We start from the raw sequence: 205,765 nt of genomic DNA, 5'->3' as shown, positions 1-205,765 counted from the left end.
AATGGATAATAAAGACATTTAGTTCACAACAAATAATGCCATAGCTGCTCTCTCCGCAGACAGCAGCTTCCTGAGTATTTGGAGTATCCATCACATCCCACCACTGGTACTGTTTACTGTTGCTGGGCAGCCACTCCGTGAAGCACTGGCTAACCTTCAAGACTACTTGTACAAGCTCTGGAAAATGAGAGACTTTCTTTGCAAGCAGTTTGCTAGTGCAGATGCAACATTCACGTGTCTCTGAGTGTCCATGATAGTCTAAATGCCACCAGCTTCACAGCATGAGCAGGACACAGAGAGATGTTGTCCAGGGGTCTCTGAAGTGCGATCAATGGAGATACAGCCACTTATTGATGCTAAAATCACAAGCACAAAGATTTTGGAACATCTGAGTCAACAATCTGCACTCTATCACACACTACTGACACCAAAACTTGTATATAAGTTTATCATAACTGCATTTCTGTGCCTTTCCTAGCTGCACCGATGCTTCTTTGTTCTCCTCCTGATTCTCTTCCTGCCTCTCCCCTCCCACTTCCAATTTCCAGGTGTCTTGGTGCTCACCTTCTGTCAGGTCTCCTCTGGATGCCATCAGGGACAGAACAAAGCTGGCAGCAACGCTTCTTGAGTGAGAACCAGGAGGAACATCCTTTCCACCCTTGGCCTCCAACATTAGCAGTAAAGCCTCTTCCACCTGTACAGCCACAAGTCAGATCTAACAGACAACGGGACAAAGGGAACAGGGCTTTCTAAGGACACAATTTTTTTCTCTCAAACATGGCAGTGCTTCTGCTGCTGTGTGAGCTGGTAGGCCCTCTCTTTGGTGGCTCACATCTCATTGTCCAACGGAGATGCCAAACTCCTCTCATACAAGAAATCCTTCCTCACTCAGCCCTCTGGGAACTGTGTTTGGGTCTGCTTCAGCAGAATGAAAAGAAAGGCGGCCACAGCTGTGCCAGATCTATGGAGTCTGAAGGGTGCCAGAGCTCACAGCTGATTTCTGAGTCCCACTAAGAGCTAGAGGCATCACACATCACCATGGAGGATGCATGACCTGTCACAGCTTTTAAGCTATCTAGAAGAACAGTAGGAATCAAGAATCATTAAATCTGGGTTTCCTTGAGTACCAGGTTAGCTCTCTCCTCCGAAACTGTATCTTTGCTGCACTTATAAGGCCCTGGATCAATAGGCAAAACATCTGGCCTAATAGCACCAAATTGTGAGAACTCTATGACTTCCTTCCCTTTATCACAAAGCTTCTATGGAAGTCATACACAAGTATAAGCACCCCTATTGACTCACCACCATTGTCCTTCCCACACAGAAGCTCAATACACTCCTGTTTATTGATACAGCTTCACCTCACAAGTATAACTCAGATGGAAAACATCCAAGGATGAAAAAATCAACAAATGGGAAAATTTCATTCCTGGCTGAACCAAACCTTGAGGTGTCAGACTTCCTACCAGTGAGCTCTTGATGTTCTCTGTTCTAATCCATAAAGTGCTCAGTACACCCCCTGCCCTGCAATTTGAATTCAGTGGCTGCAAATGGAGTTCATTATGAATAGCTTGAGCATGCAGGGACAAGACAGCCCTCTGTAGCCTGGGAGGGGCTGCACAAAGGCCAAGGAGGAAACCAGAATCCCAGGGATCCTGAAAAACTGGAAAAACAGTCCGAAAAAAAAAAGCAATGTAGCATGGACAGCTAGGAATAACTACATAGATAGTTAGGAACTGTGAAAATATGAAACTATTGGGAAGGGAAGGGAAGGGAAGGGAAGGGAAGGGAAGGGAAGGGAAGGGAAGGGAAGGGAAGGGAAGGGAAGGGAAGGGAAGGGAAGGGAAGGGAAGGGAAGGGAAGCTCTCATACTCAGATATATGAATATGACATATTCAGTGTTGTCTGCAAATGCCTGAGTTAATCGCCCATCAGTCACTGAGCAAAGCCTTAGGGAACAGCTCAAGAAACAACAAGCCAACAGAAGATCAGGAATCAATAACCAGTACAATTCAGAGAAGAAAAGATAAAAGATTTAAAACAGTCTCCAGATAGCTTAGAAAGTGTCTGCAAAGAGAGGGGAATGAATGACTTTCCCTGCCAACTGTGGGTGAACACTGCAATTACAAAGCACTTCTGGTGGAGAGGGTGATTTCGGCCAAGCAGATTGCCTGGGAGATGAGGGGATTCGCAGAACAGAGGAAAACCACTTTGGTAAAGCCAAGCTTCGCCTTTTCATTAACTGTAACGACGACACAAGAGCAGCTAAATCTAGGGCAGGCTCTCCGGGCTTGGTATGTTCAAATCCACTTGCCTTTGCTCGGTTGGGGTTTTTTTTTGTTTGATTGAGCTTCAAGAAGATGGGAATGATTTGCAAGCAACCGAGCGGGGGTTGGGGGGGGTGGAAGCAGAAGGGCTGAGCGCGGTTCCTGCCTCTTTTCGTCCCATCCCCGTCCCTCCCTCCTGCCTCAGCCAGTGCCTGCAGACGGCGGGGGGGAGTTGTCCCGCTGCCCGCCCCTCGGGGGCGCGGCCCGGAGCCGGGCCGAGGGCGGCCGGTAGAAAGAGAAGGCGGGGGGAGTAGCGGCATTGCGCGGCGAGCAGCGCGCAGAGGGCTGGGCCCCGCCGGTGGGAGCGGAGGGCGCTGAGTATGGCTTTGGATTTCCTCGCGGGATGTGTCGGCGGTGAGTTGGGGGGTGCTGAATTAAAAACAAAAAAAAAAAAAACCCAAAAATAACAAAAAAAATTCTTTTTGAAGGATGGAGGAAAGAAGCTTGGAAGGAGGGAAATATATACGTATATTTTCAGCTAAAGCCCCTCTCCAAGCAGAAGGAGGAAGGGAAAGGAGCGCAGGGGGCTTCCTGCAGCCCCTGATCCGTAATGCGGAGCTTTAACGTTAAGGGGAGGAGGGGAATGATGCGTTGCTTGCTGCTCGTCTTCCTCTTCCCTGTGTATCAGCTTATGGCCTCCGCTTGTTTCCCTCTGCTATTTTTAGCAGCCAACGTGTGTTCTGGTGGAAGCCACTTTTTCTCGCACCGTTTTGACTCTGCATTTGCAAAGAGATTTTTTTTCCCCGCTTCTCATCCCTGCCTTGCCGGAGGGACTCTGGGTCGTGGCCTTTACATTTTGGTGAGGTGGCAAATTGCTGGCCTTCGTGGTGTCCTTGGGCACCGTGAGCAGCCTCATCCCTCTGGACAGCGCGTTCCTCCACATCTTCCTGGGGAGCAGCAGAGAGGACGCTTCCTGCAAACGTGGGGTGTCTCCTGTGCTACTCCTGGGGCCAGAGGCCATCGGTGGGTGAATGATTTGGGATTGCAGAGGTATGGAGCTGGAGGAGCCCTTGCATTAGGCGGTACTCGTGTTTTTCAGTGCAGCCTATGACTGCCAGGCCTGCATGTGACACGGAAAGCCCTCTGATGCTGGCATAAGGTAAAAGTGCTCCTTCTGCTGGTGATGCCATCCTGCCTGGAAAGGCTGTGGGCAGAGTGCAGGGAAGCCTCTCTCCTTTGGGCTGCCCCAGGCTCTCTGCACTTTATGAGAGTAAGACTTGCTGACAGAACTTCCTGCAGAAGTATGCTGAGCTCTCTGCCTACGGCTGTGCCTCAGGGTAAAGGGATCACTGAGCATTCATGCAACATGGTGCTGCTGTAGACCCCAAACCACAGCAATGCCAGAGGCATAGACGCACTGTGCTGCTTGCAGACCAAACCGGGATTCTCCTGCCATGCTGTGTGCCTCAGGAAGGTGGCTGAAGCTCATAACACCATCTGCTTTGTTCCAGGTGCTGCCGGAGTGCTGGTGGGACATCCCTTCGACACTGTTAAGGTGGGTTGATTACGAAACACTTCTGTCTCTAAGTAGAAAACCTGATTAGTACTTTCTTTCTAAGGAGATGGGGAGATTCACAAACACCCCCAGATGCTGTAGGAGCCTCAGTGTGTGACTGAAAGTTTGGAGCAAGCCTCGTTAGCTGCTCCTTATGGACTGGCAGCCTCCAGCCCTGCAGAAGTGAACATTCTTTGTGTGAATGATTCAGCCCTGTAATATGAACAAGTGTTGGCCCAGTCCCAATTCCATCAGTGCAGTGATATCACTGCATTTGAAAATAGGATCTTACACTTAATTTTGTTCAGTGCTTGCTCTTCTGTAGCTGTTCGCTACTAACTGCTAGAAGAGTTTCTACTCTGTGGTAACTCCAGCTCTTTTGTCCCTACTCTGAAAGCTTTGCATTGTTTTTGCCCCAAGATCTGCTACTTACTCCTCGGGCATTGGTTTATTGCATAAACCCAGGGATGTAAGTGGACAAAAATCCATAGCATGCAGCTTGTTGGGGGCCTTTTTCCTCCCTTTAGGTATAATACATGAATATTTTGTATAAATTTCCAAGTTAAAATATATTTCATGACTGTTAGCTTTATGCCTTATGCATACTAAGAGTACCTAAGGCCTTCTCAAAGACAAGATTTTTGAAGGATGATAATTTCCCCAGAGGCCCTTTAGCCAGGACTCCAGGGGTCCCAGCCTGTTTTTCAGCTATGGATGATGACCTGACTCACATTCTGGCAGCCTTACCTATAATCTCATGCTGGAAGAGTAGTACAGGAGACAGGTATTCACCAATGTGTTATACCCATATCACTTAACTGCAGCATGCCAGCTGTGATAGCTATATTTGGAGTACCTCTACATTACTGAATTTAGATATGCAAGGGCTGATAGTATTACAGGGGTCATCACCATATTATGTATTCTAGCCAAGTGACTGACTCAATACTGAACGGATTTTCATAGCCAGTGGATTTTAGTCCTTACCAGCAAAGTGCAAGCTGCTCAAATAGTTAAACAATATTTGTATGTTTCTGACAGTATGGTAAACTTGACTGTTACGTAACAGGGTTGAATTTGACTAAATATTTTCAGTCAAATGGAATGGTGATGGTATGCATCCAGAGTTGAATACTTTTTTAATGGTGGTACAGGGACAGCTGTATCCTCTCTCCCTGTCCTGTGAAGTTTTATGTGCTTAACTCAAAGTGAGAGTCATGGCACTGAAACCAGCTAAACCACTAAAATTCGGTGCTCATGCTGACGTTCAGTGTTGGAGGACGGTGGGGGAGAAGATGTTTTTAATGTGAAACAGCTCGTAATGCATGAAACTAAACGCTTAAGTGCCTGCAAAACTGGGGCTCTCATGCTAGTTCTGGCAGATGGATTAATGTAATAAAGATGTATTGGCTTTAGATGAAGCATCTTGCTGTACAGTAGAGTGGAACAGTTTTGTTTCCAGATAATTTAAAGCATTTTACAAAATCCAGTGTGGAATGTGGCTTTCATACCACCAGAAGGGATAATGTTTATCTGCCCTTTCTTGGAGGGCAATACTAATGTTTGTGTTATTAGCTGGCACAGTCACCACTGTACGTGAGGAAAACTAACACCATAACCACTCTTTAAAAAAGAAGAAAGCATACTGTATTGTGTGTGTGTATATATATATATGTATGTTAAGAATAACGTTTTGCATTTCTGCAGTTGTCTATAACTGGACGGTGGGAAAGTTGCTTAGATAAGCCAGAATTTCATTTCCACCTTGCCTTTTAAGCTTTTTTTTTTTTTGCCAGTGCTCATGCTTCACGAGGGGGAGGGGGCTGGTGGGACACGCAGGGAGAACCACGCCTGGGAAGCCAGGCTGAGAAACCCCCTCCAAGCTGATCCCAAAGCTGGCACACTCCTTAGCCCTGGTTTGTTGATGTAATGTGTAAAATTGCTTTTTTTGCTTTTAACTGCCTTTACTTTCTGAGCTAGGGGCTGTCTTCATTAACAGCAAAAGTGTTACTTTGTTGTAGATGAGAGATAAGCCTCATCACGGGAGAGTTACCTAGTAAGTATAGCCCAGGTGAACGCTTCTGTTTCTCTCAGTCTTAATTTATTCCAAAATGTAATAGTTCAAATACAGATCTGAAAGACTTATGAAGCTTTTATCCATTTTAAACTGATATGTCCCTCTTCTACAACTGTGACATGGAGGGAGCGGGGTTTAAATATCCTTTTAGTTATTCGTGAATGTAAAGCCTTATTCTGAACCTTTCTGGTATGCATTTCTCAACTATGTACACTTCCACATGCAGTGGCAGAACCTCAGGTCTTACCCACAACACATCCTTGGAGGACACTAATTGCTCAAATGTCTCTAAATCACTTATTTCACTGTTAACTGTTTGGAGTGTTAGAAGGCTTTTTGTTGGTTTGTTTTCCTTTTCTGTAAGTCTTTAACAATGTAAACTTGTAGCTTGTCACTGTGACAGCTGCCTTATTAATAGCAGCTTCGAATAGGAAAGAAGCAAAATGAAAGGATGTGATGATTGCTGGTCAGTGACTAAATAAAGAGCTGAACTCTGTAAATGATTCATCCTCCCCATAGGTGTACACACTAAATTAGAACTTGTTGATTATTATACTAATACCCATGAAATAAAGCTTTGTATACATTATAGCCTCACCTAGCAGTTTGCTGCTGCAGGTGCTGCCATCTAATCTCAAAGCTAAGAGCTGCTTTTCTTTCTTAGGTGTGATGTGTCAGTACTTCCAGCTTTCTGAATATTTAGTCCTACAACGTTAGTCAGTGTTTCATAAATCACGTAGTTAAAAGTAGTAGAAGCTCTACGCTGCTAGGAAATTAAACCTATATACACAGTATTGATTATTCTAACTTGCTAAAGGTGCTCATACTGAAAAGTAAAAAGGCTGCTAAGCTGTAATTCTCCCAAACCTCTTATGTTTGGAAGCCCTCTAATCTCACAGCTGAGGTTTGAAATAATAGCAATAAAACGATAAATGGAGTCAGACCAATGCTTTGTGCTGTTCTGACAGCTCATTGACATGTATGGCTTTACTTATGGGACTGCTTCTTGAGCAGCTTTAACAAACTCAGCTACTTCAACCCCCAACCTGACTGAATAACAAAGGATTTATTTGCTTTGAATCCTGCTCTAAGCCCACTCTGAACTTTAAGACATTGTAAAACCCTGTTCCCTCTTTGAAGACTTGAGGTTATTTCAGTCTCCAAGCATGGCTTAGCATACACTAAAGTGCATATTAAAAAGACACTAAAAACTATAGCTTTGATTCACAAAGCATGAAATGACATGTTGTGATGTCAAAAACACTCAAGCTATTCTTTTCTTCCCTTGAAGAAAACTAACCTTAATATGGGCTTTTAAGAAACCATATCCCCAGATTGGTTCTAGACCCATGTAATCTAAGGGGCCTTTCATTCTGGCAGTAGTGGAGTTACTTTAAGCAAAGAGAATATAAAGACTAAAGTCAGGAATTTCTCACACCTAATAATCCTTTCTTTTGTTCCAAATAAGTCTTGTGTTGTTTTTTTTTTCTCTGCGGGCTGCCACAGCAGTAAATGGGTAAATGGTTGATAAGCATCTCCTCCAAGGAATATTGCAGCCCTCCATGCTGAGATCAAAGGCAGATGTCTAACTTCACCACTCCAGTGAAACCAATTACTGAGCTACTGCAGTGCAGGGTTTTGCATGAGCTATGTAGCTCCAAGGCTTTCTGTTTCAGTGTGCTGAAAGCAAATTGGCAGGAAAACCTGAACCAGACTTTGCCATCAAAGGTTAGAAACCACCTCAAGAATAAATGTGTCACCACTCACAGTAACATCACCTGTTGTGTGGAACATACTACATCTGTTTTGAAAAAATTAATCACTAACATTAAAGGTGTGATACAGCCACACCCTCACAAGTGGTTTGCTTTCAGCAGACTAAGGATTAATAAGCTAAGTGACTTTTTATTCCTTTCCTTATCTGAACATAAGCTATCTTAAGTCTCTTCCCCTTGAAACTCTAAAAAAATCCCATCTCAGTGAAGGGCCTCAAGCCTGGTAGCCAGAAACACTACATGTGTTGTCAAAAGCTCCCAACCTTTTATTATCTTCTCTATTTCACACTTGACTTGTAAGTAATTTTTTTTATAAAATGCTTTTGGGTTTGTACAGATACTGCTTAGTGTGTACAGAAGTATTCTTGGCAGCAAAAGGAAGCCCATGTTGTATAGTCAGGAAAGCTTCTATCTGAAGTTCTAGGTAACAGCATACCCCATTGTACTCCCACACACTCTTTTTCTAATTTTCAAAATAAGTTAGTCATCTTCCTCCCTTCATTTTTTTTTTCACTCTCCAAAATAATTCTAAACACTCAAGAGAATGTTTTTAAATGATTTTGTCACATATGGCATTCTAATGTCCAGTCTGTGCTCGTGCATATATATTTGGTAGCAATTCTTGATGTATGTAGAAGACACTAACTTACCAGTTATGCTGCTCTTGACACACAAAACAGTATCTCATACCACTTTTTATAGGTTCGTCTACAAGTTCAAAATGTAGAGAAACCTCTCTACCGTGGGACCTTCCATTGCTTTCAGTCCATCATAAAGCAAGAATCTGTAAGTACAAAGTTAATGCTTTCCCTGTTCTGGATCTTCATGTATTTTTTTATGAGAAGGGTGGGAAAGATGGTTAAAAAAAAAAACAAAACCCTACAAATATCATAATCAATCAATCATACTCTGAATCTCACATGGCCACAAACACTGTATCAAGTTTAAAATGATCTTCTGTCCACAGTTAGGAAATTAGAGCATGAGTGAGAACCAGAAAGGACATGTTCTACACAGCTTCAGGAGGTTATCTGCACTAGTGCTAAAAACACTTTTTTTTCCTTCCTTCTTCCATCAGGCTTTTGGACTCTATAAAGGCATTGGGTCACCAATGATGGGACTTACTTTCATTAACGCAGTCGTGTTCGGTGTGCAGGGAAACACACTGCGTGCCCTCGGCAAAGACACTCCTCTGAACCAATTCCTCGCAGGCTCGGCAGCTGGGGCCATCCAGTGCATCATCTGCTGCCCCATGGAGCTGGCAAAGACAAGGATGCAGCTTCAGGGAACTGGTGAATACAAACAAAAAACAAAGAACTACAAAAATTCTCTGGATTGTTTGATTAAAATCTACCGAAAGGAAGGACTGAGAGGCATCAACAGGGGCATGGTCTCTACAGTCATCAGGGAGACTCCGAGCTTTGGCTTTTACTTCCTGACCTATGACTGCATGACCAGATACTTGGGCTGTGAAGCTGAAGACAGTTACGTTATTCCTAAACTGCTGTTTTCTGGGGGGATGTCAGGGATCGTGTCTTGGCTCTCCACCTACCCCGTGGATGTGATCAAGTCCCGGCTGCAGGCAGATGGTGTTGGAGGTGTAACACAGTACAAGGGCATCCTGGACTGCGTCAGGAAGAGCTACCATGAGGAAGGCTGGAGGGTGTTTACAAGAGGTCTCACTTCTACACTTCTCCGAGCTTTTCCTGTCAATGCAGCTACTTTTGCTACTGTCACTGTGTTCCTAATGTACATGAGGTCAGAAAATGACCTTCGTGAATGTGACCCAGGCCCAGTAATCCAGCAGCCTTCTAGTCTGTGAGCAGTGTGTGCTTATAACCTCAATCTGAAACCCAGCTGTCTTCCTAGTGTAAACAGCTGATCCGCACAAGTAGTGTAAATGTATGCTACCTGTATAAAGAACTCCTAGATGCATCAAGTTAGGATTTCATCTCATGACTTGTATAAATAGCACATGACTTTATGAAGGACTTCATAACCAATAGTATCCAAGAAAGATGGGGACCTGCCTTTAGAAAGTACTGTACCACTAGAGCTCCAGAAGAGGATCTGGAGAATGTCAGAGTACCAGAAATCAGGTTTTAACCTGTGTCCTGAATGACCGAGTTGAATGAATGCAGAAGTGTGTTCAGAAAAGAAATGCTTTTTGTATGTAGCAGAAGCACATACAGTCCTCCAAGTAGGGAGAGGGGAGAGGAACTTAAATGCTAGAAGCATTTTGCAGGTAACCCTGAACTGTTTAAGACATGGATTAATGTTAAGCTAGCTTCATGTTTTACTTTTTCTCTGCTTGTAAATGTCACTGGTTTTAGTAGCATCATTATTCACACACTGGTTTGCTAAAAGAAATGATTTGTTTCCAACCTACTCCCTTACCTTTCAGATTAAATATCTCAAGCACAAAGTTAGCATCTGCACTTGTATTTACTTCTTCTGTTAAATTTCAAGGCTAGTAAGGAGTAAGGGAAAGTCAAAGCTAGCAAGACTGATGTTTGCCTTCACCTCTACTTCTTGTTTGGTGGTGCACAGAGTGTGTAGAGTGGTTTCACGCCATGTAAGCTTTGTTCTTTGAGTTGATGCAACTTTGTGCCACTTCTCCCAAGGTGCAACGTAGCAGCCAGTGACGTACAGAAGTCCTACCTGTGTTATTGCACAAAACGTTAGTGGGTGTAGTGTAAGCTTAGCAGCTTGAAGTACCATGGAAATATGCACATCTTTAGATCTGGAAGTTTTATACCTTCCCAGAAAATAAGGGGTGTAAGTGTAATGGTTCACGTTGAATGCACTTGCATTGTGAATTTAAACAATACCGATTTCTATGTATTTAGTTACAGTGCTACTGACAAGACTAAAAAGGGTTGTGAAGAATTTCCTTGTTACATGAATCTGCTGTGTTTTATTTTTTTTTTTTTTAGCAGTCTGTTCAAGATGAATTGCTTTAGTCAAAGCTTTAAAATGCAATTCAACATCTGGAGTAAGAACCACACATTTTGGGCACAAATGGCCAGGAGAAATAAAGGAGTGCATGCTTGCTGGGGAATGCTCTAAAACATATCAAGCTACTTCAGTAAATTTGTTACATTTTCTCTTGGGACAAGTGCAATATGTGTTTAATTTATATGGATTTTTATAAAGAAACCTTGTTTCATAGCATTTTGCACTGTAACAACAAATGCTGGAGAAACCTGTAAAACTGATATGTGTTTTTATACCTTGAAGGTATGTTGGATGTTTTAGTGCCTACTTGCACTGAGATTCAAATTGAATGTTAAATCTGTCTACTAAGCTGCACATGCACAACTCACAGCAAAGACCATTTACACCTTTGTACAGTACCTGTAAGTATTGTATATAAAACTAAGGGAATAAATTTTTTTAAAGATATTGAGATCCACTCTTCAATCTTTCTTATGTTTTGCTCAAATACTTCCTTGTTTTAAATCTAGCTTGCAAAAGGGTGGGCTTTCTGGCTTTTGCCTTAAGAAACATGTTCTCCATCTGCCTTCAGTACACCACCAGGAAGGAAAGCACCTTGCTCCAGCTTGAAGTACATCAGCTGGTTGAAGCAAGAAGGGAAGCTGTCTGACCTTGCTTATTCATAATAACCTCTTCAGCAAGTAGCTCACTTAAAGATACTTAGCTACCAGTCCTGTAATGGAGTAGGGGGGGTATTTGGACCCTTCAACCTCCGCATTTATTCAGTCTAAGTAGAATTCTCTCAGTGAGAACAGCTTTAAACTGGGGCACAGAAATAAAAGACATGGAATAAGCAAACAGTGTCCTTAGAATTACCAAGGTTGGAAAAGACTGGAGGTCATCCAGTCCAACTGTCCACCTACCACCAATATTTATTTCCCCACTAGACCATGTCCCTTAGTACAGTATCTAAACATATCTTGAGCACTTCATTTTTCCTAATACCCAACCTGACAGACTGCCTGTAGAAGAAGGCTGCTTTCACAGAATCACAGAATCACAGAATTGTAGGGGTTGGAAGGGACCTCCAGAGATCATCGAGTCCAACCCCCCTGCCAAAGCAGGTTCCCTACAGCAGGTCGCACAGGTAACCTTCGCACAGGTAACCTTTCAACCTTCCTGATGTCAGCTGCTTGAAATCCTTGCCACTTCAAGCATTTAAATAAGCTACAAATTGCCTCAGTCTTTCTAAACATGGTTCAGTTCCTTTTAGTAGACTTTTGCTGTCAGCCCATTTGGCCAAGTGAGAACAGTATTCTGCTCATTCCAACAAACATTATGGGCACTGGATGGGAGAAGCTCTCAACAGAAGGGAATAGAGAGGTAAAACTCACTGGGAGCAAAACTCACCTACCATCAAGTCCCTGTGCTCTACTCTCTTTGATGACCCACCCTGTTACTGGGTGGCTCATACCAGTGCTATGAATTACAGCCACTAACATGCTTAAATAGACAAGAAGCGGAAAAAACCACAGGCTTACACAATGTCAGCAATGAAAACAAAGCTTTGACCCAACGTCCCGGAGAAGCTGAGATTACTTTTAAACAAGCTTGAACATGAGAAATTTCTATGCTCCAGAAAACTTTTCAGTGACAAATTACACAAATTACACTGTGCAAAGGTAGATGTTGCAGAGTTACAAGTTTTACAGAAGTTATTATAGCAGATCTCAAGCTACAATAAAAAATAAATAAATAAAACCTAAACATAAAAGCTGACCCAGCATAGATGTGTTTGTTCTGTGAAATTAGATATATTTGCTATGATGCTAGAAAACTACGTTAACAGCTGTTGTTAACCAGACTTCTGATATGTACTTAGTTAAAGGACAACTTAAAGCTTAGCAGCGTGCCAAATATTAGATTAGCAGAAAGGGCAGTGAAATCCTTTCTGATCAGAAAAGCAGCCCCAGAAGATAGCAACTTAGCAAAGGCAACATGCTGTATCAGGCATGGTAACATCATGGTGAGAGATGAAGAATCTAATAGACTGTCTGTCTCTGGGGAAAGGCAAGAGAACAGAGAAGGCAGTGATTCTTGCTGGGCCAAGCTTAGATTTGAAACCACAAGGAAGACAACTTGCTTGTTGCTATGTTCAGGAATTTATATATGCTCACAGGCAGCATGAAAGAAAAGCAGAGGAAAATAGGCAGACCCTAAAAGGAAGTTTGGCCATAGATGGACCAACAAACTCTTCTGGTAGGACACAAACTCATATAGGATGTCTGTTTGGACAGGCACATCCCTGATCCCACACAATTTCATTGAGGTTCTGAGGAGGTGCTCCTTAACAGCAGGAAGGTAGGAGGCAGGACCCTCAACCTTCTGTGAGCCCAGCTTCTGCCTGCTGAGAGAAGCAGGCATGTACTTTCATCTAATGAAGAACCTACAATGGGGGAATTTTCCAAACAGGCTAGGAGTGATGTTCAAACTTGGTAACTTAAAGGTGATATGGAAAAATAAATCTTACCTTTAATTTTCTGCAGGAAGAGGAAGTTCCTCCTGGGTTCCCTGCCTGCTCACAATGGAATGACTATGCAGTTCCATTTCACACTCTTGGAAAAAAAAAAAATAATGAGGTAATGCGCTCAGAATCAGATACACTTCCCACAGCAGTTGAGCAATGTTAGTTTACAGCTCATTGCTCTTCAGATTCATATTACAAAACTTTTCTCTTGAAGAAGAAATCCTCCATCTGTAACCCATGCAAGAAGAAAACTAAAGCTCCCTCACTAAACAACTAAGCAGAACAAAACTGAAACACCAAAAAAAATAAAAACCCCACATAAAAATACCATAAAGACCTGCCACAGTATTATGCCTTCAAATGCTGTTCCAAACAATAAACTTCCGTATGCTTTTTCTACCAATGGGAGTCACAGGATTCATTTAAATCCTCTGGAAGCTCAAAGCATTGGATACATAGCTATGGGAGGACAGCTGCAGGTAATCAGTGACACCTTTCCCATGGAGACCTTCAGCTCCACTAATTCAGTTTTGATAAAAAGCAGCAATAACCAATCCCACCCCCTTTGAACTGTAAGAAATTCTGTGAACGTCAAAGAAAAAAAAAAGGTGTTCCAATCAAATTCTGATTGCAACCCAAGACTTCACGTCCAATGGCCAAATCTTGTTCTGCTGGGAGAGAAGAAATGTTTTAAAGCAAGTGCATGGTGCTCTGTGTGTAACTGTTACAAACTTTGCAAGCCAAAACTGCTGTTGGCAACATTAGTGATGGCTTTTGGGGAGCATCTTGCAGCTCTGACAAACACGTGATTTATGAGCCCATAAAGTCATCCCATAAACACTGTGAAGAGTCATAAAACGGCTTTCTACAGCTTTGTTTCACAACCAGTTGCTGATGAGCTGTAGCTGAAGCAGATTTGTTAGGACACATCCAGTCACCAAGCTTTTTTGTGTATGGGCTTTCCACTATTTCCCAATGAGTCCAGCTCATTCCTCTGCTTATCCGCTCTATGATTTATCTCAAAAATATTTCTCACTTGTTATGCACAACCCTCCCTCCCACGTACACATTCTTGTCAGCCTGCTCCAGACAAAGTACCACTTTGGCAGTCTCTGCAACTGCCTTGCAAACCTTATGAACAGCAATTCACTGAAGGAAAGCCAAATGGTCCTAACTGCCTTCAGTGAACTCAGACTTTTTCAGAGGCCACTGCTTGAGTGAATCATTGCTATTTTACACATCTATTAGATAAACCCAAAGAGCCCCTCTCCCAGCTGAAAGCATATCATTAATAATATTTTAGTAGATTTCCACACTTCTCTTAAAGATATTCAATAACCTTGGATGTACAGATCCTCTAAGAACATACAATCATTATAACACTCAACTCTCACAGTTCTAACATACCATTGCCGTGCTGGTACTTTTTACAAGTGCCTAAATACAAAGTCAGATTACTCTCCTTCTCTGGTGGGTGGAAAGCCTACTTTGACACTGCTATGCTCAGAGCCTGACAAAAGTCTACCGCACAACACAGTAACCCCTACAGCCACACCATTATGCTTACAGAGGGCACCCTGACACTTGGCTGTCTGCTGGTACAGACTGATCATTCACTGCCATCTCCACCTCTAGGCAAACTATTATTCAACAGTATCTGTACACACTAAATATCAACATAGATGCTGCTTACTTTCATGTCAACTAGAGAGAAACCACATTTAAACCAATGGGAACACAATACGTGAGTGGTGTCAAGAGAAGAATCCGGAAGTCCTGCTGACTCAATGGGTTCTCTCTCTCCATCTCAGTTCAAAAATTAGCCATTATTTCTATAGAACTTGCTCCTGCAGAATTTCCAAGTTACACAGGAACCTGCTGTAATTCACAAGAGAAATTTTATGCCAACATCTAAATAGGCAATAGAGAGTAAAGTCTGCAAGAAGGAACAGTATCCAACTAGCATCCAATCTTAAATCTGTGACCTTTTCTACAAGGAGGATAAAAGGAAAAAAAAAAAAAAAAAAGAGGACTTACGAAGAGAATTATGAAGTTGTCTAAACTGCAGGTGCTATTGCCAAAATTACTCATTTACCTGAACCAGCATTAAACACTCCATTTTACTTCAGGAGGGGTCAGGGTCTGATAAATTCAGAAGAGCACTTCTGTGGAGTCTCAATGGATGAACGTTCCCCAGAAGAATATTTAGTGTCCTAAACTAGTGTTCTAGACTAGTCTCAGAGAAATTCAAACCTCCAAGGAAAACTGCCCAAATACAGGACTGCGAGTATAAACATAAGTTGATTTACCTTTGGCAAAGAGAAATAAGATGGATAAGGTGAAATGACCTCACCCACTGGTAGCCATCTGGGTAGCATTTAAACATTACTCTAAAACCAACTTCACACTACTGGCATTCTTCAACTTGATAGCAGATCAATTTGTAGATCAAATGAATATCGAATCTCATGTTAATACAAAGCTTTCAAGAAGTCTTCATTATTTCTTTATAGTTTTAAGCAACACAGGAACATTAGTGAAGTTACTATAAACCACTGCTTATAATATATATACATTTTTAATGTCTTTTATATTACATGTAATATAAACTGAGTATCAAAGAACTGAATATTCAGGAATGCTCGTCATTACGAGCTGTCCTTGAGTTTATTCATCTGAACTGAGGAGAAAGACCGACCAGTTCCAGTCTTTCCAAGGCATGCACTGATGAAATCTATCCTGTGAGAACCTTAGGGCAACTGAGGACCAAGTGGTAACATCTTTCACAACCACTTTAAAACATTAGCTTTATTCAAATATTTTAAAGTCCAAATACTTTTTGTCATTAAGCATCTCTTCTTTTGCCCTTCATTCGCATGTTCTATGTATAGTTGATTGACAATTTGTGACTGTGGCAAAGAAGAAAAAAAAAAAAAAGAAAGATCAGACTGTGCTATCTCAACAGTGAACTTCTTGGTCCAAAAAGAATGTAACTAGTGCCAAGGGCAAGCATGGCCATGCTTCTTGCAAAAAGTAATAAAGGAGATCTCAGTGTTTTATGTTAAGAATTTATTCACTTACCATTTCAAAGCTGTACCTGGGCTCTTCCCACTCACTTTTTAACAACAGTAGTCTCTAGAACTAATGAGTACCTTAGTTCCATTTGCCTCGTATTTAAAACAAGAACTATTGCTACAGGCAGAACAGACACAGCAAAGAGGTATATTACGTTCTACCATTAAAATCTCAGTTCAAAAAGATGGAAAGCTTCAGGAACTTATGCGCATGTGGTCTCACAGAATTTTCTCCTTCTATTTCAACTGCAGGAGAACCTGTCAAGGTAACGTAAGTTTAATGGGCATGAGGGAACAGACACATCTTCTGCCCCTTTAAAAACTACAGGCTGCACTCTCCCATCCCTCATACTCTCCTCTTCTTACCTGAGCTTGCTCACAAATTCATGCTATAAAGAAGGAACTTGTGGCTAGAGGCTGGCAATGATAGTTTGTGGAGTCCACTTTGTTGTTACTCTCAAAACACTGAAAATGCACAGGGAGAGCCCTGCAATCAACTAATCCTGAAGTTTTAAGAACACAAAGTGCCAGTTATACTATAATGCATAAATAACTTACAGAAGCTGCTCACTCTAAATTTTCATTCAATCCCAGTATGAAATTCACTAGTTAACAAAGCAAGATCTTTCATGTTGCTAAATGTTGCTCTTTAGACACAGGGAAGCCCTGAATACTTACTAATTTGAGGCTTAGATGAATTTTTTGGAGAGATGCTCTTACACAGATTCAATACAACTAGTTACAATACAAGTTTCAGTTCCCAGCACAGCTTCAAATCAAGATTAAACGTAACTCAGTGGCAAACAAATGTAACAAGGATAAGGAACTGACACCATCCAGAAATCCCTTTACTTTGCAACTCAGTATAATTGGTATCACTTTATGACACAGGAAAGCAGTTTCGTGCAAGACTAAAACCACATGTACTATTAAAAAAAAAAAAAAGGTCAATTAGAACTAGACTGAACTCATTTTATTTCCTTTCAAAAAGGACAGACGCTAATTTAAACGAATACAGAATTTAACTGTAACTATACAAATTTAAGAATATTATCCTGCTCAATAACTGCTTTTAAAAATATACATATACTGCCAAAGTCCTAGTGCATTCCTTATAATTAAATAGCCCACCTCTCTTCCTACCCCTGATAACCTCAGACTAGAACCACAGAGTTCAGATTAACTTAGGTACAGATGGCAATTCTCTTGCTTTTCAGTGTACTTTTGTATTATCAAGGTTTTTTTCGCAAGTCTTGGTCTCAAAATTAAGACTTACTGTGTTAGCCATGAAGTTTGACAAACCTTGTAAGAAACATTCAGAAAAAGATTAACAGTTTTTAGTATAAAATACATGTCACATCCCTCTAAAAAATAATACTTCTCAATTTGTGTACACTCTTATGTTTATTAATCTGTCACATTGTTACTGTATTATCTGCAAATTTCTAATTTTGAACACTTGAACAAACGAGTAGTAACCACTTGTAGCCCGACCTTCCAAAATCCATGAAGTTCTTTGAGAACCAAGAGTTCCTGTTCTAAAGTAAAAGGCATCCAAGCAGGTTCCAAGAAATACTCAAACAAGACAGCCAAAAGACGACGACAGCTTTCTTTTTTCTGCTGTGGCCAAGCCCTATAGTTCTCTCATGTCCTGCTGCATTTAAACCTCCAGGATTCCTTGCCTCATCTAAGCACAGTGCCCATTTAGTTATTTACTGTATTGTTTCACCTACTTGCTTGCTTTCCAGGTACACTGAAATCTCACTACAGTGATGAGTCTCCAAATCCACCGTTCCACCAGTTAATGGAAGTCTAAATCACACAAAAGATAGAATTACAGTCATCAATTATATTTCTGTATACCACCTGATGTGGCATTATGTAATTTCATCACAAATCATTGTAATTGAATGCAAAGTAAGGAAACTTGAGTTTATTTAGCTTCCAATATTGGGAAGATCAAGAGGAACTAGGATTGCTCTGGACAAAAGAAAATAGACTGTGCTTACAGATCATTTTCTGCCATATTCTTTCTTTAGGACGACTGTTTTATTGTTGCCCTTTCTATTACATGGGATGTACATATTATCAGGTGTTAATAAAAGGTCAGTGCCTGTACAATACATTCTACAACTGAGCACCACTTTCCGTAACTGAACAGGCAAAGAAATTACACTGAACACCAGCATCTGGCAGTATTTCTCCAAAAAAAGTGACTAAAATGGGTTTAAATTGATTAACACTATTAAATCACATCTAATATTTGATACTACATGATTTCATTACAGCTATACGATACAATTATACAAAATGTGTTAACATCAAAGAATACAACCAAAATTAAGATAGCAAACAAAACCTATATAACTTTTTTCTTTACAGGAAAATACTTTTGAAGTATGCATGTAACTGCCCATTCTTTTAAAGAAAATCTACCGCAAGCAAGTTATCAACCTCCAGAAAATCACACATAGCATTACTACGCATATCCCCAAAAAGTGTACAATATGCACACTTGGAATACAAAATTAAAAAAATCGTAAGCAACAGGTGAGCTTCATATTTATAAGAATGTGAAAAGTAGTCCCATTTTAGCACTGTTGTATAAAGAATCGTCTGTTTTGATGCAAGTTCACGAACCGACCCTTCTGGTCAGGGCCACACTTTACAAAACACCGTGTTCTTGAAACGGGATTACAGAGCAAGGTAGAGCATCTCAGCAATGTCACCTGAAAGTTTTTTGCTTTTTATTTACTACTTATCAAAACATGTCCTTTAGGTTTGTAGGGTTCTTTTTTTTTTAAAATTCTTTCCTAGAAACAATATACAAAGGGGAAGCGTATTTATTTTCAATTCATTCTCCTGTAAGATGGTTTGAGTTCAAGAACTTTTCCTCCAACCTTCACTGGTTGTTTTTGGCCTTAGCATGTGTTAAAATGTGAGATTTCAGGTTAGTTGATTGCGCAAACTTCTTATTGCAGCCATCAAATGGGCAAACATAGGGCCTGTCGCCAGTATGAATTCGCACATGTGTGCGTAAATTGAAGTCCAGTGAAAAACGCTTTCCACATCCTTCAAATGTACACTGTTGAAAGGAAAACACACATTCTATTAGCTAAGAAAAGTAGCACAAAGTAGAACAACATTCTGACACTGCACAAGCGTAAAAAGAGATGCTGAGCATTATTATAAGCACATCTGTAGGCATCACCAGTAAACCGTGCATACAACTGAATGCTGCAAATCAAATTTCTGAAATCATTTATTTCTCCAATGTAAATAAGTAACCAGAAACACACATCAAGTGCATTGGAGAGAACAGCATGCTGAAGACTACGAATGCCTGAGAAGACTATTTATGTGAGTAAGATCACATGAAGTAGGCTGGGGACCTCTGGTGGCATGATGTGATATGAATGGATGGACATTCAGTTAACTGTAATTTGAAAACTGATTGATATCTACTACTATAAATTAGTATCAGAAAACAACTGAGCAAAGAACCCTGAGAGTCAGTTGTCTACAGGACTATCACAGCACTCCTCAGATGGAGGAAGAATACATTTTCTTCATTCAGTAGTAACCGAAAACTTCATTTTTAAAGTGGGCATATATATAAAACTTTACATTTTTTGTAGACAATATCTTCTGCGTACAAACAAGTCATTAATTCCTATTAAAAGGCCACAGAAGTAGACAAAGGACAGCTTAAGGCGACTCCCAGTTTTAAACATCATCATTCAGTGCTTCATGCGGTCTTTGAATAAACGAACAAAAAACACACTATCCCCAAAGTGATACAGAAGTCATATTAGTTACACTTTACTCATATTCTCACGAATAAGTTGTAGTCTGGAAGTTTACAATACCTGAAAGGGTTTCTCTCCAGTATGAACTAGTTGATGTCGCTTTAGTTTCGAGCTCTCCACAAAGGCCTTGCCACATTCTGCACATACATGTACTCGAGGGCCATGAGTGTGCAGATGCTTCCTCATAGCAGAGTTGTCCCTGAACATCTTTGTGCAGCCCTTAAAAACAACAGTGAAATTCAGTGAGCATGTAAGCTAGTACTTACAGTGTTTTTTATCTGCTTCAATAAAAGCATTTAACATGTTTTCATATTCTGAATCTTTCTTCTAAGATGGCCATGAGAAGGAGACCCTTATCAATTATTAAAAAAAACACGAAGAACTACACAATGAAAGCTATCACTTGTAAAGCTAAACAAAAAAAAATCTATTCTCACTTAGAGTTACGAACCATGTGCACTCAAATAAATAATAGGACAGTTTCATGGAAAAGATGCAGCTCTGGAAGAAGCTAATGAATGAACTAAATAAAAGCACATACACTTTCAGGGAAAATTAAAAAAAAAAAAATCAGATAGAATGATAGTTCATGGCTATCTATGGTATATCCTTTAACATGCTGTATACTGGCTACTAGAGTACTCCTATAAGTGATATATTTTGTAATAATATATCACAGGCTATTCTCTAGCACCAGTCTGCACCTATACTGCTACCTCTCCCAGCTTTCCATCCTTTTCCTTCTCTGCCTTTCTCACTCCCGGGAAGAGATAAGAATGTTTCCAGCACAGAATAGCTTACAAATACCATTTAATGCACGCTTAAAGAAGACCAAACACTATCACTTTGGGATACAAAAACAATTGCTTAAACAGTTTAAACCCACTGGGAAACTAAATGAGGTTGAAGAATTTGAGAGTTACTGTCAACTCAACCTAAAAGAAGATATTCACTTCAACTCAGGTACAGTATCAGAGGCTCTTAATCTAGGGTACATGTTGCATTAATACAGGACTACTTCTTTTGATTCTGGACAATGCTTAAGCTAGCCGTGGCCTGGCACTCTCTTTATTCAAACTTTCTTCCAATAGAAATCTGTAATATGTTTTACAAATGTATTTCTTGCATTACCTAATGCCTCACTAACTTCCTTCAACCATTTTACACTCCATGGGTTTTCCAAACAATACCCTTTTTATATAAAACTACCAACATGGCTAGGTTACAAGTTGCACGGTTCAACAACAGAACCTAAAGAAACAATCAACTGCTAGTATTCTATTCTACGTGCTTTCTCTGTGGAACTATTTCTTCAAAACTAATAACCACATTTAAACATGCTTCATTTCTTAATAAAAATGGGAAATTAATACTTTGAAAAAAAGTTCTCTCTTCAGGTACTAGAATTCAACTAATTTAAGGAGTACTTCACCAAAATAGAGACACCATGAACTCGTCTGCATTTACTTTGAAATTTCTGCATGCCCGTGACAGGAGCAATTACATCTTCTGTAATATTGTTCTTTATTTTAATCTGAAATCAAACGTACAACACTAGAAAATAGAGGAGATGGAAGGATATTCTTTTTTCCTTGTTTAGATGAAGTTGAAGCTATGAAAAAGTAAATAGAAAATGAAGGCATCATTCCTCACTACTGTACAGAATAAACGTTCTTGCATCTCCACACACTGAACTTCAGTAAAAACATGACACATGAAGAATGTAAAGAACTGGAAATCAATAGAAGCATAAAGAGGAATCCAGAACTAAACGACAATTTCTTTCACTACAACTGTCAGGACGAAGCCCTCTATTCATGTTCTCGAATACGCACTATCTCCCCTGGCTGTTTGCTCAGGCTCGCACTATCTAGACCAGAAGTCAGCAAGATTGTATTTGTCTTTTTTTCATTACAAGCTAAGTTGGCTAACAGAAGCTCTACAGGAGCTGGATAATGCAGTAATGCTAGATACTACCAGTTTAAGTGACTAGCAAAATTTATTCAAGACTGTGCCTTCCCCACTATCAGTAGATCAGAACTGTTATCTCCAAACCCCTCTCTCAAGACAATGCATCCCCCAGCTCTGTGGAATGCAATTCCAGTCTTCCAGTAATGCTGACTTTGGCATCTGCAGCACAGATTGCTGATTCCTGATCTAGACTCCCAAATCTGTCACAGCTTCCAAGCAGATGATATATAGATCTTAGGAACGTACTTTGAACAGCTTTCAGAACATTCTTTCAAGTATGTATTCTTGGGTGGCAGGAAATCACAACAGTAAAACCAGCATGTTAGGGACTGTGCATCATGGTTACCAGAAGATTAGAGATGCACTAACCTTAAGACAAGAATTGGGAATAATACATTATTCAGTTGAAGGTTTTTAAGGAAGCTTCTAAAGAGTGACAAGTTAAATACAGTTAGCAGTGTATAATCTCTATTTACAGCAAGACATTTTACTTATTGTCAAGAGAATATCAATACAAAATTCTGGTTTACAAACTGCTACCTACTCAGAAGCTGAGCACTTCACTTACTTTGTGAGGACAAGCTATCGTACGTGGAGCATCATCTTCCTTAATTTTTCTTGGCTTCATTCTTAAAAAGAAAGGAAAAAAACATTAGTATAAAGACATTGGTAGGCAGCTCTTTTCCAATAACTGCCTTCATAATGCACACATTTATTTGATAGTAACGTCAAACATTAATACTCAGTTTAATGTCTATAAAAGCCTTACAATAACTCTTAACAGCATATTTTGGTATTTGGAACTGGACCTCTTAAACAGAGAATAAAATACTTAATACTACATTCCCTGTCCTCCAAACATGTGAAAAGAGGGTTTTCCCGATTTACATGAATTGTAACTAGGACACTTTGTTTGAAAATTCCGTTTTTCTTGTGCCCAAGTGGCTTATTTACCTTCACTTCTCCACCTTGCACCAGGACATTAAAGACAGAGTAGCTTCAACAGTTTATAGAATCAAAGAATGGCTTGGACTGGAAGGAACCTTAAAGATCAGACTGCCAACCTCTTGCCACGGCCACAGTCATCTCCCTTTAGGCCTAGGTTGCCCAAAGCCTCATCCAATCTGGCTCTGAACTTCTCCAAGGATGGAGCATCCACAGCTTTCCTGGGGGACCTGTTCCAGTGCTTCACCACCTTGTAAGAAATTTCTCCTTTATACCTAATCTAGAACTTATTCTCTTTAACACCATTACCCCTTGTTCTACCACTACATGTCCTTGCAGAAAGTCCCTCTCCAACTTTCTTTCAGACCCCTTTTAGTACCAGAAGGCTGGTCTAAGGTCTTTTCTCCAGAATGGATGCCTCTCTTCGCCTTCACAGAAGAGGTGCTTCAGCAGTCTGATCATCCTCATGGCCTTCTCTGGACTTGTTCCAATGGATCCATGTCCCTCATGTGCAGACAGCCCCACAGTACTCTAACTGGGGTCTCATGAGACTGGAGTACAGAAGGAGAATCACCTCCCTCGGCCTGCCTGTCACGCTAGTAGTTTCACCACACAATACAAAAGCAGAGAAGGCAGGCAAGTTGTGGAACTTACACAGACAATATAGACATCTGTTACGACCACTGAAACTGTAACTGATATTTCTTGCAGTTACTATACATGTGGACTCCACTCTTGAAAACTCACAAGTAATCATCTATTTTATTTTGGCCACTGATAGGGATATTTACCATTGTATAACAGATGCCAGTAGCCTCCAGTGACCATACTGGGAACCAGTAAATGAACATTTGCATAGAAATTGAGTGCTTCAAATGCAGTCATAACACTCCCCGTGGACAACAATGTTAGAATGGTCTTGCTCTAACAGCTACCTGTTTGAGAGTCCAAAAAGAGATAAGCAGAGTCCACTGGTATCTAAGATAGTTCCAAGCCCTAGAAGTAGACCCTGAAAACAGATGTGGAATAATGGACTTCTGAGGAGAGACTTCGAAATAGTATGTGCGTTTTTAACATACATTATTAACAGTTGATCTGAAACTGGATAAAATGCAACTTCTAAATGTTCAAAACAATTCTGAAGAGCTGCAGGGAATACAAGTTAAAAGTTCTCCATTTCAACTATGTAACCATTTGTTTCCTTGAAGGTACACTCCAGGGCTGACACTCTCACATTCCGTGAAGAAGCACTAAAATCTGCAGTTTCACCTGCCTCATTGAGATGTGGACATACAGGAGAAGACAAGAATGGAGGCCATCCTGAGGCTGAATGAAGGCCTAACAAGTGAAAAATGTCGCTCAAAATTCTTGAAGACTGGATTCAGGAATATCTCCTTAGAGCTACCAACAGTCTCCTATGATTCTGTGGGCAACCACTTGCCCCTCAGAAATAGAATCATAGAATGGCTTAGGTTGGAAGAAACTCCGAGGATCATTAAGTCCCAACGCCCCTATCACAAGCAGGGACCCCCTCCGACATTTTCACATCTTCCCTGTGTCGGGGGCTCCAGACCTGGACGCAGTACTCCAGCTGGGGCCTCACAAAGGCAGAGTAGAGAAGAACAATCTCCTCCCTGTCCCTGCTGCCCCCCCCTTCTGATGGAGCCCAGGATGCCCTTGGCCTTGCAAGCTACAAGTGTACACTGCTGGCTCATGTTCAGTTTTTTATCCACCAGAACTTCCAGGTCCTTCTCTGCAGGGTCACTCTCAAGGAGTTCTTGTTCTTCCTGTATACGTATCTGAAATTACTGATCCCAGCACAAAACCTTGCGTTTTGCTCTGTTGAACCTCATTAGGTTCAAACAGGCCCACCTTTCAGGTATACTGCAACTCCTTCCCATGCTGCAGATATAGCACAGTTCAAGCAATCATTTACGGGTTAAAGCACTTAATGATTACTGATTTCTTTGACACATTACAAATAAATAAATAAATAAATTTTAAAACCCCACCACCCTAAGATTTAGTGGCTACCATTTGTTTCTTTCTCTGAGAGAAGACACTCCTGCTGGCTCAGCATCTGCAGACTACGCTGAATATATACAATGCTAACCAAAGAACACTGTAGTCAGCTGAAAGGATTAAAAATATGTGACAAAAACATAGGAACATCATGGGGATTCAACAATCCCCTAGAAAATGGGTGTGAGGTATTTGTATTGACAAAGTTTTTCTTGTGCCACTGCCAGCACCATCAATCTTGAACAGCAAGTTATTTTTGTTCCTGCAGGCCATCCTATTTATTATCTCAACCTTCCTGTAACTTTTCCTGAGATTACAGACTAGCTTAGATGATCTTATGATGATATTTAATTTATATGATCCAATTGGCATACAGAATGGTTGTGCTGAGTTTAGTTTAATGTAAATAAAGTTCTGAACACTTAAAATCCAAACATGAAACGACAATAGAGGCACTGAGCCCAAAACCTATGGCTGTGATATCAGAAACAGTAAAAACACCCCATTAATAGGCAATTCTTGCACTACTCATACATGGTGTAAGATTCCACTGACCATCGTTAGTGGAATCTGTGTGGACAATAACCTAAAGAAGAACTGAAAGATATTTTCAAATGGCTTACAAAAAACGTTTTGGTCTTACTTTAAGCAAACTTTCTGCAAAAGGAGACCATACTAGAACCTGGGTTGTTTATCTTAATTACACTGCTGCAGGCAGCTCTTGCTGGTGGTCAGACATTTAGATCCCATCCAGTAGAGCATCTCTACCAGCTCCATCCAAGTTTTCTTAGTCTGAAACATTGATCAAAAACAGAACTCTAATACACACCACTACTTAAAACAACTGTAGACACAGACATTAATACCTGAGTGGAACTATCAAAACAGCTGCCTTTGCAGAAAGTCAATTTGCATGGCAGGTCCAGAAGAATTCTCACTTCTGCTGCAAGTTTCTGTTGGCCATGCCTCGTAGGAACTTCTCCAGAATTCTTAAGAAAAACTGGAAGTGAACCTTTTGGATCATGTTGTGGGACAGTACAATTAAAGACTAAACCTCTTAAATTGTATTTAAAGCATCATAATGGGGAAGGGAGGATGGGGGCAGGACAGAAGAAAGGAACAGATTACAAAGGTAAGCAACCTTACAATTTCAGAGAATGAGGTCCGTGAAAGCACCCTCTTACACACTCAGGAAACTGTACGAAATCGCAGGTATTAAACCATTCAACCCCTCAAAACCAAGAACGTTACTCTGTCGCTACAATAGGTGTGACACAATGTAACAGCTAACTACTTCCTTTCACCCATCTAGAGAACCTGAAAAAACTATCAATCTTCACAATCATGTTGGAGATGGATACAATTGTTACAAACTGTTACGTTAAAGCACAAGCCAGAACGAACTAACAGCATAGGATTCCTGTTCCAGCACCTCCCTTTCATGCTTGTTAAACCTACATTCTCACATCCTTTTTCCTCTTTCTGTGCATAAACCTCAACAGCATTGCTCTCTCAGGCAGCTTCTCTTCCTTGAGGTCTTTGATGAGCAGCGGTAATAATTCACCTTTATAGATGACTGAGTCTCCATGAATAGAGAACGAGGAAATTGTTCTCTACCAGTAGTGTCTCTACGCTTTTGTCTGCCCTCACTATGCCATAGCCCTTGTACTGCCCTACAGAGGCAGAAATAACAGAGTCCCTGCCTATTTGTTAGCACTGAAGGATTCTTGAAACTGGCCAGACTGGCTTTTGGATAAATAGCCACAAGAGGAGTGGCACAAGGTGTCCTAGGAATTTATCTACAATCAAAGAGCCCACAGTCAGTGTTTTAGTATGCTTTGTCCACAAATAAGCAGAAAAACCGTTGTAAAATGAAACTGTTCTTGCTCACCCTAAGGTTCTGGCAGAAATAATTACTAGTTTTGATCTGCATAGCTGGAACATGTCAGTGAGAGAGTGACCCTCGCAGTGTCGTATAGAGAAAGAGATTCTCCTCCCCCAGTAAAACCAGTGTGGGTAAAGCAATTGTCAGTTTACTGCCCTTTTAAGTTTCTCAGCAAGAACAAAACCAGTACAAAAGTGTATACTTTAAGAAGAGTCGACAGAAGAAGTCACATAAATCTGGGTGGCCAAAATGCTTTACCACTCTTAAGAAGGGTGTCTAATTTCAAACTCTAAGGCAGCTTCCCCTCCTTTGTTTTCTGTCCATTTTGGAAAGTGATCTGAACAAGAAAAGGCAGTTCGTATAATGGCTGTCTTTCAGAAAAGGTACTAAGAGGAGCAGAAGATAAAGCCACAGAAAGGCTAGATTTTAGCACCGAGTCTCCTTACTGTGCCAACTCCCCAGCTACACCATCCTCCCCTCTTATTTCTTTGCATTTTATTTGTGTTTGTTCTCTGCTGTCTTTAGCCAGTTCAGCCACATATCTGCCAGGGGGGAAAATAATTAAATTAAAATCAGGGATGTTGGTTTTAAGTGGCTTTGGGGGAATTTCAAGACATCTTCCACATTCAGCAACTGAAAATACGGTTGCTGCTTCTCCAAGCTTTTATGATTTCTTCACACAGAATTACTTGTAATCTATTCTGACTTGGATGAAACATTTTATTTCACCTTAGGGGAATTTCAGTGTCCCAGATGAAACATATCAAAAAAGAGAGGAGTAATTACTAGGTTTCATCTCTTTCTTAACAGAACATTCACAACTAATATCACACATTGTGATCTGACTGCCAAAGAGAAATGCACAAATTCTTTTTCACTTTCTTTCTTATTGCTCTTTTGAAGTGTGCATGAGACACATAATAGAAATGTTATTTGTAAAAGTCCTTAAGTTGCCCAACCAGGTAAAACGTATAGATTTTCTAAGAAAACTGAACACATCTCAGTGTTCTGACACAGCTTGTTTATTTGCATCATCTTCAACAGTTTCAGAATGTATAAAAACCCTTTCAGGAAGTAGCAGTTCCAGTCGTAAGGCCCAGATTCCTGCTACACAGCTCAATGACAAATGCATCAGGGAAAAAAAAAAAAAAAAAAAGTGAAAAAAAAAAAGTAAAATAAAACAGTAGCTCAGCTGCTGAAATGCTTGCTGTGCTATGCCACCTAGCCGCTGTGCAGCAGCAGTGCCTCTTCCACATGCTCAGTTGCTGCAGTTTGGCATTCATTTACTTATTTATAAAAAGGCTGCAGTGCTACAGAAGATTTCAAGCATCCAAACACCCACAGTTCACTCCTCACTAAGGACTCACAAGTCCAGACCCCTGCCTGAAATCTGTTCATACTACAATTAAATTCTAACACAGTCACAGTTTCGAATTAGGAGGCTGCAAAGCAAGCCTTTAGCTTGTCCAAGCTTTGCCTATTGAAAGTTAACCTCAGACATTTGTTCACATAAATTAACTCAACCATCTCAGTCAACTTAATAAAAATTAAGCTGCATGGTTATACACCGAATCGAGCCTCATCTTTAGTATCTTATTTCTACAGATGCACTGCTTTCCCAAAAATCTTTAAGAAAACCCATCCTAAAGTAACTTGTTTTTGACTATACAAAATTAACTTAGTATTAAATTCTCCTAGCCAGTTTATGCTTCTTTATATGTCGACTATATACAGTTTTTTTTTTCTTTAAAACGTTGAACTTAAATTTAATTCAATACTTTCAGCAGAGCACATGAAACCTTCTGAGTTCTGAACTTTAGATTAAATAAGCAAAACCTTTCAGGAGTAAAAGTACACTATACTCCTAGCACCTCCAAAGTCAATTCTCATACAAGTACTAAGCTTTTTCCTCTACTTTTGCCGTGCAAGGTTTCTAGTGATAGCTGTATGTGGTATTCAGGTAAATTTGACAATTACTAGTAGAAAAATGATTTGCATGTATTAGAGCTTGAACACATGCTATTTGCTGAATTGAGTCCTTTCAACATGCTTCATTCCCTGTGAAAGGATCAACACCATAACAGTGTTCTAACACACCCATATCATCAATCTCAGCTATACACAATCATTTCAGATCCAATGTACAACAGTTTTCTTTTTCATGTCACTTTCTTAAGGCAAGAGTAAGAAGTTGATTCTGTATGTCAGAAGTTTGTATGTCAGATTCTGGAAGAGTAAGTCATTGATTCTGACCAAGAAGTCAAAGGTTTTCCAAAAACATTGCATGCCTGAGGTCTTTACACAACTAGAATGAAGCTATCACTAATTTGTACAGGATTTGAGTAACTTGGGGATACTGTCAGAGGTAATGTGTTCCCAATGCCAATGTGTATGTGCCCTGTGACTTAAGTGGATCAAATTTCGTCTCCTGTACAAAGATACATGAGCAGAAAAAGTATGAGACCACACATATAAAACTCAATTTTTCCATTATCTGCTGTAAATTCTAGCTCTAGAATTCCCTAGAACATTTCACCAAGAAAAAGTGGGAATTTTACACTTCCTGCCAGGTGCCAGAAAAATAATTCAAACCTAAAAATGCAGTACTTTTTACAATACTAAGAAGCATTCAGAAATATCTGACAGAAGCAATCTTATAATTTCAAGACTTGGAAACCATATCAAATATTCAAACCAATCTGGAGAGTAACACCCAGCATTTGCATGAAGACACTAGGTAAAGTTGGTTAAGCTTCATAACAGAAGACAGCTGTATGTAAGTACCTCAGTGCCTGGCAGAACCAAAGATTTCAGAACATTCTGACATACCTGAGAGCATCATTCCATGCACCAGATTGGCAAAAATGTGTATGTTTAGAATTAGAATAGTACGCACACTAACACTTAAATGCTTTCACAGAAAATTATATTCATTCTCTGCAAGTCTCAGAGGAAAATGCATTCATTCTGAGCATGATCAACAAACCAAGTAACAGCAGCAACAATAGGTGGAATCACCCACCATTTCAGATAAAATTTCTTTTTCAGTTCTTACTTTTTTTTTTTAAACAGAGTTTGCTCCAGAAGTAATGCCTCCTACTTATTTCCATGGGAACTACAACATGTACAGAAAGCACAAGAACACAATTTGATCGAACAAATTTTCAGCTAGAAAACACTATTTCTCAGCATAGCTACTAGTACTAGCTGTGCATTTTTGCCAACCATGACCAAGAGTTATGTGCTTGCTGCACTTGTAAAAATCTGCACCAATGTAAGTAACACACCGATGTTGTTGCCACTGCTGAAATGCACCACAGACTGCCTCACTGTGCTCACACCCACTGTTTGGTCTCCATAAAGATTCAGTGAGTGTCGATGATGTCAGTAGGTGCCATTTTTTCCCACATGGAGAAATGCAATGACAAACATTTGCTTCATACACATTTCCACGTGAGGTGCCATTTTGTCAGGCTATTGCAAAGAAATACAACCTAACGGAATACTGGTGGTAAAGTTTTACTTCTACTGCCATACCACCAACATTTGACTCTGGCTTTGTGAGCCAACGTAACAACATAGGAGGCATTACTTTTGGAGCAGATCTTGTAATACACATTTTCAGATAAAATAGTTTTGCACTGTTTGCACTCTGCTTCATTCTAGGAGCTTTCAATATTCACAGTTCAATGGCTTAATGACAAGAACTGAGGGAAGAGCCTGTGCCAGAGGTTCTCCAGTACATACACAGTGAGAACCAATAGAAGCAGCTTGTAAAAAGCAACAAGATCAAACCAGGAAAGAACAGCAGACAAACCCTGTTGAGCATCAAGATCCAACTATCTGCCCAATAAAAAATTGTGTCAACAGCCCTTGTAACCTAGCAAATAGCAGAAAAACTCAGTGGCATTTCAAAAAAGAACCACATCTTTTCATGTGCCAGCTGACTTAGAAAGCAAGTGTAACATCAGAGCATCCACCTGCCTTAAGTGATAAGGCTTTGCAACAGAGCTCTGCAGACCATCCAGCTAATAACAAAAGGAAAATAAGCATAATTTCATTCTTTTAACATTGGGAAAAAATGATCACAGCAGCTACAGGAAGCGAGCCGCTAAGCTTAAATTTTCAGAGACAAAGCATTAATGTTGTGCATGCACTGCACAAAGCAGTAAGCCTTTGGTAATTACAAGCATATGCACACAAAGAAGGCAACCCTAATGTTGCAACTGGACTTTTCCCCAGTGACCTCACGATTGCCCTCTGGTGGCTACAGGCTGCCCACGCACTCCGAACCTCATTAAGAATGGCTGCAGAAGAGCCGCGAGCTTGGTCAGTGCTCCGTGTTATAACACTGCCTCGGTGGCTTCACGAAATCTACTGGAAAATAAGTTATCTAGTAACTCAGGTCAACGGATTACACGCATGGTTTTATAAACTAAATATTTTAGCTTAGCTTTCTTATTCTGAACAATCCAAACAATGCATCACATTTAATTTGGTCCTTTGTCACCAAAGAAGCTAAGACTAGTCGCACGAAAGATGAATTCTGTCATATCAAAGATGCAGTCTATCAAGATATTTTGGCCTTGCCTGACCTAGTGAGAACTAAAAACCAGAAATCATCTGATGAATGTAGAACCCATCTATTTTAATACATAATTCACTGCTATGTTCTGAATTTAGTTCCCTGGTTTAGAAGATTATTACACAGAATAAGTCATATTAAATTTATCGGTTATATTTCCTAACAGATTCCTGATTAAGCCACTGGAAAGAAAACAGTTTTAGTTTGAAAATCCTTCTTCCAACTTACCTAGCAAATTCAGCCAGCTGCTTAGGGTCCGAGAGGTCAATGCCAGGTATTCCACCAGGAGGAAGCTTCTTTCCTGTCATGTACTCTGAGTAATCTGGAGGAGAATTCTCTCCAATGATCTGCTCTTCCACCACTGTTTCATGGTCAATATCTTTTTTATCATCTGAAACACACAAAACACTGAACTCAATACACACTGAAGATGAATACAGCATACTAACTATTAGGCTGCATCTCAGTACAAACTCAAAATTGCTGCACACTTATAAGAACACAGCGCTCCCATAGATTGCTACACTTACTGTAAAAAAAAAAAAATAAAGATATCCATACACTTAACAATACAAAGAACACAGTGGGTGGGAATAACAGCATAAGTTGCCTATCTACTTAAACACAGACAAGTAGGATCATCCAACAAGTATGTAGGCTGCATTTTAAAGATAACACACTTTTCCTGAAACAACGTATAAATATTTAAATTGCCTTAATCTCTTCAAAATTAAGCTCCACAATGCTCACTTTAGATCTCAACAGCAGCCAGCAACCAAATAAACCTAGCGGAGGAATGGCAAATACTTGCCTTCAGGGACCCCTGCCCCTCAACTGAAGTGTCATGGAGGGACTAGAAACTTTAACTAGTAACGGGCTTCACTCCCTGCCCATAAAATTGTAGCTCTTCAACACTTGCAGAGAGGCCTGAAAGAAGCAAAAAGCTCAACAGTGTGACTCTCGCCCCAGGGGGCTTCCTCCTTCAGCGGCAAAGACAGCCTAAGCCCTTTCCCCCTCTAATGTGTCAACAGCAGATAGGGATCATCCAGACCTTTGATCTACAAGTCAGTTAGAGACAGCTATTTAGTCTGCTCTAGAGCTCCTCCACTGGATTTCTGCTTAAGGGCCACAAGGAAATTAGGTTGAAGACCTGCTGTTACTGCCAACCTGCATTCAGACTGCAGAATGTGTCAACACAGTTTTCTCTCTCTGCTTTTTTTAAAAACAGAGACCAGAAAGATGCACAGAAGTCTGCAAATGGAGACATCCACGTATCTCCTCCTTGCAAAGCTCACACCAGCAGGGCAGAAGACACAGCACCAGCCCACTTTCCACTCTCACTTGAGACCAAAATGCACCCATGACAATAGATGTATACACAGCTGTAAGTACTCAGTAATGCCTTAACAAACTTGCCACTGCATTACTTCTCCTACTCTGAATATGGGAAGATTCTGCAAACCACTTTATGCGCAGTTTGTGTATGACTTGCCAAGGTAAATCATTTGTAAAAATAACAAATTGTGATTTTACAGAAACACAAGGTGGTAGGACAGAAACACTATTTCTCCAGGCTAAAAAAAAAAAAAAAAAAGAAAAAAAAAGACAGGAAAACGTAAGACAAGGAACAAATCAGGCAAAGCGGTTTTTTGGGATTTTTTTTTTTGCTTTGTTTTTTGGTTTTGTTTTTAAAACAAATGCAGGAAACGACATTATTCATTGCTCAGTAACTTAAGCGAGGAAAGAGGGGAGAAGTCATAAGCAAATAAAAGAAATATACTACACAGAAATTTTTATTCAATTTGTAATGGCTGCTTTTAATCTTTGCCACTGAGCTATTTCTAGAAATGTTACTGCTAGTTTGGAGTTTAATCTGATCTACCAGATCAAATAGCAGTTCATGTATATGTTCCATAGTGAAAGAGGGAAATTGGCTTCAACATGGCAAAGACAGGAGTGTTAATAAGAAAATATCTGCAGTATTAAAAGTAAATTGACAATTGGGGCATTTTCCTTCAGTTTAATCTAGCTTTCTGTTCACCATATTACCTTTCAGTCTTCATCAGTGCTTTAAAGAAAGTAACTGAATCCACCTCAAGCAACTATTATAGGTTAAATTTTACAGCTCCAGGAGTTACAAATTCAACAATAAACCTCTCATTCAGCAACCATTTGTTCTTCTGAACCATCAGAAGGCTGAGAACAGACAGTAATGCCTACACACACATAAAGGCATTATCTAGTTCAGAAGAGAATAGTTTTTGGAAAGCTACTTGCAAAGCCTTCTCCACACTGTGAGAATGTGATCAGCTCCTTCACATCGGCCATTTCAACAGCTACCCAGAACTTCCAGTTTGACTGTTTGATGACATCTGTAACAGAAACAAGCTTTCATTTCCTGCCTCAGATCGGATGCATGAGTCAACTGGGAAATTTATAGACATTCCTTAAGATCTTCTGTCTTTCCCTTGCGTAAAGGCCCTCAATGCAACTCTGCTTTCTTCTGAGGGCCAAACTGAAAGCCAGCCAGCCGCTAATACCTTCCCTTCCACAAGCCCACCAACAGAAAGCAATTCACAGCCAAGCTTCTAAATGGGTTGCTGAAGTAAAACATGAAAAATTTTGAAAACGTTCCCTCAGATGAAAATAAGCAGAAGTACTGCTTTATAAGTTCTCAACAGTTACACAAAAAAAAAACCACTCAGGTTTTTTTACACCAAAAAACAATGCTCTATAGCATCTACTGATCTACCTGCAGTTTTAAAAACTAAATGAACGGAAAAAGAAGACAAAAACAACAACACGAAACAGTTCCCTTGAAGCACAGGCTAATGACCTTCAAGACAGACCTGATCCACACCACAGGTCAAGTAAGTTATTAAAAGTAGCAGCTAACTTGAGTACTCTTAAGCATTCAAATCATCCTAGTTACTGACCATCCTATGAAGGTCCTCATACTCTCAACTCATTTAAATAAAGAAACCCAGAAGTGCTGGAAGAGGTCTGCAAAGCTTTTACCATTGTCCTCTACATAGAACTTTATCACAGGTTTAATTGTAATACACTATCAACCTTCACTAAGCAGCTCAAAGTTTGGAGGCTAAAGTCCAAGCAAACTTTCACTCAGGCTGACAAGTTAACCAATATTCTTATTGCAAACAGGACACATTGAGTGCTCGACATTTTCTGCCTTCAATGAAGCCCCACTGACAACTATGCCTAAGTGACTTCTCCCCCTTTCTCTCTTACAAAGCACCAAAAAAAAAAACCAAAAAAAAAACCATACAGCATACAAAGCAAAATCTGCAATTCTAGTTACACCTCTTGAGAAGTGTAGCACAAATAATGCATAGCAATTTCAGAGACCTATGTATAAATGATAGAAGAGTTATTTAGTTCAGGCTTCAAGGAGAAACAAAATTCTCTGTGATAAAAAATAATGAGCTTCTTATATGAAGAAATTTCTTACTGAAGGCAGAAAGTTATTCAATAGTTCCTTTAAAATATTAAGATGATGAAAAAAATGCACATCCTTCTGGTACCAGTGTGAACTAACAGCTTTGCCAGTAAACTACGAAGGGTAAATATACACAGGTCACTCTGAAAGTAATGCTTGCTACTTATTTCCATAGAAATTACAATAGCTGCAAAGAGAACAAAAACACTGGTAAAGCAAATTCTCTGCTATAAAACACTGTACTTCAGTGTAGTCAGCAGAATTAGCTATGCATTTTTGCCTGTGATGAACAAGAGCAACATTCATAAAAATCTGCACCAGCAGAGGTGATCCACTGCTTCACAGCTGTTATGACTGTATCACTGCTAGGAAAATGTTGCCCACACAGTCCAACTTCCACTGTGCTTACATCCACTGACTGATCTCCATAAGCATTCAACAACTGTCAATGGATGTCAGTGGGTGCCATTATTTCTGCAGTGACACACTTTTGCTTCATATGCACTTCTACGTCAGATGCCATTCTGTCAGACTGCCTCTCTGCTGCCATCCATCACACAGCAACAACATGGAATGGGATGCTGGTGGGAAGGTTGAACCTCTACTGCTGCACCACCAGCATCTCCCTCTGGCATCACAGACTAACATAATAACATAGGAGGCATTACTTTCGGAGCAGCCACCAGACTAAAAGACAACAGCTTGAATGATAAAAATAATCACCCCTGTAATCTGAAGTTAAATCAAAAGCCTTTTGTTTTTTAAGATATTAACATATTTCTTTGGTCGGTTTTGTATTGTTGTTCTTTAAAAAAAAACAACAAAAAACACCACAGTAAAGAGGTCCCAAAGAACCTTCTAGAAGCCCAACACAACCTTCCTGAGCTTCCAAAATGGATCAACTGCCTGGGCTTTCTGGAAGATGACAAATCATTTTTAAAGCACAAACACATGCATCTTAGACTCCCCCAGCTAGAAACAGGTTACTGCAGTGGTTTAACATCTTTGCACTATGCTGCGGGTTAGGGTCGTGCTACTTCAGCCCTAAGCCTGCTGGCTATCTATGTTAACAATAAAGGTGTAAGCCAACACAAATAATTCAGATTGAAAAGCTTGACAGAGTCCATCTTCATTTAAGAAGCAAATGTGGTTACACTAGCGTATTTCTCCCTCAAATCAAACTCCAGTTGTTTGAAATTCCAGCATTTGGTGGAGCCAGAACATCAATACCACCCTCCCAAGTGCTCACGTCTTAGAATCAGTCTTGTAAACGCAGTCTCACAAAGCAATTGCCAATAATCTTCCCCTTCTCCTATTATTGTGTACCCAATACCCAGAGAGTCACTAAACAGGAAGACTGAAGTTGAACATGACAAAGGCACAAATACATTCCATTTCACAAGTGGTTAACATATCCACTGATAAAAGTAATCATGGGTCACAAGTTTGACACTACCATAGATACTAAGGTGGTAAGAGAAGCTATGGTTAAGTCTAAACCACTGCCAACAAAGCACAGCAATTATGAAGTTTTATTCATAATTGACAACATATATTCATATATTGACAACAGAAGGGTTGAGCAGTCCACTCCAGCCACATTGCTACGTGTTTCATATACCATTCCTACCCATTTCAAAAAGTATTACCAGCAGTGCTATAGTCACTTATGGACAATGATCTAAATTTGGCACAACTGCTGCACAGGCTAACAAAGTAGCACCAAAAAACAGCCAGTAATTAAGCCACAATGCCTTCCCACGCTGCAGTGAGCAAAGTGCCCTTGTTCCCAATACAAATATCCAGGACCAACAATATAGGACTCACTGTGATTCAGTCTTGTTTACTGTTCATCTTTTGATAAACTTTTTTGTTAAATATTTCAACCAGTCAACTAACTGAGGGTACAAGTCTTTGATTATGTCAAAATACAGAGGTAAAGCAGACTGTATTGCCAGCCTGCTCAAAACAAAGCATGCTGGATTCTGCAGGGAAACTTCAGTAAAACCATCCTTTGGCAGGTAGGTAGTTTGTTCCAGGGATTTATTTTCCTTCCAGCTTTTCCTCTTTTGGAGTTTTTCTGGAATTCATTCCCCCTCACAAAACACACACCGAAGCAACAGAATTCCAGCATTTAACTGTGAGCAACTCCAGATCACTTTTATAGTACTCCACAAGCTGTATTAAAGGTATAAAAGTCTACCAACCAGGCTCAATAAGCTCCGCACTGAGCAGTTTATTATCAAAGACTGAAACTCAGGGCAGGAGGATGTAGGGTGGGCATGCATGGAGGGAAAGCCAAGCTTTTTCTTCACATATAAAATTTGTCATATTACTTTTGGAGAGTTTTTTTCCCCATTTCAAATCAAGTCATAATAGGTATTCTGCACCACAGATATAATTGGGCCAAACATACCAATGCAATTCAATCTCCACTACATTAGAAGTGGATATGATTCTGGCTGGGCTTGCATGGTCATGAGCACACAGAACAAAACCATTGAAATCGATATAGCTATCCTGATGTAAAAGTTGCGTAAGGAGGAACAGAGTCAAGCACATTGATTATGCACATTTCAGTCAAGTAATAAATCAGCACACAGAAGCTCTAAGGAAGCATCCTATCAGGCACTCTGAATTTCAGAGCACAAATGCATGCTGGAAGCTGTCAATTGATCCCAGTGAAGTCCTGCATCCTGCCAGCTCATGAGTCATACAGCCGCTTGCATTCAGCTATTTAGACAGCTGAAACCAGATTGCATGTTTTTGTTTTCTTTTGTCTTTCTTGCATGGTCAACTCTACAACAGACAGCAAGTGAATTTCATTCAGATTACAATGATACACAAAAGCATACAGTAAACTCTGTTCCACTGAACTTTATTCTTTACTGAATGTTTTCTGTTAATCAAAATGCAGGTAACTTTTATTGGGCTTATCAGGCTGTCAATTGAGTATAAATCAGAAGGACAATACACTCTCAAACTTTTCTGTATGTACTTATGTATGCATGTATGTATTTATTTAACAACAACAAAAGAAATCAGAATCACCATTCTTCAGCATCTTCTCAGATAAGAGAATTAGGTTATTCAATATACTTTTCTTACAGTGCCCCACTTACTTATAAAACCAATGGTCACCCACAAACATCACAGTCAGCATAGAAGACCACAGCAGAAGTGGTCTCTGCTGGACTCTCCGAATATTAAAAAGAGCAGAAAAATTATGTTATGCAGAAGAGGTGACTGTCCTATTATTCAAGGACCACACACCCATTGAAGTGTTGCAGGAAACGATGCTATTTGGCTGCTTTTTTTCCCACTCTCAAATAATGTTAGCACAGAACTTTCCCTATAATTTTTTTTTTTTTTTTTGTAAAAACAGAAGAGAAAGCACTAATGTAGCACAAGTAAAATTTCTACTGACAAAAACAAGAACAAAAAAAAATCCCACATGTATCTTAAAGGAATGGTCAGGAAACTGAGGCAAATGGAATCAATGGGAAGGGCTGGCGCATGTCAGGTCCATCCCCAGCCCTGCAGATACCAGGCATGTCCACAAGATTTTCTTGCCTTTGAGACACTCCCACAAAAAGCAACTCGGAAACCTCTATTCTCCCAGTGTACGGATCCCTCGCGCCTATTAAAAAGCCCATGTGGATCGTTAGACCGAACGAAGGAAAAGCTGAGCAGTGTCCGAGCGTGAGCCTGAACCCACTCCCAGCTCCGCCAGCTTAGCGCGGCCACCATCGGGTCAGCCCCGTCCTGCCGAGTAGACTCCCCATTTGCCGGTGAACCACCGGTGAACCCCGGCCTCCACCTCGGGGGTGCGGGCGGCCCCAGCCACGCGCTGCCCTCCCGGCGGCACCCCGGGATCGGGCGGAAAAGCTCCATCCCCGCCCAGCCCTGCCCTCGCCCCTGCCCGGCTCGGAGCTCCCGCGGCTCCCGGGCGCGCTCCCGAACGGTATTTCAGAGGGACGGCCGCCCCGGGGCGAGGCGAGGCGGCGGCGGGCGGCGCTGGGCGGGCGCTTCTCCCCCGCCCCCCTCGCCTAACGGTCACGGGCCGCAGCACACGCCTCATCCGGGGCCGCGGCCACGCTCGGCGTTGAAATGCGGCCCAATGGGGCCCCGGGTGCGCGACGGAGGCAACGCAGGGGCGGGAGGGAAAGCGGCCAGGGGGAGCCGGGAAGGCGGCGGCGACGGCGGCGGCCCGGAGCGAGAGGAAAGAAAGCGCCGGGAGGAGCGGGAGCGGCGAGGCGGGGGGAGAAGCGGCGGCGGCGGCGGGGCGGGGACGGGGGGAGAGAAGCGAGGAGGCTGGGTGCGCCCCGCACCGTGCGCCCGCCCGCCCGCGCACCCCGCCTCCCCCTGCTGCAGAAACTACGCCATTGCGGCCTAGGCCTGGAGCCGGCGGCGCGCCGCTCCCTCCGCCCGCACCCCCTCAGCCGCCGCCATCTTGGCGGCCGCCGCCATCTTTCCTTCCCCCCGCCGGAGCCGGGCAGGAGCAGCGGCAGCGGCAGCGCAGACCCCGCCATCTTTTCGGGGAGCCGCCATACTTGCCCTGGCGATGAACATGGCGGCGCCCATCACACACATCAAAACATGGCCTCCCTTCAAAACAAAACCGTCCGGGCCGAGCCGGGCGGCCCCCGGCGCGGCTCAGGGCCCCGGGGAGGGAGGGGTCCGGCGCGCACTTACCCGAGGCCCACATGGTGACCGAGAACTCCCCCTCCAGGGTCTTGATCTGCACCTGCTTCTGCTCCCATTTCCTGCCGCCGCCGCCCTCGGCCCCGCCGCCGCCTCCCCCGCTCAGGTAACTCTTCTTGCTGCTCTTCTTGCCGCTGCCGCCCTTCTTCACGCGGCCTCCCCCCCCGGCCGAGGAGGAACCGCCGCCTCCGCTCTTGCTGCCGGCGGCGGCCACGGTGACCAGGGTCTGCTCTATGTACTCGTCCTCGCCGGCGGGGGCCGGCACCGGGATGAGAATCTGGTCCTCGAAGCCGTCGTCGGCCCGCAGCCCGTCCGAGTCGTCGCCCCCCACAACCTCTTCGCGGGTCTGCACCAGGATCACCTCCTGGTGGTGGTGGTGCAGGTGGAGCTGCCCCCCGCCGCCGCCGGCCGCGCCGCCGCCCGCCCCGCTGGGGTCTCCGTCCGAGACGAGGGGCTGCAGGGCGATCATGGGCTGGTGGTGGTGGTAGTGGTGCGGCGGGTGGTGCGGGCCGCAGTCCTCGCAGCACTCGTCCTCGTCCTCCTCCTCCTCGTCCTCCTCGCCGCCCACTACGGTGGTCTCGATGGTCTCCACCGGGATGGTCTCCACCTCGATCTCGTGCAGCTCCACGATCTCGGCCGGCATCTCCGAGCCGTCGGTGGCGATGTACAGGGTGTCTCCCGAGGCCATGGCGGGGCGAGGGGGCGGCAGGGGGACAGAGCTCTCTCGGCGGCCGGCGTGGGGGCTCCGCTCCGCTCCCCTCGGCGGATGGTGGTGCTCGGGTTCCTCTCGCGTCCCTTCCTTCTCCTCCTCCTCCCCCTTCCACACAAACACCAGCTCCTCACAGCCAGCGAGAGGGAGGGAGGCAGCCAGCCGCCAAATCCCGGCTACGCTCCCTCGCGAGACTTCCGCTGCTGCCGCCGAGACGGACCCCAGCCCCGGGAGGCCGCTGCCGCCGGGGCCCGCCCCCCCGCCGCCCAGCGGCCAATCGCACCGCCCGTCACGCCCGCGGCTCAACGGGGCGGGCGAAGCGGCCTATAGGGGCGCGCCTTCGCTCAGCGGCCCGCCTCCGTCCGCCGCCGCAGGCCTACGGAGCTGCGCTGCGACCGCTAAACGCACCTCCAGGCGCGGGGCGGCCAATCGGCGCGTGGCGGCGTCAGATCGCTCCCGCAGCCCCGCCCACTCTCCTTCGCCCCGCCCAGCGCTACAGCCCCGCCCGGGCGCTTTCTCCTCTCCGCCCTGAGCTCCGCCCACCGTCTCGCGCCCCCTGAGGCGCCGCCAGGTGGCGCGCGCGGAGCCCGGCCGTTAACGGCCCGGAGCTGCGCATGCGCAGAGGAGCGTCTGGGCGGCTGAAGAAGGCAGCTGGCAGGGGCGGGGAGTTTGGGTCTGAAAGCCGAATTGTCGGTGGGGGCTTTTTTTTTTTTTTTTTTCTTTTTTTTTTTCTTTTTTTTTTTTCCCTTCTATTTTACTAAATATATATATAATTTTATCTCCAAAATTTTTTACTCAGAAACATACATAGGCGAGATGTCTCCTTTTACCTCGTGACTGCAGCAACGCCTCAGCCGGTGAGGGCTGAAGTACGTCCGTGAATTCAGCTGCCTAAAAAAGCAGAGTTCAAAATAAATGGCACACCGACTCCACCACTCCCCCACATTCCAAGGCGAGGCAATCCCCTCATAAAACGTGGCAGTGAATCAGCTCTTTACCCTCACAAAAACCCTTCCACCCCTCCAGGCCTAACACAAGCCATTCCGCACCGACAGGGCCACCTCCCAGGCCCCCCCTCCCTCCATCTTCCTTCCTCTGCTAACACCTTCTTTCCTTCCCCCTACATATCGTAACTCAGCTAGTGGCAAGTGCAGATTTGCTGCTTTGGTATTTCCAAGGCTACTGCAGGTATGCATTACATTTTTTATATCCACTGCACCACTGCTTTGTGTTCTAATCTCCTGAAGTGACAATTTGAAACTAATATAAGATTCATCTTCAAGAAATGATTTTACTGCAGTGTGAAGTGTTGTAAAAGTCTGTTTGACAATTGTACAAGACAATCTTGGAGGTCTTTTTCACAGAATCACGTAATTGTAGGGGTTGGAAGGGACCTCTAGAGATCACTGAGTCCAACCCCCCTGCCAAAGCCGGTTCCTTACAGCAGGTCACACAAGTAGGCATCCAGGCAGGTCTCAAATATCTCCAGAGAAGGAGACTCCACAACCCCCCTGGGCAGCCTGTTCCAGTGCTTTGTCACCCTCACCGTAAAGAAGTTCTTACACACATTCATGCAAAACTTCCTATGCTGCAGCTTATGTCTGTTTCCCCTTGTCCTGTCTCCACATACCACTGAAAAGAGACTGCTCTCACCACTATGGCCCCCACACCTCAGATATTTATAAACCTGGATCAGGTCCCCTCTCAGTCTTCTTTTCTCAAGGCTAAATAGACCCAGTTCATTTAGCCTTTCTTCATAGGGGAGATGCTTCAGGCCCTTCACAATTTTTTTTGAACCTTAATGATTCCATGATGCTATTCCAAGTCTCCAGACTTGGATGTGATACTGAACTCTGGGCTAATGTTGAAATTACAAAACGTTTTCCTATTAAAATGTTAGAAATAGCAGCACAATTATTTAACGTGTGGAGAGGTGGGAATTCCTTCTCTCCAGTCACCCTTAATGCTCCCATCTTAACAAACTACACGATATCATGGAATGGAAAGAACCGTAGAATGGATTGGGCTGAAGGGACCTTGAATCCCACCCAGTCACAAACCCCTGGCCTGGCTGGCTTCCCATCAGATTAGGCTACCCACGGCTCCATTCAATCCAGCCTTAAACACCTCCAGGGATGGGGCATCCACAGCTTCTATGGGCAGGCTGTGCCAGGGCCTCTCTGCCTTCTGAATAAAGATTTTTTTTCCCTAAAAAATCTAAGTTTCCTCTCTTTCAGTTTAAAACCATTTTCCCTTGTCTTATCACTAGCAGACCATATAAAAAATTGGTCTCCCTCCTGCTTATAAGCTCTAAGTTTACTGTCATAAAATACTCATAAAAGGCTATTTTCAGATCCTAAAGAGGGCTTTCCAGATTCTCACACGTGAATTCTGCCCCACTGCAGTTTGCAGATCAAACTTAACAATACAAGGAAACTACCTGTAGCTTTTTAAAATCAGTGTTTCGAAATTAGGGTGACGTTTCCTTTGCTCCAATTAAATGTAATAAAAAACTGTGAGATGTGAAGTTTATGCATTCCTTTTTAGGAAAAAGTGCACAAATCACTTCTGCTTATTATTCTAAGCTGGCACAGAATATTAATTAAATTATTATTTAATTGGAAATTTCTACTCTCATGCCATTTTCTGATGGGAAAAAAAAATAAAGAGACGAGACATTTGCTAGAAACATCAGCTTCTGTGTTGGCTAGCAATCTCAACAGTATATGCTCACCTGGTAAAAGAGGAGAGGTAAGTCAAATGCAGGATTTCCCTTTAGAATAGTCCTGCCCCTGCACACATCTGAGAACCATTCACTGGAAAGTAATCTTCAAGCATCTGCTGCAAATAAGTTTTTATGAAAATAAATCCTTTACAAGCTCTGGATTACTCAGCGCTGTTTTGTTCTTTTTCTCCTTTTTCTTCCACCTAGTTCCTTCCTTAAAATCTATAATAAATTGTAGCTCACCATCAGTATGCAGAAAGCCATTCTTAACTTTTCCTGCACACACCACCAACATTGTTTTTTTCTCCACTCTACTTTGTTGGCACTGCAGAATTCCTGGCAATAATTTCAGTTCCTGAGCAAGTCTAAGGGAAAGACAAACTGGATTAGTTTTCTCTTGATAAGCCAGCTTCTGCCTCCCTTAGCCTCTCTTTCCTTTGGATTAACTGGCTCAAATGTCTTTCTTTCTCCAACACATAGATTGCCAAAGGAAAACCTTGGGATTCAAAGAGATGAGAGCTGCAAATCCAGCACAAAAGCAACGTGGCTCTACATAGTTATCATCTAGATAAGAAAGTAAGCTAGGGAATAACAAGGTGGTTTGACCTTTTTTATTTTTGTGCAGAGCCCCACAAAAGTAGTGCTGTCCACATACACCTGAGCTACCACTATTAGATACTGTGTTTAAAAAAAAAAAAAAAAAAAAAAAAAAAAAAAAGGGAAGTAAAGGAAGATGAGAGAAGATGTATATGATGTCTGTGATTTCTGCTCTGTAAGAAATATTTTACTCCTCTGACCCTCCCTCTGCTTTTATTTTCTGCATGTGTGTGGAGTCAAGTGTTTTTGCCCTGAAACAGGATCCTTTTTTTAGGGCGTGTGTGCCCAAGCTTTCAGCTTACCCGAGCCACATTAAGTGAAGAATTATTATCTTGGGGCCACGTATAAAATATATAACATAGTTGAGGTTTATGAGTAATAAAACTTCTTTATTTTCATAATTTCACTAAAAATAAAAAAATAAAAAAATAAAAAAAAAAAAGCATAAAACCAACAGGATGTTTGACCTTGTTTTTGGGAAACTAATACATCAATATTTGGTTTAATTGAAGTAATTGCTGCAAATCCTTAATGAGTTTCTCAAAGGTGCACATCAGAGATTTTTTTAATCTAATTTTACTCTTCCTATGCTTCATCCTTGAAAGCAGTTGTTCATTATTGCTTTTTGGCAGAATGTACATTTGTGAACAAGGCATGATTGTGAAGAAAAGGATATTATAAAAGCCTGGTTAACAACTGTTTACATGGATTGATAGTGACAGGATAAGGGGGAATTATTTTAAATTGAGGCAAGGGAGGTTTAGGTTAGATATTAGGAGGAAGCTTTTCACACAGAGGTGGTGACACACTGGAACAGGTTGCCCAAGGAGGCTGTGGATGCCCCATCCATGGAGGCATTCAAGGCCAGGCTGGATGTGGCTCTGGGCAGCCTGGTCTGCTGGTTGGCAGCCCTGCACATAGCAGGGGGTTGAAACTTGATGATCTTTGAGGTCCCTTTCAACCCAGGCCATTCTATGATTCTATGAACATACTGTGTGTTGATGTGATCAATTTTTTTCTAGGAGTTGAATATCTGATTGTAACTATACGTTCAATTTGAAAATGCATGAGTAATTATGATGACACAAAATGGAACCACAAATATATGAACAAATTGATTATTTTTTCCCATCAATCTTGAAACCTACCTTCAAATTTCTCTACCAGATGGAAAGCAAGGCTGCATATTTTTTGCTGTTCACTGGACTCTGTTTAGCCAACATATCAAAAGGGATAACATTATTTACCATAACTGGAGCCATAATTTCAGTTTCATTCAGAATGCTGTTATGGCTTGAAATGTAGCATAGGTAAGTTGATTTCATCTGGAAGATGCCTGTTTAACTCATTTAAGCAAGCAGTCAAATCCACACACATACAAAGAAGTTAACTTATTATGTTATGAAATAACACAAAACCAACTTCAATAATTAAATAAGAAAATGTCTACTTAATAACAAAATCTATGTGTCTTCATAGGCACACACACAGGTAGGTGGGTTGAAATAGTATTATGGTGAGTAAAATGCTATGATTTCCAAGTGGCATGAGTTCGTATCTTGTGTAGCACACTGTTGCATTGTCGCCTACTACAGCACACACAGGTTTTGATTTAAACAAGTGTGGGAGGGGGCATGAGAAACAGAGCACTGCACCCTCTCCTCCACACCTTTTGTTGTCACCTGCACACAGTCCACACTCAAGCTATGCTCAATCAACTCATGAGAAATTGCTAAAAATCATGTAATAATGTTAAAAGCTTACAGTCTTTTGGGGCCACATTATTAGCAGTCCATGTGTGGTTTGAAAACAGCTATATAAGAGTAACATATTGCAACACATAAGACGACTGAATTACCACCACCATTTTGCATTCAAGATCACATATATATAAGTAATTCCAAAATTTAAATATTGAATTTACTACAAAGACTACTAAGCTCGGTCTTTAAACAAGACTTAACTGGTCTTTTCAGCCCAAGCTGCAAAAGAGCTCAAGAAATTGCACAGCTCTGCTCAGAAGCAGGCTGCCCAGGGTTGTGTCCACTCAGGCTTTGGATACCTCCATGGACAGAAACTCCACAGCCTCCTCCCCTTGTTTCACCAATCTCACAGGAAAGAAATTCTTTTGTTACTTTCAAGGAGATTTCCTGTATTTAAATTTCTGTTCAGAGACTCGTGCCCTTTCATTGGGCACGACTGAGAAGAATGTGGCTCCATTTTACCTTTTTTTTTTTTATTATTTATTTGTAATGTTACGATGTAAGCAAGGACAATCCACAGCAATTCCTGAGATTCTCCATGTCTGAATTAGAACCTGAAGCGTTTGTTAAATGTCAACTAGCTGCAGGGAAATCAGCGATGCTGCTCATAGCATGTGATACAGTATACAAAACAGTAGAAATCCATTTCTCGGATATTCTTAGTAGAGTTTCAGCAGATGACAGTCAGCACTCAGCAGCATTAGCCACTCAATCAATATTATGCTTTTTCCTCCTATGTGTTTTTTTTTGTTTCTGGTGGTGAATTAGTAATTCACAGCATCCAGAAATCATAGTTGCCTTTGCTCTACTAATCCATTGCATGTAGTATTCCAATAGATTATGTTTATTTAAAAAGCTGATTCTCAAGTAGTAGGCATTTTGTACTACAGAACTGACTGTTCTGGCACTTACCTCCACTACAGCAAGCCAAAACTAGGTAACTGCTCTTTTAAATACAAATCAGTTGGTAAATACAAGAATCTGATATATTTTTAAGAAAAGGAAGGTCTCAGAAAATAAGTTACTTCTTCACAAAGTAAAAAAGAACAAACAAAAACATTAGCACTCCATTTCCAAGGCAAGGTTTCTCCTTTGAGTCTTAGCCCCCTCCCCCCCTTCCCCTAACCCTTCAGCTGAAGAGAATAAGAAAGAAGAATTTTGAACAGCAAAATCTGTGAAACGAGTAACTTCTTCACAACCATCACCTACAGCATTCTTTCTTACCTTTTTCATCCACACAGCCTTTCAAATTCACTGATTTGGAAACTTCTGATAACCTGTTTTCCCCTTCTTTCTCATTTTCACAGAAACTATTTTGTTTGAGAGATCAGCCCTGCCATTGTAAATCAAGACTGATTAATAAACTGATATTACTTACATTTCTAGTTAAGCATGTGACATAAATAATTTTTAAGACGGTTTTTGCTCTTGTGCAAAGAACATACAAAGATACAAAGCCACTTAATGGATAAAGAGAAAATCAATAGTTGAAAGACAGAGTTAAGCAATTATCTCTTCTTAACACTTTTTGAAGACCTCTCTAAGATTAAGGAGTAAGTTCTGCCACTTCACTATATTGAGTTTTCCTTGTTACATTCATCTAAAATGACCTATTAATCAATTAAAGCAGGAAAGGTCTTGGTGAAAAAAAAAAGAAATAAAAAGAGCCCTCCGGAATAATTCTATACTAAGATTTACAATACCATTAAAATAATCCATGAAGAAAAATGCCAATTAGCTATACCACTTTTCTCCTGGAGTCCTCCTTGTTCTTCATAGCTCTGCAGTATATGTGGTTTTTACTTTACCTTCACAGTCCTTCTTAATTTACCTTCATCATCTCCAGCTGATCTCATACAGCTAACACCTTGCCTAGCCCTTCCAGCCTGCTAGCTACTGCTACAAATGTCTTCATCCTCAGATTAATTAAACGTGAGAGAAATCTCTGATTCTGGTTCATTTCTGGGCTCCTACAAAATACTTTTCAAGGTTCACAGTAACCAGAAGGTTCTGCTTGCTCACTGTGATATTAGACAGCTGATGAGTTCTGTGCACAGCTCTTCCTCTGTTCTTTTTTTTTTTTATTTACCTTTAATAACTACTGTTTTCTTTGCTGTACCACATCCTGCTTAAAAATAAAAATTAAAAATAAACCAACTAGCCAATAAAGCTATACCAGTTAATGAGCTCAGATTTATAGCTGCATCCCTCTGTTTGCCATCTCCTTGCGTCTTTGAGAACAAGCAAAGTAAGGGGGGATTTCTCTATTCTTTTCTTGCAGGGACAGGGAGACAGCATTCATTCAGCTGCTACCATTACAAGCTAATTTCTAAGTCACAGTCACTAATCACCCCAGTCTCATTAAGCAAATGTTGTAAGGACAAGATCAAAGCAGATCGTGTAAGTTGCTGTTCTTACTGTATGAAAGGATACATGAGTCAGTGGGCTTAATCCTTGTTCCAGAAATCTTTAACCCTTTAATTGTGGGCATAAAATACAAATAAATATTATTGAGCCCTAAAGCTGACTGTCAAGTATGAATGCTTTCTGTACAATTCGCTGTGGATTTTATAGCTAAGGGTATGGAACTATCCTTCCAAAAATCACCAATCTTTACTAAACAGTCACATTAGACCTATAAATGTAGTGTTTTTGTGTGTGCCTGAATCGATTGTATCTTGTGAATCATAGATCAGACAAGAATGGGAAACCTCTGGCAAATAATGTGTGTTAGTTGAGCTAGCATGGCATGATTTCACCCGTGCCAGCACAGAAAGCAGTGTGAATATACATATATCTGCACTGCTCATACTGCACCATAGGAGCAAGGAGCAGATCTGTAGCTCCTAAAAAGAACAGCACCTCTCAGCCCTATTCATGCATAAGCATTCCCTTGATTTACACACTCCAGCCCTGATATTGGAAAGTGCTGAGCTCTCAGTTTCCATTAAAATCACCAGATATTGATAGATCCCAAGAGCACTAAGAAAGAAATAGACCTATTATGTTAATATTATGTTGTAAAAGAAAAAGAATCCAAATTTGAAATGAATAAAACTTCTTAAATAAAAATAAGATGCATAAATTGCTGCAGTCTCAATGGAAGCTCAAGAGCAGCTATTTTTTGTTCAGCTTAGCTGGGTTTCTACAAGGCAATTTATATGACAACTCTATTTTCTCTGGCAGTTTTGCTAAAGTATGAACATAAAAATGTGCACTCCATAAGCATAAGCAAAGTTGATTAGTTTGGTTTCAGTGTGCCTATATGGTAGAAGGATTTGTAACTGAACTAAATGAAGGGATTGTCATTTTACTTTGTGTTTTACGGTCATCTTTTTTCTACATTAGAAATACTGAGTTAAAATATTTTTCCACAGCACAAATCAAAATTGTATGGCATAATTATGTGGTTCTGTGATAGTCTTTGGAATTTCACAGTTTGTTATATAAGTTGTTCTGCAGCTGTTCCCTGCAGAGGAAATACTTCCCATACACACACTGTGCACACACATGTACACAACTACGCATTGTACACAACTACCCATTTTCCTGTGGCTTTTCTTCCCTCTTCTCGAGGCTCAGCATCTGACTTCAAGGGGCTGGATAGGAGAAGATGCTCCTCTTAACTCTGTGGCACTCCCACTGTCAGAAGTGTGCTTGGAAGCACTGAAATAAATCAGGCTTGAAGTATATCAGGTTGAAGCCTGAGTATCAGGAAGCACCTTTGAAAGAGCAGCTCTGTCAGTGTGGTTTAGAGAGCGCTGTCATACCAATTACGTACAGTAGTGTAGAGTTTTGTAGATGAGATCCATCAGTGCTTAAAGAGAGAGGAGAGAAATCACTGCTTAACCCGATGCCTTTCTTCATGGAACTCGCACTTTCTCTTAAACCTGATACCATTTGCCAAAGAGGAGCGTCTCAGGTTCTCACACCTGGCAGGGGGTTACAAACTTTGCTATTTTTTTTGTGTGTGACATTTTCGTTGTGGAAACAAAGTCCGGTTAGTGCACTCCATTCTGCTGTTTGTATGGGAACTCCAAGAACCCCCTTCCTGAAGCCCCAGGACTGCAGAGGGGCAGCTTAAGCTATTTGCGGGATGTGTGCTTGAGGCATGCAATGGCAAATATCTCTCTCAACTGCGAATCGTCTGAACAAAGTAAAGCACCACGTGGAGCAGATGACTTTCCGGAGAGATGGTAATTCCTCGGAGAAACAAAGAAGCAGAGGAAAGAAAATGTAACAGGAGAAAAAATACTGATGTAGCAGAGGGGGCTGTTTCTCTTCGAATTCTGAAACAAAACAAAACAAAACAAAACAAAACAAACACAACAACAACAGAAAACCCACAGTGTTTCTAATTGCACACTGCGCCCGCTCGTCGCGGCGCCGTTAATTACGGTGAGCCTGGATTTGCGATGCTTCTCACTAAGGAGCCGCTCGTTTTACAATGCCGTCAAGGCGCCGCTCTGGAGGCAAGAGCGCTTCGGTGCGCTGCGTGTGCGCCAGAGGGCGCTCGGGGCCGCTGCCTTCCGTCCGTCCCCATCCCTGGAGGTGTTCAAAGCGTGGTCCATAGAGACACGGCTACTGGTAAGCCCGTAGCGTTAGGTTGGGCTTGCTGATCTTAAGGGTATTCCAGACCTTCTATGATAAAGGTGACACGAATGTATCATGTTACATATGGGGTGGGCTGCACGTGATACCACCAAGTGTAGTGGTAGCTTGGTAGATAGCAGTGGTAACTCTGGCAAAAAGATGTCCTCCCTCCCCCTGAGATTCAGTTCCAGCAGCTCCCCAGCATCTTTGCCTGCTGGGTTCACCTCCCTGCTCCGGCAGATTTCATGTGGTGGCAAGAAGAAATAAAAAGAGGGTCAGCACAGGGAAGAGGGGACAAGCAGAATGCCAAGCTGATTGGCATGTTGTTTCCTCTGAAATGTCTCCTTTGTGCATGTGTATCAGTGACACGAGTCAGCTACAAACTAAGCTGCCTATGAAAACTTGACTTTGTTTAATAAAATACACCAGTTTTCAGGCTAGTTATATAGGGTCAGAGTGTGACACCCAATATAAAATGACAGCAAAATGGTTTTAAAAAAACAAACATATGGTTTCTTCAGATAGTTAAAATAATTACTTAGGAAGTTCCAACTCACACAAACAGAAGAAACTAGGTAGCTTTTTTATTGAAATGTGTGTCACTGGATGTGGAACTCTTTCTTCAGAAAAGAAAACACCTTATTCAGAGATAAAATTGGTAAATAACATTATTTTACTTCCAGAGCATCAGTTTAAAAAGAGATCTTTAGATCACATCTAAAACAAGAAAGAGAAAAGTTAAAGCCTGTATACCAACACTGAATTAAGCCACCTCAAATGTGAAGCCTGCTCTTCAAGCTGGGAATAGCCAATGAGATACAGGTGCAGGTGCTGCAGCTCTGTTCACTGTGCCACCTTTTCTGTTAGCAGGCAGAGGGAAGGGGTAGCTTAGTGGTGTGGCAGATGCATGTATGGGAAACAGGTGTGGGAAAGACACCTTTGGGTGGAGAAGTGTGTGTTTTTGTGGAAGAGGTGTGGTATATCTTGTTTCAGAGCTGTTTTTTAGGCTGTGCCCTCATTGGAGAAAAAAAGGGGCTTTTTTGTTTTGTTTTGTTGTTTTTTTTTTTTACTCTGAAAGTTGCTAGCTCCTCGTGCTGGAGGTGAGCATGACCTGTAATCACATTTATGCAAGGGCAATATTTGATGGTACTCTGTACAAAGCCAGCAACTGTGCTCCTCCTGTTGAGGAAAACAATTAAGTTGCATGTTAAAAATATCTCTGAGCTACTAGATTTCTTAATATTTAGAAGCCCTGAGCAGGTACAGGAAATTGCTGTTGAACAGAAGGCTATGGCTTGAGTACCTGACCTTATGAAGCGTGTTTGATTTTCCATAAAGTGCAATGAATATGATGGATTTGTAGAGTTCAGGCAGTCATTATGATACGCTTTACAATGGCCACTATTCCCAGGTGATGCTAAAATCTACCCTCCTTTTCCTTTGTGGATGAATTTTCTGCCTGTTTGCACTTTAATAGTGTGCCATAAAACCAAAGATGCCAAATGATCTGAACTGGATAATGCTTCCGCCAATTGTAGAAGATAGTCTAAAGCTGGTGTTTCTTGTTTGTCTGGCATCCACTATTACTCCTAAATTAGTTTAATTTGTTCTGTTTGCTACTGAAATATAAAGGATGAAATTCCACCCTCAAAGAGAGAAGCCAGCTCACTGAAGACAGAAAAGCGTTTTGTTCTTCTCATGTGGTCGGGCTGTAACTACAGCAATAGCTACACGAAGGCATTGCCTGCAAAGAAGAAACTTTATGCGCATCACTGACCATACACTGTACTACTAGGCTATTGGATAAGCATTTAGGGATGAAGTCATATTTGTTTTGTTTACAACAGCATGGGCTGCCACACTAATTTGCTTTAATTTGCTTTTATAGTCACCTTGAGAACTCCTGAGCAGGAAGTGACAGATAAGCATCATCACTTTCATGAAATCTTTGGCCTCTCCACAGATACTGCCAACAAGGCATTAGAGCCAACTACAGGTTTAAGCTGAGATACTGATGCATCTGCTCTTTGAACAGTTCAGTCGTTACTTATACAAACTTGTAACCACCTCACTTGGATTAACAGTCCATTAACTGCAGCTCTGTGGGTGAACACCAGCCTCACGTTAGAGCAGTGGTGGAGAACGGAGCATTGTGTTCACAGAGAGCTGACCTGCAAAAGCAAATTCCTCACTCTCCTGCCTCTGCTCTGGGCAAAGCTGCTTACCTTTACATGGCACTCCTTCCACTCAACCTGCATTGTTCAAGGGTTTGAATTCAGAGCACTCAAGGGGAAAACATTTATATAAAGTGCTGAAAAAAATTAAGCCCTAAAGTTGTATAGCAGATGTGATGGAGTTTTTGTTTTGTCTGTTTTGTGTTGCAGGTATTTTTTAGCCTACATATTTTCACACAACTATGCTACCAAGCAATCTCAGTTCAATGAATAAAGGGAGAAGTGATTGTATTGCCAACGTGATCAGGCAAAAAGTTTGCTGAAAAATATTTGTTACATGGTTCCAGGGCTGTTTTTTGTTTGTTTGTTTGTTTGTTTGTTTGTTTTTCTACTTCTAACAGTAATAGGCATTTCTAAGGATAAGAATAAGGAGGGAGTTAGAGAGACCCTTTTGGATCAGGAACATAAGGGCATAAGATTGTCTCCCAGTCGTGGAGCTGCTCCCAACAGGATGCGGTCAGTGGAAAGTGCACTTCAAGGAACAGTGAGCATGGAGGGCAGACAGGGCTCAGGTACAGACTTGTGCAAGAGTGCGGTGGGAACAAAAGCAGCGCTTTAATTTGGAGCTGTGCGTGGAGAAACATTGCTCTGTAACACAGGTGACCTCTCCCTGTGAATCAGAGGCTGGAGAGGAGTCTGAAGCTTAGCAAGTCCTTTGCCTGACTTCATTGCCAAGAGCACAGCACGGCTCCCAGGAGCATGACCCAGCCGAGGGCTGGATGCTGCTGGGGCGGCTCACGCCAGATTCGCCAAGCACCAAGGAGACGTGCGCCAGGCGTTGGTCACCTTTATGTCATTGCACGCTCTCCAAGCTGGGAGGAGCTCGCATGCCCTAAATCGCATCCCACTTCAGGCTGAGGCACCAACTTTACAGGATCTGGACTCCCTCTTACCCAACGCCTTGCCTCAAAGCGCTCGCTTACGGACTGCTGCCCCCGAGGGCACCTCGGAAGGCGATGGCAGCGGCAGTACCGCTGCACCCCCGAGCCCTGCAGCCATCCTCCCTCCCCGCGCACCTCTCGGGCCGCCTCCGAGCACCCGGCACCGCCCCTCCGCAGGCGCGGGGCTATAAGTGAGGGCGGCTCGGAGAGGGGTACAGTGCTGGAGCCATGGGGAATCGTGTCACCCGCGGGGACTTCGAGTGGGTCTATACTGAGCAGCCCCACACGCAGCGCAGGAAGGAGATCCTGGGTACGTCGGGGAGCTGCTCCGCACAGCTCACAGTGCTGCGGGCTGGGCTGGGCGAGGCGCGTATTGCACCTGTGGCTGTGCTTCCTTCGGTTCGCAGCTACTTCTGCATGGACAGCCCGCGTGCGTGTTAGAAGGCATATTGGAATCCGTTTTTTTCTGTAGCAACTTATCTCTTCTCCTATGTGATGATGTACGAACCTCTCCTACACGATGGCTTGTGATCTATATGAGCCTTATAAGTTTCTTTTAAGCTGTTTTCACAATTTCCACTTCCAGCTCAGTTTGGTGCGTTACTTCGATTTACTCAAGTTCAACAGAGGGGCTTCTACTACACGCAATTTTTTCCCCCTCCCTCAGTAGAACTGTAAAACAAATGGGGGGAGTGGTGGGTGTTCGCTGGAGAACAGCAAGAAGCGCTGCTGCTAGCACAGCCGTACTGCCTGTATTTTTATTGTGTACATGTAGCATTTAATTGCATACAAGCACATGGGGTTGGGGAAGCTTTCACTTTTGGGGACTTGGGAAGTTTAGGATTTTCTGAACGAGCAATAATTCAGAACTGTTACAGAATATAGTTGCATATTTCTTAAAATATGCTCCAATGCTTAATCAATAAAGGAGATTTTGCCTGGTTTTTCCTTCTACCTAATCAGTAGGATGAAGTTTTTAAGTTTCCTTTTTATGAAGGAAGATGCTGGGGCTGTGGTAATCAGGTGCAGCTCCTCCACTCCTCCACGCTCCCACAGTTTAATGTAGGATTACTCTGAATTACAAAAACATTTCCGGCATAGTTATGATGGCAGAATATCCTGCTCCATATTAAGTTATATCTGGGAAAATAATAATTGTTTTTCTCTGTAGTAATGATAGAGAGGCAAATGATGTCATTACATAAAATAAAGCCTCTGGCTGTTGCGTTGCTGATTCTTGTAGTTATGAGAACTCTGGGTGAGCTTTGAGCAGGAAGCATGTGCTATAGGTCTCTCCCTTTGCTGACCTTCCACTCTCCTAATGCTGCTGTGGCACTGGGAAATGGAGACCCAGAGAAGCTGGACAGAACAATCTGCATCTGACAGGGCAGAAGGGTCATGAGTTCTGAAATGCTGCCAGAAGTTGCTGTTGAAATTACCTTGCTATCCCACATGCTATTGGTATAAATCACTGCAACCGTGTTGCTCAAAGCATGAAGGTCAGAAGCTCCCAGTACCTAGTGTCCTTACCAAAGGTCTGGTGTCTGTTGGGTGGAGCTCTTCTCTTAAATCGTACATGCATATGAATGTGTACCTAGAAATACCCATGTGATTTACATTTTTGTATATAGCATTGCTTTAGGGTCAGAAGCATTCTTTGCTGATAAAGGAAGTACTTTCCTCCCTGTAGGTTAATGATTTAGTAGTTAAGCACCAAAGCTTGATTATTTTCTGTTGAGGCTGTAAGTTTTGGAAATGTTGATCTCCCTCAGGTACGGCTACTTGATTTAAATGCAAATTAAAAATCATCTATTAGAAAAAAAAGTACAGGCAGACTGACAAACTCATCAGGCAATTTCCCTTTACAGAAGTGGTATTTTCTTACCCTGGTGTTCCAGCATGTTTCTATAGAGAAGCTGAGTTTCATGTCCTGGTTCAACTGTTAGCAGCCCCAGTGCGTCTATGACTTTGTTGGTGATGATAGAGATATTTTTATCATTCAAAGATGAGTTTCAAGTTCCAGTCTTTCAAGATTTCTGGTCGCAGCGGTTACACTGATTCCTAGACAGCAGCGCCAGCAGATATAACCCAGGGTTTTGTCTCTGAGGTAGATGGTTATCCATCGAGCAGATCAGCTGTGTACCACAACTGGACTGGCTAGAAGCTAGCTTACAGCAGGACTGTTGCAACAGATGAATCTACAAGGGATGCAGTTCCTAACTGTTACAATTATGCTAGCAAATAGACTGACATGTTGCACAAAGGAGAGGTAGTACTTTTTCTCTTTGTAGTATCTACCTCTAAGACTCCAGCTTGTACTGCATAGCTATCAGCTGCTTCTTAAGATACTAAGGAACTCTCTTTTCCAAGCTGATACTTCAACCTTCATCTTAAGCTCACATAAAACTGAAAAATGCAGACAAAGTTAATTAAACCGAATCATTTCATTGCTTCCTTCTCACCCTCCTGTTTGTGAAAAGCCTGTTTCTGTCATGTACCAGAACTGAGATTGGGGTGTACTGCTGTGGTGAACTGTATCTGGGAAATAACTGGCTGAAAACTAACCTGATGGAAGAAAGCCTTATATCTGCCTCGCCTAGCTATATAGTTATGCAAGTGCTATTAGAGGGAGTGACCGGGTAGAAAGTAAAAAGAATATGGACTTTCAGTAGAATTAAGAAGTCTACTTCATTGTAGGTAAGGACCTGCTAGATTGAAGCACATGTAGTGCTTATGTAAGATCACAGTACTGTTGAAGATTGAGTTTTGTGGGTTTTTCCTAAAAAAAAAAAAATAAAATAAAATATCAGAATTATTACCAACATCTGAGCAACACCATAAGCATACAGTGAGCAGTCACTTCATCTGCAAACAGTCTTCCAAATGCAAGCAATGAGTAATATATTGTGGAATGAAAAGAATGAGATCTTGTTTTGATCCAACCCACAGCACAAACTTCATAAAATTGCTTCAGGTTGATCAGAAAAATGTCTTGTCTCAGGATCCTTTGAGAAGCATTTGTTTTCTTCCAAGGATGAGGGCTGAATCATTGTTCCTCATGGTAGGATAGGAGCAACCAATTAAAATCTGATGTCTAAGCATGGCTACATATTTGGCTATTCAGCAAGTTATTTGGTAGGGAGATGGCGCAGGTGTTTCATATGTACTTAATACTGTAGGAAGACCGAGATGTTAATTTATCAGCAGTAGAGTGAGGAAACTCAAAATGAAAATGCCTGAATCCGTTTTATTTTTGCATTTAGGCAATTTGGAAATATCATCGTTTTCAGCCAAGAGGAAAGTTACTCATTTATTTAGAGATTAGTATTTCTTACACTTGACTCTTACATTGCCTATTTAAACTGCATACTTAAGAAAAGTCTGATGAACTGTACCTACTAGAACATGAAAGATACATATCTCAATATATCAAAGCTCTGAATTGCTTATGCTTCTGGCAATGAAACAAGGAGCCTGTTTCCCCTTTATATTGCAGTATGTGGGCACAGCACTGCCACTGATGTGCAAGTTCCCCAAACAGTGCATTCAGAGCAGCTGCTGTCTCAGTGCTCACGTCAATTCCCTTTGGGGATCATATGTAATATAAATCACATGAGTAGAAAGTCAGTGTTGCAGGTTCTCCTGATCTTCTGCTGACAATGTATTAAGTGCAACTGAAGATTTCAGCATACTCTATGTTCCTAGTGTTCCTCTATGTTGCATGAGTTTGTAAGAGAAAGTTGAAAGCACTCTTTTAGCTGTCCTATATCCTTTAACTTCTAACTAACTACTAAACAAGCACAAACAGATCATAGCTGCTGTAGTAATGATGCCGATACTGTTTCAGTTATGACCACCATGCAGTGCTTTGCATATGGTGAACAACACTGGGTGACCCAGCAACCTTGAACCTAGCAGCACAAAGCCACCTAGGAACTCATAGGTGATAGAAGGTTAAGGCTCTATTGCATAATGGAAATATAAAACCTCTTTGTAATGAACTGGGTCATAAAGATTTCTTATCAGTTTGCATACTGAAGGGGACAGAGAAAGCAGATTTTTTTTTTTAATGCCATCCTCTGCATGTGTCCTACCAGTGCCCTGGTACATGTATGGTTTGAATGCAGAACCACATCAGATGTGCTGTGCCCTTTGCAAGTACGTTCACAAGCTAAGCTAGTGAAAAGAAAAATACTGTGACATCAGCAAACTGACTTGCTTATTTCTGGTACAAATATCAGCCTCAGTGTAAGGCAGAGCCAACATCTTATTTGATCTGCCACAGGCTCATGGAAATAGAGCATAGTCTAAGACAGAAGCATCATAACTGCTGATTTGCTGTTTTTCCCCCTCCCCCCTTTAATTGGTCCTTGGAAACAGTGAAATTACTTCTGATAAGTTATTTGTGATACTAGAAAAAGCATAATTAAGAATATCAGTAATTACACGTAGAGGAAAATGTTGACTCACCTGACTGGAGATAGGGTCACTAGCTATAGAGCACTCTATCTCAGGAAGCAGCCTTCATCCAGAAGACATTCTTTTTTCAGAGGCTCGCCCTTAAATGAGCTGAGGGAGACCCTGGGTCCCCTCCTTCCAGTCATGTGGAAAGCACAGGTGAATCTCTTGCACCTGTGCTTCCTGGGCCAGCTACCCTCTTCATCAGGTGCTCAATCATCAGCTCAGGCTGTGACTTAACATTTTCCATACACCTTCTTTTTAACAGACCTTCTAAAAATGTTATGCTGAGTTGCGTGCTAACTTTGGCTATTCCTGCTGTGTTGAAATAAAAGATGAAAATAATTTCTTTCTCTTGCTACTACTAGCTTCTCATGGATATGGGCACTGCTGCTCCTCTATGTTTCTGAACAGCTCCATCTCCTGCCCATGTCTAGGTCTGGTGTCTACCAAACTGTGCTAACAAATCAGTGAGATATTCTGTTGCCCTTGCTGAAGTCTATCTGTGTCTCAGCCACTGTTCTTCCATCCATACTGCTGCACAAGTGGAAGTGCTGTTTTTTTTTCAACTCCCTCCTAGAGATTTCTGTTACTCTGAGATTATGGCATGCAGATAGTGGAGCTGGTTGGACTGGGCAGTATTATTATCTACAGCTAAATGCTGTACCAAAGTACTGGCACTTCTTTTTCACCACGTGCTGACTTTGGAGAGGGAAGTCATGTTTATGCACTGCTGTACATCTGCACCAGTACCCCTGCCCTCTTTGTGGCAATCTGTTGGCTCCTCCTGGACAACTGGAAGTAGTGCATGCATGTCTTTGTTTCAGCTGGGACTGAAATGTTTTCTTCAGAGTGTCTGCTATGTCTTGGTTCTAAGAGAAAAACAATGTTGATAACAGACCGATGTTTGTAGTTGCTGCGAAGCAGTATTGTACAGTCAAGGCCATTCATGGCAAAGAGCTCAAGGAGCTGGGAGGGAACAGAATTAGAACAGCTGACTTAAACTGTCAAAGGGATATTCCATGTTATATAACATCAAGCAGAATGAGTTTTGAAGGGGATGGGAATTAATCTCTCTCTCTTTTGTTACTCAGGGGCAGCTAGGCATTAGTTGAGTGGTGGTGAGCAATTGCTTGTGCATCACTTGTTATATATATTTGTATGCATATGTCATAATTATTATCCTTTTCCTTTTCTCTATCTTAGTAAATAGCTTTATCTCAACCCATGAGTTCTACTTTGTGAGAATGACTATGTGGTCCTCAGCCACCTGCCTGGTTAAACTACAACAATGCAAATAACCTGTCTGCTGAATGAGCTAACAGACCTTCCCAGCAAGCTGGAGCTGGATCCTATGCTGGAGAGACATGAGAGTAGCTGGGACCATCTTTGTCCCATTGTACTCTAAAGGGTGAATCCATGTCCCGTGTGATCACATAACTTTGTGTGCTTTGTTCTTTTTTCTTTTATCTAGAATGGCTGAATACTTGTTTGCTTTTCTCATATTACTGTTCTCCCTCTATGCTGTGATCACAGATAATTAACAGCTCACTATAAGTTACATTTTATGGTCATGTTTTAGCACTGACTCGGTGCTTGTTGGGAAAGGGATGGACTCTGACCTTATGGAAGCCAGCCATATTAGTAATGGACAAGTGTTCAGGAAGGGGAAAACAAGTGATTTGGAAAAGAGAAGCATGATACAAATCTCTGCTCAGATGCATCTTAGTGTGAAAATCTAGCAGGCTCAAGAGGGAGAAGAAGTGTCTTTTTACTTCCAAAAGTACTATGCAGAGGAAATGAAAGTGATCTTTACAGTGTAGCTGTACAGGTTTTGTATTCCTTGAAGGCTTGTGGGGCAGCTCTGCACAAAGGCCCAATATCTGATTCTGTTGCTTTTGGCATGTGCAGATTGCTGACAGCTAATGCCTGGCTTGCACAGACCAGCTGTCACAGAAGGCTGTCCCCATTATTCAATTGTAAATGCTATATCTTGACTTCCTTCAACTCCTTCATCTAAATTCAAGGCATGAAGATGAGTGAAAAATGAGAAATAATAATACTTAAGTTGCCACATCTGCACACATAAGCACTATTTATTACTGCCGTCATCAGGATCATTTCATCCAAGCTTAGACATATCTCACTGAAGAGAGCATTGCTTCAAGTTTTGGAGCAAGTAACATTGGAGCAGCAAGTAACATTCTGCATTTACAATACTCCTGATGTGAAAGCTTCTCTGCAGACTACCCCAGTAGTGGGGCTTCAGCCTGCAATACTTTCAGTTCCACCTGTCAGCCTCCCCAGGGCTTCACCTTTACAGAACGAGGAAGTGGTTATCAGCATTAATGATAAACAGACAGTGTTTTGGCTTAACTATTACACAAATGTACTGTTGGATAGAAGTTAATCATGTGTTGAATTTAATATTAAACCCTACCACTACTTCATAGTTGTTATCTGTGATAAATGCAACCCACGTGCAGTACTGCTTGCAGACCATGCTACTGGTAGTTAGAAGTTGCTGCTTTGAATCTCTCATAAGAGATTATAAACTACAATCCTCCTTAACTGCAGCAACAGAAAATTGGCACAAAACTTTCAGTGCTCTCTAACTAAAACCTACAGCATAGCTAAGTGGATATCCTGGCACTCTGTGTTAAAATTTGGTACCTATCTAGGTATCAGGGAATGAGTTGCAGCATATTAGCATTTCTAGTGTGAAAAAGTATGATTTCTAAAGTTACAAAAACTTGGACTACTTAGAGGTTTTTATTAAAAACTTAGGCTGACTTCAGAACAATGTGAACTCATATTAGTTCTTTCCCACTTGCTGAGTAGTCCTAATGAAGATTTTGCCCCGTTGTCTGAACAAGGGGAAGAATCGAGAATATCCCTTTTCTCATCATCATCCACAGTACTTAATCTTCATCGTCTCTGGCCTCTGTCAAGCTAAGCTACAGGTGACCAACAGGCTGAAAATTGCTGGAATGTTTATTTGCAGAGCATGACCACATCAACCTGATTCCTTAAGTAGTGCTATATCCCTCTGAACTACTGCAGATATCTCAAGGTTCATTCCTATAAAAATCCTCCACTCAGTGCCTGGCACTACTTTGCAAGGTCACATGAAGCGTATCATCTCCAGTGCTTGTTTGCAGTATATACAGCTGCACAGATGCAAGTTGTCATAGCCTTAAATGGTATAACAATGGCATTGGTATTGGTGCAATAGTCAGATGAAAATTAGTTTTCTTTTCACATACTATACCTGTAAAACTTGTAGAGACACACTGTGTAACTTCAAACTCATAAAGAGTGACTTGTCCTACAGTCTTATTTATGAAAGCTGTTAATTACTGAGAATTGCAGAATATGAATAAGAGAGGTCCGTGGGTGGATAAAACTGGAAAAACAAACATGAGAGTTAATACTGAAAGTTAGAGGTGGGATATTTATGAAGAGACCTGAAGTAATGAACAGTTCCTAGATAAGCAGGGGTCTGTCTTGGGAGCGGTGCTCTTTAACATCTTTATCAATGATGGAATCAAGTGCACCCTCAGCAAGTTTGCTGATGACACCAAGCTGAGTGGTGCGGTTGACACAGTTGAAGGAAGGGATGCCATTCAGAGGGATGTTGAGAGGCTAAAAAGGTGGGCCTGAGTGAATCTGATGAGGTTCAACATGGCAAAGTGCAGAGTTTTGCACTTGGACCGGAGGAATCTCAGGCATCCATGGAGATTGGAAGGAGCGGTCCTTGAGAGCAGCCCTGTGGAGAAGGACCTGGGGGTCCTGGTAGATGAAAAAAACATGAGCCAGCAGTGTGCCTTTGCATCTCGGAAGGCAAATGGTATCCTGGGCTCCATCAGAAGAGGGGTGGCCAGCAGGGACAGGGAGGTGATTGTCTCTACTCTGCTCTTGTGAGGCCCCATCTGGAGTACTGCATCCAAGTGTGGGGCCCACAGTACAAAAAAGACAGGGAGCTGTTGGAGAGGGTCCAGAGGAGAGCCACAAAATTATCAGGGGACTGGAGCACCTCCCCTATGAAGACAGGCTGAGGGAGCTGGGCTTGTTCTACCTGGAGAAAAGAGGGCTGCGGGGTGACCTCATTTCAATACCTAAAGGGAGCCTACAGAGGGGAGGGGAATCAACTCTTTGAAAGTGTTGATAACTGCAGGATGAGGGGAAAGGGTTTTAAGTTGAAGGAGGGCAGATTTAGGTTGGATGTCAGGGGGAAATTCTTTACAGAGAGAGTGGTGAGGTGCTGGAACAGGCTGCCCAGAGAGGTTGTGGATGCCCCGTCCCTGGAGGTGTTCAAGGCCAGATTGGATGGGGCCCTGGGCAGCCTGGTCTGGTATTAAATGGGGAGTTGGTGGCCCTGCATGTGCAAAGGGGGTTGGAAATTCATGATCCTTGATGTCCCTTCCAACCCTGACCGTTCTGTGATTTTGTGATTCTGTGATTCTATACTGTGAAAAGCTGTTGTGGGATTGCCTGAGTTTCCTGCCTACTTCTGGGATTTGACTTGAGAACAGGCTCATTGGCTTGAGGACAGGCTCTCAGCAGAATGGGAACAACAAGTTACGTATCTTACAGATTCCCAATAATATTATTTACTTTCTAGCGATGTTAGTACTTGTAAAGACATGTGCATGTTGTAAGCACTGGCAAACACTCAAATACTTGCTTTTTTCTTAGTGCTGCAGTTGTCATATAACCACACAGTAAAACCAGGCGAGCCTGTTGCATGGTCTTCCTCTGCTGGTATGTCTCAAACCAAAGAATGGAAGGGATTACAAGGAAGGCAAAGGTATTTCTTTCCTGTTGAAAATAGTATCTGGACTAAGCAAAAAGAAAGGGAAGTGAAAAAATGTCTTAAATCTGATGGTCACTGGTGTATTAATACTCATCCTTGTGAAGATAAATGGGGCCACATGTTGACCATAGAAGTCATCATATGCACACACATGTATATTGGACACAGTGCTAGAAATGGGAACAAAGCCCATACGTTGGTGAAGCCTTTTTGGTAGTGGCTTTGAAATTTCCATTTCATAAGACTAGGGCCTCAAAAATAAGATGATTAAAAAATAAAGAGCACCAGCAGTGGTCATGTTTACCTTTTTGTGAGTCAATGAGATTTTCTTTGCATTTTTTCCCTTTAGCAAAATATCCAAGGATCAAGGCTCTGATGGGACCAGATCCACATTTGAAATGGATTGTATCTGGAATGGTTTTCACGCAGTTGCTAGCATGCTATCTGGTGAAAGACTTGTCTTGGAAATGGATTTTCTTCTGGGCTTATGCTTTTGGGGGTTGCATCAACCATTCATTGACCCTAGCCATCCATGATATTTCACACAATGTCGCCTTTGGGAACAAGCAGGCCAAGTGGAACCGATGGTTTGCAGTCTTTGCCAACTTGCCGGTTGGTGTCCCTTACTCTGCTTCCTTCAAGAAATACCACATAGACCACCATCGGTACCTTGGTGGGGACAGCCTGGATGTGGACATTCCCACGGATTTTGAAGGCTGGTTCTTCTGCACACCGCTTCGGAAACTGCTTTGGCTCTTTCTCCAACCTCTATTCTACAGTCTGAGACCACTGTATGTGAACCCCAAAGCAATTACACAGATGGAAATTTTTAATGCCCTTGCGCAATTTTCTGTGGATTTTATTATTTTCTACCTTTGGGGACTCAAACCTATTATTTACTTAATAGCAGGTTCAATTCTTTGCATGGGCTTACATCCCATATCTGGGCACTTCATAGCAGAACACTACATGTTCTTAAAAGGATATGAGACGTACTCTTATTATGGACCTCTGAACTGGCTCACCTTTAATGTAGGCTATCACATGGAGCACCATGATTTCCCCAGTATTCCTGGAAGCAAGTTGCCAATGGTAAGTACATCATAATCTCAAGTGAACTGGTAGTTTTGTTTTGTTTTTTTACATTATGTGATTCTTTAGCAATAGTCTGAATTTCTCTACTTCCCTCTTCTATCTGTTTTTGACTCGTCAAAGTGTAAAGGACTGACAGGAGGAAACCACTACTTGAAACTTGTCTAATGGTCAATCTATATATTAAATATATTGCTTAATTAAGATCAAACAAAAATCTTTCTGTTTTTTGAGATGACATAAGTACTGCAGCATGTTCTAACTTGCTACAAATAGCAGTAGAACATAAATTCCTGCTCTCCGTGACTTGTTTTAGCTCTGCTGCCCCACCCACTGAAACTGAGGCTGCCTGGCCTGTCATTGGGAAAATGTTGTGGCTTTACTCTTCTAAAATCAAATCTTTTTTTGTTTACATTTTATCAGTTGTGGGAATCAAACTTTCAAAGCCCAGGTGTCTAGGAATGGTTTTGAATCCACTGCCAGCTGTGTAGTTGCTCTTCTGGATTTTGATACGAGATTTCCTCAGCAGCTGTGCTCACAGTGCCAAAAGGATGTGACTACAGTGCATTACTCCTACACCTAAATCCTCTGGCATGGTTGGGAGGAAACACTGTCTGTTGGAAGCTATTGCTGGAACTTCCTTGTGAGGAGGAGGCAGGGCTGAAATTATGGTGCTGTGACCTCCACACTACTGCATGACTCAACTTCTATGATGGTGTATCCAGGAAAATTAAATTTGGGAACCCCATTTTATGAATTGATGTTAGAGTCATAGAATCATAAGGGTTGGAAAAGACCACTAAGACTGTCTAGTCCTAACACTGATTCATCAATAACCCATTTTCTTAATCACAAAAACATTGAGAGGAGGTTTCAAACAAGATAGAAGAGCACAGAAAGCACGTATACCAAATGAGTGTGTATATAGATATTTATTTATTTCTTTATTTTTAGTTCTTCCCCTCTCCCCCCCTACTGCTGGAGCTCTCTCCTGAAGAAGTTGACTGTTCTTGATGGGTTTCAGCATTCACATGTGAAGTTCTCCAACTCCTCTTCCTCTTCTATCTCAGCTAGAAAGTGGGCTTAGCTTTAGCTTGAAATGTTCAAACTTGTTAGATAGGCTTAGATACTTAGCTTACTGAAATGTAAATACAAAAGCAGGAGGTTAGCTCTCTTATCTCAGACAAAGGAGGCAAGTGACAAATTGAACTTGCTTGGATTGTTGCTCCAGATCTGAATGAAACCTGAAAAGCTTTTCCCCACCCACATCACAAATAGTTTAGCCTGACTCCTCAAGGCAGTGAGCAGATGGAAGTGTCTGCACTCCTCTGTAAAGAGGATAGAGTTATAAGCTTAATTTTATGAACTTGTCTTCATCTGTTTCTAGCTTTAGGGCACCTGAGACTTGCCCTGCTGGTAGAGGAGGTACCAGGTTTGTCATTCACTGTTACGTGATAGAACAACATGGAAAATATTAAGTCACTGGCAAATGAACAAGTGAAAAATCTACTACGAGGTGGAACTTCTTTGCAAAAACAGCTACTGCAGAAAATAGTGTCTTCCTTGAAACAAGTCGGCTGTTCTTCTCTGCAAATTGAGACGAAAAGTTCTTTGGAAGGGGAGGGTACAGGCTCTCTGGACAGCTGTAATGTTTGAACTTAATGACAAATAGGGGTAGAAACCTCCCTTTCTTTCTCCTGTTTACCTGCCCAGCAGATTCTTCACTCAGTAACTCTGTTGTCTCTTTAGCACTCAAACTTTTAATAGTTTAACTGTATTTAGTTTCAAATATTGGCAAATTTCAGTTGGGAAAAAGGTCCTTTCTTTGTTCTTGCATGAGTGAATGGAGAAGAGAATTCAGATCAGAAAATATTAAGTTTGGAAACTAACTGAGTCTTCCATTTGCTTATCAGAAGAGTAAATTTTGTCCTTTATTACGGGTGTTTCATCCAGTATGTGCTTTCTGAGTAATATGTTTGCCACTGGAAAGACCTTTACCCTACGACTGCGGCACATTTGAAAGAGGAAGAATTAAACTGTGCCATAAGCTTACAGAGATTGCAAATGAGTGACATGAGTGCACAGTAAGAACTTGTCCCACTGGTATAATGAGAGATTACACAAGAGAGATTTTAACATTATAATGAATTGTAACATTATAATTTAACATTATAATGAAGGACTTGCTCTAAAAGCTATAGCCATAGACTTATGACTAGGTTAGCCTTTCAGTGAAGCTTTAAAACAACAAAATATTGTGTTACTTACCAAAGGAATAAGAAGATTGATTCTTCATTATCTGAAGAATTGAATATACTTTTGATGAGAGGGAACACAGAATAAGGAGGAACTTGGTGCTCTCCCTACAAGCTGCAGTAAAAACTGTAACATTACCAGAGGCAAACTAGTTATTCATTAAGCTTGTGAAAGACATGGCATGAAACGAGATTTTATTAGATAGACAAGACTGGGAAACACGGTAGATGTACTTCATTTGAATTGCAGATTTCCTTAACCCTGTGATGGCCAGGAAGGCTAGCTTGAGTTCTTCCTCCTTCCCCTACAGTCAAGAGTACAGAAGGAACTTTTGTACTTTGCTTTCTAGCATTCTACACCTAATTTTTCATCTTGTCACAGGGGCCTCTAGCTTCTGTTTTGCCCCAGGAGAAAGTCTCTAGCACCTGTATTGTAATGCCACTAGACAGTATCTGCTACTGTGGAGTAGGATGGGTGACAAGAAGCAAAATTTGAACCCAAAAGATGTGATTTATTATCTACTATCTTGATCTAATTGAAGAAAAGCATCCATATACTACACGCATGGCACTTGTTAAGCTTATTACAGAATTTAATCTTGGGTTATCCTTTCGTAATTTCCATTCAAAAACTATCGAACGCTTCCAAGTTGAGATCTGTAAGGAGGGAGGGAGGAACTGAAGCAAATGGACCCTTTCCAACGCAATATGGAGAGCTTGGAATGAGGGAGCCAAGGGCAGGATCAAGAAATACTGCGTTACAATACAGTTCTTTCTGAGATGTTGGTAAAACTGTTTGCAAAAATTGCTACCTGTAAAAAATGCCATCCACAGGTTTTGTTCTGCAACCAGAATGGAATGTGGAGGATGACTTTTCCAGTCTGAAGTACACTTAACAGATGTATATTAACATCATACTTAAAAAGGAATCAGCACATTTAAAAAAAGAAATCCTGACCAGCTGTGTGGACAGTAAAGAGGAGGCCATTTTGTTTTGCACACAGGGATTCTGAGACAAATAGCAATAGGCTGTTTTTGTGTATAACCATGGGAGAAGATAAATTTGTTCACTTGTTTTTTCTCTCCCATGCGATGGCAAAATGGAAAGAGGCACCAAACAGACTTCCACATCCTTTCCATTAGAAAATCCTTCAAGATGTCACCTCTCTAATTGTATTCACTAAACTTTCCCACCACACCATTATTTTGTCAGAAACATTTTATAATGGTTTCTCTTCTCTCCCTGATTTGTATACACTTGTATAACCTGTATACACCTGTGCAGTTTTCTTGCCTGGAGTGCAGAGAACTTGCAGAAGGTGCACATCCTGCCAGCCATCCTGCACCAAATGCTGCTGAGCACAAAGGCAAGCAGGAGCAAAAAGCCACTGCCCCAAGACGATCCAGGGTAACCTGCTCCAGAGCAAGACCTTGGCCATCTCCTATGGTTTCCACACTAAGGTTTTATTCAAAATGAGATGCCACCAGACCCTGCAGGGAAGTGCTAAATCGACATGCTTAGTGAGGAAGCAACTCCTCCATCACTTGGCCTCAGCAGTGACATTCACTCACCCAGGGAGCACACTGTCCAAACAGTCCTTCCTCATCATCTGTTTCACTTACTCACGTTAAATTATTTCTGACTGTGGTCACAGGAGCTGAGCAGGGATCTAAATCTGCTTTTCCAGAGATGTTACCCAGTGCCTGGACATTATCCTTCTTGTATCCTTCATGTAGCCTCCCAGTCGGCAATTTCTGCACAACATCAGAGTTTCACTGAAGGTCTTCACTGTCTTCCTCACAACTGGCTTTTAGATTCTGCAGTGTTTTTAAAAGGACAAGTCATGCTGCCCAGCTGCTCTGGTACAGAGCCTTGTTTGTCTAGGAGGTGGAGTTTTAATAAAACAATGCCCAGCTAGTTTTTTGTGAAATGTGCAGTACCAGCTGCTCTCCTAAATGTGTTTCAAAAAAGCAGAGCATTTGGCTGGAACACTGACAACTCAGGAATTCTCACAGCCCTTTGAGACTGTCAGGCATGAAACCTCCTCATCCTACAAACATCCCAACAGCACACAGTGCTTCTGTGATGGCAGCAGTTGTAAAACTTGGAGATTTGTAACAGGAATAAAATTGTGTCAGACTGATAAATCTACTGACGAACCTTGAGGCATTTCTTGCAATGGACAGAGGAGGAGACACAACGCCGGGATCTCCTCTGCCTGGAGAAGGAAGTCAGATTTGTATCAGGGGAGCGGAATGGAGGAAAGACTAGGAAGCACAGCCCAGGCTGTGTCTTCAGCATTTTCTCAATTGCTGTTTCTCCCCTACCCGGAACTCTCTGCAAACAAGTATTACAAGTTACAAACATCACTTTAAATACAGCGTGTTGGAGTTCTGGCAGTTTATGAGGTGGATTAGTCATCTTGTTATGGAAATCCTCCACCTCCCAAGTGAGAGAGATTTGGTTCTGACTGAAGGCAGAGATCCATCATCCGTTAAATCCTAACACTGTCAGGCAAAACTTGTGTAATAAATCTGCTAAGTATCTAAATGTTCTTAAGTCTATCTCGTTCGACTGAGCTTCAGAAACCTCACAAGCAACAAGTAACTTCAGTTTATGGCAGTGCTATTTTATCTAAAAAATAAGACCAAAGTGCTCTTGACACCATGCAGCTAAATAGCTCATTCTCTCTTTTGTTCTTCCAGGTGAAGAAGATTGCTGCAGAATACTATGACAACCTCCCCTACCACCAGTCCTGGATTAGAGTCCTGTGGGACTTTGTATTTGATGACAGTATTGGTCCTTACTCAAGGGTTAAGAGAAAATGCAAACTGGCAAAAGAAAGCTAACAGAGCAGCTCCAGCTGCTGCAGTAGCATTTTGTTTGTTTGAATGGTTTGAGTGCTCTGCAGAAGAAGGATGCTTTGCATGTGCTTGATGCAGCATGGCTACGCGCTCTTGGGACGAAGAGGATGAGTGTCTGCACTATTTAAAATACTGATACTATTTAATAAGGGATATTTTATGTAACCTTAAAAAACTAGATGAGAGCAAGCTACACTCGCATGAATCTTGGTCTAGACTTAGAATTAACTTCCTGGGACATGTGCGTCCAATTTGGAGTTTTGGCCTGGTCTGCAATGAAGAATATTTGGTCCATGAATAGGCGTGCTTGTGTTTAGGTTAGGACTGGTTTCTCTTCATGCCAAGCTAGATGTAGATGCTTTGCATGCATCAGACTGTGGAAGCAGGGATGACTGGCATGCAGTAGCAAATGATACTTTCTAGAGAGCACAAGGGTGCCCTCAACTCAAAGCATTGCCTAAATATCTTGTGCCTGACAATAGCTGCTTGCAGTGATTTTGTATGTGAAATGGAATACATGTGTTTTGGCTTTTTTTTTTTATATGTGAATCAATATTTTATTAGCTGCTGTTTGACCTCTATTTCAGGGCTTTTCCTAAACCTTTTCTGAGCCATCTCTATTCTTAGCATTTGATGTTCAGTGTAACTTATTGACAGAGTTGAATTGAGATGTGGAAAAACCCTTTCTTTCTTTAATCTTCAGCTCACTGACCAGCAATGTGGCATACTGCAGCTCGTGTTGTGAGAAATGGCTAATCCTTTTCCACTCATCCTTTCAACAGTACTCAGAATTTCGTATTTCCTCATACCTTTCACTACTAGAAGCCCCTCTGGGAGTGGAAGGGCTCTAGTTTAAATTGCTCCTTATAAGGGCTTTTACTATTCCTGATCATCTATCATGGTCTTCTGCGTATTGTACCTATTTCTGTGAATAGGAGTCGCTATCACTGAAGACATTGGAGATGTTATGGTGACATTTGTTCCTAATCACTTTCAGTACAGTTCTAACTTTTTCTGTGATTCAATGGGAACTGACTCAGCAATCAGGAAGCATGTGATATTCCAGCTATAAAAACCATCCCTAATGGTGATAAGGGGATATAAATGGGACATGGTGCTGGTATTGTTTCTCTCCCTGCATGCAGTATATTGCACTATTGACATTGACCTAGATCTGCCATTTCTAGCCCTTGGAATAATTCCATCTTCCTGCCTCTCTTCTCCAACCACCAGCTTCTGGATACCCTCAATAACAGTATTTCATCAAAAAAAAACCTTAGTCACCATACCTTTCTCCATGCAGAAAATACTGAAAAATTTCTTGGGAGTTAGGAGCTGATATGTCATCTAACAACTCTGGAAAGCTGACCGCTTATATCTGTCCTTACTAAGTGGACAAAAGAGAACAGATCTACAAAGGTTCTCTTAAAAACTGAGAGTTTAATCCCTCCAGTGGTTTTGACTTTTTGTTTTCTTCTAGAAATCCACGTATGTTACAAACGTGGAATAATAATTCCCTATATGTTGAGCTCTTAAAGACCATTACTGGACCTGGGATGCCTGATTCCCTCAATAAACACAGTTTCGTTCTTATCTCCTACAGCACTGCATCCAGTGAGTCATATTGGTATGACTTTTTGGCAGTTTGTCTCAGTCCTGCTGGCACTTCATGATCAGATATTCAACTTCCAGTGTCCTTAGCAAGCTGTTTCACAACTCTCAGCCAATTTAGTAAGCAAACATAAGAAGAATATTAAAGATTATTGTGTTCCTCATTCTGTGTTATTCCTCTGTAGAGAATGACTTTTCTCTAGCTCCCTTAGCTGCTCTACAGTATCATTAACCTACTTGATCCATGTTAATAGTCAAGCCTGATACAGAAGCTACACTATAAACTGAAGGTAATAAAAGTTGTTGACTGTGTCTCACCTGCACAGCAGCTGTGTTCCCATGCTGCTTTGTCACAGTCCTCCCATTCTGCAGAGGGACTTGAAGGTGCTGGAAGTCCTGATATCTGCTGTGTTCTCAAGTAGCAAAGTACCAGTTTAAGAGGGTCACTAGTCTCTTGGTGAGGTTGATCACAGCTGTTCTCTACCCTTAACACCTGACAGGTAGCCTCAGAACTTCAGTGATCTGGGATGGATTTATAGTGCTGAGTAAAGCACCTGGAGATGGGACCAGGTGTTATTGCTTCTACCAGCTAAGCCCCCCGTCCATTCTGTGCACCTTGGGACTCTGCTCCCATTAAATGGCCCTGAACAAACTTCAGTTGATTGTCTTAATGACAGGAGGTGTGACCATAGGACCACGTTGTATCCAGGCTGTACTCAACCTGGGTGACAGTGTGGTTATCGCTGACTGTAGGTGTAGTGCCACATTCCAAGGTAAAACATGAACTGAGCTAGGGCCCAACTTTGTCAAGCTTAAGAAAGATTAACAGAGACTTTCACAGAATGGCTGTGACTATCTGTGAGGCAGAAGTTTAGAAAAGCGCTTGCTGTTGTCAGGTATGCCATCAAATAGCATAGGACAAGGGGTAAAGGCCTTACATTGCTCCAGGGAATGTTCCAGTTGAGTATTAGGAAAAGTTTCTTCTCACAAAGAGCAGTACTGCATTGGCACAGGCTGCCCTGGGAGGTTGGGGGGTCACTGTCCCTGCAGATGTACAAGAAGTGTGGAGGTGTGGCACTGAGGTGTATTGTTGGTGGGCATGGTTGGGTGGGTTGATGGTTGGACTAAATGATTTTAGAGGTCTTTTAATTATTCCATGAAATGGTTTTATAATTAAGAAACATATGAGCTACTGTATATTTATACAGTAGACTATAATAAACTTTAGTGATGTTTTGCTGAGTTCTTCCTCCCAGAAAGGCTCTTTTTCTCCTGGTCTTGGAGCTGTAGTGTTGTGTTTCACATCCATGCTTTTCTGCTTTAGTTCCCACATGAACATCTTATCCTGCTGTCTATCTTTCTCTAGCCAGGTGGGAAGCCAGCACTGAACAGCTAGCAGATGTCAGGCTTGGACTGCAGATTACCCTTCAATTAAGATTAAATTTCCCTGATTTATCTAGTATTTAGGTTTACAATGTAACTGGAAAAAAAAAAAGTTTTCTAGAAGACAGATGGGGTGGCTTTGAAGATTGCTGAAGGACAACTGCAAGCTCTCCAAGCCAAAGCACATAAAAGTTTATAAGTAACCAGCGAGCCTGCCCCACCTCTGCCCTCCTGGGCATCTTGCTGCTTGAAGGCAGTCACACAGGATCATGGAATTGGGTGAGAAGGGAGCCCTGGCCCAAGCCCTGCTCCAGCAGGGCCCCACAGCATCCTCCTGGTCCCTGCCTGAGGGCTGAGGAACGACCATGGCCCCTGGGGCTCTGCAACAGCCCCCCTGGACCTGGTTTACAACATGAAGCCATCAGGAAGGCCCAAAGCAAGGTGGGGGAGCTTGGGAAACACTGATTTCCACAGCTGAACTCCCATCACTTTGTGTCTTTTACACAAAGCTGTCCAGGAGATTGTATGATATCTGCTGCCTTGTAAATTTCACACCAAATCAAGTCGAGCAGAAATTCTCAAGATTGCACTGATGGAAAGAATGGTAGCAAAGAAAAGAACACGTGACTTGATAGGTAAGAGCAAGTGTGTGATGAAGTGCTCAGCCATGCTGATGCAGCATCCCATACTCATTTCTGAGACCTCAGCTTCCACAAAATAAAGGTCAGCAAAGCCTGCACAGAGTTAACAGATGGAAATGTGAAATATTAATGAGTGACTCCCATAAGCCTCTAGTTCAGCAGCACAGCATGTGGGATTTCTGCTTTGCTGTGGCCAAGCTGCCCTAATGCCTTCAGCAGCCTTGCTCTGAATGACCCCCCTCTCCTCCCAAAAGCTCAAACAGGCACGAGTGGTGGGATGCGTGGGTCTTGTTTTTACTGAGGAGATAGAGCAGGACACTTAGTGATGGCCTGAGGCAGCCATAAACTGCCACCCTCCACTGATTTCAGCACTCCCCAGGTGAGTCTTCATCATCACCCTCCCCAAGCCAGTGAGGAAACATCAGGTGACATTACAGTGGAGAAGCTGAAGGGGTTAATGATATAAACAAAGGCAGGGCCATGTGGACAATAAACAGTTTATTACCAATATGAACACAGATACTGTGATGCAGACGTACCATTTTTTTTTTTATATTGTGATAACTCTGAGACAAAGAACTTGTTGGCTGACAACTAACATGTCTCTTTTCTTCTGGTGATGCCACAATACATTTCTGTTGGCAAAGGATCTTCATTTACATTGCAGACTACTAATAAAATTACTTTGAAGTCATCTATCAAAAGCAAATGGTTCACGTGTGTTCTTATCTACTACTAAAAAGAAAGGTAATACATTTAAATAAGCAAATACAAAATACAAAAAAGGCTGACAAATCCAATGTGCAGTGTCAGATGAAATCTAAAAAATCCAGAAATTTAAAATTTAATATTCTTTAGATTAAGACTTTTAAAATGAAGCAAATCCAAGGCAGCAGCAAGCTTCAAAGTGTGCTGAGTCTGCTAATAAAAAGGGTATAAGAACAAAGACAGTGCCGGTGTCCTCTCTCACCATCTTGCGTGACCTTGGTACACTCAGAAATGATTCAATCTTCCTAGCATTCTTAGTACCGTCCAAATGCTTTGCAATCATGTTGTACTGATCCTACTCAACTCCTGCCGTATGGCTAGAAAACCAAACCAAAAAAGTTAGCGCAGAGCATTCTACCCAGCACATGGAAAACGCTAAGTACAGAGCTTGCAGAAAGTACACGCCAGTAAAAGGATGAGTGGAAGGTAAAAGGATGAGTAAGGGTGAACAGTCAGCTGTTTGCTTGCAAACTGCAGTAGTGGTTTAAGTGGCACCTGCGATTCATGTGAATGTCTTATTTTGCACTGGAATGAACTGGGGAGTCTTTGAGGGCCAAGCTGCTGGGACCATAGCGAACGGGCAAGGGTGTCCTCAGCTGCCAACTGCCCAGCTGTTATGAGCACGCGGTGCTGGGGGAAGGGCAGCGGGCATGGCTTTTAGCTGTTTGACAGTCTCCTCTTTTTCCCCTTTCGTATGAAGCTAAGTTGGGAAATGCAGGGTGTGGATGTGGATCTTCGCACGCCCTAATGCAGGTGTCTATAAATAAATAGGTAATTTGCTGTGCGTGTCATTAATAGCAGCATTACGCTGTCTCATGTTGGCCTTGAAGAATGTATTTTGTCACAAAATGTAAAGCGATTTATAAAAAAACTGCTGAAACATTGCATTTCACCGAATTAGAAAAATACGCAGCTATTCAGATTGAGTTAACTGAAATAGTTTTTTGAGCACAAGCATCCTCCAGAGGATGCTCAGAAAGGGTTTCCAATTTGGTACACTTGACCCTTCCTGTGTCAGACCAGTTGTGTGCGATTTCACACTCCCTGGTTGTGGTGAACTGATGTGCCATGGGGTTTTGGGCCAGTGCTTTCTTCCACTCCCACCTGTGAGACGCACAGGCCAGTGACTTTTTCACAGGTTGGAGTGAAAATGTGTGTCAACAGCATAAAGATAAAGGATGCAAATATAGTGTTATGACCAAAGACTGGTTGAGGTAGAACGTTTTTCTTCAGATGTGTATATAAATCAGAGCTGCACAGACAGGTCTGAAAACACCAGGAACTCCCTGCAGTGCCTATCATCTTATCTACAGGAAATTAGTCATAAAGGTGAGAAAAATAATGATTTTTCTCTTTCTTACCATCAATTATCTCCTCTTTCACTTTGTGTAACTCTCTTACAACTTCCTCCAATATTTCCTGATGAGACAAAACACAAGTCAGCTGCTCAGCATTTCCTTCTGACTGGTGGAAGAAAACGCAAGTTTAACACGGTCGTGGTGGGTCCCCCACCTCCGCGGCTGCTCAGAGCCTAGTTCTGCTTGCAGCTATGGCTGCACTCCCAGGCCAAGGGCGCAGCAGAGGCTGGGGCATTTATTTGCACGTTTCGTACAGTCATCTTGCTCAAATAGCAGTGAGATTGTGCTCTCTTGCTGCTCACCAGCTATCCTTTCTCTAAGCACCTAGTCATAGAGGAAACCAGAAGACTGAACAGCTGTTTTGCTTGTACAGCGCATGCATGGGGGAAAATGGGTAGCTCGTCAACTCAGGTGTGAAAAGACCTTTCAACTCACCTGTTTCATCCGATCAAAATCTAAGGCATCCATAGCCACATCATTGCTGCTGCTCACTGGCTTCATCCTTGATGAAGGGAAGAAGAGAACAAAATGCCGGCCCATCAGTGTCTGCAGTGTGTGCTGAGCCACCCCCCCATAGAGATGTAGGTGCAGCCAGCGCCAGAGCAGCAACATCCGTATGGGAGAGCTGGACTAGGGACTCTCCATGTGCTGCGGGGCTGCGTCCTCAAGGAGGCTGCTCTCAGCCTTCAGTGGAGCAGAGAACACATGTAAAATAATTGTGCTGAAACCTCATTCAGGATTTTTTGGGGGTTGTGGTCCTCCATGACTTTAAATTACAAAACACTGGGGTGACCTAACAATACACTTCATTACAGCACTAGCAATTTGCAAGATAGATGTCTGGTTTTCTACCTTTCTCAATCCATTTTTTGTACAACCACCTTGTCTTGGCTATCTAGGCTTTAATAAGCTGTTAAAATAATAGTAAAACACAGGTGAGCATAAGACTAACCCAGTAATAACCCAATAATCCTTTCCTTGGGAAGGCCTGACTGCCTGATACATTTGGGTGTTATCAGCCTTTCTGGACTGTATTAGTCCATAGGCTGAACTCTGCTGATGGCTGTGAAATAACATAAAAAAGCAGAAGTTGTCTGATTTGCCATTTTAACAATTTTAAAACATCTCAGAAATGAATCATGCTAAATAATTCATAGAAGAGGTTTCAAATAACTTTGCCATCATTTCAGGGCCCAAACTGAGGGCTGGCTGAGATCCCACCGCCTCTGCGAGTGTGTTTGGTCTCACAACTCTTTCTTGGGAAGACCTTCACATCTTGCTACAATCTCAAAATGAAGTTGAGAGGTAAGACAGATACAAACGTCATCAAGCTGATTGGGAAGGAGACTGGCCACTGCTGGGAGCTTCTGCACAGTGCCCCTCTCTCCCTGAGGAAGTCAGACAAGCAGCAAACACTGAGCATTACTCAGGCATTAAGCTAGCAATGGATTTTCCCTCACTCAACTCCTCCCAAGGTGGAATGACTTTGTAGAAACGAGTTGGCACAAACTTGATGGCTGCTTTAAATAGCTCACATTTCGTTCCTTTCTGCAAGGAGAAGAAATGGTCTTTCCTATATCTAATGGAAACACACGGCAGTGTCCCATTGATTTTAGGAAAGCAGGCAACTGCATTTCACCGTAGGAACACTGAAGCACCCTTCAATTTTTGGACAGGGCATGTTCTGGCATCTGTAGCACAGGAATAGGTAAGCACAGACAGTTGCCATTGGCAATTTTCTTTCTTCTTCTATCACTGTAGTACAAGTAGGTGCAAAACAAGGGGCATTGCTTTGCAGTAAATGATAACTATATGCAACTCCTTTCACTTATCCAGCCATCTCAGTGCTCAGTACTGCAGGAACAGAACATGAGGTGGGCCAGCTGGAAGAAGTCTCTCTCTTTCACTGCCCAATACCGAACCTCAATCTCCATCTTGATGGGTAACAACTTGAGTGATCACGCACAGTGTGGCTGTTTTCACTAATGGGGTGGCTGGATTCCTGCTTCAGGCTTCTTGGCTTTCTTCACATATTTCTGAATGCCCTGTCTGGCGCCTGGGGCTTTCCAGGCCCAATGATATGAAGTTATTGCACCAAGCTTTGCTCTCCTTCCTCATGTACCCACTGCAGTTGCAGAGGAATAACTTTTCCAAGTTGTCAGCGCTTCAGATCATTTCTGTCTTTGATTTTGGATTTCTGCTGAAGTTGGACAATTAAACCTTCCCCTCCTGGAAGAGACATCCTGAACCAGCTGTACAGCAGTGCTCCAAAACCTCCCACCCACTTGGCACAGTACACTGCCAAGCCCACAAATACTTTAAGCACTTGCTTAAGTGTGATTAACTCCTGTGCCCACCTGAGAGGGGGCTGTTTCCATGGAACAAGCCTTTGACACAGCACATGCTACCATCACACATTTCAACTTTGTGCAGGGACAGACAGAGCAGATAGAACAGAATGAGTAAAGACAGAAAACAAACATCAGTGCTGAGCACTGGGATTTGCCAAAGGACAAGTCAAGACAGGTAAGAAGGCGGGCTGTTAGCCAGTACCTAGAAGACACGTGGGATTGTGTGGGGCTCTTAGCTTCACAGCTCTTCACCATGGATGGATTTCTACAGCAATGGAATGAAACGAGACATGAGTTGTGCAAGTGCCACGGGGACAGCGTGACCATCCCAACTGCTAGCCAGATGCAGGGACAACCTATGCCACTCACCTAGACAGTAATGAAGATACAGGCTTTTCAACAGAATTGCTCCTTTCCCATGGCTTCTTCCCAGAGTCTGGAAAACAAAGATGAAAATTTACTGCCAATTATTTTTTCTCTGATAATAAAAAATCCTGAAACCGTTTTATACAGCCGCTCTAGAAAGATCCAGGAAACCAAAAGTGCTGAATGAGTGTAGTTCCCTACACTACAGAGAAAACATTGACAAAAATCTGCTTAGGGACCTCGTTAATGGAGGACCAGACACTTAAATGATCCTGAAGAGACATGGAATTGGAACAGTACAAAGAAAAGAAGAAATCACTGAGATCAAGAAATACAAGTTAAGTGTTGCTTATGTTTCTTGACTGCACAGTGGGCATAAAAAATGAATGTATACGAAAAAAAAGCAGCATGATCTCCCCCTGACAACTGACATTTCCACAGAGAGAATTTATTTAATGCCGTTTCCATTGCTAGCTAACAGAACATTTCCCAAACTACACTTCAGATGTCTTGTTTCTGAAAATGCCTACTGTTATCCCAGCCTCTTCTTATGCAAATAGTCAAAAATAAAGTGTGCTCTTTCAGAGATCTGAATGGCACACAACCTTATACACATAAGTCTGTTGCTCTGTGAGGTCCCAAAAAGCGATTTAGAGGAATAATAGGCACTCCCAGGAAGTCCCTAGATACTGTTCCTCCTTTACATGTGTGCACCCTTCTACTAACCTCTTCCCCTTCCTCTGAAAAAAAGGAAATAATGGCTTTGTTCCAAAAGGAAGCTGGAATGGTTAAATATTCATTCCTTCGGGAGAGATTTCTTTCAGCACGTATGAAAGCCAAGGCTCATGCAAGGATAATTTGCTAATGCAAAGTTGACTGGCTTGCAGCTTATCTACTGTGATAAAATTATTTCAAATCATCATAGGAAAAACGTATTTTAGGGGCTACTTAATTTCACGTACTAACTCCCAAGATCAGGCCTACTGCAACAAATTTCTAGGTTAAGGATGGGTAACAGTTTGAGATCCAAAACCCCACTTTATGAGTCAATGCAACTACACTACCACAAGTGAAATAACAGAGGTATCTGCCTCTGTGGTGGCATGATAGTGAAAACACAGATCCTCAGCTTTATGTCTGGACCCCTGTAACTGTACTGACTCTGCTCCCAGGCTGAGAAGTGCACTACGTTACCATTTCCTACCAAGTACAGCTTTTGAAACAATAGCTATTGGGGAAATCTTCTGTTAACTACTGCTACTGAGCTCTGGCAGATGGCAATGAATCATAGAATCATAGAATGGCCTAGAATGGGTTAAAAAGGACCACAATGATCATCTAGTTTCAACCAGGCTGCCCAGAGCCACATCCAGCCTGGCCTTGAATACCTCCAGGGATAGGGCATCCACAACCTCCTTGGGCAACTTGTTCCAGCGTGTTACCACCTCTGTGTGAAAAACTTCCTCCTAATATCTAACCTAAAACTCCCCTGACTTAGTTTAAAATCATTCCCCCTTGTCCTATCAACTATCCAGCCTCATAAACAGTCATTCCTCCTCCTGTTTATAAGCTCCCTTCAAGTACTGGAAGGCCACAATAAGGTCTCCCCGGAGTCTTCTCCAAGCTGAACAATCCCAGTTCCCTCAACCCTCAGTCTTCATAGGAGAGGTGCTCCAGCCCTCTGATCATCTGAATCAAGAGTCCCAAGGTGATGCAGAACACTAGATGAAGAAGACCACTAAAAGCCAGTAGCTCAGTTTTAATACCTGATGAATTTTGTTGCTGCTGGGTGGGTCCTCGCGTACTGGTTGAAGGAGAGGTGCTAGCATCATCCTAGGAAGAGAAAAATAGGGCATAACTTAATTCTGGAGTTGAAACACAGGGTGCTCTTCTGCTCCAAAGACAGTCACAGTACAGGTGGTACAAAATCAGGTTCTCTTCTAGCACATCTGACAGGCCCTGCTATCATGGTATGGGCTGAAATTCGTTGCAAATTTAACCTTTCTCCTCATTTAGCATGAGAAAATTCCTCTTATTCATTTATTCATTTTGTTAATATGGGCACTTTGCCATGGTTCCACTGAATCGCTTTTGTTTCTGCATACCAAAGCAGGCTGAGTTACCACTGAAGAGTGCTGGCTGGTGAAATCTAAATATAAAACATCCATACCTCACTTTAGAAATGACCTGCACTGTGGAAACTGAGCCACCTGCAGGAACACTATGTCACATCCCAGCCTTTCAAACCAGGACAGATACTGCTACTGGGGAGAGTGGCCCAGGTACTGACATAATATAAATAATGACATCACTCAGTGCTTCTCCTAACCAGAATGCTATATTCTATATCTCAGATTTAGACTTTTCTGTGACTTATGGCTGACAGATCATAAAATGTTAACCACTATTTTTGATGAACACATTATTTAGCAGCCCTCAATATACACTCAGGCAAAGCATTAACTGAGTATGATAAAAACAAAACTGCACCAAGTTTGACAGAAGAGAACCTCACCATACTGTGTGTGCAAGATACACACTAAACAGACTGAAACATCTTTCTTAATAGTTTGGCACTATCAGGAAGTTTGGCGTGGGATGCAAACTACTGCACAGCATCAAGGAGTGAGAATCAGAGGCAGAAAGGCAGCAGAGGTTGAGTAATTAGAAGCAAACTGGTACCTGGGCACATGGGCACATGAGACGCTTTATGAACTCGCAGAGGGCCTTCATAAGGGTACAGGCTGGTAACAAGGATGCTCTATGAGCAGCAAACCATGAGAAGGGACATGACATTAATCCTGGCCTCTTAAACCTGGAGAGATCTCTCATGGTTTAGCAGTTCAACATACAGAAAGAAGTGTTTTAATCTGAATGTTGAACTCAAAACTACAGCCCCAAGTTGTGGACAGCATACAGACAGACTGGTTAATGCAGAAAGAACCCTAAGTCTCATTACAGTGTAAGTATTATGAATACATTCTAATTTTTGAATTGTCTAGTAGCTAATGCACTGTTTCTCCTTCCCTCCCAGAGATGTGTTTTATACACACTCTGGGGTCTGCAGTGAGCTGATTCTTCATGAAGGATTAACCCCCATGGTTCATGATTCACTCCAGCTCAGCTGAAGCTGCAAATTTAAAGTACATTACACAGCCCTCGTCTCAAGATGACTTGCATCTTCACTAGGGGTAAGAATCTCCTATCCCCTGAAACACTGGGAGCAGACCATGAAAATCACCAACTGATCTTGTTTGGACAACATCTCACCCACGAATACAAAGGCAATTCTTGTTTCTAGTGTGCTCTTTCCAGGATAGGTAGAAACATTTAGTTTGATTGAGTATGTATTGCTGGGCCAGCACTGCTTTTCAGACCCTGACACACACCAAGAACGACAACAGGACTTCACAAGGCACCACATCAACATATTTGCAAGAGCACAACCATAAGGAATCCTTCACTTACATTTTGGCTTTCCTCTTCTTTTTTGTCACCTGGCTTGTCTGACTGCGATGCTGCTTTCCTCCTTTGCAAAGAAATATGAGACAGGACAGAGTCAGCCCTCCAGCATCACATCTCCTGTGCAAGGCACCAGCCTCCACATGGGAAGGCTGATTTTAGCTTTGCTGAAAGTTGCTATTCACTAAGTTCACCTTACAGAGCTTGACAATGACCGAATACATTCAGTTGCACAGGACTTGAAATGAAGGCGAGGAACCCAAATCTTAGCAGGTTCTCAGGACTCAGAGGGGCAATATTTTCAAGCCACGTTCAATAGAGGAATGCAGAGTGTGGCAACCAGCTTTGTATATTTATTTAACACTTTCCAAAAGATTACATCCACAGTTCATGTTCAGAATTTCTTCTGAAATAATTAAGACATGGAGAAAAGTTGGAATCAGACCATCTGCACTGGAAACTATGTTTATCCTACTCCATCTTTGCACACCATATATCCCACTCATCTGCTTGTTTTACTACTCTAATGTAAAAAAGGAGGATATCATTAGAGCTAAAACCAAAACATCTGTCACTAGGAACCTGTGAATTACAGTCTAACAGAATATTACTGATCGAAGGAGGGGAAAAAGAGAAAGCAAAAATAATTGAAATAGAGTGCCTTTAAATGCCTGATAGCTTGATATATCATTACAAGTTGTCTTGTTGCAGAATATATTGGCTAGACTGTCTTATACACACCGAGAATCAATAATAAGTTACCTGCCAAGATGTTGCCTTGTTATTCCATTTATGGTTTTATGCCCAATATCCTGACTGTGCTGCATAAAAAAGTTTCCTTCCTAGTTTACTCTTCCTGAAAACAACAACTTTGGAACAGACTTGGTAAATGGCAGGATCACAGAGGATGCATTTGCCACCATCTTTGAAGGTTACTCTGAAGACTTTGCTACAGCAACACAACTCTACAGCAACACCAGGCACCACTGCTGCAGCACCTCCACCTTCACACCAAATACCAGAGGATGTTGGTGACTAGGGCCTGTACAAGAGTCATCGAACTGCAAGAGGCATCAAAGTGACCCACAGCTCAACCTAAAGGAGAGCACGTTGTCCCATACACATGAGCACATGCTATGGCTTACTTGAAACCTCAGTACAAACCTTTTTGCCAGTAATTTATTCATTTCTTCCATTAATCCTCCACTGCCTCCTCCACTACTTGTTCGATTGGCATCGCTCTTAGAGACCCCGCTGGGGCTGGACCCTCCTGAACCATCTTCTGGCTTGAGACAGAAATCAACATTGAAATTAATGAAAATAATTTAATTTACAATCATACCCTTAATGATCAGTTTTCCTAATTATCGTATAACATGTGACTTAATAAACTCAGTGGCAGTCTGTGTGAGGCAATATATATGGGCGAATGATGAAAAATCCCACAGTGCTGTTTCTTTGTAATTACATTTAGGTTACACAACCCCTACTGAAGTGGGCATTTATTTATGTGAGGCCTCAATGGCTTAAGCTGGTGACTTTGAGCATTTACAATGCCTGTAAACAATAGTTTACAGTGGCAGATGCTACAAGGGTAGACTTTGCAGAATCAATGAAATCCTGGCAAAATGAAAAGCTGCAGCCATTTCCCAACCACTATTTTCTGAAGAGCAGTAATTCTATCAAACTTTCTACCCGCTCTGCCAATTCCACATGCTTGGCTTTATCTGCTCCACAGACTCCCATCTGAAAGTCTGGGCAGCCTTCACTGACTGCAGTCAGCGCCCTGTGCCAAGCCAGACCTTACTTCCACACAATAGCAAAGAGCCCGGCTGGCAGCCCCCAGCTGCCTCCTTACCCGCTGAACTCTCCGCAGTTTGGCACCAGCCAGAGCCGCCGCGAGCCCTGACACCGACCCATCTTCACTGGCAGCACCTTGGCCGGCACCGGCTGGCAGCGGGGGTGGTGGGGGGGGAGCGGCTCCCATAGGGGGTGGAGGGACTGGGGGGGGCGGCGGAGGCGGGGGGCCCCCGGATGAAGCAGGGATCACTGAAGCACCGCTGGGATGGCCGGGTGGGAGAGCTGGGCCTGAAAGGCAGAGAAGATGAGTTATAACCAAGAACCATCCCATCCAGTTCGCACACCATGCCGCATTTCCTGTCCTAGGGCTGCAGCCTGACAGCACAAGTAACCAATGCAAGGAAGTGTCACACACAGGAAGAGCGGGAAAGAGTGAATGTATCAGTGGCCAGTCAGCTTTGGCTGTGCCCTGATTGGGGAAGCACCAATGATTGCTTGAATATGACTGTGTTCTCCTGCAAGACCCTGTCTCTAATAACAAACTTTCCCCCTCTCAGCACGTACTTTATTCTATGCCGAAATCAAAGCATGGACAACACTCCCTAAGCGGCACCTTTCATCTGCTTCTCTTACAGCCTTCTACATGTGGACTACAAACTGCATCAGGCAGCAACACGGACTTCTGCTGACACCAGCCTTCCAGCAGAAGCATGGGCTACAGATGCGTGCCCCCTTCTGTTTTATGGCATAGGAGTGTTTCGTTGTATAGTGTCAGCCAACAAAATGCAGAGTAACAGGGGGGAGTTCAGCCACACCATGGTTCAGTGAAGCCCTCGCTGGCTGCAGGGGCTGACCAAGGTGATTAATCCCAGTGCAAAACAATGGGTCCACCAAATGTGTACACTATCAGGAGGTTATTTCCCTACATCAGGCTCTCAGGAGAGGCTGATCTTGATATATAATCACAGGTTCAGTTGTTCAGTAAGTGTTACTTTAAAAGGCAGGAGGATTTTAACTGAGGAATATTTAAAATTTAACATTAGCAGTCTGGTTTTCTTCTTATCTAGGGTTTTTTATAGCACTGCCTTATTTCTGTGGTTAGTTCTGTGTTATTTCACACTCCCAATTTCATTCTTGAAATGAACCATAGCTGCTATTAGAAATGCATTAAACATTTCAAGCCCTCTTCGGTTCACAAACATAATAGTAATTCATCGTGGGTACAGTTAATTGTAATTGCAAAACGACACCCACCTAATTAGAGGCTAGCCTGAAGCAAAATCTGAACTGAGTCAAAATAATGGACTGATGTAAGTTTAAAATAACTTTATTGAACTAAGTAGATCTCAAGAACTTATATGAGCTGACGGACTGAGCCTCCAGTGGCTGGATTAATATTTTTAGCAGAAAGTGGATGGAAATGTCTCAGTTTTCTGTCTTTTCTAGACATATTATTTAAGCATTATATGTGGTTATTGACAGGAATGGATCCAAGACACAAAAATTGAGATCTGAATTGCAAATAGGCATTACGTGTAGCTGCTCTAACTCAGCAGGCTTCAGACAAGCACTAGGAATTTGAGACCATATGCAAAGCGCAACCCAAGCTCTTGATTTGCTTGCACTGAAAAAGGTTTGCCCTCAACTATTAGTGCAGTTTACAGTGGGAAGACAGTTTCTAGAAGTAAAGGAATTATGTAAGTGCAGACGATTCTGCATTGCTCTAACAAAATCTGTGCCGTATTTTTGCTGGTAACTGAAATACCACTCGAGTAAAATAATAAAAATCACATCCTCTCTGACTGCCACACAGACAAGTCTACCTCAGACCTGGCCTCTGGCTTACAAGAGTCCATCCGCTAGGTCCGGACCAGCTGAATATAGGCTTTGTATGAAGGTCACTGCCAAATGCAATTGGGCTCTGCCAAACAATACAAATCTCCTCCTGGGCTAATACTCTTAAGAGCATGCATTGCAACAACTCAGCTATAGGGCCCTTGCAATGTAATTCTTGTTTTTGTCCACTTCTAGCACGGGTGGGAGGTCCTGAGTGCTTTTCCACCTTGGTTTCAGATGTCACACACAGCAGCAGTATTCCCGGGTCTCAGATCTTTCTCTAGCAGTCATGGACAGTGTGAATGCAGCTTTTTATACAGCTTAAAGCTACGGCTTTTTACAGGTCACAACTCGTTCAAAATCAGTACTTACGCAAGTGGGAAATGGCTGATGAAGTCATGTAAGGAAGGGTCCTCCTGGGCACAGTCACCTCAGGCCCAGCAGCGTAAGGGGGAGGCAATGGAAGACAGTGTGACATGGGCTGATAACAGTGCTGCAGGGGACGATGGGGTGGAGAGGACAGGGAGGGGGCTTGGCCCCAGGAGCCAGGAGGGCTGGCAATCGCAGGCAGCTGGGAGGCAGGTGCAGCCCCTAGGCGCAGCAAGAAGGCCCCCACCACGCTTCTCCTCCGGCTCCTAGAGGAGCCCACACATTCAGGATGGCCATTCAAGGGCATGTTGGGCAAGGTTTCCTGCCTTGCTTTGTCTGTGGGCCCCCTGACACTGTCACATGGGGCAGCAATCACAGGCAAGAGGGTGGGATCGCGTGGCTGCAGGCCATCAGTCCTCTGCCCCAGGGATGTGTTTGTGATGGGGGCTGCAGAAGGCTGAGAACCACAGAGAGAGGAATGCCTGAGGGGCTGGCAAGAAGCAAAGAGAAAGTGGGAAGAAGGATGAGAAGGTGGTGGGGACAGCGAGGCCCGCCTGACCCGTGGTAGGACAGTCTCGTGGGCTGGGTAGGATGGAGGAGAGGAATCTAGGGTTGTTAGCAGCTCAGAGGCTGAGTGTCTGTGCAGAAGCTGCAAAGGCTCTCTGTCTCTCCACAGACATTGCGGAGAAGATTTACCAGGGAGCTCAGGAGCAACCATTGGGGCAGGGAGGGCACTGGCATGGGGTGGTGGCAGAGGGGCAGTACCAGAGGCAGGTGAAGGAGGCTGGTGCTGGGAAGGGAGAGAGCACATGTTTATCTGCAAGGAGGAAACTAAAAGAACAGGGAAGACAAATGAAAAAAGAAAAAGATGGGTATGCAGTGAGGAACGAAACCAACGCAAAGCAACGTAGTGAAAAAGGGACCACAGAATAAATGCAAACAGAAGCTCAAACAAAGCCAAGAGTTGATGCAAGCACCTGCCAAGGGGCTTCCAGCCCTCGGTAGAACCGGAACTGTTTGAAAAAATACCCCATGGTTTGGAATGAGCTGTGTGTTCCAATGCCAGCGAGCCCACGGGAACTTGTTATGGTTGCAAGCACCGACCTCACACCACAGGAGCAGCAAGGGACATTTTGAACACAGTAGTTGCTGCTCTGCAGCCAGGAGGAGATGGCCAGAACTCCCCGTGGGCCGTATCCCACTCCCTGCAGATGCCCAGGTGGGATTTGTGGCTGTGTTCCTTGATGCAGAAGAGCACATGGTAACCTCTGCCCAGACACAGCCCAGTAACTTGTGTGTGTGTGTCTATCTCTAGGGTAGTTTCAGGTAAAAAACAATTGAAAATTTACCAAATTAACTGGTGCCTCCAAAACAAAAGACTATACAAAACCATCTTGGCTTGTTTGCTGTCAGCCTTCAAAGAGTCCAAGCCATACTCTACAAACTATTCCTGTCATCTCTTCACTCAGCTTTGTGCAACTTAATATGTTATAGAAGATTTTCATAAGCTCATTAAATATGTATGTATTTTCCATTAAGCACACAGAAGACTCCTCACTTCATCACTACAAAATCCCCACAGATGATACTCCAGGGCTGTCATTTCCTCTGTGCTGCATCTGACTGTTCCACAGAGTGATGGGGCAGCCCAGGACTGTCAGTGCCACCCTCTTCTGTTGATGTCCTCTGGAAATGAGGCATCACTGCTAATGTGACCATGTAGCCTTGGCAAGCCAAAAATCCCCCTCTGTTTACCAGCTTTGACAACCTCCACACTCTACCTGCATACCTCACTGCTGCAAATGCTTTAAAATCAAATTATCGCCATAACCCTCATTCCAGCATGGGCACAGGTTGCACAGAGAGATTGTTGAGTCTCCCTCTTTGGAGATCTTCCAAAGCCACCTGGACGTGGTCCTGGACACTCTGCTCTGGTGTCACTGCTGGAGCAGGGGTTGGAGCAGAAGGACCCAGACGTGCTTTCCTACTTCTACCATTCTGTGATTTTATAATTTTTAACCATGTATATGAAACCATGCAAAACCCAACTACAACTAGAGGACAAAAGCAGGGAGACCATAGCTGCTTTGTTTGCATGTATTTTATACATACCTGTAGTAGAAGTTCTTCTTTCCAGAGATTCTTGGCGCTGTTGCTGCTGCTCCATCACTTGTCTGAAACAGCAATGAAAAAACCTCCAGTCATTATATATTCTTTACAATTTTTCTTAAGAGCTTTATTCACTGTGAGGTCTCAAGATGTATATATTGGGTAACCGAGTCAGTCCTCACAAATGCTGTTCCAACCAACAGACGTGGTTTTGGTTTCACTCGGCCTGACCACAGTGGTGCCAGGTGCTGGGGATGTGCAATCAGGACAGGGCCTGGCACCTGCAGGACACCACAGATGCTTGGGCAAGGGGCTGCCTGATCCATGTCAGGAAACTCCACAATGGGTTCTGCAGGAGACATGGCCAGCAGGTATGTTCTATAGGTCCAGGAGAGCACAGTGGCCTTGCAGAACCTCAATTCAAAGCACGTCAGCATCCCTGGGGAAGAGCAAGGGTCATCTTTATAGAATGGCACTCTTGAGACTTTCACAGATCAGAAACCCAAAGGGCTTGAAGTTAGAATAAAAACATATTACATTTGTGCTGTGTTTAGCTGCTGACTGTACAAAGCCTGGTGTGCTCTGCTGCAGGGCTGTCTCTTGCTGGTATAGAACAGTTTTGCAGGTGAGCAGAGCCACCCTGCTGTGCCAGGAGTACATGGAGCTCCACACACGCTTGGCACAGAATTATATCACTGCTTTGGTTGTTTTGCATCCTCAGGAGCTGCCAGCTCCCAGGCTGCCCAAGCAGGTAGACACAGTGAGAAAACTTTTCACAGGCTTCACATTCTAGAGACGTGCAGTTGCCAGATGCATCAGCAGAGGGCTTCTCACACACGCTGTAATACTCCAGAAATTGCTAATGCTGCCCCTGCGACGGGCCCTTCCTGCCATTCCGTGGTTAAAAAAGACTGATAGCTCAAACAGCCAAGTGTTTTTTCACATACAAACACTGAATGCAACTCTGAAATCATCTTTTTTTTTCTTCTTTTTTTTCTCCTGCAAGAGCTTTCTGCACAGTAAGGCAAGCTTAACTATAGGCAACACTTCTTCAAGGATTCCTTATGCGATATCTTAGAAAAGTCTCCTCATTACATTTTTGGTAATTACATTTTTTGCTCTACTCGTACTTTCAAATGAGTCTGCAGTTTTCTTATTTCATAAAAATAAAAGATTTTTTTTTTAATGGAAAAAGTATCCATAAAAATAAAGTTGTGTAGGAACAAAAAGAATGTCTTACTTTGCAAAACAATCTCCCTGTGTTTCAATTCTAATTTAATAGATGGATTGGGGAAATCCACAATGATAATTATTCATTATGGACAGATCAATCTTAAACTGGTATTATGTTCAGGTCATACAATCCAGCAAATACAAGCAATTTCTAGGAAATCACTACAGGCATCTGGAAAAATTATTCTATGTACAAAGTGTAAAGTGGAAAGTTTTGAGGGACAGCCATAGTTGGCTGAATCCAGTGGTTTCATATCAGCTAGAACAATCTAAACCAAACAGAAATCAGCACATACCTTGGCTCTTACTGAATAGCTATGTACTGAACACCGATACTACAGCATCAGTTTCACAAATTCCAGTTCTAAATAGACATACTAAGAATTCCAGAAGTATGCTGTCCCTTGCAACAGCTTGGCACTTATTAGCAAGATTTGATGATGAAAGACTTGACGTGTACTCTCCTCTTTAAACCTTGGGCAAATTCTAGGTTCATCTGGAGAACGGGTGTGGGAAAGCTCCAGAGGTACAAACATGAAGAGGAAGGCGGGTTAGAGGTATCCAATTCTCTTGAGCCCCTGGAGCAGATGCAGGAGCCAGGTGCTCCTCAGAACAAGAGTCAGAATGGGCATTTGAAGTCTTTTGGGCTCATGCTAACCTTGTCTGCCCTTGGGCATGAGCAGCTTGTATCAGCCAAGCACATCCTCCCACACATGCTAAAAGGAGAAGTTCTTACACTCTAAGGAAGTCACATTTGTTCCAGTGGAACTAAATAAAGACCGAGATTTGCACAATGCTGCTTATGGAGTATACCAGGAGAAAAGTACAAGAAAGGGCAAATTGCATCCTCTGACATAAAATATGTTCTTTAAATATTTGTATAAAGGTCTTTAAAAAATTTTTAAAGCAGACAAGTTTTCACGGCATTTACAGTAACTTGAGTTCCTTCCCTGCTTACAAGATGTTAAAAAAACAGAGGCCTAAAATTAGGCCTGCTCTATGCTTTAAGAGTGCATTAGCATAATTAAAGCTGAAAATCCTCTAGTGCAGATGCAATAACATTTAAGTGCATATACTGGCATAGCTTATTCCAGTCCAGTGGAGCAAAAGAAGCTTTCCCAGAACCATCTGCCCTGTGGCAGTAGAGTAGTATCTACTCCAAGGGCTTTTACCATCTCTAAATGAATAAAAAAGATCAATAACTAAAAAATTTTCTCTAACTAAAGCTGGTCACGCATTGAATGTACAGACAGACACCTGAATGTGAGGTCTGAATTTTGTACAGTCTGCACATTCACTAGCTTCCACTGGCTCAACCAGCATTGGACCACATGTTCCAGCCAGGCTGAGTGACACACAGACACAGAGCAGGAGCTCCCTCCTCACCTTTATGATAGCTCAGCTACCAGAGTAACCCTTACCAAGCCCAAGTGACACATCATCACACACTCAACAGTCACCTGTAAATCCCTGTTAAACCCCAGGCCAGTGGGGGTTAGTCATAAAGGAGCAAGGAAGTAGTTTCCCTACATACTCCCTATAATTCTTGCAGAATGGAAGAGGGAATCATGTGGAGGATTGTTTGCTCAGAACTGAACAAGCATGCCTTCTGCTGGGTAGCTGAAGATACTGCTGCTACAGGAGTCTTGGCTGAATCAGCAAAGCTGAAATGAGATCTTCCTGCTGGTTTCATTATGAGAAGGCATCCAAAGAAGGACGTTCCTGCCCATGTTCTTCCTTTGACATCAAGGAGACTACTCTGGTGGCTAGAGAAAAGGCTACATGTAACAGTGGCACTAAATGGAGACATGCTTATAAGGTGATGGGCATGATTTTGTAGTCTCCTTTGTCAGCCTGCTTATAGCAAAGCATTCATAAAAGGAATGGCATATGATTCTGGAAGTAATCATATGATGAGCCTAAGTTATTCCTGACAGTGCATGTAGTCTATTGGATGCTTCCTGGGCAACATGACTAGCAACTGCCAATAAGCAACCCAGAACAGGATATGGTTAGGCTTCCTTAATTTACTTGAGAAATACTCTGTAGGCTTCTTTTAAACATGTTCTATCGTTAACTCTGAACTTCAGCATGCCTCACACTTGCCTTTGAGCAGTCTACCTAGAGCTTGAATTCACTTCACCCTTCATATAAATCATCACAAAGTCAATATCAATAGTTACAGAACACTGAAAATCAACACAAAACAGGTATGAGTAGAAAGAACGGTGCTTATTAGTGAGCAACGATTGCACACACATCCCAGTTACAAACTAGAAGCCTACCATAACCAACTCACCTCCTTTGTGCTTCCATCTCATCTGGAGATGGCCCATTCTGGACCTGGCGCTGGGCAGCTGGACCTGCAGAAAAAACAAGAGAATGCATTGGAAATGCAGCAGTTGATGACTTTTCCAAAAAATGCTTCTTCTGAAGAGGCTAAGGAGAGACATTAAATCCCATGCCCAATTTGTGGAACTGGACAAAATTCCCCATAGTTTGTGGTGTCACTTGACTAGACCTTAGGCTTTGGTGTGAAGCAGCTGCAAGACTTCCTTGTGCACACACACAGGCACATGAGATACTTCAATAAGCAGACTTGTGATGAAAGAATTTCAGGGTTTAAGTCAGTTACTCCTGTCATTGGCTAAAAAATTCCATCATGACAAACCTTAGCCACGTTCATCACAAAATTTTTCCTTCATTTCATCAAAATAATTTTTCTCTTTTATTCAGAAATTAGCTCCATGCATTATTAGTCTTGATTTTTATTTTATGTTAAGAATCCTAGGTGATAGTTTCTGTTGGCAGCACTACTACATGGTCACAGTGAGAAATGTCCTTAAAATGAAGCACATACATAAAGTTCCCAATTATGCTTTGAAATTGCAGCTTTCTCCATAGTTTCTATACAAATGTCCTCCTCTTTTGGCAGAAAAAAAATAAACAAATACCCCAAGAGAAAAAAAAAAGATCAAAAAACAATACTGCAGACCCAAATATGTAAATAATTGACTTTCCATAGGTCTTTACAGAGCTGGTTGACAAAACTGCAGATATTTTTATTTGCATATTAATTGAGGAAGCTGGACAATTTTCCAGATGCACACGATACATGATTCCACGGACCCTAAAATGACCTAATTCTCTCTTAGACATCTTTAGATGTGTAATAGTTGTTTTCTAAGTAATGATTAATTCCATTGTTTTACAGATTGAGATTTCTTACGGAAATCACCACAGTGCAGCAAAATGTCATTTGTTTCTGTAACTTTTTTTCTAAATTCCTCTTTCTTCTATTTTACTGACTTCTACACATTCATTTTGTTTAGCATGACTTTCCACTCCACGTGCTTTAGAACTGGAATATTCCTAAATCCAGAGAAAAGAAAGCAAGCGTGACTAGAATAGGAGGCAGAAGCTTGTTCTCTCTGTAAAACAAGAAGCAATGGAGTGAGAGCTGATCAGATAATGCCAACTGAGGGAGAGAACCCAACCCACTGCATGTAAACCAGTTGTAGAGGTCAGCCACAGTCTGTGGTACGGGGACAACTGTTCTGTGCTACTGCAGAGACCTGCAGCGATTGGAGGAGAGTTTGAGGAAAGCCACATGTAGCACTGTCCTGGGACAACAGGGCGTTCTGTTTTCCATTCATTTTTGTTAAACTCAAGTTACCTACAGCCATTAGAAATAACTCCTTCTTACATCCTCCCTGTGATCTTACTGAAATCAATCTTCTTTGCTACAACTCTCAAACCCTAAAGAAGGTTAGGTGCACCCTGTTTCAGCAACTAAGATTCTGCTGAGTCTGGCTGACATATTTACGAGTCCAACCCAAGATTTTAGGTCTATTAATTGCCAGAAATACAAATGTTGGTAGATTTTTTTTCTCTCTGGAGCTCTGGGCAAACTAAGGCACCATCTAATGCAGCCTGCAAACTGCTCAATGCTTTGCAACAGCAGAGCTCCCTGGTTCTGTCATCCTTGAGCTTGCTTTTAGCACGCTCAGCCACAGCTCGCACAGATACTGAACATGGGAATTATTTTTTGCTTAGTTTCACACGTGTGTTCTGTGGGGTACATACATACAGCAGCCACTTGTTTGATTGAGGGCTTTTTTCGATTCAAGTGGACTTTTCCATGCTTGACTTCTCTCCAACGCTTTCAGGCATTTCTGAGACCATGAGCAAGCATGATCAGTAAGTTCTCCTACTAATGGCACCCTCATTTAAACACTCTGCAGACTGCACCACAAGCTGCCTCCTACTCTGCCAGCCTTTGGGAACAGCTCTTCCCATAAAACTGAGAGACAGTTCTGCTTTCGACCCATCCATGGCTCCATTGCTGTGGCAATCTGCATCTTTAGCAACTAATTAATGCAGGAGATATGCTGTGAACATCCCATCTCTCCTCGCTTCGTTGCTTTGTAATAATGAACTGTGCTTTATATAAGCAACTTTGGACTCAGTTCAAGACAGACTATGGGAAAGAACTGAAATTTTCCCTGTTTCCTTTTTCTCCTGCTTATTGGAGAAGGTTTGCAGCACTGAGCACCATCCACATGGCTGGAGGTGGCTGAGAGAGCTCCCTGCAGTGAGTGATTGTGGCTGGGTTTTGGTGGCCGCTCTTGGCGCCTCCCACACCTCTGCCCCCTGCCACCCACTGGAAATAAACCTCCTGTTTCCTTTTACTCATGCTACAACTGCAAGTACTGCTGTCTGAGTGCGTGCAAGAAAATGGACACATGAGGTCCATTTCCCCAAGCAACCTGGGCTTTGTGAAAAGCCCAGTCTGAATGTTTACAGGTTTTCATTCATTTTAAGCTGGGTTTCAGAGCAGGGTTTCTGCAAGCCCTATAGCCTCATGGTGCTCTGAGATCAGTGTGACAAATGTAGTGGGCTAAGGAAAGGGTCTATGGAAAGTGCGGGGAAGGAAACAGAGCTGAGATTGAAAATTTACATTTAGTATATGAACAGAATGTGAAGATTTGGTTGGGAAAAAAACTCACAGTAGACTATGAGAGGAAAAGAGGTGACAGACAGACAGATGCCTCTGCCTGCTGCAGGATAGTTTCTGCATGTGCTTGGATGGTAGGAGAGTCAGGTTCAAGCACCAGGTCTGGGCAATCACCACATATCATAGGAGTTTGCACAGGCTTTTTTTCCCCCCCCCCCCCAGTCCAAACACTCCTTGAACTCCAGCAGCTTGAATCCATGCCCACCACCCTGGGGAGCCTGTTCCATACCCACGACCTTCTGGTGAAGAACCTTTCTCTAACCCCCACCTGACCCTCCCCTGACACAGCTCTATGTCCTCTTGTTTCACGTTGCTGTCAGAGCACCAGAGAGCAGAGCTCAGCGCTGTCCCTCTGTTCCCTGTGAGGAGCTGTAGGCTTGCTCTGGGCCCATCTGGCTGTCCTGGTGCAGACACCATGTGATGTCCAGGCAGGGGATGTCCAGGCACGGACAGGGGCCACCAAGCTGCAGCCACCATGGCAGCCAACACAGGAATCAAACAGCGACACTGTACTCAAAACTCATTAGCAGAGACAATTATCCTGGACAAAGCACTGACCTAATTAGTCTAGATAAAGCATGTAGATAAAGCAGGGTGTCTATGCTGCTTCTGGGACCTGAGCTGACGCAACCAGCGTTGGATGACACAGCACGCCATGCAGACCTAATGTCCGTGGCCAGGTAAGGATTGTGACAGAGAGCCACAGTGGGCAGAACTGGAGCCTGTGAGAGTTGGGTTATTGTCCTGCCCATTCAGGAGAGTGCTCATAACCCCCTTCAGGGCGCACAAAGTCACAGGAAGAAGAAGCACCCTGTGGAACTAGAGGGAATGTGTCTTAATTGTGTCGCTTCACCAGTCCTGGGAGGCTAACGTTAAGTAACTGAATTACACCCAGCCCGTGCCTGCACTAATAACATTTGTTTGCATCAATTTACCCACAGGTGAGACTTGCAATCAACAGTTAAGGTACTCTTAATTTGAATATGCCAATTGGTGACTTGCAGTTCTATGAGCCTGGGGCAGCAAAAAATCAAACACATCCTCCAAAAAGCATCTGTAGCAATGTTGTACACAACCTTATTTTACCTTACACAACACTGAATTTTAGAAATCTCCAACTTAATGGCTTTTAAATGCATCATTCCCAACATTACAATTGGTTTATCTTTTATCCTTTCAGCAAGATTACTTTAACCCAACATAAAGCACATCCTCCTTACACTGAAATAGGGGTGTGATCACAGGGGTTCTCCATGAAGTCTGTTCATTCAAGATAAAAACTGATATACCATTCACTGATGAAATTCTGTGGTGTAGATAAGGTCTAAAGACAGTGCCAGAGCTGGAAAAACAAGCCTGGTATTCAAAATGAGAATGCTCTACTCTAGCATTGGTTCACGTATCTTGCAAGCTAACAGATTAACAAGCTGCCTCCATAACAGCTGTGTGTAGTGTGCAGAGATGTTTTGGGTTTGTTTTGTTTTAGGAAAGCTGTTTTCTCTCTCACCTCTCTGCTGTGCACAGCACCTGTGTTACTGTGCATTATAGAATTTAATATTTAGCCAGAATAGCTTGAGCTGAGAAGCAAAAGCTGCAGATTCCTAGGCAGAGGGTTTGGTTGAGCCATGGCTTTTCTCTAGGGAAGCTTTTCTAGCAGCAAACCCTGTGCAGGACCATCCAGGGACAGGTAAGCCCCATTCGTCTTTCCAAGAAAGAGAGCACAGCCAGTAAGGTGAGTGCAGGGAACACCTACACAGGGCAGGGAAAGGTGGCCATGGGGCATCCCGGGGGGTTCTGTTTGCTGCACTGAGCTCGAGCCAGTGAGAAATAATTCAGTGAGTGCTTCATTAGGCACTAATGAAACAGGTGGATAAGCCAGCCACCTGCTGCAGTAGCACCAAAGTGAAGCAGGGACATCTCTGTGCCCCACAGGCTGCTCGCCTTGCTTCCAGAAGCAGCTTCATGGCACAGGAGCATCATACTTAGTGAGGGACTGATTGCTTCTAGTATGGGAGCTGCCTCTGGTTCTGAGAAAACAGTGTGTGCATGAAAAACTATGGGACTAGGTGTCTTTTTTGAGGGAAAAAGACAACGCTGAATTGCTGAGAGTGTGATTCCAATGTTGTGTGCTTCACAACCACACATTGGGGAAATGACAGCATGAAATGGCAATCACTGTCAGAACTTAAAAAGTCATCAGTAAAATTCAGAATGATGAGGCTAGCTAAAAAACATATGTAAAAACACATCTAAACAAGCCCACAAATACTTCAGTTCTTACTTTCCTCCTGTTTTTTTTTAATTGCTTTCACAGTGTGCATCGAGCCTATTTTCCTGAACATCCAGGTATAAACTTTTCAATAAAGATCAAGATCAGCTCATAATGTTATGCCTCTAGGCAGCAATGAAGCTTTAAGAAAGATGTCAAATATCATCACACTCTTGTTAAAATCAAGAGGATTAGAGATACCCCACTGCCACTGCATGGGGATCCGGCTAACTCCAGAGCCCAATCAGTAATGCTATAAGGAAGCCAAGGGGATAAATCAATACTCTCCATCATACAACATATGACAAAGATATTTTCCTGAATATGGTTTTAATGAGGTGCTGAACTGTTTTGCTAGGCGGTCCCAGCAGAGCAGGTCAGCACAGGCAATGCCAGACTCGTGCCCTGCAGGAAGAGCACTGCTGGATCCACAGAACACTTTCCCACGGGCTTTGGGGACAAAGCCTCAAGCCCCACTTGTCTGTCTTGTAAAATATCAACTGAGCATCTTCCTTCAGCTGAGTGCCACCAGGTGTGCATTTGCATACGAACACACACGTACCTGCTCATACAAGTCATGCTTACAATTCTTTTCATCAAATAGAAAGCTGGAATTCATATTCATGCACTTGTTTGTCAAACATCATCTCTAGTTTTGCTTAACAGTAACAATTATGACACATTAAATTAGAAATATACCTATACTTCGTGTAGCCTGGTGCAGCACTCAAGGAGCCTGGAACACCACAGTCTGTATTTCCCATTAATTCCCCATACAATAATGCCCCATACAATAATGCAAGGCCAATCTCCCTTTTTTTTTTAAAAAAAAAAAGTTATTTTAAGTGTGTCTTTTTTCTTTCTCTCTGCAATGAGGCAGTAAGCTCCCCAGGACAGCTTTTTAGTTTGTACTTCCATGGAGAACAGCGGAGCCTCCAGTCCCACATATGCATTGAAGCAACACATACACACAGAAAACACCACATTACAAATACTCAGTTTGCATCTAGTTAATGGTTAAGACACAGACAAGAGCCACGTTAACAGGATTTAAACCCAGTGCTGCTGTATGCCAACCAGAATGGATGTCTGTACCTGGACAGGGTGCTAGAAGGCGGAGGACTTTTCTACAAAACACATCTAAGTGAGGATATATTTGGGGATTTATAGAAAAATGTGGAAAAACAGCATTAGCAACACTTAGTACTCATGTTCACATTCACATGAGAAGCCAAGCCCCTCGCTTAAGGGAAGTGAAAGCCCCAGCAGCTGCAGGACACAGAGTAACCTCTCAGCCTCTGGTCTCATGGCCCAGTCCTCACTTCCAGGAGGACTGACATGAGCGGACACTCATAGGCAAGTCCTCATGGAGGAAAGAACAAGCAAACAGACATGTAACTATAGAAAGTATAAACACTGCCCTTGTTCTTAGCTATTTTTTAAACCAGTAACTATTCCATGAGTACAGATGCTATTTATTCGCAAGTAAAGACAGAAGCAATCCAACATGTTGATTCACAAATCACCAATCTGTATTTCTGCTGTAATCACTTCTGATTTAAGAGCTTTGACTAATTCTGGCATCACTTGGATCTAATGGGTTTTGTCTTTCAAACAGGAACTCAGCATCCTACTGCCCCAACTCCAGAGTTAAAAGCAAACAAAAGACAATCAGTCATTAAAATACGATTCCAAGCCATCTCCTAGAGCGACCTGGATGGAGGAACAGAGAACTCCCATGCACAAAAGCCCAGCATCCACAAAAACCAAGCTCCCCCTCCCTCTCCCACCAGAGAGCAGCATGCAGGGAGATCTGTTTCACCTACAGGACATCCTGCACAGGACAATGCAGTCACAGTGGCAGAGGCAGAAGCAGTGCCAGATCCATTCCCTGCTGACCATAGTATGGCAGCAGCCTCCTCAGCGCACTGCTCTCCCCACCGTCATGCCCAGCACTGACTGCCCACCCTGTGGCAGGCCAGGTTTCATTGAGTGTAATCTATCCCCTGCTACCTGCACAGCACACCCAGATGCTTAAATATTTAATTGGGCCCTCTGCTTTGCCTGTTGCAGTTCTTCAAGGTGCTTGGATGCCAGGCTTCACTGTCTGGCACATTGTCTGGACAAGAAGCACTCCTGAAACAATAACGTGAAAGTCAAAAAGAAATTCCATTTTCTGCCTCTTGCTCAAATAGACACCCATAAGCTCGCCTAGATGGAAGTAATAAGTTCTGCAAGCAAATGCAGAGATGTGAAGAAGAAGAAAAATGTTAGTTTGTACTGGGGAAAAATGACTGCAAATGAATGTATGGAATCAAGTTCACTGGCGGTGTAGTTGCTGAAGTCAAAGGTTTACACTAGCAATGAGTGCAGAGCTTTTGTATTAAAATAAAAGCGTAAACATGCTGGATTCAGAAATAAATATGTGTGGCTTAGACTCCTCACCTACTGTCTTTCAGTTCTTTCAACATCCCATCATTCTTCAACTCCCAACACTTTTCTCCCTTTCTACTTTCCTCTCTGTTATATAAGCATCACATGTTTCACAGAACTCCATCCAGTTGAAGCTAAGGGCCAGGTGGTACGAGGGGGAGAACACAAAGAGTATTTATTCCTTTTTTTCTTTGCCTTATCAGTAGCTCTTCCATCCATACCTTTCCCTTCTCCTTGCATCTGTGCTGCTCTGTCCAGTGGTGACTTCACACAGCCCCAGCTGCTCTTGGGAGCAGCTATCTCCGTAGCCTCAGTGAAATGACTGATTTAGAGCACTCAGTGTTTTGGCTCGCTGAACTTAGCAGGTATGTATTTATCTGATACCTAATTTCTGGAATAGCTGAATAGAAACTGGAAGGCTTTGTACAATTAGAGTGGGCGAAACCCCAGGTGGAGGTGGGTTGCTATCTACCTTGAGATATATCAAACAGCCACACCTGCTCTTCATAAACAATACAAATTCAGCACAAATCAGTAGTTCCTCCCTCTCTCTCTGTTCTTAATTTCTACAATGCTAAAAAATTCTCTGAGTGATACATATTCTAATATATATCTATTCTAAAATTGCTTATCACGTTTTCTAACGCTTGTTGCTATGAATTATGTATGCCCCACTTTAACATTATAGTACTGATACCTCTCAGTTATCAGATGCGGAAAAATACCTATTAGCTAATTAACATTTGAGACTGTAAAAACTCTGCTAAAAGCAAACTACCTTTTCCATTACGGCACACAGATGGTCTAAATCTCACCTGCATACACCCATTCTTCCTGCTAGCTGGCATGAGAAGTACATCAGCAAACAGAAATGTTACACCCAAATTCGAGTGTAAGTTCAGGTTCCCAGAATTCTGAGTCTTATGCAATTACTCTCTCAGGGCTTAAAAAATCCAGAATTAAATGTGGAATATTGGCATTGAAATAATGAAATTAAAGACCATGTTTTATCAACAAGACTTTCAGTTTTTCTTGAGAAAAAGTTCTGCTCAAACCATTGCACTCTGTGTTTTGAGAGTGCTCCAAATCCTTTTTGTTCTCCTTTGCCTTCCTCCTTCATCATACTATGAAGTGAAACATCTGGCTTCTGAAATGAGATCCAAAATGCTAACGTGCCCTGCATCACTGTTGGATCCACTTTTAAATAGCTCATTCCAGCAGAGCCAGTATCGTCCTATGACTGGAAATTCCAGTTATACCTAGATGGCACAGCACGGCTCTGGGTGATCACCAAGGAGAGCTCGCATGGATGGAGAAGTTCTTTCAGGGACTCAAGCGTGTACTTCTAACTCAGAAACTAAGAATCCACAAACATGCCAACAAGAGATGCTTTGGAATTGGGAAATAACAGCACAGTTCAAAGGAAAAGTAAATAAAGAGCCTGAGAAAGCAGCTGCCCCAGAAACTATGATGCAAGCCATCACCTCAGCTTCCTGCTTTGGACAAACTTACGATTTGCTAAATATTAATAATTTTTGTATAAGTTTGTGAAAGCAAACTAACAAATATTGAGTTCAAATGCTTTTATAAGATCTATATTGCTAATTAAACAGCAACAAAGCAGAAATCTCACAATGCCTAACTATCATTATCTGACTCTTCCTCACAAAGGTTAGAGGCCAGCCTGCCTGTGGCAGGACAGATGATTTGTGAACTAGCAGTACTTGCAGGTGCTGTGCAGAGATTTTAAGCAGCAATTCAATGGACCGTCTCTGATTCCCATATAAAAAGCAACCTTGACCCTATTATGATTGTGAATCCATCCCAAATGGCTAGAAGGCAAACTCCCACAACTAACTTCTCTTGTAATCCATGTAATAGAAATCAATTGTACAAATTGCATTTTGACAAACATAAATCTCTAATGAGTCCACAGAAAAGGCTCATAATCGCTTGTGATGCTCCACACTTACATGGTGCAGCAGTGCTCACAAAGGAAACACACTAGAAAAATGTGTTTTGTTTTGTTTTTAAAACAGAAGCTGGCAAACTGTAACACTACAATCCACAGCAGTGAAGGTAATGGGCAGATCTAATCCTGCAAGTGGTAGCAGGCAGGTGGGTGGCTGACCTACATGAAGCCTACTGCAGGAAGACTGTAATTAGCTGTCTGAGCAACTGCTGTTTATATCTAGTGATTGAGTGCATAGGAGCCAATATGCTACTGATATAACTGGTGTCATTTTAATTTCTGTACATTTTGACCTTAATTGGAAAGGTTGCTTTCGCTTTTTATTCCCAATATTCATTTTCCATGCTTTGGGAACCATTTATCAGCTAAAACACAAAACTCGTGCCAAAACTGAAATAACACTATCAAGTGAACAGAGAGTTCGGTTTTCTGATTTTAGAAGCGCTCTGAGCCTGTACTCTAAAGAGTTCAGAAAAAAATTCAAGAAGGAAAAGGGTAAATGTCTGTGTTTCTCAGCAGGACAAAATACTCTAAAAGACCCTCAGTTGTCCCATTGCCCATACCATTATAGTCCTGTAGAAAGAAACTGGTTTCTTCTATGAAGGAAAAGTGTCAAATGCTTTGTCCTATTTGCAGAAGCTGAGGGCACTGGACTAGGTTTAACTCTTGCTTTTGCCTTTCTTTGCTCTCAACCTCCACACCCAAAGGGCTCCTGGCTGCTGTGCTGAGGAGAGCTGAAGGGCTTCCCAACAACGAACCATTCTCATGGGATGACTGTCACTCTACAGACAGCATTTAAATCCCCAGTAACTTAGCTGATGTGAGACTGCATGGAGCAGACCTGGAGGTGGCTGAAAACATGCTGCATCTCTCCATGTGCGGTCTTTCTGGAGCTGCTTCCTGCAAGGGATCTTGGCTGAGCCTGCAGTGAGCTGGGACTCCTGCATGAAGCTGATGGATTCTCTCACAAATTTCTTTGCTGCCCATCAGAAGCCCGTGGCATGGTAAGAACAGCCACTAGTAACATAACTTGATAATAGTACATCATCTTCTACACAACATTTTAGTTGATTTAATTGATTGAAAACGTTGAAGTCTGTGCTACACAGCTATTGAGATTCAGTACAAAGGAAGTGCTTCCATGGACTCGACAGTTCTCAGAGGGCTCAACTTTAATTAATGTAAGCTTGCACATTGATTATATGATTCACTTGAAAATATTCACAAGGAGCATTCTGTTCCCTGAGAGTCAGAGCAGGCGTTTCGAGCAGACTGTGACGTACATTTTGTACAAAGCAGAAGCCTTCAGGAAAACCTCAAACCTGCCAAACTCCTGTACAGAGGCAAGGAAGAGCAATTCAGAAAAACCTCAGTTTTGTGAACATGACTGCATCACCAGCTATCAGTGCCAACCCTACGGAGGGATGAATCCTCCTCTGGTGATGTGTCTCTGCCCAGCTTACAGGAGGAGCCTGGCTTTGACTCCACATCTAACTTACAGCCTTGCAAATATAGCTGTGATGAGTCTTATCCTCAGAAACTAAACCACAAGCTCTCCCAAAATACCAGCAGATCCAGGGAGGGTTTAGAAACCTGAATATCACCATGTGTTGTGGCTAGCTGCTCAGTGCCCATGACTCACTGCTGGGTGTGCCTTTCCTCTCCAGCCCAGTGCTGTGAGCAAACCTGTCATCTGTAATATACTTCTGCTGGGTTCTGTCTTGCCAGCCACAACGGGACCTCTCCTGCATGAAACAGGCTAAAAGAGGTTTAATCATCGCTTTGCCTTTGGATGAGCATTCTGTCCCAAAACCTGGCTTTCCCCATTGAGAGGAGGCTGGTATGGTTGGCGTCTCTGAGGCACCTATGACACAGTGTGTACATGTTCCCTCCCAGCACAGGAGTTAAAAATATCTGCTCAGCCTTGGTGGCTGAACTCCCTTTGAAATGCAGTGAACAAGACTCAGGTGCCACCTCTAATACGATGGGCAGCTCCTGCAGTCTGTTCTCTGTCACAACAACTGCTGCCCTGCACTTTCTTCTGCTGCTTAACTTCTTACCATTTGAAACTGTAAGTGCTTTGCATTACAAGGAGAAGCTTGGAGGAAAGGAGAGCAGATAAATCTTTTAAATTATGTTAAACCCAGACTTACTCACAGCAAAATGGCTCTTTGAGATTATTCTTGAAATCTCTGGCAACCCTGCCTTTATTCCCACATCCCTTACCCTGGGGTCATTTCTATATCTGAGCATTCCTGCTTAGCCCCACTCTGAACCCCCACCCAGAAGTGGAGCACACCAGCAGCATCCTGACTCACCTCCAGGGATCCACACTGGGATCCATGCAGCAGCACTAGTGAGGAGAGGAGCATTCCTAGATGCGGTGTTTGGCAGTGATGAGTGACTTAGGAATACTTAATGGGAAAGCAGCATGTTCTCTATCCCCTGTAGTTATTAAATCAAGATTATAACTTTGTGAACTGTTCTAGCACAAATGGCATTACATGGTTGGTACAGAACCTGCAACAGCAGGACACTGCAGGTCTGCATTGTGCACAGAGGTGAGAGCAGACAGCTTCAATGAGCTCTTCTGGATCTAAAAATCAAGGAAAAATCAAAAAATGTGTCTTTGCCACTTTCCTTCTGAGCAGCTTGGTGGGGCTGTTCCTCTCCGAGCTCCTTGTGGACCCCCTGTGTGTCCCCTCTCAGGTACTTCCACTGAAGGAACTGGGAAGCTTTCCTTGACATGAGCATGAACATTTCCTTGGAAGCACTGAACTCAGAGCCACAATTCACTGGCTCAGTCAAGCAGAGCCTACCAGACCTACAGCCACTTTTCAGTTCTCGGATGTGATACTCTAGGAACCACACTCATCACAGAGCTGAAAAAATAATGATGCCTGACATCAGAAGCACCAGACTGGTGATGCATTTGCTCTCTGGATGCCAAAGATGGGACCTGGCTGATCCCTGCTTCCCCACCCCCAGCGCAGCCAAACACAACGGAGGGGAGTTGAGAAACGTGAGCAATTCCGCATCATGCTGCTGAAGCTCCTCATCTGCGTGTCACCCAAGCTGAACTGCAAAACACGGCTGCCTGGCCTAGTTATCAAATGACCTGAAATTCAGCACGCTCATCTGCCCAACAGCTGCTTCATTGACGGAGGCAGGAGCTCCTGCCTGGCTGCTGGCGTGGCGCCATGATGGAGCTGGAGCCTGGCATGCACACCTCATGATGCTCCCAGCCCTGCACGGAGTGGCCTCAAAATGTCTGGAAGTCTTCAGTTCTGCACAGCAAATCCTTCCTTCTCCATATTTATTTCTTGTTTGGATCATTAAAAAGAGATTGCAGAGACCTGGCACTTCAAAGGGGGAAAAGCAATGAACCGTTCTTCCCTACCAACTGAAATGAAGGTGAGGTTGGATCTTGTCAGATTTACTTCTTTCTAGTGAAGGTGCTGCATAAATAATAAGCAGCACTAACAAACTCACCTCATTTTAGGAAAGTGACCTATATAGAAACACAGTAAGCAACACAAAAGCGATTGTAAGAGTAATTGAGTAAGCTTTGTGCCCAACACAGCAATTTAGTGAGATAAATAATTTCAACAGATATTGTGAATTCCATTTTTAGTAGTGACACATTCAGTAGTGACACTTTGTGAAGTTGCTTTGATGTATAGCATATTACATTTTTCTATACTACTAAGTCTAGCCACATGTTAGTAAATCTTTACAGTATTTTTACTGCAAAACAGTATCAGTGATATCTGTTTTGTAACAGAAGCAGCAGAATGAGATGTTATAGTATATTGTAATATCCTTGCTTTTGTGCAACTATATTACAACTATATTTGTGCAAGCTGCTAACCTGAATCTGGACTATGATATTGTCCAGGATGACTTGGTCTGCTGGGTAAACAGCGTTTCTCACTCCCTAGCCCAAGTGAGAAATGAGCACCACACGTTCTTACTGCTGTATCTCAGTATTGGAAAGTCAATAGTTTCAAACTGCTAACAATGTGCTAAAGCAGCATCCATCTTTTTACATCTGACTGTAGCTGCTGCTACAGTGTCCATTCCTGCATTAAAAAGACCAGTGCTCAGACCTAACATAGGCCTTGCTTGCTCTTGGCGTACTTCAAGATAGACTCCAGAATCATTTCTTTACCAGGAGAACAGACTGTAAGTGAGAGTACAACCATGAATATTTGATTAGGGACACATGAAAAGAATCTGAAATCATATGGTACCAAGAGTTTAACTCAAGTATGCATGAGCAAGCAATGTAAATAATATTAAACGTATGCTTGTATTTTTCTTGTTCTGTAGTGCTGTCTACATATCTATGTGAATTAAACAAATTGATCCCCCCCCCCGTGAGCAACATCAGATCTAACTGTAGAGCAGAATGTTTCCCTAATGAATTTCTCCTACAAATGGTGTTTTTTTCTCCTACAAATGGTGTTATCACCTCACTGAATAAAAGATTATTTATATGTACGGTAATTTATATTAAACCACTTATGTTTGGCTTAATTGTGTGAAAAGGCTATTAAAAACATTTTGATCTATATTAATAGATTTTCTACTTGTGAGCTACCACCACTGATGCTTTGGCTCTATTCTTTCAGATGCTATTTGCTAGGTGTGGAGTGCAATCTCCATGCATCACTAACACGCACAGTGTTACTCACTGTTCTACAGATATGATGATCAAGGCCAACAAGTCTTGATCAAATCACAGGATTCCTGTTTGCTGCGTGGGGACACCCTCCAGCCTGCACTCACTCCCACTAGCAGACATCTCCCATTAGACACAATGAAGGAGCACTGCCAAAACCCCGGGCCTTGATCTGTGAGCCAGACACATGCACAGAATGCATCCAGCATGGCTCAGTGACACCAATAAACAGGAGTCTTCCCAGAATACTGTAAGTGGAAGGTGAAGACCCAGGTCTGCAGAGTGCTGAGCTTCACATGAGAAGAGCCTGCACCCTTACTTGCATCACTAGGAAGGGAGAGCAGATAAATCTTCTAAACTACGTTAAACCCTGCAACGTGTTAAAAATCAGCACCATACAATATCAATTGCTTCACAAGTCCTCCTTCCCGTGCATCTTCCTTGTCCTAAACTGTTCTAATATCTTGAGGATGGTGCACCAAAGCATTGTTTTAACCTTCTCTTTCATTCACTTGGTGTGCCTGAGCAGAAGCAGGAACTCCGGTACTGACACTTGGATAACATGAAGTGTTCTGAAGAACAGACTGCTTCATACTACTTTTCCACCTTTATGGAACATTTGCTAGACACTTCTATCCACAGTTGAGGTCAGATCAGTTTAATTTTGCCTCTGATCTTTTTTAAGAAGGTGACTTTTTTGGCCACACTAATAGAAGTAATAGTAATACAATTAACACAAAGTGTTTTGCAATGAAATAACATTCAATCTCTGTGCAACCTTAAAGTGTTGCTCTGTGAACTAGGAAAAACTAGTGAAAAAGGCCAGCAAAGCTATTTGGTTTTCAGCTCCATCACAATGGACAACTAATTAAATGCTTTGCTAATAATAGCATTCTATGTTTGAGGAGATAAGACTAATTATTTGTTGAATTTCAGGGAAGTTCTGCAGACATGTCTGCATAATCCTGATAACAAAACAGCTAAAATAACTTCTGTTCAATGGTACAATTTGATCGCTTTTCTATTTCTCTAGTTTTGACTTATCATTAATGAACATGAAGTGTCACTGGTGGAAATAAAGGAATCTGGGATTTCTTAGCAAAAATTCCATTACTATACAAAACATAATTGTCAAATCAACATAATAACGGCAGTCATTGTATAAAACCTTCAGGGAAGGCAGTGGGAATCCCTCTGTCAACTTAAGAGAAACCAGAGAACACCTAGGATTGTTGTCATTAAAATATTATGTTTGCGATTTGAATATCATCTGTGGTCCCTGCAATACGGCAAAGTTCATTATTTTCAATAAATAATTATCAACACCTTGTCATTGACCAGGGAAACCGAGAGGCTCTTCACTTCCTAGGTTCTCTGGACAATACTCAGATTTTTCCCATTGCTGAAGCTTAGATCAAGATAGCAGAGTTTTAACCCATTCAGTCCATGCTCTCAGCAAGCACAACTATGATTTAAGCCATAGTATGCAGCCTAAATTAAAAGAAATGCCTCTTATCCCTGGGGCAGCCATGCCATTGGTTTCATCTCCTCAGGGCAGGCCTATCCATGGGGCAGGGCCCTGCTGAGAAGATATGTAGCCCAAGTGGAGGTGGAGGATGAGCACAAAATCCTTATCAGGAGAACTGAACTGTTTGTTCAGCCTGGAGAAGGCTGAGGAGTGATCTTAATGCTGGTGTCAGTGCCCAAATGAATCTATGGGAATGGCATGGCCAATGTGAAGGACTGTCCGTCCTTGGAGATGCTCAAAACTCAATGGGGCAAGTGATTAAACAACCTGCTCAAATTTTGAACTTAGCCTTGCTTTAAGCATGTGCCTGAACTAGATGATCTCAAGAAGTGCCTAAAGAATTCTCTGTGAAGACACTGTGGAAATTAAAGAAGCAAATATCACTATTCTCCATAGCATCTGGAGAGCAAATAAAGGAACTTCATCTGACTACACTTTTCGCAACAAAATGAGTTATCTGCTGATGCCCTGGGGTCCATTGAGCAGTTTCTAAAACTTAATTAAGGCAGCTACTTCAAGGATAATTCAGCATTTAAGATCTAAGAGTAGGTAATACTCTCCTAAATGCTTTCTTGAAGTTGATTGTAACAGATGATCTCACACACAAAAAAAAGGGATCAAAAAGTAGGATGCTAAGTATTAAAATTTCCAGCAGCTCAAGATCCCTAAAATAGACAGTGCTACTCCACATGCTACAACAAATTAGTCAAAGCCAAAAGGTTTGTCTTCTTTCAATAATAAATAATTTCATGAGACTATGACAGCTCAGGAACACTGTTTGTAGACTTCAAAATTTGCAAATGAGGTAAGTGTCCTAGATGATGACAATTCAGTGCTACTCTGCTCTTTTTGTGTCATGGCAGAGTTCTAGATGGAAGCTTATGATTGCTCTTGTAATTAAAAGGGGGTCTGGTCCAGGTAAGTGTTTGTACATTCATACACAGATAGGAAAAAAAAATGCAGTTAAAACGGATAGGGATAACAAAAGGAAAAGGCATGATGAAAACCAAAATAGCTATGGGCTTAATGAAACCTGACTGAACTGCATAAACAAACACTGCTATAGCTTCTTGCAGAATTTAGGAAAACGCCCTGAGCACATGAGATGCGGTGGTTACCATGGTAATTTACATACATCAGACAAATGCTGTAGCTCTTTTCCTGTTTAAACTCCCAACAAAAAAATACAGGATGAGGTATAGAAAAGCAAATATCTTGTATATATTGGTGAGAGATTACTGACACAAGCAGTTCCCAAGGGGTCGGCTCTGTACCTGCAGTGCGTGACTGCCCTTTACAAGAGCAGGGGTCACAGTCTGGGAACCTCACCAGCTGCTCTACACCTCTCTTCTGCCTCCCAAAAAAAGGGCATGGGGAGGGGGAATACTGCTTGAAAAAGCCTCCTTTCCAATTTCCAAGTGATATAATTTGTGAAGGGAACAAAGTAAGGAACAAAGTAAACCCTGTCCTGCTCCTCTCCCCTGCGTATCCTCAGCAGCTGAATGTGGGCAACACTGCTGCCTGTTTGAAGACGCATGGGGTACGAAGCAACCGAGCTGTGAAAGCCCCGAGCAGCCCTGCAGTAGCTTCAAAGGCTGCGTGAGAAGGAGTATGACCCCATGACAGCACAGAAAGAGTCAATGCATCTGGACATGCTCTGATGGGATGAAAACGCAAACAAAACAAGAAGAGGTTATTCTCAGGTCTGTGCAGAGAAGGAAAGTACTGGACAAAATGGTACACAGGTAAAGGCTCTCAGCTGCGAGGAGTTTTAAATGCAGACTGACAACAGGATGGGTTAGGGATTGCACAGGGCAAACTGCCTGGGTATGGCACATGGAAACAGCAACTGCACTCGGGGAGAGATCTCAGAATGACTCTTCTGGGGGGCATCTCTGCCTGTGGTCTTTCTTCCTGATGGATGCACGCAGCACAAGCAGCTGCTGTGCTGGTGCGTGTGGTCTTGGAGAGCAAACAAAGGTACACTCGACTGAAGATGGGAACAAGAAATAACAAATGACAAGGAAACACGGAATCAGAAGTTGCCTTGATGATAAAGGTCTCTGTCTGCCAGAGATCACATTCCCATCAGTAACACTGCAGAACTGCTGAGGCTACAGTTTCCTAACAATGAAATGCTTCTGTAAAATACTTCTTCCCTCTGATAACACAGCTATGTGCTGAACTGCACCATTTGTGGCAAGAGAGTGCTGCATGGACTTGCTAAAGATAAGGTTCCTCCCCATCTCCTGCCTGCCCCAGGGCTCTGGGAAAGCCAGGAAGGAAGCTGGCAGCATGGCAAGCTCTCTCAGAGCACCGAGGCCAGCACTTCGCTCCTCTGCACTGCAACACTGCAGTACCACTTAGGTCCTGCCATGAGGACCTGGGCACTGCTTGAATGTGAAGTGATGGACGGTGCCATGGGATGGCCAAAGGGGCTGCTGTCAGCCACACGCTCAGTTGCAATTCCAAATCTGTGCTGCAGTGAAAGCAGAAGTGGTGCATTTAAAAGCAGACCTGGAAGCCTTATTATACTGCTTATCCACTTCAACAGTTAAAAATAATTCATCCTCAGAACATGAATGTCTGCAAAATGTTGCTTCTGTGCAACGCACAAAGTAATTTGTGAGACGTTCTCCAGTTGCAGTTTATTACTGTCCTAAAGAGAGAGCAAATGAGAGGAAAAGAGCAAATGCAAAAAAGAGCAAATGAGATTGTTTTTACTTCTCCTTTTCACAAAGGCTCCTTCTTCTCCCCCTCAAATAGGGAATTTCAATTCAAATAAATACTGGCAGGATAATAAATTTATTTAAATATTTCATTGTTTTCCAGAACATCTAGTGCTCTTAGGACAATTGAGCTGGAAGCCTATCGTTCTCGTGTTTGAAAGGCTGGCTTTGGAAAGGCTGCATATATTTCTATTTCTTGACTAGCTGATGTTATGATTAATATGATGATCGTATTTTCCATGAAAATAAATAAGTAAATAAATAATCATCTGTAATAATGAGAAATCAGGACCAGCCCCAAGCTGGCAGACCTTACCTTTCTACCACTAGAACTGGCCACTGGGATGCATGCATAGAACTAGCAGAACCAAATACACAACCTGTACAAGCTCTAAAAAGGGAGATGGGGGTTGGTTTCGAAGGGCAATAAACGTTTTTAACTCCCAGAGACGACAGAAAGAGCTCCTCAGATCTTCTGAAAAAAAAACTGCACAGTAGTAACACACTCCTGACCCACACTCATGCCTGGACTGATATTTGAACAAGGGAATGAAGGAAAAACTTTCCAATGTTAGACACTGCTGTGCAAGGGGCAGACAGACCTCTTGCCAGTGAAACAAGCACCCATCCCCATTGGCAAGAGAACAAATGGGTACAGAGCAGCACTGAAGGGCTCCACAGAAGGACCGCAAGTAAAACAGAAAATAGAAAAAGCTCTTTTGCAAAATCTTTCATTTGCCTTGAGTGTCCTTTGCAGCAGCAGTTAGGTGCTGAGACACAAATATCTCACTTACTCCTAGCCCATTTTAGCAAAGCAGTTCTGAGGTCTGTAGCCACATACTGCACCTCATGCTGCACTGCAATCTCTCACCCTGTAGCAACTGACACGCAATGGAGACACATTTGACATTTAGGTAGAAGTAATAAAATGATTATATTACAAGCAGAGAGGAAATTGTCACTTGTAGCATTAAACAGTTGTAATGAAGCCCTTTTACCCACAGGAACATCGCGGGCACAAAGCATTTATGTCTTCTATAAAAGCAGAATCTATTTTCAAAACATTATTAGAGGTAAGGAATACTTCTTGTTTAATAATTAGTTCACAACGTTAACTCTATTCCAATACATAAATACCTACGTATCTCCTTAACTTTTTTTGCTTGCTTCTGAGGGCTGTCCCCCAACAGAAATACTTTCACTCTTTTTGCCAGCAGTTGCAGCAGCACATGTATGTAATGGAAAGCAAGAGACCAGGACCAGGTGAGACCCATCTATTAACAACACTTTAAGGAAGTTCTGGGGGACAGACTTGCCCTATTAGGAAAAGTGAATCAGAAACAGCTGAAATATGGATCTCACTACTGCCAGTCCCACCCAACAAGCTCTGGCTATGTTTATGAGCTCTGCAGTCACTTACATGTGGGAATGTGGGAGAATTTTACTTCCTTTTCTAGCTAATGCTTCTTCCTGTTGAGAGCTCAGCTTTCACTGAAACAACATAAAGCCTGTTTTATGCTATCAGCACACTCCATCCTTCAATGGCTGAAAATTACATTAACATTTCATCATCCTTCTGCCCATGAAGTCTGTGAGCTGCAAATCCACTTCCTTCACAAGCATTCTGTTTCCTGACAGCAGCACTGCACAAGGCAGTATTGACAGCTTCCACAAAACACTTCCTCAGAAGTCTCTCCTGGTAGGAACCAGGGCTGCCCTGAGGCTGGGATGCCACAAACTCGATCCCACACTGAGTTAGAGCAACCATACATTTCTTTGGAATAAAATCCCATGTGAACACAGTGCATTATTTGCATTACAATGTTATTACAATTGTTATGTTTGCTCTACTTACGACAAGATATTAATGTATGGTAGCATGCACCATCATCTGATAAAATTTTACTGAAATTCAACCAGGAAATCCAGCAGAAAGGCTCTTTACTCTCATAACTACTATCTGTGTTTAATCCACACAATGAATAGGACTGGATCTTAATCTGACATGCAAATGAGTACAAATCCTTCAACAGAACTCTCTCTATCCAGCAATCATTGTAAACGTGCACTCATCTCTATTCCCCCCAAACAAATTTCTGATGCAACAAAGCCCTTCCAACAATTTCTGAAAGTCAGTCATTGAAAGTCTTGAATACAACTCAATCCAAAAGCAAAAGGGCTGCATTGCTTGATTTCTGCAAGGCATTCCAAGCTCACAGGTTGCAGCTGTTTGCCCTCCCTTCAATCCAGCTTCATAGAATCATAGAATCATTAAGGTTAGAAAAAACTTCTAAAATCATCCAGTCCAACCATCACCACCATACCACTAACCACGTCTCTCACTGCCACAACTACACAATTCTTGAACACTTCCAGAGCAGCCTGTTCCAATGTATTACCACTCTTTCTGAGAAGAATTTTTTCCTACTATCCAATCTGAACCTCACCTGGAGTGACTTGAGGCCAATAACTCTTGTCCTATACCACCAGGTGTCTGATGATATTAAAAAGAGCCTGAGCATGTGCTACTGATATAAAGATTTTGTTTTTTCCCACCTCCGGTGAGCTATATGTGCTAAGCCTTATAAAAACATGCCATCTCCTCTTAGTGGGACTGCTTATGTCATCAAAAAATAACACCCCAAACCATCAGAGTCCAAGAGCTCAGACACCATCAACAAGTTGAGTTTTGGATTTGCTCCTTCTACAGAAGAAAAAAAAATAAATCATTGATGACATAAACACTACTCCCAAATATAAGCAGTGGAAGATCATTCTCTCAACAGTAGGGAGGAAAACGTCCAAATTTAAATTTACTCAAGCCAACCACCCGTGCTGACAAACCCATCACAGACAACTTGGATCATGATCCCACAAGTTGCACAGTGAACGCTTAAGCATTCTCATATGAACAGAAACTTACATAAGGGGAAAAAGATGCTCTAACAGAATAAAAAAAATAATATTATAAATTGAGGTGTAATTGTATTTATTTTGCAGACAGTGAGCTCAGTATGGCTTAGTATGGGTGAGGAAAGCCCAGTAAAAAAACACTTAAATCTCTAACCTACGTTAAACTAGGGAAAAAAAATATATTTATATATATTATTTGAAAACACATATGAAGAGAAAAAATATCCATTCTCAAAAAGCACAAATGAAAAAAAAATTGTATTAAAAAACCTACTTTATCAGTTTCTGACATAATATGAGAAAATGTTGGTTTAAATTATGTAGTGTGAAAGCTGACAATATGCTTTGCAGTTATGTTTAAATAACTACTGTTCTCACATTAGCCATAAATGAATCTTAACACTAAAAATAGCTGATTAAAAAATAATGTGCAAGCCAGTTATTCAAAGTACTGCTGACCAGGAATCATTGCTGCAATACTTCTTCTACTGCAGCTGTGGAAAAGACACGTCAGGTAAAATCTGGGTTTTTAATTGAAAAACAGATAATTATGAACAAGTTGCGGGTAAGCACAGAAGTTTGTTGTTACTGGCTTTTTGCCTATGAATAAAAGCTAATTTTCTTTTAAAAAAAAACACAGTGTTTTATTTTAGCATTTAAAACAAAATGATTTTGTTTTCAAAGCATGCCTTAAATTTGAGCTTTAAAATGGAAACGCAAAAGAACGCTTCTTTTGAATTTCTCTACATTTTGATTTAGAAAGCTGGGATTTTGTTGTTGACATTAAGATAACTGAACACGGTATGTTATATTATGCACATTTGAAGGTAGAAGTAAAAAGAAAGGTAAGTTCAGAATGAAAAATATATACTTTACCTTCTCAGGAGGGCCAAAACTTCCACTTTCATGCCAGTAAAACACAAAGTGTTATTGGATATAATGCATTTATGGGAAAAGTTTTGGTTTTCATTGGAAGTATTTTGAAAACTCTTGAAAACATTATTATTATTATTATTATTATTATTATTATTATTATTATTATTATTATTATTTAAACCAGCACTGATAAAACGGTGACAAACATAACGCTCATTGCAGACCTCCCAGTGAGTTACCCAGGCTTGGTGCACCTCAAGAATGAATCAGAGAAACACACAGGTTGGCTGTTACTGCATCTGTAGTTTTGCAACGGGTTCTCAAGGCATCAGGATAAAAATGCCTTCCTTGTGTATTAAGGTTTGCTAACCAAAACGCCCTGCAACTCTCACGGCCCTCTGCCCTCAACTTTCTGCACAATTTACAGCGTCACAGAAAACATTATTTAAAACATGGCAGTGCTGAAAGATCTGACTGCAAAACAACGTGGCCAAGACAAGAAATATATTCAGCACAACCCTAATTGGCTGATTTCTGGACACGGCAGTATACTTTGAAAATCAAAAAGAAGGCAGCTTGGGGCTACATCTCAGGCTTATGATATAATGAAAAGCCACCCAGGGGCGGTATCCATCCCGCTTGTATGGAAATCACTGTAATAACAGCCAAATAAAATGCAGTTCCTGGTCTTAGAGGGATATTGCAGCAGATAGCAAAAAAAGGAATCAAACGCCAGCTAGCCTGAAGAGCAATGTATTTGTGTTTATTATTCAAGCTTTAGCCCTCAAGTCTAAGTACTAAATTTAGAGCGATCAGAACAGTCAGAAAGATGAGGAATAAAATGATTCACATGAAGCACAAGCATGCTGTCCTTTGGATCCTTGCCTTTTTCCACTTCTTAAACCCACCTTCTCACAACCCAAAGGTAATACTTCATTTCTCTCCCAAAGTCCAGCAACCCGTCTGCACATTTTGGCCACATGTCCAGCATGCTCCCTCATCATGCTGGGTGCCCATCCTGCAGCATTTTGCATGCTAATCCTTGCCAACCTTTGTGTTAGATGTGCCATCCTAGTTAGCAGCAGCACTTAATGTGTTAGCAGGCTCTGGTGGACAACAAAAGGCTCCTTGCTCTTCTCCAGAGTTCATTAGTCTTGCTGTTTCAAAGCATTTTCTTTTGCGAGGCCCCTGTAAGATGATGCATGGAGCCCAAGCCCAGAGTCATTTATACTCTGGATGCTAATACTGATACTCCAAAGAAGAAAGAAAAAAAAATCTCATAAATTAAAATGCTTGTTATTGCAGCCACTGCTAAAAGTAAATGTAATAAGTGAATAAATAAATATATTTTCTCCAGAATGATTACATGTGACAGAGGTAAAATAATCTTGTGCTAACTGGAAGCCAACTCAGCTTGTGGTTCTCAAAAATACTTCTGAGGAATAAGCATAATTCCACATTTAAAAATACAATTCCTTTTCAAAGTAATGGTTGAAGCAACAGTCCAGAACTGCACAACTGCTACATTTCAGGACAATCCCCATCTGGATAGGTCAAATTCTGACATATTCAGCCTTCTGAACACCTCTTGTCCCCCCATAAACAACAGTGTGTTAGTTGGGTACCTGCAGTCCTGTTCCTCACCCTACCATGCCATAGGAAGCAAGCTGCTTCACAAGAACGAACAACTGACATTTTGCAAGTTCAGGCAGACACAGGAGATGCTAACTAATCTCAATGACTTGTGACCATGTGCATTTTTAAAAGCATAGCAAAAAGCCAAGGTATTCCACAGTCAACACTGACTAATGTCTGTGCTGAACAGCCAAGGAACACCACTGCAAACATGCACGAATGCTGACCAGCATGGTATCACCTGCTGCCAAACCACTGTCACATGATGCCAGCACACAAGATGCCATGTGGTCAGCTGTATGTGTACATAAAACTGCTCCTTGATAGCTCAGGGTAAAGTAACCTGGGACACTTGCTGCCAGGTTCCACTACTTACACACTGTAGTTCAGTATTCAGAGTCTGAACTCACCAACTGGAACCTATGGCCATGGAAGATCAACAACTGAACATACATTGAGGCCATATTTCCTGCATTGCCTCCTCTCAACACCTCAGAAGTTCAAGTGTGATGCAGCTTTACTGCTGCACCTCCTGTTTAACTCTTGCATTGATACTAAGAACCTGTTTTAGGAAAACACCTCTAAGCCAGCTGCCTCTTGCAGCAGCACTCTGCTGATTTGCATTACGCCACTAGAAAATGCAAATAATGAAATTTGTAACTCCCTACCTCTAATCCTCATTGCTTTGCTTAACATCAGAATGTCTTCCATACATGGTATGGCTACCCAAAGAGGTGATGGATGCCCCATCCCTGGATATATGCAAAGTCAGGCTGGATGAGGCACTGAGTACCCTGCTCAAGCTGTAGGCATTCCTGTTCACTGCAGGGGAATTGGACTGGATCATGTTTAAGTGTCCTTTCCAAATCAAACAATTCTATGATTCTATCACTGTATGGTCTTATAGAGAAATAAGCATCTCTCCATTGTACAAGCATGATAGCTACATTGATATGCATTAAATATAATCACAGAACCAAGAATCATAAAATGGCCTGGGTTGAAAAGGACCACGATGATCATGTTGTTTCAACTCCCCTGCTTATGTGCAGGGTTGCCAAACATCATCTGTGTATCAGTTGTCTAGACAGCAGTTGTTCACTAGACCTCTTGTCATTGGCCTCAAAGTCACAATCTTCCTATGTGGAGTAGAAACAGAACTTATCTTTTCCAGAGTTAAGATTAAGAAGAGAACAAGATGGGCCTCTCAGGTGAGATTTAGTGAATACTGGAAAAGTGGGCTCTTTTAAGCACTTGTTTTTCCCCCTTTGCACAGAGGATAGGTCTGCATTAAAATAGAGCAAAAGAAGCACAGTAAATGACTACTGTTATTTCCCTTCTATTTAGGAAACAAAATAGGACACGTTTCTTCTTTACACTGCCATGCTCACGTTATCTGTCCCCAGCAGCATGCTGCATGGCACAGACAAGGATGCACACAGCATTTCAGGCGATGCATTAACCACCAGAGGGAGTCCCTGGAAACCAGTAGTGGAGGAAACAGAATTAAAATTGATGTTTTACAGGGTGCACTCCAGAATACTAATCAAGACTAATGCATAAAGCAATCCATGCAAATCAGATTGACAGCGATTGCTTTGCAGGGTTTGGCTTTTTGTCAGTAGAACTAGAGCAGATTTTTAAATGCAGCTCCCAGACATGAATCACGCTGACTGTGCTTCAGCTGTGCAGCCGAGCACGTACAATTGGAAAGGCTGCGTGCACTTTGTGAACCAAAATCACCTCTTTGCAGCTGACTTCCTTCCTGAACTACAGAATGATGTGAGCCTGTCCTGTGTCACTGCAGCCATGGTGCATGCTTCCCACCGTGCCACAGAGCTGGGCAGCCTGCCTTCCCTCAACACTGCGCTCACCTCCAGGTGAGCTGATGTCATCCTGCAGAGTGTAAAGGGAATGTACACAATTACTGTTGCCCAGTTCAAAATCCCATTTTCGGATGGATCTCCTCATTGAGATTAACTGGAGAAATGACAGCTTCCCATCTCCACGTGAGTCCAAGGTGTTGTTTGCAGAATGCCATCCAACCTAGAACTCCTGGCTTTCTGTCTTGGTGGAAAACAAGATGCTGGATGACCGCACAGAGTCCTTTAAGAAGGCAATTAATAGAATTTGTGTGAGCTCCCTGGGGATTACCAGCCAGCAGCAGAAGCTGCTCTACATGCTGTGCTGGCAGCAACATATGGCGATGCACTCAGCGCTGTGAATTAAGCAGCAGACTTTGCTCTCAGCTCAGCCTGCTGTCAGAGGGCTGCATGGCTCTGCCCAAACTCCTCAACTGTACTGCTCTGTGCTGTGGTCCTAAATGTTGTGTGCTCTGATCAGGAATGCATTTTTATTGAATGCTGCTCCTGCAAGAAACTGTGCTATGAAATGAAAGCATAATTAAAAAAAAAAAATTATAACAGCATCAGTTTTATCTCAGTTATGTGTGAAAAATCCTCTCAGCCCAGCAACTTACTCCTATCCATATACTTGTGAATTACCAAGTTCATCTCCATATAAAACACAACAATCTGCATGCACAAAGACCATCTGCTTGCAGAGCTCAGGCAGTCAGAGAAGCGATAACCTGATGAACATTGCTCATGTGAATGCACACTCACACATGTATTCTTGTGAGTTCTCACTAACCGACCCAGGGAGATTCATGGAGCACTGCTAGTAATACAGTTTATGTCCTTTCACTTCAAGTTCTATAGCTTATTATTAATTAAATCAGAAGTTTAATTATTCTAGTAATTACTAATTAATTATAGCTGTAATTAGAATTAATTATTCTATTAACTAGGAAGTTTGAAGTGGATGAGAGCAAAGTTGTCACATACCAGAGAAGGGCTCTTCACAGTAATCTTTTACTAGTAAGAGAAGGAAAATGGAGAAAAAGTAGGTCCTGTTTTGGCAAGAGAGGCCTGGTAGAGGCACCTAAAATGCATATCCACATGTCCTATGGCATCAGTGCCTTTTCCTTGTCCACAAAGACAGCCTTGCTCAGACACAGAAGTCTGTACTACAGGTGTCTACACTTCCACTCCAGTTAACAGAATTGCAGCCATGTAGTTATTACTTGTTTGGAATGAGAGGTAGCTAAGGAAGTTAAAGAATTATTGCAGAGAGACAGGCTATTGCAGGAATTAGCACCAAGCCGGGAATTCAGAAAATCTACTAAATAAAGGGCTGCCAAATTTCTTGCCAGTTCATCAACTAATAAACCAAAACCTACTGAAATCCCAATACATTTCTGTCTCTCAAGTTAATAACTTAAATCACATAAATTAGTTAGGCTCTTTGTTTTGTTTTTTTTTTGGTTTTTTAAGCATTAGAATTAAACATTATCATAATTACGAGAATATCCCATTTTTGCAAGATGATTCAAAATGAATGCAATATGATGTTCCTGTGCTAGGTATACTTAGATACCTATTGATGTGGTAGAATGTTGAAGATGCCATGCTGTACAATAGCTTGGAAGTTTCAATAGTTTACTCTTCCAAAAACAGAGTACAGGAGCACAGCACTGTCTTAAAAATCAATCCTTTCTTGGTTATTCAAGTTAGGAATGCCTATCAGTTATCGCTTCCTAAATCTGGATCTGCGTAACTACCATGAGAAGACTGCCTGGCCATTTTTTTCCTTTAAGACTAAGACTGTCTCTCACAGCATTTAAAATAATTTGTTTTCAATGTTGTTTTTGCTCTTTTCTTGTACTGAGAGCAATTTCACAGAATGCCCTTTCCAATATCTGGCTTTAAATTAGTGTGGAAGAGTGCAAAAGCAGTGGAGTGGGCTGTCAGCATACCTGCAGAGTTAAAGACAGCATCGTTGTTTTGCGTGGAATTGCAGCACTTCTAGCCCATGCTGGGTCCAAAGAAGAAAAAAAACCTTCCTCAAATGCAGTTCTTGTTCTGATAGGAATGGAGTCACATTAGAATGAACCTATTTTAGAGATTAGGAAACTAAAATATCGAAGCACTTTCAGAATGACGGAAAATGAACATAAAGCTGAAACTTTACTAAAGATATCAAACCTTTCCCAAGGGGCAATTTCTCTTTCACTGAAATAAATGCCCAATCAATCAATAAATGTCCCATGATCTATTAGTATTGAACAAAACAAAATGCACTGAGATTCAGCGTGCCAAACCAAGGGAAAAGGTAAAGAGAAAAAAACATTGTTTCCATCACAAAACACTATTTTTCTTTGCATAGCCTAGTAGAGACCAGAACAGGACACATCAGGAAAAGAGTGCAACACTTGGGCTAGGATCCTGCAAGGGACTGGGAGCTGACATCTACCATCCTCCAGCATTTCATTATATCCCATGATGCTGTCTTATACCAAAGTCATGCTTAGCATAGGAGGAGCACACATTTTCCTCCTTCTACCACATCATCCCTGGTGAGAGGCAGGAGAGTGATGCAGTGCTGCTTCTGAGTCAGAGCATTTCCAAGGGCAGGGCAGCTTTCGTACTTGGGTGGCTCAAGGCTAAGCTCCATTGCTTGGCACAGGGCACGGTGTGTCCATAGTCCAGGCTAACTCCAAAACAGAGCCTTTGCCAGATAGAGAGGCATTCCTACAAATGGTCTCCCCAAAGAACAATGCCCAAAATTTGGCCTAAACTGATTGAAGGTAAAACATTGGACTTCTCAAATTCTTGAAATAATTTCATTTTCATCTGCCACTTACTAGAGTCTAGTAAAAAAGCCACATTACATCTTTTACCACTGAGCCCTGGGAACTTTGTTAGTTTTGCACCAGTTTCCGAAAAGCAAGGGTTTGAGGGCAGTGGTGCTAGCAAATATCACTAGCAGGACTCCCTCCTCTCAACACGCATGAGTTTCCTTTAAATCTCTCAACAGTTTTCTCCCCACACAGTTTCCTTCCTGAAGTGGTTTTCATTTAGTGCTGAAGATTTCAGTACAGCAAAAACATCAGTAAGAGCCTCAAGAGCCGTTAGACTTGTTTTGCTATTCAAAGAACAGAGGCACCTCTTGTTGCTCAAGAAGGGTGAGGGCAGCTGCGTTGCTCTATGCAAGGATTGGAGAATCCTGCAGAAAGCAACTAAGACGTTTGCAAGTAACATGCCATGGGGTTTTATTGGCACAACACTGGGAGAACACTTCACTGCCCTGGAAAATGTTCTGCTGTAGATGCCTATCATTAGGGGATTTAAAAGCTGAAGAGATAATGCCTACTTCTTATCAGCAGAATAACTAAACAACGGTTTGTAATTCCAGACAGATGAATATTAGCAATGATATTTACGGTTGTAATGCTGGAAGCAGTCTCTCAGTTCAGTTTCTCTGTCATGAGTAAAGCAATCCACTTCCTGTGCTCCAATCAGCTGGAGTCAACCTAACAGGGGAGATTAATGAGTCCTATTTGCCACTTCTTCCAGCTGGAATAACTTCTTCCAGCTCTCGATGAACTGTAAAGGTAGCATTTAACACACCAACGAATGTCTACTTTTCTTGTAATGATTTTAAACACATTTCTCTTAATGTGGGCTCAACTTCTAAAAATTCATGGAGTCATACAATATCCTGAGTTAGAAGAGACCCACAAGGACCACCGAGTCCAACCTCTGTCTCTACACAAGACCTTTCCAAATCCAGAGCACTGGACCACCAGCTGGAGACTACTGCTCACTGTTTGCTCAAGAAGATTCACACTTGTTTGCTGTGTAACACTTAGCTTTATCCAGTCCAGAAATGATCATCTGAAGGAATCTATTCCTTTAATAAGCAATATTCTACAAGATTACTTATCCTAGGTGGATTTTTCCAGAACAGTTCCAGTGATAAAGCTATATAGCAGATGAAAGGAAAAAGATCATCATTTTGCTTGAATTTTCTTTCTCTCTTTATTGACTTAATTTGGCAAGTAAGTTTGATTAGAAATTCCCTATCTGCAGTGCATTTTTGAGCAGCTGAAGCTAACACTGAAAGTGGAGAACGCATGAGGCTGGAAAAATTATGGAATTTGTTTATTTAAACCTTTCTTTGGTGCTTATGGAAGATGTTAGCTGGGTAAGATTTATTCCCCCAGGAAAGATTTGTTTTTTCATGAACCAAAAACTTTTTGTAATTTTAAGATGCACCCAATTAAGCATTGCCTGTGACTTTCTATTTTTGTTAGCACTGGGCATCTGACCATGTGGATCATACTCACACTAGTTAAGTTTTAAAAGTTTGTTATTTACAAGTTCTAATTGCCTGCATCATAAATAGGAACAACTTCTAGGATTATTCAGTTACAACCTGCAGCAGAACAGCACACTCACAGTCCAGCAATGCCAACATAATATGAGGTTGCACCAGTCGTTAGATGCTATTAGCACACTTAAAAGTACAAGGTGCACTGAATGCACCTTTTAACATTTTCTGATCTGCACCAATGCACCTTATAATGTGGGAAAGCAGCCTGCAGCATGGAATGTGAAGCACCTTGCATTGGGCAAGAATATCTTTATACCAGAAAGGCTTTGGAACCAGCTAGTTGCAAACAGGGATTGCGCTCTGTGGTGGGTCCTCTCCATTACTGGTGAGTTATTTTATGTATTATGCAGTACTGTAATGAAGATGTAGTCTTTTGTCTTCTCACACTGGGTCCTCTGTGGTGCTGGGAAGTCTTGGGGCAATATTATCATATAAAACAGTCACTGCATTGTAGAAGATGAAAACAGCTGACTGACTTTCCCAGCAGTTAAACTTTAGTGACACCAAAATATCAACAGAGATGCAGTACTAGCTGGAAAAATTCTAACAAAAAATGAACTGAATATAACGTAACAAAATTATATCCAAAAAATTGCATGGTCTTTTGTGTGAAATCTGATGCACCATCATCACCACACACATCCCATGCTGACAGAAACACTACAAATACTTCGGGCATCTAACCAGTAGAGAGAACTTCTACTACATACTGACAGTTTATTGTTTGATAAATCAATGCTTCCCTCTGTTTCTACCCTTATTTTGGAGGACTTAAAGTACTTTACAAGCAGTTTCCTTCCAACAATACAGAAATAGTTCACTTCTGAATGAGGATATGAGTTGAATAACTGAAGGAATTGAAAAAGAACTCAAACTGAAAAATGTAGTCAAATCCAACTCATGGGAATGGGAACCAGAAATATATATTGCGGTGGTGGAGAAGAAAAGCCAGCAGACCTACAGGTCAGAAGAAAAGGAGTGAAGAAGAACCATCCTGACTGCCCCAACACCGTCCCTGCAGAGGCCAAGTTGGACCCGTGCAGCTCTATGCTAGAAAGCACAGAGCTGTGACCCACATCTGTATTGTGCAGTCTGTAAGACATTTATATTCACAACAAAAAAAGGCTTTCGTACAAGAAAATTTAAAAAATAAAGCAATTTATTTTGATGCCCTCCCCCACTTTCTTTTCCATGCTTTCTAAATAAGGCATCTGACCTCTTGAACAAGCTCTGCAACATTATCCTCTGCATAAGGCTTTCCAATACATGACACTTACATTCAGAAATACAAATGATGTTTTTGTATTGTATGTCAACAATACCAGTTCAAGTCCCCACAACAAAGACATCAAAAGAAAAGCAAAATAAATCCATAATATTAACATTGATTATGCAGTATGCAGCCTACTGGAAAGTGCTGCCTATGTCAGATTCCCCATTCTTCTCCAAGGGGTACCAAGTCTTTAAACCATAGAAATCCAAGACGCTTACTGATATCTTCACCTCATGGCCTGTTCCAACAGCCATGTTATGCTATCATCTGTCCTTGCATTTGTTAAATCTAAGAGGATGTAAGCCCTGAAGAACACAAACCCTGTCTGCTTAGCAGACATCAAACAGCCTGCGAGCAATATCCATGCAAAATACAGGGAAAGAAAGGATGCTGCTCTGTCCCCAGTGAAATCCAGCTGCCGGTGAAAAGTGGGCCAGAGATACTTTTTGCATCAAGTAATTTATACCAGTAAACAGGCCTGCCTTCACAGAGTGGACTCCCATGGAAAAGAAAATAATAACAGGAAGGCATTTGTCATACTAATGGCCTTAAATATGACACCATTAAACAACCATAAGCAGGAGATGAGCAAGTCAGTGCTATCATTTGCTCTCATTTCGCGGGTTGGCTCAGAACCAACTCTGCATTTTTTTATTTTGAAAGAGGACGGATTAAAGAGACATGCAAGGAAATCAAAGTAATTGGGCATACAGACAAGCTAGTAGGTGAACAGTTGTGATTCAGTGAGACAACTGTCTAATGGAACAATTATACACATTTGTATTATTACTTTCTTTTATTTTACCTCATTTTTATTATTACAAACAGAATCATTAGCATCCCTACACAGCACACGACTGAGATGAATACTGCATTCAGTTCCTGCACTGTAAGGAACTTTCTTCACCCCACCCAAGAACACAGCTCCTGTCGCATCCCTGAGAAACTATGGCTTTTCTCCCAGCTTTCCCAGACTATGAGCCATCAGATTCCTGGGAGGAATCCTTCCCTCGGGATCATCTCAACATCCAACCTAGATTAACATAGGCTTGTGAGTCAGCAGCTAGATTTAGGATCTGATTCAGCCCAATTAACCTTAGGCACTGAAAAAAGCATTTGGCTTAGCATTCACCCATGCTTCATGCAACCAGCACAGAACAGAGATGGGCTCTTGCGGTGAATGAGACTCTTGGGAAGAAGTGGGACAACACAGTGATTCTCGACTCTTGTTCATAAGTGTATATTCATTTGAAATGACTCATTCATTCCAAAGTTAGCACTGCCTAGACATTATCTCCAACTCCCCTAAACGTGGACTGCTACCATTTTTTAAACTCAAACTCAGCATAATGAGCTGCTCAAAAAAAAAACCCAAACCCACGCCACTGCTTTATGAACAGACTTTTTTCCCATAGTCGGTCTAGCTACAATACCCTGACTCCACGTCTGCTGAAGGTATGATGCAGCCTCAAACTTTCTGCTATAATCTAGCATGATTCATTTCAGACTCTACAAGTGGGCAGTGAACTGCAGGGAGATGGAAGTCAAAACCAGAGCCCAGTGGCTGGCAGATCTGCACTGCCTAAACACTGTAACGTCTCAGGTGAGATATATGAAACAAGGAAACAATAGAAATAGTACGTCCAAAGCAGCACAAATAGCATATCCCAAATTGTACAGCTAGCAGATTGCTATGGTAGGCAGCTTTAATGATGAATGTGCCAGAGGGAACCTCTGTTTAACTCAGGTTATGGCTAAGTATTTTATTAGTTTGTGAGCAGTTTAATGTGTACAAATGCGCTCCTCATATCTGGATCCTGTCTCCTGAAGCACAAGATATTATAGTACACAGATGCATGGATATAATAAAGGCTTTTTTTCCTAATGATTTTTACAGCAGAGGCTGTGCCTGAAAACATATACAAATATGTGTGTCTATGTGAATTTCTATTTGGATTAATTCATGCTCACAAATATGACCAGTGTCCAATAGAAGCATGGCCAGAGAAGATCTGAAAATACATCTTGGACTTTATATCCATTGTGCGCTTTTGCTGTCAAGTCTCAAATTTCTCGACAAGTACACTTTAAGATAGCTTCTTTCATTTCAGTGTAAGAGCAAAACATTCTCATCTTGAAACTCATGTTTCCTCAGGGTGTTCCTCTTGAACAACCTCAAAATACTGCAAAAAACCAACCTCCACAAGGGGAAGCGACAGACAGACAAAAAAAAAAATTAAACTGGAGAGCCTTTGGAAGAAAGGCACTCAATATAGACAATAAGCCAATCAGAGCCTCAAGACTATAAGCAAAGTATCCGAAATTCTGAGTTTAATCTGACGGTCTGAAAGGGCTGAGCATGCAGGAGAGATCTTTTAGCAGCCAAACAGCTGTGCACTCTTTAGATACACGTATGCTTAGGATTGGCAGCGTTGGACAGATTCCCTCCTGAAATTCTCCTGCTGTGGCACAACTAGAGCTGAAAAAGGCATAATTCAGTCCCCTGCTTCTGAAAACAGCACAGAATGCAAGCTCTTCAATGATTTTAGCATTTGTCAGCCTAACAGCATGAGTGGATATATCAAAATAAAAAAAAAAAAGAACTTTTATAAGTATGCTTACTAGTAATATGTATTTGTGCATGGAAGGTTGTCAGAAGACAAAAACAATTAACAGATCTGTAAGCACAGACAGAAACTGGTATAATGTGGACAGTTTGCTCTGCCTCCTCTGTAGCGCTGCTACCTCATCTAAAGAATACTGCTGCTAAAATGGGATGGCAGAAAATGATGTTACCCTGAATCACTGTGTTCTCAAAAGGAAAACAGAGCTGTGATGTACATTTTTCATGAAAAAAAGACATCACATGAAGACTGCTTTCTGTTCTCAACTCATAAACTTCAGAGAGATTCTATGCATGTAAGTGAGGGCAGTACTTAAATCCATCAACACAGACCAGAATCTGATTTCCGTTGAAAAGCCATGATGTCACCTTGGGCCTCTACAAGCTGCTGGAACAACAATTTCACAGAACTGTAAACTTCACCACAAACCTCAGATGCAGTGAATATAATACTTATGAACAACATCAATCAATGCCCTGAGTATAAGGCTTTCGCATTAAACAGCTAAGATGTCACATTCTCAGAGTGAGCCAAAAGAGCCATCAGGATGCAGCTGACACCTGATGTACTGGAAATATAAGCTTTGTATTCCTCCCAACAAGTTTTTTAGAAGTTGTTAATTTTACACTAGCTCCTGCTTATTTAACATTATATTCTGCCATCTCACATGTAACAATGCACACAAATCAACATTTTGGGCTACCTGCCTGCCGAAGTATTCTCAAATAGCCATTGATTTCCTATTGTGAGTTAAGGTACCATGCAGAATTGGAAGGAAGGACAATAAAACCTGAAAGCATGTACAATTCACACGACATCAAATGCTGAACTAAAGGCTGTCTAGCAGAGGCCAACCTTTTTTTTTTTTTTAAGATAATGTGTTTTATAATGACATGCCATACAGTGCAACTGCAGTAGGTATGATAAAGCATTATAGAAATGCCAGAGATTAATAAAAGGGCATGGTGGCTGTTAATTTACCTCCATCTTGTGAATTCATTATATTCAGGGCAAACAGCATTGCATTGGAGAATGTAGTAGCCTCTTCTTTGCTTGCAAAATTCAAGCCATAGACTTGCCGTGCATCGCGCCATTGATGAAAGGTAGGTGTTGCTTGATTGTACTTCAGTCCTTTCACAATTGAGTAATTAATCACTACCTGTGATATGAAAGAGAGGGGCAAAGATTAAACAGAATTCTGTCTTGATTTGGGGGGGGGGGAGGAACCCTTTGGTAAAGGTTAATTAACCTGATAGTGACATTCCTATGCCAGCTCCTCCATGGCCACATGGTAAGGCAGCACGCATTTGGACGACAGAAGACCTGTATATGTGAGTCAGTCTTACAACAGTTCATACCAAACCTGGGGGCTTGTGAGCTAATTCTGCAAACTCTAATTTACCTGCTCGTGTATTCTCCAGCAAATCCATGGGATACAGTTGTGCATATATTGCAGAGAGATGTCACAAGCCAGACCCAGCATTTATTGCAGCCTTCTGGGGGATAAGCATGCACACTTGTCAGAAAAGGGGACTAACAGAGCTCTTGGCACTGGCCCTCCATTACAGCAGATAAATGTTTGACTGATTGCACTAGTTCTGGTTTTTCTCTCTTCCTCCATGCCAGCTTTTTACATTAAGATAGTTTTTTTTTTTTGTCTAGAATTAGACAGGCAGTGACAAAATCAACTAAATATTCCCTCTCCAAGCTCCTCCCTTCCTCTACATGCTATAATTTCCAGGTAAGGGGTGGCTGCAGTAGAAGGGCGTTTCTGTATGTTTGGATTTAATCTGCCAGATACAATGCCCCATTTATCCTTGGGCAGGGCATGTGGGATATCCAGCTGGAATCCAACCAAAGACATCCAAAGCTAACACCCAGCACTCTCACAATATCCATCTGTGTCTCAACAAAGGCACTCTGTCGTGGCTCAAATTTAAGAAACAAAATGAAATGTCAATAAATGGGATCACCAGCTGTCCTCATAAACAGGTACAGTGTAGCTGAAGACAGAGAAGGAGAAGGAAATGAAGACTGGCTTCCTCAACCAGCAGAGACTGGGGCAGAGGGGAACCACAGACACAGAAACTTAAAATTATGAGCAGAGGAAGATTGAAATTCTTCTTCCTTTAACTCTTCACCGTGAGTTTATCTTAAAAGCTGAAACATGGCACAACTGTATGACTTTTTTTTTCTACTTTTCCAATCCATTTTAGTATTTTCTACCCTGAAATAAAATAGTCTTGTTGCTGATATAAATGCCTGCATTGTTCTCTATTCTGTTAAATTCCGGATTTCAGTCATTCTGTATGGCAAGGAGTTTCACAGGCTGATTCTGCATAGTCCTTAATGTTCCTACCACTTTAATATTAAAAAAAGTTTAGCCTCTTTTCTATCCAGAACTCTTCAACATTTCACTTCAGTTTCAAGTGTAAACTCTCTGGAGCATGCAGAGATCTATAAAAAAGCTCAAAATCAAGAAGCCTTTCCTTTGATTGCAGTCTGCAGGCTACTGAGGCTACTGAGTTATAAATTATCAGCAGTGAAGATAGTGGTAGTTGATAGAATTCACAGTAACAGGGCTAGAATGATTTGAAGGCGCCTCAGGACCCCAACACAACTTGGTCTTGGTTGCATAACCACCACAAAGATCATGGGCAGATGTAAGACTCATCCCATGTGAGCCTTACAGCCCAAATTCCTGCTGATCAAACCAGAAAAGGACAGATACTTGTTTCTCCAGAGCATGAAATGATGCAGCAGTCTGCTACCAGCTTGCTTCCTATTGTGCTTCCAGCACTAGAACTTTCATGGGCAGCAGTCATGGGTTTGCTAAAACTTGGAAGTTGTGGTAAGCAGCTACAAACTACCACAACTGAGGCCAAACCTGACCAATTTTCAAGTGTCAATTAATTGGTTATTAATTTTTTAAATTAAATTTTATAAAAAATATTAATATGAAAATATTATTTTTTGGCTTAGGGTGAAATTTAAGAAGCCCCACCTTCCCCAGAGCCCTGTTTTTGCACTCGCTTCTTAACCACATCAATGCATAAAGCCTTCAGGAGATGTGATTCACTTTCGACTCGCACTTTCCTCCCTACCTGTGTGTTCAGCACATGCATTTTGGCAGTGAGATCAGGCTGAGCTGAAATCAGTTGATGTAAAATCACCATTTTAAACCCTCAGCTGATCACAGATGCGGACTGGGGAGAAACTGTTCGTCTGCTAAGTCATAGAAAAGGACCATCTGTACTAATTTTTTTTTTTTTTTAACCTTTGCCAACACCTTGCATGGTGACTGAAGCCAACACACTTCACCTTTGTAATGTTACAATTACAGCTGGCAAGCTGCAAATTGCAGTAAATTGTTTGCTTGTGACTGTTGAATTACATGCTGGGAGGGAATGAAGGCTGCATGGAGACATTAAAGCTCGTGTCACCAAGTGATTGTATTACTGATCTGGCCTCAGCTTCATAACAGTCCTGGACTCTGCGGCTACTCCAAAGCTTTAAAAAGCCACTTCGGCTTTTCTGAAGATTATTGCACATGCTAGCATGAGGAGAATTCATTGACTTTCTGTCTGCAGCTCAGCGCTGCTGCACTCAACAAGCTCATCACCCACATGCATGAGATGGCGCAGTCCGGTGACCAACTTCTCAGTGGTGAGAACAAAATTGTAGTTCTGCCATTTTAAAAACCATATTTTCTTTGTGATGAGCTTTTTAGAGACCACCAGGTAGTGAACAAGATAGACACAGACAAGGCAAGCAGAATGTAAAGGGAGTCTTGTAAACCCTAATGTGCACCAGAAAAGGGGTAGGAAAAGCACCTGGAGAAAGACAACAGAAGGAACCTACAGAAGATGCCTTAAATGAAAAAGAGGATGAAAATTAAAGAGAGAGATTATTGAAGGTGAAATAAGAAGAAACACAAGTTAAAAGGGAAACATTAAAGGCAGGCAAAGGGTGAAGTTACAAAGATTACAGTATGTAAAATAAAACTTACTACAGTATGAAATAAAATGTAAAGTTGTTCCTATGTGGTGATATTGTGTTACAAACGTTGAACTAGTTTCTCAACTTCTGGCCGTCTGAGCAGCTTCATTTTATGCCAAATCTCATATAATCTCAACATCGGTCTTTTTCAGAAAAATACGACTTTCCTTATGAAACAGCAGTGTTTAATAAAGCCTCACTTTCAAGACCACTTAGCACAACCTGAGAGCAAGCTTGAAATGGCTTGTACAGGGAATTACTGTAACTGAAATTCATTTTTGCTCTCATTGGATGTGACTGCTAACAAGTCAAGCAAGCTTATGGCTCCTTCTGAGACTCAGGTAATAATACAAAATTCTGAATCTAAGGCTTTCAGAACATTTGCTGTCTTCATGATACTAGATTTTTATAATCACATTGAAGGTGTTTTCTTTTAGACAGTTTTAAGTGACTAATGTAGCCTGTCCATTTGGTTTGTACTGAGGGAGGATTTTTAGTCTTCAAGCTCTAGAAAAGTGTATTTTTATATCTGTTTCCTTCTGGCTTGAGATTTTTAGATGGCATAGGCAGGAAAATTTGCAACCTAACAGAATATTATAGAGGATATAAAACAAGAGACAGACCTCTGGTACACCAAGTCTCCCATATATATGGATAAACAGATAGATTTTATGACATTTGCTTGTTTTATGTCAACTATTCAGATGCATCTTAGATTGTGCTCACATGAATGCCATTTACATTCACCAGCTGGCTACACAAAATAAACATCTAGCATGCCCTGCTGCAGGACTTATTCTCAAAAGTGACTAAGCAGCCACTGCATTTCATTCATTTTAAAAAATATTTTCTCTTTTTAAAATGGAGTTTCATTAATATATTGCTTTTGCTCTACTGAGAATGATAAATACAGAAGCAAAAGATATTGCAGATGTTTCAAAAGCATGCTGCAAGAAGCTAAAAACTAAGTGCTAAAAATTAGTAATTAATAAGAAAATCATGAGCTGATCAACTTAACATTTTGGCAGCTGGGAAGTGGCAGCACTGATCGCCTTCATACCCACTGGTGGGACAGCACAAAGTGCGCATGGGATGGGATAGCAGACTGGGAGTCCTCAGTTCCTAAACGTCTGCTCTAAAATGCCAATATAGCATTACCACTCTACACAAACATGTTTTGGTTCTTTCGGGTATAACTGTGACATGTGGTGCTTCTGATGGCACGTACAGCCTGGTGCACCAGTTACTGGGCTGTGGTGGCCCAGGAGGCTCTGATCCCACTTCTGCTTATCTAAATCCCAACTAACTCCTTTAATACCAGAGAGTACTGCAGGCTTAGCTTGCCATAAATCAGATCACAGCATGCACCTAGGACTTCAAAACACGTTATCACAAACTAATTGCTTCTTATGGCAATGTAATAAGCATACTTTAGGAGATGGCAGTGCCAGGTGATATTTCTTCTCTTTTGTAAATCCAGTAGCAAAAATGAGCAAGCAGTAAATTAGGGGGAGCTGAGAGCAAAACCTGCAGAACGAAATAAAATTCATCTCCCAAGGAAAAAATGTAGGTGAAAAAATATAATGTTAAAATCTCTCTCGCATTCATTGAAAGTTATTTTTGCAAATAAACAGTAATAAATCATGACATATTCTGTATCCCCAAAATCATACATAATCTGAACGTCTAGAGTAAATGAGAGCTCATTTACTCTAGACGTTCAGATTATAGGCACCTTGCAGAAAGCAGGAAATGTTGCTTGATTGCACTAACTATACAACTGCTAACTACATAACTACTGATGGTATCTTAGAGAGACCAAAGGTTCATTTACAGGAAGTTTTATGCAGTTACTCACTTGTTGATCTTGCAGTTTAACTCCAACAACCCTGAAGGTGTTTGTGGCCGTGTTGTGATATATATTGATTCTGCTGAAGCCCTGCTGTCCAGGTTTGATTGGCACCCATTTCTTACTGGTATCGTCATAGACCATAACTGAAGCCCGGGCTTGGCAAATACTCTGTTCACTGGAAAGAAGGAAAAAAAGGGAGAAAAAACAATGAATTTGTTGCCCACTATTGAAAACATCTCAAGGAAAGGAAAACATAAAAAATTATCAGAACTGCCTAAAATATCTGTTTTGTAACAAATCTGCTAATCCTTTAAATACAATGTGATAGTTAAATTAAAGCTTGCATGTATGTGTTCATATACTTAAAAAAAACCAAACCTCCAGTATGTTGCTGAACCAATCTGGCATTTCATGCAGAAATATTAGGCCCTGAGGAATAACTGGTAGCACACCACTTTTATTAAAATTGTCCAACAGTACGAATGCTGCATTTATGTTTATATACCTATGGGAAAGCAAAAGCTTTCAGATTTGCGTGAAAACTGACTTTGCAGCTTTGCAGCTTCCTGACAAAAACACGGCACGCAATACTGAGGTACACATTTAAAACTGGAAACAAGCAGACCTTGAACCAAAAGCCATGTTAGGTAAACTGAAGGAATCAATTACATTAATCCACGTAACAGCTAATGCTCAGATCTGGTGACGCACTGACACATCCCAGAATATGAAGTGCAAAATGCATAGGAACTCTTTTCTCCTTCACTTTAATAGCAATGATAATGGGGAGGGAACTCCAAGAATTTTGTATTTCGGTGTTACAGTAGATAACTCATTTGATAGAGTATTAATAGCTATTTTTGTTCTGTAGACTCACAGGAGTTCATCATTTCTTTACCTATTGCTTGTGCATTAGTGACTAATACAAATATTGATGCTAAAACACACTTTCCATGTGAGAGAAATTCCACTGCAAGTACTGCTGATGTGACAACTCAATACGGGTCAAAGTGCTTTATAGACACTGTCTGCAGTATTTTTGAAATGGCAGTAGGGATTTCAGTTCCCGGCCTTCTGAAATCCCAGAAAGGAAGAAAAGCCACTTTTCTTATACTGGAGGAAATTAGAATTATACAAAGTAAAAATGAGCCCTCTGAATGTTGAAGATCTTTGAACATAACAGGGTTTTTCAACAAGTGCACAGTAGGCCTAAATAAAACTCTTAGGATTTACATCCCACAAAAGTTTTAAGTTCATGGCCACTCTATTAACTTCAGATCTCTATATATTTACACAAACCTCCTTTCCTCATCCCAAGCAACATTAAATATTTTTCAGCAATTCAATATCAAATGATAACCCACTTTTTTCCCTCTTCCTACATACACTTTGGCTTGATTTTCTCCTAGTGTTTGACTTTCATCCAAACAAACACAGAAGAAGCTCTCTGCTGATGCCGAGCCATATCACTGCCCTGCCACTGCACCAAGTGACACCACTTGTAAACTACACCAACTGTAGCAAACGGAGCTCCACTCAACCCCATCACTGCCATTACTTTAATGAAAGGGAACACACTGCTCCAGCTATTTAGATTACAGCAGCAATTTTCAGTCTTTCCTTATCCATAGGTCTCAAAAAGATTTCCAAGGCACAGGAGATTTCTGTGAATTAAAGCCTATTGATGTTTGGCTCACTGTGATAGTCACTTCTCTCAGCCTCCACTGACCTCCACCGTGCTGTGGGCAAGACTCTGATAACTTTTCAAAGAGTTTACAGAAGGAGCAATGATGCTGGCAGACATTTCCATGGAGATCAAGGCAAGAAACCAGGAGTTGGAGTTGACGCCTGTAGGTCCCTTCCAACTCAGGATAGTCTTATGATTCCATGATAACTCAAACCAAAGCATATTTTTATTACATAACATGAAAACAGCAGTCTGTATAATAGTCAGAAAGACTGAACGTTTTATTTAACTAGAATTATAAGAACAAGCCTCATCCATGAGCTGCTGACGCTCTGCTGTGTGAGATATCTGGAGCAGATCTGCACCCTCACTGATGTACTTATCCAGCAAACACCTCAGTATCACTTTTTTTTTTAAGGTAAGCTAGTGTGACGTCATGTGGCAGCTTCCCCATGCATCTGACACTAACAGCTGAGGGATTAGATCTTGCTCCAGCCTGTCTAATCCTCCAACTGGTGCAAGAGCCTCAGGCTGGCAGGAGGGAGGTCTGTCACCTTACCTTGGTTCCATAGATGTGGAGGAAGACAGAGAGATGTACCAGTAAAAAAGCAAGAACACTGCATTATCTCTGCCACATGGAAGTGGAATGGCTAAGAATAATATCCAATGCAGTGCTATGGCTGGATGGTTCCCACCTGTCTCTGCTACAGGGTTGTTTGTGGCACCTCCAGCTATAGAGCCTATGGAGCATCAGCTGCCTGGTAGGCCTGTGGGTTCCCAGAAAAACCCATCCCTGGAAAGTAACTCTTAGCTGATGTGACATCAGTTCTGCTCCTCAAGCCTTGCTGGTCACTACAAGCCTGTATCAAAGGAAGGAAGAGCATAGCACTGGTTTCATGACAGCAAATCTGGAGTGCTTGCATGTGAGATGAACTTTGGACCCCACAGTTGCCATGGTCTCCTTAATGAGTCAAATTGTCTGATCCATACTTATCACAAAGAGAATACAGCTAAACATAGACATGAAGGCCTTATTGTGGCATTGCTCATCATGCCATGTTCAGATTCCAAAGCATAAAGCAACTTTGCCTTCAGAGTTTGCTGCTATTCAGAACTGCAACAAAAACACTCTCTACAAACCCATGACAGAAATACAGATGTAGGCCCCAGGAGCAATATTTAATGCATGACAGCCAATTGTTACTGTAACATAAAGCAACACATCAAGCTCAATCCCTGCTGTCCCTGCAGTCAGGGAAGTTTTTCATCATTCATTTAAATGGAAACAGGATTAAGCCTGTTATCTGGCCTCCAGTGAAATAACAGAAAGGAACATAAAACAAGTACAGCACAAGGGAAATCCTTTCCTGCAAAACAATTCATCAATCGTTCAAAACCTAAAATGCCTCCAGGGATGCATTGCTAGATTGCTATTTCACCCTAAATGGAGGTGTAACTCTTCATACCTGAAGTCTCATCCTACCCACAAAAAGTACAACTGTCCTGATGCTTTAAGGGGCATCCCTGAAAATCATCCAGAAAATGTTCAGCATAACTCTTATAAAGGTCAGTTAGAACATACAGAGTCTGCACTCTGTAGATGGCATTATTTTAAATACGAACCAAATTACACTGGTTTCACAAGGCTCCAGCAAAAAAATTCTTTTATTTTTGTGCCCATACTCGACTGATACCTATGTCAACTACATACAACAGGTAATAATTGAGGTCTTAGTTATACTATTGCACATAGTCAAATTCTTTCTCTGTGAGAAGAGTTTAGCAGGCATTAGCATTTATACACTAGGTCATAATTCTAGAAATTGCCTTGTTTTCCTAAGAATACACACATAAATTTCTGAATAAATGGGTAAGTCTTGGAAAAGATTCATCATATTCCACATACCATTCCAAATATTACAAATTCTCCTATTGATTTTTTATGCTACATCAACATATAAGCAGACTTGCCTGGGTTTCCACCGCAGGTAACTAAACATGTTGAAAATACATTGCATCTCATGTATGGTTTGCTTGGACAAAGCCAATCTGCAGCATCCTGCTCACTTTACTAGCTGTGGTGTCAGCAACACTTTCATCTCCAAAGAGTCACTTCCAGCCATAAGGTACCATTCACGGTACAGAGCCTAACCACAGTTAGAGGGCAGTTAGGGATAGCAATGAAGCTGCACTTTATGCCACTGCTGTAATGCAAGTGGCTTCATCCACAAAAATTTCTCCTCTCCTATCTGTGCAGAAATTGAGAAATGCAGCCCCCTTCTTCCTGGGTTTTAGTAAATTTATGATAAACAGGTCTTACAGCCAAAAAAGAGCTACAAAGAAGTATTGATGAGGTAACGCTGGGAGCCCTAAGGAAAATACATGCATTTTTTTGTGAATTATTGTAAATTGTCCTTAATGGAGCAGCTTGACTGCAAGTAATTAAACAGGAGGAAGAAAAATGACAGGACATGAAATGACAGGAATGACTGTGAAAGTTGGGATTAGGGGAAACATCTTCACTTTGCCTAGGTGAGTGGGCTATCCAAATATGAAAGAAAAAAATCTCAGAACTGAACCACAAAAGAACCAGCATAGAACATAAACTGGAAAAAGGGAGTAAACCATGATGATGGACAGCAAGCATTCAAAAGAGGCTTTGAAGGCTCTCCAAGGCTTGTCTCTCTTATCCCAAACTAAGAAAAACATGAGAGGTCACGCTGCAATGAGGCAGAAATGGACTGAAAATCAACTGTGAGCTCCCTAGTAGAAATCAAGGAACCTATTATTAACCCATTAGGTTTCAAGCTGCTTTCAGTTCTCTCCCCTTCAACCAAACTGTCTTCTGGTACTCTTAGCAAATGCAAACAACTTTTGCAAACATTTACCTTATTTTTAATTTCCATTTCCCATCCAATTACATCCAACCTTTCTCGTTCAAACAACCGATCATTTCAAATTACTTTGGACTGATCTGATCATCTGTAATTGTTAACATGGCTTTGCCCAAGTCTCGTCCTATCTGGGAACTAACCCTCAGCACCCAGAACGTGCGATGTGACTCGCAAGCCACTTGCACACATCTCGTTCCACTTCTTCACTGAGTCTGTCCACAGAAAGCTGTGTGGTTAAACGTGACGCACGAGAAATAGATGCTGAATTAAGATGATGACAGAAATATCTCAACGTTACCTTTAAAACAGCTAGCATAAATAAAAATCCTGTATACGTAGACATGTGGTCTGTGTGATACATATCTCTGTTAATCTCAGAATTAGCAAGCTACAATTCGTGGTCCTGCAGCACTTAAAGTCTGTTGCAAACTCCAGTGGCCTAATTTGCTGAAAAGACTTTATTCAATTTTACTGAAACAAACAAGATCATGGTTTGGAAGCAGGGAAAGTATTGCAGCAGTTCCCTCTGCAAAAAAATAGGTGCACATTTCTGTTTAGTGACAGGATTTAGAGAACAACAAAGAAACAGGAGACCCTCTGAGCACCGGTCAGGTCATCCAGGCTCATATTCTCCATACCTGAGATCTGAGCTCCTAGCAGACAGAACCTCCATGGCACAGTGGCTCTCAGCCTTCTCACCAGAGATTCACTGCTGGCTTTGCTCACGGCTCCATTTTTTGCTGGGAGCCTCATTCCTGTAACACTGTGTCAGTCCCATTCTGACTCTATTCGGGGCCTACATTTTCAGTCTACTTCTCTCTGTGAGCAAATGCACAGAATATCCTATGTTACCATCGTTCATCCTACCCTTGTCCCAGAGCACCAGAGTTCATGGTGAAGGAGGAGCACTTAGCCACTGATCAAACTCAAGGACAGCACAAACCCAGGGAGACTTCATGCACAGAGGTGCTTCTGACTCTCAGTGACATGCAGATTATTATATTAAATAACTGGAAGAAAATTGAGCACATACAAAGCCTCCTTCACAAGTAGCTCTCAAACAGACACTGTTAAATAAAGTCATGACATGCCTCCAGAGAAATGCATATTTTACAGAGAAAAAAAATTGAAATAGTGGTACCTACAACATAAACAAGAGTAAGATGAACACCACTTTGCTTCGTCAAGGAGGAGTATTTTTCTACTAGCAATGAGACATTCATTTGAAGTTCCCCTTTTTCTGTATTGGCATACCCATGGGAATTGCCATGGGCAATGACTGCTGCCAATATTCACTGCAGACACTTAAGATGGAAACCAAAACCCAGCTCATGAGGTGCTCAGATCACACAAGACTTTGAGAAATGAGTTGCTAAACATGGAAACATCCATGCAACCCTGGCATGACCACGCTACGTTGCTTGTCACTCCTCAGTGCTCTTGATGATGGGAGATACAATAAGTAGAAACACAAAAAATGAGAAGTGAATGCAGAAAGATAATGCAGTGGAAGGGTGTTTCACATGGGCCTGTCATAGCAGAACAGCTCGGTCCTGCAGAAGTCCACACAAAACCCTGACCTCCCAGTGTCCGCTGTCACACTTAAACAAGAGATCTGCCAATTGGGGTAGATTTAGGGTTGGCGGGCTGGTGGCAGATTTGTGCCCTTATAAGCCGGCACATCTGTTTCATTTACAGTGCTGAGATTTTGATGTCATGTGGTGTGTTTTGCACACCGAACCGTAAGAGACATAATGATTCTAAGGGGAACTCCAGTCATCACTATCTCAACACTTTAAAAAGTTTTAAAATAACTGCTGTGCAAAAGGCACTTTACAGCGGAAATGCAGTGATTGAGAGAAGTCTCAGCGCTGCCAGGCAGCCCAACACCCAGCCCTATGGCCAACTTTTCTTCAGCACCTGCCTACCCTGACAGGGCAGGGGCACTGCTGTGTTCCAATAGAGAAACCCCACTGCTCCATTAAAGCTTTAAATCACACAACATCTCCTTCTGCAGTGAAGTGTGGTTTGCTCTCTAACTTTGCATGCCACCTTGAAGATAAACTTTGGCAGTGCCTAAAAATAAATACCAAGTAAATGTTTAGATGTTCTTAAAAGCAAAGATCAAGTAGATGCACTGGGGAGGGACAATGAACCCAAGTAACCCGTAAACACACAGACAAAACCAGTAAAAAAAGCTTTACTAGATCAAGTTGCTATTAATATAAACCATTTGCCTTCACCATTAAATTACAGAAATAAAAAGAAGAAGTAACCAATCTTGTAAAATACACATCGTGCCCAAAACCCAAGACTAAACTGTCAAATGAAAACCCATGACCGAAACTCTCACGCACTGGCCAGCCAAATGCATACTGCAGTAGAATAATAATAAAGGCTTTTAAAATAAAAATAAAGGCTTTTAAAGATTATAATCTTAACAAATAATCAGGAGAGGCAGACTCATGAGTACACACAGCAAATCACCACACAGATATTTCACCGAAGTTGGCATTGCATAGCTTTGGTTTCTCTCCAGTCTCCAAAGAAATGCAAATAAACCTGTGAAAACTCCTCTGGAGCCACCAGCATCACACTGGGACTGAGCACAGCTCAGCTGTTCCAGCCTCTCCCTCACTGCCAGCAGCTGTATATGCACATAGCATTGCCATATGAACATAATAACCACTGTATAAAACTATAAATTACCCCGCAAAGCTAAAACCACAATGCAGACCTCCTGCATCTCTAATGACACACATTTTCCATCTAACCCTACTAACTGACAGCGAACTTACTGCCATTCAGAGCACGATGCCCAGGTACTTACGTGCCCGCCATTGAGGAAGACCTGGTTAGGTAATCCTGGAAGAACAGATGCTCAAATCTGGCACGTGTGTTTACACCCAAATAGAATATTTCACCAGATTACAAAGCTGAACACAGATTTGGCAGGGAGACAACCTGAGTCTGTGTGAAGTCTTATTACAAAAACAGGAAAGGGAAGCGTTACCAAGAGAGCAAAAGGGCAGGCAGGAAGTAACGCTTGCTTGGCAGGGAAGGGACTTAAAAAAAAAAAAAATACTATTTCTTTCAGCTGATTTATTGAACAAAAGTCCAAACAATATAGATTAAGATTAGATGCATCACTCTTCCCTCATTGGTGGCAGGGCAATTAAAAACGTTTCATTATTTTCTCAAGGCACAGGTTTGCTCTCCAAGAAAAAGAAAAAAAGCAAACAAACCTAAGACCCAGACAAACTGCTGTTATCCATTTACAGCAGGAATGGAGGCATGGTACAGAACCAAACCCAGGGCCCCCTGGCTGCCGCCATCCTGGCCCTCCCTGCCAGCTGGAATTGGCATGGGCTAATAATCAACTACCCTATAGAAGGAGAAATCTACAAATATTGGAGAAGTATCCAACATTAGAAATAAGAACAAATTTACTCCAAGGGGCATGTAAGCACTGCGTGCCTTCCTGTAAGTCAATAATTCAGTGTGCCTCTCCCAGTGTAAGGTTGCAGCAATTCTGATGGGCTGCCTCTCAGAGGTGGCAGTAATTTGAGGCACATTCTTCTTCCCGGCTTCCTTTTTCTCCTCATTCCTTGCTTTGGAAAAGCAGTAAACATGGATACGCAGCAAATGCTCCCCTGTCTTTCAGCTTGGATTTAGGCTATGGGTGTGCTCTGGCATGACGTGATAACAGCAGAGGGAGAACTAGTGCAAGGCAAACAGCAGGGAGAACTATATGGTATGTTCTTGCTATAAATAAGAAAACGATAGAGTTTTCTCCCCCTTTCCCCTTGATTTTGCCTTCTGCTTTTTGTCAGTGTCCTCAGACATTCTTCTAATGCGTGTAAATGCGTCAGCTGATATCTGTGACTGCACAAACACACACAGTGCAAATAAAAAATGCAAACATCTGCAGAAGTAAAACACTGGGTATTCTGGGCTCACGACTGCTCCTAAGTCCAGGTGCCATCACAGGCACCTCTGCCTGGAGGTCTAAGCAGAAAAGAAAGGAAACACAGACAAGCCAGAAGACTAGAGGATAAAAAAGTTGGTTATTATCATTCAGAGAGGAATTAACACTGCTTTTTGCAGTGTTAAAAAACTTCATTTTTTAACATACACTTCTCAAGAAAATAATTCTCCTCTGATGATGTTAGACATGTTGTCATTGGTGCAATGCAGGTCAGCGTGAGGGGGGACAGATGGTTCACAGCCAGCTGTGTAACTGCAGCATTACACAAATGGGGAAGGTTACACAAACAGGGAAGGAACGTGTTCCCTAACTTGAACCCAGTTCCTGAAAGTGCAATGCATAAAAATGACCTCCCTGATCTCGACCATTGCACAAAGTCATGTCTTTCTTAACTGCTTGGGTGCCTTTGTCTGTATGCCTGTATGATGGGGAGCATGCAAGTCTGACATGGCAGCCTGGTCTCCTTAGCACACCACAGGCTGCAGAGCTTTTGAAGGTGAGCTGGAAGGCAGAGGCAACTGTGTGGGACTTTGGGCCTTTCTTTCTCCAGGAGCCAGCACTCAGGGCTCAGACTCAGCACGTGCCAAGCACCAAGGAGTGCAGTTTAGTTTTCATCTGACTTAGGAATGTTGCAGTGGAACAAGAAAGTTCTCTGACATACAAACAAAGCTTTCTTCATTTTTTTTCTTTGTTTTGTTGTCACTGTTGTTTTTTAATGTATTTTTCTGCTTAACAAAACATTTTATTACTGCTTTCCTGATAATTCAGTTTGGCTGCCATTTACCTAATACTATGCCTTTCTCCTTTGAGATCTAGCTGTTTGGTGAGCAACGCGCCCTCTCATTCATACATCCCACTTTTCATGACTTTAAAACTTGGCTTTACTTGGAGTCAAGTGGCACTTCCTCTGTACAGCTCATTCATTGCTTAGACTATTACTGTCAAGTACTGTTTACACAAACAAACTCAACTGCATGTGTTAGAAAAGAAGTCCAACAAGGAGAAGTGCAGAATCCTGAATGTAGGGAAGAACAACCCCAGGCACCAGCACCTATTGGGAGGCACCCAGCAGGAAGGCAGCTCTGCAGAAAAGTACCTGGAGGTCCTGGAGGGGACCAAGTCAGCAATGTGCTGCTAAGAAGGCTAATGGAATTCTTGGCTGCATTAGGCAAAGCTGTCTGGATGTGATCTTGGGCACCCTGCTCTTGGAGTCCCTGCTTGAGCAGGGATCAGACCAGATGGATCCTGCCAACCTCAGCCATGCTGTGATTCTATGATATTACCTGAAAAGTCCATTTCCAAATCACTGTGGTCTCAAACTGCTAAATCAATTGACCAGACTGGCTCCATTCTTCTAGGCACACAAGTATAGGATGCTAGGCTAAAGAAATCTCTGAGAAACTTTTTTTATTTCTCTTTGATGTGTCTGGGATAGATACAGTCAATGATTTTTGGCAGGGACACAGTACTTAGTTGTCAGAACAGGTTTCGTGTTGAACCAAGCAAAAATAACTCTCTTTTCACCTAATACAATAACATCTGCTTGCTCCTGAGCTAGCATAATCAACACTCAAAGCTTTGGTTCTTCATATCACAAGTACAATTGAGCACACCTGAAAACAACCAGCTCTCCACACCCACTCATACCCCAGCAGCTGGGACACTGCTGCCATCTCTAAAGACGTGCCAGGAAGCAGTGACAGCGAGCATGACAAGACTCAGCTCTGTCCCACAGTACCCTGTCACAAGCCAAACTAATTTCATTAAGCACTACAGCATGCATTCCAGCAGAAGTGCCTCTAATCACTCTCCTGCATTGCTAAAATGCCTCGGACTAGCGAGCGCTTAGAAGGAAGCAGCACTCTGGAACAAATTACAGAATAAGACCCGTTAGCTGGTTTCTGTCCAGTCCTCACAAAGAACTGCATGCCGGGTAAACAGCTTATTTCAGTCACGTGTTGAGATCTGGGTGAGAAGAGCAAGATTTCCGAACATAGAAGCGAGGCTTTAGCTGCAATTATGTGAATATTCCCATGGGCTTTTGAGAAGCACATCTGCTGGCTTTCATATTCCAAAGACGTCTGGGTTGCTTTCTTCTGGAGAGCTGCATTACCAAATGTGCCATTATTGGTATGTCACAATAGTGTTATGTATTTCCAGTTCTTGGAGCTGCAGTGCAAACCCAGAAAGGTGAGACTTTCAGTCTCAAGCTCAGGCTCACATCCAAATACAAAACCCAGCTGGTCTTTTAAGAATGAAAAGAAGATGCACTGTAAAACGTGTTGTGCTTGGCTGTATATTCTAGAAAGCCTATTAGAGTCATAATCCAAAAATAGAACTATAACTAAAAGCCATTTGTAGGCAGATATGAAGAAAATACTTTTTCTAAATGAATATATATTTCACACCTTCCAAATAACGTTTCAGAAATTTATCTCTCTTATTTTTACTTCAGTGCTACTCCAAAAAGGCAGTTTATTACAATGCAAAAAAATAAAAATCTGCATATGGCAATGTCATTTCATTTAATAAGTTCACGACTAAGAAATCTGAAAATTCACTGAAACTGCAAACCCAAATTTCATCAAGCACAAGAAGACTGTATGCATATATGCAGAAATCCTAAATAACAGCATGTAAAAATATGCAGTTATATACTGATTTGCAAAACTAATTTCACAGCTGTTAATAGTCCTTGAATGTATGACATTTCCTCATACACTGAGATTTGCAACCGCTGAACATGCTGATGAGACAAAAAAAAAGCCTTGTCCTCAGAAAGTTTAACTCTTTGTGTCAACACATGCTGCTGATCTCTAACATTTCTACTTTCCTGCTCTATACTTATTCTGAAGGATGGGAAGAAATACTAAAGAGGAAAGCAGAATATAGTTATTTAGTATTACAGGGGTTAAAAATGTGCAGTGAGGTAAGGTGCTGGCAAGCAATTGCACTGAATGTTTTTTAGTGGTTTTTTTGTTTTTGTTTTTTTTTTAAATTAATGAGAGTCTTTTATAGACTACTGATTTAGGATGTAATCTCATCACTGCTGAAGTCCAAAGAAGTTTTGCCATGTGCTCAGCCTAACCATTTGATAAAGATCCATTCAAGCAGTGACAAATAAACATATGGCAGTGAAAAAAAGAAGGAAGAAGATCTACAAAAACCACAAACAAACACACAAAGCAAAAAAACCACAAACACTATCCAGTCCTTTAAAGGACCCAAGTTATGTCAGATTTCGGGCGTCGTATTTCTTCTTTCTAGGACGACCTTGACTTATTCCCACAGTGACCTTATCTAAGATAATTTCCCCTCCCCCCCACTGCTCTGAAGAGGGAGATCTCTGGACTCACCTGCTTGCAATGGGACCTCCTATTTGGCCTGATGTGCACAGCCAAGGTATTGCATTAAGGAATAACCGTATTGGAAAGAATTAACTCTGTGGCTGCCTTCAATTTTCTTCTCTATAAACTGTGATGAGCCATGGGCAGTGAGCCCAGACCCCACGTTAAGCAGCATGGAACAAGTTATATAGACCATATGGAGAGAAATAAACTGCCACTTCATACACAGGATACCCATAGTGCTTTTTTTTGCCTGAGTCAGCTAATTGAACATCCGCAAATCAGCACATTTATAACAAATGGAGCGTTACGATATCATGGGAAATTTATCTAATATGATCAAAGTTTGCCAGAAAAAAAGCTCCACTTAAAATATGAAAGTACTTGAGGGTCTTGAGTGCCTGTGACATTTTACAGTCCTTACTGAACAAACATTTCCATGCTGTGTCATGTCTGCCAGTGGCATGGAGGACCATGTCCTTCACCCCTCCCACATCAGCAATCCCCTGCAGCCAGCAGCATGGGCATCTCCTTCCTGCCTTTTCCAAACAGAACCTATGAATTAAAGAGCACAGGCTATTTTAACCCACTCTGTCCTGCTGATTTCAAGAGGGGCATCCAGCTTTTCTATGTAACTTTGTTATTTTAAAGCAAAGCAATGGCCTTGATCTGAAAAGCCATTAGCAGTGGTCTGAGTATCAATATAAACTTACTAGAAGTCAGCTGAAAACAATCCCATATTTATGTCAACAGGCATATGCTGCCTCCCAAAATTGGCTGCACAGCAGATGTTTTCACTTTCAGCTTGCACTTTTCCTTTCACTTTAGTAAATCGTTTATTACAAGAGGTTTCAGCAGAGCTAATCAGTGATCATGTGAACTGCATACATTATTTTTCATAGCTCCCAATTTCTGGGGAAATCATATAAATTTTTGGGCTTAGGTCTTAAAGCAGAAAACACCAACTTTACAACAGTCTCAAAAAGAGATTAGCAGCTTCTTGCTCAAAATTTGCATTTGCTCCTTTCTCATACCAACCTTTTCTGCTATTCGGTGCTATCCCCACTTGGTGAAGCAACATCAAGCTGAAGAATGCGTGGCCTTGCTTCTAGGCTTGTTTCTGTTATTTATGCTGCTCAGAATAGGGCTGGCTGGAAATAGCAATCATCTCACAGACATAAGGAAGTGAAGGCTGAAAAAGGCACTTGCAGCAGTGCCATGCCAGCCCACCAAATCTTTCTAATCTTTCTTTCCTATGTAATGCTTTGAAGGGTAGGCACACATGGCAGCAGAGCATCCGTATTCCTTCCACCTTTTTCATCTCTTGTAGCAGTTCTTACAGCGATCCCCTACTTAGCAGGATGCTGAGATAGCTTTGCATGACTTGAAACCTGCTCCATCCTCCCTAATGCTGATAGAAAAACTCATGTTAGTAATTTCAGCAGCAGCACAAACATTTTTTTTATCATCTGTGTCGTAGGTCAGGCAATAAAACAAAGTAAATGATACTGGACTGTTGAAGCCAATCCGATGCCTGCACTGATATCAGAGGGCAATGAAAGTGGGCTCAGTGTTTTCAGACGTCCTTCAGCTAGGCAGAACAATATATTATGCCTAGGCACAAACAACAGTCTGCCAAACTGCATCATGGTACGTATTTAGACTAATTTCCTCATTTTGATAAAAAGTCAACATTACAGGCCTGAGCATTTGTAGTTTTTCATCCTGGGAAAGGTACAACCCTCTTTAACAACACCAATGTCAATGAACTGTACTGAAGTATCTGTATATTTCCTGCTGGAATCAGTGAAGTGTTTTTTTCTGAATTTCACAGTAAGAACAATTTTCATATTATTTTTAGCAAAAATAAACTGAAGGAGAACTAGTGAATAGAGATATTCTGCAAGCAAATCCTTTGTCCAAAACTACTAACAATGCTTGACAAATCCAAAAATCATCCTGGCAGCCCCTTCCTTCTTCCTCTCTTCTCAACTCCTTCCCTCCTTCCATTACTACTTGGCAAAGATTTGTCCCCTTTCTCTGGCAGATAAAAATACTTGATGAGTGCCAAAATTGAAACAGGATCCCTGAACACATTTGTGCACCAGATTCCTCTGCAAGCAACATTTGAGATTTTGCAAGATGACTGTGTATTTTTCTAAATCAAAGCTGCACGTTATTTGCAGTGCAAAAGATACTGAAGAGGACATCAGAGTCTATTTCCAATAATGGCAGAAGCATTCTTGCCCTCCCATGATTTTTACTCCGCTTCTCCTAATAACCACCCTTACATCATTTCTCACAATGGATGTTTATATGTAATAGTATCCAAGATTAACCTAATGAAAGCACTTCAGGCAGTAAATTTAAGCGTTTTGGCTACATGTACCCTGTTGCTGATTTTGTTAAATCTTATGAAAGCAATCCTCTGTAACAACAAAACCTCAAGGTGCAAAAAAGTTGGAAAGATACCACAGAGGATGCATTTGGATCATGAAGAATGATCATCCTCAATCTTGCAGGCTTTCAAGTCGTCATGAAATTATCTGTGTTCACAGCATGGAGAAGTTCCTATGGTTTAGGACCATTTTCACAAATTAGTGCTGACAAAGATTCTTCCACAGTTTTTCCTACTGAGAGTTAACAAGTTAAAACGTCACTAGAATAGTGTTCTCCACACTCAGTTGCATGCACTATTACTAAAAAGCTTCTGAGCACGCACTACTACTAAGATATATATTTTTTATAAACTACATACATATACTACTTAAGTTCTCAACTTTTCTTCCCATAGCCATGCATTGCTTCGTGCAGCTCCTGGGGTGCACACACCCTACTTTGAAGACATCTGTGTCTTCTAGGGTAGTGAACATGGATCCTTCCTCTGAGGCCCAGAGGAAACAGCTTTAGTAAAAAGCCAAGATCTGGTGAAGCAGCATCCTTTGTTTCTACAAAGCTACAGTGAAATTACTAACACGAGTTTTTCCATCAGCATTAGGAAGGATGGAGCAGGTTTCAAGTCATGCAAAGCTATCTCAGCATCCTGCTAAGTAAGGGATCGCTGTAAGAACTTCCACAAGAGATGAAAAAGGTGGAAGGAATATGGATGCTCTGCTGCCATGTGTGCCTACAAAGCTACAGAGTGAAATGTATCATGACTGGAAAGCTGCTGAAAAAAATAAAAAATCAAAGATCTAAGGCTAATTTTCAGTTAAATTTCCGAAATTGCACACGAGAAATTTAAAGTCCTTCTGTCAATCTGAAAGCTATTGCAATTTAAAAGGAGAGGGATGAAATAAACGTTCCTCAAGTTAACCTTAAGTAGAATTAAAAAAAAAAACAAAACCAACACTTTGAATAGCCTTGAGAAATAAAAGACTCAGCTACTCTGTGGTGCTGAGCTGTAAACAAGACCATATAAATTCCTTTGACTTCAAATCCACACTTGGTAAATGGCAGCAAACACAGTGACAGACCATCAGGGTGAAAGTTCTTTATAGCTCCTGTGTTCCCTGCCTTGTGCTCTCCCTCATGTCAGGAATTACACTTTTTTTTTTTCCTCAGGAGTCTAATTTTATAGTTCTCTGGTATTTTTTACTGACTAAAGCACGTAGCCTGTTTGTCAGTACTCCAGCCAGGCTTGTCAAAAGCTAACCTCTCCCACCCAAAGTTTGACAACGCTTTAGCCCTTGAGCCATTGTGCGAGAGTGTGACACAGGCTGTGGTGCTGAGATGTGCTCTTTGCAATAGCACATTGCTTTTATCATAACAGCACATTCAGAACCATTGTTTTGCATAACTGACACCACGCTTTGGAAAAAAAAAAACAAACTCAAAAAGTGAACTGAAAATCACTCACAAGTTGACACACTGCAAAAAGGAGAGCAGCGTGCAGGGGATGGGGAAAGTTTCACAAATATCCCAACGTCTCTTTGCTGCTACATCCACATTGGGTTCTCTCTGCACCCTGAAGAGCTTACCAAACCCAAGGCCCATGCAGCCAGCTCTCACAGGAGCTCTCCACACAAACTTTCTGATCAGGGTGTTATCAGATGGGCAGCGTCATTGCACTGTTTGCTCTGCTGAAACCACCTCCTGCAGCAACAACAGCATACAAATCAGAGTGCTGAATTGTCTCTGGGGCTGCATACTCTGGTTAGGCAGTTACAGCTTAACGGATGAAACACTGACCTCTGAGACCCTTTTTCAAATCCAGCCTGCATTCCCGTGACAGGCAGTGGAACTGGGTTAGGGAGCATTAGTTTCAAAGAACCATTTTTCTAGGTGCTGGCTGCATTTTTACCATGAGCCTTTTCTCTTCAATATTTCTGCTTTTCTTTCTTGTCTCATCTCTTTCTGCTTAGGATGACTGGCTTCCAACACCCAGACAATGGTCCTTATTTACTTAATAATGCAACCACAGCTGGAAATCAGATCGTGGATTTGAGGAATGCTCCTATGGAAGACATAATATGTGAAAACAAAACTCCCTGCTTGCTCTGAGGGTTTCGTAGCCTGTGCAGGGAATGGTCTTCAGCTCCCACCTTGGTCTTGCACAGTGAGTGGACTCTTTATTGTTTGCTGTTTACTATCCCTCCCCCATGTCCTTGCTGAACACTTGGCTCTTTAGGACCGCAGGGATCTCCCACATGCCACCATACTACCTCCTGCTGTCTCCAGATGCCTTCAGATCTTGGCAGTCACCTGCACAGCACTGCTGGCCCCTTAGTAACCAAGCAACACATCCCAGAAATATTATTAAAAAGACAGAAAAAAGTTGGTTTCAGCAGCATTTAAACAACTCCTCCCTACTTCCCCAGGAATAAGAAATAGAAAAATACAACAGCTATTAATGGATGTACCATGTGCCTCATTGCTCTGTCTCTCGCTTTCACTGCCTCTTAGAGTTAAGTTCACACCATTTAAAAAATGAGAATAAGAACATAACTTGCTGATCCATGATGTTTTCTATGCCTTGCTTTCTCTGTAGGCTCCCTCTTCACCTGAGGCAGGCACCCTCACTCACCGTCACTCCATGCTCACTGCGACCCAGCTGTGACTCTGGATTCTAAAGGCATTGAAGTATTTACCAAAAAACCCTCGAAACAATAAGAATATGGCTCATGTAGCAGTAGATGTGCACACAATGAACATGGAACCTATGCTTTGGAACTCCATGCTTGCTTTGCTAGCTGCTGCTGAGTGAACTACAAAGCCATCAGATGAGCACGAGGTTCAGGAAAGATGGGGTTGTAAATTTAAACAAAGAAAACCCTTGGGGGGGAAGCAAGGGAGCTCTGCTGGGCTGGGAGAGCTATGGAAGCAATGGGGTGTCATGGGCAGAGTGCTCTGTATCAGCCACAACACCACACAGACTGCAAACAGGGATGGCTGAGTGATAGGACAGTATGGGGGAAGAGGGGTTGTAAATCTGTGCTTTCCTTCATTTTCTTCATCTGTACATTTATAAACTTTCACAATTATATCATCACCTTCAGATATCATAAGTAAGTTCCATTCAGTTTTGACATACCTTCGCTTAAGGTAAAGTTAGTTTCTTGGTACCAGACCAGCGTTAGTGGCAAAACTGTGGCAGCTTATCACCGTGAAGCTCTAATGAGCATCCAGTTCATTACAGTAAGGGCAACACAATGTGCAGTGTGCTGTGCCCTGGGATGCGTGGCATGGAGCGGTGTCAGTGCCTGCACTGTAGGAAGAGAGACATGCTTCCTTCTGAAAATACCCAGGGAAATAATCATGGTACAGCAGAGCAGATGACATCACAGACTTCAATGTAAGCTGTGCAGACTGAAGTTTCCAAAACAGCAGAGCCAACCCAGCTGGGCTCAAGGAGCAAGCAGCCAAGAGCCAGAACAGCCCATGGGCTCTCCCTATAACCACGCCAATACAAACAAAAATGCTTATGTAAACTAAGGAACTGGTTACATCTTGCATGTCCTTCACATAAGACAAAATAGCCAACAATTATTTGATCCTTCTCATTTACAGTATTTTTTTTGTGCATGCACATGAAAGAACATTCTTATGGTGGAAAAAATAATGAGATAATATTCCTAAATTCTTCCACTTAAATTCAATAAGAGGTAAAAAACTTAACTGAAAGACACCAATTGATGGCATGCCCTGCAATAAAAATAACAAATTAAGCCTAATTTTGTTGTTTTTCCACTTGTTTTTTTGTAGTAAACCTGGGATTTCTAAGGAAAATCCAAGGGAGACTTATTCTTAACAGTCTAGCTTCTTTATAGAAGCAATATTTATGCTGGAAGCATGTTGGATGGTTTAATTCCAGCCTACTGGAGAGCAGCCTGTAGGTCATAGATCTGCTGCAGCTAATTTGGCAGAAGCAACACTGTCTCTTCAGAGAAGGGCAATGCAAATCTGCAAATGCAGCTTCTGTCTGGGGGAATAAACAGCCTTAATCTTCTGTAGAGTGACAGTCACTGAGAAAACATTTAAAGCAAACAACAACAACAAAACAAACAAAAAAACCATGGCAGTAAAGCACGGCTTCTCCAAAAATTGGAAACTTCCTGTCTGCAGGACCTTCAGCTCTCCAGTGTATGTAAAGAGGGATGAGCTTGTCCTCCACTACTAAAGAACCACGTTTGTGCACCTTGCAGGGGTGTTCATGAGCTGGTTTGCTTTCCCAGATACCCCCTGGGAGAGGCAAAGCACTTGAGCGTGCTTTTGGCAGGCAGGCCCTTCCTCACCATCCTCGTGAGGAGGAAGCAGCACATCCCGACCTGCCCCATTGGGACTGATGTCCAGAGGCAGCTTACAGGAGCAGGCAGCCCCAGACAAGCAAGAGGTGACCACTGGTAGCAATTCTTTACAAGGCCTCGGGCACGCATGGCTCAGGACAGGTCAGAGGAGCAATGACAATTTATTAGCCTTGGTGCTCCATATGTGCTCCAGGAATGCTCTAGGGTACAGGTGAATGAGCGGATTCAAACATGCATATGTCATCAGCAAAAAGCTACCAGCACCCACCCTGACCTACCTGGGGACATTTATCTTTGTAGGGAAGGGGAAAAAGGGCAGGAAAGAAGAAGCACAAGAAACCAGACCCAAGCCTTGCACTGTCAGGCTGTCCTGGTCTGTTCTTCTAAGTGCTTTTCCTTAAGGAGGAAAGACAGTCGTGGCCTCCTGCTGACTGCTGGCCCTCTCCTTCCATGTGGCAGCCAGTGGGATTAAAGAGCACACAGCGGGTCGTGCCTGGGTTAGCTCACTTAACTATTACTTACTCTAAGGAAGAGCCCTTCATTTCTGAAACCTAGGAATTTCCACCAGAGGCTCACCAAATACATAACAACCAAGAACCAAAATCACAAAAATTGAAAATACATGCTAACACCAGTGTCTAGTTTAAAACAATTTTCAATCTATTCCCATAATGGCACTTGCAATTTCAGTTAGCAAGATGTGTAGTGCATTGCAAGAGAAGCAATCAAAGACATTATCAGAAAAACAAATGGGATGAACTATAAGCAGCAATCACATTTTTCAGCCGTTCAAGATGGGCAACACTGCTTTCTAAGTCTTAAATTTAGCATTATGGAAATTATGCTAAATTCTACTTAAAAACAAATCAGAAAAGGCAAAACCAAACTGCTGCCTCCAGGAGCCTATGTGAGTGAGGAAGATCATGGCAATTTTGTTTTGCATCGGTTAACACAGAATGCTTTTAAGGGGGAGCACTATATTTCTCTGTGGTTTGTGCTTGCACCTCAGGCACAGAGCTGAAAGGTATCTGTATTACTTTCTGTGCAGTAAGGAAAAATACCCCACTCTGAAATCAGCTTTTGTGGGTTGTCGTAGGATAAAATAAACCTTAACAATAAAGCAAGTTTAACAAAAGGACTTCTTTACGTGGCTAATGGCTGACGTTCCTCTACATACAAAGATGCTGTTTGACCTACTGCTCTAATTAGAGCAGCAGTGATGTTGACATTTGTGTCGTATAAAGCAGACATGCTAATAGCCAGAGGGAAAGCTGTCAGTGCCTCTAAAGATCACAGCCTCCGCAGCAATGCACAATGCAGCCTTCAAATATTCAAACAATCAATGCAATGCTTAAATTCTTGTGCTGATAAGGCGAAACAACTCCCAAATCAGAAGAAAAAAAAAATTAGAAAACCCGACTTCATTCAGTCAGTGCTAATGCTGAAAGATTAACAGGCAGTTCTTTGGTTTCATCCTACTGAGCACACTGTTTCCTTCCAGATTGTGTGTAATCCAGTTTTGCCATGAAGAAACACGAGCAATTTATACTTTTTTTTCCAGGTTTTTCATTTACTACTAAAATACAATAATTACCAGAGACTGTATTTCATACATTTGTATACGTCAAGTTCACCTAAGCATGAAAACAGAGACCTCTTCTCATTTATAAATACATGAAGCGAGTTTTAATTTTACCCAGAGCCTCTACTTCATCACATTCCCATGACATGAGCCGCACCACTGCTACAAGCCGGCACTTCACGTTTTACAGATCAAAATCCCTGCAGCAAATCCTCTCCTCCCCCCTCCAAAGTACCCTACGACGACTGAGAGCCCTTAACGCTCCGGCTCAATTAGCTCCAATCCCTTCAGACTTTTTTCCCAAGCACGTGATGTTCTCAAGCCCGCTTTTGCCCGAGGCAAAGCTGAACGCAGGGGATAACAGTGACAAGATGACACGCCGCAGTCCGCGACCAGCACTCTCTATTCTCACTCCTTGCATCCCAAGGAAAGAAGTCCTGCAAGCCCACCAATGGAGAGAGCCTCACTCATCATATCCCACAACGCTGCTCAATACAACCCATCCTGGGCACTTTCAGAGCCTGTTTGGTAATTAATTTCTGTAAGTGGATAATTGGATCATTAAGCTGAATTAGAGCAATATGATAACATGCAAACTGAAAATGCAACTCTTATTTATCTGACTGTTCAGTTCAGCCTTCAAAACCACTGCAATGAAATTGCTAATGCCAGTGAGTTCCAAAGGAAGCCCTTTAATCTGAGAGACAGAAACAACAATGTTGTTGTTTCAAACAATGAAAAAACACAACCTTTTAATTGGATATTAGGTTAGGTATTACAAATTTCTTCTCAGAGAGTGGGCTGTCCAGGGAGGTGCTGGAGTCACCATTCCTGGAGGTGTTCAAGAGATAAGGAGATGTGGCACTGCGGGACATGGTTAGTGAGCATGGTGGGGATGGGCTGATGGTTGGACTTGCTGATCTTAGAGCCCTTTTCCAACCTTAATGATTCTATGATTCTAGTCTTTTCTGCCAGTGTTTTACAACTGTAGCACAGTACCCCACATGGCCAGCACTGCTCTGAGAAGACTGCTAAAAGGAGGCACATGTAGCTCATCTGCTGTCCATATGTAGCTCCAAGCACAGCAAGCAGACATATGTATGTGAAAGGTAATGAGATGATCTGAAAACAAGTTACAGTGAAGAGATCTGTGAGCCTGCAAACATAGCGTTGATTAGGAGGAGACACCCCTCGGAGCAGAGGCGAAGGGTAGGATTGGTTCAGTACAGTAAAAATCTGTACCTCGTTTGTTGATAAGTGAGGAAGATCAAACCTGAAATTAGACTTATGTATAAAGAATATAAGGAAACTGGGCCACAGTACAGTACATCACTGCAGGGAGGTACAGTTAAGTTTGAGTCATTTACTCTGCGGCACCAGTGCTATGATTTCCTATTGATCTCCAATGTAACTCTAAGTAGTAACAGAAAGCCATTTCCACCATCAGGACAGAGCTTTCCATGTGCAGTTTTTCTGCTTACATTACCTTTGGGAAAAATACAGAGGAACACAGAGGTAGGATGGAGATTCTTCTTTTTCAGATTCATTTTACACTTGCAGAAATCCACTGATTTTACAGGAGGTTGTGGGGCTTTTTTCCCCTCATTTTCATCAGCACTTTGCAAAGACATCCCCTTCCATTCCCTGCAATTCACTGTTTCAGAAATTTCAGCATAAAGTGGGGCACAACAAGCATTTCCAATGAACATCAGAGAAAGGTGAGAAGTACACGTGGCAGCAACAAGACCGTGATCACTGCACATGGTTTACAGTTAATGTTGAGTGTGAGAAGAGAGCTAAGGCAGGTAGTTACACTGGCATTGAAGGGGAACTGCTGCCCTGCCTAAATATCAATGCAATGAGGATGAATCAGAAACGTAAAGCTCATGCTACCCTAGAACTGCTTATCTCCTGCTTGCAGGAAAAGCTCTGCTGATGAACTGAAAATGTGTCTTTGGAGAAGGGACAAAAAGCAGTAATGGTCTTGGCTCCAAAACAGAGAATTTTTGTGGAAGAATGCAGACGAACACTGTAGTAGGGAAAGAAAGGTGGTGGGTCTCAGTAGGTGAGGACGATGGTTGGACTTGATAATGTCAGCAGTCTTCTCCAACCTAAATGTTTCTATGTTATAGATCACATTTTAACGGCATTCAAACTCTATGATTCAGCACACACACCAATCTGATTCACCACAGCACAAAGGATACCTCTTCCTTTCTGTCTCATCCTGCCTTGAATGGAACAAGAAGAAAGCTGCTTTGCCACAGCAGGCTCAGAGCTATCAAAGGAGCAAATCGTATTTACGCCAGAATATTTTTAACCCCTGATGGAACTAGAACATATCCTGGTAAAAAGCAACGAATGCTATTTTCCAGTATTGCTGCTAGCACTTGTACAAGCCAAGTGTTAAAAGACAGCATCTGATGAGATGGTACTTTACACAGTCCCTGCAGGGACAAACCATCACCCGGAAGGGAACGCTGAGGAAGCAGGCTATTCATCAAGAAGAACCTCAAAAGACTTGCTATCTGAGCAAGAAAGTTTTGCAAATTCATTGTACAAATTTGTATCCTCTCCTCTTTATCTGCTAATCGTGTAACTGGCACATGGTTTGCAGGCATTGCTATAAGCAATTTATTTCTCCAGACAATAGGACAGAGCAAGAGGTTCCTCCAGAGTCAGAGCTGCTGCTGCTTTTAACCTTGGATAACACAACTGTTGAACATGATGGCAGCTGGCACTCTCAGCAGCAGAGCCTGCTGTGAATTGCTGTTAACAAACACATTTGGTTTCATTAAGCCTTTCTTCTTCTTCCAAGTGTTACAGTCATGGTTTCTGGAGTAATCACAGAAGACATTTAGAAACATCCTGGGAATGCCTGAAAAGCCCTTTCAGGAGTTACCTCCAAGCTGCTGAGCTAAGGGCATTACTGAAGCACAGGGTTGGCCATACTGTCTATAGGGTCTGATGCTTTATGAGGTCACTAGCTTCAACTCCTTGGCCCCCAGCTGCATCCTTCCTCCTCCTCTGTGAAGAAACACATACCTACACCCACTATCAGGCTCCAGGATAGTCATCTCCAGAGCAGAGCCACCAGAACAAGGAGCTGTGGGAAGGAACCAGTGCCACTGTGTAGGATAGCAGCAGAGAGCAGATGGGTCAGGTTGTCAAGAGGTCTCCAAGTAAATTTTGCAGGTGCTGAAGCTGCCATGCCTAGAAGCGATGTTGCTTCATGACTGCTGAGGCTATTAGCCTGCTGCTCTGCAAAGGGATCCACTTCTCCTGATCTACTGAAACTCCAGGCTTGGCTCATACCAAGTTTCATTAAGGTTTGAAATTGTTTTACTTATAGGAAAAAAAATAATGAATAATAACACTTCTGATTAGCCAGCAGAAGACAAGACTGTGTTGCTGGATTGAAAATTATAAGGCAGCTGTACAGTCTTCAGAGGTACAGATCTAGGTACCAATCTAATGTGGTAGAGAAAATATTTAATTTGAGGCTCTTATATGATGGAGCTAAACCAAATTACCTCTGATGATGCCTTTATAGCACTGATGCTGGGCACGAAGGAGTGGTTGCCAAATGGAAACCTGCTCAGCCTTGGGAACGGATGATGTTCCTATACCCTAGAATTGTGTTGTAGATGCTCACAGCAGATGGAAATTGATGGCTGTAATCTCCACGAGGCGGATGCTGGCTGCACTAAGGCTACCCGCCCCATGTGGCAAGCCCATCAATCTGATGCATGCTATTAGCACAATTCAAGGTTGCAGACTATTGCTGGAGAAAGAAATAAAAAACCCTCAGTGAGCAAGTGCTGAGGGAAGCAGAGAAAGATAGCAACTTTCATCAGTTCCAGATCCAGTTCATCATCACTGGATGAAAGTACGATCCTGGAGCATCTCTCAAGTTAGTGCATAGGTATCAGAGGAACACAAGCATCAAGCATGTTCCTGTTCCTCTAATTACATGGAGTGGTTCCCTGCTTGCCTGGTCACAACATCAGTTCAGCTGCTTTGTACAGTGCCGCATAAAGGGACAAAAACTACAGTAGAGATGACCTTCAGTGTAGTATAGAGGTATATTTAGAAGAGTTGCACTCCCACTGAGATACGACCGCTCAGCTCAGTGTAAAACCAGCTGTGGGATGCTGACATGAGGAAGGGTGCTGTATGGTGCTATGTGAGCATGCTGCATGCTCCATCCAGTCACAGCACACCCACGTGCCTTGTGAACATTATTGCTGTTTCAGAGGATGCAGGGCTGGCTCCAGCTCTGACTTTCTGGAACAGACATAATCAGGACAGCTAACTTTCACCGTGCACCATCCTTGCTGCCAGCAGATTTTCTAACACATGCTCAGCCACAGCAGCAGCCAGATTTTGACTCCCCCAGTATTGCCATGCATGTATCAAGATAAATTCAGCTTAGGTGTAACCTCAGGAACGTCACCGTGCTAAGAACAGAAATTAAGTGGGCCACAGTACAGATGAAAGCATGTTACCAGGAGGCAAAAATAAATGTGATGCATTTCTCTGACAATTAATAGCTACTAACAGAGAAACATTGGAAGTATTCCACTAAATTCAAGTTTATGAGAAAAAAGAATATTGATTTTTAAAGAATAATTTTCAAATGCTATTAATGATAAAATGTTCTTCTGTTTTACAGTTCACAAAAATAACCCTGGGCCAAAGGAGGTGGAGCTTAAGAGTTTGATTTCATTGAAGCAGATGGAGCATCAGTTTGAAAGCTGGACTTACAACTTTCCTTCTTCGAGAGAGTAGCAAAAGAGTAATACAAAAGGGAAGCTTTGTATAAATGCAGTGTGTCTGATACAGATGAAGAAAAGTTTTGAAACAGCTCTGATGACACACAGAAAGAAAGTGGCTCCTATGACACAGCATGATTTACATACATAAGCTCATTAGAACATGAGTAAATTTTAGATACTCTCATCCTATAATTATCTACAGGACATCCACAATTTTTAACTTAGAAAGAAACAAGGAAAAAAAAATAACAATCACAAGCTCATAATAAGACAGTTATGTTTGTGGTTTTCATTTCAATCTTGATGGAAACTACTACAGTGCTCTTTCTATTGTAAGATGTGTTTTTGTCTTTTCCACCAACCATTGCAGTAGGAAATGTCTGTCTTCCAACAACTTGTCCTGAAAGGCAGCCTTACTTTTGAAGTGAAATATCAAGGGACTGGAGAAGGCCAAACTTGGTTTTCCATGCGTGCTGCTGTGTTGTGAAACTCTGCCCCCCACTTCCCTTGCTTCTGTGCAATCCCTTCACTGCCACCCTCCCTTTGTCCATTCTCACAACCAGGCCTGGAGGGTTTTGCTTTCCACGGCTAGAGCCAGGTGCACTGGCAAGTCCAATACATTACCCAGTCACCAAATTTCCCTGCAAATCTGGCAGTTTGCTAAGGCACATCAGTTACACCGTACACACTATTGCTCAGGAGGATTTGCCTATTCATAGCACATCATTTGCATTTTCTGAAAGTTTGATGGGTTTTTTTGGAAATGTTTTCAGCACAGCAGAGAGTATACCAAATTGTTCAACAAATTTTGAAAACTGGGGCAGCTAGAGTCTATGATTCTGTGATTTGTAGTTAAACAACTACAGCATAACTGCATCATTCTATGCGAACACATACAAATTGAACATTGAATTCCTTCTCCTCCTCCTAAAAAAAAACAGTGGTGGTGGGTAGGTGGAAAAAGCAGATCAAGAAAACAAAGGCTCCTAATATTTGGCTCATCCAACACCTTAACAACCGCAGTGAACAACCATTCTTTAATTCTGGTAGCTCTCTCCAGACATTCCTTCTGCATTGGAAACATCTGATGATTTTCCATGATACCCCCTTCTATCTATGCCTTTTCCACACCCACCTCTTTTTTTTGTTTTTTTTTCCCTAAGATGTCTTTCTGCCCATCTCAGACACTGACTTTTCAGCCACAACACACCAAATCCAGCATCTGGTGTGGTCACATCACAATCATAAAATCATAGAATCACAGAGTATCCTGGGTTGGAAGGGATTCCGTCAATCCCATCCCCTGGTTTGGGGCTCTCAACCTCCCTAATTAATGAATATTGAAAGTTTCCCTCAAGATAAGTTTAAGTAAAACTTTAAGAGATCAAAATGAAAAATGAAAAGCTGAGAAAGAGGAGCACAAGAGTGCAGCATCATTGTGAGGTTTGTAGATAAATCCTAAACTGATAAAAATCTGTTGTTGTAGGGGTTATAATTCCTTCTTCCGAAAAAGGAAAAACTTAACCTGACCCTGTGAAAAGCAGTTCTCCTGATGGAACTTTAATCCTTCCATGTAGAATGTCCTCTCTTCATGGACTTCCTTGCTGCTCTGCATGTTGGTTACTGCTGCCTCAAACACTGTCACAGAGAGCACTGTGCTCCCAAGGAAGCAGGGACTCTACTGTCAGCAATTCCTGTTTAGATATGAAGCCTTTCCAGGTGCACAAATATCTTCCAGAGATTTCCCTTTGGGTGTGAGTGAGAACAAACTACTACCTGGCCTACATCGCCTCAAGCTTTCTGTTCTGTCTAAATTAACTTGAGACCATCACTATAACGATCCCATAACAGCTTCCAGAAACAGAGAAGCAGAAAGGAGGATCTTTCTTCTCCCAAATGCACACACAAATCCCAACATCCATCCAGCAATACTCCTCGCTGTTGGCCCTCTCACAGACACAGTACGGGAGTGCTTTCAATGATTTGCCTCTTGGCTACTGTGCTACAGTCTTTGCTTGATAAGAGCCTGTCAAAGAAGCAGGTTGTAAAGACCTCAGCATCAACACAGGACACATGGTTGGACTGGCTGGGACATGGGAGACAACTTGAGGTGAGATGAATTTACTCCAAACCCCCATACAGGTAAGTGGCAAGGCTAGAGTAAGACCCAGAAGCATCTCTTCTCACCCATTTCAAACACATCACAACCCTTATCTGAAGCCTCACTCTAAGCCATAGACAGCTACATACAGAAAAAGAAGAAAGAAAAGCAGTCCTACAACAGTAATAGCAGGAGACAACTGCAATCTCCAAGCTGCTCAGAGTGCAAATTTTCACCATGTGCACACTGCAGGTCCAAACAATGCACCTTTGTAAAAAGCAAAACATTTGTTTTAAAATCAATGCTGAGGATTAAATCCCAGTCAAATCTGACAAATAACAGCTTATTTGGGAACTCTGATTTATTTCTCAGGGATTAATGACACTTGAAAGCAGAACACACCACTGCACTACAGCAAACAACTGGAAGGAGAAATCAACACGTACTGGTGATTTATTTGTCTCACTTAACAGCAACAAAAAAAATATTGAACAATTCTGGATCAACCCAATCAAAACCATCATTTTGGGCTATAACGTTTTGTTCGGATTAAACTACAAACTAAGCGCTGCTTTCCAGTAGGGGATTCTTTAAAACTGCTTTTCTAATAAAAGCAAGGGTTGGTTTCATAAGGGGATTTGTGGCTGTGATTTCACAACTCCTGTGGAAGCTGCCTTGGGTCTGCACTGCAGATCTGGGCCCAGCCACCCCTCCTCCTCATCAGGACGTATCCTGGGGGCAGTGCAGGGCCACCGTTGCACACACACATCCCCATGCGTGCTCACAGGTTATGCATGCACAAGTGGTAAACATACAGATTGATGAGTATCACTGATTTTAATTAGGATTCCAATCAGAAAGATTAATTAAAACAAGGTTTCCTGCACTATTTCCATAAGTGCAAACCAAAATGCTTTGGTTCCTTTTAAGCTGTTTTCCCAGAGGAAACTTGTACTGGTTAGCAGAATCTTGGTGCTGTTTGATGTGAGCAGGATGCATTATTCATTATCTAAATGCAGTAAGTGATTACACAGATTAAATGTAACTTTATTCCAAATTGTAATTTTTACACTAACTTAGGCAAATGCAAGTGATGTGCATTTACTGGATTTTTTTTTCTGGTTTTGATTTGCCATACAGCCTAGCGATGTAAATTTGAATTTCAAGTGACAGCATACAAAAATAAGCTTACATAAATACCTCCTCTAGTGCTATCTAAAAAATAATGCAAAATAGAGATCAAGTATCATCTGCCATCACAATGAGCTGACAGACTCTAATCTTATCTCCTCCGTAGCTTTAGAATTAACAGATCTCTATGATTATACTTTTATTCATAATTAGAACACCAGAAGGAACCAGGAAAAAAAGATTAAAAACATTCTGCTTTCTCTGTTTAGTTTCACATTTTAAACTCCCATTATTAAACTGATGCAGGTGAACTGACTGAAATGAATGCAGCCCCCTCTGAACTTCTGCAGGAAGAAGTAAGCGTAGTTTAACATGTAAATACGAACTACTTTCAGACTCTTCCAATGAGCAGACACTCTTTGTACCCTTGGCAGCATGGGCTGAAGTATTCTTACATGAAGGCAGGTTTTCATAATGTCTTCAAAAGATAAAAAAAAAAACAAACATACACTTTCACGCAACCAAAGAGCTGTAGCATACAATGACAAAGTTTTTATACTAAAAAAATATAAAATAGGGTTTATACAGTCAGTGCCTTCTCTGTATCTGTGGCTTATCAATGGTGAAACCCTATGCTTTCCTGGTACACAGGATTCTCTACCACTTCTCCAGCACAGAATTTCCATGACTTAGTTATATGTTGAACAAAAGCCTTCTCTCTTGTTTCAGAATGAGACCAAAATGCGACACTCATTTCCATAATTCACATTTACAAAGGCACAGATTTCCCATTTTAGTCACGATCTGCCACCTGATGTCCCTCCTAACCAAATATCAACCAAAGAACCTTTTTCCTAGGTTAGAAGCTGCTCAAACATGCACTGACGTGACATTAAAGAATTATTTCGACATCTGTAGCAACACTCCAAGGAGAGTTTTCATTTCTCACTTCTCCTACCCCTTCCAAACAGCAGTCAGATTAATAGCACAAAGCAGAAAGCAAATCAAGGCACCTGACCAGCATAGCATGGATGAAGTACAATGGTTTCACTATAAAACAAATAAGACAGTAGGCAGACAGTGGAAATTATATTTTAAGGCCTGGAGGTAGAATACAGCTATTTAGAGGGTTTCACTTGGAGTAGTAATGCTGGACAGAAGCCAAGCTTGTGGAGAAAGAAAATTCATAGCCATGCCTCCTTGGGCCATCACCAACTGCCTCCCCCAAAGACCTGCTGGTCATTCAGAAACTGGCCCTCACCCTCCCCTTTTTCTGCCATATCCTGGCCCTGAGAAATGCAGCATGCTTTGGTGACATGATGTTCTCTCCAGTCAGGGATGATCACAAAGAACATACTGTGGCCTTTCAAACAAGGAAGTTTCCCCAAGGAAGATAAGAGCAGTTGTAAACTATCAGCTCTTTGCATGCTCCATCTTTATGTAAGTACTCCTGATGCAGAAAACTGGCTGCACTTCAGGACTGATTCCAGCAGAAAATCCCTGAAAAACCTAACAGGCAGAAATTTTCCTTTCAGATCCATTGAAGGCAGAAAACAATCTAATAACAGATTCCTCAGCCTATAGTTCTTCCAACTCCCCCTGTTCCTACTGTGCCTCATATTTCAAATCCCTTTTTAAACAGAAGTGCTATTTGCTTAGAGTCTTCATTTTAACCAAGCCTGCTGAGTATGGCATTAATAATATTGTACTAACAGAGACACCAGGATAATACAAACAATTATAAACACTGCACTTGAGTTACTCTAGCCAAGGGAGCAACATGTTTGTAGGCTCGTTCCCTGCAACGTGGAGGGAGAAGATCGGGACAAGGAGGATGGAGAAGGGGACAAGAAGGGAACAGTGCTTGTTAGAAAGAAAACAAGTTTTGTTTGTTTATTTAATCTGGTTGTCCTGGGTCAAACCCAGCAGAAGCTAGCCAGCTTGCATTAGCTAAGCATCCAACCCACTGCATTTGGGGATTGCGGTTTCATTTCTAGAGGTCTTAAAGACACCTGCTGGAGCTCTCTGCTAGTGTGGCCAAACATTGCGTATGGCTGAAAATATGCTTTGTCTATTTAAGTGAGGCATTAACAGGCTGCAGGGCTTGAGGACCGATGTCAACAGCAGCAAATCTGTTTACATAGACAACAGGTGCAAGGGAAGCATGGGTGCTTTCCTCTCTCAGCACAAAGCAAGCACTGGCAGCAGAAGGAAAGGAAAAACCCAGAGGAGAAGCATGACAGATAGGCCAAGAAGGAACAATTTCAGCCTCCCTTTCCCACTCCTTGCTGTCTGAGGACGAGATCCCACAGGCACTTTTAAATGAGATAAGAGACAGTGCTTTTTGGCATTAAGATCTTGTCAACTGGTGCAATTTTAGGAAGTATGTCAGCACCGGAATCTCCTTCTGGAGCACACCCTGGCATCTCTTCTGCTCCACAGCCCACACTGCAGCCATGCTGCTCACAAAGCAGCTGCGAGACCCCGAGCTGTGAGGAGCCCTGCAGTACAGCTGTGCAGGCAAGAGGGGTACAGCCCAACTGTAGGGAGGTGTGAAACAGGGAGCCAGAGCATGAGTCATGTTCCCTGTGCATGCTGCACACCAGGGACACTGCCTGGTCTTGTTTCTTCTAACTACTGCATTCACAGGCCAGATATGTGTTTGGGAGGAAATGAAAGACGACTCATCTTGCCATGGAGATTTTGTGAATTTAGTTCATGCCTCCATTTGGAACAAAACAAGTCCTAAAAGACATAAGTCCTCCAAATCTTGTTCTTTTTTGACACAAAGCCAAGGAGACTCTGGTGCCACAGATGGCAAATTGGTGACAAGTAAGAACAGCAGTGGGTGAATGCTGGTTCAAATATCCACAGAGGTGATGAGTTCCAGAACAGAAGCACAGAGGTTATGTGCATGTGTCCTCACATCACCAAACAGAATTCACACAGGACTCTAAAACACATTACAGCAAGAATATGAATAGATGTTTAAATAGACTGTTGTCGTGTAGTACATCTCACAAATCTAATCTCAAGTAACTAATACTGCAGAAAGCTTGCAGTAGCATCAGACATAGCATTTAATAGTCAATTTGTGAAAGCTATCAGTTTCTTTCTCCCTTTTTGGATGTCTTCAGCTAGAGTTTCACATGAACACTCAGGTCCTGTTCCTGTGTCTGCCTGTGTTCACTTTCATCTGTGACCATATGGACACCCCTGTCTGCCTCCCACTCCTCTCACCTATCACAACACTAAAATTGCCAGGGTGTTTTTTACTCAAAGTATTGGACTACAGCAGACATACAGCTGTGAAAGTAGACACAAAATGCCATCAAGCCTCTGGATGGGGCAGATGTGCTTACCTGCCATCTGCCATCGACTCGATCATCACAGTGAACTTCACTAGCCAGTCTTTGGAGCTGGCTAATCAGATCTGATTCATGAAGCAGGACCCCAAACAAGAAATCAAAACTGTCCAAGGAAAGAGTAATTTTAGACATTGGCTAAATTCATTTTGATAAAGTACTGAAGATGTGTTGTGAACATTATCATAAAGCTTTTAAGCATGTTTTCACTTGAATTATGCACACAAGTCCTTTGTTAAACTGGGCTCCGTGCCCTGATTTGAATCCAGCTCTTCTCACCTAGTACTGAGTTCATGGAGACCAACCTATCTGCTGAAAAGCAAGATTAGCAGCAGCAAGATATGCAAAAGGAGTGTCGTATCTTCAGCTTCACAAGGACATAGGAGACAAATTCATTAGTGTAAGAGAGGCTGAAATACAAGTATTATGGAGGCAGAGTAAAACAAACAAACAAAAAAATTAACAGTAAAAAGAGAAATTTATTTGCAAGTCAAGAAATCTTTAGTTAAACTTCTACTGTGCCTCGTGAGGACGTTTGTAAGAACATCACAGTAGTGGCAATGATTACTTTTAAGTAGGATATGTCAGACACTCATTTAGATGCATCTACAGTTAAGGAGTTGATACAAAGTCTGCTGAAGCCAGGGGATTCAAGAAGCGTCTTAGAAACCCAACTTTAGATACTTGTTAAAAAAAAAGCTTTACAGATTATTAGTGATCTGTGACTGAATACAGCTAATAGGAACTGGTTTCCCAAGTTATATTTATCTGAAGAATCTTTCGGATTTAAATGCTCATACAGTGGTAATAATGTTATCTAGCTTTGGCAGAACACAGAATGACTAAAATTAGGTTTGCAAACATGCACTAAGAGACACAAGGCTTTGCATGACTCATCTACTTCTCTAAGAGCCTCCTTGATAGACTAATGGAATCCTCAGCAAGGATAATAATTTTCTCAATAAAGGCAGGAGATTTAAAGCAACCTTGTTACGAGCAATAAGAAGATACTGTATTTGCCCTCAGGTACCTCATTCATTTTCAAGACATCTAGCAATAGAAAAGCTTTTATCTGGAAAAAGTTCTTATAAGTATTTTCCTGGAAAGGTAGTTAAATCTGAATGAGCATGTTAAACCCTATATATCCTCACCTCCTGCCACAGGTGGACTTTACTGGGAAGTCATATTATAAAGAATGACAAGTGAATATGCAAGCAACTTCATCCAGGAGGGGCAATTCAAAAGAAAAATTCTTAAGTATAAGCTATTTTCTGAAGGAGAACGTCTTAACCTTAGGATGGTTGTACCAGTAGAGATCACAGCATTTCTCCAGGGGAGTCTCGCTATCCTCGTTCTGCAGACAGGAAATCTGTTCTGGCCAGTATCACCCAGAGTCAGCAAAAAACTAGGTAACCTCAAGGCCTTGCTCCCAACCTACTCACCACATCCCACCATTTCCTTTCTGAAATCCATCCTGACTCTAGGCCTCTACAACTATGTGGGAGGAAATGAGAATAAATCCAACAATGTCTGGCATTAAGACGCTGAAAGTTTTCAGATCGTTGCTTTCTACCTTCCTCTTTCTACCTCAAAGATGATCTCCTACATACCATACATGCCTTATCCTCTCCAAACACTGCTGTAAGACACAACACTGCCAGAGAAAGGCTCTTCTTATCAGTGCCTCCAAGCACGCAGACAGACTGCCTGGCAGACATTGCAAGAACCCAAGAACCTCAGACTCAGGCTTTCTAAAAAACCCAACCATTTAATCAAAACAACACTGGGTGATGGACATCACTGTAGAAAACAAATTATTGCACAAGACAAGGACTGCAGAAGGACAAATATTGCACCTCTCAACTAGAAGCGTGACTTCAAGTTGTTTGCATGCAACTCAGTTAAAATTCACCCAGCACTGATAAAGCTGGTACTAAGTTCAGCTTTTTCTGGATCCTATCTGTTGTACAGAATTTTGTAGTCCCTGCACAGCCCTCTGCTGATATGAACCATTAGACAAAGATCTACTGGTATATAGGCCACCATATCCCCAGTGATAGGTGGATCAGCTGACCAACTTCAGGTCTCACTAGCCCTTCTGAATGATAGAAAGTTGATGGGCAGAGAAGGGAGGCAGAAATGACAGTCAAGGGGCTAAAAGTTATGAAATGATAGCTGAGAGAGCTCCAGGCAGAATTAAAAATCATCTCAATCATCAAAGAAGGAAATCTTACAGGCTGAGACAGGAGAGGCCAGAGAATAAGAGATAGAATGGTTTCCCACCATCAGAGATACTAAACTTTTCATGCCCCTTATAAATTTATGGCTAGAAAGAAAGATTAGGTCTTTATTCAAGACACCAGCAAAACTGGGTAGCCAGCAAAGAAGATGGGAAAACATTATTGCTTCAACCACTCCAGTATCCATAGTCCTCCCTTTCTTTCAGGACTTCAGGTGCTTTCTGTGAGGATTTATCATCTCAGGGCCAACGCAGCACAAAACTGCCCTGGTCTTTGTACCTACAGGGCAGGCTAAAAGAAGAGCTTCTAATGCTGGAGGTTGCAGTAGACAATGTGTCTGTATAAAGCAGGGGAGGGGAAAACGAAGGAAATTTATTATTTAACTGGTTTAGTTGGTATAACTGGAGACACCAGGATGCTTGTTATTGTTGTAGGAATATGAAAAAGTTACAAATCATTCGCCTTCCCACTTCACACCCAGAAATACAATAGTACCAACATTTCAGTTACTGGAAATAACTCCACTTTCTCTGCAAGCAAAAAGTCAAGAAACTTGGCATTTTTAAAAATGAAAGCTGAGATTAGATTTGTCATTTAGAAGCTTCCAAAACTGGCAGGCCCTAGGCCAGGGCCTTTTCAGTCTGAGAGAGAAGCTATACATGTTCAAATAAATTAAGTACAGGAAACTTGCATAAGAATACCTCCTCTTCTTTGTCAAGGAGAGAAAGCCCAACACTTCTATGCTTCACTGGTCAGGCACTCAGGAAGATGCTTAAAACACTATAATCAAAAGGCCAGGCTTCACAAGGAAATGCACTGAGGCAGATGGTCTCCATTCCGGCTTAAGAATTCAACTTTTCCCATGCCTTAGAAAAGCAGCACCCTGACAAAAACATGTTAACATTCTTAAATTTCTTCTCTTAGATCTCTTCACAACCCTTCTTAAGTCTTTCTTAAAATCTTTTTGCATAGCCACCATCGTTTCAGTTGCAAACTTATATAGCAGGCTCACAGAGAGGAATTGGGTCTACTAAGCCAATAAATGCACCATTTCTTTTATAAGCAAATGCAAGACAAGAGCATTTTCTGCTAGAAAGAAGGATCTGTTGTTAAGCACCTTTTGAACACATGCTTCTGGAAGCAAAATATGCGCTACTATAATTACGGGTAGGGTGCTTAACTAAATATTTTTTCGTCAGCCATTCATTTTAAAATGAAAATCTGTTGCCACATTATGCCATTTTAATATTGGAACACCCTCAACTAGAACATCTGTGTGCTTAACCAGCTGCTTTAAACAACTGCCTTCTTTAAAGTGAAGTCAAACAGATTATGTGTTTTATTACAGTCAACTTCCACTGTGGAGTTCATTCTCTCTCATGCCTTAGTTGTCAAGAAGAAAACTAACATTTCATCTCCAAATATAAAAAACAACAACAAAAATACATTTTTAGTAAAGGGACAGCAACCAGCATCTTACAACTGTGATAAAAACACAGTAACATTAAGAATGATTTCTATATTCATCTGCTCAATATTTGATAGCAGTTGTAACAGCCAAATTCTGTCACCCTGCAAAGGAAGGTGACAGAAAGGTCTTCCTTTCCTAGAGCAAAGGAAGAAGAGATGAGCCCCTGGGACACGTAGGTAACTGTAGCCATGAACTCAACACAGGCTTGGTTGTTGCACCTACTAACTTAGGATATTTATATTCACATTCAAAGCATAGCAGCAATGCTCAGGGCAGTGAGATGCAAAAGCTTAGTCAGGTACAAGAAGGGATATGGGATTTCTTCTCCCAGTGCTCAACTTTTAAAAGTTAAAATATATCAGTTATCCTTATGAAAAGGTTTCAAAATGTAAACAGAATGTAATGGGCCCACTTGGCCAAGTTTTCAGAACTCACAAGCTGTGCCCAAGCACCATACTTAAGCTTTTTGCTTTCGTTATTCCCTGCTGTTTCACTGCTTACTGAATCATAAGCTTGACCCAAGAAGGAAGCAGTACTATGCAGAGAGGAGATCTACAGCTAAAATGAAATGCAACAATTCAAGACATGACAAAACAATATCAACTGAATCATAGAGATTATCTTCTTGGAGGGAATTTTCAGTTTTTGAGAAATACTGCAGCAGTGAAACTAAGCTGGTCTAGGATGCCATTTAAAACAAAACACCTAAAAAAATCCAAAAGGCTTAAAAAAAAAAGAAGTCAGCCATCCCAGGTTTATTAGTTAAAGTATTTCAAAACGAAAGATCATAACAGATGACAACTACAGATTGACAATGTAAGTCACAGATCAGAGATTCAGCGCACACTAACATACTTACGGTTGTGTTTCGGGTATTCACTACACTCAGAACCATATTAAAACCTCTTTCTACAATTTCTCCAGCACCCCAACAGGCACATAGATAGATCATGAAGGAAGCTGTTCTCAGAGTCTTCCACTTATGGATACGTTTTACTACCCAGGCACAAGTAGCTCTTTGGACTTTTAATTACACCCTTCCTTTGGAAAGCTTCACGACACTCCATGCAGACATTTCAGTGGTTTGGCTGCTGTTGGAAGTCCCACATAGAGACTTTAGCCAAAGCACAAAAAGTGCTGCCAAGGTACATCATAGAACTTAGCATACAGGGAAGGCTTTTATAAATATGATGTATGAATACATAAGGACATGAAGGGCTGTTGTAAAATATGTTGGCATAGATTAAAAAGAGAATATTGATGTAGAATTACTTAGTTTATGTCTGTAAAGACAGACTTCAGATGGCTGTGTAAGTACCACAGGCACTGCATTATCAATGTATTTCAAGAATTTAAGGTAAACCGAAGAACACAGACATTTTGGAAGATGATGCGTCAGAGAAATAAAGTACAGCCAGATGTTCTCTACAAGGGGTGCAATCAGAGCTGTGTGAAGCACCCCATGCAACACTGAACCTATTCAATATTCTGCTTGTACCTGAATCACAAACCAACTTATCTCAACTAACACCATATTTTACAAAGATTCTTATTTACTCCATCTCTTGAAATTTAAAGATGCACTCAAGCAGTAAACCATTTGGTAAACAGTAAACCAATTTTCAAATCAGTGATCTCTCAAAGTCAACAAGACAGTATCTGGACTGTTCCCATATTTTTATTCTAGAACTGAAATTAAAGCTAATGAAAGTTAAATTAATGGCCTAATGATCAAGGAAAAGCAATGAGAAAATGAAAGTGCTACATGCAGAACGTTCAGACAACTACATCATCAGCAAGCAATACCCCTATAAGCAGCTGATTTAGGCAGAGACTTTATCCCATACTGTTTGCTGTCCTTGGTGCAGGTAGTTCCAAAACCCATCAAAAACAGAACAAGTCACCCTTAGCTGCTTGACAACAGCCCTATCAGGCTTGAGTTGTCAGCGTGGGGAGAATCCACAATTTTTTTCTAATGTCTTTCTTTGCACACACTTCCTCTTTCTTTTAATAACCTCCTACGCTGTAAACTGTGAGAATACATTAATTCCTAATTTCTGTGTAGCAAGAAGTCTAGTGCTGGCAGCAAGTATCTTCAGCCAGACCAGCTGCAAAATCCCACTATGAAAAAGGTAAACTGCTGTAAACCACGGTCTGTGCCAGCTGACATATTAAAGTTGCTGATGCTATCTGTTTGGAGTTCTGCTTCACCTCACCCAGCCCAGACAACCTGTAAATTTTGGTTCTTCGTCCAGGCTCCTTTAAAACTTGAAGAAATAGAAGTGCTTGTAGAGCATGCTTCATCTGCTTTTAAAGTAAGCAGCTAAAACAGGTCAGATGAATCACATTAGCAGCAGCTTTTACTCTCCATTGATTACACAAGGAGTCAATAGGGACCAGGTGAGATTGTAGACATTCTGAGTTAGGGAAAACGAAGCCCATCTCAGACAGCTGCACAACTGCTTCCACAACACTGCTTATCCTCTGATGGCTGAAGCTGAAAGTGCAGCTGTTTTCCACTGCAGAAAAAAGTCAAAAGGTGAAGTCAGCGAACCTTCTGGAGACTGATCTCAAATTTGAGTTTCCAACAAAACAAGGTCTTTCCTTCTAACATCTGAATTAAAATTTGGATTGAAAGTTTGAGTAATGACTTCTATTCCCAGAACTATATCTAATTCAGAATCATGAATTAAAAAACCAATGGCATGTCATTTAACTTTAGTTTTCCTACTAACTACAAAGTAGGGATAATTATAATAATCACAGAAAGGCTTGGGTTGGAAGGGACCTCAAGGATCACAGGCAGGGCTACCAACCTCCAGATCAGGTACTAGACCAGGTTGCCCAGGGCCCCATCCAACCTGGTCTTGAACACCTCCAGGGAAGGAGCACCCACCACCTCTGGGCAGCCTGTTCCAGCACATCACCACACTTCCCCCTGACATCCAATCTAAACCTTCCCTGCTTGAGCTCAAAAATCATTCCTCTTTGTGCTGTCATTGCCCCCTTGTAAACAGTTTATTCCCCTCCTGTTTATTATCCCCTTTTAAATACTGGAAGGCTGCACCGCTGTCTCCTCGCAGCCTTCTCTTCTCTAGGCTGAACAAGCCCAGCTCTCTCAGCCTGACTTCGCAGGAGAGGTGCTCCAGCCCTCTGATCCTGCAGGAACACTGCCTTCATTGATTAACATCTTTATAGTGTACTGGGACTCCAGGGCCCCTCATCAAAACAGAGATATTATTAACTAGTATACAAACGCTATCATGATTACCACTATAAAGAGCACTTAGCTGATATTTACTTTTTAAACAGCTGAAATTAATTTGCCTGTAACTTTTTTTGGATAATACTCACTGGTATTTATATCCTAATTTCCCTGTGATTTGTGTCTTCTGATCTGACACATGACAAGTTCACCACCACGTTCCCTTTTCTGTTGTCTAAATCATGTACTAATGCAAAACATTTTTTTTTTAACATCTGCTTAATATGACTGTATATAAATAAATATATTTATAAAAGCCCACACATTCTGCCATTAAATTCACCAGACAAATAGATTTGAGTTTCAGCAATGCAAACAAACCTACAGGCTTTTGCCAAGTCTAATGGACAAATATGAATAATTCCTGCCTAGAAGCCACACTTGAATCACTGCAGACAGTTACTTGGGCTGGAAACCACAGCAAAGCATCACTGTCTCCACCTTTCATTTCACAAATTCCACCAAGGAAATACTCAGGAAAATGCTTGCATGATACAAATGCCTGCATTTTAACCTGAAAAACAGCTTCCATTTACAGTAGGAATACACACATGAATATATAGGCACATAAATATATATGAATTTATACACTGTATCATGCTACAGAGAGAAAGCATCCTTGCCTCAGTGAGACCCACTGCATCCATGTTCGTGACCCAAAGCAGCACGCCCAGTGCCCACAGACACGTATGTCATGTCTGGTAGCATCTGCTTTAAATCTCAGCATTAGAGACAAATCCTTGTTTTCCTAGCTCAGGCATCACAGTCATATTTGATCCCCTCTCAAGGTTACAGAGATTTTGGGTCTGCACACTGAGCACTGACTATAGAAACAAATGACTTACTCTGGCCTGTATTTCTGACTGAAGAGCTCCCAGGACAAATGCAGCCTTCCTGAGATACAGCAAGCACTGGTGCAAGAGGCTGCAATTCCTGCACAGCCAGATCTGTTCACCATTTCTGTCCCTACCCACCTGAATTTGCTTGGTCATCAAAGTAAAACTCAAAGTGACAAGCAACACCTGCTTCCACAGCTGTTTTCCACAGCCAGCTACATCTAATCTTTGCTTCATTGCCTCTTTTAAAGCTTAATAATGGTTTCAGTGAGCATTCTCACTCAGATTTCTGACTTCTTAATATTGCCACAGTTGGACTCAGACATCTGAAGGAATCTATGGTTTAAGTAATCCATTCAGCATAGAAAGCCCTGGAAACACGCTTTCTGTCAGTCATCATTTTAAACCAAGAGCGCAAGCTGCTGTACAGTGTGTAATTTTCCACTGTAGCAACGCAATGGCAGGGTTTTGCTTTTCCTGCATTGCATTTTCTTAAATACAGCTCCTCTACCAGATGGGCTCCATAAAGTATAAAACAGGATGTGTGTGTCAGTGCATACTTAAGATCAAAATTTCTATTTGTGGTACGCACCAAGAGACTCTGTGTCATCCTTTTAAAGTACTAAGAAACAACTACAAGACCTGACTGAGTTCTGAGACCGGTTATTTGAATCTACATACACGTAATTTGCAGATAAAGAGTTTAAAACCTTGGAAGTTCTGAGAATGCACCAGAAATGTTTATCTGGCATGGTGCAGCCAGCTGTTTGCTCTGCATGGATCAAACCTATACGAAGGAAACTGGTGGGGATGCTTCCACCAGAACAAACCAGGAAGGCCAAGCAAAACACATTCCAACGCCTCAGAAGCCAAATCGCATATCTACAGGGAGAAACACTCCATGTCTGACCCCTTGCTCTCCCCTCGCCCACACACACAAGGGCAGCCAACTGAAATCCTGAGTGTTTGGCAATGGGAGCTGCCCTGACGTCACACAACGTGGTTGGGCTCAGAGAGGACGTGGGATGCTGCTGGGACTGAGCTGCACAGAGCTCGTACCCACAGACACCCACAGGCAACTCTTTCACATCAAAGACATGGACGTGATCACTTCTGGGGGCAGAGAACTCTATCTAAATGTGAGTAACTGGAGCTCGGAACTGAAGTGATGACAAGTGCACACTCTGAGCATCAGCACTCTTCCACAGGCCTCAGTGCCAGGAAGCCGCATCGTATTTCAGGATTGATTTTTCTCTTACTTCAACCTTCAAAGCCAGGATGTTGCTACATCTTTGTCAGCAATGTCAGAATTTTCCGCACTAAATCAGACAATTTTTTCATGTTAAATTATCTAGATACCTTACCCTGAGGATTCATACTCTTCACTTTCTTCTGTAATCAGATGTTTTCTTTCTCCTCCTTCTCACTTTGCACTTCAGAAATAGTTTAAATAAATGCATGTCTCTATTTAATGAGCCTGTTCTGTCTGAGCACCTTTGGAAATTACCGTTAGTTATCTGCACCAGCTAAAAATGACTACAGGGGACCTACTGATATGAATGCACTACTTGTTATTAGTGCCAACAGCCTTGCCTGACAGCACAATGATGTCTCTGAAGTGTGATCCTTTCTTAAGGTTTGTGTTTTTTTCCTCCAGCCTTGGTAGCACTAAGCACTTAGGATTCATACATCATTTGCTATTTTTCTTGCAACATAAGTGTCCCAATACCATAACGGAATCAGTCCAGTTGCACCACATAACACAATTACATTTAACTCAAAGGCCTGCCTTATTTGATTTTAAGCATGGTGATGCTCGGGCTGCATTCCCTGTTTTCAAAGGATGATGCAGTCATCTGGTATAACTGGGACATGCATTTATTTCTGCCCAAGTGGTACTGTAACTGCGTGCGACCTACAGCATAGGCTCTAGGCAGAAACCTCCTTCACCGGTGACAAAGTCACGAACAAAACATGCACATTTCTTCTGCTCTGACAGAGTTCTTCTAGGTTATATGTGAATTTTTCCTGACTTTGTCCTTTCTGCACATTCTTCTAAAAAGGCTTTGACCATCATTGCCTACCTATACCTATCCGTCTGTTGCAAACATTTACTGATACATCTCAGTATCACACAGGGGATGATTCACCTTGCCAACTTCAGAGGCTTCCTACTGAAGAATTCTACATCAATCTTATTTTCCTGCAACCTGATGCTCTGAAAAATCATGGATGTAAGAAAAATAGCAGCTTTTAAGTACGATAGCATCATAATGCTCACTCTCTCCATTCTGCAATGCACAGAGATGATTGTAGAATCAGATTTTCCACATTATTTAGCATTCAGATACAGATTTTCAAGTAATTAAAACATTCCACACGTATATGAATATTTAAATACAAAGGCTAGTCTTCTTTGTAAACAGCATCCAGCTGATCCTGCTCCCTAGAATAAGAGCACCTACGTGCTCTTGTGAATATCCAATCCACACAAAATGATTTTTTGCTTGATTTTTGAGAAATCCTCCCTCAATTAAAAGAACATGACTTTGATCTCAAATAATTTATAATGGACTTTCAAAAGAGTCTTCCCTGTTGTAAACATTTTAACCTAGCTTTATAATAAACAGCCCCTCGCTAAAGAGCAGCAAATCTGTGACAGTTGGACAGAGCAGCATCAACTCCATGAACTGCAGTTCATAGGAAACAACATGAAAAACTGCTGTCTCATCAAGCAAAGATGTTCTGTGGAGAAACAAATTATTTCTGCAAACCTTTCATTAGATCAGTTCTTATGGTCAGAATTAAGGACGCACTTTTACATACAAAAACTCTCTTCAGTTTGAAGCACAAGTTTCAATCATTTATTTTCCTAAAGTTTATCTTTTTCTCCTTTTATTTCCTTAAAACTTGTTTCTTTTCCCCCCTCTTTTCCATCTTTCCCCCAGACAGATTTAATGTGAAGTTAGTTTAATAGGAATGTTTTACAGCATTGCTAAAATTTGATACGTTAATAAGAAGCTGAAGTCTAACTTCAAAGAATTATCTTTCTTCTGGGTGGTTTAATAAGAGGTATTTCCTTTCTCTTCATACACTGCCTCATTTGTACCTTTAGTCTGCAGCAGCTACAACAGCACTATGATAGCATGCTTTACATAGGTAATTCCATGAATACAGTCCAATCTCTCCTGCCTTGCAGGTATGTGCTAAGATTCTTTGCTAGGATGTGGACAATCCAGATTTAAACTCGTGTGATCCTAAGAACAGGTTTTCATCCCACATCACCCAGAATCAGGCAAAGTAGAATTTTAAGTGAGTCTTCATAACCAGAAACTACATGTGGACACCACGCTACTTGAACGACTTAAATGGAAAACACTTGTGCTTCAATTTCTATCAATTGAGAAGGATCACAGCATGTATTTTCACCAAAGTGGAGCGGGGAGTTTTTGTTCTCATTTATTTTCAGATTCAAACCTTCAGCTCTACTTCCATGGCCAGATGCATCATCCCTGAGCCTTGTCCTGCTGTCAGCTTTGCCAGGCCGTTACCTCCAAACCTCACAGCACTTTACCTCACACTGCCTATTGCCTGGGAAAGTTTTCCTCAGCATCCCCCTCACCCAGGTTCTTTCATCTCTCAAAAAGTACTTCTTGTTATGAAGCATCAGCTCTCTTGACATTTTTTCCCTCATGCACAGTGTCTTCTCCACCTGGATAGAGTTCAAACTGATGGAACGTCTATAGGAAAAAAGGCAAGTGGGAACCCAGGCACCTGCGGTGTCAACATGGTTGACTCAGAGCTGGGACAGGGCACCTCAGGAAGGCACCAGCACAGCAAAACCAAGCACTCACCCTTAAGAAGCTGGCACTGCCAGTAAGAGATGGGCAGCAGCTGTTTAACATACAAAATAAACTTCAAAAGATAGAAAAAGTGCTTCAAATCTTTAAATACTCTACACTGAAGGCTAAACAGAGGAAGTAGGAGAGAGAATGACTTTTCCTAGTGAATTCCCACAGGTGGTTTTAAAAGTTATCATTGATTTTGTTCTTTAAAGGAACCATCTGTACTTGCATGTTTGTTTTCATCTTAAAGATTGACATCAACTTCCATGTGTCTTGATAACTGGTTTCAGTTCTGAAACCTGTGTCTGAATCCTTGCTAACCAGAACCATCCACTGCTTGTTTGTAGACGTTACAAGAATGGCTTTAAAAAAAAAAAAATGAGGACGAGGGTCTGAAGACGTATACTGGACGAGGATATGAGAAGAGAGAGACTACAGAAGAATGCAAAATACCAGGTTGTCACATCTACCTGGCAAAGGGAGCAGAGAGAAAATTTCTTGTTCTTGCAGATGCTTTACATTGCAGTAGATGGTGAGTGACCCAGCCAGGTGTTTGGCACTAAACTGCCCCATGGGTTGCGTGGTTGGACTGGAGACAAGACAGGAGCACAGCATTCTTCCCTAGACAGCCCCATGCTTTGGGACTACACACACGTCCCACACAATTTGATTTTGATGCATCTGGAATTTACCTCCTACCGTACACTCTGAAGCTCCTCCAACCCAATAAATTATGAGAATAGTATATGCTTATTGTCATTCCCAGCAACAGAATTCTTGTAATACTTCCTTAGAAGTATTCCTCTCCTCTTCAAATGTATCAGTGTTGAACCAAGGAAATACATGGCAACTGCAAAGTCAGTTGTCACAGGGAAAAATATGTCAGCAAAAACATTTGATTCAATCTGCTGTGTAAAGAAGCAACATTTCCTCAGGGCTTTTGCCTTGTGTGGATAAATAACAACTGTCCAAAAATCAAGTATCTAAAATCAATTCTGACTAACAAAGGGCAAATTTCAGGCAATTACCTTCACGCACAAAAACGGAATAATCCTGACTGGTTCTTTTTTCTTTTTTAATTTGGCATCCTTGTCACAAACTTAGGTGTGAACGCTCACATGAAGAAAGATGCAAAAGAGCATTACAGATCTTACAGCTGTAACCCTCTGGGCATGTGTATTTTCCCTGGTGAGTTGCATCATATGGAATATTCACATGCACAACATGAACAACACACCAGTCTCTGTGTGTAATCAAAAGCCTCTGTCCCAATGATGTATTTTTGTTAAGTTTTGCATTCAATTTTGCTGCACTGGCACAAGGACAAAATAAATGCACACTAGTAGCTAGTTTGCTGGAGGTCTGCTTGCTGAGCAAGTGGCAATGCAGCAAGCCTGCAGTTTCCCTTGGCTGGTAAAGCTGAACTGTCTTCTTTCAGCTTTTAGGTTCACAACAACCACATTGGTGGTTGTTTATTAAGTCCCCACTGGATATGTTGAACATGGCACTGCATGCAGTAAGTTCAGCAATGCAGGGTAGCAGGAGCTGAGACACTGCAAGCAATTACATGCTGCCCAAGCACTATCCCTGGATTTTCTCCATTTTAAACTTGTTTGCACCATCACGTTTAATGCCTTTTGACTTCAGTAACAGTTATGCCCTGATTCTTCCACACTCCTGACAGAAAAGACTAACTGCACTATTTGGTGCGCTTTTCCCTGTCTGCACCATCTCAGCTGGAGGTCAGAGTTGCTGACTTGCGACTATGATTTGTTTCACCCCTCCATAGTGCTGCAACCCCCATCACCCTTCTCCACAAAGCCACACTTTTGTAGCAGCTGAAATCTCCTTTGGCCAGTCTCCTGCTGCTTCTTGTTCATCAATATGGTCATATTTCTTGCAGACCTTATTTCCTTTAAGGAACAATTGGTGACACAAGTAAATCTTTTTGAGTGCTTCACCTACAGCTTCAAAAAGTTGCTTGACTCCTCCGACTACAGCTGCACTTCCAAAAATTAGGGCTATTCAAGCAGCCTCCTTTTTTGCAGTGTTCAGCAGGAAAAGGCACAGAAGAAAGGCCTGCAATCCTTCAGAGCAGCAGCCTTTTTTCATTTCTATAAATGGTTTTGCTAGTTCTCTGGGGCAGGGGAAAGGAGAAGCCTCCTGGCTCTGAGTTTTACCCCCTGGGAGTTACCACCCGAGTGCTGCTGCCTCTTTGGGGATCATCAGGTTAAAGGTTCTGTACTCACTGTGGAAAGGCAGAATTATGGCACTGAAATGCTTTATGTTCATTTTGACTTTGCATCAGCAGATTTTGCTTCCTCTGCTCATAGCCAGCTACATCGAAAGCCTCACTTTCCTTTTTTGTAGCATTCTCAGGTTTGCTCAGTGGATGGGGGAATAGAAGATGCAGTTAAAAATACTGCGATGCTGTGGTGGGCGGTGTATCAGAAATAGACAGACAGTGGCTCACTGCAAAGAATACCAAGTAATATCTCACAAAGATTAAGGCATGGCAACAAAAGAAAAAAATTGCATTTGTGTTCTGCTGCTAAAGAGCTGAACCTGGACAGAGTACAATTGAGAAAAGTACAACTTGTGGCCAAGTGGGCAACACCTCCTTTTGGCTTCACAGGCAAAGACCTATTACAACTTCAGTTGGAGTCAGCAGGAGATGATAAAAACACGGCTAGTGAGCAGTGTTATCTCCAGTCATAAGCAAAACATATGCCAGGCTTGGGGCTCTGCAAAGACAGCACAGAAACTCAGCATGGAAATGGATGCAAGGATGCAACTGGTATCTTGCACAATCCAGCTGCCTCCACAAACCAAGAACCAGCTTTGCTCCTTTCACCCTCACTTCAAAATCAATTGCAGTTTTTCTGGAGCTATTAGGCACTTCCCAAGAGCCAGATAAACCCATCTTTACTGTTACAAGGAGCTACAAGGTCATTAAGTGGATTTACTCCCTTTTTTTCTCCAAGGCTTAAGTCCCTGTTCATTCAACAGCAACCACAGGGGCAACACTCCATCCTAGAGGGCTTTCACAAGCAGCACACTGGGGTTATTCCATCCGTTCACATGGGACTTTCCTGCGGAGAAAACCAGTGGCTGCTTAACACTCAGCACAAATACTCCAGCACCATTTAGCCAGGAACTGAAGAATGCTGCATCAAACTGAAATTGCTGGGAAATACTGGACAGACAGACTGAGAAGGCATCTCTTGCGCTGGGGTACCAAAAGCCCCACTACCCATCCAATCCTATGGCTTTTTGAGACCCAGCCCAGAAGGCCAACTGTACCCTGGGCTGCATCAAGAGCAGCGGCCAACAGGGCAATGGGCATTATCCCGCTTTGCTCAGCCTTCCTGCGGCCCCCATCTGGAGTACTGCATTCAGGCCTGGAGCCCCCAGCTTATGGAAGAGGTGGAGGTGGCCACTAAGATGATTAGAGAACTGAAGCACCTTTCCTGTGAAGAAAGGCTGAGAGAGTTGGGCTTGTTCAGCTTGGAGAAGAGAAGGTTCCGAAGAGACCTCATTGAAGCCTTCCAGTACTTAAAAGGAGCTTATAAACATGAGGGAAATCAACTTCTTACATGATCTGATGGCAATAGGAAACAGTCTTAAACTAAAAGCGGGGAGATTTAGGTTAAATGTTCAGAGGTAATTTTCACTCCAAGGGTGGCGAGATGCTGGCACTGCTGCCCAGAAAGCTGTGGGTGCCCCAACCCTGAAGGTGCCCAAAGCCAGGCTGGATGTGGCCCTCAGCTGGTGGGAAATGTCTCCGCCCATGGCTGGGGATTGCAACTGTTCTTCAAGTTCCCTTCCAACCCAAGCAATTCTGAGCCTATGGTTCTGTGACATATAGATTTAGGCTCCCATGGGTAGGCAGACATACATGGGTGGCCATCTCCCCAGCCCTGGACGCTTAGTTACCCTGACTGGGTGGGTGCACTGAGGGATGCAGGCAAGTGTGCTTCTGCAAGTACCCATTTGCAGGTCCCAGTCAGGCTGCTGGGCAGGGTACGTGAGGGTAAGTTTATAGTTCGTCCATAGGGGAAAATGTCACCAGTAAAATGCAAGGATCTTCCAAGCACAAGGGGCCATTAGCCCAGAGAAGAGTGCCATCTACTGATCCACCAGCTTTGCATCCATGAGCATGGAGAGAGACTTCCACCCCACTGCTCAACTTGACCAACCTTGTTTTTCTTTATCTTTCAAGATATGCTTTGATCCCATCGAAGCATAATGTAGCCACGGGCATGGGAATAATCATACCATAAAAAACCCATCAACATGCAAACACAACCTTAACAAAACACCACTGAAATGCCAAATAAAACAAATGCCATTTAAATGCTGCTATACAGAAACCACAGCCTTAACAGTGTGAAAGATTAAAAAGAAAAGGTCCAGCATTCTGCACATTAAATGTTAACACTGTTTTCAAAGCAAGTCTAAGAGAAGACAAGTAATTTAATAAGCCTAATGGGTGTGCAATTGGCATTTGACCATTCTTGTCATAAAAGTAGGTGTCTTCCTGGCATGAGATGTGTAGGAACAACACTGAAAGACAGCTGAGGCTTTTAAAACAGAATTTTTAAAAATAACATCCTTCCCACTCCCCTCCCAGGGGTAGATTTATTGAGAGTTCCACTCTGTTAAGAAAAGGATCAATTGGATGAAACACAAATAACTGTGGGCATAGTAAGTGGCACAGTAAGTTTGGAGCCCATTTGTAGCTTAATTTATTGCCAACAATCAGTGATGTCAAGCTTTCAACCATCTCCTGACAGCCCTATGACAACTGCAGTTACACAGCATTATCTGGTTTTCCAGTAAAATCTTTTCACTCAGCATCACACTGCATCTCACAACAGAAGCATGCTCCACGAGCCTCTCCCCTCAGCATTTATGGATGGAATCAGAACACCTCAGAGGTTCCTGCAATTACTTCTACTGCTTTTGACACTACTCACTTCCACAAAGAACTGATCAGTAAAATACAAAAAAAAGGGAAATTGCCAATATATTAAATGATCTAACAAAAGACAGAAGTAATATTAATAATATATTGTTTGATGCTAGCAAGTTTAATTTTAAAATATTTGGTATAGAGTGTTCTTTGTATATACAAAGACAAACCATCCTCTTATCTAGTTACGTACGTGGTCAAACAATCTCTTTTCAAAACTGAATAGAATGTGACACATGATGATGATGATATTCAGTCACACCAACGTATAATGAGATGATCCCTAATGCTGCTACAACACTGACACCATCTTACCCAGAAATTTTACAACACAAGTTATGAGAACACACTGAGCCAAACAAATTAAAAAAGAAAAAAAGAATGACACTCCTTACCTTGCAACTAGAAAACAGATTTTTTATTTTTATTTTTTTTTTAGTCCAATAATGTTTTACTGCAGAAAAAATAATCAATTTCTGGAGAAATTCTGTTTCATGCCTTCAAATACTTGTTACAGTTTTAAGAGACCTCAATACTTGCCTAAGCACGGAGTTATATTGGAGATGGGGGGGGGGCAAAGCAATGCTGAGCAAAACCAATAACAAATAAAAGGTGCTAATTTCATACTCTAACAAACCCCATTGCTCAAATGTTTGCAAACATGAAACCAAACAAATTCAACCATATCTTTATTTTAAACAAAATTCATATGAAATTCTGCAACTACAAGATTATGACAAACAGACACGTATACTCTGCAGCAGCATAAAATATAATCCTGTATACAGTCCAAGCATCAATTTTCTCTATCACAATCAGGATTTTATCTCAAAGGAGCATCTGTCAGATTCTCAGGAACCAAAAATAGCAAAGACCCTTTTAAACAGAACAGTTTCTGGTTTATATTTATAACTGCACTGCACTTGCTGCTCCTGGCTGCACGGCTATGAAATCTGTGCACGATACATTCAATTACTCAGCTTTGCACTTCATCATGCGGTTAGCTACCGTTACCTGCATCTTACCCTTCAAGCACTTCTCCCCATGCACAGGGTAAAGGTTTAAAACGCAAGAAACATTCGCACATTGAAGAACTAACTGTAGAGCTGACTGACATTACACAGCAAAAACCTGGTGAGAACAAAAACCGAGCACACTGATGTATAAAACAGAGAGCCTACCTGAATTCTTCAAATGCATACATGGCCTAGTAACTACACAAATGCTCTGAAATTTAAAAATAATCTTCTTTACGTGCAGGAAAACCATTTAGTTTGTCAAACTGCAGCAAAATGCATAACGATGAGACAGAATATTTGAAATATTCTGAAGAGAAAGGGTATGCAGATACTGGCCTGCAGCCTACAGCTCAGCCAGCTGCTGACAAGCAGCAGCTAACAGGGAAAGGCGATAGAGTACCATGTGATCATTCCTGCAAGTCTGATTAATGCAGTATACTCCAAGAATACAGGCTGATATCTTTATTATTCAAGCCAAATAAGTCAAATACTGTACATGACAGGCTAAATTATCATCCGCATGCCACATCAAAATCAGTAAACACAAGCAGAGGACGACAGAAAACTAAATATATATCGTAACCCAAGAGATTAATCAGGCCCATTCAAGCCGATTTTCTTACCTTGTAGTGATATTTTATTCTGTGCTTTTATTCATATAAACCACCAATGATGCAACAAAAGGCTGCAGCCACCAACCTCCCCTTCCATGAAAGCCAGAACATTTTAAAGGAGTTTATCTACTAGTAATCATTTCCTCTGTAGTCTATCCCCAACCAGTTTAACTCCTTCAGCCCTGAATTCATTGCCGTCAGTGCCATTTGCACTGCCACGTGGGCTTTTCTTGTTCTGCAGGGTTAACACTCACAGCCCACCGCCGTGCCATGGAATGAAGCTGGCTAAGAGCCATCTCTGCCAGGCAGAGGAAGGGCAAGGGGAGTGAGGAAAGTTCAGGATTTCGTGGCATTGCGGTAGGCGAAGGAAGATGCTCCAGCTGCCTAGCAACAGCACACGCAATCTCCACGGCAACAGAGCAGTAAGGCTCCCAGTGCAGGGGACCAGGGCTCGGGGTGCAGCCTGTGCCCACTGCCCCGAGCACGGTCCATTCTGCTGGCTTTGGATTGCATGGGTCCTTATGCATGGGGAGACCTCAGCAGCCCCAAACAGACACAGCGATACGTTAGGAGGGATGCAGAAAGATTTTGTCATGCCGTTGTGCACACTAGGGTAAACCTCTGCATCTCTGTAAGGGAGCCAAGATTTAAGGATGCCAGGTTGGGCCAGGCAGAAAGGGAATGGGCTGCTGGCTGGAGAGCAGGCTAAGGGAGGGGAGCACTGGAAATGATGGAGAGGCAGATTCTGGGAAAACCACTTCGTACTTGGGAGGGAAAGATGGTGAGGCACTGCCTGGGAAATGCAAGAGCAGGCAGTGCCTCTGGGCTACTCCCACCTCTTTTTCCTTCCCCTTTATAGCTACGGCTCATTCCCAGTACAAGAAAACATTCTCACACAGAGGGGTTTGGTTGATGTATGAAACACCCACCCAGACCCAACCACAACTCTTAAAGAGCCTCCAGTCACCCTGCTTGAGGACAGCAGTTGTCCCACCAAGCTATGGGATTCTGAGAATGGTAGAACACAGGCGGCAATGTCACCACAAAGCAGCAACCTGTGACAGAATCACAGAATGGCCAGGGTTGGAAGGGACCTCAAGGATCATGAACCTCCAACCCCCCTCCCACATGCAGGGCCACCTCCACATTTAATGCTAAACCAGGCTGCCCAGGGCCCCATCCAACCTGGCCTTGAACGCCTCCAAGGACAGGGCATCCACAGCCTCTCTGGGCAGCCTGTTCCAGTACCACTCTCTGGGTAAAGAATTTCCCCCTGATGCCCAACCTAAATCTCCCCTCTCTCAACTTAAAACCATTTCCCCTCATCCTACACATATCAACCCTTTCAAAGAGTTGATTCCCCTCCCCTCTGTCGGCTCCCCTACATGACACACCTCATCAGCATCTGAACCCATGGTGCTGATAAAGTAGACAGAAGGGGCTGGAGCAATAGGAAAAGGCACTCTTGGCAAAGAATCACCACTGGAAACAGTCTGAATTTATTTGGGCTGTGGTATATATATGCAGTAATGACCTTGGGCTTGGTTTTATTTCCTTTTAAACAAATGTGATAGTATTAAATGATAATCAGGGCACACTGTTGGAGCACAAAAACACATGCAGTCACACCATCTGATGCAAATGAATTATTCTATAGGTATCCAGAAAGGGGGGAACTGCAAAGTAGGTACTTCTGCTTATAACCTAATAAGACATTAAAACTACCACAAAGGACACAACCTCTAAGGAAAGTCATCTTGCATATTTAGGATGTACTTCACAACACATATGCTTTCTGAACACCGTGCCCAAGAGCCTTGTGCAAGGTAGTGCCCTGCCTCTGACATGGAGGAAACAGGATTTTACCTTCACAGTCAGAGTTAGCCAAGATCCCACCCAGCTGGATAAGGAAAGCCTGAACTTTGGTTTTCTTGTTCACCCCAACCTCACCCTGACTTGAATTCAAGTGGAAAACAGGGCTGTTTTTCACTTTAAGTGTTAGTGTTTATTTATTACGCTAGCCAAAATAAAAACCTTTCTACACAACTAACAGCAATTATAGCGTACAGCTTCCCCTAAGTATCCATTCTCTTTGAAACAGAGTTTACAAAAACACTGCCTGGTCTTGCAATTTCTGCAAGAGCCACTATGCAAATAAATAGTCAACTGTTGAAGCGATGGCTTCCCTTGTCAATGAGCTCACTGTGCTCAAAGGCAAACACACTCCAGAAGCTTTCAAAGCAGAGGTCAGCTGCTGAAAAGGTTCCACTGGGATAACTTTTTTTAACTTCATTTTTTTTTAGCCAGCGATTTCACAACCATTTGTAGCATTACAGACAGCAAGAGCAGGGTTCCTATCCTGTAAGATAACCAGAAGTGCCATTTCTGGTTAATAGATTTGTAGGATTCCCAAATAAGGCTGGAAGATCTGAGACGATCGTGTCACTTTGTCCACACGAATGAGGATCAGCGTGACATTACCTAACAGAGATCACAGGGACTTTCTAAAGCCTCATGAACTCATGGATGGCAAAATAAATAAATAAAAATGGGATTGCAATATCTCCTTATGACTTCTTAGCAAAGAAGGTTGCAATTTCTCATGCTCTAAAACAGATTTCAAGTGTCTAGAAGCAGACAGAAATAACAGCAACAAAAAAACCTTTTACAAGAAAACTGTTTACTACCCCTACCAGGCTGTAAAATCAGTCCAACCTCTGATGAAAAATGTCCACAATAACACAAAATTTAATTATGTCTTGGAAAAGGAAAATAACTCTAATTATAGCTGGGGAGGGATGGGGCGAGCAGTTAAAGGAATGGGAACTGAGGTACTCCCATCCCACTTCCCAAAGTATTGCCAGGCAGATGTAGCAATGATGGTTCCCATTGAAGCAGCTTTGCAAGTCCTGGAAAACAACATGTGGGTTTAAGTCTTGTTTTAACAAACAAGAGAGAGGGTAAGAGAAATGGTAACCTCTGATGAAAGCTTGACAAAGAAGCAAAAGGTACAAATAGACAAACCAGAACAAGGCATAAAGACAACGGTGAAATTTCTGGATCTAGCTACTGCTTAAAGTGGCACACAAAAGCCTTGTGCTGATAGCCTGCAAAAGAGCTTCGTTTCTGCAAAAATAGCAGCTTGTACCACTGGTGCTCAGTATCTCAGTTGCATCACTCTTGGTCCATTGTCCTGAGCTTCCACCAAAGCCAAATGCTAGGTGACATTATCTGATCACAAACTGAGATATTTTAACGAGATAACTATTTATACCTGAAGAAAGGTATAATTTTTTAGAAATTTGACGGCAAGAAATTGCTGAAGAAAGGGAAAAGCTACTAACATAGCAGACTTCTGCCATTAAGCCTGTATTATCATTATGCTGAAGTGACATTTAGACCATTCAAGAAAAAATAAAACCTATTTAAAAATTCAATTCATGAGGAAGAAAATAGAAGGTGAAAGGAGAAGCAGAATGAACCAACAGGAGCATATGTAATCAATATACATTCACAATAGCTCCAGCGCTTCTGGAAAGTAGAAGATACAGAAATCACAGAGAGCATCTCAAAAAATGCTGAAAAATCTCCTCTCAATGGGATGTCCTCTGAGTTCAGAAGTCTTTCCCAGGCTTAAGAAAATAAGATTTAAAAGGATTATTGAAACAGAAGAAGGAATGGCTAAGTTCGTTCAGGTACTGAGAAAATAGCAGAAATAATTAGAGTACCCTAAACTCTTCTGAACAATGGTATATTCAATATTGGAGTATTGACTCAAACCTTCAGCTGCTAAAGGAAAGGGCGGAGAGGAAATGAACTTTTTTTTCCCCCTCTTTTCATCCATTGGATTTCTATTACATGCTGCCTTAAAACTTAACATCAATTTTGCTGCACAAGAATAGTCTTCTCATCTACATTTCTGACTGCTCATTTTCATCTGTAGTCTTCATTTTGATCACCAAAATTTGATTTCAAGAAGTTAGCCTGCTTAAAAAACCCCTGTGTCCACATTCATATAACTTTAAATATAACCACAAGTGAACATTTGCACAGCAAACTTCCCCCTCCCAGATTTGGCCCCAGTACACTTTGTGCTTTGCAAACTGAGAGCCTCGGCCCGGCCACAGCACAGCCAGCGTCAGGTTTTTCCCACGTTGATCTCCCACAGCTTTACTCTTATCACTTTGGGAGTACCACATATCATTTTCATGAACAGATACTCTGTACCAGGTGCAGACAAGCATGCAGCACAATGCTGAAACGGAAAGTTTTCCCAAACACAGCCCCATCTGCTTTGCTCTGGAGCTCAAGCGAAGGTGCACTGTAGTGAATCAGAGAGAATGGGATTCTTACTGAGTTTCTAATCAGCCCTTGGGTATAACACCACATGACAATCTGCACTCCAACAGAACTGAGACGGTCTGAACGAAAACTAAAACCTGCATACGAATTTCTGAGCTATCAGTCACTTCAATGGTACCTAAAATATCCAGTCCAATTTAGAACTGTGTGGTTCTGATTGCTATATAAAGCTGAATATTGAAAAGGTCCCTAGCAGTTTAAATAGACAAGACAGACAGCAGAAGACAAGCATATTTGAGATAAATGTCAAATTAGTAAAAGAAGAAATATGGTCATACCACCAAATATCCAAAGAAACTAAGATTCACCCTGTACAGTATGCAAATCTTAGTTGATATGACTAAGAGTTGAGCATTCGCGCCTGAATTTCTGCCTGCTTATGTAAAATGATTTAAAACCATGCAAAATCTCTTCCAAGAAAAGGCATGAGGCTGCATGAATTTGAAATGAAAGGAAGTAATATTTTATTTATCCCTAGATAAGCAACTATCAACAACAGCTTTTTCAATTCAGAAGAGATTAATTTGAATCATACTGCACACAAAAGTTGCCTCAGCAATTACAAGTTATGCTACCTCAGTATTCACCTGACAACCACAGCATCTTACTCCTGACACACGTTTGCTGATGAGCATCTTAATCTTTTTAAACATTGAGCAGAAGACATAAAGGACTCTCAGAGAAAATTAACTGGAGCCATGGGCTTCCAGTTTGAATCTTCCTTCAAGCTAGCTGTAATTAGTCAACTTTCTCCAAGTTTTGAGGGATTAAGTGGGAAAAGAGGAGCAGGAGGATGAGACTAGACATGCATCATCACCACTATCAAATAAAACATCAGTGGATATGGAAAATGTCCACTGATATTTATATATTCTCTGAATAAGCTACTGGGCTCCTGAAAGCACAGACTGACAATAAACCGTTTGACACTTATGTGTAGGGTATACATTGTATATAAACTAACCTGGAAGTGTGTATAAACAAATGTGGAAGTGTGCACTTTAGACACAAATACAGCTATTCATATACCACCAAAACCACACTGACTTCTTGCTTTTTTGAAGGAAGAAAATGTTCCAGATCTTAAAAGCATTTTAATTATATACTAGCGTGTTTGCAGCCAAAGGTATCTGCCATGAACTAGGCAACTTCCCACCCACAGTTGAGGATATTAACATCTACTGACTTTCAGACTCATCATTAAGTACACTGGCAGGACAGAAGTTGTACTTGCATGGAAAATACCAGAGTTTACTTGACAGCTTTGGTAAACATTCAAAGAGAGCAGCTGTTCACAACTGAGCCTTTTTATACCTCTGCAGTCTCTAGAAAGATGGTAAGAAGCAGTAGCAGAAAAATCAAGGCTAACATTTGGAGAATAGAAGCAGAACTGTAACAGCAACCACACTGCTGCAGAGAAAACTCCATTGGCACAATGAATCTGTTGAGCAAGCTCTCTTCACCATCAGACCACAGTGCCAAGGCTTTGGGAGCTACTGGCTTACGAGGATTTTACAGACACATCAAAGCTCAGATCTGATCATGACCCAGACCTTCATCCAAGACATATATGGATTATCCATCATGAGGTAAAGAATTTGCCAAGATTTAGCTGTATTGCTATCACATCAAGGTCAGTATTGCTCCCTCTTCCATAACAAAACAGTAAAGTCCTAGCGTTTCCCTCTTCAAAATGAGGTTGCATGTTCATAACAGGTCAAAAACAACAAAAAAGAGAAAAAGTAGTGAATTTTTCTTGCCCTGGTAGCTGATGCAAAAGATGTTAGAATAAACATGTGAGGGAATTATTCATTATATACAGAGGAACTCTTTGTTCAGAAACAGCTTCTGACAGTAGCACCAGACTTATACTGTGGCAATTTCAGATTACTCACTTCTATGAGCACATACGAAAGTTTGGATTGCTCCAAGGCTTCAGAATGGCACTCACAAGCAGTTTCACACACTAGGCCATATTATTTTACTGGCTGGTGAGACATGCTGGCTGTGGGATACCAACAGAGCACCTCTTGGGGAGAAGTTAGGACATCATATCGGTCCAGTTCCAGCCTCCCTTGAACCCACAAGTCTTGACGACAGAAGATTTTTGACGTCTGCCATCACATCCTCACAAACTCATCCATGTCTATAAAAAATTGGCAGGGGTGTAAAGAAAACAGAGTGAGACTCTGTGCTGAGCCACAGGACTAGAAGCAATGGGCACAATTTGAAATGTAGGAAATTCAACTAGTCTACAACTTTAAGACTTCATTCTACCTTCTCCCTATAATGCAGGGAGGAGAGTTACAGGTGCCGAAGTTATATTCTAAAACACAGGAGACAGATCAGGAATGCCCTTTTTTGTTCTTCACACAAAGAAAGTGAAAATTGAAAAAAATGCCTCATCTATTTAAGGACCTGAGAAATATCAGAGCTCCTGATCCTGGCTGCTCCTGCAGGACATCTTGAAGAGAGAGGGGTACTCTCCAGTGAAACATTATTAGGTTTGACACTTTAATTAAAGGAGGTGTCAAACTTAGCACAAAAATATCTTTTTTACATAAGCAGCATGTTACACTTCAGAGTTAAGTGCATGTAAATTACAAAATCAGCATAGCAGCTCACATAGCCTTCTCACAATCCATCAGCTGGGCAGCTTTCAGGACATCATCTGAATATCATCCATTCTCCAGTTTCCAGTACTAGTGGGGATGAAATTCAGTTTCCTAACATAAGGACAAGCACTAATACCCATAAAGAAGCAAAACAATAACACAACCCCCATTTGGGGGCTTTTGGGGCACCTTCCTTTACCTTCCACACCAAGAATTTTCCATCTCTCTCCTAATTTTCCTGTGAGCTATGTAATATGATCTGGAGGCTTGCTTCAGGACCTCTGCCAGCTTCTAGCCCTGTGCTGTAGGCCTTTGACAAACCAAACCAATCCTGCCCAGTGTCCAAGCCCTGGCCACTCTCCAGCATGACCGCAGAAACACATTTTGCAGCCAGAAGATATCACAGCTGGCTGGATCTGTATGGTCTACCATTTCTCAACTTAATGACCCCATTTTCTCACTCTGGCTCAAAAAAAAAAAACAAAACAAAAAACAAACAAAAAAAACCTGCTTAGACAGCACAGCTGTGATCAACTACCTGCAATATTGTTGCAGGTAGTCTTTTTACTGCCAAGGAAGGAGCACCTACTACAACTTGCTCTACAGTGCCATGAATCAAGGTTAGCATTGCACCCACTGCCATGCTTACCAATGCCAAATGGGCTGTTCACCAAACTTAGAGTGAGCTGCAGCAAATGAAAGCTTTTTTCTCCCCATGTTCTCACTGATGAAATGCTGTGCTGCTTCACTGCTGTCCTGCCTGGCATTGCTTGGGGTAGCCTAAAACCAAATATCCCCCTGGGCTCTGGGCTCCCACGAGCCTTGGCCATCTGCCACTCATACCTCACTTGAATACTCTCCAACCAGTTTTGACTACTGACACGTATCTTCAAGAATCATTTATTCATGAGACAAATCTTACTTGTGTTATCTTCGAAGGTAAAGTGAGGTGAGCTATCCTCTAACATGACATACACTGCTCTTTCCAAGTACAAATGACGTCCTGAAGAAAATGGTCAAAGATAAAAATCCAAATCAACTCCTGGCTTAGCTAATTACAAATGAATGAAACCACAGAGCAGTCAGCGTGTCCTTGAAAGAGGAAACAGGCATTAGAAGTGGAGACAGAAGCGTCAAGGCTCTGCAGATGGATTCCTGAGACTCATGCACAGACAGACCATCACAAGACTATCACAAAAATTAAAGTGTCATCTGAAACTTACTCCCCTTAATTCCTTCTTAATTTCCAGCTACTGTCATGCATCATTCATTATTATTCCACATTTTCAACTCACATTTGTATCTCAGAGAACTGCAGATCAGCCTAACATAACACCTGCTCTTTTCAGCCTCACATTCCTCATATATGCTTCAAATAGCTCTCTTGAGTTGTAAGAATCCTACTTTCTTATCTATGGGCTCCATCACTCTTCTCTCTGCTACCTCAGGGTGCTCTAGGCAAGCACTACTTGATGTGCCACCAGAATTATCAAGTAGCACTAACGTATGGGAAGCACAAGCAATGTTGGACCCATGGGCTGCATCAGTTCCAGGTCCAGCACCCCTCCACTTGCTTCTCTCCAAGGAGAGACAGCACTCAGTAATTGCATCCTTCAGTGCTGCAGTGGTGCAGGGATGGGAAAAGATGTCAGCATGTACAACTGCTTCTCACCTCTGAAACAGAACGGAGGTGGGTAAAGCCCAGAAATAGACTGAGATGTATGTGTATGATATGCTCCTCATATAATATATGAGATGTATGCACAGGAATGGGAAGAAAAGGTCAAAGAAAACCTAGTGAGGAGAGGTGGAGAAGAGGATACAACAACCTGAGGAGATGGATGCTTTCTACTCATTGTGGGATGTAAAATCCCAACAATAGGTTCTAATTCCACAACTACCCTCTGTTCCTTGGCTGTTCAGCTTCTCCAAAAACTATTATTATTGGTGCTTGAGGGTACGAGTGTCAAGACAGATCCACATGGCATTGCTCATTTTTGTGCTCCAGGTCTCCAACACCGCCCTGGAGGTCCTCTTCCCTCAGCTTCACTAAATTGCACAGCTTAAGTTTCTGCAATATTTTTGTATTCCACTGCTTTTTAATATAGACAAGGATTCAGTAACAGCCAGAGTGATTTTTAGCTTATAATCACAATTTCCTTTTCTAATCCCTCTTTATCTTTTGGCTACTTAAGGGTGGTGAGGCAATGGCACAGGTTGCCCAGAGACGTGATGGATGCCCTGACTCTGGAGACACTCAAGGTCAGGCTGGATGGGACTCTGGACAACCTGATCTAGCTGTGGGCATCACTATATGAGAGTTGGAGTGGATATCCTCTAAAGGCCCTTCCAATTTCAACAATTCCATGAAACCATTTCAGAATTCTCCTATGACACTCTCCTGTCTGCTCTCACATTTTTCCCACAAAATTATATCTAACACGGTTGTTTCTGATGCCCTCCCTTCAATTTGTTATTTATAAAATAGCCTCTTTTATCCCACCACAGTTCCAAAGGAGTCACTCACATAAAGGAAATGTTCCCAAGAAATGTAAGGGAAAAAGGGCAGATCAAGCCATTCCTAAACAATCCCACACTTACATAAACCAATGCTAGTTCTCCACAAGTAATGGAAAAAATGGGTATTTAGTTGTAACTGTAATAAAAACACATGTGAATCTGCTGAGGAATTCTAAAATACTTCCCGTTTTTCAATTTACCTTTGAAAACCTTTTTTTTCCATATCCTTCTGGCCAGAGGAGGGTCCAAAGGGGCATCCATTCTCCTTTGACCAACACATTGGGTTCTCCTCCTGCCAGTATTCCCAGGGATGAAAAAAAGGCATGCAACACTTGCAAGTTATCATTGTACAAACACAGGAGATTCCTTGCTGAAGAACCGTATAAAGGAAACTGTCACAGAGCCAAAATATTCTCTTGTGACAGCCGAGCTTCTTGCAACTTCCCAAATAAGGCCGTGACTTTATAGAGCATGTCTTTTCAAAGCCTCATTGATTTTCATCGTCTCATGAAGAAGCACGTTGTTTATGTGACTGGATGTGCTGATATTAAAACAGGATGAGACGGGCATAACTCAGTGGTTGCAAAGCCTGGTTTGCAGAGAGAATGAGCCAAATTATCACAGGAAGCTTCCAGAGACAAACAGCATCCATTCAGCCACTAGCTTGGAGTCATCCCCTTTGTGAGCCCAAGCTAGCAGGTGTGAAGATGCTGACATGGACAGCCAGCATTTCCCCATACACTGGGGACAGATTTCAAGGGACTTTTGAAGCACAGTAGTCTACAGTCCCATATTCCAGGAACTTCTGCATTGCAGGTAGGGTTCATGTTCAAAATAACATTCCTCTATTTTTCAAGCACTGCTTTTCTCATTTTCAGAGGAAAATAAATAAATAAATAAATAAATAAATAAATAAATAAATAAGTAAGCAATGAAATTAGATCAACTTCGCTATACCTACATAATATTTTAAAACCATTTTTCTCCTGAAGCCAATTCAATAGTTTCAGCTCGGTGCTTCAGTTCTGTTACTTCATTTATACTTGCAGCACAGCACTGCAGGTGAATTGCCTTCACCTGTGCTCTCAGGGCTGAGCTGGATTTTTTCCCCAGGTGATCAATCAGTGGTTCAGTCCATGACTCAGCAGTTCCCATACAACACCCTCACAACAATTTGCATATCTTGGCCATTTTTGTCATCTTATCTTTGTAAGCATAGCATGTCCATCCTGTAGTAATCATATGGTATAATCACAGAGCTTTAAGTCATATAGACAAAAAAGAAAAACGAAAAACAAGAAAGAAAGCATTAAGCAAGTGGGTGAGTAGAGTTTGTGTGTACTGAAAGTACAAACTGTTTAGGTGATGGGTATTCAGAAAGTTCATGCACCACATAGGCACAAAGGATTGAAAAAGCCAAAGGTACAAGTCAGAGCCAGGTAATACCTGACAGTGCTACCTAAATGCTGAGTAAATCAAACTTACTTGTATCTGATTTTAAGCCATGCTAGCAATATATATGACTTCTAGTCCATGTGCAATGTAACACAACAGGCAGTGAAACTCCAGCATAGAAATTCTGCCCAAAGAGGGAAGACTCATGCAGAAAGCACAGATGCAAGGCAGCAGCCAAATAAGTCCCAGCCCTATTCACTTTGATCACACATTCATAGCCTGCCTTTATACTGTGGAGCACCATGCAGCAATGTAACAGGTCATAAATTTGACTAATTCAACAGAATGCTGTTGGATTTTTCTCTGGCTGGATTAAGAGTTTAACAAGAAATCCCACAACCAAATGATGGTGAAATCACACAGAAGGAGAGAGGTGGGAAAGTCCTTCTGGAGCCAAGGGCAGCCAACTCACCATCACACCTGCTTAGCCATATCTAGTGAACTGTCTTGTAGGGTTTATTTACAAGAGAAAGCTCTAGAACGCTAATCTGAATTAACATTCCCAAATGAATCAAACTACATTAGATCTCTGCAGACACACTCATTATTAATTAAATCAACCCTATTTCATACTTAGTATAATTTACTTTGATATGAATTAAGCTTAATCAAATTAAGGTCACTTGAACGTTGAATCTGAGAATATATACAATGCTGTAATGTAGTTTACCTAATTTACTCTAAACTCCCATTTTAAGTGATTTAGACTACTTTTCCTTCATGTCTTCCTGCAGAGAACTTTGGAATAGGAAGAGACAACACAGAGTAGCAGAGATGCTGGGAAACATCCCACAGAATCAACACTTTTTAGCTGTCAGTGAAGTCAGTCCCAGGAAAGAAGTGCTTGAGGCTAACATCAACAACTTGAGGTTACGCATGCTCACTCCCCATGATGGCTTTCCTGTCTTCCCATCTTTCTTAACACTCATCTGGAGTGCAGGGGCTGCAATAAGCCAGACCTTGCAAGTCCTCACCTCTGGATCTTCCTTCGTTTGCAACAGCTGAACAGCTGCTAATGGGCCACTTAGCAATGCATGTCCTGAAGAAACCTGAAGCAATCCTCAAGGAAGCTGTGACATTTGATGTGCTTATTTTTTTAACAGCAGGTCACTACAATATTTGAAGCGTTGCTCACTTTAGACATAGCAGCCACCAGAGTTGTTTTCAATAAAATAACAACATAACAATAAAAGCCAACTTCTTTAGGCAGATACATCAAAGCCACTTGTCGTATCTATTCACAGTGGTAAGATTTTATTCTGATTATCCTGTTCCAGTGCTTACAAAGACACCCCTGTATCCACCAAACTTCATGTTCCTGTTATGTGACTCCATTTTTTATCATGAAAGTGATTTTCCTGCATACACAGCTGTGTACACAAATGCACTCTGTCATATCTAGGGCACGAGTCGTCTAACATTTTCTGCAATGCAGGTACCATCTGTGAAGCTGAACTGCAGTTCGGGACTATCATATTGACACGTGTGTTGGGGAAATTGGAGATGGAAATTGATATTAGATTATAATCCTACTGCATTCAGATGGAAGACCAGTGGTGACAGCTGAATGCACGATGCAGGAACGGCACTCACCTGCATACCTCCCAGCAGGCCTGAGACATGCCCTTGTGGGCAATCATTGCTCTTTTATACTTGTTTCCATCCTCCCCAGTGTGCTGCCTGGCTCAGTCTCCTCTTTGCTATTTCTGCAACACTCTCATATTGAATGCCATGAAATTTTAAAATAGTGTGCTGGCTCAGGGTTTTTGAGATTGCAGAGGGCTGCAGTCACGCAGTTCTGGCACTATTTTTGCTTAGCAACTCAGGATAGAAGGGACACCAGGCCCTTGGGCAACATCCTGCAGACCACAAAGCACGGAGCACTCCCTGGGGCCAAGACATGGGCCCCTTGCTACACGCACAGACGTGTAAGTGAACTTCTCAGTTACCCTAAATGCACCACTGAAGCAGTTCTGCCCATCTTTTCGTTCACTTCTCACTTCCATTTATCCATTTGAACTCCCAAAAGGAAAGGAGCAGCCTCACCACAGTGCTCCACCAGCCCCAGTCCTCACAAGGACTTACAGCAGGCAGGAATCGGGTAGCTCTGCACTTCCTTCCTACAGCTAAAGAATTTCTCCTGCTGAGCTCTGCCCTCAGCTGAAGCAGCCAGCCCTCACTGCTCCATTAGGCCTCAGCTCTGCCAATATTGCACACATACTTAAATTTATTACGGTCACTGGTCTTACCACCATGGTCATTACGTTCACAGACATCAAGGATGCTGCTGCCAGTAATAAGGTCAAGAATGCATGCAAGCCCTTTCCCGAGGAGCAGTCATGCTGCAGCAGCAGCCTACGGTGTGGGAGGTGGGAAGGCACTCAAAATCCTATTCTTTCACTATAGCTACTCTACATAGAGAGCATCCATCCCAGCACTGGGTTACTCGTGGAGGCACAAGACTGTGCCATGAGTCACGGATCCCATCAGTAGCAGCTGACAAAGTAGCACTGCAATGAACTCCTCTAATGGAAAACATAGGGAGTACTGGAGCCAAACTGAAGGATGTAACTCTGTATTCCATTAATTCACAAATAGCCCTCAACACCAGGCTAGCCAACCAACTAACAGGGAGAGCGAAAAGACATGTTATTAGGTGTATAGGTAAAATAAATATGTAAGCCCATGCTCTCTCTTTCATTAACCTAATTAGTCAAATAAATTAATCACCTGAAAACAGCAAGCTGCTTTATTGGGATGACTCAAAACCCTTACTTCTTAATGTAACAGCTGTGGGATCTAAAATTGACTAAGATTTACCTAGACAGTGTATTTAGTTATTTAATAGAAAGATTAGCACGCAAATGTATTGCAGCACTCAACACTAATTCATGATAAAGTCAGAATATTAGAGTTACCTCATTATGTCAAAATATGCTAGCCCCGTATTTCTCTCATTTTAAATCATAAATCCGTTTCAAAAAGGAATTCACAGATTATCTCAAATTCCAGAACTGTTTGGCAGGTGGGAACAAGAGCAACAGACAAAACAGAGCAGTTTAGTAAAATGATGGTTTTACTATTAAAAACATTTTAACTGGTAATGACAGCAGTAAAGAGCTAATGGGCAGAGATGTATATGGACAAGCTGTGTGAGAATACATACATGTGTGTTTGATTTTAACTTCCTTGTTTCCAATTTTAAAGACTTTTGAAGGAATTTTTTGAACTCTTTTGATGTCCTCTGGACCACAAACCACAAGTTGAGTAACGCTGGTCTGCTCAGTGCTGAAGTCATGCTCCTGGTCATCCAGCAGACATGTAGCAGATTTATTTCCAGCTACAGCTTCTTCACTTGTATTTACTTATTTAAGCTAACCTTTTGTGCTGAGAATTCAACAGCCTCAGCAGTTGCTGCTGCACATGGGGGAGCACATGCAAACATTACACACATGCAGCATCCCTGCAGCCGATATTCTGGTTTGTGCGCGGCTAAGGAAAAAAAGGATGAAGCATGCAATTAAACGGATTACAGAGACCATGGGCCTACTTCCAGCTAATACCATTTCAGTGTATTTTCTAGATCCCCTCATTACTGAGGGAGTGGCTTAGTAAGGAGGGATAAAGCATGGAGGCACTGGGAGGAAGCAGCACTCACTAAGCAGCAGCAGCAGCGAATGATGGGAAAAGAAAATAAAAAGGAGAAAGGAACAGACAGCAATATGGAGAACACAAGGAAGCTTGCTGTAATGCTTACTGATTAGGATAAATACGCTCTTTGTCCTCTGAAATGCTTTCCAAACAGAAATCTCCATTCTAGCAAACCAAGAACTTCAACAGGATCAGGTTTAGGCATATCCTTAAATCCTGCCCTAAAAGGAGACCTAACTAGTTAACCTTCTTAACTCCCCTTCAGGTAAGCATTGTCATCCTGCAGCAGATTAAACAAAGGAAGCCCAAAGGTTAAGAGATACAGCAGCCACAGAGTAGCCAGGGAAGCATGGTGCATCTACACCAAGGGCTCACCACAGCCAAGCTCCCAGCCTGGGCCTGGCCCAAATCACCTGCTGGCCAGACCCAAACTTTCACATCCTCATGCTGCAGCACCCACAGCATCCTACAGCACCCTTGCAATCACAGCACGACGTTAAGCTGAGCTGCACTACATAGCTTAAGTAAATCACAGCAAAACATGTCTATCCTTCTCACCACCTCTTCGAGCCAAAGAAAGAGAGAACACTGAGATCTCAAGTTGCAGGAATGACACCTACTGCCTGAGAAATGAATTGCTCACCTAAAAGGTGGTGACTTCAAGGCCATCAGCATGGCTAACTGAGAAATAAAACCCTCCACCACGAACTCAGGTGGGCAGTATTTTGTCTGAACTGGAAGTGTGGTTGGTAGTTAGAAAGTGTTCCTTCATGTTGCCAGCCTGCTATAGGGTTTGTAATGCAAGCACTGGGGAGTCTGGGCTAAAGAATTTGTGGAACAGCAAGACTGTCACCTTAGTGAAAGCCAACAAGAACTTCTGGTGGTGCCTTGGCTTCCCATCCTGTATACACCTGGTGTATATGGAAGATGTGAGCTACCTTCTGTGTTTGTATGCAAGGACTTCTTGGTCAGGATCACCCCACTGAACCTCAAATGGCCAACTTGACACAGCTAGGGGTGAGAGAAACCACAGCACACACACAAGCCAAAGCTGAACTTGAAGCAAACATCAGGCCTTGAAGCCTACTTTTGGAAGGCAAATCAGAGCTTTCTGACCCCCATATCTCTCTCTCACTCAATGATTGTGAAATACCCTGTGAAATGTAATGCTTTATCCATCACCATCATAGAATCATTAAGGTTGGAAAAGACTTCTGAGATCACCTAGTCCAACCATCCTCTTACCACTAATATTGCCCACTAAACCATTGCCCAAAATACCACATCTACCCTCTTCTTGAATACCTCCAGGGATGGTGACTCAACCAGCTCCTCGTGCAGCCTGTACTCGTTACCACTCTTTCTGAGGAGAAATTTTCCCTAACATCCAACCTGAACCTTCCCTGGTGCAATTTAAGGCTTTTACATCTCACCCTATTGCTGTTACCTGGGAGCAGAGGCCAACCTCCACCTCACTACAACCTCTTTTCATGCATTTGTAAAGAATCTCCACTGAGCCTCCTCCAGGCTGAACAATCTCAGCTCCTTCAGCCACTCGTAAGATTTGTGCTCCAAATCTGTGATGCTGCAGAATGGCATTACTGTCAATCAGAAATGAGAAGGAGGTTTCTAATCTCCAATTTTTGGTAGGGACTTTCCCAGCCTGTTTTCTGCGATTAAAAAACAATAATAATAATAGATATTGTTAAAGCTTTGATATCTCTGAATTCAAGAATCCTCTTGAAAAGACTGTCACTGCCATTCTTTGTGTTTGCCGCAATGCAAAAGTCTCATGGGAAGAAAAGTTCTATGTTGGTAAATATTCCAGAAATGACAGGGGGGGATGGGGATGGGGAGGGGTGGAAATGTTTTCAATTTCTGTTTTCAGTTTCACACAGTCACAGCCCAGTCTGAGCCACACTTTGAGCATCACTGGGAGATGTGCAAGCATACCCATGGCCACGGAGCTGTCACTGGGAGAACTGCCAGTTACTTTGGTGTGCAGGATGAACCACCAGGTTACGTCACTTCCTACAGCTGGAAACACCTCCCAGGCACCAGACAGCACACCACTGGTGTGCCAGGAGCAAGGTGGATAAGCCCATGCATGGCCATGAGCTGCTGTGCTTCCCTGGGGACCCATCACTGCCGAGCCACCCCAGCACGTCTCTCAGTCACTTCCCCTCATTACAACGCATTAGATCATAAAGCAGATGAGATGGAAGTCTTGGGGAGGTGGCTGCACGTGAAACCTGCCTAAGGGAGAAGGATGAGATAGAGGAGCAGGGGCACGGCTACCTCCCCTGGTGCTGCTGAGAAACAGGGCTGAGGAAAAGAGCAAGTGGGAAAGGACGATGGATCCCAAGTGTTCTGAAATGACCATGAAGTAAGCAAAGCATATGTCCCAAAACTCTGCACCCTCCTGTAGGAACAACAGCAGTGTGCACTGCCCATCCTCTGCAATGAAGGACACCACCAGAACATGACCTTAGATTTTTATATTTTTTTTAAGTGTAAATAAAAACCCTGAGATTCAGATGCAGATTCAGCAAAGAAACATATCTACACTGAACTTCTCAGCTACAGAAAATCCATAGCTCATTTAATTTCCTTTATTTTAGTTCTGTAATTATTAGCACTGAACATTAGTCAGGACTCATTTCACTTCGGCAGCAGTTTTATCTTTGCTAAAGAGATTTGATATTACTCATCTCACACGGTGCCCAGAATTGAGAGAAACTATGATGGATAGCAAGGAAAAAAAAAAAAAAAAAAAGGAAAAAAGAAAAAAAAAAGGAAAGAAATCACAAAACTGCTAATCTGCAAGGTGAGAGTGCTTTTTTTATTCTTTTTTTTTTTAATATTCTGTGGATTCCTTAAAAAATAAAAAATTAAATACTTACAAAGAGAGCAGTAGGACACTGTCAAAAGCAAGCAGCTAAGTACAAAGAAGGAATATGCAGACACCTTTAATCACAATACACTTCTAACAGAGCTGCTCTGCATTAGGGTGTCTGATGCATAACAGAGTCTGAGTGAGCCAGAAAAGCACAGAAGTGAAACAGTGCATAAAGCCCCAGCCCTGAGCTGAACAGACATGCACACCCTTGCTTAGAGACCTGCGTTCAGCCTTGACTTCACCATTACATGAATCCTAAAGACTTCAGAAAACAGGGAATGAACACGGAATGAATGGGCTTGCCCCCCGCCACAGCCAACCACTCCCCAAAGACCCCAGCAGTGCTACAGAAGCAGCTTTCCACCAGGAGCACGCTGTCTGTGCTTGGGATTTTGCTGACATGATGACAGCGAAGCCGGGAGGTTTCTCATGCAGTGATTTGAGTAGAGCTGCACAGCATGGATGTGGCTCAGAGAGCCACCAAGCCCCTATAAGGCACTGTGTGACAACATATAGAGCCATGCAAAGGGCAGCAGTCAGAAAACAACCAGACTGTTTCTAAAGTCCCTGAGCTGGACAGAGGGAAATAAAAATTAGCTAAGTACCAAACTGCCCCAGCTTGGAAATCAATTAACAAGTGTTAAAGGACACTTTATGAACCATTTGAGTTTATTATCCACCTCGGGGGATGCTACAACTTCCCTACAGGGAGACCCAGTAAGGTCAGTAACCTCAATTCTGGCGACATTATGGACAGAAACAACATGTCCTGTCTCATTTGTTACAGAGGCAAACAGAAGGAAATAGTAAAAAAATAAAAGAAAAGATAGAAAACAAAGCTGCATACATATAGCCCCAATTAGCATCCAAGCAAATAAAAAGCTCTGGCCAAACTCTGGAGTTACCAACACTTCAATGAACAGGAAATGTGGAAGAAAGCAAAATACTCTTCTGCTTTGTGCTTATCACACCAAAATCTTTGCTTCTTGACATCCAAAACAAGAGGTTTAAGAAGAATGACGAATACATGGTTCCTGTTGCTCAAACAAGTTTATGCCATGAATATAGGACCATACCACGTACAGCCAACCAACAATCACCCTCATCACAGGAAAGAGACAGGGAGGATTTTTCATATACAGTTACATTTAGAGACATCTTCTCAAATATGAGCTAATTCTGTGTCTTGTAAGAGTGAACATAAGTCATTCACGCAATACTTACTTACTACAGCAGTATTTTCATACACTATGAAGTAATAACATCTCTGCACTAGAGCATTTTCCACCCAGGAGTCCTAAATCACTTCTGAGATAGAATATCTATTACATCCTGTTCTGTTCCTAAGGCCGGTGGCGTATCCCCCTTATACATATTTGTATCTTTGAAACGATGACCAAAAGAAATTATCAAGACATAAATGGAAATCCATACTTACAAATGGCAAGCATCCCATAAGCACAATTGTGCAAGGGACAGCAAAGGGCATCTATTCACCACAAAATGCGGTATAAATAAAACACAGCTAGGCAAATGTTTTAAGGTTTTAAATGATTGTGCAGCCTGCCAGGGGCTTTTAGATTAATTTTAGAGCCTGGTCCAGCCCGAGGAACACCCCAATCATCCCAGCTGCAGTGGAGTCAGGCCTCTTCTCCGCTCCTGTGTGCCCCACAGCTCACACCTCCTCTGACGGAGAGCATTATAGTCCTCCAACACGCAGTCTGTACTCATAAAATCTAGAATCATGAAGGTTGAAAGCAACCACTAAGATCACCAAGTTCAACTATCAGCCCATCCCCACCATGCCTGCTAACCACAGCCCTCAGTGCCACATCTGCCCTTTTCCTGAACACCTCCAGAGACGGTGCTCTTTGCACACAGCAGCCCTGCCAACGCTGCTGATCGAGAGGGAGGCAGCAGGGGACAACTTCACTGCCAACCCTGCACTTGGTGACCCACCTCGTTGGAGGCCTCTGAGCAGCACCGCCAGCCGGCCAGGTGAAGGAATACCTTTGCACGGAGCTCCAGGACAATGTTTACATCACACCTCAGGCTCACGCGCTTCTTGGATCTCCCCAGCAACACGATTTTAAGCAAAAGAAGGAAACTAAGCCAAACAAATCGATGCTTGCACCTGGTGATAGCCTTAGGTGTAAATGGAGCCCTAAATGCAGGCAGAGGCTGTCAGCATTCAGTGCACCTCCAGGAGCAAAGCAAACCTTGCAATTGAGGGATCGTGCACCACAGCAGAGCAGCTGTTACTAAGGTTTCCCAGAGCGGTATGACCTTCGTAAAGATAATAATTAAGTGGAAAGAATCACTGGGATTAGGAGCGGGATCGGGGCTGGGTCGCTGCGAGACGTGCAGCCAACTCCGGAATTACCGAGGGCAGAGACGGGCTGGGGAGAGCGGGGACCAAAACAAACGGCTCTTCCTTCCACAGGCAGTTCTCCAGCCGGAGGAAATCGGTGGATTGCTGCTTTCCAGAGACACAATGGACCGACCGACCTCGGAAAGGGGAACTGCGGCTCGCAGCTGACCTACGCCGCTCCGCCGTCCCCGAGGGCGCCGTGCCAGAGGCCGTGCCCCAGGATACGGGCACTAAGCGGAGATCCCCTCCGAGGTGATCCGTCCGACGGACGGAGGCGGCGGCGGCCAAACGTGCCAAAAACGCCGCCGTCCGCTCGCGTTGCCCACGCGGCGAAGGACCGAGAAGCGCCGCGCCGCTACGCCGCCCCTCCGCCTCGCCCCCCGTCCCCGCCGCGCTCACCTCATCTTCCCGGCGGCGGCTGCCGGGGCCCGGGGACGGCGTGGAGCGGGGACTCCTCCGGGCGCCGCCCCACTCGCAGCGCCGGGCCCCGCGGCGCTACCCGGGCAGCGCGGCGGCGGGCAGCCCCTCCGCCGGCCCGGCCATGTTGCCGGCTCCCGCCCGGCTGCGCTGCGTGTGAGTGAGCGCGTGTGGGCAGGACAAAGCCGCCGCCGCCGCCTCCCGCCCCGCTCCCACGCGCGGCGGGGCCGCCCCGCCCCGCGCAGCCTCCGCCGGCGGCCGGGCCCCACGGATGGGTGCCGAGAGATGGGAGCGCCCGAACCGGCGCCGGCTGCAGCGGGAGACCCGAGAGCCGCCCTTCCAGCGCGGAATTTGTGTGGATGGCAGGAACGGCAGAAATCGTATTTCCAGTTAGTACCGCAAGAAGCGGTGCTGTCGGAGCCCGCGCCCTGCCCGCTTGCTCCCCACGCCCTCCCGGCTGGCTGTCAGACGCCTCTGTCCCGCACCCACCTTCCCACGCACCCCGCTCCTCCTGCCGGCACCGCGGCCGTTCGTGGCAGCAGCGTCCCCGCGGGTACGCAGCGGGGTGCTCCCCCGACCCTCATCGCCTCTCTTTGCCCCTTTTCATACACCATCAACTAGAAAAAGATGATGTTGAAAGCACTACCCTCTGTATTGCGTAGAACTGTGCAATCGTTAAGGTTGGAAGGGATCTCCAAGATCATCTTGTCCAAGTGTCAACCTGTCGCCATCGTTTCCACGAGGACCTGGCACAACGGGGCACCAAATACTGCAGCTGTTTCTCATGTTTTTCATATGTAGATCCCTGAAATGTCAGTGTTACTTCTTGAGAGGGCAGAGGCTCTTTAAAAGGAAATGTGCTGATGGTGTCTTGGTGTCTCCCACAGAATCATAGACTATCCCAAGTTGGAGGGAACCCAAAAGGATCACTGAGTCCAGCTCCCAGTTCAGGTGTCACCCCATTTGGACATATAACAAATCCATCCAACAATCATGTAATCACAGATAATCCCACAGCAAGCACCAGGTGGGTATCAAAGATCATAGAACTGTAGACTGGCTTTAGGTTGAAAAATACTTTGAAGATCATTCAGTGCCAAGCCCTGCCGTGGGCTGGCTGCCCCCCACCAGCTCAGGCCACCCAGGGCCCCGTGCAGCCTGGCCTTGGGCACCTCCAGGGATGGGGCACCACCAGCTCTCTGGGCAGCAGTGCCAGGGCCTCTGAGTAGAGAATTTTTTCCAGACATCTAACATAAATCTCCCCTCTGTGTCAGGAACAGAAGCAGTCTGCACCGGGCTGGGAAGCAAAGCAGGGGGCAATGTGATGGGTTAATTCTTCATGCAAGTACTTGGCATTTTTGTTTCTGTGGAAATATAAGGTTTCTATTTATTCAGGCCAGTACAGCATTTATTTTCATTGTGACAGCAGCCTATGCCACTAGAATAAGTACTGCAAAAATCAAGCCCGTAGATTTGATGCCCTGGGAACCTATTTGATCACTGGCTTGTCAAGCCCTGCTGCAGCTGCAGGACCAAATGAAAATACTCTACAGCAATAACAACAACAACAGATGACAGGAGCAGAAATCACAGTACTAATAATGCCTGTGCCTTTTATTCATGGGCTTGCTTGTTCCTTGGTAGCTAATGCATATCTAATAACTGCTATTTCCAATGGCCATTAAGATGTTCAGAAGTTAATTAGGAACAGAGTTACTGCATGGCCAGGGAGGAACCACCTTCTGTGCCTGATTAGCACAGAGATCAGCTTGTGCCCCCCCATCCCACACTGCACCTGTGCACCTCTTTCCCAAGTCATCCAGCAATTGACATGAGCTCGTGGGCAATCCTAAAAGCAGAGCTGCCACTATTCCTAAGGAGCCACGTATGTTTGAAACCAAGGCTAACAGCCATCTCTTACAGGCAATTACCCTAAATTTCCAAACACACAATATACTTGGCTTGCAAAACTTAAGAAGTTTGTCAGACCACAGATCTGATGTGCAATTTGCACTGAGTGATGTTGGCTTGTAGAAACCTGCCCGTGTGATGGGGTTGCTGAAGGTTGCAAGCTCATGCAAAAATGAAACCTATTTTCTTATTACTGTCTTCTGCCTAATCTTTGGGAGTTTGGTCACCGACCATCTCATGTGACATATGTGGGTCAGCAGAAGGCAAGGAGGATGCTTATTAAAGTAGAAAATTTCACAATAGTTGTGCTAGAATTTATATCACGATTGAAGAGTGAATTCATACGTGGGCACATTCATCATCTGTTGTGGTTTTTTTCCCCCCATGATTTCTTAAGCCAGGTTTGTAATAGTCATACAGCACATGGCTCAGCGCTGCCATGCCTGACCCTGCTGCCAGGAGGCACCATGCGTGGGCACACCTCTGTGAACTTGTGCAAGATCTGCTCTTGCAAAGGGGTGGGAGCCTGAATTGCCCAAGGCACGGTGTGGGAACTGCTGCAGGAATGCAGAGTATGTGGGGCTGCCGAGCCTTCGTATCAGCCATTTTATTTATTCTCCTATTAGGAAACGAGAGAAAAGCAGAAGAGATGTGCTGTTACACATGCCAGTCTTGCTATCTACTAACAGCACAGAAACAGAAGAGCAGTGTTAGGAACCTATGCAATATTGGAACCCATAAGGCTTTGGTATCAGCATGCCTGGGCTGGTGGTTGTCCTGCCCACTGGTTCTCCCTGTTGTCTGAGGAAATGATTTAACCACGTTCTGCTGGGACAGACTTATGCTGCGTTGCCATAACAAACCTATGCGTTCAAAGAGATTTCAGCCTGTTCCTCTCTATGAGAATGCCTATCAGCCCAGCCTGGAGTCTTGATTAACCCTTCTCTGCCCCAGGGTGACACCTAGGCACATCAGAGCATATTGGCCTCTTGGTGGCCTCGTTCCTGCTCCCCCTAATTGCAAATTCTCTTTCAGGGCCACAAACAACTCTCTGATCCCTCAGGACCTGCCAGCTCCTGGCAGCACCCCAATGGATCTGTCCCCAGCAGATCAGAGCCTGCTGCGTGTCAGCTCAGAGCCTTCACCTGGGGAGGAGGAGGCCCTCCCTAAGAACCTCACTGCCTGGAGCACAATCCTCAGCACGTCTCTGCCTAGCAGCAGCTCAAGGCCATGGAGCTGCTCTCCTGCAGCTGGAGCCTTCTGGTGACCTTTTTCTCACTGAGTTTATCCAGCTCAGAGCTTTTCCTCCAAAGCCTCAGGCTTTCCTACAGGCTCCTGCACAGAAATACCGAGCTCTTTTCGGAGAAAACAAGTTTCCACATCAGCTTTTTTTTACATGCTTTGTGGGGAAGGACTTTCCTAAGCATAGAGGATTTATCCTTGCGCAATTCAGAGGAATTCAATATGCCAGCTGAAAACCTGGAGCAGTGCTAGGAAGATGAGCAATGCCTAGAGACATCCGTATGCATGTATTTCTGAAAACTTGTTATCTAGATGGCAATGTGACACTTTGCCAAAACATTCAGTTGGGCAGCCTTGCTGGGAAGGAGGGTGTAATTGTCAAATTCTCTTCCACCTAGAATTGCAGGATCATTAGAATTGGAAGGGATCTTTAAAGGCCATCCAGTCCAACACTCTGCAGTGAATAAGGACACCCACAGCTCCATCCGGTGCTCAGAGCCCCATCCAGCCTGACCTTGGGTGTCTCCAGAGATGGAGCATCCACCACCTCTAAAAGCAACCTGTGCCAGTGTTTCTCTACTCTTATTATAAAAAGGAACATCTTCTATCCAATCTAAATCTCCCTTTAGTTTAAACAAAGGATGTAGAAAGATTGGAACAGTGAGACAAGATGGCAGAAGAGTCTATCAGGAGGCAAAAGGAACAGGACCCTAAAGAAAAATGAGAGAATACAAATGTTGAGGATTTTTTGAAGGAGAAAAGGAGAGAAAAAGAAAACAAGATTGAAAAGGCAAGATGAGGAAAGAGTGAGGAGTGGGAAGAAGACAAGGGGAGTAGTATAAGAAAAAGCAGATTAGGTAAGAATAAATGCACTGATGTTATGCTTCCATTTTATGTTTTAGTTACGCTTCCTCAAGTGAAAATGAGAGATAAGGAGAGGATGGGACCATTGTACTCTCAGGGCCGTGGTGTACTCTCACTCCCATGGCCCATACATCTCTGTGAAAAGGGGGAGAGCCCACCAGCACTTTTATTTTTCCAGTTGAACCTCAGGAGAGCGTGGTTTACAATCACTAAAAGGGAACGAGAAGAAAGCTGCAGCCTTCCAGGAAGCTGGTAGAAGCTCAGCTATGCACGATCCCTGGGGTTCTGCTCTGGTGTTATCTATCTGCTTGAGGCCAATCATCATCTTCCTTCAGAGCTTTTCCACAGAGCTTAAAGCAAAGGCACCAGTGACCCACCCGCATGCAGGAAGCCAGGGTGCAAAAGCTAAACCATTCAGAATGTTCCCCAAGACCACGCAGTACGCATGGTGCTCTGAGAAAACAGCATCCAGCCACCCCAGCAGCATTTCCAGAGATGTGCTTTCATACCAGCGAGGGCAGAAGGGCAGGAAAAGAACATATAAACAACCCTGACACTTCCAGCTTTCCTTTTAACAAATTACTTCAGCTACTGTGAAGAAATATGAGCTCAGCTCATGGTTTAAACCCGCTGGAGCATTTCCAAGGCCTGGGTTTTGATAAGGCATCTTCTGCATTAGGGAACAGTGTAGTTCTGCACAGGGACTGTCTGCACCCTTGCTGAACTTAGCAAGCAGCGGTATCATTTTTTGTTTTGTCATCATTAAAACCCCGTTGATCCCACTCTTGGAAGGTCAAGATTGTTTGGGCATCAGCTTTTAAGGTAGAGGCAGTGGTGCCCTCACCCTGAAGCAGGGTCTTAGCTGCACTCACCAAGTCAGTAATGATCAGGGCTACGGGCTGCTGCCTGTGTATGGCCACACCTCTGCTGAGTGGGAGCCGTGCACATGGGAAATGCTGGAGGGCTTATAACTTATACCAACCTGCTGTCGGCTTCTGTTCTCCTCAGGTGCTGTCATGCAGCCAAAGCACTTTGAATCTCTGGCATAATCACCTCTCCTGTGGTTGCACACTGATGTCATAAATTCAGAATTATGATGTCAGTGGAAGTTGCTGAAAAGGAGAAGCTGGGCAGGAAGAAAGGAGCCCTACAATGTTGACATCTATCTTTTTGAGAAACTGAATCCAGAACGAGCAGCCAACAGCCAAGGTGATTGATTTTGCAGGCTCTTCAGGCTGCCTCCAGCAGGCACTTCCCTCTTTAACGTGTCACAGAAGCACAAGGGCAATGACAAAACCATCTAACATGGCTGCAAAACTGATCCAGATTGTTAATTTTTGCTTCCTATCCCTGATAACAGCACAGCATGATGGAGATTTCTCTAGTCTAGATTTCTCTTCTCTAGATTCTAGTCTGGAATCTAGAGCAAACTTAGCACATGCAGTGCTGATAACTGGACTCCAAGAACAGCTGAGCCTCCTTTCCTCTGACTAAATGTTATTCTAGGTAATTCCACAGATGTTTATTTCTTAGATGCTACTGCCAAAAATCCATTCACATGCACAGGCACCCAGAGAGCAGGGAGCCATTCTGATGGTTGTAAGCTCAGCACCTTGGAGCGCAAATATGTCCACAATAAATGAATGGAAGTGTCTAAGTTAAAGTAAT

At 42.4% G+C, this 205,765-nt stretch overlaps 4 protein-coding genes across 9 annotated transcripts; 2 read left to right on the top strand and 2 right to left on the bottom strand.

The window, feature by feature from the left end:
* The first annotated feature begins 2,517 nt into the window (after nucleotides 1–2,517).
* SLC25A29 (solute carrier family 25 member 29) lies at nucleotides 2,518–11,083 on the top strand. Its single transcript, XM_048949030.1, has 4 exons — nucleotides 2,518–2,681; nucleotides 3,779–3,822; nucleotides 8,377–8,460; nucleotides 8,753–11,083. Exons 1-4 carry the CDS (start codon nucleotides 2,648–2,650, stop codon nucleotides 9,494–9,496), a joined length of 906 nt encoding a protein of 301 aa, XP_048804987.1. The 5' UTR covers nucleotides 2,518–2,647; the 3' UTR covers nucleotides 9,497–11,083.
* Nucleotides 11,084–19,001: 7,918 nt separating this feature from the next.
* YY1 (YY1 transcription factor) lies at nucleotides 19,002–40,598 on the bottom strand. Its single transcript, XM_048948535.1, has 5 exons — nucleotides 39,582–40,598; nucleotides 31,658–31,820; nucleotides 22,561–22,621; nucleotides 20,082–20,240; nucleotides 19,002–19,297 (listed from the first exon to the last, which is right to left on the bottom strand). Exons 1-5 carry the CDS (start codon nucleotides 40,276–40,278, stop codon nucleotides 19,115–19,117), a joined length of 1,263 nt encoding a protein of 420 aa, XP_048804492.1. The 5' UTR covers nucleotides 40,279–40,598; the 3' UTR covers nucleotides 19,002–19,114.
* A 12,469-nt stretch (nucleotides 40,599–53,067) lies between these two features.
* DEGS2 (delta 4-desaturase, sphingolipid 2) lies at nucleotides 53,068–72,573 on the top strand. The gene is made up of 3 exons (XM_048948052.1): nucleotides 53,068–53,402; nucleotides 62,716–63,458; nucleotides 68,420–72,573. The coding sequence occupies exons 1-3, from the start codon at nucleotides 53,321–53,323 to the stop codon at nucleotides 68,561–68,563; spliced, it is 969 nt and encodes a 322-aa protein (XP_048804009.1). The 5' UTR covers nucleotides 53,068–53,320; the 3' UTR covers nucleotides 68,564–72,573.
* Nucleotides 72,574–72,692: 119 nt separating this feature from the next.
* EVL (Enah/Vasp-like) lies at nucleotides 72,693–200,195 on the bottom strand. Of its 6 annotated transcripts, none has more exons than XM_048948050.1 (14): nucleotides 200,063–200,195; nucleotides 129,913–130,081; nucleotides 125,037–125,214; nucleotides 90,165–90,228; nucleotides 86,636–86,697; nucleotides 82,377–82,606; nucleotides 81,683–81,804; nucleotides 80,525–80,585; nucleotides 78,823–78,889; nucleotides 77,060–77,126; nucleotides 76,893–76,955; nucleotides 74,775–74,841; nucleotides 74,343–74,400; nucleotides 72,693–73,298 (listed from the first exon to the last, which is right to left on the bottom strand). In XM_048948050.1, the coding sequence occupies exons 1-14, from the start codon at nucleotides 200,065–200,067 to the stop codon at nucleotides 73,261–73,263; spliced, it is 1,251 nt and encodes a 416-aa protein (XP_048804007.1). In that variant the 5' UTR covers nucleotides 200,068–200,195; the 3' UTR covers nucleotides 72,693–73,260. The 6 variants fall into 6 exon arrangements, with proteins under 6 accessions (XP_048804007.1, XP_048804008.1, XP_048804005.1 ...); XM_048948051.1 differs by lacking the exon at nucleotides 200,063–200,195 and adding an exon at nucleotides 179,800–180,009; XM_048948048.1 differs by lacking the exon at nucleotides 200,063–200,195 and adding an exon at nucleotides 179,339–179,559.
* Nucleotides 200,196–205,765: the final 5,570 nt, after the last annotated feature.

Source organism: Lagopus muta, chromosome 6 (assembly GCF_023343835.1).
Source record: "Lagopus muta isolate bLagMut1 chromosome 6, bLagMut1 primary, whole genome shotgun sequence".
NCBI lineage: Eukaryota > Metazoa > Chordata > Aves > Galliformes > Phasianidae > Lagopus > Lagopus muta.
This window is presented reverse-complemented; position numbering and strand designations above follow the sequence as displayed.

Coding starts and splice junctions, on each gene's coding strand:
- SLC25A29 (XM_048949030.1), top strand. CDS start 2,648: ATGGCTTTGGATTTCCTCGCGGGATGTGTCGGCG. Junction 3,823..8,376: donor ATCCCTTCGACACTGTTAAG/GTGGGTTGATTA, acceptor CACTTTTTATAG/GTTCGTCTACAAGTTCAAAA. Junction 8,461..8,752: donor CCATCATAAAGCAAGAATCT/GTAAGTACAAAG, acceptor TTCTTCCATCAG/GCTTTTGGACTCTATAAAGG.
- EVL (XM_048948046.1), bottom strand. CDS start 169,459: ATGGTGAACAGATCTGGCTGTGCAGGAATTGCAGCCTCTTGCACCAGT. Junction 86,698..90,164: donor GAGATGGAAGCACAAAGGAG/GTGAGTTGGTTA, acceptor TTGCTGTTTCAG/ACAAGTGATGGAGCAGCAGC. Junction 81,805..82,376: donor AACTGCGGAGAGTTCAGCGG/GTAAGGAGGCAG, acceptor TTCTGTCTCAAG/CCAGAAGATGGTTCAGGAGG.
- YY1 (XM_048948535.1), bottom strand. CDS start 40,278: ATGGCCTCGGGAGACACCCTGTACATCGCCACCGACGGCTCGGAGATG. Junction 20,241..22,560: donor CGATAGCTTGTCCTCACAAA/GTAAGTGAAGTG, acceptor GTTGTTTTTAAG/GGCTGCACAAAGATGTTCAG. Junction 19,298..20,081: donor CTGGAGAGAAACCCTTTCAG/GTATTGTAAACT, acceptor TCCTTTCAACAG/TGTACATTTGAAGGATGTGG.
- DEGS2 (XM_048948052.1), top strand. CDS start 53,321: ATGGGGAATCGTGTCACCCGCGGGGACTTCGAGTGGGTCTATACTGAG. Junction 53,403..62,715: donor GCGCAGGAAGGAGATCCTGG/GTACGTCGGGGA, acceptor TTTTCCCTTTAG/CAAAATATCCAAGGATCAAG. Junction 63,459..68,419: donor CTGGAAGCAAGTTGCCAATG/GTAAGTACATCA, acceptor TTGTTCTTCCAG/GTGAAGAAGATTGCTGCAGA.